Source organism: Megalops cyprinoides, chromosome 7 (assembly GCF_013368585.1).
Source record: "Megalops cyprinoides isolate fMegCyp1 chromosome 7, fMegCyp1.pri, whole genome shotgun sequence".
NCBI classification, from domain to species: domain Eukaryota; kingdom Metazoa; phylum Chordata; class Actinopteri; order Elopiformes; family Megalopidae; genus Megalops; species Megalops cyprinoides.
Window position 1 is genome coordinate 24,230,513 of NC_050589.1, and position 288,358 is coordinate 24,518,870.

The 288,358-nt window shown below is 43.3% G+C and overlaps 7 protein-coding genes across 20 annotated transcripts in view; 1 reads left to right on the forward strand and 6 right to left on the reverse strand.

Moving 5' to 3' along the window:
- The first annotated feature begins 2,318 nt into the window (after positions 1-2,318).
- ccdc187 (coiled-coil domain containing 187) lies at positions 2,319-27,209 on the forward strand. Of its 4 annotated transcripts, none has more exons than XM_036534202.1 (12): positions 2,319-2,492; positions 3,490-3,610; positions 13,544-13,606; positions 14,269-14,392; positions 15,100-15,190; positions 21,217-21,319; positions 24,734-24,849; positions 25,001-25,075; positions 25,508-25,642; positions 26,077-26,180; positions 26,726-26,820; positions 26,975-27,209. In XM_036534202.1, the coding sequence occupies exons 2-12, from the start codon at positions 3,562-3,564 to the stop codon at positions 27,118-27,120; spliced, it is 1,101 nt and encodes a 366-aa protein (XP_036390095.1). In that variant the 5' UTR covers positions 2,319-2,492; positions 3,490-3,561; the 3' UTR covers positions 27,121-27,209. The 4 variants fall into 4 exon arrangements, with proteins under 4 accessions (XP_036390095.1, XP_036390097.1, XP_036390098.1 ...); XM_036534204.1 differs by having other exon boundaries at positions 26,080-26,180; XM_036534205.1 differs by having other exon boundaries at positions 26,986-27,106.
- A 4,463-nt stretch (positions 27,210-31,672) lies between these two features.
- On the reverse strand, positions 31,673-38,391 carry tnfrsf9a (tumor necrosis factor receptor superfamily, member 9a). 2 transcript variants are annotated; one of them, XM_036534310.1, is made up of 8 exons: positions 38,319-38,391; positions 37,174-37,376; positions 34,619-34,738; positions 33,602-33,739; positions 33,156-33,228; positions 32,869-32,990; positions 32,466-32,603; positions 31,673-32,104 (listed from the first exon to the last, which is right to left on the reverse strand). In XM_036534310.1, exons 2-8 carry the CDS (start codon positions 37,334-37,336, stop codon positions 31,983-31,985), a joined length of 876 nt encoding a protein of 291 aa, XP_036390203.1. In that variant the 5' UTR covers positions 37,337-37,376; positions 38,319-38,391; the 3' UTR covers positions 31,673-31,982. The 2 variants fall into 2 exon arrangements, with proteins under 2 accessions (XP_036390203.1, XP_036390204.1); XM_036534311.1 differs by having other exon boundaries at positions 37,174-37,458; positions 38,319-38,379.
- An 11,496-nt stretch (positions 38,392-49,887) lies between these two features.
- Positions 49,888-88,476, reverse strand: dvl1a (dishevelled segment polarity protein 1a). Of its 4 annotated transcripts, XM_036533104.1 has the most exons (16): positions 88,065-88,476; positions 74,520-74,589; positions 73,322-73,443; positions 70,748-70,866; positions 58,644-58,782; positions 58,083-58,176; positions 57,877-57,946; positions 57,516-57,655; positions 56,554-56,630; positions 56,353-56,420; positions 56,054-56,131; positions 55,563-55,697; positions 55,045-55,212; positions 54,686-54,904; positions 51,587-51,623; positions 50,679-50,716 (listed from the first exon to the last, which is right to left on the reverse strand). In XM_036533104.1, exons 1-15 carry the CDS (start codon positions 88,232-88,234, stop codon positions 51,619-51,621), a joined length of 1,674 nt encoding a protein of 557 aa, XP_036388997.1. In that variant the 5' UTR covers positions 88,235-88,476; the 3' UTR covers positions 50,679-50,716; positions 51,587-51,618. The 4 variants fall into 4 exon arrangements, with proteins under 4 accessions (XP_036388993.1, XP_036388995.1, XP_036388997.1 ...); XM_036533100.1 differs by lacking the exon at positions 51,587-51,623 and having other exon boundaries at positions 49,888-50,716; XM_036533103.1 differs by lacking the exon at positions 50,679-50,716 and having other exon boundaries at positions 51,425-51,623.
- Positions 88,477-93,454: 4,978 nt separating this feature from the next.
- On the reverse strand, positions 93,455-108,869 carry LOC118781116 (matrix remodeling-associated protein 8-like). Its single transcript, XM_036534006.1, has 10 exons — positions 108,708-108,869; positions 101,790-101,816; positions 101,217-101,519; positions 100,649-100,750; positions 99,746-100,222; positions 95,120-95,278; positions 94,733-94,763; positions 94,390-94,466; positions 94,045-94,131; positions 93,455-93,541 (listed from the first exon to the last, which is right to left on the reverse strand). The coding sequence occupies exons 1-10, from the start codon at positions 108,763-108,765 to the stop codon at positions 93,531-93,533; spliced, it is 1,332 nt and encodes a 443-aa protein (XP_036389899.1). The 5' UTR covers positions 108,766-108,869; the 3' UTR covers positions 93,455-93,530.
- A 2,169-nt stretch (positions 108,870-111,038) lies between these two features.
- Positions 111,039-115,204, reverse strand: aurkaip1 (aurora kinase A interacting protein 1). The gene is made up of 4 exons (XM_036534097.1): positions 115,151-115,204; positions 114,228-114,334; positions 113,647-114,116; positions 111,039-111,458 (listed from the first exon to the last, which is right to left on the reverse strand). Exons 2-4 carry the CDS (start codon positions 114,277-114,279, stop codon positions 111,342-111,344), a joined length of 639 nt encoding a protein of 212 aa, XP_036389990.1. The 5' UTR covers positions 114,280-114,334; positions 115,151-115,204; the 3' UTR covers positions 111,039-111,341.
- Positions 115,205-119,070: 3,866 nt separating this feature from the next.
- On the reverse strand, positions 119,071-200,139 carry LOC118781231 (RAP1 GTPase activating protein). Of its 7 annotated transcripts, none has more exons than XM_036534172.1 (24): positions 200,017-200,139; positions 181,340-181,375; positions 154,911-155,004; positions 143,316-143,363; positions 142,203-142,241; positions 141,894-142,079; positions 140,526-140,629; positions 139,475-139,553; positions 139,187-139,240; positions 138,741-138,824; positions 137,244-137,344; positions 136,240-136,369; positions 133,069-133,224; positions 132,763-132,834; positions 131,910-131,996; positions 131,420-131,560; positions 127,539-127,616; positions 125,789-125,898; positions 124,227-124,343; positions 123,437-123,572; positions 123,158-123,269; positions 122,929-123,032; positions 122,002-122,047; positions 119,071-121,200 (listed from the first exon to the last, which is right to left on the reverse strand). In XM_036534172.1, the coding sequence occupies exons 1-23, from the start codon at positions 200,058-200,060 to the stop codon at positions 122,039-122,041; spliced, it is 2,121 nt and encodes a 706-aa protein (XP_036390065.1). In that variant the 5' UTR covers positions 200,061-200,139; the 3' UTR covers positions 119,071-121,200; positions 122,002-122,038. The 7 variants fall into 7 exon arrangements, with proteins under 7 accessions (XP_036390065.1, XP_036390063.1, XP_036390062.1 ...); XM_036534170.1 differs by lacking the exon at positions 127,539-127,616 and adding an exon at positions 130,322-130,453 and having other exon boundaries at positions 123,437-123,554; XM_036534169.1 differs by lacking the exon at positions 127,539-127,616 and adding an exon at positions 130,322-130,453.
- An 82,753-nt stretch (positions 200,140-282,892) lies between these two features.
- Positions 282,893-288,358, reverse strand: part of LOC118780513 (solute carrier family 2, facilitated glucose transporter member 1-like) — an 18,762-nt gene continuing 13,296 nt past the window's right edge. Inside the window, exons 4-10 of the mRNA XM_036533052.1 lie at positions 287,834-288,074; positions 287,478-287,640; positions 286,717-286,904; positions 286,490-286,594; positions 285,932-286,033; positions 285,304-285,507; positions 282,893-284,908 (exon numbers count right to left, since the gene is read on the reverse strand). Of these exons, the coding sequence (XP_036388945.1) occupies positions 284,705-284,908; positions 285,304-285,507; positions 285,932-286,033; positions 286,490-286,594; positions 286,717-286,904; positions 287,478-287,640; positions 287,834-288,074 (1,207 nt within the window). The 3' untranslated portion in view covers positions 282,893-284,704. The remainder of the gene's footprint in view (positions 284,909-285,303; positions 285,508-285,931; positions 286,034-286,489; positions 286,595-286,716; positions 286,905-287,477; positions 287,641-287,833; positions 288,075-288,358) is intronic.

The window sequence follows — 288,358 nt, forward strand, 5'->3', positions numbered from 1 at the left end:
TTAATTTGGACAGCAAGTCAGCTTGCAATCAATGGTGGAGTTAAAAGTGTGCCTTATCGTTGTCGTCATTATGTAAATCAATTTGATGGACTCTCAAGTGATTCATTCACCTTGCGCTCACAAAATGGCCTACGTGTGATTTAATTTTTTCCAACACCTGCTGTAAACCGCTCTTTATTTATGCCAGTGTCAGGCAAGAGGAAGTAATGACGGACGGAAGGCCAATGATAAACTGGATCGTTTTAAAGAGTATGAAGGAGGCACTGCATTAGAATAAAACAGCTGAACCTTAGGCTGATGTCATAGACTCATTTCCTGGGGTTTATTCATGCCCTGACATCTGCTGCGTATCTTATTCTATTTATACTAAGGGCAACCAGAGCAGTCGTATTCGTTTTATAATCAAAGAACTCGAGAATCTCTGTCAGATACATTTATAGTATACCAGACTGTATGCAAATCGATGCCTATTCACTGCTTTTAAGTGATTTCCTGCTGTTAATACACAGTGGAAAAAAGTCTGTAAAATCTGAAGTTAACAAATGTTGTATATACAGTTATGACTTGCATGATAGATCAATATGTCAAAAACGGTCATGGCAGAGCCTGCATTCAAGTTGACAAAGGCCGCTGAAAAAAGACAAATGTTTGTACATATGAAAAAGGTAGAAACATGTCAACCATCCTACATACTCATGCCCAAGATGCCACACTGAGTTTTTTTCCTCACATAATGTTGTGTCATTTCATAGGGTCAGAAGTATCAAATCACCATCACCCAAGATTGCTTGTCATTTACATGCCATTTAAATGATGCTTTGTTTTGCTGTAATTGGTTTCATAATGCTGTAAAGTCTTGTGTCAGTGTGAACCAGAATGGAATGGTCATTGACGCAGTTTGGTGGACAACAAGTCAGCAGTGGTAAGAAAACATGATTCATCATTTTTTCCCTTCAACACTTACACTAACGTATGTTAACTATGCAGGCCATTTTTGGAGTGTATGTGCCCAGTGGAAGTGTCAGCCTTGTCTGTCAGCCTTGTTGTAGAAAGACAAGGAAATCAGTCTGTGGGGGTCTACTGGGACTAGCGATGAAGGCCACTGGGAAGGCCCTGTCACATCATTATCCCGTATTGGGATTGTTAATTAACTACGTGCATACAATCCTATTCATTATATGTGGAAGTTTTGCTTCAAGGTATGTGCTGGTATTGTGTTGGCTCTGTGTGTCACATTGCCGCTTGCTCATGTGTGGATGGTGATCTCCTCGTTTTTGGAATGTTTTGTGTTGTTTTGTTGGATGTACTGTGTGCTTGACTTGAGCAGTCTTGGATAAGAGCGTCTGCTTAATTTCAAAATATAAATGTACGCGCATCTTCTGCATAGCTCTGGAAGAGAGCGTTGGAAAAGTACTGCAGGCGACATCACTGTCTGCTACCTGCCAAAATGTGAATGTCAAGGTTATGTTGAATTGCAATGGAGGCGTTCAGAAATCACAGTTTGCGTCCTCTTCTCATTGTACCTGCAGGGGGCGGCAAATGCTCACTTTCTTTCAAGAAAACTGCCCACGATTGAAGTGGAAACGCTTGTGATTAAACAAACGATTAAAGATGTTAAAATTTTAAGAAAATGCATATTAATAATTATGTCTAGTTCAAGTCTTTTGTTATAATTTGTGAATCAAGGGTTTGATGTGTTTTTCATGACCCAACCACTGTGCCCATTTTGCACATTTTGCCCCCACCCCACCAAACACACACACACACACATACACATACACGCGCGCGAGTGCGCGGGCGCATGCTACTACCACCCGCCCAATTAATGCAATTACAATTGCAGTGGTATCGGTTGGTTTGAGGCCCATTGCTAATGTACAGATACTTCCTGAAGCACAGACAGGGGATGCATTGCTTCAGAGAGTCGTAGACTAGGCTACTTTTTAAAGATGGTAAAAATAAACAATACTTTCAATTTTCGAGTGAACTGTGTCAAGGATTGACAAGAAAGCTGTATGACAAGTATCTGTTGCTATTGCAACGATGATATTGGTTCATGCTTTCGAAGAACAGTTTCTTGCGGATTAGGAGCCTCTGTAGCAAATACCTGGGTGGCGTTGGAAACCCACCGACAGACAGTCCGTGCTAACTCAAGAAGCCAATCAGTGCGCCGTGGGTACTAAACAACAGTTCACTTGGTCTGAATGAGAAGTTTGTCCTCATTGGGCTACCGTCCAAGCACCAGCTGGCTGGCTTTGTTTCATGAACAAACTAGGACGGGACGGGGCTCTTGGTGCTTTTAATTGGAAAGTGGAAATCACTGCTAGGGAGTTCGCTGTGCCGCAAGTGGAGGCGTTGAAGTTGTCCAGAGGATGGGTGATAAAAGTGTACATATGCAAAACATTTACTCTGATCGGCGAGGAATGCAAAACTTTTAGATGAAAGGGGTGTTCAAATGTTTTATGAGTGTCCGAATATTTTTTCTTCATCAGGTAATTTTGCATTTCTTTATAAAGTTGACTAGCTAGCTAGCTGTAGCTAACCTTTGTTGTAAGTGCAGCTGCGCTTGGCACTGAGAAGTATGATGCTAGTCAGCAGCTTTCTTTGTGTATTAATAAGATAAATCGGGATTTTAAAAAACGACGCTTTGACCGGCATATGTTCGCTTGCATCTATTAATGTTAATGCCATAGCAAGTTATAACGGGACAGAAACGACTACACTGTGTTTCTGACATACTCTAGCTATATATTTATCTCTCGCGCTGTCACTGTCTTGATGTACAATAAGAATAATCATCAAGATAAAGTACTGGACATGAAAACGATTGTAAGATAGCGACTCGGAAACATTAGATAAGATAAATGTTGCTCTGGCTGTATTGTGACAGCTGCAGTTGGGGGAAACTCGTGTTGACGCGATTTATGGGACCTATCTGTTATAAATCGTTTTGACAGCGTAGGCGCATCCTTTGCGCACTCTCGAATCATCAACCAGCGCAAACGCGCTCAGTTTATTCTACCAACACTATGTCCGTCAGGTCTCTGACACAAAAGTGCCCTGCGGTACTGTCAAGATCTGGTGTCTGTACCTGTTGTCTTTAATACACATACAGTGATGCTGTATACAAAGCAAATTCTCAGTGCGTCCAAATGAAGTATTGTTGTGTGTGTTGGAAAAGTACTGCAGGCGACATCACTGTCTGGTCCGTTTACTCATGCTGTCTCAGCAATTAACGTATTAAAATCAATGTAAATAATTTCACCGCAATGAAAGGATGGCTTCGTCCCCTTTGCAAGTCGTCGTTGAACGTCACTGCCCATGTCCATTTGTGGAATACCGGGTGGTGCGAGACTGCATGGCAACACCAGGGATGATCATTTCGCCAAACAAATAGTTGCATGTCAGCTGTTGTTGACAGCGCACTTGACCCAGAAGGAGGCAGGTTGAGGTACACAGCAATTTGCTAAGAGGTCTGTCCCCCACCAGGACTGCCCACTGTGAACATAGCACTGGCCCAGAGTGTGTGCAATGAGACACTGAACACCATCAGAGGCAGCCATGACCGAACTGGAGATTGACCAGTCACACCTGCCACGTGTCCAAGAAGGTAAGGGCTATCATGTTGAAAATGATAGTTGGTGGACTGTGTGCCTCGGCATATCCACTTACAGAACAACTCAGGAACTCTGTATATGAGCAAGTTGCATGGTTACCCCAGACTGCTAAAAGCGGTAAATGTACTGTAATGATAGACGTGTCTTTTTGCTCTCATTTTGGGTTTTGCTTTCGGGTTGCTCAGTGGAATGCTTGTGGGGTTTTTGGTAGGATGAATAAGCGTGTGTGCTGAAACTAGTGTTGATTACATGTATACCGCCAGAGGTGGATAAATTTGTAGTGGTTTTCCTCTGCTGGATAGATTTGTGGAGCCATGCTTCATATGATCTTGGCCGCTGTGTGGGTATGTTGCAGACGCCTGTGGTTTGAGGCAGCGTGTGAGATTCTGAGTGAGGTGCGGCCAAGTGCCACATTCAGTGCAGAGCCGCGATGAGGAGAGATGGCAGAACCGCATGCCCGCAGGCTTGTCTGCGTGTAATCACAGGGTGTCAGCGCGGGCCTTGAGATAGCACGCCTTAGGAGCCACCCCAAAGCCATTCCTCTTAGGGCTTCTTGCGCTCCCAAAATACCATCAGGCTGTCTTTGAGATGTTTTAGAAACTGCACTGGTTTAGAGCCTGTGAAAGGATGCTTTGTGGAACTGTTTAATTTGTAAAGCCCTCATCAAGCCAACACCTTCTGAATATGGAAAGGAATTCTGAGAAGCTACCAGCCCTGTTTAAAAGAAGTCATCCCATGAAAATCCCAGATAATACAGGGCCCTGCTTAAGGAGGTAGAGGGCAGGGATGATGTAGGCTTACAGGAATGGCAGAGGACTGGCATGTGGTATGTCCCAGATTGTGTTATCCGTGGTGCGTTGAAATGTCACTTTTCTTCTTGTGGGTGAAGTAGGTGTCTGGCCAAGTCTGTCTGGAGTACTGAAATGATCCTCAGTTTTTCTTATTGTCAGATCACAGGTACACTGAGAAGGAGGAGATCTAGCAGTGTGTTGCTTGCCTATTGCTGAGTAACAGAGTAACTTCAACTGTGTGACTAAAGCACTTCCAGCAGTCCTTTCATTAGCTGTCTTTATAGCATATGGCTAAGCATACAGCGCATGTGTATTGTTGTCTGCGATCTTGTTTGAGTAATTGTAGTGTGATTGTAGGAGGAAGCGTAGTTGAAGTCAGTTGACCGGGAGTTCCTTAAGGGGGGGGGGGGGGGGGGGTACTTTCTCTAGACTGTCACTACATTTCCCTGGTTGGACCATGGCAGTGGTCATAGATGGACCCTCATCCACGCAGACAGCTCCAGCACTATTCTGTGACACAGCCTGGACATGGCTGATAAGAGCCTTGGAATGCAGTTGTCGTTCCAGATGCATTCTCTCTGATTACCGCGGGTGGAGCGGCAGTCTTATCAGATAGATTCACCCTTGCATTCGGGGCCAAACTGGACCGTGAGGAGATACGCATGATCTCCACTTTGGGGAAAGGAAGGGGGGTGGGGACAGTGTTTGTGAAGTTTAATATTAAAACATCTGCACCCACACTTGGTAGTCTCATTTGAGTTCTTCCATTATATTTTTAGTATCTGTTCTAGTTGTCTTCCTGTGCTTCCCTCATGAGGAAATTTCAGATTTCAGGGCATGTTGTTGGTCATGTGACTTCTTCTTTTGTCTCTCTCTGTACTGGGTGACTAATTGAGCTGTGCATAGGGTCTGTCTCCTGACAGGAATTGATTTCACTTTTGGATGTTTCGACGGGCACTATACACTCTGTGTGAGTGCATGTTGGCGAGCCTTGTTAGGCCACAGCGAGAGAAAGGGAGGAAGCCATTACTGAGCCATTGCATATTATTGATTTCGGTGGCATTCTCTTAAATGGTGCATTAAAGCCTGTCCTCTGTGAGTAGCCTTTGCGAAATAATTTGTAACTCTGGACTCCTGTTCCATCCCTTAGGTTTAAAGTGAATTTCTCAAGGCTCTTGCAGTCTTCCACAATAGGGTGGCAGGCTGATTCTTTGTGCCCTGATGAGTTTCTCCACTGCACTGTTCACACTCTCCATTTTGGTCTCCATTCTCCTCTAAATAGCTTTTAGAGTAAACTTCCTTGACTTGTCCTCCCTGCTTATCAGTTCCTGTGTTTATTTTTTCTGGAATATCTCCCCCAGATCCCTCGGAACAGCTGGGGGTGCTCTGGGACCGTACCCATCCCCCCCACGGCCCCCACTAAAGCTCGATACTTAGTGTCCACACTGACCTCCTTTCTCCTAGCTGTGTTGTAGCCCACTCCAGCCTGGGATAGATATTTCTATCAGCATCTGGGAGCCAGTGGCCAAATTTAGTAAAAACATTACACTGGATAGGGGAGGGGGATGGGGGTGAGAGACAGGGGGATTAGCCCTAAAATAGGACCCCTGTGACTTTCTCCCTCGATCTCCTTCGCTGTCCTTTTGTCTGTCAAACACTTGGTGATATCATTAGTGTCCCTTGCCAACTGAGAGCTGAGAGTGATTGGTGCTGACAGCAGGAGGGGTCACTCAGAGCAGGAGATGACACACTGCTGTGTGTGTGCGTGTGTGTGTGTGTGTGTGTGTGTGCGTGCGTCCATGCATGCATGTGTGCGTGTGTGTGTATGTATGCTTAATTGTGTGTGTGTTAGGGGGGGCTCAATTTGCCTCATGGGTGCATAATAGAAGAGTGTGTGTGTGCGTGTGTGTGCGTGTATGTGCGTGTCTGTGCGTACGTGTGTGCGTGCATGCGTACGTGTGTGTGTGTGTGTGTGTGTGTGTGTGTGTGTGTGTGCGCGTGTGTGTGGAATTGGGGGGGATTCTGGGGGTTCTGCAGTGTGCTCCAGTAATTCACCCCCAGCTGCTGACAGCACCCTGGATGTTAGCATTCAACATGTGTTACTGTAAAAGGACAGACTGCATAAAGCTGTCTCTCCTCATTCCCTCTCTCTTTCCCTCGCTCCCTCTTCCCTCACTCATGAACATGAGCTGCCTGTGTTAAATCCCACTCTGACAGTCATACTATTCCATGCCTCATTAGCAGGACAGCTAAGTCTCCAGCCCCCTTGCCTGGTCTTTGCTTATTTCTCCACTTTGCCTGTTCATCTATTCTGGACTGCTGTGTCGACACGGAAGGGACTTTGTGGGAGTTTTGTCATCTTGTGGCCTGAATCCCAGTCATGTTTTGATGTGAGAGATGTGTCTCCCCTGTGCTGAATCTGCTGGGGGAGAACTCTCCCATTGTTTGCCTGAAGGGAGCTCTGACATGGAAGAAATGGAGCTGCTTCATGCTGACTCTGCGTACGTGAGACGAGATGCTCTGTGTTTCATTCCAGATTCACTCAGTAGTGTCTTGGGTGAACCCTGCTGCGCTCTGTCAGACACGGACGTGCATTAATGTCCCCTGTGTAAACGCCAAGAAACTACAGACACATTATTCCTCTGTGACAGAGGCTGGGGATCTCAAAAGAGGAGGAGAAGGTCTTTGGTCATCCACCCCTTACTGCTTTGTCACCCCTCATATTGTCAGACCAAGTCCTGTCTTTTGAGCACAAATCCCTGAGCGGCCCTGAATATCACTCAGATTAGGGTTGCATACCCTTGATCATGTGATCTGAGTGAGCTGAAGAGACACCACTCACCTCCCTTCACCCTCCTTACCCTTTGAACCTTGTGCCCTGAGAGAGAGACTTAACCGGCGGATCCCCTCCCCAAAGCTGCGCAGTGGGATTAAAGCTTTAAGCCCACCTGCGGCAATGACGGGACGGCGTCTGGTCAATGTCGCCTGTCTGATCCTGTTAACAGAACTAAGCTGACGGCTAGTGTGAGTGTGTGTGTCGGGTTCAAAGGGGGCGTCAGCTTTCACCAAGTGTTAACGCTGTGGGCAAGCTCTCTACACCCATGTTTGGTTTTACACTCCATGCATTGTGAGCTGACACACCACACTGGCTGTGGTGCAACTGTAGAGGAGCACACATGTGTCTGTGTCTGTGTCCGTGTCACACATGATATATCTGTTCCATGCATTTGTGTCATGCACCCACGCCTGTTTCATTCCATTCAGGTTTTTTTTTTCAACCGTTGGAGACCATGGTCCAGTATCTGTTTTGTTTACATACCATAAAGGATCACAGTGACTGCTTTAATTACATGAGATATTTTGTGCCAAAATGTACTGCTTTTGTTGGCTTGTGCACCTAAAGCTACAGTAAATATTTCCAAACGTCTGCTTGTTTTCACACTAAATCCTGCAGTAGAGGAAATGGCAGTGGAGATAACCCAGGTTATTGTCCCCTGTGTAATATGGGGCAAAGTTATCCCTCCCTTCCTATTTACAGAGTCAAACAAAGACGTGACATCTTCAGTATAGCTGCTATGTCTATGAACACATCCCGTTAGTGTAAACCGTAATGCAACACAGGGTTCTTACAATGGGCTGCAGAGCAGGTAGGGAACAACAATATTAGGTCATACCTTTTGTGCAGTGCCATTTTGTTCCTCAGGAATAAATTCAAGGAGGAGATATTCTATTAGAGGATGTAAATACAGTTTGCAGAGAAATACAGTTTTTTCCTTTAGACACGCACATGTGCTCATGCACATACATATACACACCTACACAGCAGACAGCTCTACTTCACTCTCATCTACACATGCACATGCATGCACAGACACTGACACATAGGAACACACAATAAGAGAGGTTCTGCTCTTTAACCTACTCACAAGGTAGGTAGACACCTGAAAGATGCTATAAAACATAGACCTTCTCTTGTGTTAACCCTGATAATAGGACTTTGTTGTGAATTTGCTATGCTACATATCCATTCAACGTTAGAATGCTCAAGTTGCTGCTTCCTGAAGACAGCTGTGGAGTAGGAAAGACACTATGGCTGTCAGCTGAGCCCTAGGGCACAAAAACACCAATCGGACAGGTGCAGAAGGTGAGGAGCTTATTGAGCTGCAGTGAGAGCATGTTCGTTAAACTAGCCCACAGTTTGTTGGGGCGCAGTGAAGGCAGGGAGCTCATTGCAGCACCTTCAGGCCTACAGCCTCCCAATGTTAGAACATGTGGTGTGTCACCTCCATCCATATCTCTTTAGTCTACTAGCATGTTGGGACATTTAGTGTCCTCAATTAAAACCGTCAAAATCAAATTGGTTATCCGTGGCTTTACCCTAACTTCAGGGCTGGGCACATTTTGTGTGTCTGTGCATTTGAGGGGGACCAAAGAGAGAGAGGGGGAGGAGAAGTATTCAGCAGCTGGCTGTCATTTAGAATAGCTACCGGAAGAACTTCAGTGTCACACTTTGAAGGAATAAAAGAGAGAGCACTTAATCGTCCCCATGGCGGGCAGCTTTCATCTTGCCTGTTACTGTTCTGTGCCCAACATCTGGCTCCATCTGGAGCTGCTTACTGCTCCCTAGAGCCTCATGGTTTCTGGTAGGACCTGTGTGTAATTCAATAGGGTTTTTACCATGAGCAGGAGAAAATCTGATTGTGGTTGGGGGTGGTGCAGAGAGTGACATCGCTGCCCGACTGTGGAATTCTGCTCAAGCTAATAATGAGACAGGACTCATTGAATTACCGGAGCGAGTGGGGAACGGGGTCAAAGGTCAGCGACCCTTGGCTGTGACTCCTCTAGATTCTTTGGGCTTCCCTTGTAGTGAAAGCCCTAAAGATAGGTCTGCTCCAACTGCAAGGTCTGGGGGGGTCATCAATCAAAAGGTCCAAGAGCATTTCAGACCTCTGGCTGCAACAAGATGCTAAACTCCAAAAAAAGAATGCAAACAAACTAGGGGCAAACATGGTTTACAGCTTGTCATCTGCAACTGTGGCAAGTCATGCCTTCTGTCAGTAGACTTCAGATTAAAGTCTAGATTACTGTGGTGTCATTTGAAATTGGCATAGCTAAGAGGTTGAATGTTGAGATCTGTGACAGGCTGAAGTTCAAGATTATGCATGTTGAAGAAAATCTTTTTAGCGCTTTCATTTGTGTGTTTCTGAAAATGTGCTGTGTGTGTGGGTGTGTGTGTGTGGCGGCATGGTTGTGTATGTGCCTGTGTACATGCATTCATGCGTGTGTGTGTATGTCTCATTGGCTGTGTCTGCACAAGGGTGTGTGTGTGTGCATGTGTGATGGTGCTGTAAGCAGGGTGGGCCTAACTACAGTGTTTACAGTCTGTGGGCATGCAGAGAAGAGGTGGTATAATACAAACCCACCCAGATCGTGGCTCCATGGAGCTGTGGTCTGCAGGAACCCCCTGCAGCTGGATGGTGACCCTGGGTGGGGTCTTATCACTGAGTCTGTCCCAGATACAGAATGTGTGTCCCAGAGACACACTGAACCCCAGAGCAGGCTTTTAACTCCTACGGACACTGCTCATTTGGTTTATCAGTGGCTATATGACAGGCTTCTACTCGACCTCCAGGGCAATTATACGTAAACACACACTTAAACCCGGTCTGTTCTGAGGAGGTGGGGTCTATATTTATGCGTTTCTTTAATTGTACTGTGTGTTGATGTGTGTGGTAATTTGTGTGGTCTGTGTGAATACTTGGGTGGCTCTGTGTCTTTCAATCTGTATATGGTATTCAAGTGTGTGTTTATTCGATCTGTGCATTCGATGTGTCTGTGTGTGTGTATGTGTACACACAATCTGGTGCTGCTAAATGCTTCCTCCTCCTCCTCTCTCTCTCTCTCTCTCTACCTCTCTCTCTGTCTGCTGGCAGGTTCAAACACCACTTGACTGCAGTGCTGTTTGTGCTCTCACAGGGCCAGAGGGTGAAGTGTACCATGCTGTAATGCAGTCCTGCTGGGATATAGCAGTCTGACTCATTCTACTTTTCTAATTGTTAACTACAGCGCTACTGAACATCTCGCATTGCAGCACTATAACAACATCACATTACTGCTGTTGATACAGACTTTCCTCGGGCTCTGTGAGAAATGTTTTATTTCTCTCTCGACTTGGCTTAATTGGAACATAACAGTGTGTTGTTACTGTAGAATCTTTCACCATCGGAGAGACTGAATTCTGCTCTCCTTCCTGGTTCAGCTAAGGAGTTCCGGTTTGTATCTCATCCAGACCAATTTACAAAAAATGACCGATTATAACAAAGTCACGTGAAAGACAGTACATACTGTATACAAGTCTGAGAAAGGTATGGGACAGACATGTGACCTGGGGCAGGTAGTTATAGGCTGCATATTCCGAATCCTCTGACTCTCATCGGGACATGTACTGTTCAGCATCTGTTTATTCCCGGATGAAGGACTGTAACACTGGCGAAGTAAATGGTTTCCACACGTTGCTTATTCGCATCATTCTGGAGAGGTTTCTGTGTTGTTGACTGTGTCACCATTAGAAATTGACCCTTAAAATATGCAAAGAGCCATGGCGGAAGTATTCAGATGAAGATGGAATTATTTCAGTCATCGCTGACTGTGTGGTCATGTTTCATTATATATCATAGATAAAGTGTCACCCCAACAAAGCATAGTGCCACAGCAGAAATCCAGGCTGATTTTAGTCACACCCCTCCCTGTAGCTCAAACCCCCCCCTGTAGCACCCGCCTCCAGCTTCCAGGGTAGGGGTTTCAGCAGATTCAGCAGTTTGGGTGGGAGGGGGTGGGGTCGTGACCCCATGAAGGGGAAGAGAGGGGTGGCAGTGTCCCCCTCCCTCACACTGCCCTCCCTCAGGGAAACAAAGGGAGCCTTTCTCAGCCTGTGGCGCGGCAGTCACATGACCTCCTGGAGTCTGTCAGGGCGGAGCCCACCTCTGCTGCACTGAGTCGAAAGTAGAGCAGAGCCACAGTGCTAAGTGTTATGCTGGAAATAGACCCGGCCCACGCACTGCCTAGCTTGCTCTCCGCAGACTTCGCTGGAACACAGTTTTTTTTAGAAACCTTGTTATGGCTGATGACTCAACTGTGGTCATGACAGATCCCACACCATCTACCACACTGAGCAGGGGTGTTAACCAGGAGGTTGTGGGTTCTGAGCCTGGTTAAGGCATTGTTCTTGTACTCTTGGCCAAAGTTTTTAATGTGAATTGCTTCAGTAAGTGTTCAGCTAAATGAATGGGTGGATATGTAAACAAACTTAGTGAATCTCCAGATGACTACATTGCCTAAGGAAATATAATTTCCGCTACAGCTAGAATATGTAAATCTTAGGTCATCCATATACAGGAAAAGGGAAATTAAGTTTCAGCTGACCTGCAGGGGTGAATATAGGCACCTTTATTAATTTTAAAAATGTTATCTATAAATTAATTCAGTACTTTAAGACACTCTTTACATTTGCATATGTACAATTTGTAGCATGCATATTTACATGAATGTAGAATATTCATAAGAAAATAAGGGTTCTCTCTCCAGTGTTTATAGGAAATGTCTTTTGGCAATAATGACAGCTTTTAGTTACACAGGCACACAGCCTGTAAATGGGATCGAAAAACAGCCAGCTTACTCTCACCTGATTGGCTGTGCCTGGCAGGACATCTTTGCCCACAGCCCTGGGTCCTGGTAGCTAGAGCAGTCTTCATGAGAGGACAGGCAGTGCAGATCCATATTGTTTTCACTCAGCCTGAAAATGAAATCACCCAGTGGAAAAACAGCCAGAACCAGACCTCCATCTTGTTCTAGTTCTGACAGTGGAAAATCCCCAGAGAGAGAGTCCCACCCTGTCCAGTGAGAGTGTGCGTTTCTGTGTGCCTCTACTGTCAGAGGTAGATTGGGTGAGGCGCCGGCCCACACAGTTTGGACTCCTGCTGCTGAAAACACAGGACAGTGCCAAAACCCTCAACCACCAGCCTGTTTGTCTCCATTGAGTCAAATCCACCCTGCATGTCACGCTAGTGGTGTTTCTTCTGCCGCTGTTGGTCAGCTGTTGGGTTTTGTTTTCTGCTCATAAAGACCACAGTCCTTCACTGTGGTGAAACTCCAGAGTGTGCACCATAAGCACTTCAGGACTGTGGCACTTCAGTCCTCTCAGAGCTTTAACTTTCTGTAGCCCAGAGCTGGAGAGAAGCTAATGCAGAGTATTTATTTCCACACAGCCCACAGGTAGAAATTGCTGAAAAGAGCCTACAGTGGAGTCTGCATATTATTGGCCTAAGAAAATGGCGTCGCAAAACAAGACACTTTTGTGACAGGACGTAAAATGAAATGCACGGGGGGTAATTCCCCTCGGCAAAGATGACATTTTGACCGTTGAGGTCACCTGTGCGTACAGACAATCGGACACCTCACGCTTCCATCAGCAAACAGCCCATCTCAAATGGCCAGCATCACATGGTAAGGGGTATGTGTAGGACAGCGTAGCTGTTCAAAGTGCAGGAAGTGTATGGACAATGGAAATGCGGATGGGAAATGGAGTGTTGAGTGACATACTGTTGGCCAGTGAGGGGGGCTGTGTGTTCATCTGACCTTACAGCACAATGGAAGCCATGATGGTTAGCACTGTGTTCCCTGGCAACACTCCATCAGAGAGAGAGAGGCCTAAAACACCCAGTGAGCACAAAACAGCAACACCAGCGACACCAGTACCAGTACATTCACAAACAATCAAGACATCTGGATAGCTCTTTCTATACTATGAGCCCACCATGTCAACCAATCCATGCAAATCTGAGCAGGGTTTATCCAAAACAATAGGCCCATCTGTGAACTGCTACTGCTCACACTGTAGTAAGGATGATTGCTGTAGCCTTTTACACGGTGGGCTTGGAAAAACATCATGTAGATTGATCTGCTTTCCATCCTTTAAACAATCTTTTTGATGTCTGGCCATTGCTGTGGTGAGTTCATGCATACATCTCTGTTCCTCCAGTCTGGCTGCTGGGCCCCGGACACATGTTGTGTGATTTGTGAGGTGTGAGGTTTTGTGGAATGCTTTTTCATTAACACATTGGCTGTGTTGTGTTTCAGTGTGCCAGTGTTTTGCTGTGCTGGAGGATGGAGTCCTGGCTCACAACCTACAAGAGCAGGAGAGTAAGTACAGAGCACCTCTAACATTTACATTTACATTTATTCATTTGACAGATGCGTTTACCCAAAGTGAGGTAGAGTACAACACAAGAAAAAAGCCTCTAAACTTTTGCAAAAATGCCACATGACCCCATAGTTCTTTACACAACCCCACAAACTTTTACAAAATCCAAAAAAGCCTAGCAAAACCCATACAAACCTTCAGTAAATCTCTCAAGCCTTCACCAAATCCAGTAAACCTGCTTGAAACCTTCAGCTCACTTCAACTATGTATCTTTTTAAATGTTCCTTTTCTGTTGTCCAACGGTTCAAATACTCTCCATTTCCCTTAGGGGTGAGTGGTATGTAATCCAGAGTGGAGTATATATTGCGATATTGGCATGATGCATATATTATCATGTAGTCAGATTACACATTTTAATTACAGAGGAAGGTAAATGTTGTTTATTTGTCAGAATGTACATTGTTATAATGTGTAAGGCCTAAAGTATCATAACACAATATTTGGTCCATTTCGCACACTCCGATTTTCTTTCCCAAACGACTGTTCAAAGTTAATTTTCTTTGATGTGTTAACATGGACATTGTAAATTTACAAAGTTGATATGAGTCTACATTAAACCGTTCCTCCTGGGTGTCTCTCCCTGTGGTTCTGGTCCATGAAGTTGAGCAGTACTACAATTCCAATGTGCAGAAGAACCAGCTGGTCCAGAAGGACATCCGCATCGCCAAGAGACTGCAGGACGAGGAGGAGAGGCAAGCCTGCCCGAGTCCGACCACGCGCCAGCTGTAAGCACATCCCCACCACCGCAAACAGGCCCATGCTGATGGGGGCAGATGTGTTCCTTTCCATGTTTCCCCCTTTTCTCATAATTTCCTTTTTTATTGATTTCCAAACATTCATACTGAAAGAATAAAGGATAGAAAAAAGATTAAAACCTTAAAAACAAAAACTGAGAAAAAGCTCAGGCCATGTAGGAGTCCCACAGAAGTGTGTGGGCAGCAGTGTGGCATAGTGGTAACTTGTAATGAAAAGGTTGCTGGTTCAGTTCCCTGCTGGGGGACTGCTGCTATAGCTCTTGGCTAGGTACTTAACTCATAATTGCCTCATTAAATGTCCAAAATAAATGGATAACATAAAAACTGTAACCTACGTAAGTTGCTCTGGATAAGATTGTCTGCTAAATGAAAATAATGTAATGTAATGCATACTGTACACATATAATCGAACATGATACATTTTACAGTGTAAAAAGTCCACTATCTGTTTATTAGAAGATCTGGAGTATACCACACTTGTACAGTTGTTTTTTTTGCAGCTGTCAGGCCAACTAACCTGTGGATTCTTTGACAACCTGTGATAGAGGCTGAAAGCTTACAAGAATGTAGATGTTGTAGTTGTTAACTGAAAACTCCGTCTGTCTCTGTCTTTATCTAAAGCCTCAGGCCTCAGTTCAGCAAAACTGACTGGAACCCCCTGATCTTTTTTTTTGCAGGGAGGAGCGGGACTTGGAGTATGCACGGATGATTCAGGATGAAATTCAGCGATGCACAGAAGAGGCTCGAAGGAGGGAGGAAGAGGATGAGGTACAGAAAAGAACTCTACTTTCTGAACGTGATTGATCAATTCCCCATTACTTTGTCGATAGGGTGATTAATAAGACCACTCACAATCCTGTAATGTCACTGTACTTGTAGCTGCCTTGTGCTGTACCACTCTAAAATTCATGGTTTTACAAAAGCACTGCAGAACCCTGTCTTGTCCAGTGTTCTAGAACACTGACTGCAGCATCAAAGGTCAGCTGCAATGGGGCCATTCATCTGAATTACAGGTCAGGCAGCAACAGCCATATCTCCTCCCAGATCTGGTGTAGAGTAAGTAGCGTGCCATGAATGATTCCTCCCGAGGTGTTCTAGGGAAACTCCAATCACATTGGAGCCTCGTTCCACAGCAATTGATCCGGCAGCCCAGTGGTTAAGAGTCTCCGCCTGGACACTGGGATACTGTGCTTCCAATCCTCCTAAGCCATTCCTAATGTTTATAACAAAGGTGTCCATCACCTCTCTGCACAGTGGTGTGATGCACTGGAATCCTGTCCAGGACTGTACTCGTACGACAAGCTTGCTCACAAAAATAGAAGATGCTCATACCCCCCTGCACAGCACACCTGTGAGTTGTTCACACATAGACATGGTTCTCATCTGTGTCCTTTTCCCCCTCTCTAAGCATACCCATTTGCCCCCCCGAGTTTACATTCACCACTGTTTACTGTGCTGGCCCATTCTTGTGTGGGGCAGAAGGTTCAGACTATTACACACGTCTGTGTATGGTTGTGAAAAGATGTCACAGTGCTGGCCTCCACCCAAAACAGGCAAACAGTGATTCAGACAAGGGCCTTTCATTTCAGGGCCCATTCAGGCCTCTGACGGAGTTTGGTGCTCAGGGAAGGAGAAAGAAAAAAGCAGGTGGATGAAGAGCTGAAAAATAAAGGGTCCTTGTGTGGGTTTGGCTGCCTTGGGGAACCCTGACTCTAGTGTGGTGGAATTCACTGGCAAACCACACACACACATACAAACAACCATACACACACAGACAAGCACGCACACACAAACAGGCATACACACAGAGACGAACACACACACACGCACGCACACGCACTTGCACATACAAAAACAAGTACACAGACACACATTCACAGACAAGTACACACAGACACTCAAACACACACTCACATGCATTACATTCTCACCAGGAAAAAATTTTCCCTTTTTATTTTTTCATTTTTCTCTAATTGAAGCACTCTTAAAATATGCTTTAAAAAGGAATCTTTGTTGTCAGGGCTGAGGGAGGAGGGCAGGTGGCTGGGGTTGGGATCTGGGGAGTGTTTGCAGAGTATTCACTGAGCTTTGGAAGAATGTTCCCAGAATCTTGAAAGTGTGTGTGTGTGTGTGTGTGTGTGTGTGTGTGTGCGTGCGTGCGTGCGTGTGTGTGTGCGTGTCTGTATATGCATATGCGTGCATGTGTATGCATGCTTGTTTTTGTGTGGGCTTGTGTGCATGGGTTTGTGTGTGTGTTTTCCATGTGCATGTGTTTGTTCATGTGTGTGTGTGTCTGCATGTGTGTATGTGTGTGTGTGTGTGTGGTTGGGGTTAACCCTGACTGCAGCTTTGAGGAGCCCCTTGTGCTGTTCTCAGTAAAATGATGGCTAGTTTCACTGTTTCCCAAACTGGCTCCTGGAGACACCATGTCTGCTGCTGTTGATGAAGCTGTTTACTGAATACTGCTCTAACACTGCATCTCTATATTTTATGTTATAAATTTGTTTTTGTTGCGGGTGTCTTAATGCTAGTATGAAGATAAAGTTGTTCTTTCAATGAACATGGTATTATTTGTTATTTTGTTAATGTTTACCCCCTAACAAATTTGGATATAGTGGTCTAACAATGTGTAGGATAATTTCAAGAAAACTCACTTGGACCTGGACTTCAGGATATCAAATAAGTGTTATTTATCTATTTATTTTGCACTATTCGGTCCAGATGTGAACTCAGTGATAAAAAGGCAACAACACTCTTGATAAGTGCAGACACTTACCTGTTACCCCAAGGGAAGATGGCTAATGTAATGTGAATTGTTAACATTTGCATCCCTGCTAAGGCTACATGGTGTTTAAGTACCCCATAGAGCCACACCTGCTATAGCATTAAACTCCCTGTCCCCTGTGGTGCTTCCTAAACTGCACACAGTGTTGAGCCGGTCATCTCCACAAGCAGCCAGGGCGCGCTGCCAGGACAGCGGGGGGCGGCCGACCCCGTGCCTCACGGTGATTTCACAATCTTCACTGTGCACAAACACACGATTCGCTTGTTAGCAGCGCTCATTTAGCAGTGTGGGAATGCACACTGAACCAGTTTCCACTTCCACTTCCCGCTGGAGTCCAGGTCATGCCGACTGAGGGCCAGGTGCCCATCCCATAGGCAGAACTACATGGCTTTCCTGCTCACTCTGTATCATTACATTGCATTACATTGCATTACATTGCGGCCATTTAGCAGACACTCTTATCCAGAGTGACTTACAATTTTATCCATTTATTCATTTTACCCCTAGAGGCAATGATGGGTTAAGAACCTTGCCCAAGGGTACAGCAGCAGTGCCCTAGCAGGGAATTGAACCAGCAACCTTCCAGTTACAAGCCCTGCTTCTTACCACTATGCTACACTGCGGGCTGATCAGCAGGAGTGGCTGCCCTGCCACAGTCCTGGAAGCAGAGAGAGAGAGAGAGAGAGCGAGGGAATCGCGTGGCCGTGGGCGCTGGGGAACGTGCGGTGGTGATGGTGTGAGAGAAAGAAAAGCAGGCCTCTCGAACAGGGTCTGGCGTGGTGAGGGGGGGAAAGGGCGGGCAGTACGCCCGGCTCCTGACTCTCTCCCACTCTCCTGCTCCGCCGGCCCATAAATAACACTCGCCCATTTAACACCCTGTCAGTCTGAAGGAGGCTTTGTTCTGAATCGAGTTCTGTGGAGCGGTCGCATGGGGTGTGTCCAGCCATCCCTTTTCATTTTTCAAACAGACTGGAAGGGGGGGAGCAATGGCAAATTGGTGGTATATTACTGAGAGAAGAATCATCTTATATCGCCCAAACTCCCCAAAGCTCTCCTTCTCATCCATTGTACTTCCTGTGCCAGAAAGAAGTGCCTTCAGGTACAGAACAGCCTTTTTCCCTTGTATTTTGCATAATTCATATTATTTACCCAGCAACGCGCAACATGTATTTACAGGATTGCATAGTTTACATTTTTGTGTAATACTAAAGTCGGTGTCAAGTAAATGTGGCAATATGTGCAAGATGAAATTTCAAATACACACACACACACACATACATCACATGGACTGTATAATTAAGTATTTTGGAGCTTTTCTCTGGTATGAAATTCTGACTGGTATGGATACACTGGACTTATTGTGTTTGTGTTGTGGAAACACTTATTATTGTGTCTACTTTCTACTGAAGTACATTCACCAGTCCACACAGGTGCATGTCTGTTTCCCTCTTTCAATCTCTGCACATGCATATTGCATCTATTTGAGGTACTTGGTGTTTCTCATTCATCTTAATCTCCATTGTCTTAAATGAGTAGCTGAATTCTTCTCTGTAGCACCAGTTTGCCACCCTTCCTTCAATGTCTTTAAAATAGCAGATTTCAACCAAAAAGACACAGTACAATGCTGACTCAAACAGTCCACACCAAACCATGTCTAAATATAAGTTTCATGAAAACCGCTGTGCAATCACTGGCTAATTTTCTCTTAACATAAGTGTGGAGCAGACCTTTTTCTCCTCAGCTGTTTTTCTGGCATTAATTCCCAGGTGAAACATCTTGGAACTTACAGTACACTGAGATGTAAATGCTGAAATGGTTTGTGTTGATATGAGGGGTAGTTTTCGTTTGTGGTCTTGCCGGCATGTTTGAGTTGATAAAATGTTTTTTGGTTGACACTATACTGACATCTTGTGGACATGTTGTGTTACTGCTACTGAATTTGTTGACGGTCTCCTCTCAATTGCAATGAAAGTTTTCCACTGTTACCAAGGCAGTACATATAATCAAGTCACCCATTAACCAAGCTAATTCAGCTACATCTACAAAACCAGATATACTCTTTTTTTTTCATCATTTCGTTTTTCCTCTCTCAATGCCTTGATTTTTCCACTCCATTTGGCAGCTTCTAAAGTCATTTTTCACATTGCACAGCAGCTTTAGACGGTTTTAATGAACTAAAAGATTTGTGGTTTGTACATTTGTGTTTTTCCTCTTATGTCGGAGGTGCTGAAGACATGGACATGCCATCCTCAACAAAAAAAATAAATAAAAAAAATAAAACTGACTCCCAAGCAGTTTTTGTCATTTTGAGAAAGGTACCATTTCCTAAAATGGGAGCAGACTGACATTTGCAATTTGCTCTTGACATTTCATGAATCTGTTAATTTTTTTTTTATGCCATCTGAATGAAAGCTTCAGTGAACTGTGTATAATGTTCCATTCATAAGATCCATACAACAGCCTTTGTTGAAGAGGTGGACAAGCGGACTGGAAGAGGCCACAGTGGATTTATATGTGGGTCAGTCCGCTGCGATAGAAGAGCAGAGGCAACATTCTGCCCTCATTTGTGCTGCTTACGCATGCAGAAGGGGTCTAATATGACGGTAAAGATTTAAAAAAAATTTTTTAATGCTTAGCAAAAAGTCAATGGAAACATCGAGCGGCTGAGATGAGTGATAAGCAGAGGCCCCGCCCACACAGCTGAGCATCCTGCTTGATGTGGAGTACCTGGCTGCGATTAGAAGATCAGACTGCACGGCCTTATAGGGGCTTGTGTAAGACTGATGCCTTCTGGGAAATGTAAGGTAGAGGAGGTTGAAAGGCCAGGCAGTAGTTCGATGGTTTGGAAACTCCCCTCCCCCTTGTGCTCTGTGACATGAAGAGCTTCTCCAGCCCACATGTGCTGAGTTTGACTGTGTGTTTGCATGTCCGTATGTAGGCCTGTTTGTGTGTGTGTCTAGGTGTGTGCCTGTTTATGTGATATTTACTGCTCATTAGTTTTTCTCTGCAATTTTTTACTAAACCTCTGTCTTTTGCAGTTGGTCTTGATTATTACGTTACATTGTTGTCATTTATAAGATGCTCTTATCCAGAGTGACTTACAATTTTATCCATTTCCAGAGATTATGTTCCTCCAGACTCAATGCCAGAGTTCAACCCGACCCTGGATCCTGCCCACCTATGTCTCTACACTGTCCTTTCATCTTCATTATCTCAAACTCCTACTCAGTCTAGGACCAAAGCTGGCATTTCAGATAACATGCAGTAAGGACATGGGGGTGGTTATTAAGAATTAAGTGGTTGTTTGAAATAATCTTTGATAGACATTTTAAGAAATGCATATACTAATTATGACTGGTGAAGATTTTTGTACTTGTAGTTATGGTGGTGCCAGCAGTAACACAAACTCAACACTGATTGCCTGCTGTTTATGGGAAAATTCTTATGTGTGTAATTTAGAGGTACAAGTAGAACTGGTTATAAGTAGGCCTTCTGTTAGGCCTGTTCTTATTTCAAAGGTAGTTATTGAAAAAAAATCCATAAGGGTTATGCTGATTAAGTTTATCACCCAGTAAAATGTTGGTTATTATTGCTTCTGAATTGTGTTATTTTCATATTTGTGATTTAATGTTTTTTGAAGGTTTTCACATAGTTTAACCCCCACATCATTCATTGTGCATGTATCGCGGCCAAAATGTCTCAGCATACAATCAGTGATTTTTATCCGGCAGTGTAGCATAGTGGTTATGGAGCAGGGCTTGTAACCGAAAGGTTTCCTGTTCGATTCCTCATGGGGGCACTGCTGCTGTACCCTTGGGCAAGGTACTTAACCCACAATTGCCTCAGTAAATGTCCAGCTGTATAAATGGATAACATGTAAACACCTGTAACTGATGTAAGTTGCTCTAGATAAGAGGGTCTGCTAAATGCCAATAATGTAATGTAATAGAGTAATCAAGCCATGTATAGTCACTAGTCAGTTCTGATATCAGCACATTTTTCTCTACAGGAAATGGCCAAGCGAATACAGGAAGAGGAAGAAATGGAGATCAGACAGAGGAGACTCAACAGCAGTTGCCATGGGAATGTAAATGGCTTTGCTTTCAATGAAGGTACAGTTGAAAAACATGCAGTTCTGGGCTGAGTGATCTGGTAGTTTTATTAGGGATTATTATGATTGTATTTGGTGTATCCCTAATAAAGAGTCAGAAACAACCTAGTAAGACTGAATAAAATGGTTTTATAAAGGTTAGGCTCATCTGAAGATATGCTCCTGCATGGTCACACTGCATTAAAACATTCATCAGGTTTGGTAAGGTTTGGTGGAGTGTGGTCTGCACCAGGGACCATAATGTGTCAATGTGTGTATAAATCCATCATTTGACTGAATCTATCCTCCTTTGAGTGTTGAATGCTATGAAGCTGTGCCGTGGTCTTCAGGAGCACACGGTCTCTGCTGTGGTCTCTGGCCTTTTGACCTCTCTAGCTTGCTAGCTCCCTCTGTTTCTCTCTCTCTCTCTCTCTCTCTCTCTCTCATTCTTTCTACCGTCCCTCCTCTCTCTGTCACTCTTTTTTTCCTGAATTTCTCTCAGTTCTGTCTTTCTCCCTTTCTTTCTCTGTCCCTTCCTGTTGGGTTCTAGGAAAGTACAGTAGATAGTCATCTCTTGTTATGCCATTTTATCTCTTGTAATTAATGTAAGACTTCAGTGGAACAGCTGTCAGGTTGACACACAACTCAGACATCAGCATGTTTGTGATGTGTGCTCAAATTTCTTCAGAAGCTGTGAACCACTGTCAAGGATCAAATGTAACACAATGCTGGAAATACTCCCATTGATTAAGAGAGATATCGAGAGTCACAAATTTATTTATTGTTAGACACAAAACGTAGACGCCTGAGAAAAGGACTGAGGTAAATTTGTGTGATGGTAAGACGCTTTTGAATAACATTTTCTCAGGCCCTGCTATAAATGAGAAATGGCTGCTGTATATCGGGTGGAGAAAGGATTGTGCACACCTTGGGTCAGAGAGCAGTGCTGGTGGGATGTTAAATGCTGTGAATGGGTACAGGACTGTGCTATGAGGCTGGGCACTATGTATGTGCTAAATCAGCATGCTGCATGTCCATTTGTGCCTGCAATGCCCTCTCTGTGTCTGATCATGCCTACACTGCCCCCTGGACCTGCCTCTCCCAACGAATACTGCTCCTTAGGTTCTGCCTGTCAAAGCCATCCTGGATTTTACAGGCACTAGTACTTTCTTCTGTTGAGCATGCTGCCCTTCCTGTCACCTTCCATTTGCAGGTAAAAATAATGCTAATTTAAAATCATAAAGGATGGAGTGGGTAGAACTGGATATAGGGATAGAATGGGAGATGGTGCAATTGATCTCCTTCACATACAGTTGAATTCTCTCGCCCATGCTTGTCTTACCCATGCCTTTTGTTTGAAGTTCATTCCATGCTAGTCTAACGACATGCCCATTCTTGCTTGATGCCTGTTTTGAATGTCTTAGCCGTGTTGTGAACACTCCAACCATTATTGACCCGCGTCCTCTCCATGTGTTAATCAGGCTCCAGAGACTGCTCCTGCTTGTACCCCCTCCTCCCTCTGCCCACAACTCTAACCTGCTCACCCACCCTCCTTGCTTTGTGATTGCATGTTTGGCTTGCCTAAAGAGTGCCCCAGCGTGCCTGCCCTGCAATGCCCGCCTCAGCCTGCCTGTGCCAGCCGCAGCCCTGGCACCAGTGAGAGAGAGGGAACAAGCCAGCCAACAGCCAGCAGCGAGCGTCCTGCCTCTCACCCTAAATCCCCCACTGAACCCCTTAGCCTTGTCGGTCAGAACTGCAGGGCCCCCCAGCTGAGTGAAGGACACGCTGCCACGCATAGGCTCATTAGAAATGATCTGAGGGAGTCTTGTTGCTTGGGTGACAGCTCTTTGGATGGGGTTATCCCCAAAACCCCTTCCTCTGGGGCCCATAGACTAGAGAAACGTTTCAACACTGCCCCCTGCAGTCGCCAGGGATCTATCTGTCACGCCCAGATAGGGGGTAGCCATGGTGTTCGGCACAGCTTAAGGGAGGAAAGGGACAGGGGCAGCCGTAAGGAGAGGATCATGGGAACAGGAAGTAAACATGGTGGAGGTGATGAGCATGGGCAGTTGAGATCAGTTGAAGAAGGGATCAGAGGTTGCACCGACAGTCACATCAACGCTCAGATCAGAGTGTGCAGCTGGACCTACAGGGAAACCAGAGGGCCAAGGGAGCGGCATGTCCACTTCCAGGATGAGGGAGGGCGATACCACAGTTACCATGGCAATAGGAGGATAGCATCATTAGGAGGTAGGCATGACAGTTACTGTGACAAGTGTATGGCAGCTAGACATAGTTACCATGGAGACCTAAAACAGGTGGTGGTGGGTGGCATCAGAATTGACATCCAAAAGAATGACATCCAAAAGCCAGGTGAAGACAGGACCAGTCAGTTCATACGAAGGGATGTCCTTGCAAGACACAGTTACCATGGAGATGTCAATGGCAGGAGGAGACATTGGCACAGAGATGGCCATAGACAGAGCAGCCAGGAGGTTTGCCTGAGCAGAGACAGGGTGAAGCATCATGGGGGCAGGGGGGAGAATAGCCAATCAGAGCCCAACCAGGACCACAGCAAACCCTCCTCTCAGACTACAGACAGTGTTCTCCATCGAGACTGCGGGAAGGGGGCCGCAGGAGGGGGCCGCAGGAGTGTTAGAAATGGCAAGCAGAAAGGGGGCGGGGCCCAAGCCGCCAGAGAGGAGAAAGACGGGGTCAGTAGGGGTTGCCGTGGTGACCGCAGGGCGAGGAGACGTGCGAGCGAGCGCTGGCGAGGGCTGGAGGAGGAGTCCAGCTCAGAGGAGGAAGGGGAGCGGAGGGATGACAGGCGGAGACGGGGACACCTGCGGCACAGTGCCAGCGTCTCCAGCAGGGAGTGCTGTCCCAGAGCAGGTAACACACCTGTAACCTGCTGCCTGTCTGTAGCTCCACTGCTTAGACCCCGCTCCACACATTTGCTGTGGAGCACTCAGAGCCCTGTTCTGGCCTCTCCATGGGTGTTTGAGGGTCTAGGAAGAGGTTTCCGTATACTTTCACAGCCGAAAACACATTCACACTTTTTAATGCCAGACAGAAATAAGAATAACAAAGAGCCAAGCATCCGCACACCGTTTGCTCCAGGAAACGACTTATTTTATGGTGTGCACACAGGACAGTGTGTCAATCCAAGATCTTCATCATTTCCTTCTGGTCTTCTGCCTTGTGTTTCCTGTTGCCCTGTGCTGCATGTGCTTTGACTGTACAGAAGCCCTCCTGCTCACGCCTGGCTCGGCAGGTCCTTCTCTCTGACACTTCTCTCCATAGAAATTAGACACTGCTCTCCCAGAAAGTCAAGAGAACCTGCTCAGAGAAGTTCAGAGAGTTGTGTAAGGAGATCTGACCGGCCATCAGCTGCCCCCAGCTTTCCTCCCTCATCTCCTCTGTGGCTCTCCTGCAGGGGCGGGTCTGTGGCAGGAGGGGGCGTGCCTGGGGCTGGGGATGCTGCAGCAGGTTCTGCTGGATGAGGAGCTTGCACGCAGGCTGCAGGAGGAGGAGGAGCAGCTGCAGAGGAAGGTGCGAGGGAGAGGGGGGTGAGAGCGCCACCTGCAGGCGCACGTCCAGCATCACCGTTCCCATGCTTTCCTGCCGTTTCATTCCCCAACCCTTCACTCTCTCTCTCTCTCTCTCTCTGTCTTTCCAATCTCGCCTCTTTTTAATATTGCAGAGCCGTTCGTCACACAGTCTACAGAGCTCTGACCCAGAGGGAGATTTCCGAGCCGCCCAGGTGGCCCAGGATGAGGTGGGTGGGCCTTGAAAGAAGAGATGTCATCTGTCCATCATGTGCAGCACGATCACAGCTGGACCACAGCTGTGGTCACAGAGGCCACAGTAAAGCAGTGCTTCCAGCTATCCATACTCCGCTAGTAGTTGAAGAAATCAGTAGTTTAGATGAACTGATTCAGGCTAATATGATGTTATGATAAAGTGGGTGGTCAATTGTCTGGCTGGAACAAAAGCCAATGTAGGTAATACTCACATATATCCTCACAGGGGATTTATTAGCTTTTGGTTGTAGTGTATCAAAGCAAAACCAAAGCTGTAGCTACCGGCACTGAGGATCATGTATCATTTCCTGGGGCTTATTGTCAACTGTGTCATCTCTGTCTCCTTCCGTTTCCCACTGTCTTGTCTCTCTTTTTGTCGCTTTTATCCTTCCTGTTTCCTTTTCTAGGAAATTGCCCGTTTCATGCAGAGGCGGGAAATGAAGAGCAAACGGCGGTCAAGGGACCTGGAAGCTCAGGGGTCACGGCGCGAGCACGTAGGCTTGGATGAGACGTTCGAGAGGGGAGCTGCTGAAGAAAGAAAGGTGACATTTCTCATGGTCACTGTCTCCTCAGTGCGTGGTTGGATGTCTTCCCTCAGACTTCAGTTACATTTGAATTTGAAAATATGTAAAGGTTGCTAGGCAGCAGAAGGGGAATATGAGCAACTAAATGCCTGTCAGTTCTCTGAATTCAAAGAGTCAGGAGAGCTCAGCTGATTTTTATATATTGAACATTAGGGGGCAATGTTTCCTCTGATGCACTTCCTCAGAACAGTTGAATGAGGAGAGTTGCTCTCCAAACTTTTTAACATTCTAGGAAACGCATCGGAGTGCTGTAGACAGTAGTAAAATGATATCTGTTTCCTGTTTTTTGTTGGTTGTTGTACTGATACCTGTTGATGTAATGAGAGCAGCCGTGGTGTGGTGAAGCTGATGTAGTGGAAGATGATATGTGGTAATGAAAGAGCCTCTGTCAGCAGGTCCATGTGCTGCGGGAGAGGCTGGACTCCGAAGGGCTGCCATCACCGAGCGAGGAGCGGTCACCAGAGCACCAAACGCTCCCACCTGTTAGCCTTGCACCGTAAGTCACCATCGCTGCTTGTCATGTACATAGAGAAAGACATGCATGCACACACACACATACACACACAAACATATTGTCATCAACAGACACAAATGTGCACACACACTCATATGTACATATGCTGACACACACAGTGACGCTCATACAGATGTATGCACACTCCTACACTGCAACTTTGGGTTTAATAAGGATGATTTATTTACATTACAAGTTTAAGCAAGAAATTCCATCCAAACATCATCAGACAAGAGCCATATGGGAGGGTTACTCAACTGTGCGTCTAAAATGTAATTGTGTTGCTTATGTTGCATTGTATCACATCAGTCTGAGGGGGAAAAAGTCACTATGTTTGTGTATATTCACCTCCTCCTTAGCCAATAATTCTCCAGACCTGGAACAGTCAGAGGTCTCTGCGTGGGATTTCAGCTTATTATTTCCTTTTTTTAATATGGCTGTTTATACTTCACTGTAAACCGTGGGTCTGTGTGACCTGATTGATGTGGTGGGATGACTGGGCTCTGACCTCACTGTTCACACTGCAGGCAGCGGCAGCCGATAAGGAACATTGCAGAGGAGCTGGACCCGACCTTCAAGGCGAGACGGAAGGAAGCTAGCGCTACTGGGCACACCAGCTCTGGTAGGGGAAACACTGTGCTCATGTGCTTTCATCCTGCTTTGATTCAACACCGCCAGAGGACACAGACAGATGTTAGTTCTGAGTGAGATAATGTATACTAACATGTATGATAATACGGTTCACAAAATGAGTAAAATTCCTTTTTTTTCCTGAGGTCCATGCCAGGCCTCTCTCATGCCTCATCGCAGTTTCTATGACTACATGGAAGAGCCCGTGTTCATCCCACCCACCAGGCGGCAAAGCGACAAATCAGGCCGCGGCAAAGCCAAAGAGAAGAAGGAGGGCTGTAAGCAGCAGTGACCGCACCCCCTCCCTGACCGGCATACACCTGTGCCCCTGGCCAGCCAGGTGTTCCTTCTCACTGCTGAACAGTGTTGAGTGGATCAATTTAGCGCATCATCGGTTTTTGTGGCCTTCTTTTTGCCATTGGTCAAAAGAGGAAGCTTGAAGCATGACACGGAGGTGTTGGTTTAAAGTGAAGATGGTCAATCAACATGAAAATGTTTTTTTTTTTTTTTAATTCAAACTCTCATCTGCTCCAGACAGCTGGTTACTGTTGATTTTTTTTAAATGTTTTTGAAGCAAATGACTATCAGGAAGAAAAGCAAGTGTCATTATAGGTCATTGACCCAAAGGCATTTTTCAGATAAGTCTGACAAAGAGACAATGTGTGGTTATTGTACTGCATCAACAGAAATGGAATAGTGGTTCACTTCTGTATATAGCGATCTATCCGGTGCTTGTCCTGTAGATTAGCAGGTTAACATTTTTCAGGAGTTTTTTCCTTTGGGCTGTTCTTGTAAAATTCCAGCTCAACAATCGTAACAATAATTCTGCAATCGAGGCAAATCAAAACACAAATCAAAGTACTCTTTGATAATGAAAGGAAATCTTTCATGTGAGACAGTAGAGGGTTGGTGTGTATGGAAGGAGACACACACACACACACACACACACACACAGTCTCAGGAATCATACCTGCCTGGGGGACTTTTAGCATTGGGCATAATGTACCACATGTTCAATTAGAAGGCTGTAATATTGCTAGCATATACATATATTTATAGCATGAGCTGAGAATGTAAGTACATTTAATTATATTCTTCTCTACTTCTCTACTCTCAGTTCCTTTTTTCAAGTTGACATTGAACAGTAATACTTTTTTATAACTTTTCAAAGATGGATTGAAATATATTTGAGCACTGTGTAGTTTGAGCTTTGTATATTTCTGTAATGTGTCAGCCCTTGTAAAATCTTTAAAGCCTACACTATGGGAGTTACATTCCATTACAGTTTTAGCAAAAGATTTTGAACATAGAACACATTAAGTGTTTAATGGCAATGTCATGTTTGTGGAGTGAAACTCTTAACACATTACCTATGAGTTATTTTCAGCTGTTACTAGAGGTATCAGCCCATTTGATACCCCTGTCACTCATGACAATCATTGTACACTGATATGCACAGTTAAAATCTATAAAATGAACAGGGAAATTACTATTTAATAATTGCTATACTGGAAATCCCAGGTCTCAAACAGGGGATTTCATTGACAAGCACAGTTCACATTTTGCTGTCATGGCCTTTGACAATTTGTTGTATTTTCTTTATGACAGCTGAGCTGTTTGTTACGTACTAATGGAAAGTACAACAACAAATGTGTTGTCCTATATCCAGTCTGGACTGACCCCTCTGAAACAAGCTTCCTTCAGGAAATCGTATAAAGCATTTTACAAGTGCCCTTTGTCTTTATTTCTGTGCAGTGGGAATAAACAATAGGAACAGTGTTGGGAAAGATACTGGAAGAAATGCCCTTTTTTGTTTGGCCTTACACCCAGTACAGTATGGCTTTGTCTGCAGTTGTACAGAATATTCACAATTCACAATCCTGCTGTAGGTGTGAAATGGCTGTAGTAGATTGACAATACTGCAAAAAACTGGTTTATGAGCCGTGGTGGAAACGCAAATGTTGAAGTCAGCTATTTCTAGGACTTAAACAGATGGGAAACTGGCCAATTTTTTTCTGCCTATCTGAATAGCTTGTCTTCAGTTTTCCACTTTTTGGGGGGAAACTGATATCATTGTGTTGATTTCAATAAAAACAAATCAAACAAATCAATGTATCTGTATCTGGCTTGTCCTGTATTTCAGCCAAAAAAGTGTCTATTACTGAGAAGAAGCAGCAAAGAATAAGGCACATTATATGTTTTGTTGTTTATTGTAATTGTAATTTACAAAAGTATGAAACACCAGCAAACTAATTCTGGAAAATATATGTACAGTATATAAACCTTTTTAAAGCTTGGTTCAGTTCAGTACACATAACGGAATACAGCAGTTTTCCAACCCTGGTCCTGGGGACTGCCACTGTTTTCATCTCCAACTGCACTCTGTTTGATGTGGCTTGATGTGGCTTTTAAGTGAATACTGATCTTTAATTGACATCTCTTCATTTGATTCAACATGTCTGCTGTCTGTGAGAGAAGTGATTAATAAAGTTTGTTCAACATATTTTTGTCAGTATGCACCCCATGGGAAAAAAGGTGCAGCTGTCTCAATTACGTTTGATTCAGTGTACAATTAGTTTTCCTTGTCCCAATTTACAATGAATTACTCAATAAAATATGAGTACCTGTCCATTTTGGTAAATTAAGGTGTGCTAATGTGCAGAAATTCTTCACAGAAACACCTTGTATCCTTCTGTCAGAGCAAAAACATTTTTGACAATTCGTGTCTTCAACAAAGTGCAACAAACTGATATTTCTTGGGCGATTTCAGATAAGCATCAACAGCTCCGTCAGACCTAAATGACTGAGAGCGAAGTATGAGCAGCCCTTCCCCAGGGTGAGATTTGGGGAATGCACAGTGTGTTGATTCTGTAAGTCACCTGAGGGATTTCCCCTTTCGTGGTAGTGAGGGTGGGGTGGGGGGGCTGGGGGTTAGTGACAGCTCAGATGAGTGGGGACCTGAGATCTTTGTCACTCTAAAGCAGAGAACCTCACTCCTTGCTGAGTGTCACACCCCGCCACATCACCTGAGGGGAGGGAGACCGCTTCTCTTTCATACTGCTCATTCCCATTTCCTGTGGGTGGCCGTGCGTGCCGCAAAAGGAGTGGCCGAAACCCATCTTACTTCTGTGGTCGTTTTGCTGTTCACCTAGATCTGCCGTCTTGCTCAGTCACAGGCGGACTTTTTTGATAGTTCTGTCTCAAGGGGTTCCATCATTCTATAACTCACACAATAGGTGGCATATCAGGATGTGACAACCAACAAAACTCTGCATGCACTCGGCTCAGCGTAATCTCTGTACTATATCAGTCACTGAGTCACATGTTTCGTCTGTCTTTCACCCTAGTGCTTTGGTTCGGTTACACTGGCCTGGCAGCAGGGGCAACTTAATCATCGCTGCTAAAGCGTTCTCATGCTATTCAATATCTGGTGACTCATGCTGGACGGCTAAAAACCTGAGTCAAGTCTTTCATCTGTGTAAAATTCACAGATATCTGCTGTACACTGCGATTTCAACATTTGATCTTGCGTACCCGCCACCCACGCAATAAATTAATATGTTGTAATGAGGCTGAGATTCCAACACAATCACTTGCTTGGAATGTAGTCCCGTGTCTCGTCAGGGAGGCTTAAGAGCCACGTTTCATGTCCCTTGAAGTTCTTGTTTTGAGAAATTGGGGGCTGTAGTCAACAAACTGCCAACAGTCTTGTTTTTCCTCCGCACGACCTCTAGGTTCTACGAGGCCGGAAATCCCTTGATTGCTGTTTACGTGCACTGACATGACTGTACATATGATGCTGATCTGTGGAATGTTGTTCAATCATGACTAATACGATTGTCGCGTACAACATGACTCATGTAATTAAGATGCGCCGCAGGGGCTTGGCGGCGTTCACCACTTGTTCGGAGCCTGTGAACTGCATTACCATTCACAACTGGTGAAACCCCCCTCCGGTTCCTCACTTCCTGCCCATCTAAGCACAGTAAGCGTGCCCTCGCACACCACAAGGGAGAAGAAAGGTAGCGAGGGGTTTATCAGAGGTCAGATCAACTATCTCAACTTATCTGCCAGCTCTTTGCGCACGGGTCAGCCTGGAACGTCTTTCACAATCTGCTCATGGGTGCGCACTCCACTCTGTTAAGCTGATGCAGCCGATAAGTAAATGCTATCGCACATTCAGCAAGTTTTCGCTTAACAGTCCCTGCTCAGTGCTTCCGTATTTCCAGAAAAGAAAACAGAGCTCATGATAAGTTCTGTGGCACGGTTTGCCACATTTCTATCGCGCTCTGCATGCTTGTCTTGCATTATCACACTCACTAATCCTTCCCCACATAATGCCCCTGAAGGTTACACAACACCAGGAAATCATTGGTGTGGCCGTGCTTCATACAAGACACAATCAGCTACTATATTTCAAAATGCTAAGCCAGAGGTCAGACACCCATGCGGAACTGGGGCTGTGCGACATGGTCATGAAACTGCGGTTGTAGTTGGGTAAGAAACAGGGGTATCCCCAATGGGGTGTTACAGGAATGTTGATATGCGTAACTGTGATGTCATAATGGAAGTAGGAGGTCCTGAGGCACAAGCAGCTGCCACTTTTTGAAAAGACATGGCTTTCAGTGCTGAACTCCCACCTGTACAACACAGCAGTGCATAGTTCTCTGTCTGACACACACATACGTAATCAAATTAATACTGACTTACAGTAGCAGCACTTACAGCCAACAAAATAAAACACACCACCCACTACCATGCCTTCCACTAAACTGACAGTCAATGTCCAGGAACTCATTTGTAAGTGTCTAAAGGTCATGCTAATTATCTTCCTGGGGGTGGGGGTAGGGGGGAGGGGAATTTCAATGAATGCAAGCCAGGTTAATATTATCAATGGCACAGATAGTGTTTCCCACAGTGGGTGTATATTTGGTATTGACAACTGTCCGAGACCAAGTGCAATAGTGAAACAGAGAGTGAAAGAAAAAACATGCATGCAGAGGCGTGTGACCACTTGTGTGCATGTTTTAGGAAAGGTCCTGGCAGCTTCTGCTGAGGTGAGAAACCCTGGGCAAGAGGCAACACCGGTTTGATGGAAGCGGTCACAGCAGTAGTCCTGTGAGGCAACAGTGCCGTGGATTTGAGCCGCCCCTCTCACACAGGAAGCAGCTTAGTCTCCGAATCCTCAGTGCAGACGGAGTCTGTGCTTCCGCCCTGCTCCTGCTGTGGCTGGCAGAAACTACAGTCCTCCTGCTGTGCCACCCTCTGCGGACCCTCTGGGGGGAAAGAGAGGGAGTGGAATGAAGGGGGGGGGGGGGGGGGGGGGGGGGGGGGGGGGGGATAAAAAATAAGCATCATCAAACTCTAAAGGAAGGAGAAAAAGCACTTTTGTTTCAGGAACAAGGAAGAACAAGCACTATCCAAAGACAGCGACTACATTGGTGGCTCCTGTTACGAGTGATTTTTTTCACCCTCTAGTGGCAAAGCAAAGGCACCGCTGTTGTTTAAAGGAAGCCCCTTATTCAGCGACAGAGTGAGTTAAGGCCAGTCAAGGTCTGTTTCTATGGCATCTTTGGCCATGAACCAAAATTGTAGGTGAGGCAGAATATGTTGAAATCCAGGTGAAGGAGGAAATACCTGCAGCTTTCTCCACCACTGGCTGTTTGGTTGACGGCTTTTTCATCATAATTTTTCCAGAAATGATGCAGGCAAATGCCACAACAAGAGTCAGAGACAAGCACAGACAAATGAAGGCAATCGCTGCTGCCTTCCAACCTTTGTCATCCAACACCACAGAGAAAAAGACAGAGAAAGGACACGGTCAGCTGAAAAAACTCATCCTTTTACATGAATAACTGGTCATCAGTACCATTTTGTACTACTCTGGGAGAAATTATGAACTGAAACTGAAGATTCAGACTGATTTCTGACTGGTTCTTGAGTATCAGTGCTCAATAACATCTGTGACATGTCACAATGAGAAGGTGACCAGCTCAATGTTCCTGTATTTTTGTTTTTGTTTTGTTTCCAAGCATCTCACCACTGCTGTCCTTCCTGGCCGGAACGGTGATGACCTCAGGGTTGGTAGCTGAAAAATTGCCACAAATGCTGTCTCTGACTGCAGTGCCCACATCCACGATTCGCTGCTGTGGGTCGGGGCAGCTAAGAGAGAAGAGGGTCAGGCAGAGGTCATGAGGACATTCCTTAGCAATGGACAACCGTCTGATTACGGATTTAACCTTCACCTTCGCCAGTACACAGACTGTGACAGCAGGCGGGACTCTGGAGCTCTGCTGTGTGATGGGTGGGGACGGGTGTGTGTTTCACCTGGTTCTCCAAGGTTTGCACTTCTGGTGGATCTGGTCATTGAAAGTCCCACTGGGGCAGTCACGGCAGACGCCTGTACAAAAACACACGGACTGTTGCACCCTACCCAATTCCTGAACAAAACAAACCACAAAGTGCATCTGTGCCTGTCTGCCCTTAACAATACAGACGGCATCAAGTGCTTCAATATGAACGGCATGAAGCATTTCACTGCAAACGGGAGTAAAGCTCTTCTTTTGCCTGTTTATAATAGCTTCATAACAGCTTCCTGCTTTACATTTGCATGCGAACAAAAAAGTCCTACAAAATAGGACTATTCACTAGAAATACCTTTAATGTGTTGTTGCTGAAGCCCACAGGACATTGTAATACGATTTGTAACAGAACCGTGCTGTGGAAGATGGTGACATGTAGTAATCTAAAAGATTACAAAGGTGGGGTCTTACGTCTCTCTGTGGGCTCCTGGCCCATTCCACACTCCTCCACACAGTAGGAGCAGAGGCTGTCCCCACATCGATACCCTTTACGGCAACCGCATACTGTGTCGCTGCTGCTGGTGCAGGCCTGCTTCACAAAATGCACGCCTGGATGGACACACACACACACACACACACACACACACACACACACACACACACACACAGCGGCTCACACTCAGAGCACATCATCAACTCACTTCTTATACACTTTACAGTACATTTAGGGCCCTGACAGCGTCAGCCAACTGCACTTTGCCCGTAAATGTGAATAGTGTATATTTTATTGTTTTTTTCCATATCATTATTTCATTCTTTGCAGTTACTGTCATGACGCCATGTAAAGCACACCAATCAAAATAGCACTTCCTTAAGTTCATAAAGTCAAGGACAAAGTATATTGAAATCAGACTGAATAGTGCCCTGACATTCTGGCAGTATGGCACGATGTGAATCTACAGTATTAATCAGATTGCATTCCAGCCAATGAGTGGTGGTGACTGTGATGTGATGAATAAAACTCTCTCTCTCTCTACGTATGTCTGTAATAAAACTAGCATTTGAGGTGCCCTCCACAGTATCAAAGCCCAGCCAGCAAGTCTGGACATTTTTCCAGGTTATGTGAAATGTTACCATTACGATTGTTTGATACAGCATCAGGTGTTGATATTTGATAGGGTCAAACACATCATCCCAGAGCTTTGATGCAAAAGCTCTGTTCACGTCACCTTCTTTTTTGGATTTTGAATGTGCAATATTGACATGGCATGCCACCGTAAGGCCATATGTTGATCTTTCCCACATCCAGGAGGAATACTAATACTAAACTAATACTACTATACTAATACCACTGATACTAAAAACAATGCAGACATGGTGACAACATGGTACCATGTTGCTCTTGGAGCGATGTTAGTAGGTTGTCATGGGGACTATGATAGCAGATTGCCAGGTGATTGGCAGCTGGAAAGTATCAGGGGAGTGTACCTATGCATTGAGTGCACCTCTGGCAAAACTCCTGCGTGGGGTCAAGGGTGTAGGTGCCCTCCTCACAGGGGACACAGAGCTCTCTAGGGTCCAGACCACACCTCTTATACACACGGTTTCCTGCAAACACATGCATACACAATTCAGTCACCAAATACACTCACATCTGAAAGAAATTACATCACCATCACTGTTACAAACCCTCCCACCATTTATACATAGACCTTACTTTTATACTTCTTGAAAGTGTCCATTTCAAATGAAATTAAAAGCATTGTGATATCACCAGGTAACACCAAGGGAATGTGAGTTGTTTTATTTCGTGTGGAGGGGTACTTCAATGATGATAATAATTTAATGATAATTATAATTTGTTATTTTAATTTTGTATAGTGGACAGTTTATATGACTGCATATCTATCATGCTGAACACCACACATCTGCCATCTAGTGGATTTGGGTGAATTGTATTTACTCTTCTTTTGCAGCACTTTAAAGGAACTATGTAACACCCAACACCATCTCTTGCAGGTTTATAACATGATGGCATGCATATGGTACTATGTATACAGGTAGAGAATAAAAGATCTTTATTCCCAAAAAAAGAGAGGGATTACTACACCGTGACAACTGTACAGTTGAAAGTTATTTTCCTATTCACACCGTTGTGTCACAGACTACCTTGAATACCCTGCAGAAGTTACCTGCAAACACTGACCTGGTGTGACACATTGTTGACACATTTCCGAAGTCACACAGATTTTTAAATGTAATTCCATATACTGTGCGAAATGAGTTTCCTGTTTCACCGCCAACCAGCAAACCTTTTATGTGGCTTCTCTGGAAATGATTGTGAAAGTGCTTCAGCTGGGGCATTTAAGTAAAGGCTCTTGGAAAAATAATATTGGATTTTAAAGTGAAATGTTCAGTATCACATTCCATTGTCTGTGTAATATCAGGGAACCTAATAGACTGTTTTGTCATCTGGGACATTTAGGAAGCAGTTTCTGGTCACATGTACAAAATGAAATAAGAATGCATACACTGTGTGTCCTATATGAAAGAAAAAGGAATGGTAATCTTTTATGTTGCACTTTTATATTGTGATCAGTGGCACACTGGACTGGCACACGAGGGACAGAAGGGCCCCAAGTTAAGTTTAACTATTAAGGTAAGTTTAACTGTTAAAGTCAGTGACGTTGCTAGCAGAATTGAACATTATCAGCCAGGCTGGTGGATAAAAATGTAAATGCTTAGATTTAGATTTAGTTAGATTTCCCCAATTACCCTTTACTAGATTTTTGACTGTTGTGAGGAGAAGGAGGATTTTAGAATGCGCATGCTGATGTCTGTTCTGCTTTTCTTCTAAATAAATAAGTATACCAGATACCAGAGATACCAGAGAGCTTATACACAGGAGGACAGCCACTAAGTGAGGTAAGCACTGGTATTTGGGTTAGGAATATGTGGGAACACTAGAAATTAATCTTCTCAGCCTCTACAAAATATGATCTAAGAATTTCACCTTAACTGGTGTAACACTGGTAGTAGAATTTTAAAAGATCCATATTCCCTTTTATTTCACTACAGGTAAAGCTATTTGTGAGCTCTCCTGTTTCTCATATAGTTTGGACACTCTCTTTTTACCCTCTGCCTCTGGTTAATGTGGTGAGAGACAGTATAATTTATGAGGCCCTCAATGCTGCAAGCTGGTTTTAGAGAAAAAAAAAAGTTGGCTTTGGTGCACGTGTTGAAATTGAAATTAAATTTACTGTATGTAGCTTGCAAAAAGCCAAACAACATGGTTAGTAAAATTAAAAGTTCAACCTTCCAAGGATCCCCTCCTGAACTTTGGAGGGGACCCCCAGGAGTTTGTGGTACACCACTGATTATGATTTACTTATTCGTTGAATGATAAGCTGGCTATCACTTGCACCACAACCAGTAACTCTAAGACAGGATTCTCATTTCAGACATTAAAGAAAAACAGGAATCTCCAAAACTAGAAACACATCTCCATTACTGCCAGGAAGAATGATAAGTATTGAACATTTACAGAGCAGCAATGGAATGTCATGTCTAGTTCAACCATAGAGATTTTACAGTTCAAGTACAAAGAGTACAAAGATGTTTTGTATTTGAGATGGAGACAAACAGCTTCACCAAAATCACGCTATCACAAATGAGAAACATATGTAGTTCTGCACCTGTGGATATACAGTCACTGTCAGTGTGGGTAACAGCATAATGATGCTTTTCATAATAATGAAAACAAGACCTTCAGCCCCAATATGCTCAGCATTCTGCCTACAGTCCAGAGTTTATCTAACACTGTGTCAGTCCTGGTCTTGAACACCACAAGCATATCTGCTTCTGCTTATGAATATTGTTAAACTATTCTATGTCAATGAAAAAACACTTCCAAGTGTTAGTGTGAGATGTACCTTTAATTTCCTCCTATTCTGAAATAACACTGAAATAACATCTTTAACCCCTTAAAAACGCAATTTAATATACACACACATAAGCAGTCATTGAAGACACCAGTGACTCACCTGGTTTGCATCTCTCACAGCAAACATCCGACAGACCTGAAGGAGTCCAGCGCACGCAGCCTCTGGCGACCTCATGAGAAGCATCTGCACAGCCCATCAGGAGCAGAGTGGTAAGAAGTGCCCAGCTGGTGGTCTTCATGACAGGCCTCAAAGCTCTCCTCATCTTCACGGTGTAACAGGACCTCTTCAGTGACAGGGCAGGGCTGGGTGTGAAGAGTCGGCAATCTCTCAACAGCAACGCCTGGCTTTTGCGGTTGACCTTAAATGGAGAAAACTCCCCGGTGCCTGATGTGTCATCCACTGACAAACAGAGACATCAATACCGGGGGGGGGGGAGGGGGTGACACCGCACCGCAACACACAAATATACCTGGGAATGTTTCGTTTACTACATCAGTGAACAGCGCACACGAAAAGCGCTCACATCCTTTCAAATACGATAACGCATGGGTTTACCCAGCATTAACTGAGACGGACCAAAATCAACACAACAGTTGAACCCAAGCTGTCTGAAGCAAGCTGCATGCGCTATCAAACCACCAGCTCCCAAACAACTGCAAGTACAGTACTTGACAAACTGACGAACCACTTTTCCCTCCCCGTCAAATTAATTTCACTAGACCTTGTTGAATACACCTCCTCATCTGTTAAAATATGGTTTGTCTCATTAAACTGTGTTTTTCGGTTCATAACCAGGAATGGGTTACGGTCAGAATGATTAAAATGTATGAGTTACAAAACTAGAATACATCACTAATTTTTCGCACTTTCTAAAATTGTCTATTGATGACATTCCAATTTATGTACATTTGTGCTGAGACCTCCAACAAACTGCTATAACCGCCACTATTCACTACGGCAAACTCATACATTCAACTTCCAACGATCGCGCTAAAATTCAAATCAAAGCTACCTAACAAAGCCAAGTAGCCGTAAAGTAAATTGTATACGGATGGCCCAAGCCTTCCTTCACTCTTTTGATTTAAACGGCGACTATCTTTACATGTTGAACGCGTCACTTGCTAGAACGCTCCAGCGAGGACTCCAGGAACAGAGAATCTGTATGGTAGCCTACCACGGCAGATGATATACAACCGTACTTTTAACGGAATGTTACGATGGCAAACATGAATATAGAAGTTCACCTGTCAACAAGCGTGTCTCCTCAGCCGAAGGATCCAGTAGCCACCCAGCACTCTAGCTGGGTCTCTTGCCGGTATGCGACAGACTGACTCATTCTCTGAGAAACCATTTGTATATGCTGTGATCAAGTCTTTCTGTGGGGGGTAGTGGGAGGCGTGGTGAATATACGCTCTTTTGGAATGTAGTCACCCCCTAGTGATTTCCCAAAATTGACTTTGCGCTTTACATTTCTCACTGGGATCTGCAATCGCAAAGTTAAAGTTAGTGGATTGCTGCAATCTTAATGAACGACGCTTTCCGTGCGTGCAGTCATCACCGAGTGTATCGGTGGCAGCGTCACAGCGTATCCCTTCAATGTCGCTGCAAAATGAAATGACAGTATTCGAATCCCAACGACATATATCGGACAAAGGACAACAAAACGAAAGGAACCACTGAAGATCTAAATGTTGAACTTATAATTGGTAAGTTTACATACAGCCATGCGTCGCTTAACGTCCACGATACGTTCTGTGAAATAGGACGTTATGTGATTTGGACGTTGTGCGAACACCATACTATATACAGTATATGGTAAAATTGCGAGAATGCAAATAAAAATACTAGGAACAGTAATGGGTTGTAGTACTTAGTCATCTTAGTCGAATTGTCTCCTGTCTCACGAATCTGCACTCAAGGACTTTGTCCTTGCCTGGCTTACCAACCATGTTGGCTGTGCACCCTGCCCAGTCGGCACCCAATCGACTGTGTGGTAGCAATGCACTTTCTAAGTAGAGAGGAAACAAACATAAACCATAAATGACGTGATGTAATGAAATCTCCTTCTGTACACCTCTGTGGGCAAACCTGACATGCCTTGTAACTGATATGCATACCTTGGGTTCACACTCAGGTAAGCAATATGCCACACTGATATCACCACCCAGGTGTCTGTGTCATGGACAGATGTCACTTCCTGTTACTTTTCATAGCTCTGTTTTCATAATGACTGAACAACTTCACTAGAATTCATGTATTCATTAAAAAGCACTGCTGTTGGCACTGTACTGTTACGACAGGAAGCACTAAGGTCGAAGCTTGTGTGTTCCCCTCTGTGCCATGTTTTATACTTTCAATTATTTATGATTTCATACACAGTAAAGCATGAGATCTTGAAGGAGGGGATTACTGGAGGAATGTCCCAACTGAGTTCCTGTTTGAAAACACCTAAGCTTCTCTCTCACCAGTTATCAGTTTCCTGGTCGTAGCATACCTCACTTTTACTTTTGAAATGAGTGCTATGTGGATATCTTTTGAAATGCTACAGATAAATATTTTTGTTTACACTAATGAAAGGAATTACTAACAGATGACGGGGTAGTTGGGCTACTCTTTAAGGATGAGCCTGAGAAGGCCAGTTTTAAAGATATTTTAGAGAGTGGTGTCTTCACTTTAGTTTCATATTTAGTTGAGATTTAGATTATAGCTCATCTAGGAACATGCTTTGTTAGTATACACTTTATACATTAACATCCCTTAGTGAGAGCTGGAAGAGTGGCTTATTTTGTTTAAATAACCCCCATGTTCCAAGCAAATATTTGGAGGGATTAGAATTTTCAGACAATCCCTACAAAATTAACCAAACCCAGACAGAACAGTCCCACTTAGCACTTCCTTTCCACATTAGATGTTCACATCATTCCGCCTCCACTCATCTCTATACTCCCCCCCCCCCCCCTATTTATGATGTCCAACGCAGGGACCAATAACCTCAGCCCAACTGGGGAAAGCCAGATGTGATCCTTCATTGGACATTGGTTAAGTACCACTACACCCACATCAATAATTACGTTCACGCTTTGATTGCATGCAAATTCATATCAACTGAATTACATGTTATTAGATTTACATTTGGTCATTTAGCAAAAACTCATACTCAGAATGACTAATAAATAACCCAGTGTGTCCAATAAAGTGCAAATGCACACAAGACACGACTGTCTACAACTGACATGCATGCGTCAGCTTCTTTTGCAGTGTAGCTAGCAATAACTAGTGCTTACAAACTTAAGTGCATTGGAAACATAATTTCAATACAATATAGCTTACAGTAAGATTAGAACATACTCTAAAGTACACAGGTAAGGGAGAAGAATTATGGTGGACTTTTCTGCAGCACATCCCATCAAATGTCTGGTGTGTAGTGACAAAGCATGATTCATCAGTGTCATGCACACCAAACAAGGGGTTTTCTGTGCACAGTGCCATTATTGTTCAAGATGAAGGCTGTGTCACCGTCCAAAGAGACAAAGGTACATGCAAGTGAACAAGTCCATATTTGACATGACATGACACAAGTACATAACAATGGAGTAAAAATTAGCTAGATTGGCAGCCAATGGATAAGTTGATTATCATTGATGATAACAAAAGATTTGATATTTACAATGTATAAGGGAAGTATGATGAATATAGCACCAGTAACTATTCACCTTCAGGTAACACGATACTAAAGCCAAATTACTTCTTCTTTCTGTGAGTACTTTGTAAAGTCAGAGATAGATCAGTGAAAGGCACCAGGCTGTCTATTAGAAAACAATGTCCCAAATGGACCAAATTACACCCTTCCCCTTCATCCTCTTGTATGCACCCGTGATGTATAAATTAGCTAGACTGGCAATTTGGCTCCAGAACTGTGATCATTCTAATATGGCTTCCTAGGCCCTAAGGGATAGCACTGAAAAACCATAACCTTAAACAACAAATGTATTACATTAACAAATGTATTTTTAGGGGGAGGTGATGATCATAAGAATTCATATTATGAATTGTTATGATCATCACCTCCCCCTAAAAATATCAAACCTGAGGAATATGGTCTTTTGTCAATTATCTTGGACAGAACACCCTGAGCACTACCATTTGACTAATACATTTGTTGTTTAAGGTTATGGTTTTTCAGTGCAACTCCACAGAAAACCATGGAAATGACAGGAGTGGTAGCATCTGGGGCTCCTGAGAAGCTCAATGGGTATGGTGCTCTCCCTGCAAGCTGAGCTCTATGATCACAGTTCAGTAGATGGTTGAAGATGATATGAGTTTCCAGTAGCAGTCAATAGTGGTCAGGACAGTGGAGTCGCTGGCCACCCAAGTCTTTAGACCACACCTCAGCTTCACTACCCAAGCATGAACTCTCTCTCCCTTTTTGTGTCATCTTACTGTAGTTGTAGTTTTAGTCTAGGAAAAGAGCATCTCCTAAATGGCAAAAATGTAAAATATATACATAAACCAGGAAGCTTATGTGGAAAATGACAGATGTACATGTCTCAAAGTGAGCTGTTGTTTCCCTTCTGAGCCTCAGTAGATAGTAACTTGTGTCAAACATAGTGGTCTGAACCAGTCATTGTGAAGTCATTGTGCCCACATGGTGACAGACAGCCAGGTCTTCAAAGAATGACCAGCTGCTTGTTTTGATTCATACTGGCATGATGCTGACACTACAACCCTAGCCCCACTTCATAACCTTTACCCCTCAACATGTGGAACTTACTATAAACAGGGTGAGTCACGGAGGGCTGATGATGTTTTTGGGATGTTTGTGGGTTTGTTTTTTTTTTTCTCTTCGCGAAGGGGCTTTTTAGTTGTTTTCTTTCTTTTTAGCTGACTTCTCTTTGACAGTCGAATCAGTTAATAAAAATTCAAACACCTTTAGCACAATTCCGCGATTACACTGTCACAAAGCTGTGCTGGACAAAGAACATTTTCCAGAAGTAATCAAAAACTCAGAAAACCAAGAGCTAACTATGGAAAAAATGGGAAATTATTCACTAAACCCAGAAAAGGGCGGTCATTAGACTATCCTGGAAAACAGAAAAATATAAAACAAACAACCTGCCCATAACTGGCTGTAAAGTAAGGACAAAAAGAGCAGATGTGGTGGACCAAAAATGAGCATATTATTCAAACAGCGGATATTGCACCACACCCTTGAAGAGATACTGTAAGAGTATGATTGGTATGTCAGAGAGCTGGGTCTTTATCCTGACAAGGTAATCATGTTAGTCTTGATGGCTGAGTGGTGTAAGGCATTGTGTTCTGACTACAGTCTTGTCTGGAGCTGTTGGCTCAAGTCCTTCTTCTGACAGCTCTTTAATGCTTCTCAGCTCAGTAGCCTTTCAGACATGCTTGCAAAGAAAAACATTCACAGAGCAGCCTGACCAGTTAACAAAGGGTGTGGGTAGTTGTGGCCGAGTGGCCGAGCAGTTAAGGCAATGGACTTACAAAATCCATTGGGGTTTCCCTGCGCAGGTTTGAATCCTGCTAACTACAAAGTCAGCTTTTCCTTTGCCAGAAGTCACTCTGAATAAAAGCTTCGGCTAAATGAATGTAATGTAAAAATGTAACGAATGCTCTTGTGTGGAGCTGTGCTGTGCAGTCATGAGGACTGGATTTAGTAGCTCTCCCTCCCATACCATAAACACTTTATAGAAAAGACTGTGCAAGTGTTTAATTGCATTCCTATGTTTGGTAACTGGGTCTGTAGCTTAAGCTGCTATAAATAAAACTTACATCAACATGTAAGTCATCATCACTACTGCTGTGTCCCCGTTGTGAATATGCATTGTTTTGCCAGCACCTCATATCAAGGGAAGGGGAATATCCCACCTGAACTAAATAAGTACCAGGAGACACACTGTGATTTTGCAACATGCTCTTTTGAAACTAAAATAGAGAACAGGTCACTCTGGTGTGATCACCTGTCTGTCAGAGCTTTCCAGTTTCTTCCATCAAACTTAAAAAAAAAAAAACAGAGTAAGCTTTGTTCCTTTGATAGGAAATGTTTTGACAAGGGATCAGCTGAAGAACCTACATTCATATATACCATTGTAAGAGTACATCCACGGAAGAGCATATGGTTTTGCATTCACTGGAAACACATTTTTCACTCGTGTCACCCAAATGCAACAGGACAGGTACAGGAAATGCTACCAGCCTGTCTCACCAGCTAAAACTCTGTCCCACTTTTTGCCACAAAAACAATGCACATATTTACAGTGGTGACATGCAAAGTGAGATAGATTTCAGTGGTAAATCCATCTGTGGAATTACATTTCAACCACTGAAAGCACAGCAGAACTATTAAATCTGTGAGCTTCCAAATGCTGCTTGTGCTGCAACGGGTTCAGGGCAATTGGGAGAGAGAAAAGCTTCATGAAACCAAAAATGGGTGTAATTGATCTAATGATATTGTGTTGCTATGGAGAGCAAAGTCTATTGATTAGTTAACATTCCTGTATATTTCCTGATTAATAATGGTTATCATGTTACCCAGAAATATATTTTTCTGAAAATGACTAAATGAACAAAACAGACATTTAATTGCAATTATTTACACATAAATCCTCCAAAAGTAATACTGCATTAACAGTGTGTGTCCCCTTATCCCAAATACTCTTTCAGTGTGGCTGAAGTAGTTCATGTGAAGTGGGTATTACTTACTTCTAGTTATTACTAGAAAGCAGAAATTCTACTTCCTATATGAAGTACTAAACAATTCCACAAAAGGTGAAACATCTGTGGCTTTCTTGTTGCATATATTCTCAACATTGTTGTTGCAGATAAGGAAGCCAGTGCAGACTTACTAAGGACATTCTGGAATGATAAATTCTATTTAAAAATGAGGGCTGGCTACAGCTTTTTTGATTAGGGACCCCCATTGGCAAATCAGGACGGTGCCACTGCCATGAAGAAACACATTCACAGTCTGAAATGGCTGCCGATGGTTTGTTTTTCTTGGGGTTTTTTTTTGGTGGGGTCAGGTGAAGGTTTTGGTGAACCTGGCCCACCTGGGGCCTCCATGTGGAACTGAGTCATCTGTGGAACCGACTCGAGTATCTTTGAAGAATGAACTTTAGCAATCTTACAAGCAAGCTCATCATCACTGACTGCCATTTTAGAGATGAATCAAATACCTTGAAAAACCTTGAATCATCAAACTTATGTACATAATCATATGCATATAATCTTACTTTGAGTAGATTTGACCACGCTTGTCACAATTATTTCCGAATGAGTTATTATTTAACTGGAAACAGGTGTTTTTTTCTTCCTTGTTAGTTTTTGAGAATTTTGATTGATTTCTCTGAAAGCGCACAAGATGTCACAAAAGAGTGTTGCCAAATCTTCACATGTCCAGACTGTCTTTCTCTAAAGTTGAGACGGAAGAGGAACTTGGAACTCACAAAGGGCTAGGGCTGCTAACCAGAGGAGAATGTAGCTCATTCTCTGCAAGCATGCAATATCTCATATCTCTATGATGATTACCCTCACATGAGTTCTTTGACAACATGACATGGTGATAGTACCGCCAAACTGGCAACACTGCATAAGTCTCATTTATTTTATTATTTATTTATTTTAGTTTCAGAATTTCAATTTCGAATAGTTTAGTGTATCAGTCTATTTTTTACAGCTTTTTTGTTGGAAGGGATATGCAAAGTACTGTTTATTATATAGAATAACTGAATAGGAACATACAAAATTACTGCACTAAATGAATTATAAACAACATTACTCTGCTCTCCAACATAACTTTTTTCATGGCTGGCAGGCTGCATCCTTTTAAGACCATTTGAAAGTAAGAGCAAGTCAGTACTTCAGAAGCTTCCCCTTGTTCCTTTTTCCGTATTGTGCAACATAAGTATTATTGTGCAACATAAATGAAATAACACAAAAGAGAGAAGTTTTAAGTTTGATAAAAAAAAGTGCTGTCAGGGGGTCTTTGTGTATGTCAGGAGCCGGCTCTGGGTGGAGGAGTAGAGCTAGTTTCTCCCCTACATTTCCCTGCCTCTTGCGTATGCACACCCACTTTCGCGCTCGTGCTCGCACTCACTGTGACATTTCACGCCCCCTAATCTGTGTCAAGGACGGCACCTACAGCTGTCACTTTTCTCAGCCCACACCACAGACGTCAGCAGCTCTCTCTGTTGCATGGTCGTTTGCAGCACGAGTGGGAAAACCACAGGGCGGGGGGAGGGGCTGGGTTCACAAAAACTGTCAACATCCTTCAAAGAGCTCTCAGCTTATACAGCACTGAGGCTGCTCAGCATATTCACCATCGCCAATTATCATTAGCTACCTTTTAATTTAGTTTTTCACTAGTTAGCTCCACAACCACATTTGGAGTGGACCAAAATAGCTTGCATCTGAGCAGGTTCATACTGAAAGTGCAACTCTCTTTGAAGCCTGTCCTCTTATGCAGTTTCGCCCAGTCACTACCATCCTGCGCTTACGTCCTGCATCAGTCAGATACATCCGACTGACTGGCTCAGGAATTCATCAGATTCTTTACTTGTCTGCGCAGTAAAGACCAGGAAGCCCACTCATACCAGTGGTAAACATGTAATTTCCGCCCACATGTCGGTGCGGTTGTCTAGCACTTCCTCAACAACTCGCTAATGTACAGGGTCTCCCATCATTACAAAACATGCTACCACACAGATTAGAACAGCAAGAGGTAAATCTTCCTGTTGCCACTGAAAATGATGTTGCACTCTTAGAATAGGTGCATTATGGGTAGCAAGGAGTGCAGACACCAAACTCCACAATGGAAGAGAATGGAACATGTCCTTTTCTCCCACTTAAACATCCCTGAACCCTTATTGTCAAATTTTCTTCTCTGAATTCACTTGGTTACTAAACCTCACATCCCAGTCAAACATTTTGATAAACATTACAATGAGGTTAAATCATTTTAATGACTAGAATGAGTTTTGAAATTTAAAAAAGCACTACTAAATATTGACTACAACCAGGAAGACAGGAAGATTTCTGTCTCATAGTTACAGTCTTTGGTGTTACTCGAGTCATGGCCAGCATGTAAGAAGTCTTACAACTTCAGTATGGGTTGAGGCTCCTGAGTCTCAGGCATTAAATTTTCTCAGAACAAATTCTCCCCTGCATTCATTATTTTATTTTCAACTGTTTAAAGAGGAAGGATTTGAAGGGTGTTGAAATTTTGCTAAACAGACACTTTTATCAAGAGCACGCAACATAGCCTACATCTTTTAGGTGATACCCATTTACACAGCTGGATATTAATTGAAGCAGTTCAGCTTAAGCAGGGACGCAGATGGGGGGATAGGGGGATACGTCCCCCCCAGTTTCATACGGAAGCCGATCCGTCCGTCCGTCCCCCATGGGTTATGCACCCTTCAATAACTTTTAAGGCTTTTTGCTTGCTGTCAGAAAACACACTGTTATCAGTTATGAAACTGTTATGGAGCAGGTAGTAAATGGAAATTAACCTACAAGTTAAGGCCTGGGAAATAATTCAGAAGTCAATGTTTTTTAATGTTTTTTTTTTATCTTTCATCTATCTTTTATTATCTTTTTTAATCTTACACCTATCTTTATTTATCTTTTTTTATCTTACAGCTGAATAAAGGGTTTTCACTAATGTGGTATGCAACAACCAAAATGAAATGAAACAAGTAACATTTAATAGGCAGTAATATATTTACAGCCCATTTCTAAAAATTAAAAAAAAAAAAAAACCTGTGGAGAAAGTATAGGTCTCCCCCTAGTGGCTAACTGTATCTAGTGAAATTGTTTATTATATTCACAAAGGGGTACGCGAGGTAATCTTAGGCTAACTGTATTTATGAAACACATCTGAGGCATGGTTATCATTAAATCTTAACTTTGTGTCTACTTTTCATTGAACTACTGGTCACACACTATTTGTGATTTCTTTCCATTTTAACTGCGTGACGGACTGAGCCGTAACAGGCGGACATTAGGCAATGCACTTGTGTTCATTGTGCCAGCAACAACCTTTTAACGAACAATAACGCGCTATCAATCTGCTGTTCAGTGTAATCCCGCCTCAATTCATACGTTTCCCGTCATTTCTGTGTTAAGTTGCCGTATCATTTTATCGGTAAACACTGGGGGAAAGTTATGCTTAATTTTAGTCACTCTCCTTGTACTTACTTGGGCGGATTCCCTGCAAAAGGGTATGTATTGCAAAAATGCGTATACTCCCGGTGGAGGCGGTGTCCTGGCCATGCTGCACGTGTGTGACTGATGGAATCCCCACGCGAGAATGTGAGACTGGCAGTGGGGAGGGTGGGTTTTTTTTTGTTTTTTGCGAGAACCATGCGGCGAAAGACTGAATATTGCGCTCCGACTATATGCCGGAATGGGCCATTGTTTTCATTGGTTGTCGTATCTCTGTAATTGCCTGTGCTTCCGTGAAGAATAAAATATATGGTAGTAAGCCTCCGTGATTTTAACAGTGCGACCATTGTGTGTTGTCAGTGCATGTTTATGTTTATGTCCGTTGTGTCTGTGTCCCTGTTACAATTTATAAATTTAGTTAGTGGTAATGGGTGGTAGAATCTGTACAGAGCCGTATCTTTGGATGGTAAACAGTATTCGGAAATTTCTTGATGTGGCGACTTGCTGGTGCATGAACTGTAATTGTGAGTAAACAATTTCCCTATCGTAGTATTTTTACCTTGGATTGCATTGGCATTACACTGTAAATACAAATACACGGAAATCCCATTGTTAACTTAACTGGTCTTCACTGATCTGAACAATATTACTTACATACACTCAAAAAAATATATCTATATAACTCAATACTGGTTAATTATTCTAAGCAGGGGCCAAAAGCCAGCTGACAAATTTTGCGCAGGCGTTTTACACTCTCTTCCACGCTTCTTTTTAAGCGTCACATGTGTCGATTCGTAGTTCCATATTTTTACCACTAGATGGCAGCGCAAAGCCCTGGGAAGACTGAACGATGTGCTACACCCAAAGAAGGAATGCCAAACCTCAATGCAATATTCAGAAATGTTAGCAACATTTAACACTGAAATGTAGCACTGCCATAGTAACATATTCCTGTATAGTAACTCTGCTGAGAACACTTTGGCATTTAAAAAAAAAAATCATATTCATCCAGAAGCTGTCACATCAAGTGAAATTTACAGTGCACTTATTAAAAAAACTTGCCCATACGTAGTTTGTTGTTGCTGTTTTATTCTTTGAATTAAAAATAATTAAAAACAAGAAATGCAGAACAAACTGAGATTTTGTCAAACAGAATTAAGGGACAATAGAATTTCAAAACAAAGAAAATCAAATTCACCTAAATTCAAACACCACTTCCATTGTATCAGTTTACAATGCATCAGTTAAGAAAAACTGCCAGTCCATATCTTTATACATATATATTTATTTTTCATATATATAATATATATTTTTATGTACAATTTGTTAATCTTCAGCTTTTTAGAAACAAAAGAACAAAGAAAGTTCAGATTGCAAACAGTGTTTAATACTAAAAGGGCCCAATGGAGAAATTTAAAAAGTGCTTTGACACATAATTATAGGAGTGATTTCCCACAGGGCCTGGGGAGGGGAGTGGGGCATATGGACGTATTTAAATATGAAAAATGATTGCCAAACTGTGTGCTTTCAGTAAACAAAGCTGCTAAACATCAACACACCTCCCCACTTACCACAATCTCAGAACAGCGTTGTGGATTTTCTCTGTTCTTTTTCTGTAAGTAGCCCTCGATTTTTTCCGTGCAATCGATGGCTTTAAAGGGCTGGCAAAGCTTTTCCGAACACATCTGCATCACACGGCATCGTGCGGGAAGTTTCTGTGACGCCACTCTCATTGAGAAACGTAATATCAAACAGTGCAGCACACAGCGCTATCTGTGAGAACCTTTGGTTTGTCATCTTCGCTTTGTCTTACATTTAAATCCACACTCCAGATGTGCACAGAGCGGTTATGTCAACCTTAACCCTGTTTGTCTCGGATGAGGACTCAGTTCATTGTCAGTGCAGCGGTGCTGCAGCAGTGGACTACTTTGAAGCAGCTTTTTTTGTGCCATGGCGGAATTAGCGTGTCTTCAGGATGAAACTTACATACTTCATGCCATAAAGCTTAGCTGAGACAGCGGGAGTATTGTGCGCCAAGTTCAAAAGGTTGTGGGGCGCAGTTGTGCTAGCACCTGGTTGGTAGACTTGGCAATGCATTATTCTTTGTCTGTCTGTCTGTCTGTCTGTCTATTGGTCTGTCAGTTTTTATTTGCATGAACACACTGAGAAGCAGTGGTGGAGACTGAATACCTTCCATATTCCAGCGCGTTTTCTTTTCATCAGTCCAGTTGCAATAAGCAGAGCGTCTTTGCTCAAAGAAAGATAATGAACATTGACATTTCAGACTGCCACTGTCTGTTTAAAGACCACCACTGAGATATGTAGCCGTTTTTACAAAGCAACCTTTGACCTTTGGTTTAAGGGTCATTCACAGGAGGCTCTTTTTGTCTTGGAGGATACAGGTAGTTTGGCTTTGTCAGCTTCCATTCAAACAGGTATCCACATCATGCTTTTTTGAGGCTAAGGGTCAGATGAGTTACCCTATGCTGGAGTGAGGGTTTCTGGGAAATGGAGTTCACTCCTGGTAAGTGTACTCTGCTGGGAGACCTGAGTCAGCCTCCGTCCCTGGGCTCTGAGTCTGGGGATTGAAGTCCAGACCCGAAATCACAGGGCAGAAGGTCCAGTCTACATTACAGTCCACTGAAATGAACAATAACACACTGAACAGGCCAGCCAGATGCTGCAAGTAACACAAAACACTCTGCACTTGTGCAACATCATTCCTTTTTTTTGACAGTAGGGCTCTGGTGGCGATGGAGGAGCGGCTCTGTGCAGAGCACAACCTCTCTTGCAGTCTGTAGGCATGGAGCTGGGGGGCGGGGGAGGACTGTCTGTGGGTACGAGTAATCTTTGGAGCAGAGATCCAAGCGGCATGCGCTTTTGCAGTGTGCAGCTGCAAAAGTAGCTAGCTACTGTCGTCTCCATCACATGATGTCAACAAAGAACTCGCAAGGGTTTCCCATGGCGTGCTGGAAGGACTGGCGGCTAGCGGTTAGCTCTGGGGGGACGGACCCCAGGTCACGCACTGGGGGGGCCCCTGGGGGACTGCTGCTCACTGGAACCTTGGGGGCCAGCCGTGCAAGGCTGTAAGGGGGCGGCAGGCCGGGTGGGCCGTAGGAGGAGTGAGAGTGAGAGTGGCTCCGCTCACTGTGATTGCAAGAAAGGTGGCCATGCTGAGAGAAAGGGGCGTTGCTGTATGAGAAAGAGGCGTGGCTGTTCTGGGAAAGGCCATGACTCCTGTGGGACTGGGTGTGGCTATAGGATGAATGGGTGTGGCTGTGGCTAGAGAGTGTGTGGCTGTGATGGCTTAGCTGGCTGGCAGATCGTTCACCCCGCCTCACTCCCCGCGTGCCCGGCTCTGATTCGCTGCCCCCGCTGCCTGTCGACTTGCGGTCCTTTTCCCGGGGCGAGGCACGGCGACCTTTCCCTGCGCTGGGGTTCGAGCCACTGCTTCTGCTTCCTGTGAGAGCAGAGAGACGTACATGGCTGCTGACAGAGGGGCGTAGCACACACACTATGTACATTATACAACATCATACACACACGCACAATATACATTATACAGACAAATTACACATATTACACAACATTATATACACACACGTACACACAAACACACACGCACAGTATACATTATACGGACACTCTATACATTATACAACATTATACACATACGCAATAACGCAGACACTATACACACATATTCTCTGACACACACACACACACACACACACACAAGCTTTGTATACGTTTACACTAAGGAAGACACAACTGTAATGTACATTGACAACTACAGATGTTTTATGTACAAAAAACATCCTGATCTTCCACTCTCAACAGCCAAACCTACAAACAGGCAAATTACACTTATTTCAGACGGAGTGTCTATGAAGTGAATGCTGGAATAAGAGGCTTAAAGTTACCCACATCTGAGTTTCCAGACCACAGTCGCTTACACCTGCCGAGGGAGGGTTCCTCCTACCAGCAGAATTACAGAGCCACCCTACATCCCACAGTGCTGCACCAGACACTTGACTGCAGACAGCACGGCACATAAACCATAAACTGCAAACACAACAGCACACCATCAAACATGCCCAGAGGGAGGAGGGAGGCACGGTTAGGTGGACTCGCGCAGAGTGAGAGAGAAATGGAGAGACGGGTCGCCTTGCTGTAGGAGACAGGGGCAGGGTCTAGGATACAAGGACCTTCCAAGCCATGATGAAAGGTGGCAGAACAGGTGGAAGGACTGACCGCAAGAGATGGGGAGAGAAACGAGGGGAGAGGGAGGGATGACGTGAGGGAGGGAGGGAGAGGGAGGCTGGCTTACCGGATCCCCCAGTCCTAGGATTACCTCTTCCATCAGTCTAGCGTTGCCCAGTAGAAACAGAGGGAACAACACAGTTACACACAGCCCGGCCCTGCCCTGCTCCACCTCCTCCTCCTCCTCCTAACCCGCCCTGCTCCTCCTCCTCCTCCTCCTAACCCACCCTGCTCCTCCTCCTCCTCCTCCTCCTAACCCGCCCTGCTCCTCCTCCTCCTCCTCCTAACCCGCCCTGCTCCACCTCCTCCTCCTAACCCGCCCTGCTCCACCTCCTCCTCCTCCTAACCCACCCTGCTCCACCTCCTCCTCCTAACCCACCCTGCTCCACCTCCTCCTCCTCCTAACCCGCCCTGCTCCACCTCCTCCTCCTCCTCCTAACCCGCCCTGCTCCTCCTCCTCCTCCTCCTAACCCACCCTGCTCCACCTCCTCCTCCTCCTCCTAACCCGCCCTGCCCCACCTCCTCCTCCTCCTCCTAACCGGCCCTACTCTACCTCCTCCTCCTCCTCCTAACCCGCCCTGCTCCACCTCCTCCTCCTCCTCCTAACCCGCCCTGCTCCACCTCCTCCTCCTCCTCCTAACCCGCCCTGCTCCACCTCCTCCTCCTAACCCACCCTGCTGGACTGAGTGCAACAGGGGAGCAGCAATCCCCTCTGCGTCCCCACTGCCTGCTCAAAACACCTCACACTCACACGCCAGTTCAGTCTCAAAAGAGGGGACATCGCCTACACAAAGCATGTGATTAAACTAATCGGATCCTATGTGAAAGGGGCAGCAGTAAAGCTCAGTGTGGGAAAACACTAGGGATAGGAGGGCAGAGCTTCACAAACCCCATCACAAGCAAATGGCTTGTGGATAGAACATGGTTTGGGGTTCATGAAGCCTTGCCTTCCCATCTCTACCACACATTGCTAAGGTGGCATAAATGTGAGCCGCACGGGCGAGGATGCGCACACAGGAGCACAATGCACTGGATGCCCTTAAAGCGGCAAACACAAGCTGCTGCTATTCACCAAGTTTCAGCACGACACACAATCACCCGCCACTCGCCACGTTTCAGCACAACACAAACTCACAGTCACACAAACTTCGGCACCGCTCACCGAAAGACTGATCGCTAGCCTTTAGCGACGTGAAGGACATACCAATGTCACACAGGACAGGAGGGACAGAAACAATAAGACATGGAAAGACCCAAGACGACATCAAAGACACAGGCAGGGATCGATGGCCGCAACACACTGGTACAAATGGAGTGTTTATCCAGGCTAGATAACGCAAACCACGCTGTGCTATAACCACACTACTGATACATGACATCACCCTGACTCTATCTGTGGTCAAGATCATTTGCCTGCATGGTCCACTTTGCCAATGACATCACCATTCCAAATGTAAGAAACAAAGACTGCATTTGCTCTCCTCTGTGAGAATGACAAACCTCCTCACTCACAAAACATGAATGCCCAAATAAGCGGAGGTGGTATTTTTGAGAAAACATAGCACAAAATAGGTTTTCTCAGCTGTTTCAGAGGGGCAAAGCACTGTTTGTATCCTGGACTCTTAAGTGGTGGGTGAAACAAAGAATTAGCTAAACCCCGCCCCAAGTGCGCACTGCTCTTTCGACAAGTGAGCCTGCAGTCAGATCAGACCCTGGGGGAACAAGCATTTTGGTTAATTCCAGATCTGAACTAGCCAGATTCAAATTTGAATGATCACACCTGACTCTCCCCAAGTACTCTATGACACAACACTGAGGAACCACTGCAGACATCCACACAGAAAAATGAATGATATCCCTAAATGATGTGTTATGTTACAGCTCTTAGGATATTGACAAGAATGAAGCTATTATTTTCTTAATTTTTTGTCAATAAACACGCATCTGAATGTTGATCCAAGTAATTTGTTACTGATCTCATGGTCCTGTATGTTAAAAATGACAGACAATTACAGATAAGACACTATAAGCACTGAGATCTTCATTTTGACTTTCCAGCAGTTTTAACTGTGGTCTCCTGATAACAACATACGCTCAGGAAATTGTGCTCATAATGAGAATATGCACTTAACAGCGGGAAGCAGTGGACCACTCCTATAAAACTTCATGCAATTTTCTGCTACACAATTATAGAGAGCTGACTAAGTGACAAATAGTAGCGGATCTGTATGTAAAATATGGGAAAGGACAAATTTTGCGACAGACTGAAACATCAATTTCAGAGGACATCTGAAATGGATGGGAGATAACAGAAATGCACACAGAGGCATCCTTTTCCTGCACTTTACTGTCCCGCAGAGTCCTACACACAGGATCTTCATGTTAAACAGCTGGATAACAAACATACAGGTGAGTGTGTCTGAGATAGACCCACGCTAAACAGCCTGAAATGATTCTGCATCGGGTAACTTGGGATGGTGCCACTGTGAAGCCCAGCTGGTGATGCCGGACAGCATGCAGCACAGATCCTCCGCAGTGAAATGATGTGGAGGGTAATGACAGAGGCACCCGGTAATGACACCACCATGCTGTCAGGCATCACAGACCCCCCACCCCCCACCACCTCAGTGCTCCCTCTTTATGAAGCCAGTCTGTGGAAAGCTACACAGAGCAGAATGTAAGGCATTAAGCTTGTGGTTGCTTCACCCTCAGGAATAACGTCCAAACACCTGATTACAAGGTGTTAAGTGTTAAGTCTCCTGTGTCTAATTCATGAGCTTTTTAACTTCTTCAGCTGCGGCCAAAAGACAGCTCGTCTAAAAATACGAACTGCACCTCCAAAAATAACAAGTCATGTTTCAGTGTGTGCCATGATGGAGTATGGTAATGTGTATTCCAAAGAACCAAGCTTATTAAAAATGAGTTCTTTTTTTGTTGATTTTGATTGTTTGGTCTTCATTCTCAACAGGTTTGTGGTGGACAAATATTGAAGAGCTATGGTAATTATGAATAAAAAGCCAGCCTCTGTAACCCTGAAACATATTAGGGGTTCCCACAATTATGGGACCCGTGGACTGAGGGAGCACTGTACTGTACTGATTTGACCGTGAGCCTGTTGACAGGGAACAAATCCCTTTGATTCAAGACTGACAAAAAGGACACTCACCCTCACTGTTCTGACTGCCTGCGCTGCCACTGTGGAAACTGTGGCATGGGTCTGTGTACCCCGGGGGGAAGCCAGGGGGCGCTGTAGGGTAAGGCGGGTAGGGGAACGGCTGTCCCCCCAGGGGCCAGGGGTTGGTGGTGGGCGGGGGGAGGGGGCCCAGGGTGTCCTGCTCCGAGCCCCCGCCGCTGGAGCTCTCATTCAGGTTCAAAGATGCCATGTCTGCCGGAGACGCAAAGAGGACACAGACGTTTCATTATGGCTGACGGGACACCGTGCGCGAGTGTATGGTTATACACATGCCGGGAACAGGCAGCGAATGAATGTGAGCATGCGGTGAGAAGGAGGAAGCGGGACCATACTTTGGCAGAGGTCGGCGAACGTGTAGTAGCACTGCTCGGAGAAGGTGATCTTGTTGACGGTGTGCCTCAGGTAGCCGTGCTTCAGTAAGCTGCTGGCGTACTTCCGTGCATCACGACGGTCCTTAAAGCCCTCCACCCGGGAGTACAGCCAGTCCACCACGTCAGCCCCTGAGAGAGAGACATTCACACTATATACCAGCCATGCACTCTACTATAGTAATACATTCACCATACACATCAGCCATGCACTGTACTACAGTAATACACCCAACACTATATACCAGCCATGCACTGTACTGCAGTAAATATCAAAGTCTCAGATTCTTCCCAATCCCTCCTTTTCCAGTTCTGTGATAGGTGGACCCTAACCCCTTTCCCCTCCTCTCTCAGGTCTATGCCAGCAAGCCCCTCCCCTTGTTCCTCCCTCTCAAACGTGCTAGTAGTCTCCACCCCCTCACCCTTCCCACTCCTACACACTATGGTAGCACGCTCTGCCTCTCACCCCTCCCCTGCCTCACCGATAACAGCATTGGCGATGGTGATCTTCAGCCACATCCTGTCCCGGATCTCCAGGCCCGAGTCCGGCAGCTGCATCAGCTTGACAATGGTCGTCATGTCTGTCTTGCTGACCGACAGGGGCAGGTCGTCAAAGTCTTTGAGATATGGAAAAGAGAGGTAACCATTAGGCCTGTCACTTCTCCATATTAGAAATGAGACCTAAATAAATGTGACACCCCCCACCCCCCCAACAAGGTGGCCCACGCGCTGTAGTACAACCTCCCTTTGAAGAATGTAACAAACTGCTCTGTGATGCAAATTACAGGTACACATACTTATTTTACAGGGCACATGGGTATCCCTAGACAGGGCCAATTACCACTGCCAGGCAATGCCCATTTAAGTCTGCAATTATGCATACATTCTCCAGACAGGAGCTGGCCACTTTGGTATCACTCTGCTCAGAGAAATATACCCTATAATGTTCTGTAATGGAAAAGGGTGGCTGTACCGTAGTGGGGGTACGGTCCAGTCAGGGCAGTGGTGTGAGAGATCCAAGCTGCAGGGTCAATGGGTCTGACAGGTTCCGCTGTACAAACACCCAGACACACAGGGATAAGACATTAGAGCACTTTATGTGTGCTGTGTGTGTGTGTTTTTAGACATTGAAGTAGTACGTGTTAGTTTCTGTATGCTTGGGTGTTACTGCATGAAAATGGACTTTTGCATATGTAAGTATATGTATTGCATGTGTGTATTGTGTACATGTATGTGTGTGTGTGTGTGTGTGTGTGTGTCTGTGTGTCTCACCTCGGGGGATGGTGAAGTAGCTCCGAGGGGAGGGGTCCCAGCACTTGGCAACAGTGAGACTGATGGGGCTGGAGGAGATATAAGAGCATCAGCCTCACTCTCAGTGGCTACCACCTAAGTCAATCAGCCAACCAGAGGTGTCTTCCTTGCTCCTCTTGGTACTTGCTCTCAGTCTGTCCCATAATGCTGCGCCCCTCTTACCCAGTCTTGGAGACGATCTCTCTGAGAATCCTCACAGCGTCATCGTTGCTCATGTTCTCGAAGTTCACGTCATTCACCTGTGCATTGCAACGTACAGGTTATTCATGGGGTTTATTAAAAGCTTTCCATATCCATTTCCTTTGTTCCTGTTTCTTGTGTTCTGTGCCCATTTCAGAAAAGGACACTTTTTTCTGAGTGCCACGGGATGGCATTCGGCATTATAAACTGACTGCACAAGCAGGCATCACACAGACAGTGTGACAGTTTTGGGTGTCAGGTTCTTCCCGACAGTATTCCCCTCGTATGTGCTTAAGGAGAAAACATGATATTATAATAACCCCATTAATAACGGGTCATTAAGTTATAGTGTATCTTCTTCCCCAGGGAGGTCCATTGACTCGAAGCAACGTTGTTTATACGGGCACTTGGTAAGTATTAACTGCGACTGAAGTATTTGATCCTAGTCATAATTCTAGGCGCAGTCAGTAGACTAATATGTATTGGGCTCCGGGGGTGGTGCTAAAAAATGTCCTGGCTGCACATTTGTGTTGTGTATATCAAGGTCTTTTGACGATTAATCATTCTAGCATGCTATCATGCTTTGCTAGCAAGCAAATCCCCTGCATTATGCTAAGCTGCTTTACACATAGCAGGTGAAGAGGAAATATGTGTTGCTTTCACATCTGCCAGCCCTCAGTGCAGCTGATGAGCTGTTATTTTCCTCCAGTTGTAGGTTTTAGGTTTGCGATTTAAGGGAATGTGCCCTGATGTATGCATGTCACAGTATTATATACTGATCATATACTGACAGTATTACATGAGTCATATCTTTCGTTCTGTAATATTGTGTAGGTCTCCACTGCCCTCAAAAATTCTTCCCCGAACCAAAACACGTGAAAACCGCATTTCACCTCTGTGTGTTTGGTAAGTCCAGAATCCCAGTGGGAACCAGTGCCTCTCACCTGCAACAGCATGTCTCCTGGCTCAATCCTCCCATCTGCAGCCACTGCACCCCCCTTCATGATGGAGCCGATGTAGATCCCTCCATCCCCTCGGTCATTGCTCTGCCCCACGATGCTGATCCCCAGGAAGTTATACTTCTCTGAAAGAGGGAAAAGGTCAGGCGTCCCTGCTCCATCCTTCAAAATCAGCATAGAGTGGGCCAGATAAGGCTGCATCCGACCAGTCCATGAGAATGAGCCAATTCCTATGACATTTATTATATTCAGCTATGAAAAACGACAGTGATACATAGAGAGAGGGAGAGGAAGTGCGTGTGAGTGAGAGAGAGAGAGAGACAGAGAGAGAAGAGGGAGGCCTTACCCATGTTGAGGGTGACAGTGATGATGTTGAGGCTCATGGTGGAGTCTGTGATACTGCTGAATGAAGAGGACTGCAGGCAGAAGAATTAGAGAGCACAGTGATTATTACACTTGTTTACACACTCAGAAAGCACTCACACACACGCACCCTGCGGGTGCGGTAACTTGCTAAAGAGCACGCACAGCAGTGCACACAGGAAGCCTCACCCGATCGATTTTGGCCACTTTGTGCCTCCGTCGCCGGCGCTTGTGTCTGCGCATTAGCCGAGACGAGGAGCTCTGCTCCGTCGAGCTGCTGAGTCTAACGACAGGGAGGCGGAGACAAGACAGGAGGGAGAGGGAGGCAGGGGAAGAGAGTGAATTGGGGTAAACACCTGCTAGTTTCAGCCACATCTAATTTCCTCCGGTACAGTTCAAGAGGAAATCAGAGTGTGAAGTGCATCCTCCTCTGTCCATCTTTTTTGCCCTTTATTGATAGCAAATTCACTTCATCTTCTATGACATTACATTATTTACTTGTTGACCTTATCCAGAGCAACTTACATAACTTGCATATCATCCGTTTACACAGCAGGATCTCAGCAATTCAGTTTAAGTACCTTACTGAAGGGTACAACGGCAGTGCGACACCTGAGAATCAAACCTGCAACTACTAAGCCCACTGTGCCACATTGCTACCCAAAATGCACAACCTCTGCTGCAGGGACTATTTAAGGTTTGGTCCCAACCATGGTTTAGCAGTTTCGGGACGACAGAGATGATGCTAACCTGCTGGTGTCATCGTCTTCCTCGCTGTCAATGAAGGAGCTGGATTCCAGCTCGCTGCTCATCATGGAGGTGCTGTCATAGCCCATGGCCGAGTCACGCGCCAGGCGCTCCGCTTTGGAGTGGCCGTTCACACGAGGGACTGAGGGAAACCAGAAAGTGACAGACACAGTTAGCCTCATCTCAACAGACTGCTGACATAAGGAAGCACAACTCAGACGTCTCTGTGCGTGTGTGTGCATCACTGTTTAAAGTCGAAACGCATTACCATTTAGTAAGAGCACTGACCTGACGATACCTGTTTTTTGCTGTTATTTTTTCCTCAAGTGTTTTGACACACCCTTTTTTCCAGAGTACAATAAATGCCACACGTAAAACTTGTGGTCATAAAAAGCACCACACTGCATTAGAAAAATCAAAAAAATCTTAAATCACAAGTTTTAGATGTGTCCTCCTGTCTGCATCGATCTCTGTGTTAAAAAGACATCATGAAGAGGACCGAGGCCATACAGATGATGTAAAGAAGAGAATACGAACATTTCAAAGACACAGAGAGAACTCTGTACTTCCATGTTCATTAATCATTCTTACATTTCAACACAAGGAACATGCCTGTCAGGGTACACAATAAGACATGCCTTATGCTAAAGTGTTGGAGTGATAAGCACGGATAAGCATATTAATGAATAAAAGAGTGTTTGACTTCCTTTAGAATGCCGAATTACAGTATGCCCTGGTAGTCAGCACCTTGCTAACTTTGTAGACAGGATGTAGTCACAAGAAAAGACTGTAGTCATAAGAAAAGAGATCATTTCACAATGGAGTGGATTAACGATGTCAGAGACATTGAAAAGAAAAAGTGAAAGGTCAGTTTAGACAGCAAGAGAGAGGGCAGAAGACAAAGACATATATCCACGGAGATTAACCTTTATAATACGATTAAATTCATGGTTATTAAATAGTGAAATATCAAGAGAGAAGGAACTGCAGGAAATATCCAATACTAGTCTAGTCTGAAATATGAACCCTCTATGGGGATTTGAAGATGAAAAAAAAGGCCAATTGGCCCTCTGAGGTTTGTGCCCATCCCTGAAGTTGATCTTTACTGACAGAAGTCTTACCTAATTGGCCATTATCAAAAGGCCAGTCAGGTTTGAGGCAATTGCACAAAGCTTGATCATGAGAAGCCACTCCTGAACCCCCTTTCCCCACACCCTCCCACCAAATCTAAGCACCCCCCCTCCCATACGTACAGAGACGTGGGCGTGGCTGTGTCTCAGGGTGGCACCGTATTGGCTGGAAGGGTCTGGCGAGGCAGTGAGGTCGCTGCAAACCCTGCTGAGCCTGGGGTCTTCGGGGGCGACCGAAACACTCCAATAGTTTAGGGGTACCCATCCCTGCCCCCTACCCTCCTGTCCTGTGGTCCTCTACACAAACATGCACACGGACACTCACGTACACGCTGCTTTCTGCAACTGGCACCCAGGCACACACATACACTGCAGCCCACAGTTCCGATTCCTCCACCAACACACCAACACAAGGCCTACTGTAGCGACATCTAAACAGTGCAGTACACACTCAGCCTACACAACCAAGTACAAAGGTGACACACACAGTCATGCACTGATTTGAGGGCTTTATGTCTCTCTCTCTCTTTCACACATACACACGCACACACATTCACTGGCTCTGACTTGCAGATACAACAGAAGACCATTGGTTTTGTGTAATGTCTCGCCTACAAAAGCCCACGCTTTATCACTGTCTCCATTTGACACATAAATCTCCTACAAACGGTCTCTTTGATTGCATTCACACAGGGAACAAGGGCCTGCTTATTGGCAGACTGTTGGCTCCAACACTTATCTATAACAGAAGCAAGGAGAAAGAGAGAGGGGGAGAAGAGAGGGAGAGAGAGAAAAAGAGAGACAGATAAAATCATTTGTACTCAATCTTTTTTTCCTTGCCACAGTATACAGCAAAGAACTAGTATGAGGAAATGGATTTTACTGCAACACACCAAATGGCTGCTTGCAAACGGCTCTAAACATCTGGACGCAGCTGGGAATGCGCGCACTTGAATTTCGCCTGCAACACAGCTCAGTGATGGCACGAACCAACGACCAACGCCGGGGAAAGCAATCCATTTATGACGGCATTACAGAAGCGGCAATGAACTGCAAACGGAAGCACTCAATAAATCAAACATATTTTTGGCAGCGGCAACAGCCTGACGCTGTCGACTTAATAGCCTCCATAAGTCTATGGCTTTATGCTGCCCATTACTGAGATTAAATGCAGAAAAAAGTTTCCATTTCATTTGTTTTCAACGATAATAAATTATGTTAAGAAGCTAAAAGCGCACCATATGTCACCGTGTCAGCAGCAGGTTTTTCTGGGGAATAAATGATTGTGTTATTTTATACATTTCATCTGAGCTGAGTTATCCCAAACTTAATTAATTTCGTCCGCTTTCGGTTGGAAAGGAGATTCGGTTTCACCCGCAAACAATCGTGCTTATCATTTTATCCGACGTGGCAACTGGAGTTTTGATTACTGTGGCACAAGAACAAAATAACGTGACAGCATGTCATTCAGGAATGATTACAACCAGATTTCTATTAACTGGGTAACTACTAACTACTATTTAGGGACACGGAATGCGGTTATTTCAAACGCGACTGATAAAAAATGCAAGGATGAACATTCGTGAATGGAATCATACGAATTTTAAATATTTTCTCCAAAGTCCGTGTATTATCACAACAAGCTCTTTAATTCTGAGAAGAATTTCTGTATTCTAGTATGAGCGGCTGTGTAAACGGATACGGTGCCAGGCATTATTTTTGATGCGCTGTCAAAACATTTCAGGACATAAGGCGACAGGGGAGACAGTGTAGGACGATACCAGGATATTGAGGAATGGTTACTTGCCTTGCGGTCAGGAAACTACACTTTTCCACCGTGACACTTCCATTAGGATCGCGTTTCTGAAATTACAGGTATGTCTGTCGTTTCTGGGCGAACTTCATTTTCAAGAAGTGTTCTCAAAAGCTAGGGCAAGAATGCCCACAACACGGTAGCACCTTACTGGTGACACAGAAGATTAACAGATTTTAACGCACACCTTTGGTATTTATTATGTATTATGAATTAAACAATCAGTTTGTAGTTATTTACACTTTGAAGCGTTGCGCCACCTAGATCAGTCAGTGGTTTCGATCATATGTACATTATGGGAAGTAAGAACTTTCTGGGGTTTTTTCCCCCCAAAATTACTGCAGATTCAAACTAATTGCACGTTGGCACACATTCCAACCACACAGCCCGATATGACTCGATATTCCTTGGTGACGGACCCCTGCAATACACAGCAGCCCCAGATAACAGCAGGCTGCTAATTGAAAAACACGACCAGTTAAGCACCATCACCGGTGCTGTTAGCCCAAATTGCTTTTCCTTTGTCCTCTGTGGGTCACTGAAGGTTTATACAGAGCGTAATGCGGTGCTCACTGCAGTTTGATTTCTGAGCATAACCTTGCGTATTTGCAGTCGCGCTTTATACACATTAACTTTTACATAAATAATACGTCATGTACCCTTAGCAGTATACAATACAGGTAAGTAAACAGTGAAGAATTGCTGAATTGAAAGGAGAGTAATTTAACCAGCTAAGGACTAAAATAATACTGAAACTATGATTATTCAGTGTAGGCTATTCAGGCACCATGAGAAAAATCTGTCATTGGCTACCACATTATCTAAATATTTAGGTATGTTGGCATCACTAACAGAATCTTGAGGTTCATCCAGTACTTTCAAAGACTAGCTTACATCGAAGTAAAGGGAAAGAAGTGCAGCTGTCTTACCTCACCGACCGATGACGGAATCTACAACTACAGGACACTTAAGCGTAGCAAGCGGCTACCTCATATCAGATCGGGAGCGCGCAGCAAACGCCCCCGCCCGCACGACCCACACTCGCTGCACTGGATCCAAACCAACTGCATGCTGACACTTCACAGAAGACACGTTTCAAACGTGCGAAATTGTGATGATACGCGGGTCAAAGCCCGGGCTGCAGGTGTTCGTGCCAACAGGTGATTTATGGTCAGTAGTTCGCCTACAGCTATGTAACAGAGAGCCTGCATAAAACCGTTTCCTGTTAAGCGTTTACATCGTGTTACCGCGACTCGGTGGTGAAATTGCGAAGACACACACACTCGACTGGTTTACATAACAAATGCATGAGACAGCATTAAATAAATAAATACAGCATTAGTGAGAAAACTGTCATCAATTAACACAGAGCAGCCCAATTACTCCACTTGTAAAAACATGTCTTCATGTTTAGATCTGAAATGTTAAATATTTTTCACTACAACAGTATGTAGTAAGTAACCTTGAAGAGCTGTTTAATTCTCTGGTTTAGTCTGAGTACATTAAATGTCACACACATTGTCTTGTTTTAATGCAGCAGTCAAGTCCAGTCAGGTTTCGCTCGCTTTTTACTGATCAGCATATGCTAGAGTTCTCTGAATTCAGTTCATTTCGGTTCAGTTCAAATTGAGTCTTATCGATGTAATGTCATGACGATGAGCACGTTTTGTTTTGCCAAAACATTCAGGTCAACTAACAACAGCAAATATGAACAGCAAGTCACAGCCATAGACACATACAGGCAGACACGCATATTTATAATGGTTGCTGTACAAACGATCATTCATTAGTTTGTTTAGCTACTGCCCCCCAACTCCCAAGATATGCAAAGTACTGTTTAACATATTTAATATTTAATACATACAGTATTTAGCTGCCAGGTGAACAGATTTCTTGTCCACTCCCAATAGCATATGGATTTTGGGGATGTTAGAAAGGACAATATATATATATTTTTTGACTGATTACAAAGTTTGAACACAATAACTGGGAAATGCAAATTTATGTATCTCTGTCTTTAATATTTTGTTTTTCTCTAGGATTGTTTCCAGGGACATGATATGACTGCAGTGAGTCACTTTAAAATGAGAGAGGCAGAGTTGTCCTACAAAGATGTAAAGAGCCTAACTGTTCCAAGTTAGATCCTAGCATTCACAGCCTTCCTGTTTGACACATATGCATAGGGAGGGACAGGTAGCCTGCCTCCAGCAGTGGTTCTGCAGGTAACAGATAATTACGGGTGGCCAGAGTTTGCTGTAGGTGATGAAATGGATCTTCTCACATAGCTACTCAATCACCCCTAAGCGCAACATCCGCTCACACTACACAAACAACCAAACCCTGCATTATTCATTCCTGTTCATACCTTAAAGAAGAGATGGACTGGATGGGTTTACTGGCGCACACACAGCAATTCACAGTGCTTTGTTCAAGGAGCAGTACATCAAAACTGCTTAGACAAGACTCAGCCTCAAGGGAGCCCAGAGAACAGTTCCCTAACATGGCCATAAATCTAATTTATCCACAGGTATTTACAGAATGCTGAGAAATGGTCATCAAAAGTAAGTACATAGATGATCTGCTAGTATATTTGTAGGCAGTCTATGATGTCTTTGCCAGTTAATATGCAACAAGGTGGAAAACAAGGGTGGGTAATCATGGTCCTGCAGTACCAGAGATGTTTCTTGTTTTTGTTACATCAGAATACCTTAATTACTTAATTGGATCCATCATCTACGGCCATATTTCCTACATCCTCTCAGAATGATGAACTGCTTGAGTATCTGGAGCACATGGCCACCAACATTAACTTAGCTCAATAAGTGAACCAATTATGAAATTAAAGTGCTCAGGCTGAACACAAAGCAGAAACACCGCCTTCACTCAAAAGACCACAGCTGCATACACCATGGCATAAGTCATTCTGTATTAATTTCAGTATTCAGTAGCTTGGCAGCCATGCTGATCTGGGGTACAGTTTACAGGTCTGAATACTATGTATATGGCTGGATATTCTGTTGTATCACCATCACATACTGAACGATACTCTCACACCCACCCATCTTGTTATGAATCATTAATCATTACTGTCACCAGCTAGAAAGCAGAGGGGGACAGTTCATGTAGTACATTGGCTAGCATGAAAAGATTATCAGCAGAGCTGGAAGTAAGATAAAAATGTGGCCTTCAGTATTTTGGGATACAGTGAGATGATTTTCACACGTTCATTTGACAAGTTTCACAGCAGGTTTATAAGAATACATGTGTCACTTAAAGACTTGCCGAATTTTTGGGGAAAAAAGTGTGTGAGTTTGAGAGTTTGGAAGTTTGGAGTGCTAGACTGGATGGGAGCTGTGAGTATGTATGTGTCTGGGTATGTGAGAGCAAGCGAGTGCAAATGTGAGAAATCGTTACGCCCTCACACCTCTACGCTCATGTTGCGATACTTCACTCAAGGTTCAGAGCCTCCCATTCCTTACCGTCCTCTCCCTCTATCAAACAGGCAAGTCACCCACATTCCTCCAATCAGAGGGCTGTGCGTCAGGACTTATCTTACCACAAAGAGACAAACCAAGCTTGGAGAAGAGACATTCCTTCACATTCATTCACATTCAAAAAAGCTCTGATTATTTTAGCCACGTCTACTCATCTAATCAAGGTGCTATGAATGAATTTGCCAGGACGTCCCAAGTCAGCACTGAACCAGGATGGCTGCCATCCTGACGAACCACATATCCTGCTTTCATTCCTGCTGTTACCACGCTCACCATGCATGCATTCACTTGTACACTCAGCACTGGTATTATTTTTGGCTTTCAGCAGGCAGCACTCAATTTTGCCTCTTTCCCACAGAGCGACAGAGCCAATTCCCCACTGCTCACATTTAATTAGCGCTAACGAACGGAGGAGCAGCAGCGGGCCCGGGTGATAATTACTGCTTCAGCACTTCGGCTGCCGGCTGCTATTTCCAGCCGGAGCCGTGGGGACGCGGCCTGATATGTAGCATCACTTTACTTCCAGAACATTCTGAATAAACTCCCATTCTGTGGGAGACAGGATGAGGATATATGTCTGTGCACAGGGGGGGGACAGCTTTGGATTCACACGATGCAGATATGGACAGTACACATTCCCAAGCTCTGAGACACCTCCTGGGGACCTGCTGTGGGGTCCAGCAGTAGAGTGGGTTCATTTATGCTTGTTTTTGCCATAGCCATAGTGGCAGTGTGATGTAGCAGGCTAAGGAACTGGGCCTGTACCCTAAGGGTTGCTAGTTCAGTTCCCAGGTGAGGAAGTATTGCTGTACCCTTACGCTAGGTACTTTCCTGGAATTGTTGTATAATTGTATAAAAATGTGAGCTATGGAAGTCACTATGGAAAAAAGCATCTGCTACCACTACTACTACTATTAACAACAGTTGTCGAAAATCAGAGTAACATTGTACAAGCCTTCACCATTGTTTTTAGACAGGAGTTTTAATTAGCGAGGCTATTCTTTGATTACCGTGGCCACAGGCCCCATACAATCACAGTCCCAAAACAGAAGTGACTGTGGTGAAGTACCTCAGTGACCCCTCTGTGACCTTTATTCATGGCTGTTTCAAAAAGAACACTCAGAAGGGTAGAGGAACAGTCCCGTCCTGAGTAAAAAATAACGGACTAGACACAAACAAGTATCTAACTTACAGAGCACACCTTCAGAATAAATCACAGAATGAACCACAGCACACTGCACATTCCCCAATACCCAGAAGGCCTATGCAAGCACATACATTTCACAGACATTACTTTTTATTTGCAATGCAGGGAAATTTATATAGCTTACATTTGGCTTGTTATCCTGTTTATGCATCTGGATATTTACTGAAGCCATTCAGACTAAGAGGACAGGCTTAAGAGTATGGTCCTGCCCCACTGAGGGCGCTGACACTGCAACCACTGGGCTTTGAACTAAAAAACATTCCCCCCCCCCCCCCCCCCCAAAAAAAAAAAAAAATCAGCACTAAGAGCATCAGTTATCATAAATGAAGGATTTCAATCATTGTGATGCAGAAATGTAAGCCAAGCAATCAGAGAAAGGAAAAAAAAACATGAATGAAAAATTACAGAATCAAAAAAGAGGTCAGGTACAATACTGAACAGCCCTACACACACTCAGCAATGAAAAAAACTAGCTTCAACGTGGACATGGAGTTGGAGCATAAAAACAATTGAGTCAATAACGAGGCAAGAAGTCCTCACAGTGTGCCCTTGCTGCATGTGCACGCATGCATGCACACACACACACACACACACATAAGCGCACACATACACAAACCACTTAGTCTCAGACCCAGTGCAACAGAATTTACTGTTTGGCTTCATGGCTTTTTTTTCCAGCTAGGCCATCAACCCTGCCCCCCCATCCCTCAACCTTTATCTCTGGCTCCTAATTAAGCCATTTTAATTAATGTCTTCTGTTAATGAGGACAGATAAGAGGGCAGATGGAGCCAGATGCTTTGTAGCACAGACCAGTAAGAGGTGGACTCAATGTGAGCATCTCTGTATGTGTGTGTGTGTGTGTGTTGGTGGGGGCTGCAGTATGGGTCACAGTGGAGCAGTGAAGGGGGTTGAGGGGTTAGTAATTGGGGGGGGGGGGGGGGTAATTGTGGACTTATTTGACACTGTGCCTTGATCAGTATCATTTCCCTAAATAACCTGGAGGCGTGGAGGTCTGGCTGGGAAGATCGATGGGTTTCTCTGAACTAGGGGAGGGGGGCATGTCTAAAGTAAAGCTTTTCATTTTTAAAGATGGAGTCGATATTGCGGGGCAGCAGCAGAGTTCCTCAGCCTCTGCTTCCAATACCAGGAAATGGAAAAATACAGCACAGCTATTTGTGCATGCTGCTATAAAGGGGACTCAGGGCTATAGTCATGATTTGTATTCCCGATGAAAGGGATGAGAGTATTACGCTACATGTGGTTCAGCAATAATCACGCTTGCATCTGGCGGGGTTTACATAACCTGAATGTGTTTACATCCCAATGTGTTCCTCCCTGCTCAGGATATTGTGTCCTCTGTGGTTCAGACTGTCACATAACATGCTGCCATAGTCCTGCTGCCATTTACACAGCATCTCATGCCATTCAAGATTCTAATCTGATTGGAGATGACTGGTGAACACTCTTTCCCTCTTTCACACACACACACACACACACACACACACACACACACACACACACACACACACTTCTAATAAACATGCTCTTTCCTTTGTGTATTTCAAACCCCGGAAGGCATAACCATGGCGGTAAAGATCATACCACATCAATATGCATAACATAAAATAACATCATTATTCTCACATATGTTCTCACTCGCCACACGCTTAGTAGCCTTCATGCTCTGTCAACCCTAAGCCATTTGGGATAGTTGTTTATGTTTTTGTTGAATTTTCCGCAGGCACACCTGACCCCAAATCTCTGCCGGAAGGGTCAGAAATCATTGCTCCGCGCTCCACCCATATTCAAATTTTATATTATACACTTTTTTTGAAAACTTCTTAAATATGAAAACATTTTCTCTGCTGCAGTGCTGAACTACAGTCAAATGCAATTTGCATTCAGCAATTGCAGTTCCACTATAAAAAAAGAGCTGAAGTCTGCTCGGGGATTAATGTTAGGCAATTAGCTGCCTAGCAACATCAGTATATCACAATCAACTGCAGTGTGTGTCTGTTTCTCAGTTCACTAGCTACATCCCATTTTGGAATACTTATCACTGTCACACCCTGACATATAATGCAAAGACATTTCCTTGCTGTTCTATTTGTTTGCAGTGTCTGAACAAACTTTCACCTTTCCTGATTTTACCTAACCTGATATCTGTGTGAATGTGTGTGTGTATGTGGTGTATGTGAAAGAAAACAAGAGAAAATATTACCTGTATCGTAAAGCAAATAGCACAATATGATTGCATCTTAACCATTAGCCTTTTGAAAATATCTCTTAAAAATGTTATTGTCCGTAACAACAAAAAAATCAAACAATGCTAGTATATAATCCATATAGGCACCTCAGAGAAAGGAGATGTGTTATTGGAGACTGTACGGGGAAATGATGACATGAAAAACATGCTCTGTGAGGAGTGGAGAAAGGGGAGCTCTGGAATGACTCAATAGACTGAGAGCAATCTGGAGTCACTAAAATATGTCAAAAATCCACTTTCACAGGCATTCCTGTAACCTGGAGACCCCTTTAGTGCAGGTGTGCTCTCAGTTCCCACAGACCTATCTTTGACACTAAAATGCCCAGTGTAGGCTACACTCTTCCTCCTTCTGCATTGCTTGCAGTCTTCCTCTCCGTGTGGCTCACAGCCTCTCTCTCTCTTTAACTCACTCCTCTCTGCTCCTTCTCCTTGTGCATTGTTACTCGCAGCCGTACTTTCTCTGTGTTACTCACTCCCTCTCTCTGTTACTCACTGCCTCTCTCTCCGTGTTACTCGCTCCCTCTCTCTCAATGTTAATCACACTCCCTCTCTCTCCGTGTTACTCACTCCCTCTCTCTCCGTGTTACTCACTCCCTCTCTCTCCGTCTTACTCACTCCCTCTATCTCCGTGTTACTCACACTCCCTCTCTCTCCGTGTTACTCACTCCCTCTCTCTCCGTGTTACTCACACTCCCTCTCTCTCCGTGTTACTCACACTCCCTCTCTCTCCGTGTTACTCACTCCTCTCTCTCCGTGTTACTCACTCCCTCTCTCTCCGTGTTACTCCTCTCTCTCTGTGTTACTCACACTCCTTCTCTCTCTGTGTTAATCACACTCCCTCTCTGAGTTACTCACACAACCCCTCTCTGTGATACTCATACTCCTCCTCTCTCTATGTTACTCAGTCTTTCTTTCTCTGTGTTACTCACACTCCTCTCTGTATTACTTGCACTCTTCCTCTCTCTGGGATACTCTCACTCCTCTCTCTGTTACTCACACACCGCCTCTCTCTGATACTCATACTCCTACTCTCTCTCTCTGTGTTACTCCCACTCCTCCTCTCTGCATTACTCGTATTCCTCCTTTCTCTGTTACTCACACTCCACCGCTCTGTGTTGCTTGCACTCCTCCTCTCTCTGTGACACTCACATTCCGCCTCTCTCTGTGTAACTCCTTCTCCTCTCTGTGTTACTCACATTCGGCCTCTCTCTGTGTAACTCCTTCTCCTCTCTCTGTGTTACTCACACTCGGCCTCTCTCTGTGTAAATCTTTCTCCTCCCTCTGCGTTACTCACACTCGGCCTCTCTCTGTGTAACTCTTTCTCCTCCCCCTGTGTAACTCTTTCTCCTCCCTCTGCGTTACTCACACTCGGCCTCTCTCTGTGTAACTCTTTCTCCTCCCTCTGCGTTACTCACACTCGGCCTCTCTCTGTGTAACTCCTTCTCCTCTCTCTGTGTTACTCACACTCGGCCTCTCTCTGTGTAACTCTTTCTCCTCCCTCTGCGTTACTCACACTCGGCCTCTCTCTGTGTAACTCCTTCTCCTCCCTCTGCGTTACTCACACTCGGCCTCTCTCTGTGTAACTCTTTCTCCTCCCTCTGCGTTACTCACACTCGGCCTCTCTCTGTGTAACTCCTTCTCCTCTCTCTGCGTTACTCACACTCAGCCTCTCTCTGTGTAACTCTTTCTCCTCCCTCTGCGTTACTCACACTCGGCCTCTCTCTGTGTAACTCTTTCTCCTCCCCCTGTGTAACTCTTTCTCCTCCCTCTGCGTTACTCACACTCGGCCTCTCTCTGTGTAACTCCTTCTCCTCTCTCTGTGTTACTCACACTCGGCCTCTCTCTGTGTAACTCCTTCTCCTCCCTCTGCGTTACTCACACTCGGCCTCTCTCTGTGTAACTCCTTCTCCTCCCTCTGCGTTACTCACACTCGGCCTCTCTCTGTGTAACTCTTTCTCCTCTCTCTGCGTTACTCACATTCGGCCTCTCTCTGTGTAACTCTTTCTCCTCTCTCTGTGTAACTCCTTCTCCTCCCTCTGCGTTACTCACACTCAGCCTCTCTCTGTGTAACTCTTTCTCCTCCCTCTGCGTTACTCACACTCGGCCTCTCTCTGTGTAACTCTTTCTCCTCCCTCTGCGTTACTCACACTCGGCCTCTCTCTGTGTAACTCTTTCTCCTCCCTCTGCGTTACTCACACTCGGCCTCTCTCGCCCTCCTCCGTGCTCGTTCCCGCTCCCTCTCTCTGCGGTGGCTGAGCAGGGACTCGCTGCCCGTCTCTGTGTCCAGACCGTCGCGGCTGCTCACGGCGTTGGCGCTAAAAAGGCAGATGCACATCCTCAGTCAGGCTGTCAAACTCCAGCGCCATTGTCATGCTTAACAATACTGTGAACGCCCTAAAGGGAAGCTCTCTCAAATAAGGATGGAATTCAGACTCCCCCCCCTCAAATGCCCTCAGGTGTGGCAGACCTCATTGTTGTGTGGTAGGTGATATCTGACCAGGTGCTGTTTTCCCCTCACTTTAATTACTCCAATTTATCACTTGATCCAAACGCATTGGAAGAGACACACTGATGGTGGCTAGTCCATATAGTGTAGTGACGAATGCTGTGGTTAAAAAAAAAAAAAACGTTTTGCAGAAATGTGTAAGACAGCCATTTGATAGCCACACAGAGCAAAGAGCTCCTGCGTGGGAGTTTAGCGTGTGCTAATTCAGTGTGGCCAATGGGAGTGCAGCGTGTTGGGGGGAGGGGAAGGGACAGTCTGCAGGTGTGAGGTGAACAGGGACATGTACAATTGTGCTGGAGGGGGTTCATTTATTAATGCTGTTAAATGCCCCCCTGGCAACTGAGAGAAAAGTGCTCACAGGCTGCAGGAAACCTGAGGCTGGTGAGAACAACCTCCCTCTCTCCCTCTCTCTCTCTCTCTCACACACACACGCACACACACACACAGGAATTTACACACATCTTACGTACACAAAAACACAGAGATACACACACGCACACACTCGTGTAAGCAAAGAATTCAAACACAACATTAAGCCATCTTAGTCAATACCTAAGAAATCTGATACAAAACTGACTTTTACCCTCAATGCAATCTTGTCCTATAAATACTGTATGAGCCATTTTTACTGTGATTTATTGTTTGTTTACACGTGGTGTGATATATTTTGAGTATGTGTTGTCAGACAATTACTGTTATAGAATACATGTGTGGTGACAGCTGATTTTAATGTAGTTTATCTTAGCAACGTTTCTACAAAGAATTCTCAAGATCATTCCATCAGGTTCCATCCCACAGAGCTGAAGGCTGTTCTCCTGTCTCCCCCTGGTGGAGCAATGTCTTCAATATAAGAGCCGTTTTAAAAACCGTCCGTGCGGCTTCATCAAGGCAACAGCACCGGCTAACACATGGGGAGTGACGAACTGCCGCACAGCAGTCCTTTCTCGGGTTCTTCGTTTGTTGGATTTAAGAATTATAACGAAAGCATGAACCTAATTATTCAACGGGCGCATTTAATTCTATGTCTAAGATTAATTCATAATCGAGCCAGTTAAATTCATTTCAGTTATTTACTAAATGCGCTGCTTTGGTAGTGTAAACAAGGAGATTTACTGTGAGGACACTTCACTACTGAAAATCCACAGAATTAATCTCCGATGTAGCTGTCTGAATGCCTGGAGGAGGGTAGGGGATGATTTTAGATATGGTTGAGGTAACATGTGTTTCTTCATGTGTCCACAAGATGGCAATAGACGCAAACAGGAACAGGCCGGCCACACCAATACAATCATCCGGCGGTTTGACAGATTTAACAGGCATGAGCAACCTACAGAGGTCCACAACACAAAGAGACAGAGCGTCAAACACTTAATAAAAAGACACTGGGATTTGACACATGACACGTTCTCAATATAGACCCTGCAGTTACTCATGGCTGCAAAAGCAATGACACTGGGGGGGGCATGTCATTCCAAATTTAGCTTGCAACTTCTCCAACCATCTGAAGAGTGAAGCGCGTCTTCAGCCTCAGTGTTTGGGGTTAAGCATCTAATGTTGCGTAACAGCGCGCCGAGCACAAAAGACAACACGCTGACCAAACGAGCTGACACTATTTGCCGCCTTTTCAATCCGTGTTCTCTTTATTTACAGCGGATGGTGCACGGATGAGCGAGTCCCACGGTGGGAACACAATGTGGCCGCTCTCTTTCTGCCGGCGCGGCTCCGGGGAGATGTTTATGTTCACGTTGCGTTAACGCTATTTCTGGACGGGCCCGGGGAGCGCATGCATTATTGAGGCTGTCATGGCGATGTGTGGAATGGTGCATTGCTGTAAGGCTGGTTGCTGGCTGCTGATGGGTATGAACTCTCTCCCCTCTCTCTCAGAGACGCACACACACAGACACACACACACGTTATGTCCCCTCTGTGCCATGTGTAGGACAAGTTTTTGTGTGCGTGTCCTTGCCAGTCTGTGCCATTGCGAGCCACTCTAGGGCTCTAAATGACCGCATATGGCATGGTGATAAAGGGACTGTCTCTCCAGTTGGCAGCTGTCTTTAAATCCCTGTGGTGTGAATTACTGACAAGACCTGAATCCAGTTTGTGTAAACATGGGAAAGAGAGGATGCGTTGTGTGAGTGTGACAGTGACACTGTGTGTGTGTAGATGGATCTGGAAGCCTGTGTGTTTGTGTGTGTGTGTGTGTGTGTGCGTAACTGAGTTGTGTTGTACGCCATCCAGGTGTCTGCAGCAGGGTCACTCACTGGAAAGAAGGGGGTCTGGAGTCCCCGATACCCCCTGTTCTCTCCAGTGGGGGCGGCAGCTCCGGGTGACTCTCTGTGCCCTGTGACCCTCCATCCGAATGTGAGCTCTCTGCCAGGACCAACTGGGGACAGACAGACACATGCACAGACAGACAGATTTTAAAATAATTGTCACCATTACAGAATAACCTCTGGCCACACTTAGATCCCCACTTGAAGAAAATGAGAACTTGCGCACATCCATAGATCCCCACAGGTGCTGGGCAATCAGAGAGAATGTGCCAAAGAAATGAACACAGCCACAGGCTGCTGTTATGCTCACAAGTGATAACTTCATTCAGTGGTGAAATCAAACACTGTTTTGACCATCACAAAGACATCCACTTCCAAAACACTGTTTGATTCATCATTTGATACATGTTTCAGTCTGGACCCTTGTAACAGCATGTCTGCTTCAGATGCATGTTCTTCGTATCCCCATCGCAGCAGTGGGGATGTGGCTAGACTGATTTGCTCTTCCTCTGCAAACTGCACAGACAAGGCTTCTGTAAAGTGGCCCATGGAGTACACAAGCTCCACTTCTTAAAAGCACAATAAAGAGCGCTAAAAGAACACGCCGAAGGGAATCCCGAAATCAGAAGGCTAGCAGTAAAGACGGCATGTATTAGCAAACCACTCTAAAGCAGGCTACAAAAGAAAACATTACAATATCGCGCTTTGATCATAATCCATGTTTTCTTAGTCTCGCACAGTGTCGTGAGGTAGCTTGTATGCCGCGTTCAGATTGTCTCTTCAAAGCAGTACAAAACTGTACAAAGCTGTGCAGCGTGCTACCAAACCCCTGACAGCAGTAAATCATGGCTGCAGCCCCACACAGTGTGAAAACTTCACTGGTATGCGTGTCCCTGTAGTATAAGACACTGGAATGTAATGCTGTACAACTTGTTACGGTTGTGGGTTTTAGTGCACGGCAGACTGGCACCCTATTCAATATGAATTCGCACAGGGACACACTGATCTGTGTTTTACAGCGTGGCTGTGTGTTCCTGCGGGGGATTGCAGTAAGCACCCCTGTGCTGATCTGGGTACAGCCCCAATGTGACCTGCTCCCTTGCTCTCTGCTGCACGCTTCAGGGATGTAAGACTTTAGATGGTGGAGAGCAACCTGCCAAGGCGGGGCGCCATTTATCACACTTACCCATGATACCACTCTCCCATTAAAGCAGGGCAGCTTGGCGTTATCATCAGAAATCTCTTCCTTGACAACCCTGTAGGTTGGACAGAGACAGAAAGAAAAGAGAGAGAGAGAGATGGAGACACAAGGTCAGCGCACAGTAGCGAGCGTCCAGGAATCCTTCTTTGCTTTCCAATCTGTTTGCAGAGCCAAGACGTTCCGAAAATGAGTCACGCTCGAAGGGTGGAATTTTCCGCTTATTCCTCAACTCTCGTGAGGCGGATACCGGCGTACCGCTGTACCACTGCACGGACTGTCTCGAATCAGGGCCTACATTCACTGGACTCATCCCATCAGCTGAAACTGCTCGAAGAGGGCTATCTTTGATAACATCTTTTATGTTAACTTGGATGAGACTGTGAAACCGTGTATATGTGTCGCGTGTATGTGTATTTGTGAGAGTGTACACACAGTGTGTGTGAAGTGTCTGTGTGTTTGTGCACATGTGTGCATAATGTGAATGTGTGTGTGTGTGTGTGCGTGTGTGTGTGTGCAACTTGTAAGTCTCTTTGGAGAAAAGCATCTGCCAAATGAATAAATGTAAATATAAATGTAAATGTATGTGTGTCTGTGTGTCTGTGCATGTGAGTGTGTGGGAGTGAGATGTACATCACAGTCAATCTGAGGCTGTAAATATCTCCCCTGACCTCTTCAGTCACAGGTCACCCCTGTCACACCTGCCGCTGTCTGCACATTCTACAGGCCAGGAGACAGATCCTGGGACACACTGTCACAGTAGCAAGCACTCACCGCCTGGCGGGGGTGCAACTGTGCTTTTGCCTGTATGCTTTTGCCTACAGCGCTGGGATGTTCATCTGTTTGCGCTTAGAACATGGGCACTGGGTCTAATATAAAATATGTGAAGAGGAGGCATTCAAATTATAGAGAATATGAAACTGAATTTTACAGATAAAATAAAACAGAGGCAGGCTAATTGCTAGAGGAGTGGCTGGGAGAAGAGCAGCAATCCTATGATTTGTAGTAATGAACACGGTCTTGTCCCCTAAAACAACCAGACACTAATTCCTCACCAATGGGCTTTATTTTTTTTTTTTGCGCTAATGTAATAATTGCACTACATTGCATTAATTGCTTTTTCATACTGTCCAGAGTGTCACCATTTTCTCCTTTCATCATAATTGGCTGATTGCATTATTTCCACCATCAAAGTATGCTAACCCATCAGTAGCTTTGTGGGCCATAATCGCTCACAGTACGCCATTCTGGTACGGAAACACAATTGCGACAATCACAGCTGTCGTAAGGGCTACATTGGAGAGCCAGCCTCAGTTTTGGAGAGGTTTCGTTTTATTCATAGCTTCACCAGGGCACCTGCAGTTTCCCAAGCCTTGAAATGAGATTCTCCAGACTCCTTCAGGCCATGTGACCGCTCCCTCCCCCAATCACAATGTGGCTTCATTGTGAGGGGTGGAGACTCTGCAGGATCGTTAATGCGAGAGCTGGCACATGAGTATCCACTCTTGTGAGCTCTAAATAAGGGGAACTGTGAGGTCACAGTAAGAGTGAACTCTAAGGAGCAGGAAAACAATCTAACACAGCCTTGAGGAACACCCTACGAGTGCGATTTCTCCTAATGTACACATTGAAGCCCCAACCTGAGCCACAGTGATACTGTGCAACTACACTAGCCAAGCAACATGGCAAAATGCTTAATAAAGATCCCAACTTTTTTTTAGTTTGATAGACATACACGGGTATGCACATACACACACATACACACACACAGTTTTAAGAATTGCAGGTTTTGCATTTTCCCTGTTAAGCAGCAAAAATACATTTTGCTAGATCAGTTCTGACAGTATTCATTGTTCTATCATAACACAATGATCCCATCAGGCAGGATAACATCTGCACACTACATATATTATTTATCAGTTCTGACAAAAACAAACAGTTCATAATCACAACTACATATTACAGTTTCAACTGTAAATATTATTACATAAAAAGACATTACATGCAAAATGCCACTGAATTATACATACTGCATGCCTTCCACACCAACAAGCAATTTTAGCAAGGAAATGCTGAGCCAAGGCAGTTCTGCGGCGTTGTGTTTAATTTTTCCATGCAAAAAGGAACAGCGACATAAATTTGCCAAAACAGCGCATGGCCTAGTGTGTGTACAGTAATGGGTGGCGGATCTTGGTTTTTCTTCAGATGAATTCATCGAGATGGTGCGAGGCAAGACTCAACAGGAACCCAACAACTATAATTCAAAATCCCAAAGAGATCGCGCGGCACATCAGAGAAACCTTTGAAAATGGGCAGGGCACAACAATTGGTTTGTGTGGAAAGCGTCTGACAGAACAGGCTTCGCAGCTGTGGTGCATGAACACTGGGAATACAAAAATGCTCACTGGCTTATGGAGGCACAGGAGGCGATAATGTACAGAATCATGCAGGAATTACACAGACTTGCCGTGCATCGCTTGTGCTCCTGCCGTGCTAACCGGCTTACATCTTTTAGGGTTTTCACCCTACCAGAACATATGTGTGATGCACCAAAATTGCCTATCTCTACTAACCCCCCCACACATTCAGAGAATGTGCTTACAGAGCCGTATCATTGGTAATATGGAGGCGGCAGGAACACTATTCATTCCGAAACATAACATGGGCGAATACCATGTTATTTGTGGTCCACAAGAGGAATGTCAGTATACTTTATGGTGAACTAATGCTCTGCTCATGCATAATCTCACGCTTGCCAAAAAGCTCTACCAGCTTCAGTCTGTATGGGGGAGCGTGCTTGCAACAAAGCGTGGCATTCAATGATGGGGGAAAGTATGTGTGTGGGGTAGCAAAGAGGAGGCAGGCATTACTCTGGACATTTTTCTGTGCATACTGTAGTGATATGTTATTAGTTGCTGCCATATTGCCCATTTATGGTTACTGCATGAGTATATCAGCCATGCAGCATATTCAGCAATGGCCAGTGAGCTACAAACAGCAGAGGCAGAACATTTGCCTTGATTTGATTTCTTTTATTTGAACAATCCTGAGCCTGTTTTTGACTGTTCTGTACCTGAGTCATTATTTACTCCATTTTATTACCTTTGTGCTCGTCAGATGAAATCAGTTTTAGGTATTAAAAAAATGAGGGATTTTGAGTTAAAAGCAATCTCCAATCTATTTCATTTAATATAATTTTTTATGTGACCTGTTTGTTTTAAATACCTAATGTGACAAACACAAATATACTATAATTACACACAATCATGAAATAAGGAAGCATCTGCTGATAGGTGATCCTAACTAAAACTGGCAAGCTTGTTCCTCTTGAAAAAGATTAAAAACAGGTTCAGAAAAATTATGAGTTTAAAGGTAAGTTTTCTGCCTCACTTATTTCTTGCGGCTGGACCACTAATTGGAATACTGCATATTCTTATATTATATCATATGACACTAGTATATGGTATGCACTGTGGTGCTGACTTAGATCTCACAGCCTACTATGTCTATTATATAACAGAAAGTATGGAATGTTTCTGTCACAATACAGTAGCTCTCTATGATCTAATAACGGAATGCATGAAAGCAGCTATCTATGCCCTGACACTGACAGCACTCACTTAGAACAGTGTTCTGTTGAAGAGTGGGGTTGTACATATTAGATAAGATTGCTGTGTTTGATTACAAAATACTGGAATGATTCTGAATAAGCAGAATTTTGCCACAAAACAGGGATGCCAACAGCTAGCATTTTATTTACAGAACATACAGAACTGTGTAGTTTCAGCAAATAGCCATCTTAAAATTTGAGGGGTCTGGCAGGACTATGTTAGAGGCTTGTAGATAATCTGTTTGTTTATAGCACTGTAACTCAAGATGTGGGAAGTAAGTTTTTTTAATGTATTTATTTAATCAATCGTCTGACTAAGAGACATGCTCATGGGGGTTTCCCATTCCCAGAAAGTCAGGCTCTATTGAAAATGATACAGGCTACCTGGCATGCAACAAAATAACCATTTTCTTGGCATTTTCTTATAGTTTATTATTAGTCTCCAGATGTACTCAGAGCAGCTGCCATGTTTGTCAGAGCTGCTGGAAAGTCCCTCATTACTGTATTAACAAACAGGATAAACAAACAGTGCCAGGTTAAACTGGGAATGCAGACAGATTAATGGCTGTTGAGACCCGATTTAAGGGCATTGACACCAATAGGGAACTAAGGCTAAAAATATAACAACTACCTGTAATATATCTGGAGCCCTGTGGACAGGCTGTGGAATTAAATAGGGAAAGCGTGTGGTAACATCTCCCCTCTGCTATCACAAAAAACTCACTGCTCGCTTCATGTGGCGGAGCAGGCTTTAAATACCCTGCTCCACACGGGGCTTTTCTGCTGAGTTGCTAAGAGGCAGCTGAGCTGAGGAAATAAAGAGGTGAAATCACAGTTCAAGTGATTAATTATGAAGTACATGCATATTTGAAATGCTTATATTACGGCTGTATGAGAATCATCAGTTATTAACAATTAAAAATTCATTGCCAATGAAGTTAACAACCATTTCTGAGCACATTTGCTTCAACATTCTTATGAGAAAGATATTCAAGGTGTTATGCATGTTTTATGTCACCTCAAAGAGGATAACACCCTTCCTGACCACCAGCACACACACACATGCATACACATACACACGCACACACATGCATACACATATACACGCCCACACATGCATACACATACACACGCACACACATGCATACACATACACACATGCATACACATACGCACACACATGCATACACACACACACACATGCATACACACACACACACGCACACACATGCATACACATACACACGCACACACATGCATACACACACACACACACACACACATGCATACACATACACACGCACACACATGCATACACATACACACGCACACACATGCATACACATACACACGTCCACACATGCATACACATATACACGCCCACACATGCATACACATACATACGCACACACATGCATACACATACACACATGCATACACATACGCACACACATGCATACACACACACACACATGCATACACACACACACGCACACACATGCATACACATACACACGCACACACATGCATACACACACACACACACACACACATGCATACACATACACACGCACACACATGCATACACATACACACGCACACACATGCATACACATACACACGTCCACACATGCATACACATACACACGCACACACATGCATACACATACACACGCACACACATGCATACACACACACACACACACACACATGCATACACATACACACGCACACACATGCATACACATACACACGCACACACATGCATACACATACACACGTCCACACATGCATACACATACACACGCACACACATGCATACACATACACACGCACACACATGCATACACATACACACACACACACACACATGCATACACATACACACGCACACACATGCATACACATACACACGCACACACATGCATACACATACGCACACACATGCATACACACACACACATGCATACACACACACACACATGCATACACATACACACATGCATACACATACACACGCACACACATGCATACACATACACACGCACACACATGCATACACATACACACGTCCACACATGCATACACATACACACGCACACACATGCATACACATACACACGTCCACACATGCATACACACACACACGCACACACATGCATACACATACACACGTCCACACATGCATACACACACACACGCACACACATGCATACACACACACACACACACATGCATACACATACACACGCACACACATGCATACACATACACACACACACACATGCATACACATACACACACACATGCATACACATACACACGTCCACACATGCATACACACACACACACATGCATACACATACACACACACATGCATACACACACACACACACACACACATGCATACACATACACACGCACACACATGCATACACATACACACACACACACATGCATACACATACACACACACATGCATACACATACACACGTCCACACATGCATACACACACACACATGCATACACATACACACACACATGCATACACATACACACGCACACACATGCATACACATACACACACACACATGCATACACATACACACGTCCACACATGCATACACATACACACACGCACACACATGCATACACACACACACGCACACACATGCATACACATACACACACACACACATGCATACACATACACACGTCCACACATGCATACACATACACACGCACACACATGCATACACATACACACACACACACATGCATACACATACACACGCACACACATGCACACACATACACACGCACACACATGCATACACATACACACACGCACACACATGCATACACACACACACACGCACACACATGCATACACATACACACGCACACACATGCATACACATACACACACGCACACACATGCATACACACACACACACGCACACACATGCATACACATACACACGCACACACATGCATACACATACACACGCACACACACATTTGCAGTCACATGCACAGCCATGCATTTGCACAGGAGGCAAACGCATTGGAAACATTCAGCTAATGCTCACATACAGTTCAATTCACAATTAATGCACATTCCATTAACAGTGCTCTTCCAGATACAAAAACCTCTAGCCTACAGGCACGTTGTGACAAACACAGACACACACACAGCTCATGCATATTGCCATGCTCTTTCTCACACATGCAGTACACACTTAAGATCACACACAGAAACTTGCCTTTGCTGACACCTACACACACATACTCACACAGTCTCCCTGTCACAAATACACACACATACACACGTGCTCTTTCTCACAAGTACTCACACACGTGTGGTCACACATACACATGCTCTCTCACACAGACACACAGAGACATGTTCTCTCTCATACATACACACATGCACACACACGTGCTCACACATCCACACAGAGTGCTGTGGAGACTGACATGTGCTTGGAGCTCAACAGCATCCTCATTTCCCTGTCCCTCAGGGGCTGTAGGGTTCAGGCAGGCACTCCCTCATCGGCAGGATTGACACATGATTGGCTGGAGACTGCATAATGTCATAGTACTGGTGAACGGCTACAGAGCATGGATTTATGCCAGTGTGTTTGTGGATGGAGGGATTAGTGGATGTTTGTTTGTGTTGAAAGCCGCTGTAATGCCTGTATTGGGTGGGTGAGCCTGGGTTGGGGCGTGGAGGGGGCGGGTGCAAGAGCTCATCCCAGGACACACAGGGATAAGGGGTAAAGTGAGGAGAAAGGAGGGGTCGGGAGATCCCGTGATCCTTCACTCTTCCTTGGAAGCAGACTGTCCCAAATGATCTCTCGCGCCATTACCCCACCCCACCCCCACCTCCCAGGGAACATTAAAAAGCACACGGGGTGAAAGAGGGTAAGTGCCACCCGAGGGTGCGCGTACCGACAGTGGACTCTTCAGCTGACAATCACTGCTCGGGGTCTTGTTATGGTGACTCATGCATCTTGCCCCTTTGCTTTCCTTTAAGCGTGAGCACAGCGTGTGACCATGCTCTACAGCTCCCATGTTTTGTGATGAGCGAAGCAAAGCGGGAAATGTACTTTGTGCTGTCCTTAAAGACGCATGCTCTGGTTCCTCAGGCCCTGAGCGTACTCACAACAGCAAGCTCACATCTCTATTCAAAAAATTCACACATTACAATTTAACTAACTGTCTGCTGTCTCATAGCACAATAACAGAAAGCTTGATGTGCTCAGAAAGTTACTTTTTTGGTATGATACCCAATTACACTCCAGTGGTGCAAATTCAGTTTCACACTGGCCCTTATGAGCTATATGGGAATATGGACGTTGGATTTTTTGGGTCTGGAAGAAAGAGTGTTTCGCGGCTTGTTTTTGAATTGGGAAGTTTACTTCCCCCTATCACTATACAGCCACGGTTAGCCAGTATGGCAATTTTACCTGGCGTCGTTCATTTAATTAGCCTCTCTCTCCTTATTGCAGAATTTTATTTTTTTTCCACAGTATCCAAATTGCACCTTGAGTTTAAAAGCTTAGGGGAAACAACAGCAGTTCTATGACTGGGAATCAAACCTGCGACCTTCTGGCTGCAGCCGTAGCTGCAGTACAGCTGATGCATGCTCAGATACAGAAGTGAGCACTCACAAACATCAAGCTAAAGTGCTGTCACTTCCTATCACCCACAGCCTAAGAAAGGAATTGTCCAACACGCTTCATGCAATTTTAACAGATATGGCAGATAATGATGTCCCATTCATGATGAGAACATAATTTTAATAAAAAAGCATATTTTCCTATCCAGCATCGCCTTCCTTGCATGCTGCTTAGCAATGAATTCCATGCAATGCAATTCTGATCCACAGAAATCACAGCTGGTATTGAATCTGACAAGAATCCCCCAGTTTTACTTTTTGTGTTTTTTTTTTTTTTGTCCCAGCATGACATCAAACACTTTTAAAACAGCCAAGCATAGGAGGCCCTGGCATGGCTGCCTGAGGGCTCCCTTACTGCGAGCAGCGTTCCCGCGTCTGTCTCGCTTGCGCGTGCTCCCTGGGCTCTGCTTCTAACTCCACTTTCACCAGTGACAGTTTGGTGACTTAACAGACACATGCAGGCGATCATGGAACCCGCCTGACAGGAAACAGACACAATGCAAATAACGCCTTTTGAAATTCCTTTCGTTGCACTATCAATGCGGCGCGCTACATATTGCGTATCTGCCCATCAGATCGGCAGCACTTGCACCAAGGAGGTGCCTCCTCTGGTTTATGCGCAGTGAACAACGGCTGATACCGAGGGCCCTTGGGCTGTGCCGGGGCGGACAGAGGAATGGAATTTTTTTATTTTTCACCACCTGCTTTTTTACCCCATCTCTCAAATTCTTAACACAGAGAACAAATTGTACTGACATGTTACTTTTGTTTTTACAGTGTAGTTGTTTGTCTCCAGGGGTCGCTCTGAAGCAGTGTAGGTTGAATCCAGACTGTTTTTACACCACCAGGGCAGGGCTAATACTGGTTTGGTGCTAATCCCTCTTGCGAGTGAACTCTTTCGACCTGGTTTTCTTTGTTTCTGCAGTGAGGTTTGCATGCTAGGATACAGACTCCCAACAGAGAGGAGGAACATCGAATCGCACGCTCACAGTATGGTTGTAAACAATGTTGTTGTTAGGCTACAAGACATTTGTGCTTTTTTCTATTCCTCTCTGATCATCATCAGATAATTTAGAAGTATCTTCTTTGGCAGGGCAACACTACCTGAAAAATGGAAATACCAAATTTTCTCTCCATTGTTACTGGAGTTCACTGTTGGTGTTCAATTAAATAATTTTGAGATAAATGTGCAGATAGCTGAAGTGGTTATGTTTTTTTTTTTTTATATTGCTATGTAATTAAAGGGAAAAAATCACCTGATATGGTTACCTTAAATATTTTACCAGTAATTATAAGAGATAAGCCTATTTTTCTCTGTACAGAAGACAATGTCAGGCCAGTGTATTTTGGTAGCTTCATCAAAATATTTTCACTGACACCAAAACTGTGGCCAGGAACAAGAAGGGCCTATCCACTGTGTTTTTTCCAGTGTGACAGTCCCTGCAGTTCCCATGTGAGAGCATAAGACTCACGGCTGCAAAAATACATGGAAAATTCACAAAAGAACTAGTTATTTCATTTCATATGTCAATCCACATAGCTGCATATCACAAATAAACACTTACTATATAGTGGACATGGGTCTTTCAAATTTAACTCCATGAAACAACAACCACATTTCCTGTATCCTGTATTACACAAGTCTAATACAATTGCTTACCACAGCATTACATTTTACTTTTTATGGTTGTTAAGTAATTCATGTATGTATGGGTGTTAAAAGGCTGGACAAAGACTGTTAGCAAACAAAAAACTCAGCCAAACCAAGCAAAATTGCATTTTTAGATGAATTCAACACACTGTAAAGACTACTTGGTGTTTTTTTTTTAATTTCTCTGATGTCTGTGATACTGCTCCCTTTGAGCTGTAGAAAAAGCTGTAAACAGCAATGTTAGCAGCCCCATTAGGGCAGCAGCACCTGGCACCCTCCTTGCAAGGCAGAGCTGAGTGTCACAGCCCGTGGTGAGATCACAGTGGAGGATCACTGAGATCACAGTCATTCGCTCATAACCCTCACCCCCGGCAACTCCAACACCTTCAGACAGGAAACATCTATTATGAGCAAACCACACCAACATCATGGAAGGATGCTGTTATAAATGCAGGGTCATGCTACACTGTTATGATACATCCAAGCATTGTGATGGCTCCTCTAACATGCAGGAGTAACAGACATGGTTTAATAGAGCTATTACAATGGGTCTAACTGTGGAGGTGCAGAGGTACCTTCTGATGTGAAACTGATGCTGACACTCCATTTTTCCATCAAATAAAACCAACAACAGACTTCATTTTAAAAGAACCCAATTCTTAATGAATCAAATATGACATGTGACTTCACTGACCACTGTTTTGACTGGGTGCTCATATTGCCCTTCGACTACAGATTTTGGGGCTTTTACCATGAGGATTCAACACAACTCAGCAGCTGTAGCCAGCTAGGAGTGACAGCTAAAGCTAATGCAAGGGGAGAATATCTCTGTAGCATGTGCAGAACAGGCCATGAGTCTCCACATGGATCCCAAGGATCCCAAGCAAACCTGCTGAAATGTATCTGTCAGATGTAAGAGAGACAGACAGACAGAACGGCAAGGGATTCAAGACACAAACAGCACAGGAGCCCATCCACAAAGTCCAGCTTCAAAGGATGCCCTTGACAGAACCTGTGAGTGCCTCCACCATGCTCACCCAACCCCCAAGGACTTGACCTCTGACCTTTAGCCTATTCAAGTCTTATGTCTCATTCAAACATGGGTGGAGAGAGGTCAAACGCATATCCACGCGTAACACACTAGTTCACCAAACACAGCCTGTCATCAGTTCCCTAAACCTGTTTGGGGACATTTTTTCCTTTAAACTGAAAGTAAACCATAAATAAAAGTCAGTCCAAAATCCCAGAAATTGCAGAAGCTGATCACCTACTGAAATACTGGGAAAGATGATGCATTAATTGTCTATTTCAGAGAGTTACTGAGTCCAAGACAAAGTTATTATCATTGGCTTGATGACAGATGCCCTTATGCTAGGCCCCATATACATGTTACATTTTGAGACATTATACAGGTCAGAAGGAATCTGGGTTAAGTCCCCTGATACAAGGACACAACAGCATCAAGGACTTTCACATGTAACCTTCAGGTATGAGGCTACGTCCTTAACCTCCACACCACACTACTACCAGAACAGTTTGGTCAATAACCAAAAACGTTTATCTGTTGATATTCCATTTACACCTAATCTACATTTAGTCATATGGTAGACATTCCTATCCAGAATGACTTGCAAAACAAAGGCTCATAAATTATTCCACATGTGACTTTCCCCACATTAAAAGATAAAAGCTTAATTACTCTGTTTAATAAAAATTAAAAACCCTCTTGCCTGCAAAAATAGGAATATGTCCACAATACACATCGACAATGCTGTTGTTACAACTTCCTCATTGCAGTCCAGCAGTTACCACTGAGCAACTGCAGGCCAGGAAAGGAATCATTTCCATATTTCCACTCATCAAACTTTAGGATCAACACTGGCGTGACTTGTGAAGTTCTGACGAGCTGGACAATTTTAAAAGCTTAGCCTACTTAATTTATTAGAGCTAAGCGCTCCTGTGATACTCGCCATGTATGTTCCAAGCCTATCTAATGACAATTACCTGCTTAAAAAAAGAAAAACTGTTAAAGAGGGCGTTGCCGTTGCATATTCACTTGCTTTTACAGCATTTCTATCGACACTTATGGACGCTAGAAATGCACGGTTCAAAAATGCCTTTCAAAATGTGTGACAGCGCTGTCACAAGTCCTGGCAGGCCGTCAGTCCTCGCTCTCGCCTCTTTATAGGGAGTGCTCGTCTCCCGGGCAGCCATGTTTATACTCCAGGCATTCCAGCTGATTTGCGGCCTACTATCGCAAACAGTAAAACATTATTAACCCAACCGCGTTAACATGGAAGTAACTACAGTAAAATAGCCTATTTTCAGAGACTAGCCTCGTGGTCACAAGTCAGATAACAACACATGACATGGTGATGATACGCTATAATAAGTAAACATGTTTAGCTGGCAACAATGTATTCTGTGTATTAAACTACCAACCTTTAGATAATTGCGAGGGAGAGTGAAGCTCACTCGAAAAAATAACTTTTCTGAATTCACCATGCTAGACACCACTCCCACCGTCGGTTAATAACCAAACAAAACAAAGTTCTGAAGACAAGCACAAAGTATAGTTAAAAGAACGAAACCATAAAATACGGAATTAGAAAGCATATGTATAATGTTAGCATGTAATAGTTATTAAACAATGAAAGCTTTGCATATATAGCCAAATATAAGGGTAACGATGTATCATCGCATCGTAAAACGTATAGATTTTGGCATGTATAAACAATTCGTGATGTACAGTGACAAAACGTAGATGTCAGCTGTATCAATGCCTACATGAAACACTTTCACAACGCACACCTATACGTTATCATTCGGTGTTGATAAGCATTTTCTTAAAGAAAGGGATACACTGGCTAAAGCTACACAGAGCCTACACAGACTAATGCCTTGCATGGTATTTAACTTAAAGTCGTTCCACATAATCACAAGTGAGCTGTGTTAATTCGTTAACAAAGACACCGTAGAAAAAATGTGTTGTGTACGCATTTCAAACTTCAGTGCAAAAAACAGTAGCTAGGTTGCTGTCATGGCACTCAACACAAATGCAATAACTAGCCTACATGATATACGAGCGAACTCTATATCCGTCCATTAAACAAATAGATAAAAAATAAATACAAAAAAATCACAACACGTTTAGCTGTCACAACACCGATTGTGGTTGTATGGAGTTAACGACTGTCATTCTTGCAACTAGATAACATCTGAACAAAATCTGACACCCCTAAATAGCTTTAGCAACTGGGATGTTGAAACCACGGCTCGCAGTGTTAATTCGACAACCGGTCCAGCGAAATGAAAATGCACAAACACAAAACAGGTGCCAATCAGGCATTTAAACAATTAGCTTCGATTAATTAAGACGGCGGTATGACCGAATCGCAGCGCATGTTGTTTTAAAAGTCATGTGGCTGTCATTTTTCAGCAATTATGACGGAACAGGAAAAGTATATGTGTATGCATATATTAAGGTACGAATAATATAGCTAGCAAGCAGGCTAAAGCTGGCAAGCACCCCAGATACAGCGAATAACAAAACCTCAGAAATAATTAATTTAACTGACGTTACTTACCCAAAATCCTGGTCCATAGATTTAAAGAAGAATTTGTAACTGTTGACCGGACGATTGTTAAGGACATTTTTAAAATCTGCTAAAGTGACTTTCTCAGGAGGCACTGTCAATTTCACTAAATAAGGAGTTTCCTCCTCATCGATATGATATATTATTTTAGTTTCCGCCATGAGAATTTAGATAACACAATCATTAGAACAGAAAAAGGAGAAAGGACAGTGACAGTGCAGTACAAAACATAGCTAGCTAGCCAGTCGAATATAAATAATAACGGTAGCCTTCGATGGCATTGATAAATAAATATAACTGTTGCCTATATTTTACGCTACGAAATAAATAGTATCGCCTTTGACAGCACAAACAGAAAAACAGGCATAATCGAGACTAGGGTGTCTCTATTGCGGTGTCTCACAGTACGGTAGAACGCTCTGTAGTAAAACAGGAAGGGACGATTCACATCCTTGCAAGATTGAGTTTGGAATATTGCTCGTTTCAGTTTTTTCCTAAACCAGCGGTGACATCTAGCGGTCTGTTTGGCCTGCTGTTACATGTTTTGTACAGTGAAGGCGGTACGGGATTCTGTACTGCTGGATTCGAATAAAACCAGAGGAAGATGCAAGGTTTGTACGTGCATAAGGTACAGCCCACCGTGACGGTGTGTGTCTGAGTGTACCTACAGCAATGCACAATACTTGTATTTTATTTATGCTTTCACAGTTGCCTTGATTTATTCTCAAGGACTCCTTGTCTGTAAATCAATCTACCGTCATTCGATAGATCTGAGCAACTGAAGACAAAGACAGCTCCATTTTCTAGTAGCCTACGTTAGCCTACAATGCACCTGTCATAATGAAATTTGCTCATCCCGAATTAAAACTGAAGTAGAGGCAAAATGAGGACCAGATTCAAAATTAACTTAAATTCATTAGTACTTCTTGACTGTCAGTAACCTACGTTAAATAAACAACAATAGGCCTATTAAATAAATACAGTTGTTGCTTATTCACCATAAACCGTTGATTCCGAGTTTATTTGATTTGTCAGCCGACCAATGATAATTTACACAAATTGTTATTTGTGTAGTGTTCGGTATTTTCATGATTACATGAAAGGTTGAGACAAGTTCTAAAAATAGCAAACCAAAACCAACAGCCTACAATTCAAAAGCACTTCACTATTACTGCACGAAGCTGTTGTTATATGTGAAGTATATGACTATTGCTTTGCTGTCTTAATAATATTATGCCAGCATGTGTATTCCAATCGATAGTGTAGGCCAATGTAAATGATACTTAACGATCAATGATAGTCATCCTTAATTAACGATCATCGTTAGACCCTGTATGCTTATACAGTGCTTTAGCCGTGTTTTTTTTTTTTTTTATCTCGATGCTCAATCACTCTCACTGTTTGCTGTGTACGTTTGTTTTTCTGTGATACGAATGCGTTGGATGGCATTATGAGTCTTTTTGGATGGGAGGGTCTGTTAAATAAACATAAACTATTATAATAATTTAAATAAGACTCGTGATGTTTCTCATATTACAATCCGCATGTAATTTACGGTTCAAGTTCCACAGCAGAGGGCAGTGTTTTATTAGGAATCATTATCGACAAGCGCCACATAACATCGCCTAATTACTGTAACCTTTTCGAAAATTACATACAAGCGTTACTTTGATTAATGAACCATCATTTACTGTCTAGAAAGATTTCGAATGATGTCCTAATAGAAATATTAGATATTCAAGAAATCCACTGTCGTATTAGAATGTCAGTCTACATGGGTTTCAACAGGAGAGTAAAAATAAATTTCCAGGTCCTCGATCATTAACACGTTTTCAGATTTTACTAATTACCTGTCATACGCATAGCCTATATAGGTTTTCTTCAATGAGTCATGAAGCTATAAAAAGTTTGTCTACACATGGCCCTTTCGGCTCCCTTCAAACGTATTCTTGTTTGCTTCCCGGATGGTGAAGTGGGGGTATAGAAATATCATATATCATGTATCAATCGAAATATCATTCTATTTCTATGAGAGGGCCTGTCTACCCGGTGATGTAACCCCATATTTATTCCCATACTAATGCTGATCTAACTTCCATCTGCTCTGGCTCCCAATGGCTCGTGCACGGTTTCGGAGGTGGTCAGTTTTTCTCCGGCTTTGTCCTATTTTTCTTGTGCATTTACCAAAAAAAAAAGTTCACAGACTTAATTGTCTCCCCTTTCGTTTTTGTCCAGCCCGTTGCGCCCCGATATTGCAGCCGCACATTCCAAGGCAGTTAGACCAGGCTTGGCGTTTCCGAACTGCATAAAAAAACCCTTTTCTATGGTAACCTGAGATGTAAAAAGGACCAGAGGTTGCTACCAGAAAAGCGCGTTAAAGCATACTAAGTGAAAGACGTTGCTTGCTTAAAAATTCTAGCATGTTGTCCGTGCACTTTTCATATGTTCTCAGTATGGACGTTATGCATGTGCATGCGTGTGCGTACCAACTTTGGATGGCCTGTTGAATTGCACACTGAAATATGACGTTGCGTTCTAAAGTCGAATAAAGACAAGTCTGATACTGTAGTTTTTTTTTTCCCGAAATTATCATATGGCAGGTGAATAATTCTGTTATATAAAATTCCTACCTGAAGATGATCGTGACAAAAAGCGTGCAACGCAATTCCACAATTTTTTTTAGTTAAATAATGATTAATGCATTACTTGGCACAAGCTGAGCTCCCTTGAAAAACGTTTGCGAATTATGTCAAATGATGATTCCATTGATAACATGTAAAAACGTTACGTCGTTTGCAGAAGTGTAATTTCCACATTTTTTAAGGATAGGGATAGCTTTCGTTGTTCTTCCACAGGGTGGTGGGCAGATACGGACAGATAGACATACATTTGGGTTGTCTTGAGTAATAAATTCACAAACACATGCCCAAGAACAAGTTGTTTTAATGGAATGTTTATACATTATTTTGTCTTTGCTAATCTTCAACACATTACTCTAATAGCCTCAGCTGGATGTGATACTGTTCTTCCTCCACACAATAAGAGGGTTACAGGACTAACACAGTACCAGTTGCAATTGCAATGTTTGTTTTCAAGTGGCAACTCCATCTGTGTCCATAAGTGTTTAATACCTGTCAATTTCTCTGTAACGCCTTTTGATCTGAAATGCAGGTGAGTCAAGGTGGGCAGAGTAGGGTATCATATGAGTGTCTAAGGAGCAGGGCTTGTAGTGGAATATGGCCCTTGTACTGGACTAAGATCGCCACAAGTCCTTTGTGGTCACCAATCCTTTGACCAAGCATTAGAATAAGATATGAAAAAATTCCAAAGGACAAAACTGTACAAAACCACATGGAGGAGGACTATTACCTGACCTTTCCTGTAGAATTACACAGGAAACTATTTAAGCAAGTGACAGGTTACTTCACTCCTTGTGCCAATTGCGATACCTGCATGTTCAGTAGTGAAAGAAACACACGTCTTTTCCCACATCAGACAGAATGCACTGAAATAGTGTGACAGTAGTAGAACAAGCTGCTTGGAGTGGTCATGACAGTGATGTTGCTGGCCAGCTTCCGTTGCAGACTGAAGAGCCACCTCTTCAAACTGCACCTTAGCCCTCCTACCCATGCATAATTCAGCTTCCTTTATTTGTACAGTTTTAATGTAGGGTATGTTTTACTGAATTCACGCATCAAACAAACTAATGCATGTACGCACCAGTTATCGCAACATGGCAAGGGGCTGATGCATGACTGGATGTGGTCAGACGTATCCTGTATGTAGTTTTTAACACTACTTTATTGGATGCACTTTGTAGGTCACTCTAGACAAGTGCGTCTGCTCAATGACAAATGCAAATGCCAGGACACACATTATTTGTCAGGGAATGAGTCAGTCTCACACTCCAGTTCTCCTCATGAAAGCATTCCCTGTCATTCCAATGCCTGTTCCAGTGCCTGTGGCATGCCCCTGCTATTCCTGTGAGCCTTAACATAGGATTGGGGTGTGTCCCATAAGTCAAAACTGAATATTCCAGGCAGCTCAATGGAGGGAAACCCCAACACCAGATAACCATTTTAAAAATCTTACCACCCCTCACGTTTAGTGACCAAACTGACTGATAGGAAGATGTACTGTATGTATTATTATCTGATATACATGCTACAGGGACAGGAAAGCTGAGGTTCACCCACACAACCACAGACACAGAATTTGCTAATAATAGAGGCAGCAGTTCCCAGCTGGTAGAGTAACACATGGCAAGAGGTTTACAATCCAGCTGCCAAATAGATGGGATGGGATGTCATGGCGTGCAGTTCCAGATTTCTTATTTTTTGTGCGTTTTTTGCATCTATGTACTATTCATGAGGACGGAAGTCAGCTGGAGCACACTTTAGTTACTAGTTTGTGAATGCATATCCATCAAGCTGCAAGCAATTACATACCTTTGTCATATCAAGTATAGCTGGCATAAATCAATGGCAAAAGTAAATGTAAAAGGCACTTTTATGCAAGCCGTGGAATCTCCACCCTCTAATAACTAAATAATGCAATATTGTCAATACTCAATAGGCCAAAGACAGAAGTAGTCACAAAACAATAAACAATATTGATATAAAAGAATATTTTGCAACAATAAAAATGATAAGTCAATGGGATGAGAGGGAGAGGACTGAGGAAGAGTCACACAGAGAAAGTGGAGGGGAGGGGCAAACACCTGTCACTCACAAACAGAGGAGGCTGGATTGCATTTCTGACATCAACAATCAATTGCAAGGACAGTTTAGGTCTGGTCCCAAGGAGCAGAACATTTTGTAGGGAGCAATTACACCATGTTCTCTTTGCTGCAGCTCCTTAGCCCTAATGATATGCAATCTATACTTGTGGTCCGCTCTCATAAACATGTAAAAAAGGTGCTAATTTGGTAAACGTTTAAAAAAACGGTGACACCCAAATGGAGTGGTTGTGCAAAAAGTAAACATTATGTTAGAAAATATAAGTTCATTGAAAAGTTAATCCACTGTGTTCTCTTCTTCCATAGTTCTCTCACTATAGAAGACAAGAGGGATTCTTTCACATGGTTTACAACATACTAGGTAAGTCCTTTTATCTCCACTATATTAGCATACTGTAACATACTGTAACAATTCATTTCATAAAATTCACTGACCTAAAGTATACCTCATCAAGTGATCTATAAACAGACAGTTATAGCCCTTAACTTGTATGAAAAGTGAAAATGAACTGAAGGGCATCCCTGCGAAAAAGACAGTAAAACAGCAGTGACTGAAAGACTGGTCAGACACCTGGTGCTGTGTTTTTTAAACAGTGAATTTTGACTCCTCCTCTCCTCCCCTCTCTTCTCTTTCTACCCGTATCCCTCCAGCGCTCTCTCGTTTCTCTGCTCTCCCTCTCCCCATGCATGCCCTGGACCAGCCAGAGGCATAGCTGGCCTCACTTCCAAGCTGTAGAGGGAAAGGTTTGAAAGAGAGAGACAAAGAGAGAGAATCTGTCATTCCATTTCAACGGAACACGCACACATAGATATGTAATGTCATGTAAAGACATGCACCAATGTACATAATTTACACAATAATATTATTACATTACATTATTGGCATTTTAGCAGACACTCTTATCCAGAGCGACTTACATAGGTTACAGTTTTAGTAAGTTGCTGTGGGTAAGAGCCCCCACATTTATGTACAGTTTTAATAATACATCAATGTGGGGGAAGGACTGACATCAGTCTAACCACTACAGTAATTCGTCCCTAAGTCTAAAAAGTCCCTTTTAGACTCTTGTTTTACTCTTAGGAAATGTTGTGCCAAACTCAGAATCACATGCAAGGATATTAAAACCCAATACTTGCTACCATTCAGCACTCAAAATCAAACACAAAGTTGCAGATGTCGTTTCATAGCTGCTTACAGGGCTGCTACAGTTTGCTCATGCACCACCACCTTACCTCTGTTGCCTTTGTCTGCATTGAAGGCTTTTGGGTATTGGAGCTTGCACATCTCTGCCTTCTCCTTCATTATGTTGTTTTTGTAGTCTGGGAAGACAGTGCTTTGATGACTTTATCATGCAATGCATTTGCCTATCATATATTTATATGAGTGGATTTACTTGTTTTGGAGAGTTGAAAAACTAGAGCAGACACAGGTCAACCCATCAGACATAACGTGCCCCCCCACCCCGCTCCCCCCACCCCCACCATCAACTAGAAATGATGACTTCACAGCCCCCAGGTTAAAACTCTGGGAGCCCAGTGATGGGATCCCATTGTGGAAACATGGCAGCCACTCCTCACCCAGCTTCATCTCCTCCGCGTTGCACATCCTCAGCTCTGTGGCGTCCATTTCGAAATCACTGGTGCTCATGTTACCCCTGCGGGAACAATGCAGAGAGAGGCCCACATCGGTCACCCTTCTCTAAAAAATGAAGCTGCAGAATTTGGGTCACTGCATGGCTTAGCATTACAGTCCAGTGCTGTGAATTATTGCTATATGCTCTGTGGAAGTAAGAGGTTGACATTGACACTTTGGGAATATAGTGCTGTGACAAACACAGGTGGGATCAGAAAGAGAAAACATGCATATTATGCTTGTTGATATTAGTGCACACTGTGTTCAGTGAAGAGGGCAGATCCTCACCTTGGGGACCTGGGCATGTCATACTCCGACCCTGAAATAAAGACACAGGCATAGCTGTAAAAGAGCATTTCATGCAGCAGAGATGCAGTTCATTGAGATTTACATAACACACAGATCTTACATACATATCATGCTCATATATACATGCAAACACAGACTCTTAAATTACACACATCATGCACAGGCACATCACATGCATCATGCACACACACACAAATATATCAAACATATGTGCGCACACACACAATACACACACATTATAAACACAAGGATCATTATCACACATACATCTAAAACACACAAACACATGCACACACCACATTTGTACCAGTTACAAAAATGGCATTCACACAGTCACACAGACAGACAGAGCTGACACAGATATACCTTTACTCTTGCATCGCCGGGTGAGGAGAATGATCGCTACGGCAATGAGGACCAGCAGGAGGAGCGTTACCAGGATGTAGCCCAGCTGCTGCAGGAAGTGACTTCGATTTTCAGGTAGGATGACATTGATGACGTGTGGCACCTCCAACATGTCTGTGCCTGAAGAGGAGGAAGAGACACCATTGGATGACCTGTCTAATACTGTAATACCAGCCATATCACTTCTTAGGCACTGTGACAAAAGAGAAATAAAACCCTGGGAAAGTGTTTGCCTGAACAAAAAAAATGCACTGACTTGGTATGTGCACTTGGTACATCCAACTTCAAACTCTCCAAGAGATTCATTTTTTTAATACTTGACTTTTCTTCCAGAAAATGCTGAAAATTATTTCAAGGTTCCGGTTGGTAGAAGAGCTATCTCAAGTTGCAATTGGACACAGATGTTATACGGCCAGATGAAGGCAGCCCCAGGTATCCTGCAAACTGATGAAATCACCTGAGTTTATGGTGCTATACAGAATGTGTTCATTTATGCAGTTAGGTGCAAAGTTTGGCCATGAAGCACTTGGGAGACAGAAAATCTATAGGACACTGCCATCCCCTCTGGGAACCAGGGTGCACTAGCCAGCCCCCTCTTATATAATCCAATCACTAAATGCTACAGAAGGTGCAGTAGAACAGATGTGAGGAAACACAACAGCCGCTCTTTTGCTCTGTTGAGTTTGAGGAGCCAAGCCACCGGCTGCATTTGCTTGTTTCCCCCAGTTGTTTGAGTTTTAATATTCTCCACAGCCCGAGAGAGAAGGAGGATCGAGATGAAGCAGGATTCCTGAGTGTTTTTCAGACCAAATGAGTTCCAGACCTGATGTCATGCAGACAGTTTTTTTCCTGGCAGAAAAAAATACAGTGACTGAAAAAGAGGAGAAGTGAGATGGAAGGAGAGCTAGAGAGCAAGAGGGAGAGAGAAAGAAGAAAAACAGAGTTTTTTTCTTTTTAGTGTTTGGTCTGTCTTAGCTGTTTTTTTTTTTTATTCAGCTCTGTCTTTCTCTTTAAAAACACTGCTTGGTCTGTTTTGTACTGTTAGAACAGAGTTAATAAAGCTGACAGAACCCATTAAGTATGAATTATTTTTAAAACCATAAGAGTTCCATTGTGGTTATTTTATAACACATTTGTCAGGAATCAAATAAATTATATTTGCTGTAATAATCAATAGCAGAACCCAATATTAATTGAAAACAACCAAAATGAACACACAAGTAAAGCAAACAACGAGTGAATAATTTTACACTCTGCTATATGCTAAGTGTTTGCTTTCTTCTTTGAACATAAGTCAAACTTAATTAGCACTGTATTGACTGTTTTCTAACACTATGAATTGCAGTGTAAAGTATGACCCTTCTTTCCTTATCCCTCTCTCATCTCCACAACACACACACACACACACACACACACACACACACACACAAGCACTCACACACACACACACACACAAGCACTCACTCTCACACACACACACACACACACACACACACACACACACAAGCACACACACACAAGCACTCACACACACACAAGCACTCACACACACACAAGCACTCACACACACACAAGCACTCACACACACACACACACACACAAACCCATATGCTCTTTTCTGCTTCTCTGCTGGAGTCAACAACTTGCAACTTGCAATCTGGCAAACATGCCACTGCTGTGGGGAGGGTATTTAAGAGGGTCTTTAATGAGATGCAAGCTAAGCTTGACTGCCTAACAAACAGACATGACAACATTAGAAGACAAAGAGGGACAAAGGGAGGGAGAGCAGAAACAGAGAGACAGCCTTAAACAACAACAGATTTACACTCTGTCTGTGGCACTGTAATTTGAGGATATGTTAATATAAACAGGCAGAGTCACAGAGTGGACCACACACCTGCAACTTGTAACAATAACAGGTAGTGAGAGCAAGTGTGCTGATGCTCTGTGTCAATGTCTACTGTTTGGAAACTTTTAACCTGTCAATTGAAAGCCAGTGTAAGTTGCTGTATTTTTAGGTGGTAAAAAAGAGTCACTGACCTGTGCTCCATTGATAGGCTGCTAGAACACCAGTGTGACTCCCATGAGAAGGGGAACAAAGTCAGTGACATCACAATGTAAATTGTGGCATCACACTTCTGGGTGAAGTACGATTTTTCTTGGGCCCTGCTAGGATCTCTTGTCTTCCTAAAGAGGATGCCGAAGTGTATGCCTGGTGACCTGGAGCAGTGCTGTCTCACTGCAATCACATATTCACACCTCCTACTTCTATAATTCTGTAATTCTACAGTTCTATAATTCCAGGGCACACATAAAGAAACATAAATTCTACTTCTCGTGGTGCCAATTGAGGGAAGCCTCTGTAAGTACTATGATCAGAAAGCCCCAGGTCAACTCCAGCACTGTCATTACCTGCTGTGTCTGGCATTAAAAGCCATACAGCAACCCTAGAGTTGTGTCCCCTGTTACCCAGCACAACAGCCAATTAATACGGAGGCTGTGGCTTATGTGGGCAGATGATTACACTAGGGCTGTGAATTTATGCTAATGGCATTGTACCATTAGAGTCGCTGTGGAGTTGAAAAGCCAGCTGCGGATTTTCAGCCAAAACGAACAGAGCATGTTTATTTCTTTTTCTTGCTTCTGATTGGACGTCATCAGTACCCATCCTCTTTATGCTGCAAAAAACAGCCTATCCTGAAATGGAAGCAAACAAATCAGGAGTAAAGCTAGCCCTGAACAGAACTTTCTGATTGTACTTGTCAGGTCAGATGCACCTCCAGCAAGATGGAAAACAGAACTCCACGTATATCATAATGACAACATCCTCTCCCAGTATCTGCTTCACCACTTCACTTCACTGTGATTTTTGATCAGAAATCCCTCTACAGATAAAAGCAAATTTAACAGGGCTGTGAAAATGGCCAACATTTTTTAAAGGGGGAGACATGACCCAGTTCCAACACAAGCCCCCCCCCCCCACTGTGTACTTTCATGTTACAGCTGGCCAGATGCTGCACAGATGTAGGCCACTTCCTTTTCCTAGAGATAAACAACCCACAGACTACAGCCCATAGCCAAGGAGAGAGAAGGAGAGGGAGAGACGAAGAGATTACAACCACTCGTTGCTCTTGTTCTGTACCCTCAGGGTTTGAAAAGAAATGTTTTTTTCCCCAATCTTGGTGAACAGAAGAGTCCTTCAAAAAAGAAGATGAAGATGATTAGTCTTTCCCCAGCCTTACAGTTGTATGTGTCTGCCCATTCTAATCATGGCAGGACTTGCTTTTCTGCACCATAAAACTTTTGTGATTCCGCAACAAGTGTGGAATTCACACCAGTTGGTAGAAGGAAAATACTGCAAGGTTTTCCTTTTCTCCTCCCGCTATGAAACAACATTTGGTTCTTTTCCCCTCCTTTTCTCCCTCTCTCTCTCCCTCTCCCCTCCCTGGATTCCTGTAAAGTTTCTGTGGGCAGTTCCAGTCGACTCAGCCACTGCTCTACCAGAGAAAAAACGAGACTCTCTTCCAATGAAACTAAGAGCACTTCCTGAGTTATCCTTCATTAGTGGTTTTGCCTGCAGAAAGACTGCTTCAGTCTAATCCTGCCCCCAGCCCCTATATATCTGGGAGTGAATAACTGTCTCTCTCCTTCTTCCGTATTACACAAACGGTAATCCTTTTTCCATCGCAGGACCTGCAAAATAAACACTTCTATCTGACCACCGGGCTCTCCTGAGACTAAAAGACAGCGATAGGGAAGGAGAGGGTGGGAGGGAGAGAGACAGAGAAGAGAGAGCAAGAGGAAAACAAGAACCAGTATGTCGTCCTTAAAGAATGTAGTTTTAACAATAAAAACAGCTTGCACTGAAACCATGATCTCTTGCAATTCAGAAGGCTGGGAATAGAAGCCATATCTGAAGGCTTGAAGAGAAAAACAGATTCAACATTTGACTAAAGGTAGAGCTGCCAACTATCTTCTGGTATTTGCTTCACAGAAAGGGAAAGTGGAGGGGATACTATCTGGCATAGAAGAACACTGACTTTGCAGGGACACAACCAAAAATATCCACTGTACAAACAGTTCCATTTCCAGTAATCTTTGGATCACAAATATTATATAACATTATATATAACGAAAAAATTTTCTGATCACATCCCTCCCCCTGGCAACTTCATGAGTGCAATCTAAGGACTGAGAGAAAAATTAGAGGAATACAGAATAGGAAAGAGAGAGAGGCTTGAGACAGGAGACAATCAGGGAAAAAAGGAGGGTGAAAAATGAAGAGGAACAAAAATGTTAAAGCCAGAGCGGAAGACCAAAAAATGCCCTGTGAGCATCCTCTCAAGGAGTCCGTGATGGTGGAGGGGGGGGGTGTGTCATTGAGGTCATTTAATTTTACTTTCCAGCTGCTGGGAAATCACCAGTGTCAATAGCATGCACCAGTGTCAATAATTTTCCTTTAATGTTACAATAAAAGTTCAAAAAACTTTTCTTCAATATTCCACAAATATTCTACAGTATACAAACACACCACAACTACTTTTTATCATTGCTGAAAAATACCTAAGAATGGGGATTGTCTCTTACTGGGCTCATCATGGGGCATGTCCAGGGGTAGCTCTGAGGGGGGTTCCGGAGTCAGGGGGGGTCCCGGAGGCAGGGGCGGTCCCACGCTGACCCTGTACACGCGGCGCTCATGCAGGCCGCAGTAGTGGTGGTGCAGGTGGCAGGAGTAGAGGCCCTGGTCAGGGGGCTGCAGGTCGGACACGGTGAGGGAGAAGTCGCCCTTGGTGAAGGCCTCGTCCGAGATGTTCATCTTGCGGCGGAGGAAGAGCGGTCCGTACTCCTGGCGCTCGCCGGACGCGTACAGGTCGATGAGGCGGTCCGCCCCGTCGCGGCGCACCCCCGGCGGCTGCCAGTCCCAGTGCGCCACCTGCTGCTCCTCCTCCAGGGTCTGGTCGGTCCAGACGGGCCGCCGGTTCACACATGGCAGGACAACAGTGCTGCCCAGCAGAACCACAAATACTGTCTTCTCCCCATCCCAGAACCGTTTCTGTTTACGAGCTGGAGAAGGGGCAGGACGGTGTATTTGACGGTCGTATTGTCATGACACTGTATACACTGCATACTGTATAAACAGAATGCTACAATGCAGTTCCTTAGTAGATGCTCCTATCCACAGCAAATTAAATTGCTTACAACAGCTTACAATATTGACATTATCCATTATTGTCCATAATGTTATCCATTTATACAGCTGGATACAACTAAATGAACACATAGCAGTGTGATCAGAGCACGTTCAACATTTTATCAGTTTCCATGCTGGCCTCACTACCTGTGTTGAGTGGTTTTACGGTGCTTTTCTGTTGACAGAGCAAACCCATGACATGTCTAAGCTGAATCTAAGTTGGTGTAAAACAATCCTGCAGGAATTGGGGACATGCAGAGGGGGATAAAGATGTCAGTCCGAGGGGGCAAGGCACTTACGTGACTTGGTGACGTTGAGCTGTATTTTCATAGACTCCTGCAGGTTGCAGTAATGGTGATGCAGGTTACAGGTGTAGGTGCCCCTGTCATTCATCCCCACATCTGCAGACACCATTCATGAGTACAGTCAGACAGCCAGATAGACAGACAGACCGACAGACAGACAGAAACAGTGTTAGTGTAAGTCTACCTGGTGTATGAGCTTACATTATATTGCATTTGCTTAACAGATGCTCTTATTAAGAACAACCTATATAGCTCACAATTTTTATTTGATCCATTTATATAGCTGTATACTTACAGAGGCAAGTACTATACCTTAATCAAGGGTAAAACAGCAGTGTCCCACCTGGGAATTGAACTGGTAGCCTTTAACTAGGAACCTTGCCCCTTATTACAATGCCTTAGCGCACAGTGACAGTTAATTACCAGGACTAGGACATCCATCATTCAAATTCAGGCCATGTCTTCTTGCTTGTGTCCTGCACATGGTGATCAGAGTGAGGTTTCACACTTATGTACACACACACACACACACACACACACAGCATAAACAGGAGGTTCTCACCTTTGATGGTGAGGGAGAAGTTTCCATTTGTGAATGCAGTCTTGGACAGGGTGATGCGGCCCTTGTTGAATCCGTTGTAGATTCGTTGATCCCCAGCGGAGAACTTGTCCACGAGACGCTCCACCGAGTAGTCCGGCTCAGTGCGGAACAGGTCCCAGTGGACCACACGCTGGCGGTCCTTGCGACGGTCCCTGCTCCAAACCATGCGGGGGCTGTGGCACTGCAGTACCATCTGCGACCCGGCAGGGACAGTGATGTTGTGCACCGCCACCACCACACTGGTCCTCCTGGACTGACCCAACACTGACATTGACACACACACACACACACACGTGCAAACTCAAACATGTGGAAACAAATGCGTACACCCACACACACACACACACACACACACACACACACACATGCACATACACAAGCAGAAGAACAAATATGCATGCGGAAGCACATACACACATGTATGCATGCATGCACACAAACCCTATTGACTTGGTTTATAGTAGAGCCATATCTTCTTACAGAAATACCACTAGGCCAGCTGAACAGGGCATTTTGTGTTACACAGCAACTTACCACTTGTGAAGAGGAAGGCAGCAGAAACTGAAATGGAAAAAGCAAAATAGATTGGTGAAGAGACCATACAGCAGCACCTAGAGACAGAAGCAGCTCCACTGGTATAACAAGGAGGACTGAGGTTAAAAAACAACACTAAGGCACAGACAGTTCCAACCCATAAATATGCCCCTCTCTCACTGTGGATCACACAGACAGGATCTTGTTGATCTTTGAGGAATTTCTCCATGGTCTGCTGTAATTATTACTGACCACATCAATACAGTTTACAGAAAAAACTGAGTGCCAGTGTACTCGGTTTAGACCTAAATGTAAATGATGTGGACAGACAGAAATGGGTGAATTTAAAAAGATGACAGAACATAATTGGGTGTCCTGTGGGAAACTTGTTAAACAACCCGCCAGTTCTGTTGAAAAACAGAAAGACACTATCATAGCTGGTAACACTTCTGCATCGAGCACATTTCTGTTATTTCTACACAGACATTCAACAAATAAAATTAGATCTGTGAAAAGATTGCTGTTTACAAGTATGTCAACACAAAGCTGTGCAAAACACAGATTTTTTATTTATCCCCAGCTGCTTTCTGTCAAGTTAATTGCTTTCAGGATAGAACACAGTGCACATTCAGCAGTCTGTATAAAAAGTGCCACTGTGCATCCCTAGTCCACTGTACACGTCTTCTGAACACACCCCCTCCGCATGCCTAAGTAAGTAAGTGTGCCTAAGTAAGTTTGCCACAGCAAATACAACCATTTATCTGGAGCTTTATTAAATACGCAAACATATCATCTCTTCAGCTGTATCTGTTTGAAATGCAGTGTGTCTGTGTGTGTGTCAGCTTCTTGATATCTTACACCCTATATTTCACTGTGGTTCCAAATAAAGAATTCAAATGTTTATGTTTATACGTGTGTGAGTGTAAGTTAGGCTGTGTGCATGTGTGCATGTAAGCATATGTGACTGCCTTTTATTTGAGCAGATGTATGTGTGTGTGCCATATGTATGAGTATCTCTCATTACAAGTGTGTGTATGTCTGTGAGTGTGTGCATATGTGTATGGCCGTCTTTGTAATGGTTGTATGTGTGTGTATGTATATAAACCTATATCGGTATGCATGCATGCATGCATGCCCATGTGTAAATGTGTATGTGTGTTCCTTTGGACATCAGAAACAGGGAACAGAGAGGTCAAAAGGGAGGGACAGGCAAAAAAAGATGGTACAGATGTGTACTATGAAGAACCTCAGATTAGGCAGGTAACATTTAGAACAGTTTACTTCAGCTAAAGGCATGGGAATTATGAAAACCTCTCACTCCAGTATCTAAACTTACACTATAGTACAGAAAAAGACAGAATGTACACTGTGCTTTCCATTCCCAGTGCTTCAATGCAGAGAGGCCACCCATTTGCTCTCTAAACTTCCCATACGGATCTGCTTTTCCATGACGCCCCCATCCCCCTTCCACCATCCACCCTCCACCATACCACAGACAACACACAACACACAGCTGCCCACATTGTCCTTCAGCTCTGGGTTTCCACGCAGTCAGAACCAGTGCTTCATATCACAGCTGCCAGCTGTGTCCAACATGTGCTGGTTGGAGCAGATGAGTAAGACATGGTCTCAGAGGCTCAACAGTGGAATTCCCCCCGGGTAGGAGAGGGGTTTGGTTACATGATTCAAGGTAATCCATCAGACAGCAAGTGCTGCTGTGAGTTAGGGGTGGCAAGGTCATGCTCTTAGCATGCACTGTATTCATTACTTACTCTGTGCATGATGCTACTGCATTACCACTACTGCTGGTGACAAGTCTATTTCCCACGCCCATGTTTAAAGATGTTCCAGATTCTGTTCTCTTATGCATCTTTCTCTAAACAAAATCCATAGGATAGAAGTGTAATGTACCTCATATAACGGTGGGGCTTGGCATGGCTCACCACAGGTGTCATCACTGTATTACCCCAGCAACCTGCCAGAGCAAGCTCAGAGGGGGACTGGGAGAGAGGACAGATGCTCGGCAGCTCAGACCTGCCAACAATGTGTTGGATCTGCTAACACTATGACAGCAAACAACTATGAAGGGCTGTACATAAGAGTAGCAATGTAACTAACCTCCAGCAGTTTTTAAAGTATCACGATCAGCAGGTAACACATTACTCACTTCTACACCGTGAGAGGTGAAGGACAGACTATCCAGTATCATGCACTCATCTCAAAATGTTACGCATTTATACACTTATTCGCATTACTATAGTATGCAAAGAGGATTCTTTCGCACTTCATAATTAAGCCAAGCAACTTTAAGGCGTGAACTGGGGTTTGGGGCTGTATATTCCTTAAGACGATTCTTTGGGTGGGCAGACTCCTGTATTTATGGGCTGCAGGTGTACTCTGTTAATGTGAACTACTTTCCATGCACCACTATGACATGCCTACTTCTGCATTAATATTTTATACTGTTTGGCTGTAAAACTGCTCGTCATTTGCCTTGGCATATTTTTTTCACTCCTTGTGACGCTGGGCTGGTGCAGGGGCTATGAGAACCACTAGTCCATGAGCTCGCTACAGCCTACCAGTGGCTGGGCTGTGTGACTGCACAGCCCACTTACTTCAAATTAGGGGGCAATTTTGCACATTGGAAGGCATCTCCCATAAAAAACGCAGATCCTGTAATTTTCTCTTTAGCATTCAGCTCAGGCACACAATGTCTGCCTCGAGAGGCTGAGGGGACGCTCAACACATAACCACCAGCTTTGAATTGGCTGTACCCGCTAATGACTACCACAGACTCCAATGACTTTTGCATCTAGTAGACAGCTGCAGGCACAAATAATCATTTTTAAATATGTTAATAAGGTACACAGAGGCTTTAAAACCTTTCTTTCATTGGATATTAATGTCTGACAATTGCATGAATGAATAGGTCATATACATGCTAACCAGCAAATCTTTTCTATGGCTTTAAAACATCATCTGTGAATGTAATCAGAGATTTAGGGTTAATAGTTAAAGAAATTTAAACTATCATGAACTCGTGATGATGCTTGACACCAAGGCAGCTAACAATCAGACAGTTGTAACAAATGGACATTTTGGTGCTCATACGAGAGACCAGATGAGACAAGTCATTTTGCTCTCAGTTGCCTTGTTACCTGTCTGACCTTGCTGTTATAGCTGCTCATTGTTAATAAAGTTTACCCTATTATGTTTAGACATTGCATGTCATCAAGCACATCCTCTTCAGGAGAGCAGAGGGGGCCCGAACACACCTTCAGGGCAATGAAAAACAACATGTGAGCCATGCATGAGTAATAATAATGGATTTCATGTGTAAAATCACTTTCAAGCATCTCAAAGCACTTTATAGAGAAGGGGGGAGGGCTGTGACTCACTCAGCCATCATGTGTAGCCCATAGCCATCGAGCACCATGCCCACTGTACATAAAGTTTGGTGACAAGTAAGGGTTTTATTTTACTAATTAAAATGGGGGATTATTAGATGACCAGACTGAAAATCTAAATGATTATTTAGCCAGAATACCTGAAAACCCCCTACAATCTGAGATAAGTGGCGAGGCACTGCAAGTGGTTCAAGAGACCAGAGAGCAAGAGGAGGCATTGAACCTTACATCCCTGAAGAATTGTTGGATAGTCCAGGAAAATCCTAGTAGTTCAGGAGATTGCTATAACCCAAAGGCAATAAGACAGCTACAAGAATCCCCACCCCCCTGCCTACAAAAAACTACTATGATACTATTTGATATTGTAATAGGGAGAAAGTGGCTGTCACAACATGACTCACACAAACAAATAGAATGACTTCTCTAAAAAACCCACAATGATTCATTAAAATTACCGATGAGCGATAAAGAGCTCCACCCATTCTGCGGTTTATGAGGACTCACTCTCCCGTCACTCGTGCTCACACAGTTGTGACCCTTTAACAACCTGCTGACACTGCACCAGCAGACATGCTGAGAGACACTCTCTGTGCTGAGACAAGTTAGCTGGCACCAGCACCAGTGCTGTGTTGGCATTTGAGGCGGCTGGAAATTTAGGGACTTTTAACTCTCCCAGATGTGCTCAGTGTGCAATCATTTTATTTTAATTAATATTACTATTAATAACTAAAATATTGCAGAAGTCTTTCATAGAGAAACATGAGGCCATCGTAGCAAGACACATGTAGTGTTCTTCACAATAACGAAAACAAAAACATGGGTGGAGCTACAGAATGCAAAATAACACATCATTCATAAAGCATCAGACTGAAGAACAGTGTTAGATATAAATAAATAACTGTAACCCTTTTTAAGCACAAAGTGCCCAACAATTGTCCATAAGGGCAGCAAAATTTCACATCACATTAACATAGCCACAGTGCCCAGCACTGATCTACGAATGCAATATGACACCATGTATTACATTACATTATTGACATCTAGCAGACAATGCCTAACTTCTCAAAGGGGTTTGGAGATGATCAGGTTGGATAAGTCCTGGTTCTGGGAGCTGAGATGGTGCCTGAGCAGGTGGGCTTTGAGCAGATGCCTCCGAGTGCTCTAAGTATGACGCACACCCAGGTGTCCCACCCTCAGGTGTGCGGGGCAAGTTCTGTACCCTCCAGAGAAGGACTCTATCTGCAAGGCTCATAAAAGCAGAGCCCATCTGGATTTGAGTCACACTCACACAGAGCTGAATTCAGGAGGAACAGATTTTCATAATGTTAGGTACCTTAGACCCACCGCATATTTAGTTTTCTTTAGTATCTTGCAAGGTGTGCAAAGAATTCCTTTTTACACATCTGAAAGACTCATGTGCAAAGTTTGTTATACACAGTATATCCTATTTCTCCCTGTATAATGCGTTAGGCTGGCTCTGTTGGCCTACTCTGGTCAAAAACACACGACAATGCAATGAAATGCAGATTAACACAGTGTGTTTCATCCCTGTGGGACCTCAAGGCGCTTTATCTGAAGATGGTCAAAAACCAGACCAAAAACACTGGTGTAGAGCCAGGATTTAAACATGTCTACACAGTCTGAATCTCTGGCCACTTGGCAAAGAATTCCACATTCCATTACTTACTTTTTATGTCCTGCTCAAGAAGAAGAAAAAAAAATAAAAAAACAGAAAAGAGCAAACATTCCTATACATATGTCTCATGCCACCTATATCCTGTCTCACTGCTCCCGGCCCCAGTCAACCATTTCCCTGACAGTCTCCTACTTCTGAACCCCCCTCCCCCCCCATCAGTTTAAGAACATCCAGAAGGGCACATACAGTATAAATACTGCCTGGGGGCTGGGGAGGGGGGGGGGGGGGGGGTCAGTGGGCTGCCCAACTCTACCCCCACACCTCTAACTCGAAACACATTCCTATAAGACCCTCGGGAAATGGAAGACCAAACCAAGGGGGAGGCGACTAACAGCCAGGGACCAACTTTTGCTTCACTCTTAAGCAATACTTGGCTTTTCTAAAAGCAACAAAAGACATGGAGCAAGCTGACCATTCAGGCATTTATGTTTTATAAATATTCACTGCAGCCAGTCAGCTTTCAACACATTTTGGGCAAATTAATACTGATACAAAAACCCTCAGTTGAACGAGTAAAAGTTTTGGCTGTCATAGTGTCTTCTGTGTCGAGAAGTCACTAGTAATCTCACAATAAAACAAACAAACAAAAAAGTCTTCTGAACTTCTGAAATCAGAATGCCTGGACAAGTCAGGTCAGACACAACCCGCATGTGGTAATGATATTTTCCACCGTAAATCAGAACTACAGTGAAGGACTCAGGTCCAAAAAACCTGGAAAAATCCTTTAGTGAGTACATAGTGCATTGTGTTCTACAAGATGTGGGAGGACCGTGCAACTCCCATGTGCTAAATGAGGTTAGAGGATCCTCAAGATGACCACTAATCTTGACTGATTGCAACAGTGACCTCTGCAATGGCCATTAGACCAAGAGCTAGTCAAGGTCATTACTGACTTGCTTTTCAGAAGTCCTTATCAAGCAACACCAACAGCTCACAGATCATCCAATAATACAGCAAGGTTAATTACCACGCTCAAGGGTTCAGCAGTATTCAACTGACACCTTGGGTTAAGATGCTCAATTCCTTACAAACCATAACAAAGTGGTGCCCATACTGCATTACTGTGGTGTGCAGCACCTGGTGAGCAAATGACTCATCAGTACTGTTGGCCAGCACTATTCAGGATGATGCCACCTGCCACACCCGGGCAGGATATTGACCTGAACAGTTTCTGATGGTCATTAGGAGCTTGTGATCTGTTGGAATGGCAGTCTGGTATTCTTCTGCCAGTTGGCTTACTTTGACAAACTCAGAGTTTTTCCTGGCTAGTTCATGTCTCCAGATGTTTATGTTTTCAGCCCTGTATTTTCAAGAATAGCATGTCAAAGGATGTTGTGAATTTGGCATGATATTATGCTGAGGTTATGTTTTTTTTGTTTTTTTTTTAACCCGTCGCCCCTTGTTTGAAGACCGCCCCCTCATCTTGTGTTCACTTTGAAAGCTAAATTGTCTAGCTGTTATACTCATTATGAAAGTATAAAGAAAGCCCCTTCGTTTAAAGTTAAGCAAGGCTATGTTTCAGGAACTTTCCAGGAAGCTTTTTATGCTTGTTTGAGTCATGGCCATGCAAAAAATAGAACATACAGCCACAAGAAGTAGGTAAGTATGTGATAAAACTACTTCATACCCTTTTTTCACAGACATGAGAAGGACATGAGATAGCAGCATCACCTTCCATACTCCAAATAAATTAAATAAAATAAAATAAATAATACACACACAGATATTGTTTGTGAAGAGGGTAATTAGGGGATAAGTACAATGCAAACTTGTGCAATACAACAACGACCAAAAAAATCCCCCTGAGGAACTTACTGTGAAAAAGCAGAAGCAAGCGCAGAACAAAGCGTCTTTCTACCGTCTCCATATCCATCTGTTTGTATTTCACTTAAAACTGAAAATCAAAATAATTGTCAAAGTTGATACGAGATTTCAGCACGAGGACACGGTCCCACGCTGTTTCGGTGGAGGTTTATATGCTCCGTTACTCTCGAGTCCAGGAAGGTGATGATGGCTGATTACACCTGAGTGCGTACTGACTGTCGACCCGCAACAACAGCAGTTGTGAGTCCCCTCCGTCTAATTGTGGGACAAACTCCGCCCACTTATACCGTTCCTGAAATTCAACTCCTCCGCTAAACTCCTTGCCCCCTTCTCGACTTTAATAACCCTGCAATTATTTTTTCCTTGCACGCCGATTTTCCGCTCTACACTTTTCTTGTTGCCTTTTCTGCTCACATCTTTTGCAAGTCGCTCTTTCTCACAAGCGTGGAAAAGCTTTTCATAGCTACATGTCAACGTGAACTACTAACTCTTTCTTGGATAAAGTCTACGTCAAGAGCGCCAGTGAATAAAGTCCGGATATCATAAATAACTACATTTTAAGTTCGTATCTTATTCTGAGAACTCCACGTGGGTTCACTAAGTTCAACTGGTGTTCCGTTCCTCAACTCGGATTTTTACAAATACCATTGTTTTCCAAAGTAAAAAGGGTAACGTTAACGTATATTTTCTTCATTCGAATTTGGTCTCCGCAGTCCCCCACAACTACAGTTAACATACTTCTCTCACGACTCTGCCTTCCCACGCCGGTTTATCCATATAAAATGATATAAACGTGACATTGTCTTTTTTGGCTTAAATCGTCATCCATTCACCTAAACATAGAAACTTTCGTTTGCTTCCTATTGTCCGCGTTTCCCCAAATACGCAGACGAAATTCTAGCTAGCTACGGTCTGAGATTTCGCCGCAGCACTCAAGTCAGGTCACAAACATTCTTACAAACACGCGAAGGACACAACCTACATAAGATTCGTGTAGATTCTATTCTACCGCAGGACAATGGAATGTTCTGGGAGTTAGTCAATGGCTGAACCGTGCAGAATGATCCCTTTTTGATAAGTGGAAGTACAGAGACAGGTTGCTTAGTTTAATTAATTGCGCTGCAAGAAATTCATTAAATCTTTCCTGATGGTTGCTGGTTCACATATTTTTCCTCTGGCTTTGAACAATGACCGAGAAACAACTCTGGTATTAACTGTGCTCCTATGTGGATAGATGTGATCTTTTAAAAGAGACATATTCCAGGACCTGGCCTCCTGCACACACTGTCAGCTCTAATGCCCCAAGTATGACAGGAGAGAAAGATGACACGCGTCAAATTGAGGCGCGTGAGTATTTATAGGCCTGGTTGGGGAGCAGTGGGAAGAGATGGCAAGATACGCACAACTCTGAGTCTGAGTAAATGACTGAAAACATTGTATGCTCCGCAGCAGGATTGGGGCCTTCTCAGCAGCAACACTCAATTTGGAGTAAAGCTGCAAAGACATTGTGTTCCTGTGATGAGGGAGGTATGCCTACTTAACATGCAGATAGTTTAAAGGGAATCAAGAAATATACTAATTGAGGTAGATGTGAAGAAAGGGGTCACTTGTTTAAAACCTTGGGCCTCCCCTTTCTTTTTTCTGACTGTCATACTGATAAATTTCCTCTAGTTTCTGTACAGTGTGTAAACTGTGCAATCCTGTTTCCCTCCAATACAAATCAGCAAAAAATTGTCTTATAAAAGATGCAGTTTTTCAAACATTATGTCGTTTCATCTTGGTGCACCTGTTTTTTCCTCCATGTATAACCGTCTTGTGTGTGTGTGTGTGTGTTTTAATACAGTGAGTCAATATAAGGACAAGAAAGGCTTTTATCCCCAATGTGGTCCAGCGAGAGAATTTGGAAATGAACTCTGCTGCCACCTAGAAAATGTTGGAGGAACAGCCTTCTAAGAAAAAAAAAAACTGTAGATTAGTATGGTGTGCTATCAGTGGCAAAAACTATTGCATTTGTATTTCACAGCTGGAATTACTGAATGCATTAACCAAATCTATACTTTTTGAATTTGTATTCAATCTGATAAAATACAAATTCATACAGTACAATATAGTTTATTCATTCAGTAATACAAATTGTGCAACTACAATTATTTATTTTCCGCCAATAGCACTCTGTAGATGAGCTGTACCCTGTGGGGAGTAAACCCAGGAACAGTGAGGATCCATTTTCCTGCCCTTTTAATGGATTTATTTCTCCTACCAATACCAAACAGTGATGTCCTTTAAATGAGAGCAAAGACAGATTTACAGCTTCATTCAGGGAAAAGGAACTGTTTATTTGGGGTCTTCTATACATACAGTGAGTGAACTCAAGAGAGCATGTGTGTTACACACCAGTCCATAGGCAGCTCTTAGTCTTTTTCTGTTTGTCCCTTGGTAGAAGTAGCACCCAGTTGGATCACATGATCCTGGGAGTTGCTCAGGGCGTAATCATTTGTGTGTAGCTTTAACACATGCTCGAGATGACTGAATGGTGACGTGGCTGCCTTCTGCATCAAGGCTGCGTCAGCACATTGGTCTGTGTGTTGAGTACAGAGAGGTCTGACCCTGTCCTTCGCACACGCCTCAGTCTCCTTTGCTCCGATGCTGTTTGATGAAGATCTTGGGTGTAGTCCACCCTTCCGGGGCAGCCTTCAGACCAGCGCGCCTCCAGATCCTCTTCAGGTCTTTCTCAAAACGAGCCTGCAGCCAAAACACAAGCACATTATGCAGGGAAAAATCAACAAAGGCTGTCAGCAAAGAGAGGGAGTCACGTCACATAGCACAGTAGTCTATACATCCACCTGTAATTTTGGGAGTCACATCACATAGCACAGTAGTCTATACATCCACCTGTGATTTTAGATGTCTCTTAAGTCCTTTTACCTTAGGGTATTAAGATTCAGCAACAAAATTAAAACACCTGTTAGACATTCACAGTTATCGCATTGATGAAAGAGCTACACTCAACACCACATCAATTTGTTAGGCATTAATTAATGTTTAGGCATACTACAGTTATAGGATGAAATAATGAACACAATCAGCATCTGTTAAAAATGTATACTACTTTTTTGCAGGGTCCAGAATTTCAAACACAATCTGCCAGTCTGCAAATGTGTGCAGATTTTCTTTTCAGCAGGTTAAAGTTGCAGGGTCACTTGCCACTCTGTAGGGTGCTTTCTGCATTAAAAAATTTATTATGGCCTACTATGCAAATCAAAGAACCCATGTAAAATACAAGATGCCCAAATACATGCCCATTATAGCCCAGTTCCTATTGTTTATTTCACTGCAAGTCAAAGGCAGGACAACACTGTCATTTTCAAGCAGTGAAATCTCATGTCGGCCATCTTTGGTTATCCAGTCATGGGCTACATATAACAGTGTGATGCAAATTCGTCTACCACTATTTGGCTATTTGGCTTAATTCGACAACTAACTAGCTAGTCTTGGTGCAAGACTCAGCAGTTACCTATTACCATGTCTGTGAAATCACATATTTTTATAGATGGTTCTACTATTGATTTAAAAATGTAGAGACAGTAACTACACTGACTGATTTTGGGTGGCTGTGCAAGAAAGTTTGATTCCAGCCTCACTGATTCTTAGCTAATGTCTGACTGTTAACTAGCTAGTAGTAGCAGCAGTAGTAGCCAACAACACTGTATTTTAGCTGTCAATTTCAGCTGAACATTACCTTGCTGGCTGGTGGTTTTTGCTAATATTATACAATGTTGCAACCATATAGATATGTGTCATGCAGGACACATTTAAAATGTAGACTGATTTGCAATAAATTGGTGAAAATACAACTGACTGGTGATTTTTTTCATGTACCAGCCTCCCTTATTTTCAGATACTGTTTCTGGATTTTGCTAATTGGAACTTGCTAATTGACTTACTAAAAACAGAGGCAGGTATCCACAGTTGCTCTCTAATTACCCTATACACCTTCAGTGACATTGAAGGTTTGAAGGTTGCAAACAGAATTTCACTGATGAAGACTGCATGCTGAAACTACTGAATCTTTTGCCCCATCTTTCCTCATGTGCCACTAAATTAATTAACGAGCTGATGAGTGCACTAAATACAATGAAAAAAAAAACTATTTCCTAATTCCAAATAATTCCTAACCACATTTGGAAATGAATACCAACATGTACCATGTACCTTTTTGATCTATGTACATGCCTAATCTGGACCATTTACTTAGGTTATAATATTATGCAGGCCTTTGATAACACGATAATGTAAAATTGTCACTGACCTGGCATTGTAAAGGCATGGCATGGTGAGTAGGCTAAGGTTGTAAGCTGGCTACAGACACCTGGGTAAAAATCATGGCTACGCTGAAGACAAGACACATGAGCATAACCCTGGCAGCCTGCCCAAGCTCTGGACTGCTGTGTACACCACATGTGCAGCACTACAGCAAGAAACCCCAGCCTTTCTTCCCCAGCAGGACATGGTATTATGACTCTGCAGAAGGCCCTACCGACAGATCCTTCCAAGTGCTGTTACTCCATGCCTTTGTTTCAAGTCCTGGCCTGGCCAGCTTTACCAAAACTTAGCATCAGCTCCCAACACCCTGGGTAAAATTTACCTACAGGGAGATTCTAAATATCAACAGCATTACATCAGACTAGCACTCCCTGACTCCTGCTGGTGAGCTTTTTCTGTGCAACAACGCAACTAGCAGGCAGTCACCAGAAGAAAAAAAGGTTAAATTGCTGTGGCTAACTTCTTTAACGTGACAACATCAGGTTTTAATTTATTAGTCTGCTCAAAATATGCAATGATTCTGATCACTTTATCTGAACTGCAGCACAGCTCCACTGCACTAGACTTCAAAGTGTACCTCCTCTTGACCTCGTCCCACTCGGCTCACCTGTTTCCTCTTCCTCCTGCCCTCTTTCACCCTCCTCCTCAGGAACTTGGTGCGTTTCAGCAGCTTCTTGTACTTGTGCCTATTCATCTTCCTGCGCCGGATCTCCAGCACGTTCTTGCAGCTGAGAGGAGTGGAGCCCTCGTTGCCCTCCAGTACCGGGTCGACAGCAGGGGGCAGCACCTTGGACTCTCCCTCAACCTCTCCCTCCTCAAGGGGCTGTTGGGGGGCTTCCAGCAGCGGAGGGAGGGAGTAGCGCAGAGAGAGCCAACTCTCTAAGGGGGACACTGAGAGCTTTCGGGGCACCAAGACCTCCTCCAGCTCCGATTCAAGAGATGTCCATTGCTGAGGTGGCTGTGTGTTACCCGATGGAGATGTGGCATAGTGTCTTGCCCTTCCACATGGGGGTGTGGAGAAAGCAGAGCAGACCCGTCTCACAGCACCGCCTGCTGACTGTGAGAACTGTAGTACACCTGATCACATAAAGGGGGTGAGCAAATAAAAACATTATGAGCAAAACTCTCTTTTCATACACAGTGCTATCAACAATGATTGATACTTTGTAACAATCTTTAATGACTTACCAGGCACACCAGATATTGCATTCAGCCTAACGACCACCTTTGAAAGAAACATTATCTTTTTTGTTTTTCATGTGTCGTCAAACAGCAAGCAGACAGATAATTGTTTCCTGAAATATAAAAGATGAGCTCAGAAAACAAATAACTCTCTTCACGTCATCAATCAATACCTTTGCTCAACAGTTCTGACTCTGCAAGTTGAAACACAAGTTACAGCTATCTCCGTTACAAGCAAGCAAAAACAAATAGTTATATTATCATTTACCGTAAGAAAAAAATATATTAGACTGTCTCTCTCATATATATTATATATACATGCACAGGTTATATGTTTCAATATAAATTACTGCCAGCTAATGTACATAGCCCCTGTTATTTAACTGAATATTTACATAGCTAGCTAACTGGCTTGCAATATAACAATCTACCTGCGTAGAACATTAATTTATTCTCTTGCGAACGATGGCGACTTACAGTTTCATAATTTTTTTTTTTAAACAATAACAGGTGTAAAGAAATTTTAAATGGCCGTCATCGCTACCTGTTTAGGCGACAACGTTATATAATTTGTCTGGATATCTAACAGTCAACAACCTTCTCTTGATGACTGCACTGAAATTGTTAGACTGTCTAAATAATTAACTTTCTAATTATTGCTACTGGCTTAATGGCTACCACATATACACCTAGTCCTAGGCTAGCTACATTATATAAGTAAAAGCACACAGACAAGCTAGTTAGCTGACCAGCTAGCTACCTGACTGGACTAGCAACGAACATATCAAATTTAAAATGAGTGCTTCAGAACTATTTTCCAGTATAGTCATCTTTTTCCATAACATACAGCTATCTATTTACAGCCGATTATTTCAGAGTGAAAATGGAAACAGTAAACGTTAGTTATTTCCCCCTAATAAGTTACTTACCAAGACTAGCTAGCCAGCTAGCTAAATTTTCACCGTTCAATGTGACTCCGAGGCAACACTTCCTGTCCAAACATCTAAATCGTCCCCCTATCTTCCTGTGTCTTTCCACACTTATGATTCCGGAAGAAATTCGTTGCATATGGTTCCAAAACATTTTGTATAGAAAGATTTATTATTATTATTATTATTATTATTATTATTATTATTATTATTATTATTATTATTATTATTATTATTATTATTATTACTACTACTACTACTATTACCTTATTGTGTTTCAGGACACGTCACAGATTTATTGATATAGGATAGCTCTAACTGCCTGAGCCTAATATAGGCCTATGTGTGTACATACATATGATATTATCAACATATTGTTCAAATAGTATCATTTACAATATTCCTACATGTCTGCGGAGGGCAGTCTTACAATGCTCCAAGCATGGTCTTCACTGCAACGCCAATGCCAAATAGAACACGTCGTTTAGTGGGGGGTTTAGTTGCTGATATATTTAGCTACTGAATACAACACTATTATTATTAGTTTTCAAATGATTTACCCATAGAATTGATCTTGATTCATTGAATAGTATTATTATCCTAGAAGATCAATTCAAAATGGCTCATATTTTTCAATTTGCACCAAGTTCAAAAGTTCTTAACACATTTCAGAGTTTGAAATTATGAACTATTTGGAAATATTTTGAATTATTTTGGTGTTGTAGAGCAGGTGCTCTAACACTCTAATTGGTAACATTGCCGGTGTTAGGTCACTTGTGTGATCTTACACCATTTTTTTCCTCAGTTCAGATACAAAATACTGTGATACCAACTGAAAAAATTGCTGGGACAATTCGTTTTGGGGCCACTAAGAAGGAATTACCAATATTTTTGCCCAAAATCTCCATGTTCGCATTATTCATGAAGTTCATGAAGGCAATTGAGTGTAATTCACTGGGAGGTATGGTGTTATGGCTTATTTGTCATCGTCATCATTGTATGGTTTTCACACCTCCAATTCTAGGTTCTTGATCCATGTCCTGAAAGGTTCGCCACATTCATTTATGATGTTATATATGCCTGTCACATTTGTCACTGGGTGCTCCATTACTAGGTGTTCAGTGTCTTGCATGTCTGCCCCGCAAGCTGGGCAGGATGGTGTCTTATTTGTGTGGACCACCAATGAACTGCAATAGGTCTGTAACAAATTTGCTTTGGAACAAAGTGCCCAGGTCTGAATGTTGCCTTTGTGAGACATTGTGAATGCCAAATAAAAAATCCCACACTATTTCCTGGCCACCTGTTTCCCTGATTATTATGGCAGCAGAAGACTTTTATTGGCTCCAGGCTCTAGTGCTTTGCTTCTTTCAGCCTGCTCCATATGGCAGAGCAAAGGGAATGGTATCCCCTCTCTCTGGTGACCACCTTCAACATGGAACATCTGTGGGGTCGTACATTCTGGTTACGTGGTAGAAAGAGCTTCCCACCACAGCCAGAGCAGCAGAGTAACTGGCCATCTTCCAGCACAAACTCAAAACCTTCACCTTTGCAGACTGCATCTTGGCTGCCCTAAGACTGACCTTGCCCTTTCCTGGCACTAAATGATTGTGTACGTTGTTACTCATTGTTTTGCTCTTCTATGTATTGCACCTTTACGGAAGCACTGCTCTACATATTGAGACTTTAGTTCTTACGTTATTTCTCAACTGACAATTTGTTTTAGGTATGTCACTATGGTCATTGTACCACTAGGTTTATAAATTGACACTCTTGTTCAAATGTGTCACTGAATGTTTTCTGTACCTGTTTTTCACACGGTCTCATAAGTTATAGTAATGTAACTTGCTTTGGAAATCATTCTTGAAAAGAGAATTTGCCAAATGTATGAATATAAATACAAAAACACCTCACAGCTGACACTGGCCATTTTAAGATTTCATTATTTTCCAGAATGTTACAGCAGAAATTAATTAACGTTCATGCTTTTTTTTCCTGAGCAATGTTTCTAAATATCCATGTAAATTAAATATTTTAAACTGACCCTTTGGGGTCACTATGGGGTGCATATTACTTGCCTCAGATGGAATGTGTTCCTACCTTGTGGAATGGATGTTTTTAGTCCTTTTGTTGCCCCCTGATAGAGCTGTAATCATGAAATAAGATGCCAACACTGAGCTTGTCTGCCAGAGGCAAGTGATGCACAGTGCCTTTAATAACGCTGGTACACCTGAATTACGAACTGGGGACAGGAGTAATACGAGTGTCTGTGATCAAATTAAATCGATTCTATTCTTTATTTTAGAAACATATTGGTTTCAATAATGACCTCGCTATTTGTCTTCGTGTCTCTTATCGGGGTGTATCAGCAAAGAACACTAAGGACTCCTTATCTATCTAGTCCAAATGCAACACTGCAGGAAAAATAACAATAGTAACATTTTATGATCAGTTGCTGACATCTGTCAGCTTTTACACAGATAATCATCTTTTTTGCAATATTACATGATGAGACATATGGTTCAATGTACCTTACCCACTGCGTTCAAAATGCAAGTACAATATTTCCATCTGCCATCATACCTGAAAAAGGCAGTGGTGTGACGTTGTCACTCCCAAGACTAAAAAAATACACATAAATGCTCATATACCCAGTTTTCTTTATTCCAGTTATTTTTTCCTCTTGGCAGTATTTACAAAAGAAAAAGCAATATTTACAGTAAGACTTTCATACAAGAACTCACTTCAGCGTTTGATATCAAACAGAACACAAATACAATCATTTGAATGGAGAACACTGCAGTGCGGCGATGGTTTCATGATGGTTAACATTTGGAATATCAAAGTCCTGCTATCAGCGGCATGGGTTTGTGCTTTATTTTATTTCCAGAAGGAACTAACACGCGAACACGGGAAAACGTACAAAGCAGAACATAACGGGCATGTACAATTTCTTCACGCTAGAGGGCGCCATGGGCCTATGTGTGAGTAGACACCATAAAAGCTCTCTCGTTGGCTTTGTCAAGCCATATAGATCAAAGACACCAGTGTAAGAAGCGTCACACGACAAATGCGGACTTTATTGATATTATTAGTGTGTTATCATTGCCTTTTGTGTATGCTGAATAGCTCCACTCATTAAAGAGCACCTGACACTGCTAATTGTAATTGCATTAAATGTTTCACTTACTGCTTAATGTTTGCCTTTAAATGGATAAGTAGATATGGCAAGATCTGTGTGATGATGTCATCCTTAATGCTACGATAATTATTTGCTTTCCAAATCCTGTGCTAGGTCTCATTGCATTTATCTGCTATAAAATGTATTCCTTCACCAGTGTCATACATGGAGGAAACATGGAAAAGTAGCTTATGATAAGTATTTAAATCACAATATAATTGTTTGCTTTCAAATGTACACAGTCTAGTTTATTTTTTGGTGGTATACAGCTTGCTGAAAAACCATTTGGATCCAAGCTCAGGTAGAAAAAATACCCTTCTCACACTTATCTCAAAACATACCCGCAGACATTTCTGCACAATTCCGCTGCAGGATGTGTTCTTTTTAAAGTCAAGAAATCAGGTGCACATTGTGTTAAAAACAGATACATCTCTTTTTTGTTCAAGCTATGCTCTGAATAAATCCGAATAAAATCAGATGTTTTTTAAAAATATGCACAAAGCAAGGCTATTCACAACAGGCTGTTTTCTCTTTCATGATCAGAGTTATGCACACAATGCATTTTAGCATAAATAGCCAAAGTGAGTTCTACATTAGTTCTACATTCAGACTGACTGCTGCACTCAGGGGCATTACTTCTAGCTTGAAGGTAGACCTCTTCCTACACTCAAGGCAGCTGATCGTCCATTCATTTTAAAGGCAACCTCAAGGAATTTCACAGTATTTACGTTACGTTTTATGGTTATCGAGTGCACAGTATTGTTTCTGTCACCGGTCTGGACAGTTGCATTTCAAGTCCTATTTTCAATGGGAGCACAAAAAAGAAGCGTGTTACATTTGCTGAATTCGGGGGCCCCATGAACTTGAATGAATACCTAGATAGGTAAAACATAACACCACCCATCATAAAGCACTGTGGCCGAGATATTTTTGCTATCGTACTATGGGACTAGGTGTGTGTAGTGCAGACTAAGAGTGAAGGTGCTGTCTAGTGGAGTGAAGTGTCTACAGATCCCAGGCGCAAACAAACAAAGCTCTCTCTGCGTGTCTCCTCTATGGCTGCAGCTCATGTAGAATCACAAACAGAATTTCACCACACACAATATGTACATGTACATACCCGGAAATACACAGACTGAATGAAATACACAATTCACTGTTTTATTTTGAAGCAGAGAGCTGTGCTGACACAACGTGATGCAATCTCCCTGGTTGGACTGTATGGATGATGGGAGGTGCTGCTAGGTAACTGGACCGACCCGATTGTAGCCTCTGTAGTGAAAATCAAGCAGGCCTGATAGTTCTGACATGCAACATGACAATGAATAATCACATTTGTCTGCATGTTCAAGAAATGCCACCATTAACATCCCGTCACGACAAATATAAATAGAGAAATGACAAAGAAGTACTTCCAGAGTACTTTTTGAGACAGACAAAGTGTGCAAAGTGAAACTGGAGTCGAGCTTTCTGTTCTAATGAGTGAACAATACACCAGCGTCTGACTCAGTATCTGATATATACAGAGAACACAACATCGCTTCAGGCAACCACACTCTTCACTCAAAGCACGTAATAATCCTCGACCTGTTGGGGCAGAGGGCCATTCATTTTTTGAGTATACCAGTTTTCATCATGTGGTAACTCTTGGTCCCGACCCTTCTAATTTTTTAAACTGCTGTGTCCAGTTTGTTGAACGGTGCATTTCACTCGTCAGCATAATTCAGGGTTCCCTTGGCCATGTTCTGTGAAAAGATCTCATGAGACTGTGAAACGTTCAGGTATTGCTTGTCTAATCTTATTACCATCGTTCAGAACTTTGAACAAGTGACACAACAAGTAGCTGTACATCTGGTGAATCTGGGCTGGCTGTGGGTAATTATACGCTTTAACTTCAGGCCTCAGATTTGCCTAATACAGTAAGGCTTCTTTCATCATACCGTTTTGGTAAGGGCCATCATTTATGCTGTCATTATTGTATACTAAAGGTTTGACACCCTTAAATACTGCTCATCAGCAGACAGATTATGCTGACATTCACTCAATTAATAAATTATTTTCAACATTAGTTGTAATTATAACTGATGTTTAATCTGAAAACATAGTTTTGCACTTGGGTCATAAAATGTGTGGGGGTAAAAGAGACAGGGATAAGAGGTTTATTATACAAACATTTATCATAGATTGGAGTGGATCATTCTTGTCTTTAGGCAAGACCACTTTCCCTGTATTGACTCCCTGGCTGTCCTATCAGCCTGGCCATGGCCTTACTTAATAGGTCACCAATGCCTGTTTGCACAGTGGGGATTGTGTTTGTAGGAGTACCCTCCATGTGAGTCCAACGGCACTGTTCCACTACCCTGTGCAATCTGCATGCTTGACACTTTCAAAAAAAAAGCTCGACAACAAAGTCAGCATGTCTACTGTATCTAGATGGCAGAACTCCCACAAACTGACAGCATGTACCAAAAAAGTGCGCTTTGGAAAAGGAGTGTCAGACCAAAAATAACAAACAAACGAACAAGCAAACAAGCGAACCAGTGAGCGAACAATCAAACAAACATGTGAGTAAGCGGATGAAGGAGAAGTGAACACAGTGTGTAGATGGACCCTCTGCGGGCTGCACTCCCCTCCCCTCTTCTCCCCCTCACCCCTGCCCCTCATGACACTGCCCTCAGCCTCCTGGGAAGGTGTGGTCACATGATGATGTGGTGAGGGCCACAGTGTTGCGCTCACAGTCCTGGTCCATGTACTGGCCTCACAGCCTCTGCAGCTGGCTGTGGTCTTCCTCCTCCTCCTCCTCTTCATCATTGGTGGTGCCAAAAACCCGTGCCCGCCTCATCTCCTGGAGGGTGTGTTTTTTATGGGGATGCTGTTGGGACAGGAAAGAGGCTAGTCTCAGAGGGTGCCATGAAACATGAGGAATTCAGGCCACAAACAAAGGGATTAAGGTGAGAAAAACAATTCACAAGAGTGATCAGGTCTACAGAACAATGACTAATGGCTGTCATTGCCATCTGCACACTGTTACGCTGATATGTATTTGTTCTTCTGTACTGTATAGGGAGTATACAATGGCTCCCGTCACATGAAGAGCTGCAACACTTGCAGAAATGCAAATTTACCTATCCATTGGCAGTAACCCAGTTTAAGCTCAAGCTCCACTTCACTATCAAATGAGGCCTTAAATTTAGGATTAGGAAAATTTAGGATACAGCAAGTATGTATCTATAGACACGATATGTATCTGGTACATAGATCGACCATGCAGTTTCTCTGGTTTCATTTTTCAATTAAGTTATGATTGTTTCCTGAGACCTTTTACACATGCATTGAAAATACTATGGGCAACTGTAATTTGCTTCTCATTTTCAAGTGTTGGAAATTTGGCCAGACACAGTAGTCATCTTGTTTATGAATGAGTGCCAGCCACTGTCACAAGACCTACCTAATGCCACAAAATTGCTTGCTTGCTTGCTTCTTTTCAGGTATACTGTGCACTGTGTTCAGTTGGTTAGCAGGTCAAGGTACTCATAGTGGCACATAGAGAGCTTTCAGTTTAAGATTTCTGAACAGAATCGTGAGGTACACTGCATATGGCCTGAATAGCTGATTGGTCTGTGTCTAGACTCTGCCAAGAGAGAGGCTGTGGAGACAGCAGATAATGGCTGACCTGTTGATGGATCCATGAAGCGATCGGGCAGAGGAGGCTAGCATTTCTGCACAGGACACACACACGCACAGAAAGCAACAGAGTTAACACGAGAACCAGCGATAAGAGGCCAGAAGAGCAGGACACGTTCACAGGTCACAGGTCACAGGTCACAGGGCATGCAGTGACTCCCTTCAGACAGGGTACATTGAGGTCAGGTAGTTCTTCTCTAACAGGCCTGTGTAAAAGCAAGTAACACCTGAATGAGCAGGACATTACACGGCACAGCCATCTCTCAGGATAATGCAGCATGTCATAGTCAGCCTATGAGTTTTGAATTCCAAATTCACCTGTTATTGAGAAAGGTACTGCATGATCCTGCTCAACTGATATTTCTGTGAAAATGACCATGTGCAGGTCAAGTCTACAGCAGTACCTATGAATGTAATGCATGTTGATGTGGGTCTGTTGGAAATGGATTGAATACCTTTATCAGACTTACTCCATTGTTAACTTTAACAGAGTTATTGCCCAAGTCACACATTTTTGCATTCTCTTCGTGACTGAACTGTTTTTTTGTGTCATTCTATCATTCTGAAATTATGCATGGATTTGGAGTGAACAAAATGTTCCAGGATATCCTCTCACACTATATAATTGTGAATCACAACACAGACACTGCATGCACACCACTGAAATTCACTTCAGAGCAATAGAGAACAAATTCACAAGAGTGAAAACAGCATTTACAAAAGCACAGCAGGAGAGAGAGAGACGCAGCTACAAGCCAAAACAGCTCAATCTTTCCATGGTACAGAGTGGATTTTAGGGAGACAACGCATCCAGTCCCGGCTCCAGTCTTAATACAGCAGGAGTTCACTCTTTGATTGTGAAGAAAAAACTAAGCCCCATGTCAGAGCGCCCCAGGGCTAGACTTCGCGGGCTCACCGATGCAGACTTGTGATCTTGTGGCCGCTCCAGTTTGATCCGGATGTCTGAGCGGGACGGGTCGGGACCCTTGCTGCCATCTGAATGCTGGGGTCTGTTAGGCGCTGTAAAATCATGCACTCCATTGTAAAATTTTTATCAAAAACAAATCTAAGGTGCCAGCTTTGTCCTGAAACCAGCCTTTTTCTAAAGGCCACGCCCCTCTGGGCCCTGGTCTCTGCCCCCTCACCTGGAGAGCTCCCCCTGCTGGTGGTGCTGGTGCTGCTCACACTGTCCTCCAGCCAAGTGCTGTAGGTGAACGAGTCTCTTTTGTGTGGTGTCCCTGCTGAGGACAAGCTCTCCTGCAGGAAATACACACACACACACACAGTCAGATATACAGCAGAAGCATATACACACACAAACATGCAGACACACAGGCAAACGGACAGACAGACACACACACACACATACAATATAAATTCGCAGCACAGTACAGTTAGGAGTGCGTGGTGGACTCACGACTCACCATGCCGGTGTCGTACTCCTCCGTGGGCTCGGTCTCATTCTCCTCCACCACGCTTGCGAAGCTGCTGGCATTGGACGAGGAGCGCGACAGGTCGTTACCCTCGGGGATTGAGGGAGCCCTGCAACACATAGCAGAGCTACACGCCTGGGTTACCGACACTCTCCCTTCCGCACACCACCATCAACGCACCTGCGTTCCCACCACAGAGTTAAGCACAATGATGCCATGCTCCTTCCTGACTCTAGATGGCTGACATGCATGGCGTCTCCAGCACTGAGCTGTAGCGGTTAAAGCTGGGGATACACACACCCGGCGGTCAGCCAAAAGCTGTTGGTGCCCAACCATCGCCTGTTTTCACTGTGGTGTGTCTCAAACAGTGTGTCTGTAGCTGCCCGCTGTTGATGGCTGTCATTTCTGATTCGACATGTACAATTGGCATCAGCCATTGGTGAGAGTACTTATCAAAGATGCCAGCAGATCCTGACCAACAACACCACCAGAGCACCTTGACCAATCATTGGATGTGAGTGTAATAAATTTAACACGGTGGACTTGTAACCACAAGGATGCATATTTGGATTCAGGATGGAGCACTCCAGTTTGAGGAATGTACAGCTGTGTTGCTTCAGTAAATGTTTTGCTATGCTACATGAACAGATATTTGAGTTGCCCTGATAAACGATGTCTACAGACTGAATAAATAGTGTAATTTAATGAAAAGAGTGGTAAGATGTAGTGCAGCTGTTGTGCCAGAAGGCTGAAGGTGGCACACATAGTGAACCCCGCTCACCTGTTCTTTGTGGTGGGCACCTCCGGTGAGCTCTGATTGGATGAGTTCTCTGATTTGGGATCTTGTGAGGCGTGGCCGCTGTCTGGAGTTTTCTGTGTGCTGGGGGAACACTCCCTGCTGGAAGTAGGATAGGGCGAGAGAAGGGGGTATGTCAGGGAAGGGGTAAAGGTACCACACTAGTACTGAATGTCTGCTACACTCTGCATTAAATGAGTGCTTGCAGGTTAGAAGAAACCACATCTCTGGGTTAATTAGCAGCTAGCTGGGTTATTTAAAGCTGCAAGACACTCCGCAAGACACTCCGCTCGCCATTCTGTGCAGTGATCTTCAGAGCAGGTTCTGCAGTTTCTGATCGCCTTCAGCTGGGAGAGTCGGACTCAGCTCCGGGAGGGCTGCATGTGGATGCATCTGCTTTTAATCACCCCCCCGTCCCCCGTCCCCCGTCCCCCGTCCCTCAGTAAGACTGCCGTTCTCCCCATCCCTGCCAGTGATGAATGACAGCTCCAGCTTGTAATTTTACAGCACACTCAAGAGATGGTTTACCGCAGCGTACTTTGGGAGCGGCACAGGTGTAGTAGACATACAGCGCTAACTAATCTACTGCACCGTTTAAGGCAGGGGAATTGGGCTGGACGAAAAACCGGCATACACATCTGAGCCCAGAAGCTGAGTTTAATACCACTGGTCTGCAGTGGTTTGAAGTGTGAGGCATAGCAGGAACTGAGCATTGCAGAGCGTGCGTGCGCTGTTACAGTTACCATTTAAATTGATGGTAATCAAATTAGTTACATTATAGAAATATTTAGATTACTGAAGGGATTACATTGGATTTTTTTCATTTAATTTCATTTATTTTTTCATTTAATGTTCAGTTGGAAAATCTATTCAATGATAGGCAACTCCGGGGTATATCTCCCATATGCCCCTCATGAAAAAAAAAGAAGAAAAAAGCGTGCAGCCTGCCTGACTCACAAGACAATAGAATAGAGAGTGAGACAGAAAGCAACCAGCGCAACGCGTTTATGTCATGGAAATACCAGGACCATTTTACTTTCAAATCTGGCAAAGGTTACAACATAACACGTCGTGCACGTCCTTGTAAAACTTTCACAAAATGCTTTAAATGTTTTTTTTTTATGTGAAATGTTATCATAATTAAAAAATATAGACTGTATTATATGTATTGCAGTAAAAAAATCACTCAAGTTTGGCTACTTATATTTTGACATCACTTGGACACAGTTCGTGAGAATCACCCAACCAGTATATGTCACATTCACACTTTTAATTACATACTTAAAAATTAAAAACACATTGTTCAGAAAGCAATCTAAAGTATTTAGATTACGTTACTTACCTTGAGTAATCTAATAGAATACGTTACAAATTACATTTTAGGGCAAGTATTCTGTAATCTGTAGTGGAATACATATTAAAAGTAACCCTCCCAACCCTGGCTACAGGAACTCCTGCTTCTTCCTTGTTCCTCAGAAAGTGAGCTCCTGGGGTGGGGTCTATGTCCAGTTTTCATATAACCTCCCCACACCGCTGGGACCTCTCACCTCCTCTCCTGCACCTCCTGGATGTTCTCAATCCCAATAGCACTGCTCCGTCGTGAGCTGAAGGGCCCAGACTTCTTCCTGGTAGGACTTTTCCCAGGGATTATCAAAGACTGTGACATAAAGAAAGAGGCCGAGTCAGCCCAGTGCATCATGGGACCATATAATCTCTCACAGTACTGTGTACACTGCCTGCTGTTTGCATGATATAAAATACAGTGCTGAACACCCATGATGTTGACATTATATAAGCTACAAGTACATTGTATTTCAAATAAATGCATTTTGGTATGACAGCAAACCGAAAGTCTATGTCAGTGAGATTTTCTGATCAACAGAAAGGCAGTGTTGATCTTAGCTGCATTTTCTGTACTGTACTAGAAAACGTACTAGCAAAATGACATATTTAGCAGGGGATAATAATAGTTTGCAAATGGTTACGTGACAGGCCTGGGTAAGACAATATTAATCTTTGCACTTAGGAGCTCAAAATTTAATCCAAGCTAGCAGTTATAGGGTGAAAACAGCACATGAAAGATGGAAGATTAAGACAAGTGCCGTCAGGCTTACTTGATGGTATTTTATGTGTAAGGTCTTTGTTTTGTGAGTGCTGTAGTTCTCCTTTTTTCTTTCTCCCTTTTGAACTCTTAAAATAAGGGTCTGAAAGGGCTTTTCGCCTAACAGAGCTTCAAGGGAGCCTGGGCAGAATTCATGTGTTTATTTGCTTTTAAAACATTATATTCATAAATGTGAATGAAAAGAACAATCAGTGGATCTTAATAAAGGTACTGAAGGATACATACCAGCGATGACCACAGAAGTTGAAAACAATGATTTATCACAACAGACAGTAAAATAGCAAAAGATTGAAAATGACAAGGACCAATGACAGTAGGGTAACAGTGCTGGGGTAGAGAAGGGGCCAGCCTTAGTGTGTCGTGAGACACTAAAAACTCGCTGTCTCTCAAATTGACACATGGCTGGTCCTGCATTGGTATATGACAAGGGTGTGTGTTCTTACAGTTTGTTAAGATGCTAGCTCATATGTCATTGACGAAATAAAGAGACAAACTGCTGATCCTGCAGCCCCTAGACTGTCTGACAGTTGTACTGCACAGGCAGAAGATTCCGTGGAGTTCCGTACAGACAGAGATCTGATTGTGAGTCATAATAAGGTTTGGGTTTGACCTTAGGCAGTGGGTGGGGCCATAGATTTATGACCCTGTCATGACTGTTTCGATCCTGTATTTGACGCTAGGGATTTCCTTAAGGCCATTCAAAGGGACTGCAGTGTAACCGAAGGGTGTATGTGGGTTATAACTGTGGTATATCACTGGCTGCTTCAGACCAAATAATAGCACCAGGAAGTGATCTCACTTGAGTATGAGTATGGACATGAGTGACATTACGTTTCACTTCAGCTACTTCTTCTGGGAAGCACATTTAAAAGTATGGACATCCATGGATAATGGACATGTGTTCAGTAGAATTATGGGTATAACCGACTGGGATAAGATGTATGACATCTTCAGATCAGAAAGACAGAACTGAGGATACCTCAAATATTTTAAACAAAAAGGACAGCTGAAATATCCTTCTATGCACTGGAGATTCCTAAGACTAAAATCCAGTGTCACTCCACTGTAAACTTGTATACTGCGTTGGGTATTGGACTCTTAGTGCGACAAAGTCATGCAGAGAGAGACAGGGAGACAGACGCATAGCGAGAGAGTAGGGAGATTTATACATGAACCTCTTCTATTGTTCCTATTCCTATGGCACTGCCACGGCGTCCATATTTACTGGGACTTTTCCCCGGGACAAGCAATGACTGAATTGCAAAGATAGAGAGAGAGAAAGAAAGAGAGAGAGAGAGAGAGAGAGAGAGAGAGAGAGAGAACACACCATGAGATTACATGCAGCAGGTAAGCGTTAAAATAAGGTACAAACCCACAGCTGAATAATAAAGTCAAACTAAAAAAAAACAAAAAAACAGAAAGACACATTGAGAAGCAGCCTTTTGGAGCAGTGGGGCAGGGGAAGGTAGAGGGCAGAAATGAAGAGAGAGACCGGAGCAGTATGTGAGAAGGCAGGAGGATGGCTCAGAGACCTGGCCCTGTATCGAGGAGTTAAGAAGAGCAGAGGAAGACACGTCACAGAGTTAGACATGAAAGAGCACAGGTTCATGTGGAAGAGGTAAGCCTCCTACACAATAGCACACACACACACACATTAGTTACAAATCATGCTCCAAAGGTACTCCATGGCCAAACTCCGACTGACTATACCATGATTTTTTTCTCTCCGTCGACTTCCATTTTCATTGTACAGTAACTTACAAGGAATCTGGGAAGTCCACTTCACCACTTGTCAAACTACAAAGTGGAGGTCTTATCTTATCTTAGCTGGAGGGCACATGGTGGTCTGCTGGCTTACTGCTTGCCCTCCTGTGACCTCTCTTTGCATTAATTTACATTTGGTCCTTTTTATTATACTTAAGAGGAGCAGAGTGGTGGAAAAGCTAAGTCCAAATCTCCTGTCAAGGACAAAGTCAACTCACAAATTTGGAGACTGACATAAAAAAGAACAGATGCTGTATTGAGAGCTATGTTGTGCGTGTGGTGAGCAACACAAACATTGAAAAAAGGGCAATGTTGTTACGCAGAGTTTTCTTGTCAAAGTGAAGATGGAGCAATATTACTTCTCCACACAAACAGAGGGCATTTCTGTTGAAAAGCAATGTCATAGTGTTAACGTTTCAGGACCAGTGTGATTTGTGTTGGCTTTAGGGCTGCGCTCTGTCTTCCAGCGCCTCCAGCGGCCACGACGTGCTGGGTAGCACAGGGCACCGGGAGGGAGAGGACAGCGTGAGCCCGGTCAGGCAGGAGGTGACAGAAAGCTCCATCTGTCAGGTCTGACTTTCAAACATGTATTCACACCACCGCCAGGCCAAGGGCTTCGGAGTACTTACCCAAACTCGTGGTCTCAGAGCTACACCGAGTGTGCGTGACTCAACATCAGCAGCCTTTGCCAAAAAACACAACACAAAGCAGAACCAAAGGGAAAAGGAAAATGCAACACTGCAGCGGAGCAGCAGCCATGCGGTGGGGCACAAATGCAGCAGCAGAGAGCCACCGACCTGCAGGCTCTGTTCATGCACAGCGTGATGCAGACAGTCATGCACAAGGCTCACATTAACGCTATGGGGGTGTGTGGGAGGACTGTGGAAAGTCAGGGGAAAAAAATACATTCTTTTTTTTTCCCCCGGCCAGTGAAATGGGCAACTCCATTGTTTGGTAGATTCACACAAATATAAAAAGCACACATGCATACACACATACACCCATACATGAGTTTAAACACACACACACACACACACTCACACTCACACACACACACACACACACACACTCACACTCACACACACACACACACACGCACACACATGCACACACACACACACTCACACACACACACACACACTCACACACACACACACACACAAATTCAGCCTGTTTTCTCTGCTTCAATTGCCAGATAAAACTCTTTTTTTTTGTGACGGCACTCTTGTTAATTCAGAGGAGCACAAACTCTATGTGGACGGGACGACAGAGGTGCGGTGCACAGTGGTAAAGATGAGAAAGAAATGTATATTACTGCCATCTGGTTCGACACACGAGCAGCAGCCTGGATGTCCTGTACTGCACGGCACAAACTGTGCCTCCGTGTCACATTCACAGCTTCCCAGTGCCAAGGCTGATCTCCTTCTCCACGGCTCTCCAGCAATTCCACCTTCACCAACATCACCCCTCATTTACCCATCTATGCTTATCTAAAAGGCTCCTTATGCATAAATTGTCCCCTGTTTTCTGCACTGCTGGGCATTATTTCTGCAAATACATCTGCTGCTGTCCAACTTGGGCGGAGATCACACTGCAGGCTACAGACTCCTCTAGCACCAATGAGCACGAGTCTGAAATGAAATGGGCATGACTTAGCAGGCAGAAAGCCCACTCCATTGATGTTGTCACCACAGTGAGTGAGAAGTGGAAATAGAGTCTTATTCATCGATCTCATAGCCAGGGGGACATTGGAGTAGCTCAGCTTCCTTATAATGTGGATGAAAAACACATCTACCAGACATGATGAGAATAAATTACCCAATACGAGGAATGACTACGACAGCAGGAAAAAGTAATGAAATACCAGGGAGTGTTTAGCTAGTCTACACGGTTTCTTTCTTTGGGGAGTGTTTTGACCAACAATGGAATTTCATAAACTGTGAGTAACGGCTCCCCATATCTGGAAAAGCTCGGGTCTGCCATATGTGTTTATGGTGTCCTAATGCAAATGCAGGTCTTGGGTCTCTCTTTGGGGTGCACAGGGGCTCTGACTGGGTGAGGAGTGGGGGAGGGGGGTGGCTGAGGGAGTGTGTGTGTCGGGGGGTATGGGACAGGTCGGGCTGGGCTCAATCTGGGGGGCATATCAGAGGATGGAGAGCATCACCGACCTTTTAAAACCAAAATGGCTACTTACTATCCCCGGGGTTTTGGGGGTCTCTGGTGGGTTGTGGGTAAAGCTGCCGCTGTGGCTAGTGGAGACCATGTTTGGCTTCTTGTTACTGTGGCCCATGGCGTCCATTGACTGGCTCCTGCTACGGATCACCCGCTACAGAGAGAGATGTAAACACAGACTGAGCTACACTGTGTCCAACTATCACTCAAACAGGCTGGTGGGAGGAGCCAGGGATGGGAGGGGCCAGAGAGGGGAAGGAGCTACCCCGTCTCAGAGCTAACAGAGTTTGAAGGACACCGCTTATTCCCATGTGACCGGAGAGGAAGGCAGTCAGAAAGAGAGGGATAAAAAGGGAGAGAGAAAGGTAGGGAGGGAGAAAGAGAGAAGGAGAGGAAGGGAGAGAGATGGTGCTGGAGTGCAATGTGGAAGGAGGGCCTGTTTACTGGCTGGGATGGTTTGGTCAATTTTGAGAGTCTGGACAGGGCACAGGGATGCATACAGGCCGCCACGGACAAGCATGTTAACGAGAAGCCATTCAGACACTCGCCAGGCATCATCCATCACAGCACACAGCAGTGGACCACACCAGACAGGCTGCTTTCCAGACCCCTAATGGATATTGATTAAGTGTTTTGCTCATGCCCTGAGAATGGAAAAGGACATTTTCACAGTTTCCTGACTCACAAAATACTTTTGCAGGCCCTGATGTGACAGGGTGAGGAAGAAAGCCTCCACTGTACCTGCCATGCATACATAATGGAAATTCACTGTGTTGTCCTTCCTATTGTGAAAGTCCAAACCAACTCAACAAACTATGTGCGTGCCTCTTCATTACATTGTTATTTTCAACATCTTGAAAATATATGAAATATTTTAGCATCTTTTAGCCAAAAACAGTATCATTTTCATCAATAACTGAGGGCACCAAGTGCCTATCCATTTCAAAAATCTGGAACACAGCCTTCACTTCATTGAAGAACTCCCAGCATTCTTGCCCACACACAACACAACATTCCGTAGGTCGCTGCCGGTTACCTTAATGGAAGCCCCGCCCACTGCTCACATGTACAGCTGCCCTGAAAGCATACCTGGCCCCTCCCCCCGGGCCTGCTGCATTACCTTGAAGGACTCGAAGAAGCCCCCTCCCCCTCCGCCCCCGTTCTCCAGCTTGTCCTCATCGCCCCCCAGGCCCATCATGGACTGACTGTTAATGTGGAGCTCCTCATACAGCGTCTCCAAGAGGGCAGTGCGAGTGCGCTCCTGTCAACACACACAGACAGGGTCAGTGAGGATACACACACTCACACATACAGACAGAGTAAAGCAGAGAGAATATATACTCTCACAAACACAGAGTCAATCAGAGAGAATCCTGATACTCACACACAGAATGTCAATAAGAGAGAGAACAAGCCTGACACACACACACACACACACACACAAACACATTAATGTGCAAACACTGAGTCAGAGAGATAGAAAAGCACACACACAGTCAGAGACAGAGAAACACATTCACACACACAGTTATGCAGACAGAGATAGAGCAACAGACACACACACACACACACACACACACACACACACACACACACATTATATAACTCACCTCCAGTTTAGCAAACTTGTCAGCTTTGTAGCAGGCATACTCAGCATTGATGAGCTTGGTCAGGAGAAACTCATGGAACTCTGGTCCCTAAGAGGATGAAACACAGGGTGAGTGACAGGGTGAGACACAGAGTGAGTGACAGGGTGAGACAGAGCGAGTGACAAGGTGAGACAGAGTGAGTGACAGGGTGAGACAGAGTGAGTGACAGGGTGAGACAGAGTGAGTGACAGGGTGTGACAGAGCGAGTGACAGGGTGAGACAGAGCAAGTGACAGGGTGAGACACAGAGTGAGTGACAGGGTGAGACAGAGTGAGTGACAGGGTGAGACAGAGTGAGTGACAGGGTGTGACAGAGCGAGTGACAGGGTGAGACAGAGCAAGTGACAGGGTGAGACACAGAGTGAGTGACAGGGTGAGACAGAGCGAGTGACAGGGTGAGACAGAGTGAGTGACAGCGTGAGACAGAGCGAGTGACAGGGTGAGACAGAGTGAGTGACAGGGTGAGACAGAGTGAGTGACAGGGTGAGACAGAGTGAGTGACAGGGTGAAACCCAGGGTGACTGAAAGGATGAGTCATATGACTGGGGTGGGGGAAGTGATTGCCACAAGTGGAGACAATATTAAATATGCAATAAAACAATACAACACCTACAGCAATGGAATACTCAGCTCATTTAGTATCTGTTTACTGAGTGGGCAGCTCATTTCAATGCAGGGGGATATGCTATTCACCAGTCTATATTACCACCTTGCCAATGCTGTGGCTGCTGGAAGTATGAGTCATTCCCATATATTCCTGAACACAGATTGCATAAATAATATCAAAACTCATCTGTGGGATTCTGCTAACTTGCCTTTCTGAAGACTGCAGGGTCTGGGAGAGCAGGACCAAAGAAAGGGACGTCATCTCGAGCTGTCACTGACACCTGAGCCAGGAAAAGAAACAGCAGGACAGGTGAGCGCTCTGCAGGATCACTCCCACGCCCCAGCGTCACTGTCCCAACTCAGGTGCCGTCTGAACGCTGTGACTTGGCCTGTGTATGTGGACTCTGAAAGCCAAGCATGGAATTCCGTGATCCCTGGCTACTCGCAGACAGCAGGGGTGGAATCTCGCTCGGTGGAAGGAAAACCTGCCCTGCAAAGCACAACGGCTACACTACCTTGTACAGCACGTTGTCGGAGCAGGCATTCTCCACCTGCACCACCACATAGGCGTGAAGGAAGTTGGAGGCAATCATGTCTGGCACAAAAGGCGTGTTTTCCTCCTGGAACACGATGGCCACGATGTCATTTCCTATGTGTCTCTTCCTCTGCAGCTGCAACACAACACAACAAGGCAACATGGCACATAAAAGATGGCATCTGGATCAAGAAGCCCCATAGAGACAGGGTGATTCTGCTTTGTCTGTTTTCATCAAAGCTGAAGGATGAGGGGGGAGGGGGTTGGGGGAGTCCACTCTTAGTTGTCATATTCCTTATGACCTGTTTTCTCATGATGTTATGGTCTTATTCTGTGGGACTATCATCTCTGGCTAACACCTGCTGCTCTTTTAATGTTTATTCAGTCTGATAGCAATCTGCTCTCAATAAATGATGATATTGTACCAGGGAGATTTGCTCTGAAAGCACATGATAAATGAAAGTCTCAGCCACCATAAATGGTTGAAAAAAAGGTGCACCAAATGTACCAGCTGTGTGATGTATCCATGCAAATATTTATACATTCCAAAATGTACACACAACTTTACTAGCCATGTCTTATAAAAACATAAGGCTAACTGCTTTATGGATTTGTATTGTAGTTGACAGTGTTTCTGAGAAATGCCCAGGTGTTAATATTCACATGAAAATGACAGGATTATGGCAGTGCAAATGACAGAAATGATCTCTGTTGGTTATACATGGCAACAATCTAAGAAAAATGAATACCCTCTACAGTAAAAGGAAAGCAAAAATCATATAAACATGATGAGGAGATGATATTCTAAGAAGAAAAGATTTCACAAGAGCAAAAAAAATAAACAAGAATAAAAAATGCAGATACTGGTGTTTGGAACATAAAAATGCTATTCAGAACATTTTTGCTCTTCAGAATTGTTTTTTTGTGCGCAAACACATTTCAGACTAGATACACTTGATCAGAGACGGGTTGTCTCGATGGTGAGGTGTGACTGTCACCACTGGTGCGCGTGAGGCCCTTAGGAGGCTGCTAAGTCAAGTTTCTCTCCACATCAGAGCAGATGGCATGAAAGCCACAGCTGAGTGCACACCAACAATGGTGGGTGAGAGCATCGCTGCGGTCCCTGACCACACCAGTTGTCCTCGGCGCACACCATACAGCCTGTTGCTTCCTGAAGTCCCGCCTCCTGCTGTGTCACTGTCTGTGGCCCTGGGTGTTCATCTTGTGTGGCCATGGAGGACCAAAAAAAGGCCTCTCCCAGGAGTGGGTTTTGACACTCACAGAACAGCCTCTCCCACATCCTCCTCCACCCACCCCACCCCCATCAGGACAGCATGGGTGCTCCAACAGAGAGAAGAAACAAAGGTCACTATTCAGAGAGTGGCTCTTACATAATGACAGAAAATGGGTCAATACACAAACACACAGAGTGCTTCAGTCTGCTTCATGTGCTGATTGTCAGATAACAAGAAGGTTTATGAAATTGGATTACTTTTAGGTATGGAATATAATTCAGCACTAACTTCAACTGCTGATCTGTGACCACAACAGGAGGGCCTCTAGAGCAAATTAAAGCAGCAATGAGTCAACTCAGGAGAATTGTCACTTCACCTTATGAGCATTTCAGACACACAGTACTCTCATTCAAAATCCATTACCATTTCAAACTGAGTTTAATACAAAAAGGGGATGACTGGGTGGCTGTAGTCTCAGGGTACCCCTTGGAATACTAAAATGACCCCTCTTGTGTGCGTTGTAACCCATCTTAGAACCCCCCCACCTAATACATGTGCTTTGCACCGGTTCGAGAGAAGTCTGTTAACATAGTTGGAGGAGCTAAAGGATTCAGTGGGTTTGAAGAGTTAGCAGGCGCTCTGAAAGACCCTACTTGTATGACCTGCAATGATTATTATTAGTAGTAATAACAGTGCTGTTATTTGCTTAACAGAACTCACACAGCTTGGCAGTTACAGAAGATCCATTTATACAGCTGGATATTTTACTGACGCGGTTCATGAACATTCTCAGTATAACCCCAGTGAATGGATGTATAAGCTTCACTAAGCCTCACCTAAAAGTAGCACCCGGGAGAGTTTTCAGCTTTCAGGGAAGAATTGTTACAAAGTCTCAGAGGAAAAACAAAGTGTGTGTAAGCTTGCTGCTTGGAAAGCCACCACTTACCATTGCATAAATATGGATACAGGCAACTAATTTAGCTGCTTCGCAGCAGTCCCCTCTTGCAATGCCCAACCAGCTGTGAGACGTAATGAGACTATCCCCATCCATGGTATGTTTCAGTTATTACCACAAATGTCTCTACCCCCTTCATCAGCAGATGAATAAAAGTGTGTATGCTGACATGCTCACAGTGGAATATAATTTGTTAGCCCTAGCGTAACGAGTACAGCCCTCACATAAGTGAAACAAATTGTGTAATATGATTTCCCTTTGAAATTGATTATGCAACTACATATTTACTGTCTCTGCCAAAAAAAAATGTAAGATTACAACAATGTAATCTTATCATTTTATATTTAGCTGTAGGCAGTATAATGATGAACCCATATGAGGGTGGCTCCATGTTTGCCAGGTCCAGCAGCGGTGTCACTGCTTTTCTTGAAATGTCAGTGATGTGACTGACTCTAATTAAGGCTGTCACAAAGAGAATCCATTCCCATCTAATCGGTATCCTCTTCCATCATTAACTGTCCTCACAAACCCTGAAGGCCTCCTGCAGTGGACGAATGTTGCAGGCTTGTTGTGGTCATTTATGCCCCGCAGTAGAAATTCTCTTTAAACTCTCAGCTCTCTGATCTTTAGAAGTCCTTACTGGCACTTTAAAGATCACAAAGACTTTATGAATTACTTTGTATTTGATTTTTACAACCTTTTATTGTTAATGTGTTTTACACATGCAATGCTTATGAATTTGGCCTCTGGTTTATGCACATGTCCTCTAGTGGGGTGGGGAGCAATACTCAGCTTACTGAGGCAACCCAGGTAAAGCTCCTTGCTAAAGGGTAAAAGAGCACTGCCCTTCCTGGAAACCAAACTTGTAAACTTCTGATGTCAAACCAGAATCCTTAACCACTACATCAATTATTAATTATCATTGATGTCCTGAGGATGATGGGAGGTGAGGTGGCCATACCTGTTGGGTGTCCCCCTCTGTGTAGGGCAGCTTGGTGGACACGTGGAACATGATCTCCTTGTTGCGGAAGTTGTGGTAGACGGACTCTGTTCCTGTCTGTCCGTGGGTGACGTCCAACCCCCCTCGGAAACTGCAGGAAGAACAAGAAAATAAGGGGCCTGCCATTCACCTCCTAATGATGTAATACTGTGTTTCAGTCTGTGCAATGAGCAATTTTGCTGGGTTTAAAATAAAAGAGTCACTTAGATTACAGTATTGTAATACTTTGCTATTATTGCATGTGCTTGCATGGCTGAGTTTGATTTCCACATCATTTGGCTATTTCGAGAGCAGAACCCCATTAATCATCATAGACCAAAGCACAGATGCACCCCAACATCACTTGAGCTTTGCAAACCTGGTCTGCACACACAAGTACAAAACTTACAGCTATCTTAACTGATTTTTCATGAGTGAACTTCAGCTCAAGAGCTGTTTCTACTGTTCTATCATTAACTGTTTGCATAGCAATTTTTGTAATAGTACCTGTATTTGATGCACTATAAACATCAACAGTGCAGTTAATTTAAAGGCACACCTGTGTCTTGATAGAGGTGTGAAACAGTCTCAAACACCTGCATGATCACCAACAAATTTATCAAAGAGGTTAGCAGTGACAGCTTCACCATATATGTAGCATCATCAAAATGGCTGTCTCAAATATTGGGTTTTTAATCTTTGATTATTATATTGATTTATTTATTGCTCGTTATCTATTTACCGTTTTTCATGCATGCGGAGCACTATATGTATAAACTTTATTCCAGTGTTCTTCTTCCTCTTCTCAGATTGGCCCAGAAAATCAATTTAATTAGCATGATTATATTACTTTTGTAAAATATTTAGCGTAGCTTGCAGCAGTAGCCACATCATATGGCTGAATGGGAAAACACACAGGGCAATGGGAGGTCAGTACAGACACACTCAGTGGTGAACAGGAGGATGGCCGCGGCCTGCAGTCCTACCCTTTGAAGTCGTGCAGCTCGATCTTCTGCCCCAGGAATTCCAGGAACTCCACAAAGGCCTCACTTTCTTCACTGTTCCCAAACAGCTCCTCCTCTGAGGTCTGCCAAAAAAAGACACGGTTAAACCGATGCAGCAACAGCGAAAGGTCGCACTGTGTCTGCTCACTCCACATTTTAAGGGAAGACAGAGGCAGAGGGGTGAGGCAGGTGCCTTTTTGCTGGTAAGATGAAAAAAGAAACAGGGCCAAGTTACAGGAAATAATTTAGGAAATGTTTAGTAGGTTTCCTTTGGAACAGTGCCTGTTCAGTTTGTGTAAGGTAATGTGGCCAAAATTGTTTGGTGTAACTTAGTTTCATGATATTTGACTTTGATGAACTGTTTTGTAGAGACAATAAATCTGCTTTTTATGCTTTTTTAGTTTGTTTTGATTCTTTTCTGGAGTACTCAGAGGTTTTAATAATAATTTTTGGATTTGAAAGTCTGGGGGTCATTATGAGTCATGTTCTTAGTGTTGAACAAGAGCACAGCACTCCCTCAGTCTCCAGCCTCAACATGACAATAAGACAAAAGAGGAGAAAATGAAAATGAATTAAAACAATCACTATTTCATCCAACAATGGCATCAACAACAATATTCCACAAACAAAAAAAAAAACCACTCCAGTATTAGCAAATCTAAAGACTTTATTATTTATTTATACATTTATTTCAAAATGTTCACTTAGGATCAATTAACATAATAAAGATGCTAATGCACTTGCTGAATAAACATGTTGTCTCATTAAGTGAGGCCACTGGGGTCGACAGAAAGAAGGAAGTGCGAACAGTTTGAAGATGAAGAGTGAACAGATACTGTGTCCTGATTGTGGGTGTTAGGGGGTGGGGGTGAAACCTTCTGTCAATCTCACATTGCATGGGGCAGGAGAGAGGGTACAGAGTAATGAGTGCAGACCTAATTTCTACAGGAGGTTCATTTATCTGCAGGGGTAGTGAAGAGATGTCCATGAGAGGGGGAGACTTCAGAGCAGAGCCCATATGTCCCCCCCCCCCCCCCCCCCTTGGACCCCCCTCATCTCCACAGGTCCTCTCTCCCATGCTAATTCCCCCAGGGAATGGGAGCTGGAGGGGGTGCCTACAGGGTCCTTCAGACCCCTTTCAGAGTGCCCTCATCTTGAAGAGTATCCCTCTCCCCTTCAGGTTTAAAGGTTAATGATACGGACCTCTGAGCTCAAAGCCTCTTCAGCAAATGCTTTCTCCTCTGACCCTGGTTACGCTATTATTCACAGAACAATGGACTTCACGATCACTAAGACTCAAAGGCAGCCTTGGGGCCAGACTTGATTTGCAATAGACTTAAGCAGATTGAGCATGGAGAGATGGTTTATGAGGAGGCACATTATAACCATCTCTGTAGAGGATATGCAGTTCACAGTTGATGCACTGATAGATGCCTTTAGTAATGCAACTGTACCCACACCCAAAAATGTGGGGCTCACCTGTCCGAACTTCTGATAAATGACTCCGAACTTGAAGTTGTTGCTGATGACGTGCTCATCAAAGGTGACAATGAGCCTTGAAGCCTGGGGACAGGGAGAGACAGTTAGAACCATGTGTGCAGTTGCCAATGGTGATGACTGGACTCAGCCACTGTCCTGCTGTCTCGATGTGGCACACTCTCCTGTCACTATTACTGCTGGGAATTCAAAATCTCATTGCTGCATTAACAAGGATAAGTCACTGCCATGGTGTTGATGTGTGGAATACTGCTAACAACATAGACCCAGGTGATATGGAGAAGTCAGGCCTTACGCATAGTAATTGAGGCCAAAGTGCCATCAGTTCTATATCTGGCTTGGCATTTTGTTAAAGCTGGGAAATTTCCATGGAAAAGGATGCTTATCTGAATATGAAACAGGGGCTCACGCTGACCAATTGTGCGTACCTTTGGGTAGAGGACAGGGTAGAATCGATCCACGTTCACCTCCTCGCAGACAAGCTGGGAATACAAAAAGCGGACAACCTTTTCAACTCTGTTTCACTCCATTGCCATGAGACTAATTAGCCACACTGTTATTACTCTGTCCACATTACAAATAAAAAAAAAAACCCAAACCACATTAAAACTGTTTTTATCAGCAGTGGCAGGACAAGATGTGAGAGGACAGAGTGAATCATTCACGCAGTGGCAAGAGAACAGTGATTAATTAGGATGACCTTGACCCGGGCCTACCTTGGCCATCTGGACAACGTTGGGGAATTCAGTCAGACAGGATATTGGAATCACGTCGTGGTAGGTTTTAAACTTAGTCCTGGAAAAAAAAGCATCATATTATAAACATCTGAAAAGGAAGCATCTTCTTCAGTTGATTGCTGAAAATAAATTACCTATGCCATCCTATGCCATCTCTCTGTGCTATTACACAACTAAAACACACCTGCTCAGACTTCACCCTGGGTCTCACAACATGCAACAACCTTACTCCTGGCAACCACCCCATTCCTGAGTGCATTCTCATATTCAGTAATCTTACTCTTTCAAATCGTTGTTGCTCATATGAAATTGTTTGGGACCGTATGAAAACTATGATTTGGTTTTGTAGATAATTGTTAGGCTCTATGATCACTTTAGTATGAGGTAAGTACTCTGCAGGATAACTACCTTTTACTGTTGTATTGAAAAGAATATACTACATGCTTGTAAAAACTCATTTTGTAAAGACACCTATTCAAAGTGCTGCTGTGGTTAAGACTCTACTGCAAGTCAGGTGTGAAAGAGCTCCCAGACTGGCATTTGCACGTCATACTTTACAGCCTAAGACGGGCGTATTTAAATTACCGTAAACAGTGAATGAATCATTCTTGCTTCATTAATGACTAGAATTTGAGGTCCGCCCAGGCAGCCAAAAAATGCTTCGTTGGCGTTGCAGAGACAACAGAAAGCAAGCACATACAAGACGGCTGTAACAAAGTGCATGCTGTAACCGTGCAATATCTTGTGTTCTGAAGGCATGAATTCCAATTCTGTTTATTGGGAGTGAGGACTGTACATGAACAGAGGGTGTGACAGGAGAGCGAGTTAGAGGGAGAGGAGAGAGGAATGAGAGAGGGGGAGAGGGAGCGAGGGAGGGATGAGAAGAGGGAAAGAGGGAGAGAAGAATAAGAGGGGAAGAGAGTGAGGGAGACACAGGAGAAAGGGGAGGGAAAGAAGGAGAGGAGAGATGTAGGGAGAAACGAGGGAGGGAGCGAGGGAGAGAGGGGAGGGAAGTTCAGTGCCGTGGTACCGGAGCAACAGCCGGAGGTGTTCCTGGTCTCCGATCACGTCGTACTTCACAGAGAAGACCAGGTGGCCCAGGGTGCTGTCCATTGAGTAGTAATTAAAGTGCTCCTAACGAGACAGCACGAGGAGCAACCGTTAGTGAAGATTCATTGTCTCTCTCCACACTCATTTAATTACATCATTTATCTGGTCTCCCTCAGCTGCGAGCCTCCATCAACTGCAGCTGTTCAAGCACTGTGGCTCCTCCATGGTAAAAAAAAAAACAAGGTTGTGCACATTTGCCTAAATGCAGCACAAATGGCAAAGATGAGTTCATCTTGAATTAACAATCTTGTGACCAGTGGTTAGGCTGTCTGTAAGAATGATATTGCTGTTTGTTCAGTATTCATGATTGTACCTGACAACCAGCATTGTTGGTTACAACTTTAAGCATCAACCTGAGAGTGTATGTGTATATATGTATGTGAATTATTTGCCAATCCACACTGTTTGAAAGTTTTTACACCTATATATAATAATGTACTTTCCCTGTATTGTTGCTGAATAAAAGACAGCTTTTATTCAGTGATTGGGTATAACTGGCAGGAATGACATTTCTGTTGTGCCACACCCACTGAAGACAGTGTCACCAGTATTGTGAAGTGCTGTTGCCTAGCTCCTCTCTACCCTCCACAAAGGGGATGTTTCAAAGCTTACAGACAATCTCCTTTTTCAAATTCCTTAGAGCTCCCGAGAAGCAAATGTTGACTTAGCCATGTTTTAGGGCACATCAGCTTATAATGCATACCACAGCACTCAATGTCAGTGACCTCATTTCAAAGCTTTCATAACATGAAAGCCGAAGTTGTGCTTTTGGCCTGCTTTTGTGTGCGTTCGATGTCCATTATGACTGTACACAGGGTTTTAGTAATGAGTGTTGACAGATACTAATCGCCATAATACTGTGTGCATGTGAGCACTGAATTTTAACAGAAAACAATTCCCCACTAGTCATATTTTGTAAAAAAGAGGTTTATTTTCCTAAATATCTTGGGAAATCTAAGGTTTTAAAGGCTTGGGGCAAAAGAACAAAACAAAACAAAAAACAATTATCCTTCGAATTAAATGAATTATTTGAATGAATTATTTATTATGAATTATTATCATGTGGTCTCCAAGTTGTAGAGTGATTCCAGCACTCTCCTGATGACTGGGCTCATCAGAGCAGCTGGCATATTGTGAAGTTCCAGACTGCCTAAAAAGCAAATTTAGTGCTTCTTGTCTTTTGTCACGGGTTGAAACTTTTGATGGGGCCAGGTCAAAGGTTAGGTTTTACATGTGTGCAGTGATCTCGCTGTTACAGGCAACACCTGGAGTGGCCAGACATCCTCACCTTGCCCAGAAACTGCTTCCTGTAGATCTTGGCTGTGGTGTTGCATTCCAGCTTGACCCGAGATGTGGGAGACAGCAGCTGTTCGGGGTTGGGGGCAGTGCTCAGGTCGTGATTGGTCCCCTCAATCCAGTAGCCCCCAAACTGGGGCAGGAGGATGAGAGGGAAGGGGCTCTTACGACCCAGAACCTGGGGGTGGTAACCATGGCAACGACAGAGTCAGTGAGATACGTCACAACGTGTAAACATGTTTACTGTCTACAGTTAAATACAGCGCCATGGAGATGACCCTGACCATTCACAGTGGTTTACCTCATGGACACTTGGATAGGGGATGTAGTCCTCCTCAGTCTGCAGGGAGATGAACACGAAATGGTCACTCAACCGTCTCTCGGCAACAATAAATCTCTCATTATACATTAGGGTCCCCATGGAGACCACATCATCGGCTTGTTAGCATCAAAAGAGGATTGTGGGGGTGAATGCAAGCTGCCCAGGATCAATTAAATTAACCGCATTGATGCTGGAAAGTGTACACCTTATTACCTTGTATAGCTTACTGCTATTGTGTCTGCAGTTTGTCACAATGGAGACAAATTAGATACAATGGAATGATACTATGGTACATTTCTATTGGCCTGCTTTTGTGTGCGTTCGATGTCCATTATGACTGTACACAGGGTTTTAGTAATGAGTGTTGACAGATACTAATCGCTATAATACTGTGTGCATGTGAGCACTGAATTTTAACAGAAAACAATTCCCCACTAGTCATATTTTGTAAAAAAGAGGTTTATTTTCCTAAATATCTTGGGAAATCTATATCGGTGCTTTGCACCGATATAATGCACACTATCTACCTGGTGCAGAGGAGGGGGGGTGATCATAGCCATAATATAAACAGATCCCTGAAAAGCTAAAGCGTGATATTAAGGGAAAAACTAAGGGAACCACTCCTTCAGGAGACAGTGCAATGTAGCCTTTCACTGACATAACAGTACAAGAACCAATTACAAATAACCTATAGTCCAAGAACCAATTACAAACAATCTACATTCAACAAACCAATTACAATCTACAGGTAAAGAATCAGGAACAAGACAAACACTGTCAATTAACTGATTACAAGCAAACTAGTCAATCTACTGATTACAAAAAATGATTGTCAAATAATAAACAGCAAACAACTGACTGTCAAAAAACAGTTTCAAACAAGCTTCTATCAATTAACTAATTACTAAAAAACTGCTATCAAAGACCCTTGCTGTTTAAGGACTTGTAGGTGTCTGCCTGCTGATATGAGGAGCACTGTGGCAGCTGTGGAACAATGGAGCCATTGTGTGTAGTTTTGTTGGAAAACAGGGTGGAGTGGGTGTGTGGGTGTGTGTGTATGGGCGGGGGGGGGGGCGAAGGGGGGCAAACTACCTTGAGTGGTGGAGGAAGGGAGCATCTTTGTTCATCCATTCTGTTGCCCTGAAAGATGAACGTGAAAACACAAACAATCGCTAGCAAGTGGCCAACTCCCCTCCTCTCCCCCATTTGCATTGCATTGCTGCTTCCATACTGTGAAAACCCACCTTATTTACCTATTGGCTGTCCTCAGTCAAATTCAAAGAAAACATGTTTATTTATTTGACCTTGTTTTTTTTCCCTGACAATAAGCTATTGTAGACAACAGAAACACTGGATGACTGCATTATGACAAAACAACATTTTTATTAATATCATTGTCATTTTAAAAAATCTCTTTTTATCGCTCTAAATACAATCTACAAGTTATCTGAAACAGACCACTCCAATATTAACTCCTTCAAAATGACCTGAAGAGGGCAATATACTAATTTTGTACACACTGATAAAAACACACACACACACAGACACACACACGCATGCGCGTGCACACATACACACATACAAACTCATCTTGATAGCAACAAGGATAGAAAACCTGCTAGAGAACATAAACAGAGAAGACAGAGAGCAGAGAGGAAATTAGAAGATGAAGGTCAAATGACAAAGACAGAGAGATATATCGACACATAAGTGACTCAGCAAACAAAGAGGCGGCAGTAAAACAGAGACACTGGCAGAGCTTGGGAAAGCACCAGAGGCTGTAGATGGACAGAGAGGTCCTGGACATGCCTAAAGGAAAGAGAAATTTCCATCAAGGGAAGTGACACAGAGGATGCAGAACCAGAGCACAAGGGACTGTGTCATTTATAAAGATCTGGCCTTGCTTTAAATGGGACTCTTGAGCACCGATAAGGACTTGAAAAGCCCTTGGGATACAAGGAGAACAGTGCAGCCACAGTAAGAGTCATGAGAAATCATCTCTCTCGCTCCAGACGATAACTCCCTGCGCGTCTGCCGAAGTCCCGAGGTGCCAAAGAGTTGGAATTCTTGGAGGTTTCTGATAAGGAGGGCACCAATGAGGCGTCCCATTTTAGCTGACAGCAACACTCTTTTCATTGGGATAGTTTCAGCAAGGGGAGCAAGGAGATAAGCAAAAATACAAATTCAAGTTACTGAATCTTGAGGTATATGGAGAGCCACTGACGCATGTTCATGTGAAACTATACCTTTAACTCTACGTGAAACTCCGCATCAGGAATGTTAAATTTTACTGAGATGAAGTCATAAGTGGAGCCCAGAGGAAGCTCCACCCTTGGCCCCCAGATGGTTTTTGTAACGCTATGGTATTTGGGTGCATATTTGTGCTATTATACACTGAAATTATCCTCTTACACTGACCCTGGAAATGTATCACTATGTATCATATCAATTACATGCTGTGCTTGAACACAGTACTATGCAATGAAAATATACTGGTAATGGGGAACCAAAAGCCTGTATAGTGCCATGAGTTAGGGTGTAGGTAACGGAAGTGAGCGATCACCGTGACAACAGTCATTGATTGTGAGACATCCCATCCTAACCTGTATTACCGCTGTTTTATCATGCACCAGTAAGACAGGGAGAGCTTGCAGAGGACAGGATGAGAAATCGATTTAGTACCTTTTGAAGAAAAATCATTATCTGAGAGTATAAAGGTACTGAAATTGATGCTGCTGCGCACAAATTAATGCCAGAGTGTAACTAATCAGAGGGTCCAGTATCTGTGGGGCTCATTTTCTAGTTTCTTCAGAGAAGAACAGTGAACAAGTCATTGTAAGACAAGAATGAAAAAAAAGGAACCAATCCAAGAACAAACAAAAAGAGCAAGTAACGTTAATGCTTGCTTGCCATGAGAAATGGAAATGAATCAAAGAAAAGAGAATAAATAAGCCAACTCACCTGCATCCTCTCAATCATTTCAAATAAATCAGTAGTCTGGAAAAAGAAAAAAAAGTGACATGATGAAATGAAATGAGTTTGACTGAATGGAGTATACTCCAAGTGCTATCATTCAGCGGGGGTCTGCACTTAGAACACGCCTGGGGACAATCGGGATCCAGACAGGCTTTTGTGGCACCTCCACAGAACTTATATGTTCCGCTTCATCTCAGCGCCACACGTACGCTTCTCAAACACCTTTCTATTGAACATTTCCTCAGCAAAATTCTCCTCAAAAGTCAAGGAGAGTCTTTGGGAATTCTCTCCAGCTACTTCGTTCACATCTTTTCAAGCAAGAGATCCACGCTGCAACACCCAGAGCTGTGAATTTCAGATAAATACAGCCTGTGCAGAGGCTGGATTGATCTGAGAAGAAAACGGCAACAACGTTAAGTCTGTGCTTTGATAATATTGATGTGCGTATGCTTAGATGCAAGCATGTTAGGAAGCTAGCAGTGTGTTAGCTAGCTGAGGCCTTGCAGTAGTTTTTGACAGTATTAATTATGTGCTTAACACTTGATTCGTACACTTTTTTTCTTCTGCTTAAAAAGCACTAAATCAAGGTATTATTACTATAATGAAATGAAGAAAATAGCACTTCAAGCCAGCTGTTGCTTATGAGCCACAGATTGATAGATTGGAATGTGAAATGTGTGCTACACCTCATGTGGCAGAGTCAAAAGCCAACTCAAACTGTCTACATATAGCAGGGATTCAGGGAGGAGGATGAAACCTGACAGTGGACCTCACCCTGACCACCACAGCATGGTGACTTGTGTCTTTACGGCTTTGGCACTTGTTGCTTCGCAGAGAGAAACCACAGAGACCATTTGCCGCTACAAAGCGCAGTCTGTGACTGCTTTTGGACAACGCACACAGTCTGGAATGTCAGTCTAGTGTTTGCAGATGGCTGTGTCAGTTTAGGCACACACCGGACAGTCTTGATCAAACAGCGTGCGGACGGCGCCGCGTTACGCGAACCTTCAGAATAAAGTGAAGCCTTCGGCCACATCCAAACAAATCCTGCCACTGCCCTCAAAGCAAACACCACCGCTGCGGTCAGGCCCCGCCAGGGGTGTAGTCACGTGACACGCGGCAGCGCTACGAGGATGATGCGACGGCGCGACGACGCACACAGCGTTCACCGTCCACGTCAGCCACTTGGTCACCCCGACGTTTCGCATCTCTGAGTCACAAAAACAAAGTGTTCCATCGTGCGTACGGCCATTCCTGGAACGGTTCCCACTTCCTGATCCTGAACATTGTAACCTCCCAAAACAAATAAAGACACAATAGTGAAATCCACATATCACTTTTCAAAAGCCCTGATAAGCTTGCGACTACAGATATGGCGGTGTCTGTCAAAAAGAAGGGCTGTTTCTTGTAGAGTGCCATACTGAAATGGGAACTAAATCTCATGGTGACATTGTAGGTGTGAGAAAAGAAGGACAGAGAACTGAAAGGGCAAATACTTGTATATTAAAGAGACATCACCTTTGTCTCTGTCAACATGTTCCATTGGTAAGTGAAAGAGCTTCACAATTTGTTGTGGTGTGTTTGTGGTTTTAAAGCAATAATACACAAGCCAAACTAGAGAAAAAGTAGGATCAAACAAAAAAATGGTCCAAAATAAGTATTTCATGTTCTTAAAATAAAACATCAGTGCTAGAGTAGTGTATCCACTATCCACAACAAGAAAGGCTTATCCACTATATTGGCTCTCTGAAATCTTTCATTGTAACATCTCCATTGTTTTGGTGTGTAAAGGTATAAATGCCTGCAGAAACTCCAAAATAATCACATCGTCTCACATCTTCATCACAAACAAGACTAAACCAATGACATGCTTTTTAGGGTCCAGCCTCTCTCCATAAAGAAGTTATTGCCCACTAAGGAAATTACAAAGGTCCAGTTCTGAAACTGCAAATTTGTGCGCTCTTTCCCTGAGGCAAATGAGTAAGACAAGGAACTGTCTGACCTGCCTTAATGAGTAACCTTTTAGTAGTTCTCGCCTTTGAACTTGTGTTCTGCTTACAGAATAAAAGACCTCTGAAAGCAACCCCCCCCAATCACACCATAGAAGAGGCTTTGGAATTAACTGCATTCTTTAGGGAGTTTATCCCCGTTTCCAGCCGGGACAGGGTGTCAGAGCAGTCCCGTTACAGAGACTGGGAGTGCAGCAGGGAGGCACGCGGTACAGTACACACCCCCCGCTGGGTACAGACACACTCACGGGACCCGTTCCTAGCACCAGCTCGTTCCTCCGAGTGAAGGAAAAGCAACTCACCGCGCTGTGGCGTCTCCAGTGGCCCACTGTCACTGTGGGGGGACCGAGGTGAATGTGACGGCTTTTAGCCATTTTGAGGTGAAGTAAAAGTAAACACTCCAGAAGACAAAAACAAAATAACTCCGTCAGAGGGAAACAGGTATCCCTTGAGCATGCAGTGTGGGCAAAAGTCCTGAGCACCCTGGTCTGTGTCCGGGATGCAGATTCATGCAGCCCCAGGGGGATGTCTGCGAGCTGCAGGCTCTCTGAGGACAAACGTCTCCCCCGGCTGCACAGCTGCTCCTCCTGCTACACCAGCCATGACTGCGAGACCTGTGGCCGACACCTCTCCTCACGCCTCCCTCTGTGTGTGTGTGTGTGGAATGAGCATGTGTGTGCGCGTGTGTGTCCCCCTTGGTCTAATTCCCTCTCTTTCTTTACCTCTGTTAGCCCTCCCCTGCTGGTAAAAAATGGGAAGGGAGGTGTTGCATTCCAACAGAACCGAGCGTGAGTCTCTCTCTCTTTCTCCCTCTCACACACACACACTTTCGCTCTCCCTATTTCTCTCTCCTCCTCTCTGTCGCCCTCCCTCTCTTCCTCTCTACCACTCTCCCTTTTGCTCAATAACTCCCTCTTTCCTGACTTCCCTCTCTCCCACTATTTCTTTCTCTCCCTCCCTCTGGCTGATGTCCAGTGGTGGGACTAACTTTTATTCCTCAGGCTGTGATCTCACTCCTGGACAAGTCCCTACAGCAACCAGCCTTGGAGAGAGAGAGAGTGAAAGAGAGAGAGGGAGAGATAGAGGGAAAAAGAGCTAACCACACAGAAAATAAACCAACATTCCTTGGGTCTACCACTGTCAAATGTATGTAAACACTCATGTACAACAAATTCCAGGTGACATACTATGATACCTAGTCTGAAGAGAAAAGTGTTATGGTAGATTAAGACCAGCAGACAGGCAACAGGACACTAAACATAACTGCCTACAGACAGAGTGTTTTGGTTTATTCAGTAACCATTACTACAACACAGTACTGGACACAAGGAAGCAAAAGCCCTGGCCCTGAAATTCTGCCCTTGTGGTGACTATAACTTCCTTGTTTGAGAAATGTGAGCAGACCTTGGGTGGGCGTTATTCATTTGAATGCAAAATGTTTGCTTCATTTGTCATTACTCAATTGGAGGTGCTATTTCCTTCTCCCGAGGTAATTAACGATCACTCAAGAGGGCTAAAGTGTAAATGGACCCATTATCGTGAGGCTGGCTTTGAGGAATCACCACTGGCAGCAGTAAAAGTGGACATCTGCTGTGGTGTTGGGGGGTGCCTGTCTGTGTGTGTGGTTTGGTGGGAGAGCTATGTGTTTGTGAGAATGTGCACATGTGTTTACATGTGTGTGTGCATGTGTGCTTGAGTATGTCCAATCCCTTCCCAAAATGTGTACATGACATGATTCCTAATTATGCTGGACTGAGAACTCAGGATGAGTGATATGGAATCGTAGAGCTAATAATGCTGATTAGATCAGTTGTAAAACTCCTGTGTCTTCCACCGTCAAAGGCTAGACAGGGACCACTTGTCTAAACTAGCCCCTAAACTGGTCAGTAGGTACTGTCGAATGATGTTGGGAAGCATGTTTCATTTGTTTAACTTGCCAAATATAAATCCAGTTAAGCAAAGGTTAATGCCAACAGTGCCTGCCAAGTTAATCAACGGAGATTTCCAATAAACCAATCCCCTATAGCTATTCTTTACTCTTCTGCCAGTAGCTCATCAGCAAGTGAGAAGAGCCAAACCTGATTGCATGATCATTTTTATACTTCCATGAACGTTATAATTTATTGTCTTGTTTATTTATTGTACCTATTTTCCTGTTAATTATCGATCTTTTGCTATGCACTCTATGTCTTTGACTTTCATTGTCTGAATACAGCACCGTGGGTCCCGGGGAAATGTTATTTCAACCCTACTGTATACTTGTATATGGATGGGCTGACAATACAAGCTCTCTTGACTCTTGAACATGTTTTCGTGGAAGGATTTGTGTTCAGCCCATAGCAAGAGGAAATGCTTTGGAAAGGCGGGCGAAAGTTTACGAGGAGAACATTTTGAGCGACTGATGCGAATGCAAAATTTACAGGTGGACAGATCCGCAAAGGATTGTGAGGCAGATGGACAGGCCCTTTCAAATCTGAGGGTGAAAGTCATTTGCTGAATAGCAGCCTGCTGGGTTGAAGGGCATATGCTGTGGGTGTGCTCTGATTGGAGTGGGAGACATACTTTAAGCATGAGCCAGAGAGACAGCAGGCAGGACCAGGGCAGGCAGGTACAGAACTGGAGAAAAAAAAATCTGTCACTATCACTTGGATTCTTACATTCTTCATACAGATGAGCATGATTAATACCCCCTTTGCTTGATTTCCCAAACCACTTACTGTCATCCTTTCAATAAAAAAGCTTGCTGTTTTCAATGACAGCTTACCGTGACCCATAGGGCTCCATTTTAAATGAACAAACTCTTTTCATCTTTTGTACTGCCTATCAAAGCTGAGCGGCTTTTTGAAATTCACTGCAAGACATACGACATGCTCTCTTGAACAGTAGCTAGCAGCAATGGGCTATCTTTATTTTCCTCAAGAAAGAATGCCAGGTTCTTATCTGACTCAAGGCAGGGAAGACACAAATGTTACTGTCTAGTGCATAGCAGTTATGCTCAATTATGTTATATCATTGTGAAAAAAATGCCTGGCATAATTGTCTTGAACATGTTCTTTGAATTTATTATTCTATATTTTGGTGTGAACACAGAATACAGTTTGCAGAAATATAGTACATAATGTAACAACCCCCCCATCTAATTGCGACTAATTGCTACTGCTGTGGCTGTATACTTGATTGCACTTACAGGAAAGACATTTTATTTAAATAAATATGAGGCATTGTAAATGGACATTAGCAAAATATATTATATAAATTTCCTTTCAACTATGCTTAAACTCAGCTAAATGGAATAGTGTAATGTTTTATCTTAATTTAACTTTGTCCTGTTTGCACTATTGCATCTCTGTTTGTCCTCTGAGAAAATAATAACCTTGTTATACCCAAGCCCAAACAGCTGTACAGCAATTCTTCTGCATATGTATATACACAAAGCTTAAAGACTAATGCATGCAGAAACACTTGAAACCATAACAAACTAGATTAAAACAAGCCACAAAAAGAGGGTTGAAGAACTGGTTCTGTTTAGAATGTGAGTGAAATCCCAGCAAATTTAGTCTGTGTCAGACAAAAAAAAAACAAAACAAAACACACACACACACACACACACACACACACACAAATATTGATTACGATAATCAGCTGAGACAGTAGTATTTTGGCAATGGGAAGAATCCTGTTGAACTGCATGGTTTTGAATTGCTGGTTGTAAACTTACTTCTTAAATTTAAAGCTACCTGGTGTCATTCCTGCCATTCGCATTTAAACTTTAATTTTCACAAGAATTTAATTTCATTTTAGAGCCCCTTGAGCAGTTCAGCTAACCCCATGTAGAGAGATGCAATCAGCATTCATTTCTTTTGCCCAGAGCCATGCATGCTGTGCATTCCTTTTTCTCTAAGTTTATTACCCAAGTAAATGTTTTTAGTATGCTCCACAATGGGAGAACACTACCTAAAACCAGCCGTTGATCCTGTGGGTGCGTGTGATACAGTGCAGCTCAAAGGAATGGGTTTCATAATGAATGTAATGACTACACTGTTGCATAAGGAAGAAAAAAATGTATGTCTCTGAGTCTTATGGCCACGGGTAATCTGAGACTTATTTTAAACGAAATAAAAGAGGATCTATATTAAGCTCTTTGTGATGGTGCAGCCCCACAGCACATCTCCCTGTTAACCACTCAACAGGTTCTGTTGACTCCAAGATTATTATTCAACATTCATGACAAAAACTGCCACTAAAAGAGCAACATTATCTATAAGATGTTTTGCCTGTTTTACCAATGGTGACTCTCTTAGTGAAATCAGGAAATTGATGGCAATGGTTTGGTAAAAAGAATCGGCATTTCCAATGTAGGAAGGTCTTACTTCTATAAGAGCTTCATTTCCATAACTGCTATGCCATGACGCAAGTGTGTGTGTCCACAACTGTGCATGTCCACATATTGTCCACATTTTGCGGAACAATATTACATTCATATTGCTGATAATCTACACATTGACTTCATAGCCAGCTCACTGTCCCTCACGATAAAACTTCTGTGTCTTTCAATGTTCTGATTTCCTGTCACATTCTGAACATTCTTGAAGGGGAATGGTCTGAAACAAAGCCTTCACGATGTGCACAGTAGTACAGCCAGCACTGGAACCTCCTGTTACTAACAGGAACCTCCTTGACAAAGCAAGTACAGAGGGTGGAAAGAAGAGAGCAGCCAAGAGCCTGGTCATATTATACAATATCTGTGGCTGCCCGTTCTGTGTAAGCCACATTTTTAATGTTTCTCTCTCCTCTGTTTGGTATGAATTGGTGGTCACTGTTTCTATGCCTACATACAACTGTCATTGAATTGTGGGACAAACTCTCTTACTGGAAGGATGAAAAAATGATCTGATCTGAATCTGGAATCTGGTCCTCAGCGAGATGGCTGTGGGAGATGTAAGGGATTTTGGTTGATGATGGGGCTCTGGAACGTGTAAAAACAGAGAGAGAGGACAGTGAGAGAGCAGCTGGGGCGGCGTGGGACTCTGGAGTCACATGCAGGAGGTGATTAATGAGGGATTGCCCTGATTTCTCCCAAGAGTGATTAAAGTACTATCATCCCCCTGCATCTCGCTCCAGTAAGCTCCTTACACTCCTGTCCTGCCTCACTCCCACTCACTTTTAGACTTTACTTCCTGCTGGATGTTCTCCTGCCACTCCGAGCCATCAGCCTTGTCTCAGCAAATCTCCTCATAAACATCTCAGTGAATATCTTGATGCTTTTCCAATGCAGGATAATGCCATTCCCAGTCGCCTTATGGAAGGAAGAACTGGGTGTGTTTTAAAAGATGTCATTGCATAAATATTTGGTACTGTTTCAACCCTTCTCTCAGGAATATGGAGATAATGAGTCAGGGTTCAATTGCGAGTTAAACAAACCAAAGGCCTTGTTATTAGTCCTGGTGGCTCAGAACTATCCGACAGTGTTTCATTTGTTTTCAATTATAGCATTTATCAAACCATGGAGGTCTGTTGATATGTGACAGCACTGCTGTCCGGGCAAACTGTCACACAGTCTGTTCACTGATCAAAGAAGTTTAGCCCTTACTCAAGGCACTTCTGCCCTCAGTCGGCCTCAAACAAATCACAACAGTCCTGTGGGGGATGCTGGCCAATGGCTGCAGGCCTGAGTTTTATGCAGACCAGTCCGAGGCTAGATCCTTTCACGCTGTAATTGGGGCATTCCAAAGTTTATCAGATCACTGAATACTCAGCTGGGACCTCTATTGTCCAATCAGCTGCGTCATAGAAAAACCTAATTTGAACCTAGCAGCGAGTCCAATAGTTTAAGCTAATTAAGGATTCATGCCCTCCTCTTTGGTCAACAGCAGAAGACAAAGAATGTGAAAAAAATCTCCCTATGCAGAACTGAACAGCTGCTCCCCACAATTTCATAATTTAATTTGACACAACATTCAATAACTGACCGTGCCTTCCTGGCAGTGTCCACACATTATACTGGTCTCCTAACCAGCAAATAAATGCTACAGCATTTGGTTACAATCAGATTTCCTAAATTACATTGCCATGAACATCATGCATCGAATATTCTTGTGTTCACACCTAATGTAGGCACTGAATCTTAAATACATGTCTTTTGCATGCTCTTCAATAGATCTGACAGATGTCCTTGGCTTCTCAGCCCCAGGGAACTACCACAGGAGGCAAAGGTCTTACTTTGGGGGGAGTTTATTGTCAGCTGGGGGGTGAAATTGTGAGGCCACACGGGCACATGAGCACCAAGGAACACCACAGGATACTGGTGAGCAGCTGCTTCACAGCATTGACAAGGTTGAGAACCCAATACCAACCGGTCCTGAAGGCAGACCTCCCTTCACCTCAATCACCTCTGCCGGCTCCATCTCCTGGCATAGGATCAGCGAGTCACACGGCTCTACTTGTCAGGCATGCCTGGGAACTTCAAGCTCATTTAAGCTCTCTGACATCATGGAGATAGTATCCTTTTAATCTCTGAGCCCAGTGCCTTTCAAGTTAATAGCCCCCAAATCTGTGAAACCCAGATTATTTCGGATCTTGCTTTAAAGGAGGAGTCTTGTGCCATCCCACAACTTACTGTAGATTCAGGGCCTATAAACCCTTTCCACCATGTGCATGCATCGAATTGTAACACATGAAATTGCCCAAATTTTAAAAATAAGTATAAATTATATATACTATTATGATAACTGACGAGCAATACCATTTCAAATGCAATTTGTTTGGGTTTTTTTCTGCAGTTTAGCCATTTCAGTTTCAGAGTCCCTGTCATAAACTGTAAAGGCTTTTATAAATATGTTTTTCTTTGTGATATGCATCATTGAATGAAGAAGGAAAGGATAAGGACTGATCTGAATTCATATGAGGGAAATTGGACACAGACTCTGAGTCTCTCCATTCACGAATACACACATACACACAATGACCAATGACCAAAGTGCAACAAAGACATTAGTCTTAAGAGAACAAGGCCTCTTCCTTAACGTGAATGGGATGAGGAAATATTTAGTTTTACTATTCAGTTACACCACTCACCCTTGAGTACAGCAGAGCGTTGGAGTGAAACGATGACGCGTAAAATAGCCATTACTGTCATACTCCAGCATTTCAGATGTAAATAACTAACCCCAATGCACACACTATACACTCATTGTCTCTACTCTTGCATTTGTTAGTGAAGGATGTTACGCAAGACAAATTATCAGAATAACCATCCTTCATAAAAGATGTGGTCAGAAGCGCTGTTGTTTGCTCAACACCTTCTTGCCATTCATAGTACTGAGGAAAAAAAAAAACAAACCCTTGAGGACAAAATGGTTGACCCTCTCATACAAATCTCTGAGGCCCATTCTTCAGAGGTTTGTTGGTTTGTATTGTGGTTTCTGCTAAAGCAAGTGTGTTATTTCCTTATTAGCCACAGGCTGTCAGCAGATGTAGTTAGTAGTCCAAGGTGGCTGCTGAGTCTTTATAAATGACACTTCCCCCACCTGGCTTTTAGTGTTGAGTGGAAAAACATGGTTAGAGCAGGACATGAGCTTAGCGAGGAAGACAGAGAGCAGACAGTGAGCTGACAGTGCAAGTGGTCAGGCAGGCGGCAGATTTAGCAGTCAATATCGGGGAGATCCAGGGCTCCAGGGAGGGGGTTGAGCCCCTCCCTCCCTACCTTCAGGATAGGGGGAGCGGTGTACGGAAGCGGGGCTTGGAACAGCGTCGGGTCTAGTGTGCTGGAGATGCGAGGGTCTCCTTCATCCTGTTTCCTGCAACCAGAGAAGTGCATGACACGACATCAGAAAAATACAGTCAAACACAACAGGGTTAATGGAAGTCTTGCTGCACAGACAGTGTTATCAATGTGATGACCATGAGTGCTGGTGCTTATACCTGGCCGTCAGGCCTGAACGTAGGTAAAGCTCTTTTGTTTTGCCTCTGATCTTATGAGTGCTGCTTGGGGGGGATGGAGAACTCTTCAGCAGTAGCATAAAAAATGTGTTGTTCTCCTCTTTGCTTTTTTTTTTGGCTGTCATCATGGCCCTCTGAGCAAATGTTCCTCTTCCACATTTGTGTTTGGACATTTGCAATGGCCACAGAAAGCAGTTTAGAGCATGCCTCACCACAGGCACCCGTCCCACCGGGTTTAGCTGTGAGCTCCTGGGAGCGAAAGATGAACTGGGGTATGTAGGGAGCAGCTCATTCAATTTTACACTTCCTTCCCCAGTTTGCAATTATTGTTCTGACAAGAGTCTTGTTAGATTGGGCCTAATTCTGTGACTGAGTCCAAATGGATCATCTGAAACTGCTGTTCAGACGCCATTTAGAGCCATGTGCATGAGCCAATGCCCGGCCTTCACTTCTTCAGCTCAGAACAATTAGGGTGCATTTTCACAGAGTATGGGGAATGTTTGCAAATTCAATCTGACACTCATATTCAGAATGGGAGAACTCTCATCACAGCACTTTGGAGCATGGAGATATATGAGGAGCTGAATCGGTCAGAAGATCTCTGAATCCACAGAGATTTGGCCTTCGATAAGGGGAAACAGTATAATGTTCACCAGGAAAACAAAACAAAACAACAACAACAAAACAACAACCCTATGGCTCCATTATGAAAGGGAGTGTACTGTACCGCAGTACTTTACAAAATGCATCTCCCAAATCTGGCCTCTCTTCCATTCTGCCATTGTGACATCATAACACTCGCTGACCATTCAGCTGGATACACTCTCTGTAGTCTGAATTAATGACACGGTATTCTGAAAACAACTCGAACAGAGCGTGCCCAGACACTCTGAAAAGGGATTTATGAATGTTCCCAATGAGAACAATCAGAATGCTTTGGGTTCTGCTTTCAGATCCATGCACTTCCACAAAGGGTTGGCCTGACAGCTCTCCAGAAACGTGCCGATCCTGACAGGGAAAAGACTAAAAACGCTGAAACAACCTAAAGCTAGGAAAACAAGACACAAAGCTTATTCAAATATGTTCAAACAGTGAAAAGCATCTTCCTGGAAATGAATTCTTTTCTTGTACAAATGAAAAATCCCTCAACAAACCCTCAACAAATCTAGTCATACCCTGAGTACGACATTCTCTGATATAAAAACATGGAGAGAAGCTAGTGCATCCTGGAGTCAGCCCTGATTAAAAGGCCCTTCAGATCAATGTTTCAAAGAGGACTGATTTCCCTGTCCCCAAAAGATACTGTAGAGCTTTCAAGCATTCTCCTATTCTATTTTTTATTTTTTGCCATTTCTCTGTACCACAGCAATTCTATTCTATTTAGTATTTTCAGTTGTAAAAGAATGTCAGAAAGAGTTTTGGAACTCTAATTATGGAGACAGGGTGTTCCAGGAGGGCGCAAAAGATTGTCTGGATCCTGCAATATATGGTCACATGGGTGTGCTGAACAAGGTACTAAACCTCTGCTCATGGAACTTCAAGGAAAAAAAACAGGCCCACTGGGTCAAGTTTAACACCCTCACTCAGTCCACTCCTAGACTCAGAGTCTAGTTGGTTTTATTGCTGAACTCCTGGAAGTTTCAAGGACCCAAATACAGAGTGACATCCTCTTGAGTGACTCCTGTTTTATGAGTCAGACTGATGAGTCCCTCCCCCAAGCACAGCAATGATCTCCACACCCAGTGAATTTCAAGTGAAATATAATTATTTTCAATATTCACCCACTCCTGTTTATTTATTTTTTATTTATTTTTCCCATCATAAGTGCAATTACCTTTAATTATAGCTTGTGGCTTTTTTCCTTTGTCAATTCTAGCAGATGAACGTTCTATTAACCTTGGGACACCCCCGACGGGGCACCAGTGAACAGACCTCGTTAAGCCATAATTGGGAATTTTTAATTAAACTTACATGGACTGAAAACAACATTGAGGCAATCAAAACATTTGGCTGTGGGTTTGTAAGCGTCTCTGTGATAAAAGGGAAAACAGTGCCTTGAAAAAAACCACAATGAAATTTCCCTTCCTGAAAATTGGTTTTGTTCTTATCGGTTTGGAAGTTTTGTTTTATGAATGTTTGAATGAATTTCACCTGAAAGCCAACAGAAGATAACAGAACGAACAGAAATCTCCGTGTGTAGCCCTGACAGGTATTAATGAATTTCCACACAATCCCAACACTCGCTCACTCAAAAAAAGAGACTTGTTTCTGGTGTGGACGACAACTTTTGCCTGGTAGGACATCTCAATTTACAAGAGTAGTACAAAAATATCGACCTTTCGCAAACTGCACTCCACAGAGCGTTGAGGAATATAAGATATTTTGATTTGCCGAGCAGACTATTGATTGTCTGTGGGAACAAATGAACAAATGATATTTTGGCAACACTACAGAGCTCTTTATTTGATTAAGCGGTCATCTTTTTTGGGGACATGTAAGGCTGAGCTTAGATGTCTCTCTGTCCCAGGGCCTCTGGGTGCTGTTCTTAAAGCTGCAGGGACAGTAGCCGCTTTGTTTGTTTGTGCCATTCAGAATGTGCTTAGGCAGCCGCTGCAGCCTCACTGCGGGGAAAATCCAGACTCTGGATCTCCATCTCAGACACCATCTCACACCACTGAACAGCGCTTCTGACCACAAGCAGAATCACAATACGGCGTCTGCCTGCGTGTGGACCTCTGTGTTAAGGCACACGTTGTGAGGACGGGGACATTCGGCTTATCATTGCCTGTGTGAACCCAGCAGTTGGCCCTCAAAAGCAGCAGTGCTGTTATATAGCGGTCAGAGACTGGGCTTGTCACAGGAGGCTTGCTGGTTTGAATCCCAGATTTGGCACTCCCAAAGTGGCACTCCACCCTTAAGCAAGTTACACAACCCCGACTGCGGTAGTATATATGCATGAATAAATGATATGCAAAACGTAGGTCACCCTCGATGAAGGATAAAAAGTAATTATAATGCGCGTCTAGGGGTCAATTTTAAGTGATGAGTGTCAATTTATTCCTGAAATGTACTCCACGCAAGGCTACACTAATGAGTTTTGCTTTCATATTTGCTGTGTACCATGTGTACCATTGAACAGGGAGGGGAAGAGGGGTGGTGTTGGAGGACAGGGGAGGTGGCTGGACGAAAGGAGAATAGAGGTGAAAAGAACTGAGCATGTGGCACATGTCTTTCACACACTGGTGTCCCTGCAAACCACAGTGACTCTCTTCTGAATTCGCACACTGCGTTGCGCTCGCAACAAGAGCCTATGTCACATTCACTCACTGGCCCTCCCTGCGCCCAGCCCCATCCCAAGGAGACCGACCCTGTGCTGCCCAGCTCCCTGTCCTCTTGGGGCTCCACAGCAATCACATGACCTCGCCTCACCCTCTCGCCTGAACTGCAGTGTTAGGCAATCGCTGTAGTGTGAATATCTGTTTGCTACACTCGTCTTTTGATTCCGCTTAGCAGACTCACTAATACAGAGGGAACCTATCACCCCCTTAGTCATGCTCTACCTCTCGTACAGCTAGGGCGAATGGGGTGTGAGGCTATCCTGAAGGGTATGACAATGGTGCCCAGCCCTGGATCTGAACTCGTAACCCTGCGCGCCTGACTCCACGGGCCTTGACCACATTAACCGCCGGAATGCCATAATCTAAAAATAAGACTTGAGTGCACACACTTTCACACACTGAGAAAAAAATATACTGTACAAAAAAACAAGGCTCACCCTGTTATATAATCCAACTGCATGACAATTCACAACAAGACTACTTAGCTTTTACACGCTGCTAGTATTGACAATAGAGCTCTGTAGGAGATTAAAAAGGATATGCTCTGGACAAGTCTATTTGCTTCAGGAATTCTCTGTCGAACCGCACTGACGGACTGTTTAATCATAAGAACAGACTCACTGGCTGGTGTCTCCTAATGGTAGCTTCTGAAAGATAAATTGATAAATGTGCTACGACATCCACCAAGGCAGGTGCAGGCAGTAGAGATAAATGTCATACTCTTTCTGGGGGATGGGGGGGCAGGGTAGTTGCTGGTGAGGTTTGGCAGGCAGTACCTCTGGTAGGATGAGTGTACAGCAGATCAAGCTTATTTGGCATTTGCGAGATTTGAAGAGATGCCTAGAATGTTTCTCTGAAAAAGCATGTAAGCCTATATAAAATGTAGTTGGAGATCTATCTGTATCCATTTACAGTAACTGCATTACCCTTTGGAGGGGTTACAGTGAGTGAGAGATAGAACTTGCAGATACAGGGAGGGGGATGTACACATGTGGCCCCACGCACACGCGCATGCACACGCACACACACACACACACACACACACACACACACACACACACACGCACAGCCGTGTATAAACATATGCTCAAACACGCATGTACACACACACACACACACACATACGCACACATGTACCAGATAAACTAAGCAGACTGTCTTTTGACCCAGAGACAACTAAGAGAAAGAGCCACACAGGTAGAGCCAGGTTCAGAGCTGTGAGCCAGTATTGCTACTCACTGTGCCAGGATGTGGCTTGGATGGCCAAACCGAGCATTTCACAGACCCCCTTGTAAGCGCCTCTGTGTGTCTAAGTGTAGCAGAGCCCAATGTCTGGAACAAGGGTCTGAAGAGGTCCTTGGCTAAGGACCTGGGTTTTCAGATAAACTAGATATTCATATCTCTTGGCATGCAGGGCAAATGATGAAGGCCATCAGGACTCAGAATTAACATTACTCTGCAATTAAATGAGAGTATCTACGATACAGGATACTGGATGTTAAACAATGATTGTACTGTCAAGTCCTGTGGGCCTTCTGTTAGACATTTGCACAGTTTTAGTATATCTGTACAGTTCTATGCAGGTCTCAGATAAAAAGATTGATCTAGTGAAAGCATACTCTTATTCCTTCTAATTATAGCTCGTACCATATATAAATAATACACAAAATTAGAATAATGCTTAAATTATTGGGTGCACCATTAATGAGGCAACTGAAGCATTTCAAAGGCATAGAGAATGGACATCATGCTGCACTGTGATATGTGCAGACCAAGTATTTGTAAATATATATATATGTATGTACTACATTTACAGGTACTAAAAAAATGTGAGTCAAAAGGAGTGTCAATCCTTCGCATTGGCATCATCAGTGTGAATCACTCACAGGTTTAATTTCCATGTCACCTTAGGGGGGCTCTGATAAGACAAAAATAATGGCTGAGGCATCTGCTATAGAGGTGTGCTCTCTTCAGGAGTCTCACAGAGAACAGAGAGGAGCTGTAGTCTGTCCTCCACTCCCACCTGACACAATCAAAAATCAATCTTTGATTGATCACTTGTCATTCTGTACATGCTGATAAGATACCTACGTAGACTGGCAAAAGCAAACATGCAATCCTCCAGTTTGCTGTGTGTGCAACAACAATATCGAATTCAATTTTTTTTCTCCAAATGAAGGTTTGGCTAAATGAAGTGTTAGTGTGAACCAGTGTTATAGACACAAATTGCAGATGTCTCATGCAGCATTTTTATTTCCAAACACGATAAATCACAGTCGTATTTCGGCATTCCTGTCGGCCCCTCCTCTGGTGTGGCTCACGTGGGCAGAAAGAACAGCAGAGTGCTAATCTCTGTGTGCACAATCTTACAATATGCAAGTGGTCACTTCATTCTGCAGGGTTGCTGTTGACTGCCAGCATATAAACTAAGAAAACCGCCATCAGAGAGGAGACTACAGCGAAGGAGAAAACTGAGTAAGATCATAACTCTGGGATCTTAATAACCCACAGTTTCAAGCCCCTCATGCATTCTGGAATATGCACTGCTACAACTGCAATTTAAATAATGCATATATTTGATGAGGACTAGACTCTAGCAAGCAGACTAAAGAGCATATCAAATATGAATATCCCTCTTCATCTGGCATAGTCATATGGCAAGTGATGCAGCCATTTAAGACATCCCGAATTTACTGTGCATGATTGAGACACATAGACAAAGCACTGCATCATTGTGATTTACTACTTTCAAAGGTGTGACCAAACCATTTCTACCCAACCTCAGCAGAGATGCACGCTGCTGTCTGTGCTGAGGGTGACGGATCTCTTCCCTGAGGCAAAAAAAAACAAAAACATATAAAGGCAAAACATAAATGATGATGCCGAAAATAAAATCTGCACAGCAATGACAAAAAAAAAACCAACAAAAAAGCAACACAACAAAAAAAAAAACCATGATGGAAAAAACATTTTAATCTCTCTCTGAAACAGGCAAACTGGCAATTAAGTCAGCGCTGGATGTGCGAGCGCTGCCCAGTTGTGGTGTGCGTGTTCCCTGCAGAGCCTGAGGGAAGTGACAGGAACGTTCCGCAGCTCATAGACTTGCCCTCTGAGAGAGTCCTAATGGCAGGGAATCCTGGTGCTGATATGAAAGTTATCCCCCCCCCAATCCACATGGACAGATTCGGCCCCACTCCCCCCTTTGCTGAAGACATGCACGAATGGTTGACAGTGCGCATGCTGGGTTGTAGAGACAACTCCGTGCCACGCCGTGCAGCCGATCGGGTTACGCTTCTAGCATCTCTCTCGGCATGCCGAGCCCATCTCGGCCGTGTCACCCGAAGCGCAAGGTTAGCAGGGCAGAGCGAGTCTGAGAGGGATGACTATCGACCACATAACACAGACGTCCCAGCTGTGGGAGCCCTCTGCCCGGCAGGCTTCTGCCTGCCTGCATGGAAGCAGGTTGTGCATGACATGTTACATATGCCGTGCACCTGCCGGAAACAGCCCCCCCCCCCACCCCCCACAGGCATATGCACCCCTGCTCCTCCCCCCATACCCAAACTGCATGTACACATTGCATGACTGACCCGAGCCCACCGCTGAGTCCGCTCATGTGGATTAAGGGGCATGAGGGAACGCACGATTAGCGCAAAGTTACTCACTGCGGGTCAGTGTGCGCTGAGGCGTGGACGATGGTAGCAGGCGTGGGAGTGTGGCTGTGTATCGTCCCCGGTCGCTGCGCAGTGGACGAGGAGTATCGGCTGGTGACGGACAGGGCGTAGTGCTGCCTCCTTTTCAGCGCTCTCTTGCACTCTGAATCTCTTGCGTGCGCGCTCTCTCTCCCACTCTCACTCTCTCTCACACACCTGCTGGCTGAACTGATCCTCCCTCTCCTGTCAGACACAGCGAAGTCATCTCCCCTGCTCCTCTCGCTCGCTCCCTCGCTCTCCCTCTCTCTCTCTCTCTCTCTCTCTTACACACACTCATTTCTCGCTCACTCTCCCTCTCCCTCCTTCTCACACAATTTCTTTCCTCTCTCTCTCCCCCCTCTATCTCACTTACACACACACACACACACAGACATACACACACATTTTCTCTCTTGCTCTCTCTGGTACTCTCCCCCCTCTCTCCCCCTCCCCCTCCCTCTCCCCCTCCCCCCACTGCTCCAGTCATAGAGAGACTTAGACCTACCCATTCGTGCTGTTCGCCACCGCTCCACTGATGGAGAGACTTAGACCTGCCCATCCGTGTGGTTTGGTGCTAATTTGTTTGGCATTCATTACGGCCTTAATCAAACAACACTGTCTCCCTGACAGGGACTGTCGCTTAGGCAACCACATCAAGAATACATTCAGAAAAACCCTCAATCGAATAAATCACCTCCCCCTTGCTACTCCACACACCCCAAACCCTCCAGGGGCTTTAGACATGCCTGCTGCTCAATTTTAAATTTGGCCATAAATCTACACACGTTACTCAGGAGGATGTAAATAACCTATTAGATACAGGTTTACAAAGATTAATCGATACAGGAAGAATCACTGGACTTTGTAGTACCTGAGTTGGGAGAAAGGAGGCCACTGTAAGTGTGTTGCAGTCAGGATGAATGAACGATGACAGAATGCCTGAATGAGCTACATCACCAGACCATAAGAAATGTGTGCATACGTTTCGAATGGCTGGTGCAATGATGATGCAAGCACCATGTTCACGATGATGATGCAAACACCAAAAACACAACATGTTCACCATCTTATGTTTTTCCCCATTGATTAAGGAGACAAGAGCCAGAGGGAAACAAATAGACCCCTATGAAAATTTAAAATGAAAAGACCGACATAAAATCAAAAAGGTGAAAGACAGTTAAATGACAGCAAATAATAGGTTCAATTTGAAACATACGGCATATGATAATTTCAGGAAAACAGGAAAGGGACTAATTGAAATGTCCTCTTATTTATAAACAGAAGCATAGGTCTACAATGGTGATACCAAAGACGTGTGGGCTATGTATTCTAAAAGGATTGTATGCAATTCTTACATATCACACATCACATACTTCCTAACTCTCTGAAAATTATGTTTTAGAAAAAATTATATAATTATTGGAGACACTAAAAGGATGATTGGCTTGAATGGTTTGGTGTAATATGCACAGTTAGCCACAAGATGGCACTCCAAAAGACTGACGAACGCATTCAAATTGAATGGGGCAATAAGTATTGTAAATAGCAAACACACAATCAAACAAAATACAGTTTAAATTATGGGCTCAAAAAAGAGCTTTAACACCATTCACCCATTGTGAATAATGTTCCGTCAAAAGTAAATGTGTGAAATAAACCCCCCCTCTGCGCACAAATCTCAACAGAAGATATTTTTCAGAGCAATGTCAGTGGAGAAGATGCCGCATTGAAGAAGTCAAAAAAACTACATTTGCACATTAGTTATCATGAACAACAAAATATAATTATGACAACTATTACTATTACTGGTTATCTATATCATTATAATATTTCTTTTGGGGTTCATGAAAAAGAATGTAATTTTGATTTTATTTTTTATTTACTACGCTTTATTTTATTTACTTTTTATTTACTACTACTACTAATTGTGTCTGATTGCATATATTTGCACAGAGGCCATTACAGAATATTCTTTTGAATATCCGACTCACTGTGTCGTAAGACCAACCATAATGTGCAATTCAAGCTTTAATGTCACTTGAGGCAGGCATAAACATAGTATTAAATTAATGTGTTACCTTGCGCAAAGTGGTTGGACTGAATTTAATTAATGTGTTAACCTGTGCAAAGCGGTTGCAGTGACTTCCACCCTTAATCTTTCACAGGTGGATATCATAGACATGATAGAATCTTAATTATTAAGGTCCAAAAGGAATTTGAAAAGTAATTAGAAGGGATTAGCAAACCCAAATGAACATCTGTGAGCTACAGAACACAAAATTAAATCACGATCCATGAAATAATGTCACAGGCGATGGAGTGAGGGAATTTTAACAGTGGCTGACAGGCACAGAATGTCCTCACTTGTAATAATAATTTTTCTATTACTGTTTAAAAATATCAAAGGCATAGAAACAATGACCACACAGGTACACGTGTAAACATAATGCCATTACATTGTGTCTAATGAACGCTTAAAAAGGCTTCAGTTAAAAATGATCTTAAAGATGTTTAACTGTTGGCAACCCATGAAAGTGCAGGCATTACTGTGAACATAAAATTAAGTAAGTATACCAAAATGCTTTTTTTTTTTTTTTAAAGAAAACTCTCATCTCTGAGACTGGTAAGTAAAACTAGAAATATATAAAGTTGTATAAATTTGAAAATTGTGTGTGTGTGTGTGTGTGTGTGTATGTGTGTACGTGTGCATGTGTGCTTGTCTGTGTGTTCTTATCAGGGAGTTGGGGTGGGGGTGGGGGGGAGAGCAATTGAGTGACAAATCCTAAAATTTCATAGGCTGAGTTTGAGCACCCACTGAATGTAATCTAGAGAGAGCAGGGATCATCCCACAGCATGGACCTGGTTAAGGCTTAGACTCACTTACCCGCTGTGTGTGTCAGGCCTAAAAACATGCCTAGTGCAAACTGTACTCTGAACTGAGATAATACATGCATACAAGTGAAAACCACTTCTCACTCAAGTATCCATTTCATACAATTACTACATAACTGCCACAACAAAACTTTATTTAGATATAGACTGACCATAGAATTTTTTAGAATTATTACTGTCAAATGTAGTTACTGTACTGTACATTGAGACTGTATTTCAAATCCTCTAAAAACGTGTGTAACATCCTCTGTATATTATTACTGAAAATAAATTCCCACATTTTAAGAGACCTCCACTAAAGCAGAACTGTTGTCTGCTCCCTCATAGCATTGCACGCACAGCAGGCATAAAACAACTACGTAAGGTTTTTGATAGTGCACTCTTACATTACTCCACTGAACGTAACAAATTACCCCAGGGTAAAACAACATCCTCTTAAATTATACTGCATCCTTCTGTGCACTGACCTTCTCTAAATGGAGACTTTTTTCTTCCAAGCCAGTAGACAAACCAAGTGCAACTTGATGAGCTATCACTATAGCCTGCGAACACCTACCGAAGCTTTTTACAGTTAGGAGCACAGTTTTTGTTCTGCACAGGGATGAAATGAGATAAAATGGGCTTACTGCACAATCTCACCCCCTCACAGAGCCTGCCATATCTCTGCTCGCAGAGGGGGATCTTCGGTGTATTCCACAGACTACACATCTCTAAGGATAGGAGAGAGATCTATGATACATCAGAAAGCTTATCTGGAGAGAGGAGCACCACAATACCAGTATTGCCCTCAATAATGGAGCACAACAGTAAGAACAACAGTGTGACCTTCAGCGACTGCCCTCTGAATAAATGGGTAGTTGATGCTGAAAATTAAGAGACCTACAGATAAACATATGTTGAGAATCCACATACACGTGAGGTACTGCATACCGGTGAAATATTAACTAGGTATGTGGAAGATATAGAAATATCAAAGTATTTGCTTGGGTCAAAAATACATTTTATTTTATACAAATATGCATCACCCTTGCAGAATCTGATGCTTGCCTTCTCCATATAAAGTCTAAGTGGTCCATTTCATAAATGATTTCTCCCGTGCTCGCAAATTAAATCAGAGTGCAAAGAAACTCACGTTGCATAAAAGAGAGTCTACCGCAGCGGTTTGGATTAAAAAAAAAAAGAGCTAGTTGCTTAAAAAAGACACACACGAACACAAAAAATGAAGAGTACAGAATTTGTTTCTTACTCATCAGCACTAGTATTATGCAAGGTTCATCTGAGGATTCAAGGTTTTTTGGTGCTTTTCAGAAGTTGTCAGACCAAAGCACGTCCTTTTACCCATGCTGATTTGACAGTTCAGCACACATTAGCTCAATTTTCCTCTTTCCTTAAAAAAAAAAAAAAAAAAGAACCCCTGCCCTGAGAGCAGCCTTGAGAGCACGTCTCAGACAGCAAAACACGCTCCTTTCGATGCAATCGATGAGCCTGGAGTTAAAGAGCGCTCCTCCATCCCTTCGTTAAAGCGGTCTGTCACTCGAGGGACGTCTTACCAGAGCGGATTTACTCTGCGCAGGCGGACGTCTGGGATGGCCCCTCTCTTGGAGCTCTGTGCAGTCCAGGTCTTTCTGTTGAACGGCATGTCCTCGACCTTAAGACGCATTGCTGAAAATGGAGAGCCAAGCAGGGCGCCGGAAGAGGCTGCATTTTGAATGCAGGGCAAACATACCCCATCCAATTAGGTGTCCGACACCTAGCGTGTGCGCCAGCCCACAGCGAGTGTAGTCTTACAGACCAAGCTCCAGGCAGTGCATTGTTTAAAAAGATTTCTTTCTTCACACCCTGTTTAATGACAAAACCAAACCTGTTTTTTTTTTTTTCTTTTTTTACAGCTGGAGTGCTGGATTAAGTTTACACATTTTCATGCCAGCTCTCAGGTGTCCAAGTCACCCCTCTGAAAATCTCCAGAGGGGGAAACCAGACTGAGACTGAAGCTCAGTTTACTGAGAAATGCAGAATTAGGTCAAAACTGCACTTGCAAGTGTTCAGTTGCTCCCTGAGGGTCCAACTCATCAAATTCAAGTAGCTTTTCTTGTCAAAATGAAAGCTGCAAGAGGAATGAGATATCAGCTATCTGCAGTGACCTGGGATGAGTTCAATAGGAAAGAGTGCTCATGGGGGGTGAAGTCCAAAGCCCATTTGAACATGCCCCTTGACCTCTAACTATGGACTTCATCTCCCATCAGCATGCTTTCAAAATGCAGCATGTTGATTTGTTTGTTTGAATACAGCCTGAGGACATCAATCCCAAACTGGTCTAACTTAGCTGCAGAGACAGAAATGGTCAACGGCCAAATGTTCAGACCTGTGTCTTGAAGCTCGTTTGGTAATACATTTTACAGCCTGTCGCAAAAATTCAGTCAATCCTGACTCAACAACCAATCAAGCAAAATGTATTTAAAACATATCACCATGGGCAGTATTTACTGGACATAAATATGAAATCACATTCGTAAACACTTGTGTATATTAGGTCTGCTGGGACGTGAACAGCCTATGTGACACAGTCACCGCTGTGTACACCTGCAGAATGATCCATGTGCCTCCTCCCCTCTCAAACTCCTCCGTGTTGTGACAGACCGTCTGTTTGGTGTCTCCTGCCATAAAGATGAGCCAGGGCGAAGGAGAAGGGCTGGAGGCTCCAACCCTTTGCGTGAAGATCTTGGACTGCTCCGGTGAAGTCTCAGGTGTATTAATAGACTCAGGATGCAGATGTGGCTTTGAATAAATGAATAATGATTTGACTAATAAGGTTTTAGTTGACATTGCTGTGGGAGGAGATCTCAGATGGCTGGTCCGTGTTGGGGATTACAATGTTTGGGTCTTAAATATTTCTTTTTCTCCCTTTATCTCTCTCTTTCTCTCTCTCTCTCTCTCTCTCTCTCTCTCTCTCTCTCTCTCACTTCCTTTGTCTCTGTATCCCTCTTTCTCTCTCTGAGGATATGGCAGTACCAAAAAGAGCTACATAAATTCATCATCATCACCATCATTGTCAATATAGTGTAGCACAGCTTTTTTTCAGATCATTGTTACTTTGAGTACAGCAGTATGATGTGCACTAACATTGCTCTTAAAGATCATTTTTTGACACCATATAAGCAATTCAAGGTAATGTTATTTGCATAGGTTTTATATTCATATGATGTTAGTATGTTTTTCCTGAAGGATAAGTGTGTGCCAGAATGTTTGTACTCTTATCTGTGTCTTCCAGCTTTATGCCAACATGTTTGTAATTCAGGCTGTTACCTGTGTTGCTCTATATAAGAGTGTCTACTAAACTACAAGAAACAGAAAAGCAAAAATGCACTAATACTTCTATGATATGATACTGTCAAATGAATGATAAGAACAACAACAGGGTAACAGTAATAATAATAACCTTGGGGTGGCCTTGTGGCTCGAGCTTTGCCCTTCCCTTTCCTGTCCTCCACAGGCACAGCACAGCTGGGGGCTAAGGTTAGAGCTCCTCACTTCAAACCTTGACTGATTCATGCTGAGTTTTACAGCTGGCTCAGTACCATGCCCCACTGGCTGTTCTCGTTGGGTTGCAAACTTTGCAATTTTTTTGCCAGGTCCAGACTTCACAGTGCCCTGACAATTGTTTCTTTATGAATGAAATATAGAAAAATCATTTTATGCACAGATCATACTAGAGTGCATTAAAAATTAGGGGAACATGGAGTAAATAAGACAAAGTTCCATCTGTGTAATCACTGGCCTTGAATCAATAATTCTGCGTGGACTGAGTGAACTGACCACAAAGGGGCCTGGATGCAGCGTGGTGAAAGCTGCACTTTTAACCAGAGCTGCAGGTTCAACTCACAGGTGGGGCACAGTTGTTGCAACCTTAAGGAAGGTACATAACTGGAAATACCTCAGCCAAAATCCAGGTATTTCAGTGGATATATAAAAATTAAAGTGAGCTGTGTAAGTTGTTCTGGATCAGGGCATCTCCTAAGTGAGCAAATAACGGCCTGTAATGTTGCTGCAGGGGAACATGCTGACAAACTGCTGGAGATCCCATCTAGCCCTGATCCCTGGGGTCTGACTCGACCTTACCATTCATTAGGCACCAACAAACCCTGCAAGATTTACTGAACTGTTGAGCTAGCATTCAATGATTAAACCTTCAGTCACAAGAAATATGTGAATACTGCAACAGATGTAGCTATCTATGTTCATATGCAGTCAATTTAACCCTCTGAATCAGTTGCGACAGGTTGTGTCACACACCTGGTAGGTATAAAATCCGGAGGAGATCAATGCTGTGGCTGCTGCTTGCAGTGAGATTGAATCTGCACTGCTGCATAATCAACAGTGTAGCCATTCCCTGGTATCAGCGGCTGCGGTCTCCTCATTCCTGGTGGTATTACTCTGATGAATGACAGTCACTCTAGATTGTTGTGCCAGTTTCTGACTCTCTGCATGTGCTGTAATTAAACTGACTGATGATGGAAAAAAAGTCCCTGCCTCTCTCCTTTAAAGGCTCAAAGGAATCGGATTGTTTCATGACAGCTAATTGAATTAAAAATAACTCCCCGGCAGTAAGTAATCCGTGAAATTGTGCCATTTGTGAACGCAAATTGATTAATTCCGTGCATCCATGATGCCCGCATACTGAAATAGACCTGATCAAACTGGCAGCTTTTTAGGTTTCAAGCCCACCACTTCCAAGATTTACCCATGAGGCACAGAGGAGAACGGAGCACAGATGGGGCAATGAACCAGCACTGCAGGTCTCGAGAGGGACTGGTCAATCCAGGGGTGGGCCAAAGTGTTTCTAAAGATGAATTCTTTCTAATTCTTCCTGCTGTCCCTGGGTTGACAACAATTTCAGTACCATGCCAAATTCAGGGGGATAAATGGGCTCTTGCCCTTTAAGAAATGTGCTAATTATTGCCTCTAATGGGGGAGATGCACAGTTGCCCTCCACTAAGCTTCTATTTGATCTTTTATCATTGTATGAGTGTGACATGCCATGTTATTAAGGACTGCCTATCATTGCATACTGACCTCTTTTTCATTATTCTAGATGTCACATTCCCCACAGCTGAAGGTACAATGCTTTACACGTCACAAAATATTTCAGATTTTTTTCCCCACAATGGGACCACACAGAAAACCTAAGGCTTATCATTTGTAAATAACATATTCTCCTCCAGCTGTTCAAGGGATAGAATGCAGTGTATCTACAGATATCCATGGAAATCCTTCTTAGCGCATGGCATCACCCGCCCTGTGCATTTTCTGCTCTAGTCCTACACTACTATTGGCATACTTGCATTGTAACATGGGAAGGTATTTTGATACTGCTGTTTTGGTTGTCGTGCATCAGCCCCCCAGCCGCCCCCCTTCCCCCCCCTTCTCTCAATCAGCGAAACGAGCGAGGTGATTTCGACGTTCCCAGGTGTTTGTAGCCTGCTCTCGCTGCAGTCGGCTCCAGAATGCTCACATTAAAGGATGGCCTAGTTCCCCCTGGCCCTCCTCCTGGTCTTAATCACGCCGAGACAAACAAGCACAGGTGTGCAATGTGTCACCACTTTAATAAAGCCCGCCATCCATCCAATCTCCTCACATTTCTGTGGCCAGATTGCTTCATCAAACAATTTGAGCCCTGGGGCTGTGTGATGGAATAAACATTAATGGAGGGCAGCGTTTAGGGGCAGGGGAAAGTCACACGCATGCCCTTCACACAGACAACAGAGCAAGGCTTCTGCCTCCCTGCTAAGTCCGGCTGATATCTCTGTTTTCTCTTGTTTTTGGCTCAGGGCTGAATCTGGTTGATTTGTCTCTCAGAGACCGGTATCGGTTTCCTCTCTGGTTCTCTCAGCTGTGAGGCCTGTTAATTTTCTCCTTGGATCGTGAGATACCACGACCCTGCTGATCTCCTCAGCACATTGGCACATACACGGGTTGCTCACATCTACTAACATTACAAGCATAAGAAAGGAGAGAGCTAAACTTTAAAGTTCTTACTTTTTTTCTGTTGACAATCCCTTGTATACATAGGGGTAAACAGGAACTTGCTCTTGAAAGGTTGCTCTTGAAACAAAATGTGCTGCTAGTACCTGGAATAATTTGTAAACACTGGGTATTTCTTTCCTTTTTGGGGGTTTGTTTTATTCTAAGATCAACAAAACCTCCCCTAACACCCTATAACAGAGGAATCTCTGTGCTTTAAGAAAATAATAAATTAAAATTACTTTTACCAAATAAAGGTGTGCTCTCTTTGAGCTCAGCCTTTCCCATAAGGCAAACACACCAATTACACAGAGCTGAAATACAAACCCAGCTCTGAAACACAAAAGACTACTCCTCTAAGCCTTTACGCTGAGAAACCTGTCTGACTGCCTGGGCCGCTCTTAACAATTACTCTCAGCTACCCAGACCTCTGCACTACACCTCCAAACCATCCTCGTGGCTCTGTAAGATTGTCTAGAGATGGGGACAGTGTGGTGGTGTATCATGATCAAGACCCAAGATGTTAAATTGTCTATTTGGTCCACAGACCAAATAGGCACAGACCGCTTTACTTATAGCATTGCACTTGTGAGCCCTCTCTTGTTTCAGAATAAGAAGCACACACCTACAGTGACAAGCTATCTAAAGCCTGTAATATCTATACTTGGACAAGACTAAAAAACAGCTACTAAGGCTACCAAACACACAATCTTTTCTCTTGGCGAATATGACTTCTGTTCTCAAACAAAAATAATCTGTCAAACACCCTTGAAAACTATAAAACACAGAAACAACTTTTTTGTGTTTTATTCCCTATTAGTAGGCCTGGCTGCAATGACAGATTGTAACTATTACACCAGAATCCCCTACTTTCCTTTTCCTGCAGAAATGGAAATGTAACACAAGCATTTGTAAAGAACACATAATTTGGCTGAATCAAATTCACAGACTTCCAAAGCACATTTTATTGCTTAAGATAGTTGAGAAAAAAATCTCCCCACCATATTCAAACAAGCAAAGAGAACCACCTCTGCGCCTCACACAAAATCACTGATTTGCCGATTGCGTGCAGTAGCCTATTTTCCGCAAGCAATAACACTTAGGTGACTTCACCCTTTGCTAGCCACTTTTAAAATGAATGCTTCAGATTGGCAATGACTAACATGATCCTGACTTCCCGGGGACACCTTAGTTACTTTTACACGTGGAGTAATTCACAATCAGGCAGTTCATTGTCTATCAAGGACAGCGTCCAAGTGGTTCTTACACTGTGTTCTGTTCCTGGCTGTTGTCCCTCACCACCCATCCAAACTACAATCCCCCTCCACCCCTGCCAACTGCCAGGGGTTTTCCGTATGCATTAAAAAATGCAGGTGCTTTGGAACAAAGACCCATCTGTTCTGCGGTCTCCTCTTTCTGTCCTCTGCTGCTGCTCCTCATGTGACTCGGAGCTCATCACCATCACCGGCAGGCAGCATGCAAACAGAGCCCCATCCAAACGGGGGTCCACAGCAGCTTTCCAATTGCGGGCCCCTGCTCTCCAAACCGTGTGGCACGAGATTCGATTCGATCCCCGGCCGAGGGAGCTAATCACTTTTGTTGTGGCTCTCAGAGGTGTTACCACCTCCTGTAGCAGATATCCGCAGGTAACTCGCACTTCTGAACTCAGGCAAGTATGAGCCGTGAATTCTCCCTTGCTTTTGGGATTCCTCTCCGTCAATCAGATCCTGTTACTAATAAGCATGACTCCCCTTTCCATGCTGGAAAATGGATTGCATGTATGTCAATTTCCTCTTAAAAATGGATTTTAATTAAAGATCACTCTTCAGCATCATACAGCGAATAAGACTGATTATATGTATTTTGTAAATACTGAGTACAAAATGTTTCAATAAAACATTGTGTCTTCCAGCCTTGTTGCTGTGTAAAAACATTACAGTCGCCTCGCTTGCACGCAGTTCGGTGTACAGCCGCTGCCTCCTATTTAACGAGAGGACTGGGTTTTTTTTCACTCGCAATCGTTTTTATTGCACGCAGGCAAAGTGTAGGAGTCAGTAGGGAGTTATTAAGACAGAGCTCGCGGGTTCACCCACGTAATTATAGGTACTTCTATCGGCTTATTCTTCATAATTAGTTACGGAGGTCCACTTGGTTTAGCGCCCAACCGCAGGAATGAGGACTCGGGGAACATCTCCGCAACTTGTGTCATTAATGGTAGAGAACTCCACCGCACACGCTCGGCTGTGTAATGAGGCGGTTTCTGCGGCGCAACGATCGGAAATGGATGGCGCAGAGTCTCCCGTGACTCAGGGAAAAACCTTGCATAGACAAGGCAAATACGCTGCCGTGAAGAATTGGCTCACACGCCCTGTTGATATTACGATATTCAGATAAACAGTTCAATTTCTGTGGGGTCGGACGGGGAATGCGCATTTAAGAGGTAAGGGTAAAATCGTCCCAGCTCATCTGTAATATCTAAAGCACGAAATACATTCAACCAGGGGAGGACAGGAGTGGCTGGATAATAATATGCTGTTATAAGCTCCATAATCGAGTCCTGGCCTCATACTGATAATCTGACTCAAAAACAGTTTTCCCCTAAAGGAAAGAACTTTGAGCACTTAAACCAGGCTATAGACACACTTCCTCTGACACAGTTCTCATTTATCCATATACTAATGGGAACAACTGCCAGTCACACCCTCCAAAATAATAATTAATAAAAAAAAAAAAACTCTTGCTGCTAGCATGTCTTTTCCCCAGTATAGCATTTTAGGAGAACATTATTCTGAATGACAGGCTAAGATGGGCTGAATGGCATGGTCCTGCCATTACAAGGCCATGTGCTGTTTCTTATATTCGTATAATTAAGGTGATTGCAATTGTAATGACTTGTGTTTCAGAATGTGCTAGAATAGCAGGCTATAGTGTTTAATACCAATGAATTCTACTGCCAAATCTGCTCTAACAGGAACTACCAATACCAATAATGAACTGTGATGTTTCAGCCACCAGAGGGCATATGACACACAGGGAAGGCGAGAACAAACCCTGGCAAGAACCTCATCCAGGGCTCTTATTTGTAGGAAATGACACACTGATATATTTTTTCCTGCATTACAACGCAGTTTTACATGACAGATTCTAAGACAGTTCCTCTTTGTCGAACAGCATTCATCCATTCGACAGGGTGACCCAGGAGGCAAACGACACCATTTTATCATTTGCTTAGCAGACGCCCATATCAAGGACAACTTACAAAGCTTATGCGTACTAAATGAACAGATGTACAGATGTATACTTATGCAAACAGCTCAGGTTAAGCACCTTGCTCAAGGGTACAAAAACAATGGCTCCTTTGGGATCTGAGCCTACAACTTTCTGGTCATAAGCCTGCTTAAGACAGAACTCTTTTGGTCCACATAGAGCTATTGACCCAAAGCAAGGGCAAGGGGATTCTCTGTACCCTTGTGACACACCTCACAAAGAGTCAGCCATATTGTGTGTTATGGGGACTCGTGATGGGTAGATCCTTTTTTAGCATGCCCTTTTCCCTAAATTGGACCACAAGAGCAGACTGCTCATCCCCAGGGGAGACAGGGGAATGCTGCCCAAGGTGACAGAGTTGGGGTACCTGCTCAGTCAGGGAAAGCTGCAGTTTCTTTTACTTAGTTTAATTTTATTTCACTACTCTTTGACCAGGAAGGTCAGCTGAGAACCGGTTCGCTCAAGCAATGACATTCCTGGCCAAGAGACATAAAGACACAACAACACAGTTGTGCAGGAAGTACAGAGAACAGAGTGGTTAAAAATATGCAAAGGCAGATTGACAAAAACAAGAATGACAGAATATTTATGACTGCTCACTGAAGAACAGGTTCTGAAATGATGGCAGGTTAATTTAAGGTGCAATTCCACGGTGGGGCACAACTACTAAGAAACTCACCTAACCTAAACTGCTTGTAATAATGGGAGGGCAGTAAAACATACAATCTTCCTTTGGTGAAGTGCATACAAATCAAGCTGTACATGTACATATGTGTAAACAACACTGCTCTGTTAACCGTCCTGAACAAGGATGTCTGTCAAGGAAATAAATGACGTAATGTACACAGCAGCAACCCCGAGACAGCTCAGCCAGTCTAACTGCGTTGCGCACGAGTCGCCTGACACCACGGTTCCCCTTAATGACACACTCTGACATCTCAGCGTTGACCACCACAGGCAGTCTGTCCCATCCAATGACAAATCAGTGTCTCAGAAAGACACTGACATCCTCTGACAATGACCGCCACGCATTGTGAAAACTGATTCCACTTCCTTCAACAAAAAAGCGAAGGCTGCCTCAGGATGCAATTGAATTCGATCATCAACTGCACACAAAACACCTGGGGGTCCATTCGAACCTCTGTGGCGCCCTAGCCCGTAACAAACTGAGGCATGAATGCTTGCTTCAATTCGTTGTTAACCCACGGCGGTTGGATTGAAATGCTCCCTCTACACTAGGTAAGGGCATCAACAATTTTTTTTTCCCTTCTCCAGATCGGTAATTTGCTTCAGCGCTGTCTGTGTTTAATGTGCGAAAACAACTGGAGACAGTCAGTGGGGATAATCTGACAGGCTGCATGTCCAATCCTTTAAGTGACAATGTGAGCCCTGGGAAAAAATGGAGCAAAAAATATCTCAAAATAAACGGCTCCGAAATATTCTCACCCCTGAAAAAATAAATAAATAAAAAATACGCCCAGGAGGAAGTTCTAAGCTTTCAATAACAAGGGACTTTGAATTTGCTTTGGGGGAAATTATGATGGAATTTGCAGCTGATAGAGCGTATTACAAACTAGGTTTATGCATATGTAACAGGCAGTGGAATCCTTTCCTAGAAGCAGAAGATGGAGGGGGGTCACAGGCAGCTTTGTTCACCAGAGTAAAAGGCTCTCCCTCTTTTCCTGGCCTCCATCAGCATGCAGCTGAGGTACAGTAGCCACAGCCCCAACCTAACAGCACACAGCACATGGAGATGCAGTCTTTCCACCATATTTTTACATTACATTACATTAATGGCATTTAGCAGGTGCTCTTATCCAGAGCGACTTACATAGGTTAAAATTTTTACATATTACCCATTTATACAGCTGGATATTTACTGAGGCAAATTAGGTTAAATACCTTGCCCAAGGGTATAGCTGCAGTGCCCTGGGGGGGGGGGGGGGTCGAACCAGCCACCTATGGTTACAAGTCCTGCTCCTTACCAATATGCTACGCTATTCCTCCAGATATTGTAATTTAATATATTTAAGTATTAACATGTAATTGCTTTAATGCCCTGCAGTTTTTAGGTATTCTACAAAATACGCCACAGTTAAGCACTGTTGTTTTACATTTTTCCATCAGTTTCACCTTTTTAAGAGCGTGCAGGAGGATGCATGCCTCTTCATTGGGTTTGATAGGCCACGCCTCCCATATGAAAGAAAAACCAGGTGCTATGAATGGTAGGAGGACTGGGAGAGCAGGGAGAGCAGACGCAGGACAGGAAGGGTTGTGTGGAAAATTATGTCCTCTTTGCTCTAACCTCTATTTTTGTTCCTTACTTGATGTTGATTATCTGTTTTATCCTGTCTTATTTATAACAAATTCATCATTTTTTGATATCTTCATGCTGCTTTCTAACCTTTTTATGTGAGAAGGAATAAGCCAGCTTCATCACAAGCAGAACAAAAGCTGAATTTGCTGTCTTTTAATTAAATTTGATGGAGGTGAGCTGCTCCCCTCCGGTAATCCGGCTAAAGCCTCCCTTCACCTCGACTTTTTGCCATTTTAAGCACATTTTTTGAACGCTGGATTTCTGCACACTAGCATTTTTAAACAGTACTTTCCATTTTAAATGGGCAATATTCAGTGAATCCAAAGCAGAGAGCTGTCCTGAAATCAAGAATATCATTGAGTGATTAAGAAATAAACTATATTTGTAATTTCATTTCCATTGAAAAAATTGCACAAAGATGAAAATGCAAACAAGGGGCAGAGCCAAGGAAGGAAAGAAGAAGCTTGGTCATACCATAAATGACTACAGGATGTTGGGTGACCATTCCTGCCTGGCACACCTGACAGTTTCCTTCTGCCAGGATGATGTGCAGTGCATTTCTCTTGGATTTTGAATGGCATTAAAAGGAGTAGAGGTGAAGCTGGAGCAACTTGGATGCCTGGGGCTGCTAATCTGTTTATGGGCTGTTCTGTCCAGATTTAAGTGCTCCTAGGCGGCTCTGCATCAGCCCAGGAAGGTGGGGTCTGGGAAGAGGATTCTTTTTAATGGCAAGGGGGAGACAAAAAGACAGCCTGGTGCATTAATCTCTCCCCTCCTGGGATACCTGTGCTGCTTTCAGCCTACTGTTCAAGAGAGACCTTGCCGCTGTCCACCCCCAAAGAAGATTACCGACTCAGGATTAGCACAAATTATTACCTTTCTTTTGAAGGGGAAAGCACACATGGGATCTGGGGGAGTTTAAAAAGCAATAAATAACTGTAACAACCAAGGGGGCCATTTTGTGTCCATAACAAACTGTACAAGTCAACTGTGTACTTAACAGACTTCTAGGAAATCATAAACAAATCAGTTATATCTGATTTGGAGTCTTGTGGAGGAAGCCATATATTGCATATTGGTCCTCTCACTTCAATTTATCTTGGAAGGATAGTGATTTTTTAGTTTTTATTTTCTCATTATAGAACTTTATAGACATAGACGTGCATTTGACTGAAACACTGGCAATTCTGTACTGAATATGAAATGGATGTTGGCTGACCACTGCTCATCCAGGAATGTGAACAGCCTGATTTGGTCAGGAAGAGTGTATCGCATTTCATGTCACATCTTGTACATTGAATATTAAAGATCAGCAAAAAAAAAAAGAAACAAAGATCAAAGATGCATCCTTGAGTTATGGGGTCCTGACAGCAGACACACACCGAGGAGAACACAGCTCCTCCTCCTTGTTGAACACATTAAATTCTAATCTGGGCATATTTGGCAGGAGTTGTAAAATGGGTTCTGAGGTGCATGCTGTGACATTAATGCTAATATATTCCGGTGAGCAGTAGATATGACAATGACCTATATCGCTAAGGGAGAGGAAAGAGAGAGGAGGAGGCTGAATACTGAGAGTGGTAGATGTGGAAGCTGCTCACAAATCACAAATCACAAATTAGCATAAGCACAACATGCTGGAGAACCAATGGGCCAGACCACCCTGAAGAAAGCTGAACTATTAATTTGTTCTTTTGATGTTAGTTTTCTATTAATCTAACATTATGAAAATTATGTTGTAATAGTAAAATATTAAATTTAAGAAAAATATTTTTGGTCTCAGTCAAGTCAAAGTATACTGGGTATATTAAAAATACTATACATCATTTGCCACTGTAAATTATTCCATTATATGTGTATATTCTTTGGTTGCTGAATAGTTGTACTATGAAATTTACACACATACTATAATATTACATTCATTAAAAATAAATATTTTCATATTTGTATGTAATTGCATATATGAAAGCAGTAGTTAATATACACATCTACATTTACATATACCATTCCTTCACAACAGAAGTAACACACACTGAAAGCAACCATACTGGAAACATCTCAACCTCATGTCTTTATTCCTTCATAGTTCTTACATCCAATCAAAAACAAAAGTACTGTTGTGAAGATGGAAGACAGCAAAACCACATGCCTTTCCCACTCACCAGAATTTCTTGGGCCTTCCGATTCTAAAAGGTGAGCAGGGCATGTTGGCGATCCGTGTTTGTGCTGCTGAAGGAAACCAGCCTGTGTGACAGGCCTTTGAGGTCAGCTTACTCAGTCTCAGAGAGAATTCGTCAGGCCGTCAGACATCTATCTATCCACTGGTATACGGAGGGCTTTGTTTGCAGCCTAGCGACACAGGTGCGCATCCTGAGGAAAATTGTCAGGCTTCAGTTCCGGCCTACTGCAAATGCTGTGCGGTTACAGGATTCGCCTTCGCTTTGGTGCTTTTTATGTTTGTTTTTGTTTTGTTTTACTATTTGTCTTGGCCTCAGGAGTCAGAATGCAGCCGCTTGGCAGTCAATCGGCTTGTTTTAAGTGCAGCGGTGGAATTGGGAAGGCAAATCGGTCTCCTAAAGTTGTCGAGGCTTGCACAAAATACTGCAGAGCGGAGAAATTCTTGGGCGATGGCTGGGACTCTAATGACACCTCCGGTGACAACTGTCATACAGTGAAATGCGGCACGGAGATGCTGCGGCGCAGATATCGGCTGGGGGCCGGCTGAGGCCCTGTTCCAGAACGACAGACGGTGTGTGCATCATACCCGGTGCATGCTGGGAGTCACAGCCACATCAACAGGGACACAATCTTCTCAGTGGAATTAACACCAGTGGTGAAGCGAACCAGCAACAAAAAAAAAAAACAAGAGAGTAGTTTACTACCGTACGGACAATTTCTGAACAGGTTTTTGTAATAACACCATTATAATAATATTTTCCACACAACACAATACATCCAGTTCTCTTCTGTCCGTTTTAGCCTGGCTGAAACAATGTATCTTTTTTCTCCATTCGTGTAACACAGCTACATCTCACGTCACTTCTATTAATTCATACCTATGGTTGCTGGTTTATAATGATTCCAGTGTCCCCCCTGCTGTTCTCCTTCATGCTGCTGTCTCCTGTTAACAGTCCAGTGAACGGAAGTCAAAGTGCTCCTGGACGGTGACGTTGCCTGCCAGCCCGCCAAAACAGACCATTATATTTATGTGATGCTCAGTTCGTCAACAAGGACATTAACTGCAGATTAAAAATTAGCTCCAGCACACACAGGGTACGCTGCACCCTTCATTTGAATCCATAAAATCAAAACAGGAAAAAGCCGCCCTGGTGTCACCTTTGTGGACAGTGAACTCCACGTTTCTGTGAAGAGGTCTTGCGAATCCTCCTCCTCCTTCTCGTCCTCCTCTGGACTCAGACTGGTGCAATGCGAGTCCTGGGACTGGAGTGCAGGGTGGTGGCAGGGTGTCTGAGTGACGCGTCTCTCTCTCTCTCTCCCCCCCGCCCCCCCCGCAGTGGTGGTGTGCTCCGTGTGTTTCTCTGCCGTGGAGGCCGGGGTGGGCTGGCCTGTGTGACCCTCACTCACTTGGAGCACTTACTCCGTTTCTGCCTTCTCCACAGTGCCGGGACAAGCTTCCCTGTGCAGGCCTGCGCATATCTGCATACGGCAGGACATCCCAACCCCCCCCAATCTGCCAGTGCCGCAAAGCTGGCTGCCGTTACTGTAGCAACGGGGAAAGCAGGCAGCGCAGACTGCAGTGAGCCTGCTGGTCCGTTCTGTCTCTCTCCCCCCCGTCTTTCCCACTCTCTCTCGCTCTCTTTCCTCCCTCCCTCCCTCCCACTCTCTTTCCCTGATTTTTCTCCTTCTCTTTCCCTCTTCTGCATTTGTGTCATTGCTGTGGAAAAGAAGTGACTGCTAGTGATGGACAGGGCTCAGTGCATCCTACTCTTACTTGACAAATTATTTTGTGTAGCAAATGCCATGGGCTTTAAAAGATTTAAAGGGAACAATAAAACAATAAAACATGAACAAAACAGTCAAATTAAAAATGTATGCCTATCCCCCCCCCCCCCCCCCCCCCCCCAAAAAATGCTCAGGTTATTAATTTTCTTCTCTTGCAGGATGGCAAGAATAAACTCTTCTACCATTCTCTTTCTCTCTCTGTCTCTTCCCCACTACACCTCTTTCTCTTTTTCTACTCTCTCCTCTCTCACATTCCTTCTCTCCCACCCTGCACGTCTTCTTGCCTGTGATTGCAGAAAGGAAATACAGCCCTTGGATGGTACACTTTAAAAACCCAGCAGTAGCTAAAAATCCTCTCACTGAAACCGATCACTGAAAACGGCGGATGCACCCATTTAAAACACTTCCTAGTGAGGCAATGTTCTGAATCAAATTTGCTTGGCTGATGGAAATTCCAGCTCCAGGACATCTAAATCATAAGATTTTGCACAATAAAAAGAAAGTGTGAGAACATGAGAGCTGTGAAGAAACAGTAACACTGAATCCACCGCTGAAAATATTTTCTCCTGGGGTTCATGGTGCTTAAATGTGTTGCATGTTTTATTTTTACTGGTATCACACTTTGAGACAACCCAGTCTTCAGCCTCCTTCCATCTGGACAGTACCAGCAACCCAGTTTAATTATTTAAGATGTGGAGGCACTCACCATATACTTCTGGCCTTGGTGAAGGTCTTGTCGACTCTGAAAAGACAGAGGAGAGAGCAATCTTATTATAATCAGTCTGGGCACAGCGTTCGTGCAGACCCTCTGCAAACGCTGGCTCAGTAAGACCCCAGACGCACACATCCCACATGTTTGCTAACAAACAGCGCACTGACTCATGCATAATTCCTAGCATCGACTGCACGGTGGGGTTGTCTCTCGCTTGGCTGCACGGAACATGGCTTTGATTTGAACTCTAGGGAACAGCATCCGGCTTTCCTGCGCCAAGCCCATGAGCAGCGAGCTCGGAGCGCTTTCCTTCAGCCCATACTACACACGAGCTGCATGCAGCACACATGGCATGTCCCTGCCGCTGACACCATGCGACAAAGGAGTGACACGAAAGCTCAGCTTCTCCGGCGCACTGTAGAGTGCTTGCCTGTTGTGCCGGGGCTTTTGTGTTCCTGAGAGAGCAGCAGGGAGCATTGCTTCCAGTCACTCTGCTGTGGACACGGAGGGCCTGAGTGGTGGGCGAGTAGATGGAGGGTGCCCAACAAAGACCCCCTGTGCCCACTGCACCCAGCCTGGCAGTGCCTGCCGTGATGCCCAGGGCCTCCCGCTGCTCACAGACAGGCTGAGCCCCGGGATCCCGCCCTGGAATCTTGGTTGAGGGGTTTCCATGACAACATGGAGAGGGAAGCTTCATGACATTCCATGTCTTTGCCATGGGAAAGCCTAGGGGCCGGTCCCATAGGAGGAGTGGGCAGGGCATGACTGTGAGCTCCTCACTAAACGACACAGGAATCTAACAGAGCTTCTTCACGCACAGTGTGTATGGAATTACACAATTACGGCAGCTAAATTATGACTGCACTCTAGGAGGAGCGCGGGGCATGGGAACAAGTAACTCAGCGCTGATTGTAATAACCCACAAATGTCATGCCATTAACAGGGACATGGCAGAGCTCTGATAAAGTGCCCTGGAGAGGAAGCAGCACCACCTACAGATAAACCAGACTAAACCATTGGGAATAATTGTATTCACCAAAGGTAATTGGGCCGACACATGCGGATGGTGTGAGGGCAGGGTCCTGTGCATGGTGGGAAGTCAAAGCCCTAGAACAGTGAGTTACCCCATCAACCACCCCATCACAGAGAGGACAGGACAGCACACACTATTTGGGCCCCAATCCGCACCCACAGGGTGTTATTACAGAGCAGCTCACACACTGAGAGTATTCTCTCAGTCGGGTCTGTACTCTGCTCCTCCGTCATTACTCCCCTGGTTCTGAGACTGCAGCCTGGCTCTGTCCTCAGCAGCAGGGGGGATGGATGAGACACCCTGCGATTTCCCGCACAGCGGCCCAAAATGTTTCCCCTCCCTGAGTCTGCCACGGGGAGCCATGGCGACGCCGTCCATTACACACCGAAACCGAACAAAGGACCAGCCTGCGCCTCGCCTTCCCAGCTGGACCCGGAACGTTCCGCAGACGTGAGAAGAGAGAATGGGCACATTTACTTGCCTCATTTTCCTGTCGCTGGCTGGCAGTGAGAACCACTGCCCATTGTCACAGAGAGATAGGCAGCAGCCATTGAAATTCAAATGGTATTTCTCCCACCACTCTCACTCAGCACCAAGCGCTGCAAAAAAGCCATCATCTGAAATGGCCTTTTTGCTCCCAGCTTTGAATGGAGATAATATTAGCCAGCTGGACATCATGAAATGTCCCTCAGTAATTGACCAGCTCACCTGAAGCTACGACCCTCTCCTGTCGAGCCAATCAAATGCATTTTACAGCTAACCAGAACAGGATGAATAGTGCATCCTGGGAGTGCTCAGGTCAGTCCTAATGGGCATTTTATTCAGTTCCATTATTGGGCCCTTGAAAAAATATACATCGGTAGTTTCAACCAATTATCAGGAACCCAGGGGAAGTGTCTGACTGGCCAGAATATATGTTTAAATATCAGCCTTTTATGGGCCCATTTTTATTTTATTTTCAAATTTTTACTGACTTTTTCATCCAGTAAAATAAAAATGCTTTCAAAAATCCAGCAGGAGCTCAAAAGGTTTAAAATTTGATAAGGGAAAGGTCCATAAATTATTTGAAAATGGATCCTAAAATGGACCCTTCCATGGCTGATTCATAAACATGTGCTTTGTCAAACTAAACACTTTCCCTGGGTTTCTTTTTGTCTGAGAGGGCGTTCCATCTACTCTGGACCTGCACTGTTAATCCTCTGTTTGCCCTTGCGGTAGTGAACAGGACAGTGTCAGCAATACAGTCTTTGCTTTGTGCCACATAGGCACACAAAAGGCAGCAGCGAACAGTAGAAATGGCATTTCCAATTGGGATGTGTGTTTGAACAGAGAGGGAGGCTCAAACGTGGAATCCTAAAGGCCATCAATTACTATCAAGCACAGCAAAACCACTGCGATTAATGCAAGAGGATCGATGGAGAGGCTCGTCTCCAGTATCCTGGCAACTAATGGACGAAGCTGTTTGATATAAATCTCCTCTCAAATTAGACATCATCCATGTGACCCGTAACACAGTTCAGGTTTAACTGTTTAGTCCACACACCAATCATGATGTTACAGACTCAAATACTCATGTGTCATGCAACCTAATGGAGGGAGGGAGCTTGAGCTAGAGCCAGCGGGATGATAATGGTGGTGTCAAACCCCTTTAAATGTGTTTTATTTAAAAACAAACACACAAAATATGGTAAAATAAAATAAATGATCTTAATGACAAAAACACGGAAACATACATAATCGTATCTCGTGTGTTGAAATACAAAGATAAAGGCTGTCCCCTAAACAGGTGAACAAATGCATGCAATGTTGCTATTTTGCCGCTAGATGGTGGTCTTGAGTTAATCACGATGACACCCAACCATGTCAAAATATCGTAAGGAAAAACATCAAAGGATAAGGAACGTCACCCAGACGGACTCACTAACCACACAATCAAAGCTGTGCAAACTCATTGTTCTTCCATCTATTTCGATCTATTGTAGTTTAGGAAGATAGTATTTCAAACAAATGAACTCAATTGGGCCATCTGTAAATTTTAAAAGCTAAATGTTACTTGTGTTTTTAAAAACACCTCTGTCAAGGAAAGCAATTCATTTTTAAGTTCTTTTTTTGATGATATTTTCATTTTGTCATGAGGCAAGATTACTGACACTTTAAATTTGAGGTTTTTAAGAGATCAGATTATTTCTGTCCCCCTGGAGCTTGTTTACTGCATGGCAGTCTGAAACACAGAAAAACAACTCACACTGCATGTGCCTCTCCTATTTCCACAGGGCCTTCGGAGGATCACTGTAGCACCAGTTAGTCCCCATCATTGATCCACAAGCCTTTTTCATTGCAACTTCAATTATGTTTGCACACCGCTGGGGATGAATTGGTCTCAGTGCATTGAAACAGAGCCCATCTTACTCTGCACCTCAATAACAGCTGATCCTCACACAGGCTCCCCAATCCACAATAATCCACGGCCAAATCTTTCCAGGAACGCATCTTTCCAGGTACTGGCGGTCCATCCCCCGGAATGATTTCCCTGTGGATGTCTACAGGTTTCGGGTCCATTACTGGATGAAAATAGAGCTGGCTCTTTGTCCACAGAACATAGGTCACACAAACTCTTAAAGGCAGATTGTAGCTGTATTCACAGGGTTGTAAACAACAAGATATTTATTGGATTCAAATAAAGGCCCAAGAAGTTTTGCCATCAGTGCTTTCAATCTGGGTAAACATTGACTTTTCAGAATTCAAGAAGCCGTATCTCTCTGTGCTAAAACTCTGTTTTTAATGTCTTCAAAAAAAAAAATGCAAGATTTGAGTTGGCTGAACAACTACATGGCCAGATTTGTACGATTATATTGCGAGGAGATATTATAGAGTATTACATTTTCTTAGCAGATACTCTTATCCAGAAAGACTTTGATAGCTCACAAATCATCAGTTTATACAGCTGAATACCTCCTGAGGCAATTCATGTAAAGTACCTTCCCTAATAATACAACAGCACTGCCCCACCCAGGACCAACAAACTTGATTATAAACGTGATTCCGACTTGGATCATTAATGGTCTCTTGTTATAGATAAACTTAGCTGGTCGCCATTGGGATTAACAGACATGTTCTTTGATTAATCGAATCTACACCAATGAACCAAAACATTATGACCACCTGCCTAATATGCTGTTGGTCCTCCGTGTGCTGCCAAAACAGTGCCAACCTGTCGAGGCATGGACTCTACAAGACCCCTGAAGGTGTCCTGTGGTATCTGGCAAGAAACCATTAGCAGAAGATCCTTCAAGTCCTGTAAGTTGCGAGGTGGAGCCGCCATGGATCAGACTTGTTGGTCCAGCACATCCCACAGATGCTCAATTGGATTGAGAGCTGGAGAATTTGGAGGCCAGGGCAACACCTTGAACGCTTCATCATGTTCCTCAAACCATTCCCGCACAATGTGTGCAGTGTGGCAGGGCGCATTATCCTGCTGAAAGAGGCCACTGCCATCAGGGAATACCATTGCCATGAAGGGGTGTACCTGGTCTGCAACGATGTTTAGGTAGGTGGCACGTGTCAAATTGACATCCACATGAATGGCCAGATCCAGGGTTTCCCAGCAAAACATTGCCCAGAGCATCAGACTCACTCCACCGGCTTGTTGTCTTCCCACAGTGCATCCTGGTGCCATCAGTTCCTCAGGTGAATGGTGCACACGTACATGGCCATCCACGTGATCTAAAAGAAAACGGGACTCATCGGACCAGGCAACCTTCTTCTGCTGCTCCAAGGTCCAGTTCCAACGCTTGCGTGCCCATTGTAGGCACTTTTGGCGGTGGACAGGGGTCATCATGGGCACTCTGACCGGTCTGTGGCTACGCAGCCCCATATGCAGCAGGGTGCGATGCACTGTGTGTTGTGATACATTCCTCCTGTTACCATCATTAAAATTTTCTGTGACTTGTGCCACAGTAGACCTTCTGTCAGTTCGGATCAGACATGATGGCCTTCATTGCCCTCATACATCGATGAGCCTTGGGCACCCAACACCCTGTCGCCGGTTTGTGGTTTGTCCTTCCTCGGACCACTGTCGGTAGGTACTCACCACTGCTGACCAGGAGCACCCCACAAGCCTTGCCGTTTCATAGATGCTCTGACCCAGTCATCTGGCCATAACAATTTGGCTCTTGTCAAAGTCGCTCAGGTCTTTACTCCGGCCCATTTCTCCTGCATCCAACATGTTGACAACGAGAACTGATTGTTCGCTTACCATCTAATCTACCCAGACATTGACATGCGCCCTTGTTTGGAGATGAACAACGTTATTCGGTCCCCCTGTGAGTGGTCATAATGTTTTGGCTCATCGGTGTATATATTCTTAATAGAATGTGTCTCAGTTGTCCCTTCCAATCTGATGTAAACCCCTTATAGTTTTCTGCACTGCCAACTAGTGCTGATTATAGACATTACTGTTAAATCTCCCAATAATCAATCATCCCTTTTCATGGATCTGGCACTAATGTGCATACAAAGTCATGCAACTAAAAATGGAACATAAACAAATGCATTTTTTTTGTGGGGAGATTGGTCTCGTGTGATAGTCATGGAGAAAGTTAGCTTTAAGTAAAATGTTCTTTCAGATCTTTTGCAAGCTGCTCTTAACAATAAACTTTGCTTCTTCATGTGTTTCCCCATGTGTAACATGGGAAATGAGTGCCTAGTGTTAATGTAAACATTGAAAAAGGACATTGGATAAACAACCACAAGGAAAACAAAGAAGAAAAACCAATCAGGACCAAAAAAAATCTTAAAATGATATGACAATGATAACAAAAGCATTTCAAATTACGCTTTTCACATTACTTTCCAATTAAGAGGCTGATTACAGCATGACACTAAACCAGTGGATTTGATCAAGGTAATTACTCCAATTATACCCACATTTAGGCAGCACTGCGCTGGTAAATAAGAAAGGTCTCTGAGGACAAGACTGGAAATAAAGGCTGCCATTGGAGTCATAGTGACAGAAGTTGAAGAAGACTCATCTTACTGACTCAGATCTGTGTAACAGCAAACACTTTTTCACTGTAAGACCCCCCCGTTGTGTTGACTGACTTCAGGCCTGCTGGAGTCGGTTCTGCTAATCGCCACGCTAGGCGAGCTAACGCCAACATGTACGCTCGTCACCGCCTTGTTTGTGTGCACAATCATTAAGACAGCTAATTAACCACGATCAGACACGTTGCCGTGGTGTTGAGACACGGTACCCAGCTCTCCCACGCCAATCTGTGCTAATCAGTCTTGACACACCCAGGGCCTCTAATGCTCCGCGGAAAAGACAGCATCTTCTAGGCTCCCCTCCCTCCTGACGGCCACAGGAAACGCTAACCTCACCACACACACAAGAAGCAACTGTAGCCCTTAATTTAACCACACTTTGTCCTTATTCAAGACCTCTCTCGGGTTACAAACCACTGAAATGGACAGCGATTTGAAATATGTACGAGTTGCTTGGGGATCTGTTTTAAAATGGGTACCCATGGTATTTCCATGAAAAAAGAAAGAACCCCACATAAGTACTTGATTGGACAAATCAAGCCCAAAACAGCCTTTTAACCACAGCTGGTACATCCAACTACTCACTATCCTTGGGTTTAATTATCAAATATATAAAAATGTTCCACTGAACATTATCAAAGGTTATTCAAGGCCTCTTCCTATTTAAGGCTCCTCCTATCCTCCAACTAATGTCCTAAATTAATAATATTTAGAAGAAGGAGACTGTGAATTTGTCATAAAATACCCTAAACAGCAGGTGTACTTTAAGTTGTTTGGTGTTACTCCAGTGAACTGAAATGCTCCACTGGTAACACTGACTGTGGTTTAAAGTCATGTCATGCATACTCATTATAATGAATAATGTCCCTCTTTATGGTTAAGTTTTGCAATCAACAGAGTTGTGATGAATCCGTTAGGTATTCAGTATGAATTGCCCAACCAGTCCGAGGTTCCCTGGCTGTTCCAGAGCCACCATGATTAATGTCAAATATAATGACACTTTCATGATGATACTGTGGAAATATAATTAATAGACATATCATACATGCACAGGTATTCCACATAAATTCCATCCTCTCTCTTGTTCTGTTTTTTTTTTTTTGGTTTGTTGTCAGAACTAAGCTCAAACCCTCAAATAACTTCTCCTTTCTCAGAAATGGCAGGGTGCTTGAGAACAGAAACCAGAGTCTTGTACGGACTGCTGAGCGAGGATTTTGTCAATGGAGTTGTGGGAAAAGGACTTTCACACAGGGGAAGATTCAGGGCTGCTTTTCACATCATGCATCATATTCAAGGCCCTTCCTTTGATTCTCATATTTTCCCCTGTTTCATCCAAGCTTTGGGATTGTCTGTTACCCAAGCTGGACTCACACCTATGCCTCCCACACCTGCACATGCTCTCCTCTGAATACCTGTCACAGCTAAAACAGCTACGATTCCTGCAATAAGTCACACAGTGTACAACAAACAAGCTACAGTGGCACCAACTGAACAAAAAGAACCTCTCTCCTTGACGAAGGCTAGTAACCCATGAGTGCCGAGTCAGACCCCCATATTGTGGTAAGACAACAAACCCTGCAAGATGGCTCTCCCCCTGCAGGACAAAGCTAATTATGTGCCCCAGCTGTGTACTCCCAGTCATAGTTGGCTAATGAGGGACGGCTAAAGCTCAGCCTGGACAATTGGACTTAGTCTGCTGTCAGAAAGAGTGCCTTCAACCACTGGGCCACCTGAAAGGAAGTCTGTGGTGCCCCCTGGTACAGGGGTAATAGACAGTGCTGTGGTCATTACCAAGGGTCTATACCACGGGAAGGCAATAAATCTCAAACTGTACTTGCTGTTGGTGAAGGTCATGTATCATAAGCTTGCTGGTACCATCACCATATCACTTAGAAGTATGCACAGGAGAGAGAAAACAGTGGCTTGTTGTGGGCCATTGTGACTCCCAGGATAATTTTAGACTACCCTGCCACACAGCTCCTCACCTGTATTCATTACTACAGCACCACTACAGCACGAGCATGATGCGCTGAATGGCGAAAATGGCTATCGTTATGAGCCATTTATGGTTAAAAGTAGTTTATTTACCCATAAGCCATTTATATCCTGCACATCCTGAGCCTCCTGTGCCCCCAGCTTAAACCCACCACATTTGTTCATCACTGAAGTGAATGAAGAGATCAAGACTCTTCAGAGGTGAAGGTAATGTATAAGAACCCTGTGCTTCTTTCTTCTTTAATTCTGGAAGCAGGTGTGTTTTTTTCTCTGTGTGTCAACAATGACAAAAAATAGACACACTTGAAAAGGGAGAATGAATAGCCAACGGCAAGCCTTCCATTCGCGTGATAACCTGGAGGGCTCTGCCACTCCATCAGTGCACGATGCAGCTGATCACATGATGTGACCCTCGCTGGTCACAAAGGGGAGCTTTCATAAGCAGGCTCCTTCAGCTGGGGGAGGTAGGCTTTTACAAATGACACTCTACAGCTTTAAACAAAGACTAAAACAACCACAGCAACAGCTGCCAGTCACCCATGCAACTCAGGAAATGTTGTTTTCCTCTGTTTCATTTAGTGTATTTTGTGACCTGCGAAAACCTTTTTTACAGCAGAGGCACCAGATAGGCTTGTCCAGTAGTGGAGTGCCCCTAGTGGCAGGTGTGAAAACTGCAGAATGGGAGACTGCAACAAATAATGACAATACAAAGAATGAAATAGAGGCTTGGTTAGAAAGGATTGTGGTGCACTTGTTATTACTGTGAGAGAGAGCGGGCTACCTGTGCTCAAATATAAACGAGGAATACTCAGATTTTTCTTGGAATGAATTAAGCCCTTACCATGTCTTGTAGTTTTCACAGAAGGTGTGAAAATACATGTGGTTTCCTGCAGTAGATGTGTAACCACACGTAACAACTGTATGTAACAACAATGTGTAACCAAGGTAGCTGGTTCAAGTTCTGGGGACTAGGATGCCATATTCCTCAGAAAAATACTTAACTTGAATAAATCTTAAACTAGTAAAAACCTCAAAGTTCTTAAAAATCTTAAATTAAAAAATCTACCTTTTCAGCTAAATAAAAAGCAAGGTGCTCTAGATCTGGTCGTTTGCTAAGAAAATAAATACTGCAAACTCAAACCATTTAGGATGTAACATGCCATGTGAAATGGAGCATGTAGGACAAAAGTGCATTTCTCATTTATTTATATGATCAAGATTATAGTTACAGTCAAGGCATTGAGATGGATAATGATTTACTCCACTTGCACAGCTTATGAGAAGAGGCATTGTGAGTATTTCATAAATTGATCTTCCTCAAATCCCTGATGATCTGACAAATTCAACAGTGTGCAGATCAGAATCACAACCTACAATCGTTGCTAAATACAGACCTTTTCAAAGCTTGAGCATGCACTCTATGTAATGGGAAGAACCACACTTACAAACTCACTTAATCAATGAAGGAGAAACAGCAGACACAGAACCCACCATGTAACTGTAAAGACATCCAATTCACAGCCAACACACACAAACAAGTTTTGCTTTATATTCACTTGTGCTGAGGGACCCTGAGGGATCCTTTAGTTACACTAGAACTAAGTAATCAGCATGAATATCTTTTTCATATACAGTACCACAATTAGACCACAATTAACCTCTACTAGTGTATGTTTATCAGATCTCTTAAACAACCACTGAAAATGACCATAAACACCTTGTGGCATCTCTTTTTAAGTTTCTATGTCACCTGAATGTGTTAAGCATTTGTACTGTCTGCAAATAACCACAGGCACATATTTCTGAAGTCATATGAACGCATATTCATACATTAATGTATATATGTGTGTGTCCATAAACAATGGTGGAGAATGAGGGTGGGGAAATGGATGGGGTTGTGACAGTTTTATGGGGAACGCTAACTGAAATGAAGTCTTTGTCAGGCTTCAGAATACACTTTAACATGCACAGCACTGTGATTGGGACTTTTGTAAAAACCTACATTTCCCATTATAAATCAAGCCTCACATTTTACTATGAGCTGTTAATATGTCATACCGGTGCAGCCATGCAATGCTGACCCAACTGCAGTAGTGCTGATGATGAAAGTGTGATAGAAGTTTTCGGTTGGGGAGGTCAGGGAGCTATGAGTGCTGTGTTTGGAGCTGAATACCTCTCCCTGTTTCAGCTCGAGGCTCCCACTAATCCATGCATCGATAAACCAAACTGCCGTGTGAAGAACTTTTTTTCTTTTTTTTTTTTTTAATAAGAGCTATCCGACTGAGTTATGAAAGGTCCACACTCAAACACAGTTTTATTTTAACAGTAAACATGGCCTGACCATGTGGGGCTCATGCACAGTAACCACAGTCATAACCTGGTCCTCCATGTAATTGGAGACCCCTGAGCCATTTATCATGTTTGAGATGGGGTTCCATCTTTATTGCACGGTGGGTCCCTGTGGTGTAATTGGTTTTCCTCCCTGAAAAGGGGTGAATTGTAAAGGGACTGTTAAAGACAGGGGGGGCTCACTGTTTGAACCCTGAAACTTTTCAATGTGTGAGAGAGACCAGGAGGCCATGATGCAAAATCCTGATTGGCTGCAAAGGAGAAGTGGCTAGATTGAATTGTGGACAGTGCAGCCAGTGTCTTTAGGAACATCCATAAGTTTTTTATTATGTGCCTGCAACAAGGTATATAGTCTGTTCTCTTATCTTTCCATCAGATTGGTAGTGTGTGTCATTTTCAGGCAGGTTGAATAAAGGAGCAAAACTGATACACTTCTGTGTTTGTATTTTTGTGCATTTTTTCAAATAGTACATTTACAAGCCAACTTCATTCCGTACATAGAATGCCCATTAGCTTACTCCCAACAGCTTTCTATAATAATTGGTAGCCAACTTAATAATAGTATTAACAGTAATTGCCATTTTTACTGTGATAATAATCATTGGTGCAATATCACTACTTGAAATGTAACCATCTGAGTTCACTACATAATGTATGGTCTGCAATGATAGTCAGTTTGGTAGTGGCTATTTAGCTGTATTTGAACCATGGTCTGCTTATTCACATGGAGACTTTCCTGTTTTACCTCTGAAAAATCCAGCTCTTCAAACTGTTTCACGTGTGAAGCCAGACATTCTTCTAAACCGCATGTGTCTGGTACTTTCCGCAAGTGAGTGCTGATAAAAATCATGCTTTTTCTGTTTCACCATCATTTGCAATTAAGGTTAAATAAAAACGGAACTGATTCTTTTAACAATATTTAGCCTTTGCCTTTGTGGGGTTATGAAGGTCATATTGAAAGTGTTACTGCATTCAGTCTGGGTTCGTCACCATGCAAGCATGAAAAAAGACACACACACACACACACACACACATACAGTGCATGCCAGATGAATCCCACTATACTATATATAAGCCAATATACTGCTCCAAAGGATCTGGCCAATACAGACAAGGAACCTACAGTAAACAGATTTTTACTACAACATATTTTTCAAAAGATTGAGCTGCCCTAAATACATTGCCAATGCAAATAACTATAAATACGAAGTTCTTCAGCCCATGACTGTATCACACTGAGGCAGGGTTGTGTCCTGCACATAACCACTGAATTATCCGAAGTATATCACAAATAGAATGCCAACTCATTACTTGTACTGAAGAACAGATAACGTAAGAAAGAATTAAAATAAAATGTGTCAGTAATTTCATATACAGCCCTGGGGTGAAATTATCTACTCTTTTATAAAAAAAAAAAGATAGACTTCACTTGGTTTCACACAGACATTTGGTTTTAAACAGAAATCACAGTTTCTTTCTGAAAAGCAGCTTAAGTAATGATTAATAAAAGCCCTAAACAAATAAAGTTCATTATCATTTGTGTATGCATTACGACAACTGTAACACCAAAGAGATACTGGACCAGATATCTGATTAGTATGTTAGTTTTAGAGTAATGTAATATGTAAAGGTATTGTAATAGCAGATGAAAACTGAAATGGTGTACTGTATTACTTTCAATAACTCCGCACTAAAAAGGCTGGTTTATGCTTGTTACTAGACCCCAGCAGGAATAAGGAACCTGTAGTGCCCCAACAGAACCCTTTGCTGGTTGAATCATTGAATAAGCTGTTTTTGGTAGAGTATGCTGTAAACAAATGATTACAGACCTCTCTCTGTATTAGTGCCTTTTCCTCAACTGTGTGTGCATTGCGTGTGTGTCTGTGCATGTGAATAGTGTAAATCTGCAAATGTGTGTATATGTATTTGTATTTTATAGTCTGTGTGTTTGTATACGGTTTGTGGATGTGTATATTGTGTGTTTGTGTACAGTGTGTGTGTGTGTGTGTGTGTGTGTGCGCACGCACGCGTGTGCGTGTGTACATACAGCATGCTTGACCGGACAGCGATGCAGTGTTCATTAGCTGCGGTGTAAGGCTTAACGAGCAGGCTAGGATAGTGGTCCTGTCAGAGCGGGAGAATAGAATGCTTCACTCTGTCTGAGAAACTGTAAATAACGCCCAGACGAACTGCACTTCATCACGCTCCCCCCGGTTTATAACCACAATTCAAACCGCTCAGCACGCACTGCACCTGCTCTTAAAAGGTCTGCTGGTGACAGCGCCAGGATTTACCCATGAGAGGTCAATATTTTCACCTTCTTAACTTTCACATGCTGCATTTATAAACCTGGACAGGGGGATGATAATTTGTGTCTGGAGGGCACAGCTACAGGACAATGGCCTCCAGACAACAGCCCTGCACATCGCACTCCTGCAGCCTTTATTTGAAAAAGGCCATCTCAATTTGTCTATGCAACTCCAAACCATGGCCAATCGTCTAAACATTCTCTCTGAGGAACAGATGAATATTCAACAGAATTACATATCCAAATCCCAGCTAATCACAAACATTACATTATAAATCTGCCTTGACCCTCTCCCTGGGACACAGAGGGAGACAAGTGCCATGGTCTTAACTACTGATTATTAGGGTTTATTTATTTATTTTTTTAAATGAGCACCAACCAGAACACCAAATTTCTTAATGCTGCAAAAAGGAAGGCAGCTTCCTGTCATGTACAGCTGCTTTGCCATAAATGACAGTAAGGTGCTTATTAAGAGACACATTTGGGTCTGTGTCTCACACAACTATTACACTGTGCATTGGCCCATGTTTTTGACTTTTTTTTCTTACCATCGCTCAAACATGACCTTCATTCCTCCTCATATCTCTGCAATCAGCAGTTATTCATATTCCAGCCTAAGCACAAAGCTGGTTCCCAGCTGTGACCTGTCACGTTGCAATGACACGGAATGACACTCACTGTGCCTGCAATATACAGCCTTCATAAACATAAACTTTGTACCTGATCTTCAGTGAGGGTCAACACATTACATTACATTGCATTCATTTAGGAGATGCTCTTATCCAGAGTGACTTTCAGTGAAAAAGACAACACTTACACTAGGTATAATTCTTTTGGGTTTCTGAACCTGTCGCCTTGTGGGAGGGGTCAAAGGATAATGCCATCAAATGAGACAGATGAGGGTGGATGTCTCCAGGAGGCGTGACAGAGCTCACCTGAGCAGATACAAATAAACTAGACACACGAGAATGCTTTCCATGGAAAAATCTCATTTCCATGGTCACCTGCTGGAGTGAGGACAAAGGTTCAAGGACAGCTTCACGGACATTGGCTACAAACTGGAAACAGGTGTTGTCCTTGTAGAGGTTCTTCTCAGTTAATCAGGAGGCAGTAAATCTCAGCTTTGATTCACATCTGCTTCTGGCTCTCGCAAACCTGTGTGGTCACAGCTGCTCTGTGTGCTCTGTCACAGCTTCAGTCTGGCCAAACACGCACAGCTTTATCCTCAGCTGAAAGGGATGAATACAGGCAATTATCATTTGATCTAGACCTCTGCTAGTGAATGAGGCCTAAGTTACCAGAAAACCTCACAGCTGATTCAATGATAAAAAGCTGTGACTCTAGCCACAACAGACAACATGCGCAATCACAGGTGATGACCTGGTTTGGTGGGTCGGCAAATAACATTTTCAGAGTCAGCGTGCAGAATTTGGGTGCTGATGCCCGTGAAGTGGATGCAGGTAAGCATCACTGGTGGAGCCCACAAGCAGGAGCGTAAACAGAATTTAGTGGAACATGAAGTCCACACCTGATGCCTGCAGAACACAAGCCGACAACGTGCACAAAGCGGAAAGCTTGTCCTTCCCTTTGACCAAAATAATTGTTCCACATCATGAGGATTATCACAGAGACCCATTCCATTTCTTTTCAATTACGTTTGATGCTGCAAGCCACTTACAAAATACATGCCCATATTTTGCTCAAACTGAGTGCTCAAGTCAAAGGATTGTAACAAAGTGTAAAATTAGTGTGTGCAAAAATACATTTCTGCTGGGAAAGAGAATATTAAAATACAAATTGCTTTTGCAGTAAGTGTTGCTGTCAGTTTAATAATGAACACAGTTTGTTGGCTTCTTCTAGCAATGCCATCTTTCCTGTGGTTTTGAGCCCAGAATCATGCAATGAAAACCATATCTTTGTGACAAAATCTGTAATCAACAGGATCTATAAGAAACATCAGATGAAAATTAAGGCAGAGGAACAAACAACAATAAATTGCAAGATCATATCTGGAGGAAAATCGCTAGCTTTAAATGTAGAAAGCTGGCATTCATTTTTGTTCACTTTTTCCAAATCACCAGAAAAAAAAATGCTCTTAAAAATAGAAACTGAAAATCACAGTGACTTCCACATTCAGCAAGTGTCTCCAAAAGAACAGACAAACAGCGTAATGCATACCACGCATCAGCAAAATACAAGGCCCTACAATACAAATATTGTATTATTCAAAGTTAAATGACCCCAAGGTCTCCTCTCACTGTATACAGTGGCTGAATGCTGGCCATTGATTTTATGGTAGTGAAGCATCTCAATGCACTCATTGATGCTACAGTAGTGAGATACAGTGCAGCAGTGTCCATGCACAGTAGCACCGGCTCGAACCCATGGCGTGACAGGCAATACCAGAACCCGCAACCCCCCCCACACTGTTTGTCACAGTTTCCTGTGGGGCCTGAGGCCAGGACTGCATACTTTTGTAAAGCACCACGCATGTCATAGATTTCCACCATGATGGCATGTGGTATAAGTTGAAAACAATGGGTGAACTGTGCCAGTTCTACAAATTTTTAGAGAGACGCGTTATGGGACACAACGAAGACAAGAGAGGCAGCGGGCCCATCTTCATTCCTCATTGGCTGGCAGTCTTTGAATTAATAAAAGGCATAATTTCACATGAATAATATTATTATTCTTTTGCTCGACAGAGACCTGTATCCAGGGCAACTAGAGCTTGCCTTTTACATATTAACCACTTCATACAGCTAGATACTGAAGCAATTCTGGTCAAGTGCCTTCCTCGAGTGTTTAGTAAACAACACTTCCCCACTTGGGACTCGCACCTGCAACCCCCTGTTTAATCGCTGAGCCATGCCACCTCTCCGCCTGCCAATGTGAACTTGTGGTCTTTCAGGCCTGGGAGAGTGCAGAGTTGAGGTGCTTTCCAAAACTTCTGGAGCGCCCATGTGATCAGCAGTCTCCTTTTGTGGTTGTGCAAACTAGAGCGTAACGTCGAAGACGAGACGCCTGCTCCACATTGTTGTCGCGTTCACATGCTGAGGCATTATAAAATGGAGGGGCAAACAAGGCTCTGAGTGGAACTGAAAAAGAGACACTGTGAACCAGTGCCTCGCTGCCACTCAGACGAAGCACAGAGGGGCAGTTCTAACGAGAAATACATTTCAGTTTTAGCCAGAGGGTTGACAGGTCGGTTTCATAAACCCCAAAATTGGGGGCGGAGCTACCATGAGCTATCAGTGACTCTCTGATTTGAACCAAATATAGTACGCTTAGTGTTATGTAAACTCTTTTGATTGGTTTCGTGCAAGTTGGTTATTGACAGCTGCACCTGTGATGGGGTTTCTAAGTCACAGCGTAAGTCGGTTTAGTGCTACGCCAAGAGTAGGGCCATGGGGCAAAAGTGAGCCAGAGTGGGCCCCTATGTACGACAATCCCAGTGCTATTGGTAAAGGATCTAATTTATCCTGAGTAAGACATTCCAAGAAGAGAGCTCAAGCAGTTGCCTAAGCCTGAGGGATAACCCTAACCTCTTTTAACTCTTAAATACAATTGGTTCTATTAAACAGAATAGTTCAAATAAAGATAAAAAAGGATAATCTTAGCCAGGTAACTTATGTATACACTGGGGATTAGAGGAACAGAGGGAGGGAAGGTGGTCAGAAGCATTACAAATTATTAGGGTGAGGACGTTGGTACCTTGATGAGGTAATGAGCCACCTGCTTTGAGAATGTGGTGACACTGAGAAAAGTCCAGCACTCAAAGAGCCGAAAACAAGGCAGAGCATTTCAGCAGCAGCTGGACTCAACAAGGCTGCAACACTGGGCCCTGGAGCAATGAAGGTTGCGCTGTCCTTGGTTTGATTTTCTGCTCGGACATTTAAAAAAAAAAAAAAAAAGAAACTAGTTGTGCGACATGAGGCAGGAAGGAATCTGCTGACTTCAAACCACGGACTCACCACTCTGGTTTCACGACAACGCCGCTGTGGCCCTTTCCACTTCTCTGCCCGAGCGCGGGGTCCACACACACCTATTCATTTCATCAAGTGTTACAAATGTGCCGTGCAAAAAGGACGGGGAGGGGAGCTCAGACAGCCCCCTGGCCTCCAGGTCTCAGAGCTGAGGCCACATTACAGGGAGAGAAACAAGGGGAGAGGGAGAGGGAAAGTGTGGGGGGAGGGAGAGGGAGAAGGGAGGAAGAGAGAGAGAGAGAGAGAGAGTGGAAGAAGGAGAGGAAGAAGGAGAGGGAGGGAGTGATGGAGAGTGTTTTCAGATCTAGGACAAAGACTTACCTCTCTGTTTATTTCATGAATCCCATTAACTCTTCATGAGAGCAGGGACACTGTGTGCAGAGGGATGAGCCTTGCCGGGTAGCAAGTGCCGAGAAACGAGCAAACGGAAAACCTTAATTTAGAAAATGACGACGCATCATGCCTCCCTCTGCAGGGGCTCACCTCTGCAGTCCTCAGCTCAGAGAAGCCCTGGAACAGAGAGAGACGCCCTCACCGGCATCCAAGCGGCCACTTACGAGAACAACGTCTACCGTGATGGAAGGCCTGTTCACAATGACGAGACCATTGGATCGAACACTGAAACGCCACCCAAGAGCCTCCTGAGAACTCCAGTGGGGGCAGTGAGAAAGGAGGCCTGATTTATACTTCCTCCAGTAAAAAGTCAAATGGCAAGCACAACTTTTCAGGAGCACTGGCGGACATAGAGGAGGAGACCCTCACAGAAATGGTCAAAGCATACAGAAGAGCTTCATATATAGCATGGCGGGCCATTCCAATGCAACATCAATCACCTCTCAGGTGGTGCACTGCTGCAATTTAAACCAAGGTTAAAATGGGAAGGATTACTCAAATCTTACATATAAACCACAACAATCGTGAAGATCGGAACGACACACTTGGTGACATCAGTGACAGCCACTGTGGAGACATACCAAATGTTTCACAATAGGAAACCAATAAAGCATAATTCTGGGAAAGCCAGAACATTAGAGGTCCTTTTTTTCACTGGTAATGTTGCATGTGTGTCCTTTCAGTGTAAAAAAGCCCCCCGTGATCCGTGTTTCTATTTTGGGCAGTGCAATGGAGAGTGTGCAGAAGGAACTTGGAGCACGTTTTGGAACCAGCTCCACACACACACACACGGACAGGCGCTCGACCTCGACAAGCAGAGTGTCTCATGCACCTGAGCAGCGCAGTACCTGTTGACCAGGGAGGATGCTGCACCAAGAGACAGAGGGACAGACTGCCAGAGACAACATGGTATCCCTAGGAAGTCCTTACAGCCACTCACCAGGCAAGGTAACATCGACACATACAACCAAGCACACATACACTATTTTGTACAATAAGCACATACGACATAAAATAACCTTTACTACATGAAGCACCTAAAGATAGGTGAGAAAACCAGATCTCTCAGATCTCACTCAGCAATAATCTCTGGAGTTCAATAGCGGCCTGTGAGATACCCTATTGACGCTCGCTTGTACAGGCATTCTATGGAAGCAGTCAAATAATAATAGTTTCACTGCTGCCGACAGATGGATATGAAACGTCAATGTGAGCAGACGCTGTTTTTATGGTTTGCTTGTTTGTTTTAAGCTTGAGTCACACAAGCATTTCATTAACAAATACAACTCAATAGTAAGCACACAGTCTGGTCTTCAAGTCAATTTCTCACAGCGCAACACATCTCAGTTTTAGATCTTTCCACTGGTTTCAACATGGGAAGTGGTGTTCTGGCAGTAGAGTATGAAGTAATAACACTTTCAGCTACATATATGACAAGGCTGCTCAGTAAAACAGCCCCTCCCCAAGCACACGCACTCACATGCAAATACATATAGTACGATATACCCTGCAGAAGTTGCACCGCAGCACAATAAGAAAGGCTTGAGATGTCATTCCCTCTTACCCTCCATAGGCTCCGAAAGTGAAGCTCCTCTTTCTCTGTGGCATTCTGGTTGGTGCTCTGTACGGCGGCAAGTCAGTCAACTATGAAAAGTGTTACTGAGAGCAGACAGAGGAGCTCCTTCCCTTCCCACCTCTCTCTCTCTCTCTCTCTCTCTCTCTCTCTCTCTCTCTCTCTCTCACGGTTGAGGGAGAGTGTTTGTGTGTGTGTCAGTGAGTGTGTGTCAGCTGCTCGCACTGCCCCCTCTCCCCCACTTCCTGGCTCACCGCGCTTCGTCTACCCTCTCTCTCACGCCTCATTCTCAAATAAGGGGAAGTGTGTGTGGTGGGGGGGTGACCACTTTCAGTCTCCCTGGTAACCAGTACACCCCCCCCCACCTCATCCCTAAGCCTTTCGATTTTAAATGAATTTGCAAACAGCCAAATGAGAGCTGGCATGAGGGTGCTTTAATAAAGCAATCATTGCTTTTAGACGAATGAATCAATATTTTGTTTACTTCAGGTCAATTAAAAGGCAATTAACAGAGGTTCAGCCAGTTCGGCCAGAGTTATGGAGATTTCATAATTTTGTCCTGGACTGAGAGAGGTTTCATAATTGAAATCTCTACAACTCGCACGTCTGCAAAACAAAGATCCAAGCAATACAAAAGAAAGAAGGCAACCAAAGAGCAGTCGGAGGCTATTTCAACAGGTGGTGTAAATAAAAAAGGTGAATGTCACAAGAACATTTAGTTTCAAACACAGTAATCTTCCACAGCCCATCTCTGTGTGTGTTTCAGACCATGTTTCTTGAACAGTGATCACGTGGAAGTGCCTGAAGCTACACACGCCACAGGGCGTGCAGCATGGTCTCACATGGTCCAGGAAGAGATTCTCCAATCTGCGAGTCGCTCTGGATAAGAGTGTCTGCAAAATAAATTAATTTAAATGTAAAATGTGAATCCACCTTCAGTCCTCAGAGATCTTCCAGGGCACTCAGCTATTCTCTGAAATAATCATGAGTGGTTTAATTTGCTTATTATTTAACATCTACATCTAAGTGGAGTCTGAAATCAGCCTTGCTTTTTTCGGAGAAAGTCAGTACAAATTAACCCACAGGGAAAGTGTTGACTTTAACGCACCCAGAACACATCCAAGTCAATTGGCCCTTACAACATTGCTAAGCAGATTTATAAAATGCTTGGCGCAGTACATCCAACCAAGCACTTTCTCTGGGTTTTATTTTCATACAGAATACACCCCTCTTGCCTTTTGAAAGCTGAGGGTAAACTAGGTGAACAGCACTGGTGCTGGAGCCCTGGTACCAACCATTCAATTACTTATGTACTTCATACATTTGACAGTGAGTGTACCAGACTAACACGAGCGTAGCTAACACCAGTGTAATTGTACCAAAGTTCATAGGTCATTGGGTAGGCTGAGACAAAACACAAAGTGAAGCATTCAGGCAAAAAGTATCAAATCTATAAAAGAGAATAAACACAACAGCAGCAAAATAGAAATGTCTGATGGGCAACACAGAAATGTGTGTGTTTAAATATGCATATGTGTGTGCATGTGTGTGCTTATATATGCTTGTGTGTGTGTGTGTGTGTGTATACCAATACTATTCACTGCACTGTTAACACTGTTATCTGTTCATGGATGACCTAGCTCAGCTCATATAAATTAAGAGGTAGTTTAGAAAAGGAAGAGGTCATTCAGTTTCTTCAGGTCCTCGTTTCCTCCCGTGTTATCCAGCCTGTACCATTGGTCACCATCTCCCAGGGCCCACAGAGATTGACCTCTGCTCTCTCTGTCAATGGGCTCTTCCAGAAACGAGCACCATTCTCAATGTGACCGCACCGGAGCGACCCACGCAGGTTTTATTAATTCATCAGGTCCGGTTCTGGGACGTCCCGACGCCCGCCGGCCTGTGCTGACGGGCCCGGTGATTCAATTAAGCTGAACTTTCTACTCTCCGCCCCGCTGCTGGCCAGACGCCAGGATTACGGCCTTTTAATCAAATAATACCAACAACAAGCCTCATTTCCCCTCACTCTCAGCTCCCCACCCCCCTTCAGCCGTTTGAAAAGAAACTCCGACTTCCACAAGGGCGTCCGGAGTGGACGGAGATTGCAGTAAGATACCCCCTTCTCTGACTGCACTGCCGATCTGCTACACTGATACAGTGTATTGGCAGGGAGCAGGGTCCAGACTCATGCGGGCAGAACCAACAACAGTGACAGACCACCAATCAGAACACACACTCACACAATTCTTTCATCGTGAAAGAAATCTCACCCTAAACAAAAGGATGTGACATATCCTATGCAGAGGGCTAATCACAGTGCCCTATATGCATTGGAAACAACACACACAGCCCTCACAAAGACTCCTAATTATAGCTCCTTTCCAAGAACCATTGTAGGAAACCTGATCAGGCTTGAGAGCTGAGCCGTTGTCCCTCTCCTGGAGACGCGCTACGCGTTAATGCGGAGATCTGCCCCTTCATTCACTCATTGTAAACCAGCAGAGAGCCTGAGGAAAGCATGCCTGATTGACATAGGTGCTGTGCTTCCTGTGACAGGAAATTTGCTCTTGAGGAACAAATGACAGCCGAGACAAGTCATGAGGGCAGCTGATGCTGACAAAATGAGTGCTCTTATCCTGCGAAGGCTTATTCGTATTTGGGACAACATTAATCATTTTCAATCCCTGTGCAAAGTTTGATGTTTTCCCCACCAGAAATAGCTCTCTGGGTGAGAAGCTAACCAAACAACATCAGTCACTCAAACTACCTGCTTAGCTTTACGCTGAACTCTTTTGATGCCTGTTACAACCAACAGTTTGATACTGCTACTTGAACATTCTGGCTAAGCTGAATCTGCAGGTGTGAAACAGCAGATACATTCAGCCACTTGGACCTGTGAACCCCTGGCTCAAATTACACAGCGTGTAACTCTATCCCTTATTTACAGCAAACTAAAAATGCATCAATACCTACCATGCTATGAACACATTTTTCTGTTTTTTTTTCCAACCCAACAAAGACTCAGATCAATAAAGACAAATACTTATTAAAGTTAAACAAAAAACAAAATACAGAAAAAACTCACCCACAGTTAACCTGGAATTCTTGAAACTAGTTCAACAAGACAAGCAAGAGCTTTGCCCTACCCAAACATGATCTACAGTATAGTTTGACCACTGATAAACACTGTCACCCTCCTTTTCCCCCCTCATCATGATAGAAATCTAGGATTTAATGATAAGCTCTTTGTTGGAATGTGAACGGTTGAGGTAGGTGAACATTTAACACGTGACAGGGCAGGTCTGGAGTCAACTTTGAGATCATGGGTGGAGAGGGGCTGGTGGTCTACAGTGTGGGTTATCTAGCCTGTACTTCTGTAGGCACAACACAGCCTGTGCTCTAGGTCTACTCCATTAGCCTCTCATTCCGGCCAGATGAGTGGGATTTAAACGAGTGGACGCTGGGGACCGTTAAAGATTTAACCAGATTCACAGAGATAGAAAATGTCTTTACAGAAACGGCATAACATGCTGAGGAGCAGCCTCCCCTGCACAGCACCCCTCAGCTTCAGCAGTCTTGCTAATGTAAGAGAGAGAGAAATATTCATGGGACAGTATCCTAGCAATCCCTCACAATGGAGAACGTTGCTGAATGGAGAATGCAGCAGGCTTCAGAATACGTTCAATTGTTTACTGAAGGAGGGACTGTTGGACATGCATGGAGACATCTCACTTCCAAACTAGCACTTCTCTGGCTATTACAGACATGGAGGAGCACATGGGAAAATCTATGGCATGACAGGATGCACATTATCCTGTAGTAATAGCTTTTTAGAATAAAGGTAAAAACAAAACTTACGTCTAACCTCCTCTTCTAAAAATGTTAATATGCATCATACAAATAAAGCTTAAACTACTTATATTCTGACAGACTGGGAACATTTTCATCTCGGCAAATGGTAGGTATTGGGACCTGGCAAGTGGTGTACAGACCAGGGTTGAATTAATGAAAGAGTCCCAGCCAGCCCTGTGCTCATTAACACAACGGCACACAGTTCTGAGCAAGTCATCAATATTTGCTTTCTGCTCGAGCAGCCGCCTGGTAAAGTGCAGATAAACGATTCATTTTTCATTAAACGAGTTTTCATATATTTTTTTCTGTGTGTGTTTGCAGATGCTCCACGTGGGCCTGTAGCTCCGTGTTCAATCGATCAAGCTCAGGGGTTGGTCTATCGTAAACTCCTGAACGACAGCAAGGCCAGGCAACCCTGGTCCTGGACTGCCAGAGATGTTTCTGGTTTTTGCTCCATTCTCTCTGCACTCTTAATCACATAATGAATGTGAACGTTCACTCTAAATGAATCCTGGTGAAATGCTGAGCACCTCCAGCACACAGTCATTTGCATTGATTAAGTGTGATAATTGATCTAACTGTGTGATTAAGAGCTTGGGGGGAACAGAACCCAGAAATGTCTCTAGCGCTGCAGGAGTTGGAGTTTCCTGGCCGTGCTGTAGACAAAATGAGATGGGGCTGAGAGACCCACCGTGTCCCTGCCAAGCTGTCCATAGTCTGCATGTGGTACAGCTGTCTCCAACAAGGACAGCCTGTTATTTTTACAGTTCTCTCCTGCCTGTTACAGCTGAAAAGGTGTCACAAGTTCTAAATTAAGACTTGTTTTGTTCTTAGGACACCTTCAGTGATTGCTTCTTTATTTTTTATTTCACCTTTCACAAGGTTCAGTATAGCAGTTTTGCACCTCCTTTAGACGGGCATCAAGTTGTCCTCAAAAACATCCTGAACAAGACAGAGGTGTAAAAAATGCATTTGTCTGCTTTGATTTACTCCAAAAGTCAAAAGAGGGCATCCTGGCATTGATTAGTCTGCTGTCTTGCATTCAACAGGCACTTAATGTTCTTCAAAAGCTAGACGTGATACACCCTCTTTGAGATGAGATGCCTTGAGTCACCAGCAAGGAGGAACTGAAAGGCTGTTAAAGTGAGAGACAGTGCATACTGAGACAAATATATTTTGATCCCATTGTCCCATTTTACATTGAGGGGTCATACCTACCTGCCTCACTAGGCACACTGTAACTACTCTGTGTATACATCGTGTACATATTTCTTTTTGAACCATACATGCGTGACTGGATCAGGGTCTTGTGTTTGAATTGATCAATTAAGAACATTTATGTTGCACTCAGTTAACCACTTTCATTGTCGATTAGGATCAATACTTCATCAATGACAATACTGCTTCATGGTCCATTTTCAGCTAAGTTCTAGCTTCTTGGCAAATGGAACCAGGTCTTTGGCTAATGTGTATTAACATGCATTGTAGTGCATAACTCCCTCAATCTTTTTAGCAATGGCTCCAGGACTCAAACATGCAAAACAACCCCAAAACATAGTTACAACCCCCCACTATATTTCACGCAGTGAGGACAGGTGCTTTAAAATAGGCGTCAACTTTTTATGCAAAACCTATAGCTGATGAGCTGATGTTCATATGTTTATTTCATATGACCATGATACATGCTTACAAGTTATTCAGATGTAGTTTGGTAAATTCAAGTTTCCTCTTTTCATGGCTTGCCTTCAAAAAAATCTTCCCTTGCAATCTTCCCATGATTCCAGCCGTGTTGAACACTGTCAAAGGTCATGCACAATATTGATCCATTCAGCAGATGCAAATTTCCATACATTAAATGCATGAAGGTTGTGTGTGACATGGCTGTAATGTCACTTTGATTTGGCTTGGAGTCTAACAAAGGGATTGCACCTGGCCATGGGCGGAGGTTGTTGACCCCCATGTAGACATCACAAACAAGGAAAAGACAGGGGGAGATGGAGTGGAGGAAAGATGCTGTGAACAATTGACGCGTAAAGGAAGCGGTAAATGAGATTTTTGTTGTTGTGGGACAGGGTCAGTTTCTCTAGGTTTCGTTATTTGCATAGGGATTTTCAGAAAATTCTCTTCCCATGTCTTCCTCTGGAACTTTGAAAAGTATGTTGCAAATGAACACTCTTTATCCTATGTCTTTTATAAAAGATATTCTGTCGTTCTGGGAAGTGTTTATAACCTGTGAAAGTGAGGAGCACTGGCGAGCTCCATCAGACATTTGAGTTTTTTTAGTTCTTTCAGACACTGGATTATAAATTTAAACCCACAGATGACTATAATCTAAACTGTTTATGGCCTTTCAGAAGGGAAAGCAGACCAAATACCAAAGGGTATCTGTGTGAAGACAGCTCATAGGAGAGATATCACTAGCTGATCTGTGACCAGTTTTTCATCTCCATCTGACAGTTCCTCAGTGGCTTTGACATTAATATATTTTTGAGACCTGTGCTACAGATTTCTTGCAATTACGGACCTTTAAGAGGCACAACATACCCTTGCTTTTGGTTTGATGTTTTCCTTGGACAGGCAAGTTTCAAACTGAGGATCACAGGGTGACCACAGTCAGGAAGGTTCAAAGGTTCAGTCTGGACTGTGCTGGACCAGTGTGAGGCGTAGCTCCTAAGATTACAGTTGGGGAAAACAAGATTTCAGCCAAAAAAACTAAACTAACCATAGCCGCCAGTTTCCAAAGGCAGTAATCAAGTGCTGAAATGAGTCCCCGCGCTGTTGGTGCCCTGTTGACTTGCACGACTGTGAGATGTTTGTGAGGCTCTTAGCCCTACACTCCCACGCCACCATCAAAATCAGACCAATGAACACACTGTACCCCTTTCAGGGGTGCCTACTGAAGAGTCGGCTGAGATTTTGGGGTGGGTGGAGCAGAAGAAAGGCGGTGTTGTTTCGGGCAGGTCCTGAGAAGGGCTCACGCTCTCCCTCGCACTCCCCGTGCCCTGCCCAAAAGGCCTCTTCTGTGGATCAAAGGGGGCTTTGATGCAGGGTCTAGTGAATCCAGGATCCTTGACCTTTAACCCTGAATCATTCAAGTCATGTGAGGTGACTTCACTGTGGCATTGGCTGTGCAAGTGAAAGGAGCTCTTATGGGAGAGTCTGCCACCCCCAGCACTCTGAACCCATCATGTGCTGGTTTACACCCCCGCTTCATCCCAAGTAATTGTTTGACTGAGCTGCTGATGGCCCACTGGTCTGAGAAGGAATATTTCTTTGACAGTTACCTGCTAGAGGTCCAGTGAAAATTAAGCATGCTGTTGGTGTGTAAAAACATAAACATGAAAGTAATTCTTCGGCTTCTTTTAACTTGCGGCTTGAACAAGTTAGGAACTCAAATTAATATTCAAATGTTTCACTCCAATTAATTACCGAGCCAGACAGAATTACAGCCAGACAGCAGACATACACAGAGGACTAGGTATGTAATTCAGGGTCATACATTAACAAAAAAATCAGCTTTCACATTTATTTTAGGATAAAAAAAAACGACATAAACAGCCTCACAACAGGATACTGTCGCTACATCTCAGATCCATATCAGCAGTGAATTAAGAGCTTAATCAAACTATTAGATGAAGAGACGCTTGAATGAAAATTGGCACACACAGGGGATCTTAGCACCAGGACTGGAAAACACAGCCTTATGATCTAAGGAGTGACAAAGTGGAGGGGAAAGTGGCTAAAATATGCATGCTAAAAACCTGCTCATTTCCAGAAAAAACTTTCTACTTTCAAAAGCTGGTATGAGAATGCATGAAGTTTAATAAGGAGCAAAGGCCAACCAGCCAAGCTAGGCTCATCATTCTGCCTATAGTCCATCACCATTCTGCCTCTCGCGTTATCAGGGCCCTTATTTATCTTTGCACTTTTACGGCTCGGTCCTCACAAGATTACAGAATCTTCCAGAGACCGGCAGTGTGGAGCAGACAAGGCAGAGTGACGCAGAGAATCCATTTCCAGTGGCTTTGTAACAACAAAAATATAATGAGAACCTTTTCAAACTCAGAATGGGAACAGAAGGAGAGTACAATTTCTTACTGGATACGACACAGAAAACAGCCTGTGAACTGCTGTGATGCCATTACAGAAATCCAATTGTTCACATTAGATTTCTGTAAGACATCTATAAATATAAAAGGCCATGCTCTCTTTTACGCATCTGCTTATCCATCAGACCAGCGTAATGGTTTGATGGCTTATTGATTATCATTGTCAATGATTGGACAAAACCACAGCACAAACACCAGTGCAAACAAATAATCTAAAATCAATTCAAAGACATTTTGTAACCTTTACATTACAGAAACAAATTGCTGATTATTTCCCTTGTTTACAGATGTAGCAAACTAATAGCACACAGATTATATCAATATTATAGATTATATCAAATTACGAAGCATCTGACCATACGCCATTATTACTATTACCATTTTCATCCTCATCCAGAGTTACATTACTTGATATATTATCCATTTTTACAGCTGGATGTTTACTGAAGCAACTAGGACTAAGTCTCTTGCTTGAAGGTACAACAGTACATATTGAACACAGATCAATGGCATTTATTGTAAGCCACAGGTTAAGACCTTTAATGCTAGCCATGAAACAACATCATCTCATAATGCTAGACTTCTGATTTTGAGAGTGAGAAAGAAAGGCAGAAAACCTGTTGCCAGAAAAACCTGTACGGTGACTGGTGTTTAAGTAAGTAAGTGGTGGCTAAGTAAGTATAAGTTCAGATCTTGCAAGATGCTTTCAATATTTGTGTGTGTGTGTGCGCGCGTGTGTGTATGTCTGTGTCTGTGTGTGGGCGCGTGTGTGTGAGGAATCTGTGTATGTCTAAAGTGCCTGTGTGTGTCTGCATGTGCTATCTGTGTGTGTGTGTTCCTCATCTGAGATTCCTGGCACTCTGTGGCAAAAAGGACAGTGGAGATGCGCTAAAATCAGATTAAGGGATTCACTGTGGGCAGCTGTACTGGAAAATGACATTTGACACAGAGTGATAAGATAAAGAGACCAAATTCATAAAAATAACCTTGAAAGCATTGTGGAGTACAGGACAAATACAAGGCCTACATATAACTCAAACAACGAAGCACCTTCTCAACCTGCTATCCAACCAGTAAAATACACGTTAAACTTCATAACTTGTTAACAAAAGTGTTCTCATGTCATGAAGCTGCCATTAAGGAACTGATATTTTGACCAGGTGAGTGCTGCATATTTGATTTCCAGATAGAGAAGCACCATTTTACCCATAATTAAAGTACCTAGCCTAAATTGCATCAGTAAAATATAAACTATGCAAGTCAAGGAGGAAATCTTAAACATACACAATTGAAGTCATACATAGAAAATGTACAATGCATCTAGAGTGTTAGTTTCTCATCAAAATTTTTCTGCAGGAGAGAACACTTTATAGTGTTGATATAGCACAGTAACTATACAAATATTATGGTCATAAAAGTGTAACAGTTACTGCTACCTTTCTAATAGCCTAAAGACTATGCAGATTCTGCATTGAGATGCTTAGTCCTAACCTAATTCCCTCTGAGGCATTATCTCAAAATCAGTTTTAGTCACTCTTCATTTTTAAAAAAACATGTTTAAATATTTAAAAGCACCTCCTTGCCTAGGAGCTGTAACTCTTCATACTAACCAACTCGACATTTTATTCAAATCCTTTTTTCAGGCTTTTTGAAGAGAAATGAAGTGACGTGACAGTCTCTTCTTTTTTTGGCAATTTTTAGTTGAGGGTGACAGAAACGGGTACCCACTCTGGCATTGATCGATGCCACAGAAAGACAATCCGTTTCAGCTCTAAGGGATCCTCAGTGCTGTAACATCACACCCTCTCCCCACCTCCAATGGTATAATATCACCCCCTGTAAACTGCTATATTATGATCCCTCCCCAGTCAAGTTCAATGTTCCATCTCTCCCCCCGGACAGGTGACCGGTAGATAGACTGCTCTACAAGAGCCACTTGCTGCACTGTGGGACTGAAGTGATTCAGGCCCTCCAGCAAACAGGCTGAGAGGGGATTCACACACTTTTATCCAACCCCACCAGAGGTCTGGAAAACAAATTTTATCTGTCGAGGGTCAGGTCATCAGGGATGAGTGCTGTGGTACATGTAGACTCATAACACGCTTTTTTTTATACCATATAACAAATCAAGAAAAAAAAACTAATTACAAGACCTCCTTCAACGAGGTGCTTTGTGTTGATTAGAAGCAGCTGTGGAAAAGAGATTTCACACAAAGGAGAAGATAGGTATCCAGTGAGTTTAAACCTGTTCCATGGAGAATGACTCATTCTGATAGACTAGCAACAGCTGCCTCTCATCATCTGTGCCCCCTATGAGTTTATGGCACAAAATATATTAACTCTGCAGAATGCAGAAAGAATGAGATCCATTTTATAATATGATTCCAAGTATATAAAACGTGACAAACAGACTAATGCAGACCTGATAGGGCTCAGCATCATAATTCTCTTGAATGACATTAGAGAAAACACCAAATAAATGACTTGCACTTTTGAAAGAGCACCTAGAAATTTGAACTGCACGAAATGGCTGTCCAAGTCCTATTCTTGTCATTTTTTTCATGTAAAATGCCACTCCAGATAGAGAAGGGCAACAGGGAACACCACTAAGTGTTTGTTAATTTTTACTACTTTCTGCTATGAATTTCACATTTCATCTGTAGTTCAGTTTGAGACTGTCATATATGCGGCACTTACACCAGAGAAAAACCTCAGAGTGAAATACAATAAATTAAATGGAAAGCTGTTTTCCTGATGTAAATAGTTTAACACATTCTGTTATATTTAAGCTACATTCCACTGAAACCTAATACCCACACATGCTATATTAATATTAGACCATGTTATCTTTTAGTCCTTGTTTTCTGTCTGGTTTTGAAAATATTCATTTCTAAAATTGTGCACAGACTGTCAGAAAATAAAGAGAACCTAAAATGTCTGAAAGATATTTTTCCCATTAGTAAAAAATTGCAATTCTAGTTTAAGATTCTAGTAGCACTGAAGGTACATTTCTTCAGTAACCTATTACTAGATATTAATTTCTACCTTCACATGCTCCAGATCTGTTAAAATGCTGTTTCACTGCTATTATTGTCCAGACCACCACATTGCTCTACCAGAGTCACAGAGTAACAACTAAAGGCAGGGAACAGAACTGGGCAAGAGAGAACAGTGACCTCTGCTGCTCCACAGAGGAACTGTATGGAGTCTGGTCCCTGCACATAATTTAATTTGTAAAGTGGTAGAGGGTAAAAGACCCTGCAAATTACTAGCAGTATTCCTGGCAAGCTGCAAGACCTCATTTGCTAGCTGTGCTGTAGTCATTCTTTATGTGAGTTTTAACTGCTGGTAAAGAGCAGGTGATGATAGAAGAATGGGCCTTGACATGTAGAGGATAGGGGAGAACTAAGCAGCCTTCCCCACTGAGTGTCAGGTGGATAGTCAAAAGCTCTGAAACACCCAGGAGTGAAATCCATATATTTTTATTGGAATTAATAAGACAAAACAATGCCAATGGAAAGTTCTTGGAATAAATATCTCCTCCAAAACACACACACATATAACTTAGGACTATATGATGCAAATACATATATTGAAGAAGTTATTTTTCCTCCATGGACACCAGCAACTACAAGAGCAGGACTGACATCTTACAGTACTGACACAGTGCAGTCTATACAAGGTCAGGACTTGACACATGCTTACAGTATAGGCACAAAAGGCCATAGCACAACCACAGCTTTGAACGTACCATTAATGAGTTACTCCACCAAAAATGGAGGGAAAACCATATAAAACATGTTTCAGGTTTAACATGTGTTTTAAACCTGAATAATCTCATGGGGCCATACACCACCACATTCTCCTGCTCTTCTCTCTGTAATTATCAGGAGACGGATGCCTGAAGCCCACTGAAGCAGGAGTCACGAATGCTTTGCCCTGCGTTCTGCAGAAAATGTCACCAGGAAAATATTTATTTATTCATATCTATTGACCGGTTTTACAATATCATCAAGGACTCTGTGGGGCGCACTAGAGATAAAAGTGGAAATGGGCGCAAGTCATTTTCCAAGGCGTGAATTCTCCACATGCTTGCCTGTACAGTAGAAATCTCATCAAAATTATTTGTGACTGCTGTGAAGATACGGGCTTGGCTGCATCCAGATCAGCCTCTATCGTCCTGTGACTCCTGGCTGAGTATGCACATGAACACACACATACATATCTGCATGCACACACACAGACACACACACACACACACCATAAATACCCATGTATGTCTATGCACATGAATAATTTAACAGCTAAAATGGATGTAAGTGAACTTACCCATGGATTTAATAATAACTGCCATTATCTCTTGCTCTCGGTTAGATGCAAGAATTTTTTCAAAACACCATCTTTTTTCATTCATTTGAGTGATTGCTGAACTTACCGAACTGTGATTTGTGACAAAAAAGTCACACTTAATTGATTGTTGATATTGGCTGAATTCAGAGATTAGTGTCTCTTAAAAGATGAAGCTTCTAAGCCTATAGGTTTGGACAGTGGTGCCTAAACCTATAACCCTACAGACACAAGATTATATCCCCAAACATTATGGAAGGCTGCTGCATTCTGTCACACTGGGACTGGATGAGAGATCCCCAAAAATGGCACTAAGGTGAAACCCTCCCTGTGACACACATTCCGACCTGCTTCAGTGACTCTGCCTTCCATAGGAAGTGCAGGGATGGCAGCATTTCCTCTCCTGACACCAGATGATGTGAAAACACGTGCCCTGACGCATGCTTGCACAGTGACCAGTGAGGGGGGGGGGGGGGTGAAACCACTTACGAAAGCAGACAGCTGAGGTCGTTTCTGAAAATGACAGGAGCAGGTCATAGAGCACAGACAAACATTAGTTATCCTGAAAATGCACAAAGGTGCACTGGTCTGTTGTCACATGATGAGCACACGGCTGGCTGATATTCAAGTCCATACGTGAATGACAGTGATAAATGAAATATATGTTCATCTAATTACAACATAAGGGTGTGTGTGTGTGTGTGTGTGTGTGTGTCCATCCCCTGGTTAGGCTGGCAGAGAGCCCTCTAGTCCTCATGTGCATAAGACAGTGTGCTCTACAAACACCTGGAAGAAAGAAAACAGGTCCAAATCAAACAGCTTGAAAAAAGGATACCTTCAGTGAATTGTGCTGTGATATCTAAAAGGCCGTTTGCAGAAGACACCAATCAGGGATACTACCCAATCCTGCTGAGTTTCTGTAACAGGTAGGGGATACTGTAACATTTATACAGTATAATTTCTTGGTGCTCTTGGATCACAAATTGTAAATGTCGGTCCTCATGACACAGGGTCAACAGTGACACAGATCCAGCTACTTAAATGTTCTGAACAGCACTCATGTATAGGCAGAACTTCTGCCCAATAAGAGTATGTTCACATGCATTCCTTCTCTAACAACGATGGCCAGTCAAGCTCCTACATTCCCTGTTGTGGATACCTTTCTCCAGGATAAAGATTTTAGCGTAGAAGCGTACGGCTGCCACCCTTTGTGAAAATTATAGAGGCACACAGTAAAATTACCAAAAGTAACCATGGTTTTATTGCAACCTATTGTTCAATACACTTCAGAGACAACTGAGGCAACACTTCAGGACCATGGACAGCAACACTGCACAGGCAGAGGAAAACAGATCTGCTCCATCTTGTCTTCAGACTAATTTCACCAACAGCCATTATACTCATAAATCTGTGAATGAATAGCAAAACCCCTGCACAGAGAAATATGCTGTCATATCAAGGAAATGAGCATTAAGCTTGTCTCAAGGTTTCAGTTTTTGACAAATGAGCCTTTTGAGAAAGCATTATTGATACAATAACATAAGGAACCAAAAGCAGGGAAACCCTCACCCCCCCACCAAAAAGGCCGAGCCCCTCCATCTGAGTTTTAATTTCCCCATGGAAGTATTCAATATTTCTTATGCAAACAGTGAACCCAGAGTTTCTCTGTAGTAGAGCACGTCACAGCAATATTCCTTCCATCAATTTTCAAGAACAGACCTCTCAGATTATTAATGAGGTGTTACACAATGGGCCATCAGCTATTCATCGCTACGGACGCAGGAACGAGAGCTGCTGTCTCTCCCGAAGGCAAAGCTGCTCTGTGGAGGCCCCGGGGCCCTCTCCAATATCATAACATCATATTCACCCTGACAGCCAGTGGTGTCACCTGGCCTAACGCCCACACCTCTCCACAGTGGCTCAGCGCATGCCCAAACACAACCCAGGGGGCGACGTGACGCAGCGAGGGGGACATCAGCGCTCCAGACGCCTGCGAGGTTGTCTTCTTTTCTCGGAGGCCCTGGTGTCGCCACATGTCTGCCACTCCAGCCCAAGCGCCCGTGTTCAACCTCTGTCCCGCAGGTCTTGCGGCACCAACTTTCTCTGTCTTAACTCCATGAGCGTCTCCTTACCCGTCTGGTCCTCCCATCCATGCAGGAGTGGATGCAGTGTGATGTAGTGTGCATGAGTGTGTGTGTGTGTGTGTGTGTGTGTGACGGAAAGCTTTCTACTTCTAATACAGTCCTCATGGGCTTTGCTAGGAGTCAGAATTAGTCATCTGGTTCTTTTTTAGCAAAAATTTGTGTGAGGAGGGGTGAGGTGGGGCCTCTTGGAACAGCATGTTCTTCCCCCAGGGTGCTGGGGGACAGGTTTTGAGTTGGTGTGTCTCCACCCTCAGCTGCACCGCCAAAGGACGCTCGCCACCCTTGTTCAGTTCCTGTCTCATTCTGTTTTACTCACTTTGTGTCAGTATAGCTTGTCTCTTTTTTCCCTGATACCTCAGGTTGGCATGTGCGGATTTCTCTTCATTTTTCTGTCACTGCAGGATTTTAAGATCTGTAGACGGGAGCATGTTTCAGACAGGCCACCCCACCCCTGCTGACACAGGGACATCAGAATGCTGCAGGCCTGTTTTTCCTCTTGTTTTAGCCTGCAGGCAGGTAAACACAGGGGCAGGAGGAATGCTAAAGCTGCTTTTTTTTCTACATCCAGCCTGGCTTATTGACCAGTGGACACTAACACTGACAATTAAGAAACTCACCAGGAAGGCTGTAGCTGGTAGCACATCAGTCACTGTCCTGCGTTATTGACAACAGAAAGAAAAGAGAATTTGTTTGCAGTGTCAGATTGTTTCTAGCCTCATTAAAATACTCTTAAACCTTTTACAAATCTCTCAGCAGTCCACTGAAATATTCACAGTGGCCTTGTTGAGTATAAATATAGAGATGAATGATTAATTTAAGAAACCGATACTTCTTAACAATGCAACAAAAAATGTGAGTAAGTACTGCTATAAACTTCACAATATCTTTGTGTGACAGAATATATATACAAATCATGTTCTTGCGCAAAAATAGGACTCAAGGAGACAAACAGGACTGATTTCAGTAGCTGTGGTACACTCTGTAAGGTCTGCTTACAAATCCTGAAGAAGAACTTAATAGTGCAGTAGTGAGAAATGTAGAAGTTACTGATATTATCAGATTGGTACAGTGAATAACTAATACATTCAGATATTGGTACTCTCCACCTAAGAGAGCAATGTGTTTTGCCTGTTTGTGTTTCGCTTACTTAGAAAGTGTGAGAGAGAGCGAGACAAGAAGGGAGAGAGAGGATCAGAGAGAGGATGGAAAAAAAGAAGGAAGGAGGGGATGAAAAAGAGCAAGTTTGAGAGTGAGGGAGAGGATAAGCGAGAGACAGAGACAGAAAAGCCATCCAGGAAGTGTCTGAATGTGCCAGTAGGTTTTTGGCAGCTGTTAAACTGTCGTCTTTATGAGCAGCTCAAACCCAGCCTGCATGTCTCTGTTGACAAGGCAGAAGAATGAGGTTTGATGTGACACTATCAGTCAGCACCAGCAGTCTAGTCTCTTACTTTCACTCTGTGTGGCTGTGCACCGTAGCAATGGCCACCAGCCAGCATGGTCATTTCCCATAAGCGTCTGTCGTCCTGTCCCTTATAGCACATCTGCAGCTAACAGACCAATCACCCGACGCTGACTATTAGCATAGCAGTGTGGGGTCAGAAACTGCGATTTTGTACCTTCCATTAGAGTGGTTCAGCTTCAGTGATTCTAACAATAACTTCTACTTTACAAAGCTCCCAGCACACTCCAGCATAACAGGCACTTTCTCCCAAAGCAGTAATAATAATAAAAACAATAATACATTGTCAGAGGCCGTGCTGTAGAGTGCTGGTACTGCATAACAAACGGGCTGATGTTTAAATGGATACCACTCTTTTTACGCAGTGGTGCTTAAATTCACACCTGCAATTTATGACCGTTTTATCTGAAAGGATTACTACACATGCAGCATCTGCAGAGAGGCATTTAAGTAGGTGTTAACTAATAACATCCTTCTGGTACATTGACTTGCACAGATTCAGTTTAGAGGTGCTAGAAATAATTGAAATGTTAATGATAATATGTTTAACAATGATACAATAAATTTCTGGTGCAAGGCGCCTAATCAAACTAATGCAATCAGCCTGATAAAATCTTAGCAAAGCATTTGCTAAACATCAGAACACAACAACACCATAATGCAGCACTGTGTTTTGCCTGATTGTAGATGGCTAATGGTTGCTGTCGAGAACTACAGAATAACCGTGGAGCTCTGAGCCGAACACATTACGCAACACTCAGCAAACGCACAGATGACAGAGCGGGGCATGATGCATGCCTCACGCAGGACTTCTCCTCTTCTGTATTTCTGCGCAAGAGGCTGGGTGCATCCAAGAGGAAGCCCCTAGCGGAAACGGCGCCTGCAGCACACAGATTAATGAGGAAGAGGCGCATTCGTAAACGGGAGAGGAGCAGCTTTGCGGGGCGTGTTGCATGAATAATCCATGCGCGTTCTCCACGGCTCAGGTTTATTAGAAACTGACTTGGGGAAAAAAAGTTCTGAGGCTTTCCTACGACTCTCATGATGAAGCAAACAAGTAATGAGTTTCCCATCGCGGGGCCCCCAGGGGGTGCATATACCATACAAAGCAAAATAAATATATAAATAAATGCATTGACAATAAACAAAATAAATGTAAGAGAGAGCCATCAATCTAATCCCACGGATTTTCCCTCAACCTTGGGTATCAATTTATCTTGATTATTCACAGGGTAATTCAATATATCATTCAGGTGCCGTGTGTACATAAAAAGACTACGACAGAATGCTGTGTTGCCAGTAAATATTAGCAAATGGTCCCCGAGCCCCTTAACGTCAATTTGCGGATGTGTATGTGTGTGTGTGTGTGTGTGTTTGTGTGTGTGTTTGTGTGTGTGTGTCTATGCGCAGCTGCTCCTGTGAGAGCTAGTGTTTCCTGTAGTGGAGCTACAGACTCACAGACTGCCTGAGGATGTAAGTCTGATCAGCAGATAATGCCTCTGTTTCTTATCAGAGCAGCAGGAAGTGGGCGCAAACCCCCCGCACTCCCACCCAGGGGTCATCCCCACAGCCCTTCAGCTCAGAGAAACATTTTGATTCATATCTGCGATCGCACACCATCTTTTGGCTTTGTTGTTACCGGCTCTGGAAGATGAAAGCCGATGACAGCCCGACACAGGTGTAAGAAGCCCTGTTTCTGAAGTGCCACATCCCTGCTTATTCAACAGGTCTGCCTGTTATCTGCACACCTGAGGCCCACACGCACCTGTGTTCATTCAGCACATTCACCTGCTTTCATTTTGCATAATCTATGTTCCACTTCCATGAGGAAAGGTTTGGACAAACAATTCTGTAACCAAGGGTTTGCACAAAATAAAAATCAGAGGTGTCCTCAGTACTCTAGGCTTCTAGTCATCTCCTGTCTGCCTAGACCTTCATATTTTATTTAGATTTTATGTCATTTATTTATTGTTATTGTTATTTTACCTTGCCAAGAGAGCAGCTGAGAAATTCAAACTTTGGCAATACAACATGTAAAAACAAACAAATAAATTGCAAAAAATTAGAACTTCATGCATGAAATTCTGACAAATTTGCCTTAAGGACTTAAAATATGCACATCTCTAAATGAGATGAATTCAGCCAATCAGCTTGTCAGTTGTTCCAAAACAACAGAGAAAAGTGCTAAAAAGCTTTTTTTGCTGAATTTACTTGTAACTTGTGGAGCATTAAGAAGAAATCAAACCAAATTTGGCTTTTCTGTTGACCTGGCAGCTTCCTGGTAGAAACTTTTAGGCAATTCTTGCAATTTGTCATGCTGTCATTGTAGACTGGCATGACCTAACAAGTTTTTCTGCAGTGACTGTCTGGGATGGGAAAATAAATGACCCGGGTTGTCATGTACCGTTACGAGTACCAGCATTCGATGCAGATCTGTGTGTGAACATTACGTGCAGAAATAAGAATGGGAGGAAAAAAATCAGGTCAATCTTCACGATATATTTTCATGCCTCAAATTCAGATCTATAAAAAAGTTCCCGAAGGTTTTCGGAATCAGAGCCTCAAAGATCCATTGGCATCCTAGAGCTGAATCTGGCATCCATTAACAATGTATGCTGAAGAGACAAAATTAGAATCTGTTCCACAACTCTGTTCATGACTTCAAAAGACTTAACTCAAGCATGATTTTCTTTACATTTTGAGGCTCAAATTAACAACTCCAGTTATTTCCTTTAGGAAGGATACTACAGTCTGGCTTCATATGACTGCATTTGGCTATACTGCAGTGCATCACAAATCAGTCTTTTCTTAAATGACTACAGGTCCTACATGTCAGACATGATTCTGATTGGTAGAATGTTCTGGACTCTTCATCCATATGCAAGCTCTCCAGAGACAACAGCAGAGGTGGAAGTCTGTTTTGTTTGGAGAACAGAGAGCCAAAAGACTTCAAGCACACACAATCCTTCATCTCATGGCAGAAAGCTCCAATATGTGTGCAGAATAAACAATACTTGCAAATACCCACAGTGCTTTTGGACAGCGAATGGTTGTGTGTGCATATTTTAACCATGTCATGGTACATCTAACATCATGTCATTGTTTTACATCTCTCTCATTCAGTTATTTCACATCCATAGAATGACATGTCTGTGTATGTCTACATGGGTATGTACATACGACAAAGAAATATATGAAATGACAACTGTATGGTAAATTATTGATCATTTTACAGAGAATGGCCCAAAGTGCATTTTCAATATTCCTCTGGAGGGTCAACTTTGCCAACATGAGTGATCACAAAGTAAGCAAGCATGAGTTCATCGCAACACTGGAAATCCATGTCACATCCCTGTAGAGCTCAGTTCAAAGAAATGTTTAGGCCTTTCTTACTCTAGAACAGGTTACTCACAAAAACACTGACATACCAAGACATATTCAAGGCAGCACGTAACCAACGTATGCATGGTTTTTCAAAATGCGCCATGCTGTGCGACAATATCACAAGTCATAAACCCACTGGCATGTCCATTCCATTTAGAAAGCCTCTGGTGCTCTGGTGACGACATTAAAGCTGGAGCTATCAACATAAACAAAAGGCCACAAAAGTGCCTATAATGATGGTGTGAGCAATTTTCCTGGGCTGTCGACCATTTAAAACCAGCTGGGTTCCATCTTAGCATCTACTGACAGTTTCCAAACACACGACTGCCACAGAATTCGCAACAAGATAGAACTTAAGCTTCACCCAATTACTGTCACAACACAACCCACATTGTAAAAAAAACAGAAAATAAGCCTCTCTTCTGGAAAAAAAGGCAATTACATTTATTTCCTGTAATATTTTGAAGAGACCTTACCTTAGCCGTTTCTTCTATCAGGTTCCCTGGCTGCAAAAAAAATGAAAACAGGAAACAACACTTAAAGTGGGACTATTTTGAACATTCTGCCCTTTGGCATTATTCTAAAATTATTTATTTTTAAGGGCCTCATTGAACATTCATGTCACAACGGCAGGTGCATGTCTCGCTATTATTCAGCTGAGATTACAGCATTCCAGAAAAACACGGGGGGGAAAAAAGGAACAAGCGCTCGCGGAATGCATAAAGTATGTGCTCAGCAGACCAAATAAAAAAAAAATTGTTACATGAAAATGTGAATGAAAACATAAGCTGCATAAGCAGGTGATGAGAATATTAATGATTCGTTTTTTGGGAGGGTGAACAGGCAACAACATTGTGGATTGTAATGAAATTACTCAGGGTGGTAGTGGGTTTAAAGGGAGTACAAAGCCATAATGCTAATAGAGATTTTTTTGGTTCCTGCCAGCTGATGTAACACACTGAAAAATGGAGAGGCGCACATGCCAGAGCACTGATGAAATGATTCATTCTTTACACATAAAATTCCTTTGTTGGTTTTCAAAAGTGAATTAATGCATTTGTAACAGATGCTCAGTTGTCATATGTACACCTCTTATGGCCTGCTTCTGCATGTTCAGAGGTTTGCCAGGATGAATAGTGACATGTTAATGCTCCAGAAAACTATGGAATGACAGAGAAGCTGGCATAAAAATAAAAGGAGAAGAGGCTCCAGAGTAGTGCAGTGGTCAAGTGGTCACTTCCTTTGAATGCACGCTGAGCTCTGTAGCTCATGTTAGATCCCATGTCATCTGCTAATGATGACCGAGAGCCCACAGTGTTGGAACAAACTGGCTTCGTTCCACCATAAGGGACAGGGGTGAGTTGGTTGGCCACCGTTTGCCCGTCTCATCACGCTTGCAACCCCCACTGGTCAATTTGGCGGTCACAGTCTACATAAAGCTATGTAGTGTCTTCCTCTGACTCATGTTTGTGCAGCTTGGCATGGGGACAACAGCGTGAAAGGAAGCAACACTTGGGCAGCAGCCCGACAAGCCCTCGACACCATCAGAAACAAGCCAGGGAGTGCTCCTGTGGAGTTCCTGTGGACACATGTCAGAATCATCTTTTGCTGTTCAATGTTTCACTCAGTTTGCTGCATGCTGATGATGGTCTGAACTCTGAACTGATGGACATATCTGCACCCTTGACAGCTTCTTCTCTTATTGCACTTTAAATGCTTTATCCAATTGTACAAAATCAGACATATCTATATTTACACGCCTTATTGAATCCTGTTTCTACATTAATCATTTCATTGGACAGCATATGGGTCATGCTCACAATTTCAATGAAATGGCTCACTCCATAAATGGCCTTCTAGTACCCTGTGTTTCTCAAAAAGTGTCATCCTTCAAACTTAGGTACAGCTGCAGAGAGTTGATGTGCTACACTATAAACATCTGACGATAAATGTGCTTTTTTAACTTTATTTCCGGAGCTATTTATAAATCCTGTACTGCAAGAGCATGATATCTGATCCTTCATATGCTGCTTCTCAGAGCCTTGTGATTGAGTTTAAAATTAATGCAACATCCTAATCTTCTTCCGGTGACGGCAAGTAAATGCGATTTCAAATTAACCAGAAAAACCTTTTTGCAGCAACAGCAACTACTACAACAGAAACAGCAGCAGAGGACAGGACTGTTTGTGCTTTTAATTTCAGAAAATGTTCTATTTCTGGAGCAGTCTCTGAATAATGCACCTCCAACAGTCCTAATTCCGATTAGTGAGTAAGAGGTAATTAGCAGTTATTAGGACAAAAGGTGGGCTTGAGGAAACCGAACTGACAGTGCAGGCGGTGAAATCGCTGGGGGGACTCACCATTAACACTCGCGCTGAGGCAGACTCACAAATTGCTCCGTCACTGAAACAACTCGGAAGCTAGCCTCCTAATTAGAGTTTCACAAAGACTCAGAGAGACAATGGCTTCCCTGTTTTTTCTGTTTGCGGCGCATAATTACGTTCTTGTCCGAAAGATTATCGCAGCGCAATTAACATTTTCCTGGACATTAAGTCATGGTAGTGGAGAATCAGCAGGGTGGATAAAGCCATGTTTCTTTTACAGAACCCTGGCTCAGACTGCAGGGCAACGGAGATCGACCACAACGGTAAGATGCCCACAAGGGGCCTGTATTTCACTCTCAGCTCGGACAATCATGGCTACATTAAATGCCGGTTTCAGAATGTTGCTCTGACTTTCCCCTAAAAAAAAATCAATTCTCCAGCAAGCAGGCCCTGGCCCACGGACATGGATAATAAGAGAAGCTGCAGATAGCAGCAAATAGAGGAGGAAGTCATTTTGTTTCCTCTTTCTCGTCTTCACAAAACCACATGACATTTGCTTTTGATCGATAAGAACATTCACTGTACGCAACAAGGAAAGACAACACAAAGACAATGAATCTTGGACACATGACAAGTGGGGAGTAATCTGAATACTTAAAGTAAATATCCACCTGTAGCAATGGATTACAAAATATGTAAAAGATGTGTACTGTATCTCTGGATAAGGGAGGCTAATAGGCAAGTAAAAAATAATACAACTTTATGCAACACCTGAATGTGGAAAGCAGTACAGTGAGACATACCGTACCATTCACAGATGAAATTGTATTCATCCATGTAAAGATTGACTGAAAGTAAAGCAGAAGAAATTACAGGAAAGGGTTCATTTTAAAGGTGTCCACCATTGATGGCAAAATATGACTTTATTCAGTAATAAACTGTCATATGTACTGCACAATGGTCAGGGCAACAGGCTTGTAACCAGAAGGTTGTATGTTCCAATAACGGACGGTGCACCACTATTTTGCACCAATTGGAACAGTACATATTTATATAAATAATAAAATATTACATAAAAGGATGAAAAATGTGAGCTCCTGCATGCAGGCTGCCCTGGGAAAAGAGTGACAGCTAATAAATAATATAAGGTTTCCGTAGTGACTGAATTTGTAGCCTAATTTTCCACCACATCACATAACAGCTCCCTCTGTGTTAACCAGCCAGCCATGAGCAGCTCAGCTGTAAGCCTGACACCTAATGGATTTCTGAAGGGTCCAGAAAAGGAGCGGGACCCAAAGGAAATGGAGAGGGAGGCACCTAAAACATGCCTGATAGAATCTGTTCATTCCACTCTCTCCGCAAATTAATATCAGCAAAGCCAGATCCGCAGAGCTGTTTGAGGGGCCAAAAATACATTAATTGCATTAAAGACGCAGCCTTCTGCTAATCAATAACCGCCAGCCTTTGACCTTCCATCTCGGAGCAGGATAATGCATTTAATGTGTCTCTGAGTGAGTTACTTCATTAGCATTAAACTGTCTCAATCACTGTGAGCACATATCAGTGTGCTGTGAATCTATAATACAATCAGCAGAATGAGCAATGTGGGGCCAAATACAATGGTGTTGAACTGACCCCAATATGGTCTCCCCCAATCTGCTGCTAGGCTACTTTTTTACCCATTTCAGCAATGCACTTTGGCGATAAATTTGAGTCATAACTTTTAGGTAAGTGTTACTTTCATTAGTTTCTTAGAGAAAAGTATAGGCAAGTGTGGCAGTGGCTGTGTTGTGTTTTTCTTATAAATGACAAAAAATGCATGTTGCAAATGCAAATGAATGTTTACAGTTATTACTCAAAGTCAAGGAGGCATAAGGTCCATTGCGTTTGAATGAAGCTGGGCCTCATACCACTCACTCCACTGTGAGTCTCTTTGTTTAGACCTTGAAATCTGACTAAGTACCACTCACAAAAACTGCAGCCACTGTATCTCACAGAGGCCATGCAGTTCACTGAGAGAATAAGATTTGTTCACCGTCTACATAACAAAAACAATGAAATTCCTATGGCAGATTTCCCCAAGTGCCAAACAACATGGGTAAGAATTACACAGGAAAAACGGACGTGAGGGAAGAAATGATGAGCAAGCAGCAAACAGTAAAAATGGGACATAGGCCCAAATGAATGGTGGGATAAGCTCTGTACTTAAGCAAGAAAAGGAGGAGAGGGTGGTGTCCCAGAGCTCTGCTCTACCCTGAGAGATTTAAAGTAGTCAGCCCATCATTAAGTGAATTGTTTCACTGCAGCTGACTCCCCCCCCGAAGGCTGTAAAACTATTTATGTACTATGGCTCCTTGATGCAGCAGTGTGTGTGTGTGTGTATATGAGCCTGCCAAGGCAAGAGTGTGTGAGTTTGTGTGTGCTTACATGTATATTACAGCACGTGTGCGTATACTGTACATGTGTTTGCACTATGTATATATGGTAGCTGACAGGAGGATGGCGTTGACTTAGTGAGATGGAGCTGACTTGCCTAGTGCTCCAGCCTCCCTGTCCCACTTTCCTCTCATGTCCTGGGAGACCATGGCCTCAGTAGCCTCTTTCTCTGTGTGTTTGTGATGTTCAGTGATCATGTTCCTGCCGCTGCACTCAAAATGCCAAACACTGCCTGCCTTGAGCTCTGCCACTGAACGACACGTGCAGAAAGTGGCCAAAACTCACATTAACACCTTTAATTCCCATCTGTCTGACTTCACTGTGCATTTCCTAGACAGTCTCCTACAATAACTCATTGCAAAGTATGATGAAGTTACAATGTCAACACTTGGGCACTCGCTGCCCATTGTGACATCACAAACAGACCCCCTTGAAAGGATGATTGCGGTTGTCCAGGACGTCCAACGAGGTTGGCTCAATGCTGCATGGGTGGCAGTCACTGATATGCTGAAACCCAACAGGATTTATTAATGCAAATCTCATTCATTTGGCTGAAAATGTTTCCACGCTGAGACACAAAGGTATCGCCTTGCTGCAGCTCTTGGTGGGAGCTAAATGAGTCCCTGTGCTATCACAGCTGGTGAATGGTAAAAAATGCAGCTAATAACTTGAGGCACTTCCTGTAATCACATTCAGTCATGCCTCACCGCTTCACTAAATGGAGGCCATTACGTGCATACAAGTGACAATATACTTGTCATGTTAAATATTTAGCACGATTAGTGCATACATCTTTCAGATGCTTGTATGTGTAGCTTTATTTAGTGCTAAGATGTGTCAATTAATTAAATCTACAGCCCTGCGCCACTGTTCTCCAAATGAGATGCCTCACTTGATAAACTCTATCATGACACCATGCAGTTATGGGTCAAGTGTTTTTGTACAGCTCTAGAATAAAAAGGCTACAGGACTGCATGCGGTACTCAAACAATGAGTCTGTTGGAATAATTGCTCCTGCTGCTCACTCACACACACACACACACACACGTACTTACACACACAAACACACTTACCCACATACACTCTAATGAACGTGAATGCACACACAGACACAGACACACAGACACACACACACACACACAAACATATGAAAGACAGACTAAGTGAAGAATTTGATTCTTCTGGATAAAAGCAGTTTGACATTCTTTTGAGGGCTAAAGGTATGAAGACTGAATGTGTGTGGGTGTGTGTGTGTGTCCGTGTGTTAAGCATGCCCCCTGTTAAGCACACCTTTCTCAGCACACCTAGAGAATGTGTGCTGACAGAGCACAGCGGTGATTGAATACAGGGCTGGCGACCCCTTGGCCCTGTGCTTTAATGTGTGTTTAGCCAGGACGTGCTGGTGTACCTGAGAGCACGGGGGTAGCTGTGCAGCAAGAGGACCATCGATGGCTTCATCACATCACACCTTCACCTCAGTCATCGTCAGTCAGGCTTCTCCCGGGATCTGATCTCCCACTGCTGGCATGGAGGCATGGACCAGTCCACACTGGTCCCATTGTATGCAGTGGGTTTCTATGTTTCTACTGCCTTTTCCCTCCCATTTTACTGTTATGGGTAAATAACTGTCTGTGTTAACATTTCTACCTTTGTGATACATTTTCCTAAATGTTTATTATATACACCCTAGATTCCCTGTCACTAAGGCAATTACTGCAAACTGAGAAGCAATTCATTAAAATCATTTTAAAATAACTGCCAGCTTTACTGTTTTGTTTTGTTTTGTGATGTATGTGTGTGTGTGTATGTAATAGATAACTCATCTCTCATCACTGTCTATCACAAAGAGCACAAAGAGTAAAGCAAACATACAGAAGAGCGATTCATTCATGCCATTTTAAAAGCACTCTGGACTTTAATGGTGTCCTGCTGGGGGGTGTAGGGGAACTGTACTCTGGGGAAACGACAGGCACTGCTGAACATCCTGTTTCCACTGTATCTCACCACATTCAGGGTAATACAAGTGGACACTGCACTGAGAAAATCCATTAAGGAGGCACGTGTACACGTTGTCTTCATTAGCAGGGCCTGCGCTCAACGGCACCGAAAGCTACTGTCCTTCCTAAAACAGAGCTAAAAATATCCACGAGGCAAAGACAGAACACACCAGTCAGAGGAAATGAATGAAACAGGCCTGCCAATTATAGCAGGGGGCATTCATGGTGTATTAATACTATATGGAATTTCAATAAAGAAACAATAATGAAAATATGCACCATGACCAACCATTGAGACTGAACAAAAATTTTAAAAAGAATGCATAAGTTGTACTAAGACCCCTCTGGTGCTGATGTCTTACTGAAATCTGTAGAAACAGGATTCCTCTATGTGACGTTTCCATGTTGCATTCTGTTGTGAGTTTTTTTTTACCTTTAGCACTTACATGTCTGTTTAATTTGCACAATGAACACATACATGTTGTTGTATATGTCTTTAGATGTGATTTTTGGATGTGAATTAACTCTTTAATGGTACAAAATGATTCTTCCCCTTGTGAGATGAGTGCAGCAATATTGTGTTGTTGCCTCTGGTTGCTTAGAAATAGAGGGTAATTCTAGTGGAGGTACAGATGATTGCCTGGTCTTTCAGTAATCCTAACCTTGCATGGACAGTAATAGTTACTTGCAATAGTAATAATCATCATTAATTCATAACATTAAAAGGTGACTAAATATATAAAAAGGCCTAATCGCATATATTTAAGCCCACATACTCTATGTCACCTTTGCTGAGCTGAGGCATGATGACAGACAAGGACCAGCTGCTGGTATATCATAAAGGTGTCCAATACACTGACATTAATTTAACATAGCTAGACATTAATATTAGCACCTTTTAGACCCCTCAGTGGGGTACGTCTTTTTAGACTGCATTTTTTAACATTCACACACGGATTACTGTAACAGATGTCAGTGAGTGATGGGGGCTGTTAGTCCTTTACAGGCACTTAGATCGAAACATCTAAAATCACAGAAGTTAGATCTCCACTCCTGCCTCACAATAAGTGTGAGTGTCATACGATGTCTCTCAGTCTGTGCTTTAGTGCTGCTGCTGCTGCTGCTGCTGCTAAAAGGCTAATAATCGAGATGGTCATGGTTCAATATGACCTCTCAGTTTACTTTCAACTACCATGAAGACTGGACTGGAATATTAGGTTTCCTTACATGCTCTTTCGAGTGCATCTGGGCCAATTATGGTTTAAACTTCAAGGTGTCTGGTTTAAGTGACTGAGGAGTGGAAAGAACCATGTCAGCTGTGGGGCAAACCATTAAATGGGGGGCGTTGGGCATGTTTCCAAAAATGATGTTTTCAATGATGAAAGGCGGCATCTAATCATGTAATGCGTCCTAAAGTGTAAATCTATTTCCCTGGTTTTCACCAGCAGGAGTTAAACATTCAATAAAAATGTGGTCACCCTCCAGAGAACCAGAATCGTTTTCTTTGCTCTGAGATCACATCAGACGAGGCAAGAGAGGCCCATTTATCATGGTGAACCCGCCTGACAGGATCTCCGCTTTTGATCCCTTGTGAACCGTGTACTTCAGCTCAGGAAGGACAAAGCCGCCACGCACCTCCCGCAAAGGCAAGGAGGGGTCCTTTACATTCAAATCAGATCAGAGTCTGCAGAGATCTGAACACGGCATCAAACGCATGCATGGAAAATGTCAAGGCTAAAGATCTGTAACAAACAAGCCGACATGCATGATATGCCTCCTGTGAGGCAAAATTAGGAGCTTTCTCTGAAACACTTGGAGGGTGTGCATTGATCTTGTCTTTGTAGCTTCACAAGTTTTCTTGGAAAGAGTCAATGAGGATGTGAAAATGAAAACCTTCTGCTAGATATGCAGAAGCACACACATGCAAGCATGCACACACACAAACACACACACACACTCACAAAATCATCACACACACACTCACACAATCATCACACTCACAACCTAACAAAAATATAGCATTTTTATTAAGATGTAGTAGTGCTTTACTGATATTGTGCCCCCTTTCTGAATGTAATACTAGGCCAATCTTTTTAAAGAATTAGGGCACTGTGTGAATGAGTCAACAGAGCTAAAAACACGGTTTAAAAATAAAAAGATAACATACATAAATGAGCATGCCACACATCATCACAAGAATCCCTGTGACATATTAAAGAGCCACAGTAGCATGCCCTTCTCTGTCCTCATTACACAGACAAACACTTCAACAGGATGTTGGTGCAATCTCTCTGGAATCTCTCTGTCTCTCGGGGCTGGCGGGACCCTATTTACAGTATAATCAATCAGTACCCCCCTTCCCTGAACCCAGCCCCCAGCTCTTGCCCCTTGCTCCACCCTCATTAGAGCCACCTTTCCTGACAGACTGCCTCGGCTCCCAAAGGGACTGTTGCTGAGGCCAATTATCTGCTGCCCTCGGGGTTTCCAGCCCTGGGCAGAGAGAGGAGCCTGTCTGTCAACCCCCTCCCCTCCCTGTCCCACTCCCCAGTGGGTGGGGGGATCTCTGGCAAGACACAACTCCTGCAAAGACAGAGGCATTATTTATCCTCCCCCTGTCTCTCCCATGTCTGGGCTCCCCTAGCTGTGTGCAGTGTGCAGTGTGCAGCGTTCAGTGTGGACTGAAAGATGGAGAGATCTGCTACTGTGCACAGAGAAGGAAACTGCAACCCCATCACTCCTGCAGATCCCACGCTATCGCTGTTCCCAAAATGCTGACATCTGAACCCTGGGTCTCATAGCTCTGTGTATACTCTAACAAAAGCCCAATTAAATTCAAGCACTGTCCAACCAAAGCCAAAGCCTTTGCAATCAACATCCAGAATGTGACCTTCAGGTAGGTGTGAGAGATGACAGTGACAGCAGAAGTTATTGTTGAAAGGGATTTTATTAATCACTGTCAGCTGGTCACTGGTTTCCAGCTAGACTCATTCAACCGCATACACCAAGCGATGACTTCAGTCTCACAACTAAGACTGGAATTACGCACCCCTGGTTTGAATATCTACCAAAACTTCAACCAGTTCTGTGGCAAATGTGATCTTTCAGCCAGGGGAATCTTGGGGATAAGAGAATGTCACACATCTGAAAAGCCAGTTGTTTTTAATGCCACTCAGTACATTCCACTCATCATTTTTGTTTTGCATACAGTCTTTTCTCTATTGTTATTATTTGGCAGTTTTGGGGCCCTTCTGCTTGCATCCTCGACAGGATGGGCAAATTGGCCCCTGATGGGACGCCCTAGTGTCCATCCACAGCACCCCCCAATTACTTCTGGCTGCCAGCTCTCAAAAACAGCTTAACCCCTCATCTCGACCCTTGATTAAACGTCTGACATTCACTGTCCTTTATGATGTGAGGGAGCAAACCGCTAAGGTTGAAAATGATGGATTAAATGCTGTGAGGGTTCGGCTGGTGTTTTCTTTTTTTTTTTTGTTACTCTCTCTCTTTATAAGGCCACAGAAAGCCTCTGAGGAAGGAGACGTCACCATTCCTCTTCCCTCGCTGCACTGTGTTCCCCACTTGTTTTCACTGAGAGATACTGTGCACTTCGGCAGGTCAAGTTTGCCATGTTGGTATGAAATGGACTTGAACTCAAGGTCCCCCAGAACGAATGGGAGCTTTCCCTCCATTAACCTTCCACCTGTGTCACTTCTGAACTAAAAGTGACAGTACATCTCAGGCCTCACTCTGCCATCAATAAACCAGGTTGCAGACTCCCTCTGTTATAACCACCCCTGAGTTGCTCCATGTCTAAAATGAGTGAAATATAATTACAGCAGCTATTTACAGAGCGGTAATTGCCATGTGCTAGGCGGAGGTACAATTCGTATGTGTTACCCGTTTGTCATCGGGCATGTTTTGGCCCTTTCCCCCAAAACACACACACACACACACACACACACACAGAGCTTTATGTGTGCTGTTCCCTGCCATTTATATGCACATTTTGATGTGGAATAAACAACATCGGTGGTCATCCACTGGCTTTGAAAAAATGAATGGGTGCATTATAATATCAAATATGAGTTATGACCCTCAGTTTCCCCCTGCCTCAGACGCGTTCAGGAGAAAAAAGAATGCCGAGCTGCTGAACGGAACGCTTTAGGGATTGGCCATCTGCAGCAGGCAAAGTAAACAATACCAAACGCCTCAGGTGCACCGGGTTCAATGCTTTGGTACACAAAAAGACATTTTTACTGTAATTTTTGGAATAGATTATTACAAGTTTCACTAAAACTCTAGACTGGTGTCTGAATGACATCTTCCACATTCTGAACCTTAGCCCAGCTGACCAGTTAGCAACAGTTCATTTGACTGATTATTTTCAATCATCTATTCATGTCATCTATTCAAATTACAATATTTGTTTGCTTGATAGAATGATATGAAAGCCTCAAATCTACAGCATACAGCTCCTTAACATCATATATCGATGTGTAAATCAGTTATAAGATCAGTTATGGTGTTGTCCTTTGCCCTATAATCACTCTCGAAACCGAAATTCAGAGTAACTATGGCTAATGGCTGGCCTACATTTTCCAGTGTGTTAGGTCTCACTTGTGGCCTTGCTCACACCCCAGCACAAAGAGAGGGCAGCGAGGCAAAGGGTGTAGTTATCTGACTATGTTTGGTGACACTCTGACATCTGTTTTTGAAATGAACCACAATGAGTGAATCACACAAGCGCCCATTTTGCAGCCAATAGCAAACTAGCAAGGTTGTGTGAAGTTATGTATATCACCAAAAGAAAAGAAACAAATGTAAATGTGCAACTGTACCCAGCTTGAGTGTGCTGCTGGATTCTATATTCTGCTTCCTAGTGGATGAGTTCTCCTCTACCTGGGCAACACCTGGTATGCCATAAAGGGCCACAGTTTTCATTTTGGAAGACAACAGATAAACACATGGCTTCCTGGGTTTCTGTTGAAGTTAATGGTGCTGGCTATTGTGCCTAGTCCATACATCTTTTCTTGATTAGGCTGGTGTACTTGGCTACTGTTCCTAGTCCATTGTTACTGCTTTAGCTAGCATATGTTGAATATATAATTCATGGATACTGTATATATGGACACAAAGGGATAAGCATCTCCACTGAAAACTGGACTTTTCTATAAACTGAAAATTCGTTTTTTTAAAAATAGCATCAGTCACTTCCAGCAAATGATTGAATGATTCATCCTCCCTCTGCCTTTGGGACCACTGGAATCTTTTGCAACTGCAGTATACCAATATAGGTTAATCTCTGGAGTACAGTCTTAAACTGCTCATCCTGAAATTCTGTATAAAGATACCATCTCACTATTTATACAGCCTCCCCAATGCATTGTTTCTGGCGGTGCTAGATCACATAAATAATTAAACTCAATATCAAGATACACAGTCAGCAAGAGCAAATCAGAAATTCTACCTGTAAATCAATTTCATTCAAAAATTACCCCCTTTTCAAGTGGTCCTCTTCTGGTGAACAAAACTCCAGTACCGAAATATCCCTGTATTGGAATCAACCCTATAAATAAAACCATTCACCAACCCTTAAAATAATACACACTTTGTAGAAAAAAAAAACTCCCCCCTCCAATCTAATTGCAAAGCAGTTTGTCCTTAACTTTGAGTCACAAAGTAGGGCAAGCATTATTTGAGTTCTTCATCACAAAGTTTTCCAGTGAGCCTTCTAGAAACACTCGGCTGTGCATCCTCAAAAGGATATTAAAACATAAAGCACCATCGAATTTGATTTTGTTCTCATACAGAATTTTAAATACAAACAGTAATATGAAGCATCTGGCAACGAGATATATATGAGGTATATATGGTATGAAATACCACAGCTAATATACACTTAAGAGATTTTTGAATATTCTTATTCTTTCTTTTGAAGTGGTGACACCCCACTTTCTCAGGAGTTTAAGAAAAAAGGAAATGCAATTCAGCAAGTCATCACCAAATGTTAATAATTAGCTGGAGGAGCTGAAAGGAGAGGAAAGAGATGGAGAGGATGAGGAGAGGGAGAGAGGGAGAGTGAAAAAGAAGAGAGAGGAATGAGGGGGGAGAACAGGGAGGAGAGATGAGAAGAATGGAGAGTAAAGGGGAGAGAGGTGTGGTAAGGGCCACCTCTGGGGTCCCATCTGCCTAGCTGAATGAGGTGTTAACTCATACTGAATTGCGGAGACCAGGTTGCTGGCATCCCCTCTTGGCTCACAGCTAAAGCTGTTAAGCGTATTAATCATCTCTTTCCGAGTTCCGACTAGATCCCAAGTGAATAGACCTGACTTCTTGAAACAATGGCCTTCGGAGATAAAATCTCTGCCGCTGTTTCCCCCACAGTCTCTTAGCAGTAGAGGACACTGGGTTAGCACCATATACCTCCATCAATCTTTAATGAAACCGACGGCAACTTTCCTTTTGCCATGGCATTTCAAAGGCGCAATCAATCGCAATCCTTGCTGTTGTGACATTTGCACAGAACTGGACCAAATGTCAACTGCAACTAACTTGAGAGGACAGCTTAAAGGGTCCCAGAGGCTGTGAAATACTATAAATGGGTTATTTTACAAGCCTTGTTTGGATTGTATTTTTAAGGGCAGCCTGCAAAATAATTTCAAGCTCTCTGGAGATGAATAACATCTATTTGTGTATTAAATGAACTGCAGGGATTTTCTCTTACAAAATCTGCACAAACATGACCAAAGACTGGACAAGAGGAACCAACTCATAGGGCTAGGCTGGGGCTGAACCACTACAGTGGTGATGGATCCCTACAGAACACAGACTGGTCCCACAACCTTACCGAAGAGCAGTAAAACAAATACAGGATCTCATAACCAGTCTGTCCAGTGAAACACCAAACACCAGCAACGAGGGCCTCAAATTTTCCTCCTTCTCAAACTCCATTCCCTGCCCTTGCTGTGTTCTTCTGCTACCTCATTATGGGCTGAATAATGCATTGATATGTTCAAGGTGTATTAAGAATCAAGTATCTCAGTCTGGAGCTCAGGTATATACCCCCTTGCTGATGGTGCCGCTTTGTGTTGTGGCTAATTCTGGTTATTACATTATTATCATATTAATTATGGAACTGATGTTCCATGCTCTGGAGGCAGATTTGACCAGGTTCCAGTTCTTTTGTCCTTTGATAAATGAATTTGTTACCATTATCCAAGATTCCACTTCGAAAGGTTGTATTCCATTTGTTTTGTGTGACAGGCAATCAAAGAACAAATCTGTTGCACAAAGCAAAACAAACACCCGACATGCGAAGAGCTTATCTTGGACTGAACTTTGCCAATCGGATATAACACTAACAGACGCCGATTATAAATGAGAATAACTTGAAGCAACAAATGAATTATTTGTTTTCTGTTTCTATAAAAAAGAACTACATTGCTTAAAAGGGTCTGGTGTTTCCCTCTGGTTGAAATCAGAACCTTTGCATAATAAACAACATCCTACCGACCTGGTGTTGGGATAGTAAGTCAAAGAAAGGTCATGGATCACATTTTTCTCCAGTTCAGTTGCTTCAAATGACTGTCTTGTAACATGATGAAATGTTACATGAAATGAAAAAAATAACATGAAATATGCCTGTGAGAGTGATCTTGCAAATGTGTTGGGGGGGGGGGGGGGAGATGGGAGACCATAAGAGAGGGGAAGACAAGGAGACAGACAGACAGGCAGACAGGCTGCAAATTTAAAAGTTTAACAGAATTTACAGAGTTGAGAGCAGTGTGTAAATCAATTCACCATCCAAGCTCTCTTAAAAAACCTTTCCAAAAGTCTGACACATTTAATATATCTTATGTTACAGGACATGACACGGAGGATAATGACATTATATGTATACCAAAAAAAAAGATTTCATCAGTATCTTAATTCATAGATTTCACAAGGAATACATCTCTACATTATCTGTGTTTGTGGATTGAAGATCTTCCCATCACATTCACTTTACTTTAAATTTGTCATTGCTAAATGAATATTTATTATTAGTAATTAATTAGCTCCTCACAATGGACCCTGTGTGACTAATATGCAGTTTGTTAGACAATACAGTAGGCAAACCTAATTATTTCTGGCAAGTTATTCATCATGTCTTTCCTTATGTACTTCTCTTAATTAAGTATTCTCTTAAAAATCCAAAAAAGTCTTCAACTTTAATTGCCTTAAAATGAATAATTGATGTTTCATATAATAAAATATTCTGAGCATGAATCATCAGAAATATATCTGCCTGCCTTAAAAGGAAGTATTACCTCAAAGCATGTTGAAAGATGCCTTTGTATGTTTGCAGCTAAAGTTTTCATCTGCTCAGTGATTGCTCATTGAGCTTGCCTGTGGATTTACAGCAAAGCGCATACTGTCTAATCCCTTCGTTAATTTACGGCTAACCATCAATTCAGTCAACATTTGTCCTTAAGCCTAACTTACGAATAAGTGTGTGTCACTTTTTTCAATACAGACAATTTCTTTAGTTACTTAATGTAGAGCTGAACTTGCCTAGCTACGTTTTCCAGGAAAAACGCAACACTTGCATTTACTTGTGAGCAGGTCAAGGTGATTGAATCCAGGGGTATATTTCTAAAAGTGACCATTCTGTGCACTGGATATTGCTTCATCTCAGACAAACTTTACAACCGTATGGAACGTTCTGTGCCTTGTCCACCAAGCTAATTACATTCATATAAATATAAAGACATCATACAGTGCCACAGAAAGCTGCATTACATTACCGTACTTACTGACATTTGCTTTGAAAGCTGCGTAAAAAATAATAATAGGCAATAGGTAATTGAAGCACATTATAACAAATGAGGTAGCCTTCTTTGTTAGCACCACTGCTTTTTCTGAATTACACAGCCATTGAGTAATTTCTCAATGGTTACTTTGGTATTCAGGGCTGATGCAAGCCCAGCATTATTAGGCTGATATTGGGAGAATCACTGCAAATGATAATGCCAGTCCTATCTTTTGATTAGACCGAATGCAGAGTGAAGTCTCCCACAGGAACATAACCAAGGAATTCATACTTAAATCTACAGGAACCAGGTCCATAAAAATAATATAATAAATATACAAAGGCAGTAAATGTCAAGGCTGTGCAGCTGTAAAAATAAGATCAGAGGAATACTGAGAATAAGAGCAGAAATACACACCGGGAGATAACCCAGTGTGATTTAAGATTAGGCTGAATCCCATCAAAGGAACAGTCACTAATCCCCACAGCATTATAACTATACTGAGGAGAGGGGACGGAGAGAGAGAGAGAAAGAGAGAGAGAGAGAGAGAGAGAGAGAGAGAGAATAAAAAAGGAGAGGGAAGAGAGATGCAGCAACCAACAGAACCACCTCCATCTCAGCACGAGGATATAGTGTGTGTGTGTGTGTGTGTATGTGTGTGTGTGTACATGAGTGTGACGTGTACAGTATATATGTGTGGTGTATACAGTATGGTGTGTTTGTGTGAGTGTCCATTTGTGCTGTGTATGTGTGTGTGTGTGCGTGGGAGTACTGAGATGATAGTTCTGGATGACATTGATCACATTTTCTCCAAGCCACTAGGTGAGGGAGGGATGCAGTGACACCGGCAGGAGGGGAGAGGACTGCAGCTCCACCAGTTGTGCCACCACAGTCCCATGGAAGGTTTCCAGAGAGAGAGAGAGAGGGAGAAGGCCACACCAGCCCATCTCACATGGCAGGCCAGCAGCCTTACCCCTACACTCAGTAAGCCGCAGAGCCCCAGCTACGGCTCTGTCAAGCATTCATTAAGTGTAAGATTCCTAAGGGGCAGTGTCTCCCGTAACGCCACTGCGTCACCGCCAGCTCCTCACACAGCAGTGAAGATCTTTATCTACCAGCAGCCACTGCGATGAATGCCTTTGTACCGCTATACTACTTGCTGTAACTGTTCATGTTATTGTTTTTTTTTCTTACTGAACAAAAAGGAACATACAAATGTAAAGACTACAGACTATAAAGACTATTGTTATTATTATTTTAGATAAAGGAAAAAGAAATTGGCCAATATGAACTGAATGGCCTGTTCTCAGGGAGGTGTGGTGCAGTGCTATGCAGTGCAGGGTCTATAAATCCCCTTCTTCTACAAAGCCTTTCTCTGACTCTGAGCTTTCCTGTTGTGAATGATACACTGAAAGAAGACAGGGCTATATGCAGGGTCACTCAGTAATGAATAGTAGTCTAAATTTTATCCCATTAATCAACAAATGTCTTATTATGTTTCCTTTATAATTATTTTAAGAAACAAAGGTAAGAATAATGAAATTTCAGTAGTAATGAGGGGTATCTTATTTTTATTTATGTTGGTGAATAATATTCAATTACGAGGGGAGGTTTGCAAATAGATACACAAGTAATACACAGGTGAAAAGAAACAAACAAATTGTGGGGGACATCATAATGACATAACACTACACACAGTATACATAAATACACACACACACACACCTGTGTAAAAGAGTAAAAACATAAAGATATAAATATAAAAAAGAAAATAAATGGAGAAGGAAGGGGATGGTTAGTCCTGTCATACTGACAACGTCATGTTGTAAAACGTAAACCTTTCATAATCCTCGATAAAAGTAATAGCATTTGACCATTCAGTCATTCATGTGGCAAAGCCTCTATGAAATGTTGTGGTGGAGCATTACAAAATTAAGATGTCTACACACTATGAAGTGATAATGTCACCAAACTGGCTTCAGCTGAATCCTAGGCTCTAACTAACCATTTGAAGTTGGCTTTTAGGTTGCAGTAAGGGACTGCAATAAATAAAGGATGTTTTTAGGGTTCCCAGACACATAAGGTAATATCCTCAAATTGCACATCCTGTCTCTACAGGAAGCAAGAAGGCTGATTAACAGGGGAGCGCTAATGGTCACGTTAGCGTGCTCTGGAAAAGGTGCACATACTGCAGCAGAGCACATTGTAAATACAGACGCAGCCTGCTTTGGGAATCCGCTGGACTGATGGGGAATTATAAACTTGTCAGGTCAAATCTCCCCGGTGAGGACGAAATACTTCTCGCCAATCCCTGGGGCCGCAAATTGCCGCAGAGACAGAGTACCAGTCTCACCCAACTTAGCAACCCTCCTTTGGAATCCCAGCGGACACCCAAAGCAGAGAAAGATTCCATTCTTTATGCAGTGAGAAATGTGTGACAAGGGTTCAGGGCTTTCCATACCAGTGCAGTATTAAAGGATTGTTATTCTGAGCTGTCACTGGCCCCCAATGGCAGTGCATCAGCTTGAAATTTTTCTGACCATTTCATTGCTTCCAAGCTGTGTGCTCTACTGCTTAAAACCATTTCTTTTCAATGTTTCTAACAAAGGCACCTTAGTTGAACTCAAATGGTAGCTAGATAGTTAGTTAGCGAGGCCTGCCAAACTAAACACTTCCCTGAGTCTGACGGCATTGGCTTTGGGCCTTTCAAATAAGAAGGCTTTGTTCTGTTTCACTGGTGTTAAATTATGCAGTATAATCAGGGCAAAGTCAGCTAGCCAACTGAATATTTCATTTTAATACTGGAAAAACAATATCTTTCAGCTAAAGAGTTTTAATTTTTTTTTTTTCAACTAAAATGTATATCTTCCATATTTATGATACTTTATTTTAAAGCAAAATAATGATATGGAAACAACTCTTCCCCTTTCAGAAACTTAGCCCCGTAATATGGAACAAATGACCAATGCCTGGAGAAACACCACATATGACATTCTTTTCTGTTTCAATGAAGGGACAGATGGTGTCTACATAGCTTGCTGTCACAGATCCTGGGTGCCATTCATTGGAATATTTGTTAAGGGCATGGCAAATGGACTAACCTTGGATCAGTGGTGTCTATTTTGTTTAAACCCCTCTGTTCTCACTTAACTGAAGCTATTGCTTGGATGGGAGCTTGAATCACTGGCTGGTCATTGTGTCAATCAGCTGCTGCTTTGACAGACATCTCCAAAGCCTCTAGAACTGTGTGGATAGTGGACACCACTCTCAGGGATGCATTATGGAAGACTTGCTGAAAGAATTGCACAGGGAGAAGATTACACCCTTTTATAGGCTTGGTAATGGCAGTCTCCACCCCTACCATTGTAGTCACAAACCCAAGTCTCATTAAGCACAGCAATCTTCAGATGATACCTCCCAGTGGCCTCATTTTAGCAGGTTTCAAGCATCTCCTCATTACAAACAATTCAAGGGCAAGGAAGAGGAAGTAATTTAATCCAATAAAACAACAGGATTGTTTAATTAGGGCTTTGGTGCTGTTAAACTCTGATGCCTCCTAGCCCTCAAGCTCAGAACCTCAGGAGTCAGGCTCTAGAGTCAGTGGTGGTATCTGAGCCTGTTGTATTTGGATTCATTTCCATACTGCATAAGCAAGCATTGCTGACTCCTGTGCAGTTTCTGCAATTACAGGTGGCAATGCACTGATCTAGTACTATGTTGTCAGGTTTTGGGAGAACATAATTAATGGTAAATGGGTGGCAACATGATGACAGAAAAACACAGATTAAACTTACACGTGTGAGCCTGGTAAATCATTAAGTCACTCAAAATTTGAATGCCAATGCATTTCCCAGCATCTCCAGCTGGCATTTGATTAAAATGGTTAATTCAATTTACAAAAAATGTTATTTGCAAACATTCAAATTTCATTTCGTTCAGAATCTTACTGAAGAACAGCATGTTTGTGTTTGCATTCTTACTAATACATTTCTTTATGTAACAACAGTTTACATTTGTACTGAAATTCAATTGAACCCTGCATCTCAGAGAGTCACATCATTTGTCAAGATAGTCTGTGAAATATATTCTAACAGAAAAAAACTAGACCAAGAGAATAAAATCAGAGCACAGGTTCAGAGACTGACTATGACTGCTACGATATAGATTCTGTAATGTAGAATGTAAGCTCAATTTTAAACCTAAATCCTAGAGGACCTATGAAGGGATTTTTTTTCTTCCCTGTCTGCATCAAATCAATAGCATCTGGTCATCTTAAAGGAAAGTACAAAACAACTGAAAAAGTGCCCAGACTAATCTGCTAAGTGACTTTTTCAAGTTCCGGTGGTGACTTCATTCTAAGTTCATCTAGCAGGGTTCTTTTTCAGCAGTATCCCTTAAAAACTGATGTTTTCATTTTGAGTGAATCCCAGGGTGTTTCAATGAAAAACAGGGCTTTGAGAGAGGTTGTCTTACTGACCCCCCTCTGAAATTGCAACTGAAATGGCATTCTAATATTGCCCTGTGGGTGAGCTTAGTAATGTAAGGAAGTTAGAGCTTTTTTATCCAATCTTTTTTATGTTCCAAAACCAGTCCCCCATGGTTCCACAAAGGGGAACCCAGACAAAGGGAAGCCACAGGGTGGCTTTGCTAATTGTGTCTTATTAATTATTTTCATGTTTTAAATAAATATGTATTAGATAACAGAATAATGCTGTCAGTGAGAGCTGAATCACATTTTAGACATTCCACATAAGCTGTTAACATGGCGGCAATTTTCAATTATCCTATTTGTTGATTTATAGATGTTATTAAAAAATCTATCAAACACTGATATTCAGTGATAATGTATTTCAGTCACTCATCAGTGGTTTTAGTAATAGAAGCTATTCTCATTTTGAGGTCTAAATATTTCATTAATGCTTACGACCTCATGAATATGACATAGCGAATACAATTGCATGGGGGTTAATTATCATACAATGGTTTCTGTTTTTTTTTTTATTTTGCAAAACAGGCTTGAGATCTTCAAGAAGCACAAATTCCATTCCAATTGTATTGCCATTTTTGCCATTTATAGATCAACTCTTATGCCACTCAATGAAATGCTTTTAAACATAAACTGGTCTTGTTTCCTTATGCCTTTGAAATAGGTTGTGTGTTATATTTAGAATGGGTATACTTCTGGAGTATGAGCCCATAAGCAAACAATCTGCAAACATATTCAGAAACTGGACTTTTGACCATACTATAAGCAATCTGTACCGTCAGGCACAGTGCACAGGGAATATGTTATACACAGGTACAGTACATCAGTATTGTATGTAAATACTGGAAATACCCTTCCGAATCACCTCCTAATGCACATTAGTACCAATAAATTTGCTTAAGTACATAGCTTAAGTATTGCAGCTGGTGCTTACAGCTGATGGTTGCATGTAGCAGAAACAGAGCATTAGGTAGCTAACTTTAGTTACAGAAAACAGGCAGTACTTATGAGAAGTCAATTTTTCTCCCCCCTCCTTCCCCAATTTCAAAGCAACAGTCACTGTGCATTTTAAAACTGTTATTACATAGCCTCATCAATTTAAACTAACCTTATCCATATTACTGTATGCCTACTGCTAGCCAGTCAGGTAAAACAGAACAGAAACTGCATGTTTGATGAGCTCATATTCAGTATGTTTATATTGAGTGTTTTCATTTTTATGTATTGCAACTAATGTTTTTTTTAATTCTTTGCATGAAAACCAGTCTTCTCTAAATAGCTAATATCGCATATTTTTATTGAACTTATTGAATAAATTGTATTAACAGCCCTGAAAGTTGCTAACTTGTCTCTGGACATTCCAGCAGTTTCAACCACAAATAACCAGTACTCATGAAATAACTGTCCTTGGAATCGACTGCCTGTTTGAAAAAAGAAAAAATGTAGAATTTTCAGTTCTGGGTACAATGTCTCGAGCATTCTGTTTGGCTCTTCAGTCGTTGGGTTTCTGCCAAGAATGTCTTTTTAGAAGCAATTTCCCAGGTCCTGTAAATGGTAGGCTATCATTCTACTGGGGGCCATCTCCACTCAGCACTGCCAGCAGGTGCTCAGGTGCAGTCCAGCTCCCTGCGGACACAGGTTCGACCAGCAGGCCCCGCGGCTAGACAGAGAGCTGTGAGAGTGCTGACACACCTGCCCTCTGCTCCCTGGCCTAGAAACGCCTCCCCCTTAAAACGTCACAGACTCCGCTGGAGGGGAGACAAAGCAAAGCAAAGTCGGGACCAGATGTTTACGTCCTTGTCTGAAACTATTAGAGTGTCCTGGAGGTAAGAAAAATTCCCAACGTCCTTTGTTGACCTAGTTGTCACTTTAAAAGAAGCCCTCTGGGCAAAGCATCTTTTAAGGCGCTGATTTTCAACAGGGAAAAACAAAGTCTGTTGTTTACTATGGCTGGTTAGGAAATAAATGGAGGATTTCATTAAATATGGTTCATATTGAGCTTAATGTATGATGTATTGGCTACAGACCTGGCCCGTGGCATAGGCGGTATAGGCTAATGCTAGGGGCGCCGTCCATCCATAGGGGTGCCCCAAATGAGGGAAGAAAAAAAAATCCAAATTTTTAACTTTTACTATTTCTTACTAATACCATTGTAATACTATTATTTCAAAATGTTGTAGTAAAAAAAAGCACAACAACATAACTACTTAGCCTATTAAATAGGCCCTATTTTCTGGGTTGCCTGCAGCATCACCACCCCACCCCCCACCCCCACCCCCCCCCGCTCTTAGTTAGACTTACCTGATTGTGGGGGATGGGAGAGTTATCTGAACTACTGAGTGACACTGACCGTGAAACATGATACGATTAACATCAGTAGCCTAATTCAAATATATAGCATGTCAAAAAGACCACAGCCCTCTGGTGCCCAGGGAAGAAAAGGAAGAAGAGAAGAGGAGGAAAAACAAGAAGCAGACAGAGGTAATGAGTTACCATTGGAGCAGAGTGTTACTAGCTTACTTTGGACGATAGTAACGTTTGCTAGTTTAATAAATAGCTAGAGTCAATTACTCCCACCTTAAATTCATTAGGGAAAGTTAGAAAAACTGTTCAGGTGTTTGGGGAATAACCTACAACATAATTTTGATAAATACACTTTTTCTTTTAAGTGTGCTGCACGAACCATCCACTGTCTGCCTCAAGAAACCAGGCACACATTTTTATTGACATTTTAGTCTAGTTAGCCAACGTTAGCCCTGCTTGTAATAGTCAATTAAAATGCTTTTCCTTTTCCATCCCCTTTGTAGTTAATAGTTGTAAGCCTTTGCATTTTCATTACTGATTAGTCTTATAGGCTATGTGTAGCAAACAGCGCGCATCATGTGTGAAAAGTGCTCATTGAATACATGTTTTGTGCATGAATGCTCTTGCTGTTTGTGTTTAGAATGTTATAGGCTATAATGTGGCTTAGGTGCTATTATTGGCTGGGTTTCACCATCAGCAGCTTTTTTATTAATATGACACTCAATGGTCACATATACTCCTCTTCTCTCTTCAGATGCACTTTTAAAATATTTTAATCCCACCCCTGCAATTCCTGGACCACCTGCAGACACCTTCTCCAGTTTAGCACCTTCCAGCAATGCAGCGTGAAGTTCTCTTGAAGTTCTCCACCTCAGCACCTTGCAAATATTGCACTGAGGTTTCTGTAATATAGTTTTTTTTGTGCCATACTCTTATTTATATTGTATTTATAAATCTTTTTATGTCTGCACTGGTTTCTTTAATATTGTATTTTGTGCAATACCAAGGTACAAGCTACTTAAAAAGTAATGAGGACTTGAGCATTAACTTCAATATTAGGTAGTGTGACTGTGACCCAAGATTTGTCAGAGAATGGAGTTGGAGATCTAGTTGTGACATGACAACTGAGATATTAATTTTGAGCCAAAGGAAAGGAAAAGACCACTAGACAGCTGGAGGTCCATTACTAGCACTGGTAGGTTATTCTGTCTCCCGTTGTTGTCCCAGGATATAGCACCCCACTCTCTTAATACTCAGAACATTATTGGCCAAAATTGTTGGCTAAAATTGTGTAGCATAGTAGTTAAAGAGATGAGCTTTGTAAACTAAAGATGACAGGTCTGATTCCCAGGTAAGGCCCAGCTATTGTGCTCCTCCTTCAATACCCATCAGTATAAAAGAACATGTAAATGCCCTGATAACCAAATGAATACTGTAAGCTGAATAAAAAAAATCCACAGATGGCTTCAAGAACTAGGATTTAAGGCCTAAACGAAATCTTTCAATGTTCATTCTGGGTCAGACAGTGAATGTGAGAAAAGAAACAAAACATAAATACCATCAAGAATTTTATTAAACAGCAGAATAAAATCTGTCCATTTCCTTTCAGAGCCAGTGAAGAGCAGATGAAAGTGGAGCTGTGTGCTGTCAATTAATCTGAGCCCATGAACTGAAATGAATACAGGCCATTCTTTATCATAAATAAATGAAGAACGCCAAACTTCCTGCTATAAACAAATATGGTGTACAATTCCCCTGAGTCAGCACAGACAGAAATGATTCTCCACTATATGGTCTCAGGAGACATCCTACATAGGACACATATACTTAAGGGCCTTGATAAACTGCACCAGCAATGAAATGCACACCGAACCCACACTCACCCGTTTATCATCTCTGCTGAGATGAAGTTTCAATTTATTTTTAAAATAACCTCCAATGTTTCCACTGTATATATATTTACATATTTTATATGTATTTTTGATACCTCTCTTGCAAGGGTACCATTTTATAGTTAAAAGCCCCCAGTTATGGTTCCAGTGCATGTTTCTTAAAAGGGGAAGGGTGAGTTGGAAGGTTATTTTTCACAAAGGTGTGTAGCCATCTGCTACAGAAACTCCATTCTGGATCTGCTTGCCTCTGTGGTGATGAGCAGAATATCAATCAAACTGTCAAGCATACAGCCTACAAGGCCTTGTGCCTTCACACCTGAGTGGGAGGCGTGGACGGCCTTCGGCCCACACCTGAGTCATTAGCAGTGCGGGGAGGCAGTCCTCGTCACCCTGGTGACTTCTCATCCAACAGAGAAAGCCAATCTCATTTCTCCTCCCTGGGTGCGATTCAATTAATGTTAACCATGAGTCTCAGGTTCTGACGGCGCCCACTGAAACTGGAAATTGGTCCCCCCCAGGGTGCAGGAGATTAAAGGAAAGAAAACACAATCTGGAGGTTTTTTTTTTTTACTTTTACCATGACCGATCTGTGGAGAATTGCTGCTGTTGCATTCAACGCCAATCAAGCCCCTCCCCATTCATGCCAGCTTTGAGTACTGCTTGTCTGACATGCCTAAACCTTTCCGAGCAATGACATGCCTGGATATTTTTCATTCTTGGTATTTTAATCAAATCAATGGCAATAACAGAGGGATGCTCCCTCTGACTAAATTCGAACTAATCGGCTGAATGAGAGATCGATTCTGTCACAGTTGTGCTTAGAATGAGAAATAAAAAGCACAGCTTCGGCTTAACCTCTAACAAAACGTAAAAATCAGTTCGGCACAGTAAGCGGTGAGATTATGTTCAAGGTTATAACACACACAGATTAAAAAAAGTAAATACCCACGGTACAGATCACAGGATGACATTTCTGTGATCTCCAATACTGCCCTGTATTTCTACCAATTCAGTTTCCTATTTTCACCAAGGTAGCAGGTACAACTATCAGACTGCAATATCCTCTTGCCATTTACCAAAGCCTTTTCTTGCCTATACAGATGTATTCTTCTCTTGCTGTGTTATTTGCAGGTTGATGTCTCCTACATGGCTGTCAGACGCAGTTACTGCAACTCTATGGAGACTGACTGAACCCTTTATATGAGTGTACACAGAGATAATAGAGCTTTAGTGAAATGCATGAAGCTGCTGTTGACAGAGTCATATCTGAATTGTGGAAACCTTTGAATTCAGCACAAAAGGATAGGACAACGTGAGCAAAATAAAGGGACCCCGCAAATCTCCTCACCATATACTGAGAATTTAAAACAAGGCATCACTCCTACCTGTAACACTTTCACAAAGTTACCACTTTGTTAAAATCTTGTTCGTACATGAATTTTGCAAAATGTATTTCACTAAAAACACATAGCATTATAACTTCTTTAGACTGACAAACACTGGAATTCGCTGGGGCTGATTAACAGGGTGACTGACAGTAACAGTTTAGCGGTGTGTGTGGCTTCCACTAAAAGGAATATATGCTGCTCTGCTGTGAAACGTGCAGCAGATTTTTACTTGAAATGCTCAGTCCCAGTTCTCCTGTAAAGGCTAAACAGGCATGTGCCTGCTCATTGGTCTCTGACCTGAAAACACCACAAGTCATCCCAGCTCATCCCATACATTTTCAGCTGTGCTCCTGTTATGTTACGCTACTTTAGCTGGATATTTACTGAGGCAGTTAAATACCTGGCCCAAGGACACAACAACAGTTGCTTGCCTGGGGATGGAACCAGTAACCTTTGTGGTTACCAGCCATCCTCTGTACCACCACACCACACAGCTACTCAGTTCTGGTTCACTGAGAGTCTCATCTTTCCAGAGCACCTCTCTTACATGAGTACCATTAAGGCACGCATCGTGGTGTTGGGCTACTGTCACTTCAAAATCAGCCCAAAAGGAGGACAGTAGGTGAAGCCCTAGTGCGGTGCAAAAAGGATCACAAAGATGAATGAGCACAATGAAATCTCCACCTTGGTGAGGTTTCCTGAACAGCAATGTCCCTGACTGGCCTGCCACTGCTTTAACCAGGTTAGAAATGGCTGGCTCTGAGGAGCTCAGACAGTGAGCAACACCATCTTAGTTAGTTCAGCCCCCTTAACACCATACATAACAAGTGTTGTTCCACTTGACGAGAGGGGCATAACCAGTCCCTTTCCGTTTTTCTGTCTTGGCTTGCCCCCAGCTTGACATTCATCAGGCTCAAACCACCTCATCACCTCTGCCCAATTACCTGTCTTACTAATGAGGTGATGCAGTACTTGTGCAATGGTCAAAGGGCCTCTATGATTATCAGTCTGTCATGAATGATCAATTAATGAAATTAATGCCAAAAACATTTGAAAACTTTGAGCTCTGAACACTTTGGTTTCCTAAAATTAGATATGGATAGAGCACTGTTTCTTTTGATGCACAGTATGTGTTAATAGTTTATTAATTTATTGTATGTGTATTTATTTTAGATTATTTTAATAATTCAAGAGTGTAATGTTCGAAACATAAAATAACAGAAATTGCCTTCATGTATATTTTCTCCATGAAATACTCTTACTCTGGGCTGCAGTTGCTACTAGAAATTCAAAATTTTTTAAATTACATTATGCCTTTTACAACAGATATGCACACCAAAAAGATCAATGAAATCTTATGTGTCTTCTGTTGAAATGTTTTTCATGCGCATGGCATTTCACAATGACAGCTAGGTAAAAATCAACCGCTAATTACGTGCCTTTAATTGGTTTAGAGGGGCAATGCAAATTATTCATCGTCACCGAGCTAATATTGTCATAACCATATGCAATACTTTTGGACTGCATGTAAGGATGAGGTGAAATAACTAAAAGCAAGAAGGACACTTTAATATCCCTTTAAAAACACTCACAAATACAAATACGTATTAACGCAGAAGCGACCATGATTGTGGAGCATTGCGACGTTGTAAGGATTGCGGTACACTTGCAGGTAAAGCCGCGCACTTGTGCTATGCCGGTCAGATTGTCGGCATCTCTGGGTCAGCCCCCATGGGTCATCTACAAAATTAAATGAAACTGTTCCCCAATGATAGTCGGTTGCCTGCATTCTTCTTCTCACCATGTATTCAATTTAGCACGAGCCAGGGTGCACTTTGAAAGCACTAGAGTTAATGCCAAATCCCAAAATAACCAGAATCGGATATCCTCTCCATGGTGGCGTAAATGCCATTATTACCCTCTTATATTTCATTGACTAAATGGAAGAAAATTGAGTGCGGAATACCGCTATCACTTTCCTAAAACCAGGAGGAAGTATATGTACATGAACTAGCGGTTACATTCAGCCCTTTGCGAAGAAGACGAGAGCTACCACAGTTCAACAAAAAAAAAAAAACGAACCCTGCAAACGTTTCCAGTCATCCCCAGCTGCCAAGGCAGAGAACGGTCCCCACCATGGTACACAAAAGTGGACCGAAACACAATTATTAACCCATTTTCATTTCCGCTGAGTTAGATATTAACGTTCTCTTTTTCCGTTTATGATTTTAAATAATTAGCCCGATAAACTGGACGGTTGAGCGTGAAGGTGCACTTAGAAGAGGCAGTTAAGAAGTGTACTAGCTATCTGCGCTGCAGGTACTCAAAACGGTCGCTCAATGAAAGGTGCCCGAGAGAGGCAGTAAGAATGATTTGAACATATGGTGGATGCATGGTAATCTTACCGTTAATGCAGCGATACTGTGGCGCGCTTGTCTCGTAGCCTGCAAATGCAGGAAAGTCCCGTGAACCTGGGCGTGCACCTGGCAACGATACGAACTCAGCTGTTGGCAACTACGCGCAGTTTAGAGCAAATTAACTGCTCACAAAATGTAATCAAAAGATACCTCTTACTCTAAAACGAAACCAAAAGACACTCCTATTAATCAATGTTAAGAGATGATAAATATGGTCTGTTTCCTGCACGCGTTCTCAGTTGCGCATCTGAGGTGCTAGACTGTTTTCTCTCCCTCTGCCTTGCCCGGAGATTTGTAAAAAGGCATTGCTTTCGACACGTGATCTGTCTCAGAAGCACGATACCCAGTGCGCTCAGCTAGCGGCGCGTTCTTTTATGTCCACATTATGTGATAAGTCTGGGAGGAATAAGATTCGAATTGCAGCGTGTTTTGAAGGATGACTCAAGATTCTATTATTCATAATGATGCAAATTCTAAAAGGAGCATTTTAGTTCCACCAAATAAACATACTAGACAGGACTGTACCCGCAGAAAATGCATAAAATATCTACTTCTCGTTGCTAAAGCTGGCATGGTTAGCAGTGGCATGGTTACTTGAACTTGCTCTATCATATAACTATAGCATATCACTGTGATTACTGAATTTGAATCATTTATGTACTGTGTGTTTCAGTGTTTAGAGTGGCCTAATATATAACTGCCACAAGTTACAGTGTATATTTCACAGCCTACATTTCATTAGTGGCATTTAGCAGACACGCTTATCCAGAGTGACTTACATAGATTACAATTTTTTCCCAGTGTTACATTTATACAGCTGGATGTTTAATGAGGCAATTTAGGGTTAGGTACCTTTCCCAAAGGTAGAACAGGAGTGCCCTGCTGGGGAATCGAAATGCTGCCCCTCTAGTGTTCTTGTGACATACAGGAATATGGCTTGAAGGCTCATGCCATTCCCATTGTATGGGATATGTTTAGAAGAGTTATGCCACAAAGAAACAATATACAATACACCTTGACAATTCATACCTCTGTCTCCATTGAAATGACACTTGCAGAGCAATCTACATATATTAAAATATTTGTATGCTATCCCTGTACACAGTTGTATATTTGCTGAGACAATTCCGGTTAAGTGCCTTGTGCAAGGATACAATATAAGCAACCAATCTGAGAATTGAACGAGCAAACTTTCAGTTCCGAGCCCTGCTCCTTCCCATTATACAGCACCATTGCTTTATATTGCCATTAGTTTGAAAAGTGTTCAGATGACAAACCTACAGCACTCAAGGAAATAATAACCGGAATGCTGCAAATTTGATTCCCACTGGATGGATGGACACTGCTTGTATAACCACAAGCAAGGCAATAACCCCCAATTTTGAAAGTACAGCAAATATCCAGCTGTATAAATGAGTAGCATGTTCACTACAAGTTATACTGGTAACCCTGGAGACAGATACCCAGTAATCATGTAGATAATGTACAGTAATAAAAGCTTTGCCTGAAATCGGTACCGGCTGGAAAACTGAATGGGTAGACTGTTTGTTTCATGATTCTAGAATAATAGCCCTGGAGAGTTCTCCATTTTAACCCAACCCCTGACTGACAGCTCATTACAAATGTCACCCGTTGATTTGGGCACAATTACCTTTTAACTGAGATCCTCTCTGGTCTCATTCTTGCTCCTGTTTTTAACATTGAGGCTGTAGCAAACATTTGCACCAGTCACAGGGTGATTGCAGGCTTAATCATGACTAATGGAGAGTTTTTAAAAGGACATGGTAAAGGAAAATCACAGGGTAGATCTGGGCAGTAATAGGTTAAACAGACAGACATTGACAGTGTATTGCCTGGCACAGATTGTGGTCACATACTCTACAGTTCCAGATACCAGCAGTGCAGCCACCTGCCCACACATTCCAATTAAAAGTGCATAGTGTTTGAAGTGATTAGATGAAGTGCATCACTCCATGATGACAACGTCTCCATAAAAAATGGCAACAGAGATGAAGCAGGCAGACGATGGACACCCCAGGGGGCACATTTTCTGTGCTGTACCTCTGTCATACAGTACAGACCATGAAAGAACCAGAACCAGAAAGAATCATTTAACATTTCAAAGTTTCTACATGTATAACTGAACAGAAAGCATTTCCTCATACAGAGTGGGTGTGTATGGTAGCTTGACAGATCTGTTCAGGTCTGTTATAGAGCCAGACAAAATTATTATGTTAGTAATTATTATGTTAGTGTTTGTTGTTTATTTATTTTACAGTCTGTAATTACTGTTGTCATTTTGAATGCTATTTCTTTGCTTCTTTACTTACTGTGTTCACTGAAATACAGATTTATTTGTTGGAGATGCATAATATACTTACAATTTGTTATTATTCTCTTAGATACAGGCAAAATTATTAGCTAGGATGCACTGGCTTGCTTGTTCCTGTCAGCCTAATGGTCTTAAAAGGGAGTGGGAGGTACTGAGGTTGTTATAAACCCACCCTCAAAGCTTCCCTTTGTATTTAGTTTTGATAAAATAATATAGTTCTTTAAAAGTTTGAGAGGTTACAGATATGATTATTGAAATTATCGCCAGGGCTCTTTGTACATGAGATATTATTTTTAACCTGAAATGAGATTCCTTTAGGGAGTCTGTCTGGCACACTCTAGGAGGAAAGGTTATTGTTTCAATAAAGTAATGTGAGGAAGCTGTGCTGCCAAGTCTGGGGTGTAGATCAGCGAGGGCTCTCTGTGAGCCAGCCGTTTCTCCTCACCTCCTCACTGAGCGGCTGCCAGACAGTTTGCAGGAAGGAGCAGTAGGCATCCGCTTCATCACAAATAAATCAGGCTTTTTACTTATTGCGTCCCTCCGCGCGAGTGTTCAGGGCTCTCATCACGCCTAGTCAGAGGCATCTCCTAGACGTTTTATTAAAAGCCAGTTAGAACTGCTGAGGCTCTCTCCGGCCCTCTGCGAAAGTGCACTGAGAAGTGATGAGCCAGTGAACGACAGTGTGCTGCTTGTTGCTCAAAACTGCATTATGAGCTCAATGTGCCCTTTGTTTCCTTGCAGATCAAATCACGCAGCGTGATGGATTCATGCAAGCGCGGCCGACAAAGAGCTGAGCATCGCCAGCTTTTGTGCCGCTTTTTCCACATTCTGAAACAAGCCGTTTCACTTTCTCAAAAGGTGTTCTAGTATTTCTGGACGAGCACATAAGACCACTGAGTGAAAAATTTGGTTCACTCGCAATGCCACATCCTCGACTGTGCAATTTGTGAGGAACTTTCATCGGGCCTTTGATTTTCTTGTCAAACCCGAGCTACTTGAGGAGAAAGCCAATTACGTTTCTTTGTGTATGTTTAAATCGCTTGACAATAATCCTGTGGTTTATGCCGACAGGATGGAGCTGGTTCCGGTAATGACATTACGGAGAGCATAAATTGTGAGCGGTAATTAAAAATCTATTTTGCGGAGGAAATCCTCAGAAGGCTATCTTGATCTGTAAATGCATGCACAGAGCCTTGGGCACGTCAGGGTGCTTGATCATGTCACAGCAGCAATTAGTGTGCAGTTTGCAGGCAATGTTACAAAAAAAACTAATTACACTTGCACCCTGTTTATCTTCCACATGTTTCTGCTATTGCACATGAAGTGGCCTGGAGGAACACTCCCCCACCCCCCCCAAATCCCCCCCACCCCCCATGCAAGCTGCGCTGAATTGCTTTAGTCAACGCACAATAGCATCTGGCTCCTGTCCGTAGGGCCTTTTCTATACTGGAGATCCGTCTGAAAGCCTGTTCCAGACTCCTAACTTCATTGGGACCGGACGATGTCACTGCGGAAACATCCTGTTCTTTCCTCCCCTCTAACTCTAAAGCAACAAAGGCCAGCCCTGCAGCTTATCTTGTGCTTTTGAAACAGCATAGCGGAGCTGGACTGGCTCCAGAACAGGCAGGCAGCAGAGCAACGGGGGGTAAAGGCTTGAGAGTCCCCCGTGTTTTCACCGGCCTCCCAATGAGGTCAGCACAGATTCAAGGTGTGAGGGCTCCATTTTACAGGCAGCCAGTACCGGGCATTCCTTCCAGTGGCAAATTCTGGAAAGGATCTGGGCACATTATTAAGATGAATAAGCACAGAAAAAAATATAGGATAACAGCTCAGCTGGACTTTTCTGCCTAACATCAGAGAGTGTGAGGGTGGGCCCTGTCTCTTTTGTGTTTGGTGCATGTTGTTTAAGACAGTGCAGGGAAAGAGGAAGGGGCAAGCTATTTTATAACATTATGGTTTCACTCACCTCTTACTAAGTTGTAAATATACACAAAGCAGAGGGAAGCAGTGACCCCCAGGCTGCAAATAGCGCCCGACAGAAACTTACAATTAAGCTGTTAATGGCCCAGATCCTCTTTTTAAGTCTGACAGTTCCAGTTAAGATCACCCATCAGCAGCTCAGGTTTTTCACCTAGTCATTTTAATTGTGTCTAATGTGGCAGTGTTGTCTTTGTACACAGTATTTTTTTAAATTACAATAAAGAGATTTACAACAAATAATTCTGTCAATAAGAAAGAGATTTGAGATTAATCTTCAACCAGAAACTAATTGTTTACTTTTGTTTTAACTAAAATGATGTTGGAAGAAGCACAGAAAGGCAGTGCTGTGACATGAGACCCAGACAAGTAATCAAGGATCAGTTGCTCATGGGAACTCCATATAAAAGACTAGTCTGCTTGCTAATAATGCAATCAAAAACATATTCAGGTGTATTGTCAAGAATTCATGACTGTTTAAAATGAGGTTCTCTGCGTTGCCTGTTTGTAGCTTCCTGTCTTTTGCTTTTGGAATGGATTATACATGACCCCAGTTATGCCATTCTCTCTATGTCGGTATTCATGTTGTCATTAGCCTTTCAAGCCTCAACAGCTGAAAGCTTGTTGTTTAGGTCCTTATTTAGTTCTGATTTCTTCTTCCTCATGTTTTTAGGCTTCTAAGCCAATGATTGCAGACGTATAATGTTTCACCCATTGATTATTTTTCTTTTCTCAGGGATAAAACTGTATCCATGTTGTCACTGAGGTTAGAAGAGTAGGGAGGAGGGTCTGATGCATGTTACCTTTTCTGGGGAAGCCATGGTCAATATATGGCCAGAGCATTTGTTATCTGGCCCACTCTAGTGTTGACCTCATGATGCTATGACACTGAAATCAGTTGTGCAAATGCTATTGTGGTGATACTGGGATATTCATTGAAAATGGATAATCCTCTCTGCATTTCTGGAAAGCAGAACTGTCATCAGCATTGCTTGATTACTCTCAGGTTTACTACACTTATTGGCCATATTCTGCTTGTGTGCATAAATTCTTTTTGTTCCATAGGTCACTAGACAGGCTGAAAATGTCCACTGGCACATTTCATGATACAAGCACGCAATCTCTACAAATGGCTTTTTCAAGAATTGTCTTAAAGCTTGTGAGCCACATTTAAACATTTATCTAACCATCCAGGGTTAAACCTTTGTTCAAGGGCATGAGGGCTGTGTGTGACCTCCTGGTCTACCTGAAGTCACGTCCATCTATAGAACCTGGTGCTGTCCTGTCTTCATCAGGACATTGTGTCCCAGATGATCAGGCCCTCATTTCTCCCCCACAAGGTCTAATGTCACACCCCAGAGTGTCTTTCTCGCCCCACTGAACTGATGCACCAGGTATTTCACCTTTGAGATAATTCACGGTACAGTGAACCAGGTGACCGTTGACCCTCTTAAAAGAGCGTGGATGGGCAGAGTATCGAACTCGAGTCAGCCAACCATGTGATGCAAGCGGCATCTCAGCTGTGAGGTATGTCTCTCTTGCAGGAGAAAGCCTCAGAAAAGTCTCTCACTTGACTGCACTTGTGAGAAGTAAATGTGAGGAGTGAGAAATGGTGATGGATGACTGGAGGGTTTGAAATATGAGGGGATCGATGCCAGGTGCTGCAAAAAAAAAAAGCCAGTGTAGTTCTACCGCTTCAGAGGCGCATATCTTTTGACAGTCTGCAGGCACATAACTCTGGGAAGTGTGACACGGTTGGGCTGGGACAGAATGAATAGTGCTCTCAGCCAAAAAAATGGTTCCTACCTGTTCATGAGCACATTATCTCACCAGGTCTCTGAAATGTTTGCAATAAAACCCATCTTTGACCTTCGACCTTCAAAACATTCATTTTTTTCTGAAGATGTTATCAAGTGGATTTCTTTCTCTTCCTTTAAAACAAAATATATTCTTTTTTGGTGATTGTCAATTCCTGTATGCTTGGCAAAGTTAGCAGGAAAGGCCATATTACTTGAATGAAATATGCTTCAATCCGTTTTTCGTGGATCATTAATCAAGTTTCGGAGCAGTGGTTTGGGTATACCTGACCCACTTCACAAAGTAGTAGGCTACAAACATTTAGGAACAGTGGGCCGCCCAGACATACTGCATGAAACATTGACATGCGTAATGTGTAGGTGACCTCATTACCATTAGAAACACTGCAAGGGCAGCTGAGTGCTTCACCTGTAAGTATCTGCAGCACTTAAATCCATTAGGAGATCCAATAGCTTCAAATAGCTCAATCCCACCTCTTTAAGGCTGTTTTAATGACCCTGTCCCTTTTCAACAGTCAGCAGCCTCGGCACTGCCATCACTCCACTTCTCACAGCCACAGAGCACAAAGCTCGTGAGTGAAGCAGAGGTTACCAAGGATACAGGTCTCAGAGCTTCACTTGAGGTTCCTTAACCCATGGGAGGGGTTATTCCACTTCAATGGGCTACACAAGACCAGGGTGCAGCTAGTCAGCTCTGCCAGGACAAGGTCTTGGCAGGATGCCAAGGCAACACCACTGTCTCCTGTTACTTCAGGCTTCAGCTACACCTTAACCATCCCAACCTTTAGTAGCAATGTTTTTTTTTTAATTGCATCAATGGCATTGGCCAGTCAAATTTGGCTGATCTGCAGAGGCTCAATCCAAAAACAAATAAAGAAATAATTGCCTTTAGTATGCATGGTTTATATTGTTTTGTGAGTCACTATACTGTACTTGTTTCATGGGCAAGAGAATTTTCATCTCATTCAAATAATTTAGGCCTTTACAATATTGCAGCCTCCACTCGAGTCTTTAATGGATTCTGTCAGGTTTATTTTCCATTCTATTTTTTTAAAACACATCTCTACTTGTTATTTCCCCTTTGCAAGGCTATGTTGTTATAAAGATTGAAGATGCAATATACCACCCAGAGCAAGCGGGTTCTTTCTCATTACAGTACCTCCCCCTGACATTTAAAATGTTAGAGGTGCTTTAGAAAAAGATAACATGCAAATCTTAAGCCCAGGGAGCCTAAGATTAGAGAGTGTGACCCCTGAGTGCCCGCATTCACTCTGGCATTTTGTTGTGAAGCAGTAGGAAGCAGGAGACCACAATTTAGACAGGGAGCAAAAGAAGCAGTATGCCTGCCATGTGCAACGTAGATCAAGGCTGTCTGCTAGCTTGCGATTCATTATTCAGACCCGTGGTCCCTGTGTGGCTAAATTTGCAGGAAAATGTCATCATCCTGCTCAAAACGACAGCCGCATTGTCCTCTGTGAACCGCCTGGCTCTGAAAGAGAGAAGGGATGCTCTCCTGAGTATCTCTGGATATGAGCGCCTGCCAAATAAAGCTATGATAATAATGATACAATTTGGTGGCATCTTTCATGTATATTTCATATGTCATATCTCAGAGAGTCTTTAGAAGTTCCCGCTCTGTTGAAGTGCAGGCCTATGCTTTTGATGGGATGGATGGGGTGTGTTTGATTTTGGTTTTATTTGCTCATCACCTGAGCTTTATTTCCAAAAATACAGCAATTATTTCTTGCGTATGTTCTATTATTCATAGTTGTTTTGCCAAAAACAATTTTGCATTGAGGGGAATTTTTTGGATTTATGCTAAGAATTGTTTTTTTCTCCTTTGAAATATGTGGAGATTTTTCATGCACTGAATATGGAAATGATTTAAAGCCGGCCTTTTTCTTCATGTTTCTTTCTCATTTGGCCTGTACTGCCGTGATGTATGATGACAGACATTCTAATACTTCTGATTAAATTGTGACATAATTAGATAATGCCAGTCATAGTGGACTAATGGTTCTGTTTTCAAGGTCATGAGTTAAAGACGAGATAATTGAACACCTTCATGCTTTTGCAGGCTTTCATCTGACCCTTCATGTCAAGCTAAGCTATAACGAGTACCACAGCTGAGGCGTTTTTGAAATAGCAGGTAACTAAGTGTTTAGTAAATCCTTAAAAAATGTAGAAAAAATTTCTCCCTTGTTGATACAGTGTGTATCTAAAGCACAGCACAAGGCCGTTTTTACGTGTCTCAAAGAATATTTGGTTTTATGCAGTAAAAATGGTAAAATGCAGCTGGATCATTCACACATACTTCTTCATCAGCAGACATGTTGGTTTTCCTTGCCTGTCACCTGGTAACCACAAGTAAAACCAGCATAAGTCAGTTGCGTGATTTATGGTAAGTTAAGTTGTCATCAGGGGAAGGAGAAATAAGAAAACAATCCACATGGGGATGAATAAGAGCACACTTTTACAGGTATCTCCCCCAGGGGGCGCTCACCTGGACAGAGCACTCAGTTTCCCACAGGCTTAGCCTGGGCCCACAGCTGGAGCAGGAACCGCAACAGCACCGCTGGGAGTTTAAGGACTCAAAGAAAAGGGAGAAGCAGGAACAGCCGGGGGGGACAGAGAGGTCTAATAGCAAACAATGCAGCACAGAGAGGAAGAACTGTTTCCCTAAAGGGGTCTGGATTCATTCTTTTGATCGGTAAATCAATTCTGGAGGTCAACAAGGACAACATGTTTTGTTTACATGTGCCTTGGTTTCTCCCAGTGTATTCTTCCAAGTACCGGTTTGAAAAAAAATAAATAAATTGACCGTTTTATCTCACAGTAAAAGAGCTAGGGCTCTGTTTGACCACTCTTCTGAGACATGCACAGAGATGTGGGAGGAGAAAACGATCCCTCGCATCTCTTCCAAGGGCCCTTTGGTCATGAGCGGCCGCCTTGAATCGATCGTAGAAGGCTTATTGTGGGGACAGAACACGGAATTCGAGAAAACACCACCAGCACCACCACACACCATTGTCACATGCGTAGAACTTTCTGCTGTGTGACTTGGCCTCTCGGTGTTAGTTTGTTGGGGAGGGGGCTCGGGGAAATGCAGGCAGTGTAACAAACATGCCAGATGAAGTGGACAGACATCCCTGTCGCAGTTTGGTTGTAGCTAATGCGCAACACCTGATGCGCACAGCTGAACATAAGGAGTGCATTTACATAATGAGACCATTAGTACATCAATAGCCTGGGACAGTCTCGCTGCTTAAGTTCCCCTGCAGGGAACATCACATAGGCCACAGAACTGATGGATATTTTTATTTACTAGCTTTCATGTGTTTCTATTCCACAATTCACTGTTCACTTTTTTTACCATGTTTTTCTGTTATCTCTTGTCTGTGTTCCCCATCTGACTTTTTCTGGTGTCAAGATATGGTCTAGTTTTTGACCACCTGGCTCTGATTCCTATTGTAAAACATACTCTGTCCAGTCTTTTGTAATAATGTTGAATAATAATACTGAAAAAAATGTGGGGTGTCAAATAATACTCAATATTTATATTATAGCTCTATGAATGCACTATTATTAAAACAGTGTAAACATTTTGTAAAGATCATTAATGAATGGACTGTACTATAAAGCATCACTCCCTCCTCTTCTCTCCTCTCCCTGAAGACAGAGAGAGTGAGAAAGAGAGCAAGAGAGAGAGGATTCATCGGGTGTGTCGTGGCGCAGCGAGTGGGATAATTCTGTCTGTGCTTATTTGCGCAGGCCGATAATTCTCGGGAGCGCCGGGTCACTCCGCATCCCGTTGATCGGAGGCACTCGGAGCAAGCTGCCACTTCCATCTCAGGCCCTGTCACAAGATGTCAGACCATGAAAGCAGACGAGGTCCATTCGGCACAGAGACGCCTCCCCACGTCAGACCAACACTAAGCAGACACCAGCTGCAGGCATCCGGGGAAACTGCTGTTAAGATCAGGCCTCTGTGCCTGTGAGGAGAATACGCATTCTCAGAGGTTTCGAAAATATAAGCTGTCCTACCGACCTAAGTAGAATCATAAGTAAGAAGTCCCCATACACTGGATAATTACACTGAACGCCATCAACCTCTGATGGTTTGACATGTGCGGGTGATGCTGCTGTCATATCTGGTTATTATGAGGAATATAAAATATTTCTGATTTTACTTTTGACTGTTGAGTTAATGAAACCCTAATTGTGTTCAGAATAACTGGCAGACGTCTGTGTAACCCAGGTAGGTTAGAATCTCGAAAAGGAATATGCAGTCAGGTGGCGGGGGGGGGGGGCATCTAGGAAGAAATTAGCTGAAATGTGCATTTGGAAAGTTTTCACCAATCACAAAGTAGAAAAACATAGCACAACTAATGCTAATGGAACTGTGAGGGGAAGAGAAAACGATTTTCCAATGATCCTTTTTTTGTCTGCATGGACAGATGGGTGTCTAAATGTTAACGAAAACCCAAAGGAACTGAGGGCACTATTAAGAACAGCCCTATTGAACACACATCCCAGCAGGAGAGATGTCAGTGACAAAAAATTAGACTCACTTAGGCTCATGGTAATCTTGTGCCTATCCATTGTATGCAGGAATGGCAGCGGTATCGATCCAGTTGACACGGACAGCTGTGAAAATGTGGAGGCGAGACTAATCAATCCTGGTATGCGAGAATCAGTCGCACCACAAAGAGCAGCCTGTGATTGATCCCTTTGGAATATCATGCCTTCCTTTATTGGCATAGGAGTGAGTAAGGGCAGATAGTTGGGGAAGTGACATTTACTGAATGTTGGGGATTAACAGAGACCCACTCATTGTGAGGGATTACCTGTCAACCACTGAGCTCTGACACAGAGTAGCAGGCATTAAATTCTCACGCTGGGTCACTTTTCCTGTTAATAGTCTTTCACTTCGATTTAATGTGTGCACTGAGTGAATGTGTTGGCTGTGTCACATTCGTTTGGTTTGGTGCCTTTTCCAGGATTGGTGAGATTTTGTATAAAATCGTTGCTTGACAATGTCAATGATTTAAGTACAGGTCAGAAGGACGGTAAAGGTGTGTGGCAGTTCTGCTTATGTCCAGAACCTGCATGGAGTTAGAGAAAAGGATCATGTGTGTCCATTTGCACACAGTGGGTGACACTGACCCCACTGATGTGTGCAAAAGGCACCTGTCCCTTGTGGAATTCTGGAAAGGGTGAGCAGCAGAAAGCAGTGCCTCAGCTGCCCCCATCCTCATCACAAATCATTTTTTTAAGAAATGACTATTAATATTGGAAGGCACAATCATGTTTAATAAGCAAATGCATTCATGCGGAACCTTTCTGAATGCAGTTTTACTAAGCTGGGTCTTATTTGATGAGCACAGACACCAGCGTCCTGAGCAGGAGCTACAATGACATCATTCTAAAGGACTGTTAGCAGCACTCACAGATGGCCACCAGCGTAAATGAACATATTTCCTACGAGGACAGCAATAATTCCTGTTTGTTTACACAGTTTGAGCTCATTGGTTATTTTTGGCATGCCATTACTTTCACTTACATTGTTTTAAAAAGATTGCTTTGTGGAATGTGTTTAATGGTAAAGGATGTGATGTCTTCCAATCAAAAGAAGGGTTTGGTCTGATTATATGGAAGAGCCTTTGTTGGAGAGGCCATTGTAGGTCCAGCTTCAACCTTGCTGGAGACGTCTGGAAGTGAGCCAAGAATCAGGGTGAAAAGTATGGGCTGTTTGACTGAAATTGTTTTCGGTATTTCTGCATGATTTCTGTGATAGCAGGTAGAATCCAGGGAGGGTATATTGCTGCAGCTGGTTGCCATGGTTTCCACAAGCTGCCTTCAGGCTGGTTGCAGTTGGCCTCTGTCATGTTGAGTCATGGGGAAAAGTTCTTTTCCTTACACGATTGTTTATTGTCTTTATACTTAATCTTTAGCTTCACATTTCTCTTACTACATTGTGGAAAATATTCAACAATTAAAATCATAATATATCAAATTGGGGATCATTTTGATTTCACGGTAAATGATGACAAACTGCAAGTCCTCTTAGGGGAAGAACCAACTGGTCCCATTAAGGGCACAGTACATTTCTGCCTGCCATAGCCTGAGGAACAGTGAAAACCATCTGGTTAACATATTTTACAGAATTGACTATGATGCCTATCAGTTTACTATTACAATATTACAATCATTAAAATTGCTATTTTAATCTGTGTATATATGTATATAGGCTTACATTGTTTGTAAAGAATTTATGCTATGGCAATATTTCTAGAATGTATTACATGCCAGTAAAACATGTTGAATTCAGTTGTATATATTTTGGGCTGTTGTCTTGGGTATATTTTTTGTTGTCGCTGCATATAAACGTAGTGCACATCAATAAACTTGTTTTTGTCGACTTGATTGGATATTTTGTTTTGCTGTCTCACTGATACCATCAGTTTTAATCACTGGGTCCTGGTGCTTTTCACAAGGTAGTGAGCAGTGTGCCTGTGGTTTTCTAAAAGTAACTGACATTGCTTTCATGGTGGAGTGGCATGATGCTCTGATTACACCTCATCCAAGTCTTAATTTAAAATTTTTCATTAAAAGAGCGACTGGTGTAGCAGTTGCAGACTGCTGTTAAGAACCGACAGAGAATGCCTCAAGCAGAGTGCATTAAAGATGACGCACAGGCAGGGGGTGGGTGGTGTGCGGTGGGGGGGGGGGGGGGGGGGGGGGGTGTCATGATGCATTCGTTGTATGGTTGAAGACTGTATGTGTGTCACACGGTGAATGAGGTCTGTCAGCTGACGACGACAGCACAATGCAGAACATGTGACGGACGCCGTCCGAGGGTCATCTCGGGACCACCGTGGCGGAATCCTCCATAAAGCAGCCACGGGGAAATGTTGTGTTCTGGAGCCATGAATTGCCTTGGCGCACACAAGCAGGGAGCAGGGGTCTATGGTGTACAAGCCCGCCTGCTCCGGAGAGAAACCTTTCTGTGTCATCTCTGGTGAATTATGCATGCCTTCCCTACAGCACTCGCAGCCTCCGATGCTATTATAATTGCAACATGCTTATTTCCCCCACCACCAACCCGCCCCCCCCCCCCCCCCAACCCAGCCTTCCCTCCCTTCTCCTTACAAAATTATTCATTTCTGTCCTGCTATATTTACACAAACCATTGACAAAGCAGTCACACAGCCTAACGGACATACTCCTTTCCAGCCCTGCCCCTCACCTTGAGTTTTTAAAAAATACTCTGAGGTCAGGGATCCCTCGGAGGAAATCTCCGCTATATCTAGAATGAAAGAGTTATTTTTGTCTCGCTTGCTACCCCCGCTAATTATGGGGTGTGTTATTTCTCTAAACAGGGCCGACTCAGCAGTGAAATATAGTTGTAGTGATGCTTTCTCTGTGTGTGCGAGTGGTCTATGTGGACCACAGCTTTCCTACTGGTACAGCACAGCTCCCATTGAGCGACCAGATTAGCTCCTTCAGTTAAACCCCCCGGGGTCCTCACACAGGGAATCAGATTGATTTCTTGCACTGGCTACAGTGAAGGTGTCCATAATTTGCATGCTGAGCTCCTCTATATGTGTCAGAATGGAATTGCATAAATCAGGCCAAAGACTGACCCCTTTAGGCTTTTCCAAAGCTGCTCAGAAATAGTACACTGTGGATTTTTTGAATAACAACCCCAACACCATAATTACCCCCCCCCCCCCCCCCCCCCCCCCCCCCCCCCCCCCCCCCCCCCCCCCCCCCCCCCCCCTCAAGTGAACAGAAACAGATGGAAATTTCCGAGCGTTTACAGCATTCAGAAACAGACTGGCCCTCGTTCAGACACGGCACTGAGTGTGGTCACCCGCGAGTGGAGGCCACGGTGCAACAGCTTCATCCCACCATCCGTTCACACGGTTCAACCAATCCCATCTTCTCTTCAGCTGGATGCGCCCACAGCATGGAGAACTCTCAGGTTCAGAGCGATGCCTCTGGCACTGCTCTCAGTAACAGCATGGTGCCATTCGATGGACTGCAGGGATGTTCGAAGACTTTCATGGGAGCGCCCCCCATAATCTGGTGACGATAAAGCCAGCCCTCAGCCATTAATCTCCTGCTTGCTCTTCCAAGCTCTTCGGCTCCCTCTGGCAGACCATCCTGCTCCATGACTCCAGACTCCATGACCAGCAGGCAGGCTTTTTGAGTTATACACCACTCTACTGCCTCAGAGTTGCTCCAGAAAAAATATAAAACAACGTGTTTCTTGAACAATTGGCATGAACTGAACACACGCAAGGAGCCACTGCACTTTACAACAGCTTTGTCCACCCAAAATGCCTGCCTTGATTCTCAGACTGACTTAATATTTATGAAAGAGGCAAGGACCAACCCAATATCATGGGTGTGTTGCCGTGACATGGCAACACAGGGATTGGTGTAAAATAGCGATGCTGATTGTGCATATTAATGTGATGCAAGGAAAAAATTCACATCAATGAAACACATCGGCCACCTCAGTTTACCCTTCAGATTTCTCCATCGAGGCACAGGTCAAACTCTGCAAAGTAGGGGATGAAGATCTTTGGTGCATCTATGGAACACCAGGAAAGTAAAGACTACAAACATGTTGTGTTCTGACACTAATGCATGATGTCAGGCAGGAGCAAGGCACACTTTATGGACGGACACATCCCCTTCACCCGTTTCCTCATTCACCTCAGTGAAGTCGGCGTTCATTTTCTGATGAAACGATCTGATGCGCTCACTCACACACACACACAGAAGGCATCATTACTCTCTTCTGTTCTCTTGTTAGGCAACAGTTTGGTAATCAGTGTTGAGTCTATGGTGGGAGTGAGAAATAAGCGAGACACGCACAAAGTGAAAACAAAAGGGCATTGATGAGAAGTGTGGATGATGCAAATTGCTCCTGTAATTGTTGCCATCGAGGACGCTGAAAGCGACTCGATTTTGCAAAGACATCCTGTTATTATCAGCAAATAATTACAGGGTCTGGAACAGAGAGGGGCTGGAAGCCTTTCATTTTCAGCATCACTTTCACCGCTGAAATTCACCAAAGCTTTTTTTTTGTTTATTTGCTGTGAGCATTTTATTTATTTATTTTATCTTTTTTTGAGTCTTGTTGAGAACAAAAAAGCTGTATACTGTCGTTCATTCTGCCTTTTTCTCTCTGTGCAGATATATGCCTCGACTTTCTTATCTCCGGTTTCAACCCCAAACATTCTTCACCCCGGTGCTCAAGGCTTTGAAATACTCCAGGAATGGGAAGTATGCTCCCATGTATATTTGATGAAAATGCATTTGTGCCATCTATTTTTGATGGGTGGAAAAAAAAAGATAAAAACCAAGGCCAGAGAATTTTGCCTCTTGTGAGCTATGCCTTTGATTGAGGGGATAAACATGCTTGAAGTCTTAAAAGCCTTAAAAGTGCCACCATAGTACTACTCTTTCCATCATTAACCTTGGTCTCACATTATACAGCACATACATTCAAACATAAATGTCAAGGAAGGGAAGGCAGAACCCACTCTGCTTGCTTTCTAGTCACTATACGCAAATTTTCATTTGCAACCAAATTTCAACGAGCTTAATGAGCCGTAATTAGTATTTTGTCTGGGTCACTCATTTGCGATAATATGCTGCCCAGTGGCACTTAATGACTAATGTCTATTTGTGCCACAGAGGGTAGATACCTATATATAATTTATTTAAGGACTTAATTAATGAAACAGATCACTTCTCAGACAACTAATGGATTCAGTTTCTGTAATATGTTCTTTGACAGTTTCTTCAGAAACATACTGAATTAACTGCTTGGTTGCTTGATTGATTGATTGATTGGCAGAAATAATCACTGGAGTCCTAAATGCTGCAGATACGGATGGGTTACTGCAACACCTGCCTGTGGAATACAGATTTTAGAAAGAAAGCAAATGGTAATGAGCCAAACCACCAGCATACACAGAGGGGGAGTGGGGAAAGAGGACTGGGGCTGGGAAGCCCTGCTGTGCTGTGCTGTTATCAATCCAGGATCCAGAGTGTCTTTTTTGAAGACCGTAGTCAGTGACAGTTTACCTTTGCAAACCAATGTGTCGCTCTGTCATCAATCTTTCCTCTGCAGCGTCTGCAGACTGATGCTGTAATCCTCTTCTTTTCTGCCAGGGACAGACCCAGCAGTGCCATTCTATCTCACTCAGACAGACATGGCAGACACGGCACCTGTTTTCTCATTTCAGGTGTCAGTCAAAACAAAAAGCCTGCCCTAACACACGGGTGTATGCGCGAGCGTGAACCTGAAGACATTGCTTCCCATAAATAAATGATGAATGTGGCTCATATTTGTGAATAATTCAAATTCATGTTATGATTTGTGGAAACAGAGCACCAAGGTAATTGGGGTTCACAGGGAATACGTGTGGGCGTGCTGTGGGCCTTCCACACATTGAACCCAGGCTACCCTTGTCGTCCTTTATTTATTTATTTGATTTGCAGACACCCTTATCCTGGTGGATTTAACAACAACTTAACATTTTTTTACACATAATTCATCTATACCGTTGGGTCTTTTCCAGGGTGTTTCAGGTTCATTACTCAAGCGTGCGATAGCAGCACTCTGCCTAGGAGCAGATACTGCAGCCTTCAGGTTTCAAGCTCAGTACATCAACTGTGAAATCACAGTGGGTGGTGGGGCAGTGATGTCATAATGGTGCCATGGCTGAAAGGTGATGTCATCACTTTTCTGGACCCCTTTCATGTAACTTCAACTATCAAAGCTTCCATTTATAGAGTATTTCTTCCCATATTGTAATCATCACGTTGGTTTGAATTACATTTATGTGTACGGGCCCTATATCCAGAGCAATGAACAAGATGAGTACACATAACATCACATTTATATTGTTAGACATCCAATAGACGCTATTAGTAAGTAAAGTACAAAGGCAATAAAAAAAATGACACAAAACAATATACAAACAAGGAAACCATCATGACACAAGGACACAGCAATTGTGCACAGCAATTTAACTGTACAATTTAAGAAACGCAGGACACACTTTCACAATTCAAACTTTATTTGTCTATGTACAGCCAATGAAAAAAATGAATAAAAACCTGTATGGAATGTATATGGAGATTGTAGACAGAGACAATTAGATTAATACATCCACACAGTGTCTGTTCTATACTGATGCCTGCCAACATGAATTCTGTCAGGTTAGGTGATCCACAGGCAAGTTAACACCTTGCATTTGTTCAGTCTACAACCAGCTATAGCACGTAATGGTTTGCCAGCTAGCTAGAAGATTTAGCGTGAAAAAAAAAATACATGGACATCCAATAAACAGACACCACACACAGCATAATAATATATAAACATTATGAAAGTAATTTTCTTTTTTTATCAGAAAAAAATTCCCCATAGTCTCTTTAATCCCTTTGTTATTGCATTCTATTTTATCATTTTCTGCCTCCTTCCACAAGCTTCTGTGAGAAGGATGGCCCCACGGCTAAAGAATTTCCTGGAAATGATAGTACGTTCAGAACAGTGACCTCTCGTTCTTTGAGCACTCCAGGCAGCGTGTGCCACGTGTCAGCGGTAAAACAGGGAGAAACCATCAGCCACAGCTCCTCTCAGCCTAATGCCTCCTTCCTTACATTAACCAATAATATTACATCAGTTTCCTTGCCTTACAGATGCCCAGAGCAGTTTATATAACACAGTTTTTTAAGCATATTGACCATTTATACAACTCAATATCTACTGTAATTGCCTTGTTCTAGAGTACAACAATAGTGTGTCCACATGGGAATTGAACCTACAACCTTTGGGATACAGGGGTGTACACAGGGGTGTATATTTTTCTTACATTATCTTTGGGAATACTTGCATGTCTGTGCACTGACAGATCGAATACCTGTTGGCAATCCAAGCCACAGAGGAAACTCCCTCTGCAACCCCCAGAGAGACCAGAGAGCAGAAAGGGATGAGCCTTCATAAGCCTTGCCCAACTGCTCGTTATACAGCTGGAGCTCAGGGGAGATCACTTTCAGGCAGTGAGAAAGACAACCCAAAAAAAGCTCCACTACAAATCCCCTGAAGTCACCCAGAGAGATGGACAGAGAGAGTAAAAGAGTGGTGGTAGAGTGTGTGTGTGTGTGTGTGTGTTTGAGACAGAGAGAGAGCTAGAGAGAGACAGACAGACAGATGGACAGATAGACAGAGAGAGCTAATAACACAACATTTCAGACACTCATTGTGCTATTTTTGCTTGAGACAGGACCACTTGTATCTTAGATTGAGAAGGGGTGGAATAGGGAGGGGGAGTGGGGATTAGAGAATTGGCCCTGGGGAAAGACAGCTCGCTTGGACATGTGGGAAACTGGTCAGGCCCCAAACTGGAAGGATGCCTTCTTCTGAGACTGCTTGTTAGGCATCTTTTAAGCATCTTGTCCCAAACTGAAGGTATTGTGTGACGCATCCTATTGAGGTACCTCGAACAAATGAATTTGAACACAACCAATGCATCATTCCCAGAATATTATTACATCACATTATTGGCATTTAGCAGACACTCTTATCCAGAGCGACTTACATTGGTTACAGATTTTTACAATGTTATCCATTCATAAAGCTGGATATTTACTGATGCAATTCTGGGTTAAGTACTTTGCCCAAGGGTACAGCAGCAGTGGCCTTGCAGGGAATCAAACCGGCAACCTTTTGGTTACGAGTCCTGCTCCTTGACCACTATACCACACTGCCGAATAGTTTGGAGGTTTGTTGATCTTATTTGGTGGATGTTGCGAGAAGCAAAACCTGACTTCCTTAGAAGCAATAATCTAGCTGCAAATGTGGGTAATTTTCTCTGTAGTTATTCATCAGGTTTGATCCGCTTAAGATTTAATTCATGAATTGTGTTAAGGTGTGTTTATTTCAAGCAAGATTGCAGATATTTCCATTCAGTGATCTTATTAGCTAAATAAAAACTATTTTGCTTGCTAACTCACTTACATAGCTTTCATATATGGAAGGATCATAGCTACCTAGGTAATTATATTAGCTGAAACAGAGGTAGTGAAATAGACACATTTTGAGTTTGCCAGCGTCTATTCTGCACAGAATGATCGTACCTCTGTACTGGCTGGTGACGCTGACCTGCATGCTAAATGCATCTGAAACACACTTCCTTTAAACACAGTTGGAAGCTGCTGCTTCTTTAGTCTTGAAATCAACCTGGCAGCATGCGGCGTCCTGTTTCAGCTGGGAGACAGCCAGTCCTTCTCTGCGCTCTATGTAAGGGGTCTTAGGGATCAGAACCAAGTGATGCTTGAAACTCCCAGCAGGGTGCTGAGCCAATGTGTGTGTTTATCAAAGTTGGGTGTAAAAAAGTCACAAGTCTCAGAGTACTCAGAGTGCCCATATGCAGTAAAAAGAAACCCTTGGGTCACTGAGGACTGCCAGCCCAGAAGAGTCCAGAAAAACCAACGGTGGGTGCATTCCTCTTCCTTTCCTTTTCACACCCATGGAAACACACAGCTGTCATACTCATGTGGAGCTCTAGCGCTGAGGTTTAGAGTTGGGGCTCTTGCATTCATCCCTGGTCTCTCTTAAAAGACAGCAGGAATCTAAATGGGAACTTCAGTGTTACAGCAGATCAAGAGCTCAACAGCACAGGCAGTAGAGGGCAGAGAGAGAAAAAAACTCTGTCAAGCTGTGGCATATATTGTAGTATCCAGACAAAGAGTTCATAAGAGAAGATTACAACCCCTAGTCAAGCCTATTAAATTTCTATTTAATTTCCAGTTTCCTTTTCTCTCCTGTTCAATAATGTTAATAGAGCTATCATCAGCTCTGGATGCGTCATTGACTCTATAGATGCAATCCTCATCATTGTACTCCCATGTAAGGAACACATTTTTTTCTGTACAACACTTTCAATTCTGCTGACTATGCAGCTGGTGTGCTGATTTATGAGCTGTGTACATATATGTCCAGGAGACTCCATTAGTCCAGGAGGCATGGATCAATTAAATAATAAAACTGACAAAAGTACAACTTATCTGTCGGCAAGATCAGAGAATGTGACCTGTGCTTTCAGATGTAACACATCCATGAGCAGCATCGCTCTCTGAAATGCACTGAGCTGAGCTGCATGGAGATGAAAACACTCACTTTTCACCAATCTGATAAGGGTTAAATACATTTAGTGCACCATGATTGCTCAGCAACATTACTGGAAATCGTTGCTCCCATAAATCCAGATGACCTAAAAGTTAAAAACAATTGTGGAAATGCTGTTCTAGGCACTGAGCCAAGGAGGAGCTGAGAGGACCTAGGAAAGATGCACAGGATACTGATAACACCACAGACTAATGAATGCTTCGCTGGCAGACTGATAATGTGGCATCCAGTTACGTATGGACTTGTCTCTTATTAAGCGCTGAATGGGCACTGTTCAATGGCTATGACCAATACAATGGCGTCCCCATCCTCTAGTGGTGAAACATAGTTATTCTCTTCACCTTGGATGAGTGAGTGAGTCAATGAATGAGAGAGAGACTCCCTGTAGCTTTTATGGTTGCTTCCCTCAGTCCCAGCAATGAAGTAAGTGTGCGTATTTGTGTGTGTGTGCGTGTGTGTGTGTGTGTGTGTGTGTGTGTGTGTGTGTGTGTGTGTGGGTGCAAGTGCATTTGTGCACATGCAGACATGCATGTACGCATACTTGCATGTCCATGTGACAGAGAGGAGGACACGGAAAGAACCACAGAGAGGTACAATAAAGAGGGAGAGAGAGCAAGGGAGAAAGAGCCTGGTGTAGAATATTCCGAGCATGTTGTCTGAAGAGCATAACTACCTCACTGGCGTGGCACTTCCTCCCCAGGCATCGCTTTCTCCTGTGTGCTCTGCATTACCGGGGCTCAGCCCCGGCTGAAAGGGCCCACTCCCACAAGCCTTTGATGTTCCGTTGATATTCCACGAAGGGCTCCGAAAGCTGGGAAGTCAGAGCATGAATTTCTAGATCAAACAACGCTGGCGTATAATACCCCATTTCACACCAGTGCCATCTGCCTCAAAAGCTCTGCGTGCAAGACCAAATAAGAAAACCATCATTGCTCACCAGAATGTGGGTTCACCAATATGCTGTTTCAAGATATTTTCTGCACAATGTGCATATAAATATTTCAGAATGTCGTATGCAGCAGCTATGCAGCACTGAAGAAGTTTAAGAAATTGCCAAGCTGTACTTTCAGATATGAACATCTGCAAACATGGAGGCAGTAAATGGAATTCTGTGAGTGAACAAAATTGCACTAATAAAGCAACTAAAATGACCATAAATTTTTTCAGCAGTAATCCAGCACAGTTGGGATGCACTGTTCCTTGTGTGTGCCATGAATATTAAAAATGCTCCATCAAATATTTAAGTGCACGCACAGGAATAATCTCCATCATCTGAAATGAGCTTCGAATGAAGCACTGTTTAAAAGAGTTCTTAAAACAAGCTTCTCAGCCTCTGAACTCCCTCCCTACAGTCTACAACCAGTCACAGATACACTCCCGCTCTCTCTCACACACACACACACACACACACACACACACGCACACACACACACACAAATACATACACACGCAGTGTAGCTGTAAGCCCTAACGATCTGATGTGCATTGTGCATTGGGTTAACATATTGCACCTCACTGAAGGGTGTTTACTGTAAGATGCCAGACATCTGCCCCTGATCCACCAGTATCAGCAGTGAAAATATGCAAGCCATAAACAGTTATGACTCATTGTTTTACTCTTGAGCATTTTGAATTATCGTTATTATTGTTGATTTGGCAGGTGCCCTCATTTGGGCATGTTGTGGCAACATGCATGAAGTGCATTTTGCAAGAGATGCCAAAACAAGGGAAACAAGGTGCAGAATAGCAAATAACACATCAATGATGAAGCAGCAGGCTAAACAAACCACAGTGTCACAAGTGTATACATACTACTTAAAACTTTCCTCATATCATAGAAAATGCCTACTATAAGAGCAGTCGAGGGAATGACATAAAGACAACCATGAGAGTTAAATTAACTTGTGTCACACATATACACAGTGCTCAAAACCAGTCTGTAACACTACATCACAATAGTACAACAGTGATTGACACTGATGTATAACACTACGTTATCTGTCCAGGTAAAGGGTGTTGAGATGCCAGGAGCTAAGCACAGAATATCTCTTGTTTCTCAGAACCAATATGCAGTCTTACATTTACATTTTAAATGTGATTTAAATGTGACATTCTTACCCAGAGAGACTTACAAGCTAAGAACACAAAGTAAGACTACAAAATGCAAAAAGGAAAGATTTGGCAAAGGCATGTAGTTTTCTTCAGAAGAGATGCATCAGATTGCAACCATTATCTCAGGGCAGGATTTTAAACTGGGCCATCTATTCAACAAAAGTTTCAGGGACAAACAAAAACCAGTGAGGAGACAACCAAAGCTCACCTCGCAAAACAATCTTATGAATACATATATTAATTACCCAGGAGTCTCTGTGTTATATTCTGATATTTCAGATTGATGTGTATGAGCTTGACAACCTTAAACTGATTACGGACCCATAGTGCATTGAATGAACCTGAAGTGAAAGCAAACATACGCATCTGCCTCAGGAATATTTATGTCTACTTTCATTCGTTTGCTGGGCGCTCTTATCCAGAGTAACTTAGAAGTGCAATTTACTGTCACTACTTACTGTTTATTTACTTTTCCATTTGTCTTTCTTATCTCTGAGCTTAATACCGATGTGTTACAGTATGATATCATCAAGATGCATTTTTAAGTTGCTTTGTGCGCTTCGTGAATTATCAACTAAATTGAATTAAATTGAATTAAACTTCCATCGGTGATGTTATCAGGCTGCAGTGTGCTTGGTAGAAATGTTTGAGGTGTGACTTCTTAGGTTTTCTTCTGTACCCTGCCTTTCTGTTGGATAAAAAGAGCTTTTGTTCAATAGGTGCCATCGGGTGGCCGTTTGCTGTCTGTACTGGCTCTGTGGCAGTCTTTTCATCTACCCTTAGCCTGTGTGAGTTACTTTGTCCTCTGCTTGGACACTCTCTCTCAGACTGCTTGATCTTCAAAGCTCAAAGCCAGCTCTCTGGCGGGGGGTGGGGGATGGGGGGGTCATATCTCTGTAAACTTTCCAGACACACAACCACGCACACACACACACACACACACACACACACAAACATGTACAGCAGCACAGGAATTTTGACCTTGGATTAATAGTTCTCAGGGTTAAGGCCTAGGTCATTTAGATAGAAGAATAATTCATGACTACTCAATCACTCCCATACCAATATCTACAATTACTCATTCACAATTTACTCATTCACCCTCTCACCAATATCCACAATCACTCATTCACCCCTCACCAACATCCATAATCACCCCTCACCAGTATCCACCTCTTCATGGTAAAAGGAATCCAGCTCAGTAAACCCTAAATCAGACCGTTTTGAACGATATAGTAAACACAATTTCATATGAAAATAAGGCAAAGAAATGTTTTGTTTTATGAAGTTCCAATAAGGCATCTGAAAGCATTGAGTTAGCGCTGTGTGATGGGCATAGGGTTTAAGGCATGGTTCTGCCTTCAGTCCTCTTCACATGTGAAATATCTACTTGATCCAATTTCCAAAAGTAGTCGAGTAGATTTGTCCAGGCTTGTACAATCTCACAACTGACTTCGGCATTCCAGCTTTGTATGGTTGTACTGTGAAGCTCATGTAAGTGTTCTGTGAAGCCCAGGGTAATTCCTGTTGCTGACTCTGCTGAATAAAATGTTTCAAAATCATAATATTAGTATTCTAGATATAATGTTTAAACACATCCAATTTTCATATGAATAATATTGTCCAAATGATTTCATGAAATGTTCTTATTAAAGCAGACATCTAGCACTGTTGAAAACTATGAATTTTTCTGACATATATATCTTCAGTCATGAATAAGCAGTGCATCACCTTAAATAAATGATGTCACAGACCTTTTTCATGGAGACTGCTAATAAAGCCTGTCACCAGCATTAAAGGAATCATAACACATAAAAATACAAATTTACATGATTTATTTATGTGGGTAGTCATCAAAGCACAGCCTGCTTCTCCCATGTCTTTCTCCATTTATACGATTAGAAACATACTAAAACAATTCAGGTTATTTGTTCATATGTACAATAGCAGCAGCCATCTGGGATTTTAACCCACATCATTTTGGTAAAAGGAATCCAGCTCTTTAAACCCCTAATCACACTGTCACATGATACATACATATTTTCACATGAACACGATTTCATGTGAAAATAAGGGAATGAAATGTTTTGTTTTCTAAAGCTCCAATAAGCCACCTGAGAGCTTTGAGTTGACACTGTGTGAACCACATAGAAAATTCTGTCTCTGCCATTGAAGCTACAAGTGTTCTGATTGGCTGGCTTCCTATGAATATTCTTGAAGGGTTGCGATTAAAAACAGAAGTCTGCACATGAAAACAAAAGCAATGGAAACCTCCTGTTACTGATCAGAACCTCCCCGACAGCCTGGCTGAAGTGCTGGAGCTGAATATCTGGTCACATAGAACATCTGTGGCTGCGCAGTGCGTGTGGGCGGGTGAATCGCCCCGGCGTTGGCCTCCGAGCCCATGAGGTTCTGGGAAGGGAGAGAGCATGGCTGCACAGTCTAGCTGTGATGTAATGTCACGTGGATGAGAGTATCACCCATTTATACAGCTAAAACATTTAGAGGCATTTTAGTTTAAAGCACCTTGCCCAAGGGGGTCAACAGCAGTGCACCATCCAGGATTGAAACCCTCGACCCTCTGGTTATGAGCCCAGTTCCCTAAACGTGCTGCTGCACCAGATGTCCTCGGCTCCAGAGCAGGGCAGGGCCGCAGGCCTGTCAGATGGACAGATTATCAAGAGTGTTGCTCTGCTTATTCATTTTTCCTTGTTAATCTTGAATGGCCCAGTCGTGGCCTCTCTGCTGCTACTGTGTGTGTGTGTGTGTGTGTGTGTGTGGGAATGAGGGAGCAAATTAGATCAGAGAGCTTCGCTGATAAGGGTCGCCACATCTATTCTGCACTTATTTCATTACACACATTTTCTCTGAGGGTGAAAAAAAGCTCATTTCATGGTCCAGAGGCCTGTGGCTAATTTGGAGAGAGAGAGAAAGTTTTTTTCTCTTAATCCTGTCTGCTTTCATCGAGAATTCAAAGAGAGGAGTGTCGCAAACAATGTCACTGTGGTTGTTAATTATGATTAAAGGTTATGCTGTAGAGACAGTTCTTTATGCTTCACAGTTTTAGAATCCTTCAACAATTAGGTCATTCAAAAACAGACCTTCTGTTTCTGTTTCTGAAACCATCACAAAATCAAATGGATGGATCATGGATGGATATGCAATTTCATCACATATGACAAAGTATCTCATGGTGCACCTGACAAAGATTTTTCAAGCTTTTTCAAACAGCTTCCCACCTTACAAGCTAAGGTAAATCAAATAGAAAACTGAAGCATTTATGAGTGTCAAGAGTTCATTGAAAGGACACAGCAAACAGAGATCTCCACAGCATTGCAACAGTGCGGCCAGATGAGGACAGCACAGGATCCCGAGGGAGCGATCACAAGATTTACTCCAATTAAAACCCCTGTCTCCTGTGTATACAGCAAACAGCACCATGGTAGAATCCTTCCAATCATCCGAGAAGTGGAAATTGTGTGTGTGTGTGTGTGTGTGTGTGTGTGTGTGTGTGTGTGTGTGAAAGAGACAGAGATAGAGTCTGTCTGTTGTGCAATATCTAGGGCATGTTGTTTAGAGAGCATGCAATACATAAACAGTGAGACATTACATTATTGGTCAAAAGCATCACTATAGTAAAAGCTTAAGTTGTTCTCTGTTAGTAGAAGTAAATGAGTGTGGGATATATGTTTATGCTGCATCCTTGTTGAAATTAGATCAACCATATTACTAATGTAAATGTTTTTTGTTTCCTTTTCACCATTAACATCCTCATTGGCTGTTATCATAGTTCAATTGCAAACTTCTGTGCTTTGGGGAACATACACTTTACTTCATGGCAGTAAAGCCCTTTGAAATTGAATTTAAATTTGAATTTGAATCTGAATATGAGTTTGGGAGAGGTGAGGACAAGTAAAGAGAGGATGAGAGAGAGACAGGAGGTGGGAGTGTGAGATATAATAGGTAAGGAGGAATGATTCATCCCTGTGTAAGAGTCTGGCTGCAGGACCACGCAGGGCGAGAGACAGACACAGGAGGTGTTTCCTCATGCAGCGCAGGTCTCCGACACCGGCACCAATTAACTCCACCTGTGTCACGGAGCGCACAGGGCTCAAATGCGTAGCAGTGTCACGCCACGAGGGCTCTTGGACGGACGTGTGACGAAACTCCACTGAGACACCAGGGGTCAGGTCTCCGGGTTCATGAGAGCACTTACTGACTTGCTGGGTTCCTGGTTCTGTCCCTGGTTCTGTTGACATGATTTTAATCACAATGCTCTTCACCACGTATTACTGTAATTGAAAGGAATTCTGCACATAAGATTCAAAACAGCACAAATAGACACCTTGGAGTGTTCTCTGAAAAAATCTCCACTTTACCTTATAATTCTCATTTAGCATGTACATCTAATCAGGGTTAGTTTTAAGTAGTGATACAATGTTCAGGTACATGCTGTATATAATGTACATGCTGCTATGTAATATGCCCATGCACTGCTCCTCATGTTACGGAAAATTTCTATATATTGGGACAGCCAATGGTTCTTCTGTGTCTGTACCTGATGTTGTAATCCTGACCATTTTTGCTATATACTCTAAAATGTCCAATAATAGCCAAGTCTCCAATAAACGCAGGCCTCTTATAATCGCTGGTATGTGCGACCCTTTCAGTGAAATAAACGCCTGCCTCAAATAAATGCTGGGGAAAATTATATTTATTTTTCATGAACAGAAAACGAAAGAGCAGTGGCTTAAAGTAGTCCTAGTAGTCCTTTTGGCTAAAAACAAAATAACACTGGTTTTGAAACGGTAGCCCTATTGTTTTTCCAGGCTATGAAAAGAAACGCACATGGGTTAAAAAAAAAGAAAAAAAAAAGTTCTGTATTGTATGTAAAAGGTGTATTAAATGTTTATTTAGGCTGTTCACTTTTCCTAACTAGAGTATTTTGCATTTCCTGAAAATAGACAGTTTTATTCTCAACATGGCTTCAAAAAAAAATATGAGATCAAGTTCAAGCTTGAAGTAATTAAATATGCAGAGCAGAACTCAGGAGAAGCGGCAGAGTTGATCCCAGAAGAATTTGAGAATGGAAACAGCAAAAAGAGCTTCTTCTGTCTTCAGACCAAAAGAGAGCTATATGTGCTCTCCCATCATAGGTTGCAAGGACAATGTTTAATTTACTTTATAAGTGATTCCTGTCTGAGTTGCTGCCAAAGAGCACTGTATAATGTTTGTTAAGTAGTCTACTTGGGGAAAAAAAGCATAGTGAATTTTCCTGGTCAGTTCAGCTACCAATAACTTGCAGAAAACTGAGGGCTTTAGGTGAAATAAACGCAGGTCTCTTATTATCGCCGAGTCTCCAATAAACGACAGTAAAGTTATGTAATTAAAACAAATATACGCCTCAGCGTCTATTGGAAGTTTTACTGTATTTACTTTTTGGACCTAGGTGAGGAGTATTTCAGTTTCATTAAAAAATTTTTCTTTACTTATGAGTTGTAGGAGTCAGAGTGTCAGTGTAGGAGAAAGTACCCCTCTGTCTGGACTGCATGGCCCTTAGAGGGTAGAGTTGACATTTGTCTTCTCCAGCTGCAGCTTACCTGGGTTTTATTATCTGCTAAAGCAACCATGACCCAGGACACAGTCTGAAAATAAATTAATTTAATCTGAGTGGACAGGAAAGGACTGTTTCTCAACAGACATGACAGCTATTACTAGCACACAATACTTCCTTTCCTTGACCACAATCTCATAATCAATGGGTCAAAGATCATCACACACACATGCACACACACGCAATACAGAGAAGAAAATAGTACATTTTCCATAAATTTCATTATGTGATGAACTCGTAATGTGGAAAAATCAAAAAGCTGTAATATTTAAGATTGTTACTCCAAGTTAAAGAATGGAAGAACAGAAAGAGCAGAAAAGGTCACAGAAGTTAGATTGAACAGCCCTTCAATTTCCAACACATAGACCATCATCACTGGAGCCAATGAAAGAGTTCCAGTTCTGAAAGTCCTCAATTTGGACATATTAGGCCATAATTAAAAGATCCTGTCATTAGTTAGACAATGTCAAAGATGCAGGACACCAGGTGACAGACGTCCAATGACAGTGATTAGGGCAGGGCACGTGACAAGCTTCTTCCTTCACATGGAAGGGGGGCAATCGGAAGGGCGACTGTGTCTGGCATAAGTGCACGTCTCTCTTCAGCCAACACCCGGGCAGCTGCTCCACTGCACTTTGGAAAGACTTCACTGGACAACTGTCCAACCCGCATGCACAAGAAGCATCTCACAAAGCTGAGACACGAACACAATGACAGACAATAGCCATGATATATAGATCTCTTAAAGCATGTCTCATGTGCAGTATTATGTACACGCATCATAAAACTCGCCTTTGCCTTGGTATTGGAGAATCAGCCAGCGTTAGCATTAAATGACTTTACATATCATCTACTACATACAATCTATTATATGACCTTTTATCAGATACAAGCACAGGAAGTGCCAATGAACCTGTTCAGAACACAGAGTGATAATGATGCTATGGCTCATCAGTGGTGGTACGCTGTGGTGATGGATCTTGTAACTGAGGCTGGCGTTAAGTTATGTGCTGCACAGCAACTGTCGTAAAGTACATTAACATCCCCTGGAAAGGACGCTGGTTCATTGCAAGGCCAGTGAATGTAACACCTCGCAATGATGTCGAGAGCCAAATCCGAGAGGAAGCGGGGGCTATTTTTAATGACTTGGCAAGCCATTGATTTTATATTACCGCGATTCGGGCACCTCTAGCCCATTAGCTGCGGTAAACACAGAGCAGGGAAGCAGAGCGGGAGGCATTACTCTGCTGCCCCTGCTAACTGGTTTGTGTTTTGTTGTTGCATGACAGAGAGGCATGATCCTCAGGATGTCCTGTCTGTCACTGTCCTCACCCATCACATCACGACTCCCTGGGTCACCCTGTGGCCTCCAAGGATGGGCAGAAATGGAGAGCCGGGCACCACAGGTTCCTGTCACCGTCTCCAAGACCCTGGCCTGCCACTGAGTGATGAGGCGTGACAGACTTGGGGCACAGTCGCTTGGCTCATCAATTCAATGGCTCGTTTATAATAACAAATACTGGCTGGCAACGTTGAGGTGTCCTTGGACGGAGTGAGCAGAGGGTATTGTGTGCCTTTGGTATGCACAAAGGCTGTACACGCTAGCCTAATATAGGCATCTGGGAAAAACACAGACCGTCCACTTTCTATGAGGAGGAGTGCAAAAATCTACCCTTCTGAATAACAATGGACGTAGTAGAAAGTTTGACTGAAGCAGAGATGACCATCAGAATCTGAAGCGAGCATCTGACATAAAGATCAGTGTCTGAAGCAGAGAATTAGTATCTGACCCTGAGCATATGAAGCTGAAGCTGAGAATTTGAAGCTGAGGATATGAAAGTAAGTATCGGAAGCTGTGCTGCATATCCAATTCTTCAGTCAACATTTGAAGCTGACGATAAATATCTGAAGCTGTGGTGGGTACCTGACACTGAGGGGAGCAGTTGAAGCTGAGCTGGGCTTCAGTGATGGTCAGTGACCGAGCCGCAAGCTGAGCTAGCTCTGGTTAACACAGGGTGATGCCAAGAGAAGCCACAGCGCTTCCCCGCAGAGAGAGCAGCAGCTGGGCCCTGCAGGATGGGCGTGTTGGTGGAGGTGCTGATGGCATGCTTGGCAGAGTGTGATAGTGGGAGAGATTTCCCGGCTCGGACGCCCTGCTGAGTGGCAAGGCATCGCACCGCGCCCCACGTCAAGCTGTCATATGCAGAGACGACAGAGGGACAAAAGGTACGTCTCCCCCCTGCGGGCCCTGAGCCGATGTGACACCGAACCCTCCTCTGCCTTTTCAAACTGTCTGGTCAGTTTTCACAAAAAATAGCACACTTTAGGAGTAGGCTTCCTTGAAAAATAACCTCATTACACAACAAGATTTGAAAGCAAAATGCTAAACTGGAAATATTGCATTATCTTCTCCAAATGTACATAATAACAAATGAACATAATAACAAAAAGACAGGCCTCTGTCCCCAGTGCCCTCTCATCATCCTTTCAATAATGGCAAACCAAATAAATGCTCAAAAGTCAACAACAGAAAATGGAATTATGGCTCGCATACACTTAATTGCATAGTCACTGCCTATGGCCCATGCACCTGTGTGCATGTGGGCATTAGTCAGTCATTAAGCAGCAACTTGCTGAACACCAGTCACGCAAAGCATCATGGGAAGATGGGCTGACTCTCTTTCGTCACACACTGTAAGAACATACACTGCTTATTTTTACCGCCCTAAGTGGCCTGAGGGACCCTGGATATGGTCACAGCACTGACCCTCTTATTACAGAGAGGCAATGGCCTCTCTGTAATCGGCATTTCCTGAATTTCCAGGGAGCGTTAACATATCACCGCCAGCAGCAGTCTGCAGACTGGGCCCTCAGCAAAGGCCAGCGTTAAGTTCACCTCCGTAGGTATATATGCATGTTGTCAGATACAAGACTCATCAAATGAATATGCTGCCCGCACCACATTGTATGTCCTGACATTACCATAGAATATGCAGGGATGTGTACAGGACTGAAACATATTAAAGGCCTTTTGAACAAATACAAAATTTTGTTCAACTCGGTTGATGTTGGAACATCACACACACACACGCATGCATTCACGTATCTCTGCGCACTTCTGACAGAAACCCCTCTGCGTTTTTGATCAGCTTTGGGAGAAAGAAAGAGCACATTTTCATTACCGAGCACAGCGTGTTGCTCGTGTGCGGTGTGGAGATTACCGAGTGGAGAGGCCAACTGCCGACAGGCGCGTGTGACCAGATGCATATTTACAGCTCTCATACGGACTCATTAGGAGCGCGCGAGGGCACTGCAGACCCAAGAGCCCCTCCTCCTCACACTCTGTCTCCAAAGCTTCCTTCCCCTGAAGCTTAAGACCTTGAGAAACTGCCCTCAGACACCCTGAGCACAAACTCTCATTGCCTAACCAACTGAGACAATTTCTCTCCCCATATTTATGTCTTTTTGCAGATTTTCTGAGCTTTGGAGGGTGAGAGCAGATTTAAAGCTACGTTTTCATTACGTATGTCATGGGTGAGTGAATGTAAATATGAAAAAAAATGGACTGTTTTCTTTCCACATGTGAGTGAATGTTTAAACCCATTAGAGTTCTGAATGTGGTTACAAAGAGCTTCTTCCAAAACAGCACAAATGTGCTGGCATGTTTTATTGTTGATAGTCCAACAAAGATATAATACTCATGAGCTTATGCAAACACTTGGTAAAACCAGCCTTGCAAGGTTATGTTCCCCATTGCTGGGGAATATATAAGCAGCTGTTCTCTGCTTTCTGTTGTGGAAAGATTTAGTTGTATTGAATGGCAAACAGATTTATTCAATCACAGCCAGGGGAAATTAGAACTTTTGTACAGAATTCAAAAACAGCAGTTGCTGAATATTAAACTTGTATTTGGACAGGTAAACTGCTTCTGCAAAATTGATGCAAGGGATGATGACTGGATCCATGACTATATAGCATTTTGTTATCCCAAACAAAACAAAACACAGTCAGCCAGAAGTGGCAATAAAAACAGCCGAATATGTACTTTTTCAGAACCGGGATGTCATGAATCAACCCTAAGAAACAAAGACATTATTACCAGAAAAAGGAATTTACTAAAGCAAATGAAAATAGGACAAACCTTTACAGGCCCACATGTCGTATGTCTGAATGTTCCTCCGCTCTGCTTCAAAAACGCTAAAAAGTTCTGATACAGATAGAATTACTCAGACCATTTTAAATCTCATAACTAACCATCAGCAGAGTGTCATTTTACTGTAGCACTGATGTATTTTAAACCAAATGACAGTATAATTTTATTCCAGATGGAATTTGTCATCCATGGTTTTAAGAGGAAATGCAAATTAAAAATACAGAAGGCATTTGCTCAGACCATAATCACATGAGTAATTGTGAATAATAGTACATTTTTATAATCTGTTTCCATGGGAAACGTTCCTTTTGTGGTTTATGATTGAAGGAAAAAGACTGCCCCGCACAGCAAACATTCTGAAGGGAAACACTGCCCTCTTGTGGCAGTAAATACTGAATATTGTAATTGCATCGCTCTGTGTGTATGAAAGACAGAAAAGAATAGGTTTATGCTACCTAACAGTCTCTGAATTTATGCAGTGATCCAGTGGGTTGTCATTGACAAGCCTTCATATATTGGTACCCTACAATCTTTCCTCTTTTCTATGAGTGAGCATGACAATTTTTTTCCCTGGGGGGCATCTTTCCTCAACTGGCTCTGGGCTTTACTGGTTCTTTGGACCCATTTGGAAAACATGCTCTGTTCAGTGGTCTGTGACAGTGCAATTGTGAAAATGTGCCAAGGCAGAGACCATTCAGGAGAACCGGCAGAATGGGGAGGCTATTTTCATTTTAGAGGATTTGTGCAATGTCATTTTTACCAAATGCACATGAAGTCATATAGTTCTGTTGACTCAGTTATTTGTATGTCCTTGTTATAAATATGGTGAATGCTTAAATTTCAGAACCTAATTCCTGGCAGGGAAAATCCTGACACTGTTTCCAGGGTCTTTTACAGCAATACAGTATTGTCCTATGCATAATAGATACACATTTTATGTCAAGTCTATGTATAGTCTAAATATATTTTACAAATGTTTAATGTATGTCATATAATAAACATAAACATCACAAATGACAAAACAGACACAGGTTTCTCTCTGTGTGTTTTTGCTTTATTGATTTAAATTCCCCAACTATCATACACATCTTACAAAAGAACAAAAATAACTGTTGGGACTGCAGCATATTGGCACATTATTTCATAAAACAACCCTCTGCTCCCCTCCCTCCACACACAGATTGACTCTTCTTTTTAGTATATAATCATTTATTTTTTAAAACACGCTAATAAATTAGACATCTAATAAATAGTATTCATCTGTTCCTGGTACCAGAATAAGCAGAGGTGAGAATGCATTCATTTTTAAACAATATACTTTGTGATGTTAGAAAGAGCTTAGTGAGACTGCAGCCCCTTAGGAAAATATAACAGTGCTGTACATAGGAAAGGAAATGTTGCTCATCTTCAGCTATAATGTAGCTGTCATTTTACTCCTCATTATAAACATATGGATATTCCACTATTTATACTATTTACAGTATTCATCTCATTCCACCTCACACTGGAGTGACAGTGCTTGCTATCTGTTATACAGTACTGGTATGTGGTGCACGCACGCACATACACACATGTGCGTACAGACATGCACGCACACATGCACACACTTATTGCTAGATACAGAATGACTAAATATCTACCAATTTATAATTATAAACAAAAAGGAATATATTTTTCAGGTTTTTTTTTTGTTTACTTATCAGTCAACACTTTCCAATGTTTTCTCTGCATCACTCATGACAGAATTTGTTCACACCAAGCCCTTCCCTCCAACAGTTTCATTTCTAGATCAATGTCAAACAACTGCTCTGTGCCTGGCGGCAATATCAGTCCCACTGTGACACAGCTGCTTCGCAAACCACGCCCTGCCTGCATCTAGACCAATCAGCATAGAGGTTGAGTGTGCTCTCACTATAGACACATGATGTTGGCCTCTGTGTGCATCCTGGTATCCTTCTCTCTTTTTTTACACAGAATAACAACCTTTGGGGCCTTGTGGATAGCTACACCTCCAGAAATTTTGGTGCAGACTGGCTTTGTTAGTACTGATAAGCCTTGAGTTTTGCTGATTGAAATTGTCTTATTTTGTACCCAGATACTCAAAGCATGCACACCCCAGTGGACTGTAACAATTGCTTACTTTGCAGGTAATATAACTTAACATAAAACCCCATTCAATGAAAAATAATTAAATTGTATGTGAAGAATAGCTGTCAGCTGTATCTCCACTTATCTAGGTCTTGGATATCTTACGCAAAATTATATGCACACCAACAGGGTGCAATTGCTTTGAGATTTCAATTCAGTGGCAAGTTTAACGGTCATTAAGTGGGGGATAAAAACTAACTGACACACATCTGGACCATCCTCACAGAGAATTGTAATATTGGATCATCTCTCAAATGTTATCCAGCAACAGCATTTCTGTCATTTGACAACCATCCCTATACAATACTCAACCAAACCTGTATGAATTTAACCTCAGAAAATAATTATAACGGTAGCAATTTAAAAATACACTGAAACTTTTTTGTTCAGTCAAGGTCTACAAAGGGATTGTGAGTAATAAATGACTAAAAAAGCTCACACAACAGTAACATGCATTTTCAGTGCACAAGTTCCATTGGGAGGGTCCAGTTTTTCCAGATTTTTGCTGCCTCCCTAAAATGCAATCCACAACACAAAATTTCCCAGGACATTGAACACTGCAGACATTCATAGACTCAAATGCACTTTCAGTGTATATGGGTGAACAATAATAACACTAAAAACAAAAAAAAAATAGATGTACTGGAAGCCACATTCAGTTTGGTCCCACTTTAAAAGACTCCTGTTCCATTGTCTACAGTGGAACAGGTCTTACATTCATGTGCAAAGGGCTTTATTTTTGGTGGTGATGATTCCCCAGCTGATAAACAGCCACAGGCGACAGGGCCATGCTGGAATTGATTCCATTTCCTTGTAAAAGATTAACTGAGTTTACATTCAGGCGCTACCCAAGTCGGAGCAAGCTTCTTGTCACCTGTTTCAGCTCCCATTCTCTCAAGGATTACATGAAATGTTGCAACCAATTATGTGATAACTAACCAACAACATGAAAACATATGCAATACTGTAATAACTGTGCAATAACAAATTAAAAATATAAAACTAAGCAATAACATGAGTAACACACAATACAAAAATTATCCAACAACTAGCAAATATTCTTATCAGCAATGTTTATCCTGTAATATTTAACATCAATATTTATCCAAAAATGTTATTATTGGATAAATGTTAGTAACAGGTTTATTTACATTTTTTGCTAGTCAATTTTAATTATAGTCAATCATCAATCATCACCCAATTATAACCCATTAGTAAATTACTGGTTGGGCATTACATTATTTGTTAGTTACAATGTAATTACATTTCTAGTTAGGTAGTATAGCCATTGTTGGTCACTATGTTACTGGTTAGTTATTACATTATTGGTTGCTATATGGAGGCGTTCAGGTGCACATAGGACTGGGCACACCTATGTACACACATCTGATACCACACAGACACACGGCCTCTGTAATGGCTCACTGTAATGGCCCATAGGCAGATTTGCTGGCTCAGCACTATTTTTTTAATATGTTCAATAAAAATATCCTAATTGACATTTCTGGCTTGACCGCACTGCTTGCCCCCTCCAATGGGCTACTTAAAACTGAAAATGAACAAATGACAAAACTGAAAGTGTGTTTGAGGTTAAAGGACTATAGAGCAGAGGATCCTTCAAGAGCCTCATGTTCTCATTCTGGGTTTTAGGGTTTGTTTTAAAATTCATCTGCTATTGCTGCAGTGGCCATAACAGTGGCCATGTTCACAGAATTAGGGCAGTAACATAAAAATCACCTTCAGTGAAATGGTGGGTTCTACTTCCACAGATATACATCAAAAACAATTACTTACTTTCTTTAATTTCATGGAAACTGTTTCATCATAAGTGACCACATTTATACCAGGAACAGACCGGCAAAAAAGCTACATATGAAAATTGTCTTACAAATACAGCATCACTGTAATAAACAGACCTCTTCAATATGTGTGAATTCTAGGAATTTTCCCGCGGTCGAGAGAGATTTGGAGGTATTCCGAGAACGGAAAGTTATAGGGCAAAGAACATCTGACCATTTCTCCTATACAACTGGAGTGCCCCCTGGTGGTGACTCAACTGACATGTCAATCTAGTGCTCTGACTAAGCAGTGGCACTTTTCTGTGCTGAGCGCAATCTTGCAGGGGTACAATTCATTCCAGGCCATTGCCAAAACTAGAATCTACTGCTGATTGCTCTTTTCACAGAAATAATATCATGCAGACAGTCTAGTCAGCAAAAAGAGTGTTTAAAAATTTATTTAAAAATAATTTTCAAAACCAAGATGTTATCAGGAAAACCGTTTTTTTTAAACAATTAAAAAGGCTGTATCAAACAGCCCCTCTAAAAATCCTCAAGATTTAAGTCAAGTTAATCCTCAAGTCATTTAGCCACCTAATTGTTAAGATACTATGGCTCCAAACACACCACTCAGCATGAAATCCCTCCCAGGGTCGTGGCAATAATCTGGATAGAGTTATTCTTCCCTTCACTGCCTGGCCTTTCAAAGACACTCCCCTTCAAATGGAATGGGTGGGTGTACTGTAGGTATGGTATCTGAACTGTATAACCAAAAAATGAGACAGCCTGACAGTAGGCTGAGGAAAAGAGAATGATTCGTCTCTCGTTGAAAAGTAACGGAACTTGCTGTAGCTGCAGGAAAGGAACGTGGGCAAGGAAGACTAACGCTGATCTAAGGTCCCATCAGCATGACGAAAAGTGACGATGAACAAAGCAAGACATAAACAAAAACAAACATGTACACGTATGTATAAAAGGAGGTTGTCTAAGACCCCCTTTTCCTCTCTCAGATGCTTCGGTGTTAAACTCCCCACCCCCAACCCAAACCCCAGCCCAACATACTGAAGATACCCGGACAGGGGTCTGCCCCACCCCACCCCTTGCTCTATGAATGCCGCGAATATGTGGACAGCCAGCCAGCATGTCAGTCTATCAGTAGTATCAGAGCGAGTTTGCTCCTGTAGGGGGCGCAGGAGCGGGGCTCAGAGCTGGGAGTCCGCCCCCAGGCTGTTCATCTCCTCGGGGGCGTACTTCTCCACCGCCGTCCCCGCTGCCGTCTGGCGGAACCCGGCGGAGATCTCGTCGAAGGTGCGGCCCTTGGTCTCCGGAACTTTGAAGTAGGTGAAAACGAAGAAGATGATGAGCAGCACGGTGAAGATGACGAAGACGTACGGGCCGCAGAGTTCCTGAAGGGGGACGGCAGGACGGGAGATACGTGAGTGCACGAGCGAGGCGCACGAATGGGCAAGCCGATAAAACTTTGCGTTCCATTTTACCAGGTGCCACGTGGGCAGCATGCAATTTGTGTACTCTACATCTACACACATTCTCTGGCTAACTTAGCCACGTGCTCAACATGTTTGCGAACACGCACATTCTCTGGCAAATTATACAATCGAGAGCAAGAATTTTGGTTCTGGAGGCAGATCCTCATGTATCCTGTCTCCAGAATACTCTACATCAAACTTTCAGTGCTAACATTTTCTAAACATGTTCTCACCTTCTTCAAGAATAACTACTGTACAAACAGTGCTTACAGGAACCGAATCAAGCCAGCCCACCGGTTCCCGAGCTTCCTTACCTCCACATACTGGAAGCACATGCCCACAATGAAGTTAGCGGACCAGTTGGAGAATCCCGCCACGGCGAAGGCAGCAGGCCGCGGGCCCTGGCTGAACAGCTCGGCCACGATGAACCAGGGGATGGGGCCCGGCCCGATCTCGAAGAACGCCACGAAGCTGAAGATGGCCACGATGCTGACGTAGGACATCCACTTCAGCTTGTCCTGTGGCAAACAAACGCAAGGCTTTCAGCAGGAAGCAGAAACTAACCCTGACATGTCATCACATGTTCACATCACATGATCACTAGTTACGCTGCCCATGTGCGGTGAGCCTCGTAGTGACTTCAGTATTGCTCACGATGTAAAGTGAGAAAGGTTGTAATTTGCACCGTTTTTCATGTGGATACTTATTGATGGTGGCACTAGCTGTTGTGCTCTTACGCTCTTATTCCAGCGATATGAATTCAGAATGGCGTAACCTGTCATGACAGCTTTATGAGTCACTGTGAATGAAACCATCTGCCAGATAAATAATAAAAACCAGTGTCAGCCATCCTACTCAGAACATCAACACTGACAGACATGTGTCTGGATGCAGCGGAGTGTAACGGCAGCGAGGGTGAGTGGTTATGGCAGAGACGCATACCAGCAGCGCCATGGCGACGGTCATCAGGACAGCGGATCCGGCCATTCCCATGAGGCCGACGAGGTGCAGAGACCTGCGGCCAGCGCGTTCCACCACAAACAGCTGCAGGAGAGGGGGAAGGGTGTTACAGTCACTATCACTGTCACTGTTATCTAAACAAGGGTTCAAAAATGAGGCAAAGAAAAAAATTCCTGTGTCCTTCAAACTCGATAAAAATGATTACGATTGGTCCAAATCCATTCTGCAGGGAGCTCCGCCCATTCTGGGGCTCAATAAGCTTCCCTCTCTCATTACAGATCAAACTACATTACTGGCAAGTGCACACCCCTGTGTTAGATACACACACATACACCTCCCAATGTGGGGTACACACATGCACACACACAGACCTACAACTGTGTGTACTGTGTGAACAAACACACTGCCCAATCTGGGTTATACACACACAAGCATGCTCGCAGGCATGCACACCCACACGCCCACACCTCCCCATCCGGAGTACACACACATCTCAACATCCAGTGTACACGCACACTCACACACATCTCCCCAACTTACCGACACCACGGTGAAGGCGGTGTTGACGACTCCAGCGCCAATGGTGGCGTAGACGGGCTGGGACACGCCCGCCTTCTCAAAGATCCGGGTGGAGTAGTAGAAGACCTGCAGGACAGGGTCAGTACCATTTAGAGGGTGTTTCTGTACACGCGTGACCGTGTGTGACCGTGCGTGACCGTGCGTGACCGTGTGTGACCGTGCATGCTCGTGGGGCCGGGCACACTCACAGCGTTGATGCCGGACAGCTGTTGGGACAGCTGCAGTATGATGGCGATGAAGATGGGCTGGCGGTAGAGCGGCGAGCGGAACAGCTCGGGGATGGTCACCTTCTTCTCCCTCATCATCTGCCTGCTCTCCTCCTTCATCTCCTGCATGTCTGCGCTCACATCTGTCACGCCCCGAAGCTTCTTCAGCACTGTGGGAGGCAGGAACGGTCAACTTACCCTGTCACTTTCACTCTGGAACACACTTTCCTCTGTGCGTGTGTTGTGTGTCTGTGTGAGACTGTGTCTATGGGTGGTTACGTGTCTGTCTGTACAGTATGTGTCTGAATGTGGGTGTATGCGTGTGTGTGTGTTTGTGTGTATACATCTGTGCTGTATGCATCACTTTGTGTGTGTCTGAATGTGTATGCATTTGTTTCTATACTGTATGTGTCTCTTTGTGCATCTGAATTTGCGTGTATTTGCGAGTGTGTATCTGTACAGTGTATGTCTACAGTGTATGCATGTGGCTGAATATGTATGTTTGTATCTGTACTATATGTGTGTCTGTGTGCATCTGTCTGAATGTGTGAGTGTTTACATCTGTACTGTATGCATGCGTGTGTGCATCCGTCTGAATGTGCATTTGTGTGTCTGAATGTGCACGTTTGATTTTGTACTATATGTGTCTGTGTGTGTATGGGTCTGTACTGTATGTGTATTTGTGTGCGTGTGTCTGAATGTGTGTGTGTTTGTACTGTATGAGTGGCCTCTGGGGCCCTCACCGCTCTTGGCCTTGTTCTCCTCGTTGCGGTTGATGAGCAGGAAGCGGGGGCTCTCGGGGCAGAAGGGCAGAAGGGCGCACTGCAGCACGGCGGGGATGAAGGTGAACCCCAGCAGGAAGGGCCACAATGTGGGGGTCCCCAGGATGGAGTCCAACCCAAACACCTGCAGGGAGACACGGCCTGTATCATGCTGCATGCTGACCTCATCACACAGTGCGCTACATAACTCACTCTGGAGAAGGGGGTCTACCCAACAGACAGACAAATATGTGGTGAGAAATGAGACAACACAAGCGGAACTAAAGGGCTGTGGTTGCCATGCAAAAGCCAGTGGCCAAAAGGAGTCATCTGCTTACCTGTGCCATGAGGATGCCGATGACGATGCCCAGCTGGTGGAGAGTGCCCAGAGCCCCCCGCAGGGCGGTGGGGGCGATCTCGCCCACATACATGGGCACGAAGCCGGTGGACAGCCCCGAGTACAGGCCTACCACGAAGCGGCCGACGATGAGCATCTCCCAGGAGGCGGCCAGCCTGGAGAAGCCCATGAGCACGGCGGCGATAAAGGCAAGGACGTTGGCGATGAGCATGGAGTTCCTCCTGCAGAACGAGTCAGCGATGAGGGCACAACCAAAGGTGCTTGAGTCACATTACAGTACATTACATTATTGGCATTTAGCAGATGCTCTTATACAGTGACTTACATAGGTTACAATTTTCAAGTTACCCATTTCTACAGTTGAATATTTACTCTGGGGTAAGTACCTTGCCCAAGGGTGCAAAAACAATGCCCCAGGGGAGAATCAAACTAGCAACCTTTCGGTTCCGAGTCCTGCTCCTCACCAATATGCTACACTGCTGAGTCACAGAATGTAACCCGAGAA

Bases quoted from the DNA above. Each gene is read 5' to 3' on its own strand.
- ccdc187 (XM_036534202.1), top strand. From the start codon at position 3,562: ATGACCGAACTGGAGATTGACCAGTCACACCTGCCACGTGTCCAAGAA. The intron at 14,393-15,099 runs GTAAGCACATCC...TTTTTTTTGCAG, and splicing joins AGTCCGACCACGCGCCAGCT to GGAGGAGCGGGACTTGGAGT. The intron at 26,181-26,725 runs GTAAGTCACCAT...TTCACACTGCAG, and splicing joins CCACCTGTTAGCCTTGCACC to GCAGCGGCAGCCGATAAGGA.
- tnfrsf9a (XM_036534310.1), bottom strand. From the start codon at position 37,336: ATGAGGAGAGCTTTGAGGCCTGTCATGAAGACCACCAGCTGGGCACTT. The intron at 34,739-37,173 runs GTGAGTCACTGG...ATGTGTTTGCAG, and splicing joins CTGTGAGAGATGCAAACCAG to GAAACCGTGTGTATAAGAGG. The intron at 33,229-33,601 runs GTAAGACCCCAC...GTTTTTGTACAG, and splicing joins CCAGGAGCCCACAGAGAGAC to GCGTCTGCCGTGACTGCCCC.
- dvl1a (XM_036533100.1), bottom strand. From the start codon at position 88,234: ATGGCGGAAACTAAAATAATATATCATATCGATGAGGAGGAAACTCCT. The intron at 58,783-70,747 runs GTGAGTAACGCA...GGTTTCCCTCAG, and splicing joins GAGGGCGAGAGAGGCCGAGT to TCCCTCGTGTGAACGGCCAC. The intron at 57,656-57,876 runs GTAAGGCCTCCC...TCCCTCTTTCAG, and splicing joins CACTGTCACCCTCAACATGG to AGAAGTATAACTTCCTGGGG.
- LOC118781116 (XM_036534006.1), bottom strand. From the start codon at position 108,765: ATGGATATGGAGACGGTAGAAAGACGCTTTGTTCTGCGCTTGCTTCTG. The intron at 101,520-101,789 runs GTAAGTTGCTGT...TGTCAATGTCAG, and splicing joins TGCCTTCCTCTTCACAAGTG to TGTTGGGTCAGTCCAGGAGG. The intron at 94,132-94,389 runs GTGAGGAGTGGC...CTGTCTTCCCAG, and splicing joins CGCGGAGGAGATGAAGCTGG to ACTACAAAAACAACATAATG.
- aurkaip1 (XM_036534097.1), bottom strand. From the start codon at position 114,279: ATGTTTCTTTCAAAGGTGGTCGTTAGGCTGAATGCAATATCTGGTGTG. The intron at 114,117-114,227 runs GTAAGTCATTAA...TTATGTGATCAG, and splicing joins TGCAATATCTGGTGTGCCTG to GTGTACTACAGTTCTCACAG. The intron at 111,459-113,646 runs GTGAGCCGAGTG...TTTTGGCTGCAG, and splicing joins GCAGGAGGAAGAGGAAACAG to GCTCGTTTTGAGAAAGACCT.
- LOC118781231 (XM_036534169.1), bottom strand. From the start codon at position 200,060: ATGCCACAGAGAAAGAGGAGCTTCACTTTCGGAGCCTATGGAGG. The intron at 138,825-139,186 runs GTACGCACAATT...CCCTGTCCCCAG, and splicing joins ACCCTGTCCTCTACCCAAAG to GCTTCAAGGCTCATTGTCAC. The intron at 131,561-131,909 runs GTGAGTTATATA...GTGTGTTGACAG, and splicing joins ACAAGTTTGCTAAACTGGAG to GAGCGCACTCGCACTGCCCT.